The sequence below is a fragment of the Trachypithecus francoisi genome, unplaced genomic scaffold, assembly GCF_009764315.1.
Source record: "Trachypithecus francoisi isolate TF-2019V2 unplaced genomic scaffold, Tfra_2.0 Lachesis_group21, whole genome shotgun sequence".
NCBI classification, from domain to species: domain Eukaryota; kingdom Metazoa; phylum Chordata; class Mammalia; order Primates; family Cercopithecidae; genus Trachypithecus; species Trachypithecus francoisi.
Genome location: NW_022681467.1, coordinates 1,318,860 through 1,601,106, shown reverse-complemented (window position 1 = coordinate 1,601,106; position 282,247 = coordinate 1,318,860). Strand labels below are relative to the sequence as shown.

The window sequence follows — 282,247 nt, the reverse complement described above, 5'->3', positions numbered from 1 at the left end:
TTTACCATGGGCCCAGGCTGGTCTGGACCTCCTGAGCTCAAGCGATACGCCCACCTAGGCCTCCCAAAGTTCTAGGATTATAGGCATAAGCCACCATACCCTGCCTATTCCCAAATTTCACATCAAAAGCAAAGGATTTAACACAGCCAAAACAAATCTCAAAAAAAATGTGGTACACTGGGCCAGTGCCAAGGTTCACGCCTGTAACCCCAGCACATGGGGAGGATGAGGCAAGTGGACTGCTTTAGCTCAGGAGTTCAACACAGCCTGGCCAACGCAGTGAAATCCCATCTCTACAAAAAATACAAACAACAGCGAAAATAAGATGCATTAATACTATCTATTTCAAAAATTATTAGAAAAGTTACATACACTACATACAAATATGGTATTGGCATTCAGGAGAGAAAAACAGGTCAATGGAACAAAACAGAGTCCTGAAATAAACCCACATACACACTGACAACTACTTTTTAACAAAAATGCAAAGCTGATAGAGCAAAGGGCAGTCTTTTAAATAAATGGTAGTGGAACAGCTGGATATCTATATGCCCAAGAAAAAGTGAAGGTGGATTGACACCTTGCACCATATAAAAAATTCATTCAAAATGGATCGCAGGCTGGGCGTGGTGGCTCACACTTGTAATCCCAAAACTTTCGGAGGCCAAGGTAGGTCACTTGAGGTTAGGAGTTCGAAACCAGCCTGGCCAACACAGTAAAACCCTGTCTCTATTAAAAATACAAAAATTAGGCCGGGCGCGGTGGCTCAAGCCTGTAATCCCAGCACTTTGGGAGGCCGAGACGGGCGGATCACGAGGTCAGGAGATCGAGACCATCCTGGCTAATACGGTGAAACCCTGTCTCTACTTAAAAATACAAAAAACTAGCCGGGCGACGAGGCGGGTGCCTGTAGTCCCAGCTACTCCAGAGGCTGAGGCAGGAGAATGGCGTAAACCCCGGGAGGCGGAGCTTGCAGTGAGCTGAGATCCGGCCACTGCACTCCAGCCTGGGTGGCAGAGCAAGACTCCGTCTCAAAAAAAAAAAAAAAAAAAAAAAATGGCCGGGCGCGGTGGCTCAAGCCTGTAATCCCAGCACTTTGGGAGGCGAGACGGGCGGATCACGAGGTCAGGAGATCGAGACCATCCTGGCTAACACGGTGAAACCCCGTCTCTACTAAAAATACAAAAATCTAGCCGGCGAGGTGGCAGGCGCCTGTAGTCCCAGCTACTCGGGAGGCTGAGGCAGGAGAATGGTGTAAACCCGGGAGGTGGAGCTTGCAGTGAGCTGAGATCCGGCCACTGCACTCCAGTCCGGGCGACAGAGCGAGACTCTGCCTCAAAAAAAAAAAAAAAAAATACAAAAATTAGCCAGGTGTGGTGGCCTGCGCCTATAATCCCAGCTACTTGGGAGGCTGAGACAAAAGAATCACTTGAACCCAGGGGATGGTGATTGCAGTGAGCCGAGATCACGCCACTGCACCCCAGCCTGGGTGACAGAGCGAGACTGTCCCAAAACAAACAAAGAAACAAAAACAAAACAAAAAAACGGGTTATAGACCAAAGTATAAAGCTTCAAATTATAACACTTCCAGAAGAAAAAAGGAAAAAAAAATTGTGACCTTGGGATGGGAAAAGATTTCTTGGATGCAATATCCAAAGCATAAAAGAACAAACGAATAAATTGGATTTCATCAAAAATTTAAATGTCAGCTGTTTAAAAGATACCATTAGGGCTGGGCGCGGTGGCTCAAGCCTGTAATCCCAGCACTTTGGGAGGCTGAGGCAGGCGGATCACGAGGTCAGGAGATCAAGATCATCCTAGCTAACATGGTGAAACCCTGTCTCTACTAAAAACACAAAATAAATTAGCTGGGCATGGTGACGGGCACCTGTAGTCCCAGCTACTCGGGAGGCTGAGGCAGGAGAATGGCGTGAACCCGGGAGGCGGAGCTTGCAGTGAGCTGAGATCCGGCCACTGCACTCCAGCCTGGGCGACAGAGCAAGACTCCGTCTCAAAAAAAAAAAAAAAACCATTGAAAAAGCCAATCAACTCTTCATGTGACTTTTCAGTCAATCTGAATCTCAGGGAAAACTGTACAAAGTTCCTTCTCTAGCCCCAATTTCACTGTCCCTTTCCAAAGTGGTGATACTGGTGATCATCCCACAGCCACAAGCCACACCAGCCACCATGGTGGAAATGTGCCAAATCCATGTGTGTCCTTCTTTCCGAATATCCAGGTGATAAATTAGTATGTTAAACATTACGGCCGGGCGCGGTGGCTCAAGCCTGTAATCCCAGCACTTTGGGAGGCCGAGACGGGCGGATCACAAGGTCAGGAGATCGAGACCATCCTGGCTAACACGGTGAAACCCCGTCTCTACTAAAAAATACAAAAATCTAGCCGGGCGAGGTGGCGGGCGCCTGTAGTCCCAGCTACTCGGGAGGCTGAGGCAGGAGAATGGCGTGAACCCAGGAGGCGGAGCTTGCAGTGAGCTGAGATCCGGCCACTGCACTCCAGCCTGGGCGGCAGAGCGAGACTCCATCTCAAAAAAAAAAAAAAAAAAAAAAAACATTACATATACTGAAAATTTCTACAGACCATCATCTTCACTTGCTCATGTGATGTGAAAATGTGTATCTCAGAAATTCAGCTCTCTAGCTTGTACAATACACATGACGAGAAAACAAGACACACAGGATCTACCTTCTTCCTATCCAGCCAAGTGACTGATTATTTAAGAGATTCAAATGTAACCATGTTTACTTTCATTTAAAAAACACACTGTAACAAAACTGTGTAGGAATGCTGTGATTATAGATACAGCTTATTAGAAAAAGGAGTAGGGGCCAGGAGCAGTGGCTCACACCTGTGATCTCAACACTTTGAGAGGCCAAGGTGGGAGGACTGCTTGAGGCCAGCAGTTTGAGACCAGCTTGGGCAACATAGTGAGAAACTGTTTCTACAAAACAAAAAACCAAAACCAAAAAGGAGTAGGAAGAATAGCGTACAACATTAAAAAAAGAAGAAAGTCTTTAATAGCAAATTATACTTCTTAGCCAAGTATTCTTAGTTACCTTCAACAATGTCTATAGCTTGTAAAATCAAAGAGGGAGGTGAAGGGAGGGTGGAGAGAGTGAGTACAGAGGCATCCACGAGTTGGGTGAAGCCTGGGTGGGAGTGCCTCAGTGCATGGTCACGACAGGATGTGCTCCAGTACTCCTTGTCTGATCAGCTGCTCACACTTCCAACGAGGTAAAAAGTGCTGAGGGGACAAGAAGGGATGCAGAAAGAGTAAAATAAATGATTGGGAAAGAATTTGAAATTATTTCTTGTATCATTAAAAAGTAGCACTGATTAGTTTTCAAAGTCCAACAAGTAAGTAGTTGAAAGTTAAACTTAAGGGGTTGGGCGCAGTGGCTGACACCTGTAATCCCAGCACTTTGGGAAGCCGAGGCAGGCAGATCACCTGAGGTCGGGGGTTCGAGACCAGCCTGACCAACACGGAGAAACCGTGTCTCTACTAAAAAATACAAAATTGGGCCGGGCGCAGTGGCTCACGCCTGTAATCCCAGCACATTGGGAGGCCGAGGCGGGTGGATCACGAAGTTAGAAGATCGAAACCATCCTGGCTGACATGGTGAAACCCAGTCTCAACTAAAAATGCAAAAAATTAGCCAGGCACGGTGGCAGGCGCCTGTAATCCCAGATACTCAGGAGGCTGAGGCAGGAGAATGGCATGAACCCGGGAGGTGGAGCTTGCAGTGAGCTGAGACCATGCCACTGCACTCCAGCATGGGTGACAGAGCGAGACTGTCTCAAAAAAAAAAAAAAAAAAAATTAGCCAGGCGTGGTGGCGCATGCTTGTAATCCCAGCTACACAGGAGGCTGAGGCAGGAGAATCGCTTGAACCTGGGAGGTGGAGGCTGCAGTGAGCTGAGATCGTACCATTGCACTCCAGCCTGGGCAACAAGAGCAAAACTCCATCTCAAAAAAAATAAAATAAAAGTTAAACTTAACTATATTTGCTGTTTTAATCACACTGAAATTGATGCTATTTAGAGTTGTATGGAATTCTGACTTTTACAAATGAATTCAGTTTGCTTAAGTTCAATTCAACTAAGACTTCTGAATCTAGTAGGTATTGTCCTTAGTGTTTGTATTTTTTAAATTTATGCACAGAGAAATCCAGATAGGTGTGATTTGGATTATCACTGGCCCAACAGCCTATCAGGGAGAGGCTCATTTCTCCATAAAACCTGTTCTAGGATTTCAGAGTCTGAACATTCTTCTAATAACAAGTGACAACTTTCCTCCTGTATTTCTCAAGGATGAAAAGTATTCATGACCCACAGTGCGGGTGCTATTCACATGGTACGTGGGAAGATGCCAGCACCCAAGTATTGCTTGTCCCGTGTCTTCCTAAGAGGACATCGCTCTTGCTCTAAGGGAACCAGGGGCAAGTGGAAAGATGTCTCCTTCCCTCTCAAATACAAGGACTTACAGAAAACACTGACTGCCCTGGAGGAGGGAAGTAGAGGAAGCAAGGCAGGAAGGCTTTCCGACTCATAGGTGGTCAAAAAAATCTCAAAGGAAGATCTCAAGGAAGCAAAATGTAACCTTAGCAGCTATGTGCACGTGAAGGTCCTGCCTCACAAACTCAAAGGCCTTACAAGAGATCCATAACCAAATTCTTCTAAACCAATCTTGAAGATACATGAGCCAAGAAAAATGTAAAAAAAAAACAACAAAAACAAAATAACTGAGTTGTTCATTTAATATCCATACTAATGCTGGTATTAAAACAGATGGAGAGTATTGATTTCTGGATAAAAATAAACAGTGCTTGCCATAGTGACAAATATAAAAGAATGTATATTAGAAAATGTTTCCCAGCCAGGCACGGTGGCTCACGCTTGTAATCCCAGCACTTTGGGAGGCCGAGGCAGGTGGATCATGAGGTCAGGAGTTTGAGACCAGCCTGAACAACATGGTGAAACCCCACCTCTACTAAAAAAAAAATACGAAAATTAGCCAGGCATGGTGACATGCGCCTGTAATCCCAGCTACTCAGGAGGCTGAGGCAGGAGAATCACTTGAACACAGGAGACAGAGGTTGTAGTGAGCCAAGATTGTGCCACTGCACTCTAGCCTGGGTGACAGAGGGAAACTCCATCTCAAAAAAAAGAATACATATATATATACACACACACATATATATACACACATATAAAATGTTTCCTACTAATTCTTTAGAATATGTGAATGATCTACACCAGATTCTACAGAAAATTCAGATGTGGTTGAACATTAGAAGCCCCTAATACCAACCATCAACTGTGGCTGATATTGTTTCTTTTTAATGCCTCCATTTTTATAATTGAGGGTAGGGTCACAGCTGAGAAACAGACTTAAAAAATTCAACCACCAGGCCAGGCGCGGTGGCTCACACCTGTAATCCCAGCACTTTGGGAGGCCGAGGTGGGCGGATCACCTGAGGTCAGGAATTTGAAACCAGCCTGGCCAAGATGGTGAAATCCCACCTCTACTAAAAAACCTACAAAAATTAGCCAGGCATGGTGGCAGAAGCCTGTAATCCCAGCTACTTGAGAGGCTGAGGCAGGAGAACTGCTTGAACCCAGGAGGCAGAGGTTGCAGTGAGCCAAGATTGCACCATTGTACTCCAGCCTGGGGGACAAGAGTGAGACTTTGTCTCCAAAAAAAAAAAAAAAAAAAAAAAAATTCAACCACAGGACAGCATTTGGGATGAAGGGACATTTCGCATATCTTGCTTTATGAGGATGGCTTTTTTCTTGTTCTTGTGAACCAGGGCTTCCTCCTGGGCCCTCCAGAAATATAGCTGCTTATCAGAGCATTAATTCATTATCTGCTTTCAATTCATTAGTGTCCTAAGAGAATACTGGGACAGAAATTCTTGCCTTAACAACCAAAAACTTTAGGGAACCCTCAAAATCTTTTTTAAAAATATTCAACCTTTGTTTTAGAAGCTCCAAGGGTATTAGTAAAATAATTTTAGTCAACTATTAGTAAAACAGTTTTAAAGCTCCAAGGGTATTAGTAAAATAACAGATCAACTCACCCTGTTAGGAAAATAAGCTCAAGAACCACATGACCTGAAACATTCTTTTGCTCCCTGCCATGAACAAAGTGAACACCAAATCCTTAGGGTCATCAGATCCTAAATAGCTGACCCCAAGATGGCAGGCAAGGAAAAGAAAAAGAACAGCTTTTATTAGGTCATTTTTCCTCCTCACGACTTCAGAAAATTGGGATAGGATAAAAAATTTAATGGTAACAATTTAAAGTCACACTGGCTTACACCTGTAATCCCAGCACTTTGGGAGGCTGAGGTGGGTGGATTGCTTGAGCTCAGTAGTTCAAGACCAGCCTGGCCAACTGGTGAAACTCCGTCTTTACGAAAAATACAAAAATTAAATGGGTGTGGTGGTGCGCACCTGTGGTCCAGCTACTTGGGAGGCTGAGGGCAGGGGATCACTTGAGCCCAGGAGGCAGAGGTTGCAATGAGCAGAGATTGCGCCACTGCACTCCAGCCTGGAGAACACAGCCACCGTATTTTTTTTGCCTGCCTCAAAAAAATAGTAATAGACCAGGCGCGGTGGCTCACGGCTGTAATCCCAGCACTTTGGGAGGCAGAGGCAGGCATATCACAAGGTCAGGAGATCAAGATCATCCTGGCTAACACAGTGAAACCCCATCTCTACCAAAAATCCAAAAAAAAAAAAAAAAAAAATTAGCCGGGAGTGGTGGTGGGCGCCTGTAGTCCCAGCTACTTGGGAGGCTGAGGCAGAAGAATGGCGTGAACCCAGAAGGCGGAGCTTGCAGTGAGTGGAGACTGTGCCACTGCACTCCAGCCTGGGCAACAGAGCAAGACTCCGTCTCAAAAATAAATAAATAAATAAAAGTAATAATTTAGCTAATGTGAATTCATCTAATGTGACTTTGAAGATTTCTAGGGAAATAATTAATATACTGAGATTACTTTGGGCATGGTGGTTCACACCTGTAATCCTAGCACATTAGGATGCCAAGGTGGGTGGATTGCTTGAGCCCAGGAGTTCAAGACTAGCATGGTCAACACAGCAAGACCCCATCTCTATTTTCTTTAAAAATAGATAGATAGATAGATAGATAGATAGATAGACAGACAGACAGACAGACAGATAGATATATAGAGATTCCTTATAAGGACAAATTTAGCTTAAGTTACAACTTTACAATTTTAATCTTCCTCTATTAAATTGTTATGTTTACATAGCAAATATTTGAAAATTCTTTTTTTGAAAATAGAAAAATCTGTATCACTATTGTCTTGCTAAAGAACTAGGAATTATAAGGCAAAGTGTACGGTAAAAAAACTGCTTAGGAACTTTAAATATAAGCAATATCTTACTAAATGAATTAATCGTTTCTTAATATATACAACATTTGCTTCCAGTCTTAATATTCAGAAAAAGTACAGAACAGGGTGTATTATACTAAAGATAATGCCTAAGATATAAACGATCATCACAAGTTGATATTTATTTTGCTATTTCAACTTTTCTACCATTCAGCACTCATAAGATTTAAAGTAAAGTATCTGAAGATAAGAAATACCTGGCTATTTTTTTTTAAAAGGACTGAAGTGCCATCATCAACTTCAAATTCTCCATAGTCTTTTAGACATCGGACCTGAAAGAAAAAACGTGAGACATTTTATCTAAATTAGTTTTTAATATGCAGTGACCAAAAAATAAATCGGCATTATACAAATACACAGACAGTAAGGACTTTGTGTTTCCTCTCTGTGTACTTAGGCCTAGTACTACTACTGTGGTATTCTAATAGTTTCAAGTGTCCAGTTTTGACAAGGAGGAAGAAGAATCGCAAAATCTCTGCTAGTAAATAAATGTCAGTGCTGAGAGCAAGGCGATGAAGGAAGACAATGATGTTGTCTCCTTTCCCTCTGAAATCTTGAAAAATTAAGCAGGTGAAATATCTATCCACAAGGAATGCTTTAGATCTGCTCCAACCTGCTTCTTATAGAAGCCTCCCATAAAATATCAATATCTGAGAATGGGACACAAGTAAGTCTGCAGTATTTGTTTTTGGAAGCAATTCTTCCAATCCCATTCAAAATTCAGATGATTTCCCAGGAATACTTAGAAATACACCATGGAGGAGCAGATGCCACCTCACGTGACAGGATTCAGGAGTGGCAGCCTTCTGATATCCACCTCTGCAACTGCAAAGGTGTTCCCAGGTACAGGTTACAGACCTGCTACAGCACTAAGTGCTGCCACAGGAAGTAAGGGGGCACTTTTCCTCTTCCAGAATTCAGACTGAAGGTTATTCTCACGAGTACTAGCGATGAACTGCTACTGTCGCCAGGAGAGTCAATGCCAGCAACAACTATATCTTCCACTTTTCCAGATAATTTTATCATGTCCTACCATCCCTCCAGAACTTTACCAAAGCACTCAAAGTATTTTAATTAAATATGAGAAATAGCCGGGCGCAGTGGCTCAAGCCTGTAATCCCAGCACTCTGGGAGGCCAAGACGGGCGGATCACGAGGTCAGGAGATTGAGCCCATCCTGGCTAATACGGTGAAACCCCGTCTCCACTAAAAAATACAAAAAAAAAAAAAAAAAAAAAAAAACTAGCCGGGTGAGGTGGCGGGCGCCTATAGTCCCAGCTACTCAGGAGGCTGAGGCAGGAGAATGGCATAAATCAGGAGGCAGAGCTTGCAGTGAGCTGAGATCTGGCCACTGCACTCCAGCCCAGGTGACAGAGCAAGACTCCGTCTCAAAAAAAGTAAATAAATAAAAATAAAAAAATAAAAAATAAATAAATATGAGAAATATGACTCCAGAAAAATCCCCCAAGCCCTTTGCATTTGCTTTTTTTTTTTTTTTTTTTGAGACGGAGTCTTGCTCTGTTGCCCAGGCCAGAGTGCAGTGGTGTGATCTCCACGCACTGCAACCTCTGCCTCCCAGGCTCAAACAATTCTCCTGCCTCAGTCTCCTGGGTTGCTGGGATTACAGGTGGCCACCACCATGCCCAGTTAATTTTTAAATTTTTAGTAGAGACGGGGTTTCACCATGGTGGCCAGGCTGGTTTCACCATGGTGGCCAGGCTGGTTTCAAACTCCTGACCTTAAATGATCGGCCTGCCCCCGCTTCCCAAAGTGCTGGGATTACAGGTATGAGCCACCACGCCTGGCCGCATTGGCTTCACTAAATAGACTTTTATTTTGGAAAATCTCAAACACATTCAAAAGTAAAAAGACTATTCCATGTCCCCATCAACTGACATCAACACATGGCCAAGTCTGTTCCCCTCACCCACTTGTGGGTTATTCTGAAGCAAATCTTAGATATCATTTCACCTTATCTGTAAATATTCTACTGTCTACTTCTATAAAACCAGATAATTTTTAAAAATCCCAATACTGACTGTACATGGCAGCTCATGACTATAATCCCAGCATTTGGGGAGGCTGAGGCAGGTGGATCAAGCCTCAGGTGAAGTTAGGAATTCAAGACCAGCCTGGTCAACATGGTGAAACCCTGCCTCTACTAAAAACACAAAATTTAGCTGGGTGTGGTGGTGCGTGCCTGTAATCCCAGCTACTCAGGAGGCTGAGGTTGCAATGAGCGAGATCACACCAGTGCACTCCAGCCTGGGTGACAGAATGAGACTCCATCTCAAATAAATAAATAAAAATTATTAAGATGAGAGAGTATTGGCATTTATTTATTTATTTATTTTTGAGACAGAGTCTCACTCTGTCACCCAGGCTAGAGTGCAGTGGTGTGATCTTGGCTCACTGGAACCTCTGCTTCCCAGGTTCAAGCAATTCTCCTGCCTCAGCCTCCCTAGTAGCTGGGATTACAGGAGTGCGCCACCATGCCCAGCTAATTTTTTCGTATTTTTAGTAGAGACAGGGTTTTACCATGTTGGCCAGGCTGGTCTCGAATCCTGACCTCAAATGATCCACCTGCAGCCTCCCAAAGTGCTGGGATTACAGGCATGAGCCACTGTGCCCAGCCTTATTTAATAATTTTTAATATCATGAACTATCTAGTTAGTACCCCAATTTCCCACTTGTCTCATGAATTTTTTTAAGGTTTCCACATTGAAATCAGAATCCAACAAAGCCACACATCACTTTTTTTTTTTTATGTCTTGTAAGTCTTTTTTAATCTATAGGTTTCACTTCCTCTTTATTTTTTCCTTCCTCTTGGCATTTTATTTGTTGAAAAAATTGGGTGAGTAGTTTGTCACTGCAGCCTTGAACACCTGGTCTCAAGCAATATTCCTGCCTTGGCCTCCCAAAGTGTTGGGATTATAGGCATGAGTCACTGCACAGGGTCAGTAGAAGTTTTCACAATCAAGATTTTGTTGTGGATTTCTTTGGGGTCATTTAACATGTTCCTTTGTCCCTGTGTTTCCTATAAAATGGAAGTTAGGTCTACATCAGATAAGGTGACTTTGTGGCAAATGGTGTTATGTACTTTCTATTACAAGACCCCATAAAACACAGTGCCTAGCTGTCTCTTTTTGGATATTGAGGTTAATCAGTGGCCCAAGTGTCATCCATACTTATGCATTATAAAGATCTCCATTATCCACTGAAAGGTTTTAGTACATAAAGGGTTACAAGCATTAATCTAATTCTTATATTCCTACTACATTTGTTAGCTGGAATTCTTCTATAAAAAGAAATTTCCTTTGTAAACTATTGGGCCACGTTAAGACAGAGTTTGTATAGTAAAGGCAATGGATGTTTTGATTCCATTCTCTAACTTGCCACCTTTCCCATGAGTTGGATCCCTCACATTCTCCAAGGAAACCTCAAAAATGTTTTATTTTTTAAAAATTTTGTTGGCCAGGCACGGTGGCTCATGCCTGTATTCCCAGCACTTTGGGAGGGAGAGGCAAGAAGATTGCTTGAGCTTAGGAGTTCAAGATGAGCCTGGGCAACATAGTGAAATCCCATCTCTACAAAAAAAAATACAAAAATTAGCTGGATGTGGTTGTGAGCACCTGTAGTCACAGCTACTCTGGAAGCTGAAGTGGGAGCTGAGGTGGGAGGATGACTTGAGCCTGGGAGGTGGAGGTTCCTAAAGTAAACCAGGACTCCTTGCACTAAAATAGTTGATTCCATGTTCTAAATAACAAATGAGCCAAGATTGTACCATTGTACACCAGCCTGGGCAACAGACCCAGATACTACCTCAAAAAAAAAAAAATTTGTTGTTCTTTGGTGTCATTATGCATTCATGCTTCTAACATAATTGATGTAATCCAATTCACCGTAGTTATTATTCACGTTGATGCGAAAATTGTCCATTTTTTGGTTAGCAAGAGCTCCTTCAAATTGGCCCCCACATCCTTCCAGCAGTCCCCGCTTAGTCCTTGACACCTTCCTTCCTTTCTGGGAAGACAAGATGTTTCATGCTCAGTTTGTACATTTTTTATTCAGAACCTGGAATCAACTTATTTTTGTGCCAAGAGTCCTGGTTTACTTTAGTGGGAAGTGGCATTTAGGTATAGAATCTCGACACTCATGGCTAACTGGCTTGGTCATTGTTTCTAGGCCTTTTCAGTGGGCAGAGCTAATCAATACTTTTTTTTTTTTTTTGAGACAGAGTTTCGCTCTTGCTGCCCAGGTTGGAGTGCAATGGCGCAATCTTGGCTCACCGCAACCTCTACCTCCCGGGTTCAAGTGATTCTCCTGCCTCAGACTCCTGCGTAGCTGGGATTACAGGCATGTGCCACCAAGCCTGGCTAATTTTGTATTTTTAGTAGAGATGGGGTTTCTCCATGTTGGTCAGGCTGGTCTCAAACTCCCGACCTCAGGTGATCTGCCCACCTCGGCCTCCAAAGTGCTGGGATTACAGGCATGAGCCACTGCACCTGACCCCTACTTTTTGTTTTTTAAAGAAGGGACGATTCATGAGTTCCTGCTTATGCTTCAAACTCAAATTTAGGAATATAGGATTTTCCCTCAAGTTTTTCAACTTTGAATCTCTTTTCTCTCTCTCTCTCTCTGTTTTTTTTTTTTTTTTTTTTTTGAGATGGAGCTTTGCTCTTATTGCCCAGGCTGGAGTGCAATGCCACCAATTCAGCTCACTGCAACCTCCTTCTCCTGGGTTCAAGTGATTCTCCTGCCTCAACCTCCTGAGTAGCTGGGATTACAGGCACCTGCCACCACATCTGGCTAATTTTTGGATTTTTTTGTTTTTGTTTTTGTTTTTTTTGAGACGGAGTCTCGCTCTGTCGCCCAGGCTGGAGTGCAGTGGCCGGATCTCAGCTCACTGCAAGCTCCGCCTCCCAGGTTTACGCCATTCTCCTGCCTCAGCCTCCCGAGTAGCCGGGACTACAGGCGCCCACCACCATGCCCAGCTAGTTTTTTGTATTTTTTTAAGTAGAGACGGCGTTTCACCGTGTTAGCCAGGATGGTCTCGATCTCCTGACCTCGTGATCCGCCCGTCTCGGCCTCCCAAAGTGCTGGGATTACAGGCTTCAGCCACCGCGCCCAGCCTAATTTTTGTTTTTTTAGTAGAGATGGGGTTTCACCATGTTGGCCAGGCTGGTCTCAAACTCCTGACCTCAGGTGATCTACCTGCTCGGCCTCCCCAAGGGCTGGGATTACAAGTGTGAGCTGCTGTGCCCAGCCCCTTTTCTCTTATTCTGAAAACTGTTGGTAATTTCAATTACCCTTTTGCTCTATTCTTCAATATGAAAACTGTTTCAAAATAACAGTAACAAAATTATTACTAATAACATGATTAGTAAAAACAGGTTAAGAACTCTTTGCAATTCTTTTGTCCTCAGAACAGGAATACCTCAGTACCTCAGTACCTTTTGTCCTCAGTACCAGGAATATACAATTTATGTGTTTTAAAGTAATGTAAATAACTCCTGGATTCAAGTAAAATGGTACAGTAGGAAACATCAGGAATCTGTCTCCCTACCTCCACAACAAATGCCCGGGCAGACTCTGTCTGACATCAGTATTTTGGAACTCTGGAGTCTACTGAAGGCTTGAGGTTGGAGCTTTGACAAGCATTCACTACAATTTGCTGTCCATTTTGCTTCTTAGCATAGCAACAGCTAACCATCCCCTGTTCCTAGCACAGTGCATGTTCTTGGAGTAGCATGTACACGGGTTGCTGGAGCAGAGTGTGCAAAAAGCAGCCTGCTCCTCACTGCTGACTGCTGTTTCTGATCACAGAGGCGCAAATGATGAGGCTGGCAGACATTTTTGTCATACCTTCTTAAAGGCTGCAAGACCCTCCCACATTCCACTGAAGTGAATTCCAGGGGATTTAAAGGGCTAGCACCGGCCCTGCACGGTGGCTTACGCCTGTAATCCCAGCACTTTGGGAGGCCAAGACGGACGGATCATAAGGTCAGGAGATTGAGACCATCCTGGCTAATATGATGAAACCCCGTCTCTACTAAAAAAAGAAAATACAAAAAATTAGCCGGGCGTGGTGGCAGGCGCCTGTAGTCCCAGCTACTCGGGAGGCTGAGGCAGGAGAATGGCATGAACCCGGGAGGTGGAGCATGCAGTGAGCGGATATCAGCCGCTGCACTCCAGCCTAGGCAACAGACAGAGCGAGACTCCGCCTCAAAAAAAAAAGAAAAAAAAGTAAATAAATAAATAAATAAAAATAAAGAGCTAGTACCGTTTTCCCACCCCCATTCATTTTTCTTTTTTCCCCCTTCTAGGAGCCAGACATTAAAGACTAGGACAGTGAAAAGCAACTGTGTATACAGTAAAAATTAGAAAGTGACCATGCATGTCCAGGGAAAGGCATGGGTTCAATAAAGATTTGAGGCCAGGCATGGTGGCTCACGCCTGTAATCCCAGCACTTTGGGAGGCTGAGGCGGGTGGATCACGAGGTCAGGAGATCGGGACCATCCTGGCTAACATGATGAAACCCCATCTCTACTAAAAATACAAAAAAATTAGCCAGGCGTAGTGGCGGGTGCCTGTAGTCCCAGCTATTCCAGAGGCTGAGGCAGGAGAATGGCGTGAATCCGGGAGGCGGAGGTTGCAGTGAGTCGAGATCGTACCACTGCACTCCAGCCTGGGCGACAGAGTGAAACTCCGTCTAAAAAAAAAAAAAAAAGATTTGAGAAAAGTTATACCTCAGGTTGATTCTAAGCACAGCGACAACTTGCAACAATCAAAAAAACAAAAACAGTAACAAAAGCAGCAAACCCTAGGGGAAGGGGGAGAATCTGATTTACAGAGTTATAACATTATTAGATTCAAATGTCTGGTTTTCAACAAAAACAATCAAATCACAAAGCATACAAAGAAACATAAAAGTATGGTCCATTGAAAGGAAAAAGAAAAATAAGAAATGGTCCCTGAAAAAGACTTGATGGAAGATCTACTACACAAAGACTTTACAACAGGAGTTTTAAAGATGCTCTAAGAACTACAGGAAGATGGGGAGAAGATTAAGGAAACAATGTATGAACAAAATGGAAGTAATAGAGAAATAGAAAACCTAAAAAGACCAAAAAGATACTCTGGAGCTGAGAACTGTAAAAACCAAAATGAAAAATTCACTTGAGAGATTCAAAGACAGATTGGAGCAGGCAGAAGAATAAGCAAACGTGAAGACAGGACAACAGAAATGACTAAGTCTGGCCGGGCGCGATGGCTCACGCCTGTAATCCCAGCACTTTGGGAGGCCGAGACGGGCGGATCACGAGGTCAGGAGATCGAGACCATCCTGGCTAATACGGTGAAACCCCGTCTCTACTAAAAAAATACAAAAAAAAAACTAGCCGGGCGAGGTGGCGGGCGCCTGTAGTCCCAGCTACTCCGGAGGTTGAGGCAGGAGAATGGCGGGAACCTGGGAGGCGGAGCTTGCAGTGAGCTGAGATCCGGCCACTGCACTCCAGCCTGGGCGACAGAGCCAGACTCCGTCTCAAAAAAAAAAAAAAAAAAAAAAAGAAATGACTAAGTCTGAAGAACAAAAAGAAAAAAAGACCAAAGAAAAGGATGGAGCCTGAGAGACCTAACAGGCACCATCAAGCAAAACAAGAAAAGAAAGACAAAGGGGCAGAGAGAATCTTTGAAGAAATAATAACTGAAAACTCCTTGAATTTGATAAAATACATAAATATAAACATCAAAGAAGCTCAACAAACTACAAGATGAACTCAAAGAGACTCGCAATGAGACACATTATAATCAAACTTTCAAAAGACAAAGAATCTTGAAAGTAGCAAGAGAGGGCTGGGCAGGGTGGCTCACACCTGTAATCTCAGCATTTTGGGAGGCCAAGTTGGGATGATCACTTGAGGCCAAGAGGTTGAGACCAGCCTAGGTAACACAGGGAGACCCCGCCTCTACAAAAAGTTTAATTCAGCCTGGCACGGTGGCTCACGCCTGTAATCCCAGCACTTTGGGAAGCCGAGGTGAGCGATCACGAGGTCAGGAGATCAAGACCATCCTGGCTAACAGGGTGAAATTCCGTCTCTACTAAAAATACCAAAAAAAAAAAAAAAAAATAGCTGGGCATGGTGGCAGGTGCCTGTATAATCCCAACTACTTGGGAGGCTGAGGCAGGAGAATGATGTGAACCCTGGAGGTGGAGGTTGCAATGAGCTGAGATCACGCCACTGCACTCCAGCCTGGGTGACAGACCGAGACTTAACTCTACAAAAAGCTTTTTCTGATTTTTTTTTTTTTTTTTTTTTTTTAGATAGAATCTCGCTCTGTCATCCATGCTGGAGTGCAGTGGAGTGATCTTGGCTCACTGCAACATCTGCCTCCCGGGTTCCAGCAATTCTCCTCCCTCAGCCTTCCGAGTAGCTAGGATTACAGGTGTGCGCCACCACACCCGGCTAATTTTTGTATTTTTAGTAGAGATGGGGTTTCATCATGTTGGTCAGGCTGGTCTCGAACTCCTGACCCCATGAACTGCCTGCCTCGGCCTCCAAAAGTGCTGGGATTGCCGGCGTGAGCCACCACACCTGGTCCCAAAAAGTTTAAAAATTAGCCAGGCTTGGAAGTATGCACCTCTAGTCCTAGGTACTTGGGAGGCTGAGGTGGATTGCTTCATCCCAGGAGTTTGAGATTACAGTGAGCTATGATTGTGCCACTGTGGTTCATCCTGCTTGATACAGCGAGACCCTGTCTCTAAAAAATTCAAAAAGAAAGCAGCAAAAGATAAGTAAGTCATCACATACCTGGGATCCTCAATAAGATTTTCACCAGATTTCTTATTACAAACTTTGGAGGCCAGAAGGCAGTGGGCCAGTATATTCAAAGTACTAAAAGAACAACATCGCCAACCAAGAATCCTATATATGGTAACTATCACAAGACAGTAACTTGAACCCATGTTAAGAAATAAAGATCTCAATATAGGTAAATGCTGTGTCTGAATGTGTCCCCAAAAATCAATGTGGTAGAAACTTAATCCCCAATTCAACAGTGTTGGGAGGTGGGGACTTTGGTGAGGTGGTTAGGGCATAAGGGCTCTGCCTTCATAAATGGATTTATGCCATTATAAAATGACTTATGGAAGGAGTTTGGTCCTTTTTGTCCTTCCAGCTTCTGCCACGCAAGGACACTGCATTTCAGTCCTCCAGAGGGTGCAGCATTCAAGGCACCACATTGGAAGCAGAGTGTAGCCCAGAGAAGAAAAATGAATCTGCTGGCACTTTCATCTTGGACCTCCAGGCTTCCAGAATTAACTGAGACAGGCTGGCTGGGCACAGTGGCTCAAACCTATAATCCCAACACTGAGAGGCTGAGGCAGGAGGACTGCTTGAGGCCAGGAGTTCAAGACTACCCTTGGCAATATAGCAAGGTCGCGTCTCTACAAAAAACTTAAACATTAGCCAGGCATGGTAGTGCATGCCTGTAGTCACAGCTACTCAGGAGGCCGAGGCAGGAGGATTGATTGAGCCCAGGAGTTCAAGGCTGTAGTGAACTATGATTGTACCACCACACCCCAGCCTGGGTGACAAACGGAGCAAGACCTTGTCTCTTTAAAAAAAAGAAAAGAAAAGAAAAAAGTTACTGTTCATTAGAAACTACCTACTCTCAGGTATTTTGTTTTAGCTGCTCAAATGGACTAAGACAGTGAATACATGGAAAATTCTAAAACCTAGCAATATTGTAACACTTTATAATTCTATTTTTTGTTGGTTTTCTTTTTCTGGGAGGGAGAGTGGGGAGACACATTCTGTCGCCCAGGCTGGAGGGCAATTGTGCGATTCCAGTTCACTGCAATCTCTGCCTCCTGGTTCAAGTGATTCTCCTGCCTCAGCCTCCTGAACAGCAGAAACTACAAGCTCATGCCACCACACCCGGCTGTTTTGTAATTTTAGTAGAGATGGGGTTTTGCCATGTTGCCCCGGCTGGTCTCAAATTTCTGAGCCACCCACCTCGGACTCCCAAAGTGCTAGGACGCTAGGGTTACAGGCGTAAGAGCCACCACCCCCCGCCCCTATTTTTGTTTTTTACATGATTTCAGTGACTAACAGATTTTTTAAAAAACCCTGATTAGTCTAAAAGCTAATATTACTGTAACTTCGCAAACCTACATTTTGTTTTCTACACAATTTAAGAAACGAATGCATTTAAAAGACTTATCAGTTTACGTTTTGGGGCTCACAACATATAAAGATGTAGTTTTGTGACATCAACAATAGAAAGAAATAAGGATGAAGCTTGGAAGGATCAGAATTTTGGTATGTTACTGAAGTCAAGCTGCTGTAGTTGAAATTAAAGTGTTATAATTTTAAGATATTAAATGTACTAGCTATCACTAACCACAAAGAAAACAGCTATAGAATATAGTTGGTCCTCTGTGTCTGTGGGTTCCGGATCGAAACATTTTTTAAACAAATGGATGGCTGTGTCTGTACTGAACATCTACAGACTTTTGTTCCTTATAATTATTCCCTAAAAATGATATGGTATAACAACTATATCTATCGCATTTATATTGTATAAAGTAAGTAATACAGAGATGATTTAAAGTATACAACAGCATGTACCTAGGTACTATTCAAATACCGTACTACTTTATATAAGGGACTTGAGAACCATGGATCTTGGTATCTGTAGGGGGTAATGAGGAAATGAGAAAGAAATCTAAATGTTTCAAAAAATCAACTAAATACTGAAGAAGGCAATAATGCAGGAAATGAGAGACAAAAAAGTTATTATTTCCTAGTCCATTGCAAGAAAAAAAGTTATAAGGCATATAGAAAAACAGCAAAATGATAGAAGTCCTTCCTTATCAGTAATTATGTTAAAGGGAATGGATTAAATTCTTTAAGCAAAAGACAGAGATTAGCAGAATGGATTAAACAAAAGGATCCAATCGGCCGGGCGCGGTGGCTCAAGCCTGTAATCCCAGCACTTTGGGAGGCCGAGACGGGCGGATCACAAGGTCAGGAGATCGAGACCATCCTGGCTAACACGGTGAAACCCCGTCTCTACTAAAAATACAAAAAAACTAGCCGGCGAGGTGGCGGGCGCCTGTAGTCCCAGCTACTCGGGAGGCTGAGGCAGGAGAATGGCGTAAACCTGGGAGACGGAGCTTGCAGTGAGCTGAGATCCGGCCACTGCACTCCAGTCCGGGCGACAGAGCGAGACTCCGCCTCAAAAAAAAAAAAAAAAAAAAAAAAAAAAAAAAAAGGATCCAATCACATGTTGTCTACAAGATACTCACTATAGACCCAAAGACACAAACATTAATAGATTGAAAGTGAAAGGGTGGAAGAAGATATTCTATGCAAATAGCTGCCAAAAGAGAACCAGGGTGGTTATACTAATATTACCTATAATGGACTTTAAATTTAAAATTTACCACAGACAAAAAAGAATATTATATATTATAGAATATATAAAAATATATAAATTAACATATAAAAAACATAATATATAACATAATATGTAATAATATATAATATAAAGAAGAAGATATAACAAGTATAGACACACCTAATAACAATTCATCTGCCAGGTGTGGTGGCTCACGCCTATAATCCCAGCACTTCGGGAGGCCGAGGTAGGCAGATCTCCTGAGGTCAGGAATTTGAGACCAGCCTGATCAACATGGCAAAACCCCATCTCTACTAAAAATACAAAAATTAGCCAGGCATGGTGGTACATGCCTCCAATCCCAGCTACTCGGGACGCTGAGGGAGGAGAATCGCTTGAACTCGGGAGGCGGAGGTTGTAGTGGGCCAAGATCACACCACTGCACTCCAGCCTGGACAACAGAGCGAGACTCTGTCTCAAAAAATAATAATAATAATACAAAAATTAGCCGGGCATGGTGGTGCAGTCCTTAAATCCCAGTCACTTGGGAGGCTGAGGCAAGAGAATCACCTGAACTCGCAAGGCAGAGGTTGCAGTGAGCCGAGATCGTGCCACAATGCCTGGGCAATGGAGTGAGACTCCGTCACACAAAAAGAAAGAAAGAAAGAAAAGAAAAGAAAAAAGAAAAGAAAAGAAAAGAAAAGAAAAAAAAGAAAAGAGAGGAAATCACGAGGAAAATCTGAACATACTTAGAGGTGAAAAAACAAAAACATAACACATCAAAATGTATGGAATGCAGCAAAAGCAGTACTTAAGTGAAAAATTTATAATTACAAACATAAACACCTACATTAAAAAATAGGACAGATTTCATGGCCAGGCGCGGTGGCTCACGCCTGCAATTCCAGCACTTGGGGAGACTGAGGCAGCAGATCATTTGAGGTCAGGAGTTTGAGACCAGCCTGGCCAACATGGCGAAACCCTGTTTCTACTAAAAATACAAAAATTAGCTGGGCATGGAGGCACATGCCTATAGTCCCGGGTACTCTACCCGGGAGGCTGCAGTGGAAGGATCGCTTGAACCCAGCAAATGGAGGTTGCGGTAAGCTAAGATCGCATCACTGCACTTCAGCCTGGAAAACACAGTGAGACTCTGTCTCAAAAACAAAAACAAGCCGGGCGCGGTGGCTCACGCCTGTAATCCCAGCACTTTGGGAGGCCGAAACGGGAGGATCACAAGGTCAAGAGATCGAGACCATCCTGGCTAACACAGTGAAACCCCGTCTCTACTAAAAATACAAAAAAAATTAGCCGGGCGCGGTGGCGGGCGCCTGTAGTCCCAGCTACTCGGGAGGCTGAGGCAGGAGAATGGCGGGAACCCAGGAGGCGGAGCTTGCAGTGAGCTGAGATCTGGCCACTGCACTCCAGCCTGGCGGACAGAGTGAGATTCCGTCTCAAAAAAAAAAAAAAAAAAAACAAGGCCAGGCATGGTGGCTCACACCTGTAATCCCAGTACTTTGTGAGGCCAAGGTGGGTGCATCACTTGAGGTAAGGAGTTTGAGACCAGACTGGACAATACGGTAAAATCCTCTCTCTACCAAAAAAATACAAAAATTAGCCAGGTGTGGTGGTGCACCCTATAGTCCCAGCTACTCGGGAGGCTGAGGCATGGGAATCGCGTGAACCCTGGAGGCAAAGGATGAAGTGAGCTGAGATTGTGCCACTGCACTACAGCCTGGGTAACAGAGTGAGATCCTTTCTCAAAAAAAAAAAAGAAAAAAGAAACAAAAACAAAAGAAGACAAATTTCAAACCAACCACCTAACTTTACACCTTAAGGAACCAGAAAAAGAAAAGCAAGCTAAACCTAAAGCTAGAAGGAGGAAATAATGATTAGAGCAGACATTAATAAATAAAGAAGAGAAACACAATAGAGAAAACCAGTAAAACTAAAATTTGGTTATTTTAAAAGGTCAACAAAACTTACAAACCTTTAGCTAGACAGACTAAGAATAAAAGAAGGCTCAAATTAAAATTAAAATCAGAAATGAAAGTGAGGACATTACTACCAATCCTCTAGAAATAAAAAGGGTTCTAAGAGTCCCATGAACAATTGTACACCAACAAATTGGAAAACCTAGATGAAATAGACAAATTCCCAAGAAACACAAACCTACAAAGACTGAATGATGAAGAACTATTAAATTGGAATAGACCTATAGCTAGTAAGGAGACTAAACCACTTATCAAAAATCTCTCAATTAAGAAAACGCTGGACCTGATGGCTTCACTGGGTAATTCTTTTTTTTTTTTTTTGAGACGGGTCTTGCTACAGACGCCCGCCACCTTGCCCGGCTAGTTTTTTGTATTTTTTAGTAGAGACGGGGTTTCACTGTGTTAGCCAGGATGGTCTTGATCTCCTGACCTCGTGATCCGCCCATCTCGGCCTCCCAAAGTGCTGGGATTACAGGCTTGAGCCACCGTGCCCAGTTTCACTGGGTAATTCTATCAAACATTTCAAGAACACCAATCCTTCTCAAGCTTTTCTAAAAAATACAAAAGGAGGGAACATCTCCCTAACTCATTTTATGAGGCCAGCAATACCCTAATACCAAAGCCACAAAAGATACTCCAAGAAAACTACAGACCAATGTCCCTTACGAACACTGATGCAAAAATTCTCAACACAGGCCGGGCATGGTGGCTCACGCCTGTAATCCCAGCACTTTGGGAGGCTGATGTGGGCAGATCACCTGAGGTCGGGAGTTCAAGACCAGCCTGACTAACATGCAGAAACCCCATCTCTACTAAAAATACAAAATTAGCCAGGCGTGGTGGCACATGCCTGTAATCCCAGCTACTTGGGAGGCTGAGGCAGGAGAATCGCTTGAACCCAGGAGGCAGAGGTTGTGTGGTGAGTCAAGATCACGCCATTGCACTCCAGCCTGGGCAACCAGACTGAAACTCCATCTCAAAAAATAAAAATAGAAAACATTCTCAACATAATAGTATCAAATCAAATTCAGCAGCATAGTGAAAGAGTTCATCATAAATCAATTGAGATTTATTCTTGGAATGCAAGGACAGTTCAAGATATGAAAATCAATCAATTTAATATAAGTCATTAACAGAACAAAGGGAAAAAAACAACATGATCATTTCAACTGATACAGAAAAAACATTTGACAAAATTCAACTTCCTTTCATAAAAATACTCAACAAACTAGGAACAGAAGATAACTATACATCAACATAATAAAAGCCATATATGAAAACTCCACAGCAAACATCATATTCAATAGTGAAAGACTGAAAGCTGGCCAGGCGCGGTGGCTCATGCCTGTAATCCCAGCACTTTGGGAGGCCAAGGCGGGTGGATGATGAGGTCAGGAGTTCGAAACGAGCCTGGCCTATATGGTGAAACCCTGTCTCTTATAAAAATACAAAAATTAGCTGGGCATGATGGCATGTGCCTGTAGTCCCAGCTGCTCAGGAGGCTGTGGCAGGAAAATCGCTTGAACCTGGGAGGTGGATGTTGAAGTGAGCTGAGATCACGCCACTGCACTCCAGCCTGGGCAACAGAGCAAGACTCTGTCTCAAAAAGAAAAAGAAAGACTGAAAGCTTTTCCTCTAAGTTCACTAACAAGGCAAAGATTTCTGCTTTTGCCACTTCTATTCAACATATAACTGGATGTTACAGTCAGAGTAATTAGACCAGAAAAAGAAATAGGATTCTAAATTAAAAAGGAAGAACTAAAATTACCTGTTTGAAGATGATATGATCTTACATGTAGAAAATTCTAATCGGCCGGCGCGGTGGCTCAAGCCTGTAATCCCAGCACTTTGGGAGGCCGAGACGGGCGGATCACGAGGTCAGGAGATCGAGACCATCCTGGTTAACACGGTGAAACCCCGTCTCTACTAAAAATACAAAAACTACCCGGGCGAGGTGGCAGGCGCCTGTAGTCCCAGCTACTCGGGAGGCTGAGGCAGGAGAATGGCATAAACCCGGGAGGTGGAGCTTGCAGTGAGCTGAGATCTGGCCACTGCACTCCAGTCCGGGCGACAGAGCGAGACTCCGCCTCAAAAAAAAAAAAAAAAAGAAAAGAAAATTCTAATGATTCCACAAAAAACTTTTAGAACTAATAAATGAATTCAGCACAGTAACAGGATGCAAAGTCAACACACAAAAATCAGTTGCATTTCTATATACTTATAATGACTAATCTGAAAATAAAAATTATGAAAATAATTCAATTTATCAGTGTGAAAAGAATAAAATATACAGAAATTAAATTAATGAAGGAGATGAAAGATTTGTACAATGAAAACTAAAAAACACTGCTGAAGAAAATTAAAGATGACATCAACAATTGGAAACACATCCCATATTCATGGATTGGAAGATTTAATATTAAGATTTGGGTAGTGTCAACACTACCCAAAGTGATCTACACAATCCCTACTATAATCTCAAAGGTGTCTTTTGGAGAAAGACACCTTTCTCCATGAGAAAAACCCATCCTACAATCCATATAAAATCTCAAGGGATCTCAAATAGTGAAAACAACCTTAAAAAAGAGGAATGGGGCTGGATGTGGTGGCTCATGCCTGTAATTCAGCACTCTGGGAGGCCGAGGTGGGTGGATCACCTGAGGTCAGGAGTTCGAGACCAGCCTAGCTAACATGGTGAAACCCCGTCTCTACTAAAAATATAAAAAATTAGCCAGGCATGGTGGTAGGCGCCTTTAGTCTCAGCTACTTGGGAGGCTGAGAAAGGAGAATCACTTGAACCCAGGAGGTGGAGGTTGAAGTGAGCCAAGATAGTGCCACTGTACTCCAGCCTGGGCAACAGACCAAGACTTCATCTCAAAAAAAAAAAAAAAAAGAGGAATGAAGGACCCAAAATCCCTAATTTAAACTTACTGCAAAAGCTACAATGATCAAAATACTACAGTTCTAGCATAAAGACAGATGTGTATATAAAAAAAAATTTTTTACGACAGATTTATAGAACAATGGAATAGGATAAAGAGATAAAAACTAACCCTTGCCTACATAGTCAAATGATTTTTGACAAAGGTGTCAAAATCATTCACAATGGGGAAAGGGCATTATGCTTGGAAAGCTAGATTTCCACATGCAAAAAAATAAAGTTGGACTATCACCTAACACCATACAAAAATTAACTTGAAATGGATCAAAGACTGAAATGTAAATGTAAAACAACATAACACTTAGAAGCAAATACAGTTGTCAAAAGTTTTATGACAATATATTTAGCACTGATTTCTGGGCTATGACTCCAAAGGCACAGCCAACAAAACAAAAAAGTTGGCTGGGTGCGGTGGCTCACGCCTATAATCCCTGCACTTTGGGAGCCTCAGGCGGGTGGATCACCTGAGGTCAGGATTTCAAGACTAGCCTGGCCAACATGATGAAACCCCATCTCTACTAAAAATACAAAAATTAGCTAAGTGTGGTGGCGGGTGCCTGTAATCCCAGCTACTCAAGAGACTGAGGCAGGAGAATTGCTTGAACCCAGGAAGCAGAGGTTGCAGAGAGCCGAGATCACGCCACTGCACTCCAGTCTGGGGAACAAGAGCAAAATTCCATCTCAAAAAAAAAAAAAAACTGACAAACTGGGCAGCATGAAAATTTTAAAATAGTAACATGATACTGAAGGAAGAAAATAGAAAAAAAAAAAAGATACTATCAACAGCATAAAAACGCAACCCAGAGAATAGGAGAAAATATTTGCAAATAATATATCTGATAACAAATTAATATATTGAATACATAAAGGATTTCTAAATCACAACAACATCCTATTTGAAAATGGGCCCCATAAAGGGGGCCAATTACTTAAATAAACATTTCTCCAAAGAAGACATAGGAATAGCTAATAAGCATAAGAAAAGAAGCTCTACATCACCAATCCTTAGGGAAATAAAAGTCAAAACCACATTTTTACATCCTTTAGGATGGCTGTGATTAAAAAACAGAACAAGGCCAGGCATGGTGACTCATGCCTTTGGGAGGCTGAGGCAGGAGGATCACCTGAGGTACGGAGTTCAAGACCAGCCTGGCCAAAATGGTGAAACGTTGTCTCTACTAAAACTACAAAAATTAGCCAAGTGTGGTGCACCTGTAATCCCAGCTACTCGGGAGGCTGAGGCGGGAGAATCACTTGAACCTAGGAGGTGGAGGTTGCAGTGAGCTGAGATCGTGCCACTGCACTCCAGCCTGGGTGACAAGAGCGAAACTCTGTCTCAAAAACAAAACAACCCAAAATATTTAGTGTTGATGAGGATGTAGAGAAAATGGAACCCTTGTGTAATGTTGGAATGTAAAATGGTATGGCTGCTGCGGACAGCAGTATGACAATTCCTCAAACATAGTATTACCATATGATCTAGTAATTCCACTCTGGATATATGCCCCCCAAAATTAAAAGCAGAGTCTCAAAGAGATTTATATATCCACGTTCATAGCAGCATTAATCATAAAATGATAGCTAAAATAAAGAAGCAACCCAGTCAGTGTCCATTGATGGGTAAATGGATAAGCAAAACGTGGTATAGCCAGACAAGGAATATTACTCATCCTTAAAAAGAAAGGAAATTCTGGGCCAGTGCAGTGGCTCATGCCTGTAATCCCAGCACTTTGGGAGGTCGAGGAGGGAGAATCACCTGAGGTCGGGAGTTTGAGACCAGCCTGACCAACATGGAGAAACCCCATCTCTACTAAAGATACAAAATTAGTCGGGTGTGGTGGCGCATGCCAGCTACTTGGGAGGCTGAGGCAGGAGAATTGCCTGAACCCGGGAGGTGGAGGTTGCGGTGAGCCAAGATAGCGCTATTGCACTCCAGCCTGGGCAACAAGAGCAAAACTCCATCTCAGAAAAAAAAAAAAAAAAAAATTGTGCAATGGCACGATCTCGGCTCACTGCAACCTCTGCCTCCCAAGTTTAAGCAATTCTTCTGCCTCAGCCTCCCCAGTAGCTGGGATTACAGGCATGCGCCACCACGCGCGGTTAATTTTGTATCTTTAATAGAGACAGGGTTTCTCCATGTTGGTCAGGCTGGTCTCGAATTCCCAACCTCAGGTGATTCTCCTTCCTCGGCCTCCCAAAGAGCTGGGATTATAGGCATGAGCTACCGGGCCTGCCTGGAAATTCTGACACATATTCTACCACAGATACCACAGAAATAAACCCTGAAGATATTATGCTGAGTGAAATAAGCCAGTCACAAAAAGACAAATACTTGTCATTTGTAGCTTCTCAGAAATTATTTTCTAATGAGAACAAAAGAAAACAAAAAGACAAATCATGCATGATTCCACTCACATGAAGTAGTTATAGCAGTCAAAATCATAGAGACAGATGGTAGAATGGTGGTTGCTGGGGATGGGAGGTGGGGGTATTGAGAAGTTATTGTTTAATGAGTACAGAGTTTCAGTTTTAAAAGATGAAAAAAATCTGGATATGGATGGTGGTGACGGTTGCAAAACAATATGAAAGTTGCAAAACAATATAGAAAATTAAACAATATTTAATACCACTTAAATGTACATTTAAAAATAGCTAAGGCCGCCGGGCGCGGTGGCTCAAGCCTGTAATCCCAGCACTTTGGGAGGCCGAGACGGGCGGATCACGAGGTCAGGAGATCGAGACCATCCTGGCTAACACGGTGAAACCCCGTCTCTACTAAAAATACAAAAAAAAAATTAGCCGGGTGAGGTGGCGGGCGCCTGTAGTCCCAGCTACTCGGGAGGCTGAGGCAGGAGAATGGCCTAAACCCGGGAGGCGGAGCTTGCAGTGAGCTGAGATCCGGCCACAGCACTCCAGCCTGGGCGACAGAGCGAGACTCCGTCTCAAAAAAAAAAAAAAAAAAAAAAAAAAATAGCTAAAGCCGGCCGGGTGCGGTGGCTCAAGCCTGTAATCCCAGCACTTTGGGAGGCAGAGACGGGCGGATCACGAGGTCAGCAGATCGAGACCATCCTGGCTAATACAGAGAAACCCTGTCTCTACTAAAAAATACAAAAAACTAGCCGGGCAACGAGGCGGGCCCCTGTAGTCCCAGCTACTCGGGAGGCTGAGACAGGAGAATGGCGTGAACCCGGGAGGCGGAGCTTGCAGTGAGCTGAGATCCGGCCACTGCACTCCAGCCTGGCCGGCAGAGCAGGACTCTGTCTCAAAAAAAAAAAAAAAATAGCTAAGGCCAGGCACGGTGGCTCACGCCTGTAATTCCAGCACTTTGGGAGTCCGAGGCGGGAAGATCACGAGGTCAGGAGATCGAGACTATTCTGACTAACACAGTGAAACCTCGCCTCTACTAAAAATACAAAAAATACAAAAAATTAGCCGTGCGTGGTGGCCTGTAGTCCCAGCTACTCCGGAGGCCGAGGCAGGAGAATGGCGTGAACCCAGGAGGCGGAGCTTGCAGTGAGCCCAGATCGCGCCCCTGCACTCCAGCCTGGGCGACAGGGCGAGACTCGGTCTCAAAAAAAAAAAAAAAGCTAAGATGGCAGATTTTATATGTATTTTACGATTTAAAAAATAGAAAAAATTAAACAAAATGAAACAAAAATACTTCCTGCTTTGACTAATCCACCAACTTGAAAGACATTTGTTTCATTTTACTTTCAAAATGTAGGGATTTATTTTCCATTTTGATTTAACGTTGTTTTGACATTTGTTTCATTTTACTTTCTTTTTTTTTTTTTGAGACAGAGTCTCGCTCTGTCGCCCGGGCTAGAGTGCAGTGGCCGGATCTCAGCTCACTGCAAGCTCCGCCTCCTGGGTTTAGGCCATTCTCCTGCCTCAGCCTCCCGCGTAGCTGGGACTACAGGCACCAGCCACCTCGCCCGGCTAGCTTTTTTTGTATTTTTTTTAGTAGAGACGGGGGTTTCACTGTGTTAGCCAGGATGGTCTCAAACTCCCGACCTCGTGATCCGCCCGTCTCGGCCTCCCAAAGTGCTGGGATTACAGGCTTGAGCCACCGCGCCCGGCTCATTTTACTTTCAAAATTTAGGGATTGATTTTCTATTTTGATTTAACTTTGTTTTAGTAATAGATAAAACATTTATAGGGTTCCATAGTGAAAACTATTAAAACAGTATATTCAGAAAATTATAGCTGTTCCATCGTACTCTGTCATCCCCCTATAGGTAGCTTGATTTGGTCTATGCTTCTTTTCTATTTTAATAGACGCTAACACATATTCATATACTCCCCTCTTCTTAAAAGGTAGCACAATCTACACGTTCAAGAAAAATGCATTTTAAAAATATATACATACTTCAATATATAGGCTTTTTGGTGGTTTCACATCCTGTGTAATGTCCAAACCTTCGTCTCCTCCCAGTGACCTCATATAAGTAGCAAGAGATCTTTTATAATTATTAAACCACTCCATCTGCAAACACAGAGATGATCATTTGACAAAATTCTAAGAAAGCTTACACACATTGCGTACTCATCCATTCGAAAACAGTACACATCCCAACACAAATCACTATTGTAACCATTCATTCATTTATGCTAAAATATTATTAATTGCCTCCTATGATATAGGCATTGGTTTGGGTACTTAGGATGAATCATTCGATAAAGTGAACAAAATTCTCTGTTCTTAGAGAGATTACATTTCAGCATACTTAATAATAAGACTTAGGAATCTTTGACCAGAAACAGAACCAAGAAAAAGATGCCATTTCAGAATTGTATCTTCAAACTCTGCATTGATGCTATTTCTGAAAACTATAAAACATTGTTAAGAAAACCCAAATGTCCACCAACTGATGAATGGATATGTGCCCATATGATGGAACATTATTCAACTATAAGTAGCAATGAAGTTCTGAAACATATTGCCATTACCACATGTAAGACAAAAAGCCACATATTGCATGATTCTACTCATATGAAAAACCTGTAATAGGTAAATCTATAGAGACAGAAAGTAGATTCGGGATTTCCAGGAGCTGGGAGGAGGGAAGAAAATATAGAGTAACTATAAAGGGGACAGGGCTTCTTTGTAGGGTGATGAAAATATTCTCAAATAAGATGGTGCTACTGGATACACAACTACTCTGAATATACTAAAAACCACAGCATTGTACAATTTAAGATGGTAAACTTCACAGTGTATGCATCATATATCAGTAAATCTATTTTTTAAAATGTTGAAAAAAATGAAAGACCTAAATATATACCACATTCACAGACTGGATGATTCAATACTGTAATAATGTCAACAATCTATAGATTCAATTCAATCTCAATCAAAATCTTAACTTTCTTTAAAATGGAACCTGACAAACTGAGTGTAAATTTTACATGGAAGTGCAAAGGGCTAAAAATAGTTGAAATGCTCTCAAAAAATAACAAGATGGGAACTTGCTCCAACTATACTATACAGTTACAGTAATTACAACAGTGGAATTGGTATAAGAATAGATAGACTAGCATTAACAGAAGAAAAAGTCCTCCCATTCAAAATCCACAGGAATACTGACACTCAGCAGATGACGAAGGTGGCACCATGCACACAGTGATGGGAGAGGCACATCTGTTCAATACATGGTGGTGGGTCATCTCAGTATCTATATTCAAAATGAAGCATACCTCCTATAGTATACACAAAACTTCATCCCAGTACTATAGATCTCTTTGTAAAAGGTAAAATACAGCTCCTAAAAGATTACACAGGGCCGGGCGCGGTGGCTCAAGCCTGTAATTCCAGCACTTTGGGAGGCCGAGACGGGTGGATCACGAGGTCAGGAGATCGAGACCATCCTGGCTAACATGGTGAAACCCCGTCTCTACTAAAAAATACAAAAAACTAGCCAGGCGAGGTGGCGGGCGCCTGTAGTCCCAGCTACTTGGAGGCTGAGGCAGGAGAATGGCATAAACCCGGGAGGCGGAGCTTGCAGTGAGCTGAGATGCGGCCACTGCACTCCAGCCCGGGCGACAGAGCGAGACTCTGTCTCAAAAAAAAAAAAAAAAAAAAAAGATTACACAGAAAAGTATCTTGGGGGGCTGAGGCAGGGGAATGGTGTGAACCTGGGAGGCGGAGCTTGCAGTGAGCTGAGATTGTGGCCACTGCACTCCAGCCTGGGCGACAGAGCGAGACTCCGTCTCAAAAAAAAAAAAAAATCTTAATATCCTCTGGGTAGGCCGGGCACGGTGGCTCACGCCTGTAATCCCAGCACTTTGGGAGGCCAAGGCGGGCATATTGCTTGAGGCCAGGAGTTCAAGACCAGCCTGGCAAACATGGTGAAACCCAGCCTCCACTAATACTACAAAAATTAGCCAGGCATGGTGGCACACACCTGTAGTCCCAGCTACTCCAGAGGCTGAAGCAAGAGGATCACTTGAACCGGGGAGGGGGAGGTTGCAGTGAGCCGAGATTGTGCCACTGCACTCCAGCCTGGGTGACAGAGTCAAACTGTGTCCAAAACAAAAAGGAAATACTATTCAGCAATAAAAAGGAATGAGCTCAGCCAGGCACGGTGGCTCACACCTGCAATCCCAGCACTTTGGGAGGCCTGAGCGGGTGGACCACCTGAGGTCGGGAGTTCAAGACCAGCCTGACCAACAACGGAGAAACCCCATCTCTGCTAAAAATACAAAAAATTAGCTGGGCGTGGTGGTGCATGCCTGTAATCCCAGCTACTTGGGAGGCTGAGGCAGAATTGCTTGAACCTGGGAGGCAGGGGTTGCGATAAGCCAAATCACGCCATTGCACTCCAGCCTGGGCAACAAGAGAAAAATACTCCACCAAAAAATAAAAATAAAAAACAAGGAATGGGCCAGGCGCGGTGGCTCACGTCTGTAATCCCAGCACTTTGCGAGGCCGAGGGGGGCAGATAATGAGGTCAGGAGTTCGAGACCAGCCTGGCCAACATAGTGAAACCCCGTCTCTACTAAAATACAAAAATTAGCCGGGCATGGTGGCACATACCTGTAATCACTGCTACTTGGCAGACTGAGGCAGGAAAACTGCTTGAAGCCAGGAGGCGGAAGTTGCAGGGAGCAGAGGTCACACCACTGCACTCCAGCCTAGGCAACAGAGCAAGACTCCATCTCAAAAAAATACATTAAAAAATGAATCTAAAATATTGTATGAGAAAAATCATTAAAGCTACTGTCGTTAGAGAAACAACAGTGTTCTGTTCATCTCATCATAATACACAGGAAGTACCCCAAAGTTCAATTAATATAAGTAGATTTGAACACAAACAGCATAAAGTGAGGTATTAACATGTTACCAATTTCATAGTTACTGGTAAATCTGAGGTAGAGATTACTCATTTATTTATGCAGAAAATGAACAGAATGAAAACGAAGTTATGACAACAAATAGATCACTCAAAAATGTGCAGAATCTAATGACAAACACATTGAATATTTGCTTTTTTATTTTAAGTTCTGGGACACATGTGCTGAACATGCAGGTTTGCTACATAGGTATACATGTGCCATGGTGGTTTGCTACACTGAATATTTGCTTTCTTAAGCTCTGTGCTATGCAACTGTAATGTAATAACTGTTAACATTTATTGAGTGCCATGCTATGCTGTGCTTCACATGGATCACCTGAAGTAACCCTCTGGTAGGCCTTGTAATAACACTGTTGTAGAATAAAGAATTTGGTGGGCCTCTCTCCCTCATTCCTGGGAGGTAGCATCTAAATTATTGGACTTCCTCAACTAGTAGGAGTGTCTTGTTATTCATGATGTGCCCTGAGAGTATGTGCTACTCAGGTGACTTGGGGTGAAACCCTAGATAGTCTGTGCTAACAAGATGACTCAGAGTTGGGACTGGTCACCCCAGAAAGACCAACCATGTGATTAAAGTATTGGGCTTTTGGGCCTCCTGATGTCAGTCTGACCTCCAGGGAGGGGAAGAGGGATGAAGATTGAGCTCAATCACAGGGCCAGTGATTTAATCAATCATGTCTATGTAATGAAGCCCCAATACACACTCTGGACATCAAAGCTTGTGTGAGCTTCCTTAGTTGACAATAACTGCAGGTAGTTAGTGTCAGAAGTCATTGCAACCTGTAATAGATAGGTAATATGATCTTCATCCTGTAACGAGGAAATTTAGGCACAGAAACAAGTGACTTGCTCAAGATTAGACAGAAGAGAGCCAGGATTTGAACCTAAGCCCACCTGACTCCAATCCTATGGCCTTAAATGATGGGCTAGCTCTTTGCCTCAGTGACCAGGCAAATATGAATTTTCATTAGGAAAGTATATATACACATAAACATTTTATGGACTATCCCCAAATAATAATGTCAGTTTTTTTTTTTTTTTTTGAGGCGGAGTCTCGCTCTGTCGCCCGGACTAGAGTGCAGTGGCCGGATCTCAGCTCACTGCAAGCTCCGCCTCCTGGGTTTACGCCATTCTCCTGCCTCAGCCTCCCGAGTAGCTGGGACTACAGGTGCCCGCCACCTCGCCCGGCTAGTTTTTTTTGTATTTTTAGTAGAGACGGGGTTTCACCGTGTTAGCCAGGATGGTCTCGATCTCCTGACCTCGTGATCCGCCCGTCTCGGCCTCCCAAAGTGCTGGGATTACAGGCTTGAGCCACCGCGCCCGGCCAATAATGCCAGTTTTTTAATCCCACTGATTGGATCACTAATAAGTAACATCATGGGACTCCATTTTGTTAAGTAATAATAGATTTTTCCACATATCATTTAGAATTACTCCACACCACATAGTTCCCCTCACATTGTATACTAAACACCAGCCAAAAATTGGGGGAAAATAGACATTAAAAACAGAAAGAGGAATACCAATAAACACTATTACAGAACAATGCCAGAACTTTAGCATTTTCAAAATTTATAAACTTGAACAATGCTAACTCACTTCTTCAGCAGACAAGTGAAATCGTAATGCATTTGGCAAGATGCTACCACATTCCCATCTGAGTGCTCTGATCCGAAGCAAGCGATCATACCTAGGACATCAAGAAGGTATTGGGTGGCATAAGAATAAAAGGGGGATGATGCGTGAACTTCATTTGGCCTCTGATGCAAACACACCAGCTCTAAAACGACATCTTAGGGACAACAAGAGGAACATAAGCACAGTCTGAGAGTCGGCCTGAAGGCACTGTCCACTCCTCCACGTGTGACAGCAGCACAGTAGTCCTGGGAAAAAGGTCCCTAAGGTCCTTATTTCTTTCTTCCCCACCCCCCCTTTTTTTTTTTTTTGGAGATAGAGTTTTGCTCTTGTCACCCAGGCTGGAGTACAATGGCACGATCTCGTCTCACTACAACCTCTGGCTCCCGGATTCAAGCGATTCTCCTGCCTCAGCCTCCCAAGTAGCTGGGATGAGGCACCTGCCACCATGCCCGGCTAATTTTTGTACTTTCAGTAGAGATGGGGTTTCACCATGTTGGCCAGGCTGGTCTCGAACTCCTGACCCCAGGTGATCCACCCGCTTCAGCCTCCCAAAGTGCTGGGATTACAGGCATGAGCCACTGTGCCTGGCCAAAGGTCCTTATTTCTAGGACAAAGAAGAAAAATAGTAAGATCACTACCATATTCAGTAGCGAAAGACCATGATGCTCTTAAACAGTGTGGCACCAACAAGCGAAACACGATGAAGAAAATATGGCAAAATAATAAAAATTGTTAAAACCCTATGATAGCTCCACTGGGGTTCATAATAGTATTATTCTCCCTACTTTTAAAAGTGTTTTTTCATAATAAAAAATTTTTAAAATGAAAAAACAGAGGAAAAATTTAGAATGCGTATAAAGAGAGAGAAATCTAAGATTTCATGTTACCCATTTGAGATAGTCAACTGGGAAGCCACACAGAAAATCCTGCCACCCAAGCAAAAACTGAGAAGCTTACAGGTATGCTACAGTGCAGCGTCGATTTCTTAACAGAGAACAGTGTCGAAATTTGATAGTTGGTATCAAATCACTTCGTCCACCTGACTTCGCTTCATTCCTGATAGGAGCATTTAAAAAGAAAAAAAAATATGTATTTTTCAGGCTAAGTAAAATTTTCAAAGCCAACTAACAACTGAGTCACATGCTTGTTTTTAATCCATTTGTGATTAGCAGTTAACCTAAGCAAATAATAACTATTTGTACACCAGAGCTTTTACTAATATGTTAAAAAGCCAAAACCTAAACAACTTGCCTAAGATCATGCTATCAGATACATTTTGTTTAGGTATTTGGTACTCTGCATTTTTGCACACTGATTAATCTCTATTCTTTCTGAAAGACACTGGGTTTGTTCACTTTTCGGGATTCCATTATCATGCTGAAATAAGAGACAAACCTAACACGATGGACATGAGGTTATGGACTTACATCATGTTATTCTACATAGTACCTCCCTTCCAGTGGAGCTTCCAAATCCTCATTACAATAAAGTGAGCTAAAATGGAGTCAAAATGGTCTTTCACTCATCTAACAAATACCTGTTGATCTCCAAATACGTGTACGTACTATACTTCAGTATTTTTCACACTGAAAATTTTGGTTTTACTCTATAAAAAGTACATGTAACTTTTGAATGAATAAGAATTTACATTGGAGTTTTTAAGCAACCAGATGAATATAAAAAGAATTCCTTCATGTAGTACCTGCCTCTATGCCAGGCACTGTGCTAGGCCTTGATAATACAAGCAAAATACATGTCCCATCTTGTCGTGTCTTCTAGGGCTGTTCTATATACTACTGCCACCCTATGAAAATCTGATGAAACTAGGAAGGTGGAAGACAGTATTTTGGATCATGAATCTGCAAATGGCATAAACACAAAGAATACAAGAAAATCATTCCCTTACGGAACCAAGGCCTATAGGGTCTCCTCCAAAACATCTATAACCTTCTCACTTTCTACCAAGTCTGGGTCACCTCTCTAGTAACCTGGTGACCAGCTTCGCCCTCCTCTCAGCCCTTCCACACAGCAACCAGGATGATCTTTTAAAACACAAACACGCCACCACCTGTCCACACTTACACCTCATCTGGTGTCACCCTTTGCCACTTGCCAAACTCCAGCCACATAGGTCTTCTTTAAGTGTCAGTTTCTAGAGTGCTCCATTCTCTTCCATGATTCAGGGGCTTTTGCATATGCTGTTCTCTCAACCTAGAACGTTCTATGCCCACAGTTACTGCCTACCTAAGGCCTGCCTCTCCCACAAGCCTCAGCTGAAATGTCTCCTCCTTGGAGAGAAGTTCCCTGATCCCTCAATTTAAGCTAGACCTTCTATTCGTTTTTCTTTCTCCTTGTACTCTTCTGATTTCCTTCGTTGCATGAATCCCAATTTGGCATATCTATATTTCATATCTGTCTTCTGCACTAAACAGTGAGGGCCAGGGACAGGCATATTTTTTTTTTTTTTTGGAGATGGAGTTTCGCTACTGTTGCCCAAGCTAGAGTGCAATGGCGCGATCTCGGCTCACCACAACCTCTGCCTCCCGGGTTCAAGTGATTCTCCTGCCTCAGCCTCCCGAGTAGCTGGGATTACAGGCATGCACTACCATGCACAGCTAATTTTGCATTTTTCGTAGAGACAGGGTTTCACCATGTTGGTCAGGCTGGTCTCAAGCTCCTGACCTCAGGTGATCCACCCGCCCCAGGACAGCCATCTTTTTTTTTTTTTTTTTTTTTTGAGGCGGAGTCTCGCTCTGTCGCCCGGACTGGAGTGCAGTGGCCAGATCTCAGCTCACTGCAAGCTCCGCCTCCCGGGTTTACGCCATTCTCCTGCCTCAGCCTCCCGAGTAGCTGGGACTACAGGCGCCCGCCACCTCGCCCGGCTAGTTTTTGTATTTTTAGTAGAGACGGGGTTTCACCGTGTTAGCCAGGATGGTCTTGATCTCCTGACCTCGTGATCCGCCCATCTCGGCCTCCCAAAGTGCTGGGATTACAGGCTTGAGCCACTGCGCCCGGCCAGGACAGCCATCTTGACTGTTGTTTACCACTGAAATAGTAGAGCCACTTATTGATACATATTTGTTTAGTATATATTCATGAGTAAATCAATGAATGGCTTAGGGACTTGAGTTCAGGACTTTACATTTGCCTTATATTTACTGCAGATCTGTTGAGGTTCACTTCCTAAGTCCACCTGTAAAGATTTTTCTATATCTCTCCTTAAACACAGGAGTTGGAAACGCTCCTATCATTTTATGTGCCCTACAAATCTTACCAGCCATAACACTGATCTCTATATTCAAGTAACAGATAAAAACACTGTAGCGAACAAGTCCAAAGAGGAAACCTCATGTCACAGACAGACTTCTAAGTTGAGACCTTGAATACTTCAACTTTGATCCAGTACTGGACTCCCTTTGGTGTCACACAGGAACATATGAAGTTTGTCATACAGCCCAAATTCTCCACTGTGCCAGCTACCATGCTCAGTTCTAAAGAGTCAATAAATCTAGTCACCTCTCTGGATCTACTACACTGAAGACTTCTATAGCTAGTTCTCAGAGAACTCCACTCAAACTATCAGAAATCATTGCTGCTCCTATTTATATCCATTTATAAACTGCCTATTCTTCCTTTAACAAACTCACTAAGGCATCTGTTGATAAAAATAAAAACAGTGGGAACCATGTATTTCACTTTGTTAGGTTTTAATTTTTATGTATTATTTTTAAAGATGGAGATCTCATTCTGTCACCCAGGCTAGGGTGTCGTAACGTGATCATAGCTCACTGCAGCCTCAAAGCACTCAAGCACCCCTGCACTCAAGCAAGCCTCCCACCTTACCCTTCGGAGTAGCTGAGACTCCAGGTGTGTGCCACCACACCCAGCTAATGTTTATTTTTTTAAATAGAGACAGAGTCCTGCTATATATCCAGGCTGGTCTCCAACTCCTGGCCTCAACTGATCCTTTTGCCTTGGCCTCCCAAAGCATTGGGACTTACCTCCCAAAGCATTGGGACTTTTATAGCCATGAGCCACCGTGTCCGGCCTATTTTTACTTTTTATTTTAGGTATGTCATTTATTTTAGGTCCACTCTAATTCCTTTCAACTCCTATCAGAGAAACAACAGATATTTATAAAGCAGTGATCAGTACAAATTCCCTCAGACTTCTGCTAATTTGTACAGCTAGAGCAGATAATTTTACAGATAATTTTTAAAAATCACATCCAAAAACTAATGCAAGGTTATCTGATTTCAACATCTTTTTTTATTTTTCTTTTTTGGAGACACAGTCTTGCCCTATTGCCAGGCTGGAGTGAAGTGGTGCAATCTTGGCTCACTGCAACCTCCGCCTCCCGGGTTCAAACAATTCTCCTGCCTCAGCCTCCTGAGTAGCTGGGATTACAGGCGCCCAATACTATGCCAGGTTAATTTTTGTATTTTTAGTAGAGACGAGGTTTCACCATGTTGGCCAGGCTGATCTCAAACTCCTGACTTTGTAATCCACCCGCCTCAGCCTCCCAAAGTGCTGGGATTACAGGCGTGAGCCACCGCGCCCAGCCGATTTCAACATCTTAATTATTAAATTGTTTTAGAATATCAATCTTATGAAACTTACACATCAGACTGGTTTTGTTCATACAAAGCTTTCATCTCCTCCAGAACTTGTCTGAGTCCATCCTCCTAGAACATATAAACCGATATTGAAATCCACTGATTTCCTCACCAAATCTGTGGCAATATTCTATCAATACTGAACTGTGTATTTTATTTATATACTTTAGCAAAAAGCAATAGTCCTTTCACACCCCACTAGCATGGTTATAACAAGTGTTGGTGAGATGCGGAGAAACTGGAATCCTCGTACATTGCTGATGGTAATGTAAAATGCTATAGCCCTGGGGGCAAAAACTTGACGGTTCCTCAAAAGCTACACACAGAATTACCATATGACCCAGTAATTTTACTCCTAAGTTTATATATACTCAAGAAAACAGAAAGCACATGTTTTTTGCAGCATTATTCATAACAGTCAAAATGCAGAAACAACCCAAATGTCCATCAACTGATAGACGGATAAACCTTCCACTTACCTGAAATATCTAATATAATAAAAAGGCTGGGCGCAGTGGCTGACGCCTGTAATCCCAGCACTTTGGGAGGCCAAGGCGGAGGGATCACGAGGTCAAGAGACCACCCTGGCTAACACAGTGAAACCCTGTCTCTACTAAAAAATACAAAAAATTAGCTGGGCGTGGTGGCGGGCATCTGTAGTTCCAGCTACTTGGGAGGCTGAGGCAGGAGAATGGTGTGAACCCGGGAACCGGAGCTTGCAGTGAGCCGAGATTGTGCCACTGCACTCCAGCCTGGGCGACAGAGCAAGACTCCATCTCAAATAACAATAATAATAATAATAATAATATAAAAAGAATGGGGCAGGGCGCAGTGGCTCAAGCCTGTAATCCCAGCACTTTGGGAGGTCGAGACGGGCGGATCTCGAGGTCAGGAGATTGAGACCATCCTGGCTAACACGGTGAAACCCCGTCTCTACTAAAAAATACAAAAAACAAAAAAAACTAGCTGGGCGAGGTGGTGAGCGCCTGTAGTCCCAGCTACTCGGGAGGCTGAGGCAGGAGAATGGCGTAAACCTGGGAGGCGGAGCTTGCAGTGAGCTGAGATCCGGCCACTGCACTCCAGCCTGGGCAACAGAGCGAGACTCCGTCTCCAAAAAAAAAAAAAAAGAATGGGCCAGGGGCGGTGGCTCTTATCTGTAATCCCAGCACTTTGGGAGGCTGAGGCAGGTGGATCCCCTGAGGTCAGAAGTTCAAAACCAGCCTGGTCAACATGGTGAAACTCTGTCTCTATTAAATATACAAAAATTAGCCAGGCGTGGTGGCAGGCGCCTGTAATCCCAGCTACTCAGGAGGCTGAGGCAGAAGAATCGCTTGAACCCAAGAGGCAGAGATTGCAATGAGCCGAGATCATGCCATTGCACTCCAGCCTGGGCAACAAGAGCAAAACTTCGTCTCAAAAAAAAAGAAAAAAAAAGAATGAACTACTGACAACATACACGAGGATAAACTGAAATACATTATACTGAGCAAGAGAAGCCTCACATAAGAGTATATATGAAATGATTCCATCTGGCTCTTTACAGGAAATGTTTGCCAAAAATAATAATGCCATTTATAGTCAGAGAAAGCAAATTCATGGTTGCCTAAGGCTATAGGTGGGAGGTAGCTACAAAAGGGGGTCAAAGTTACAGAAATCTTCTTTAGTTTTTTTTATTTTTGTAGGTACACAGTAGGTAAATATATTTATGGGATACCTGAGATATTTTGGTAATTACAGAAATCTTGATCAGGGTGCTGGTTATAAAGATGTACATATTAGTCAAAATTCAAAAATCTATTAAAATACATATTTTGTTGTATGTAAATTATACATCAATAAAATTGAGGAACAAAGATATCAATCGTCCTACTGAAGCATGAGGTATAAAGAAAAATAATGCAAGTAATTCATAATTTACTAAAAAATGGTCTTTTTTTTGAGACACAGTCTCACACTGTTGCCTGGGCTGGAGTACAATGGTACAATCTCGGCTCACTGCAACCTGTGCCTCCTGGGTTCAAGAGATTCTCCTGTCTCAGCCTCCCAAGTAGTTGGGATTACAGGCCCCCACCACCATACCTGGCTAATTTTTTGTATTTTTAGTAGAAATGGGGTTTCACTATATTGGTCAGGCTGGTCTCGAACTCCTCACCTCAGGTGATCCACCCGCCTCAGCCTCCCAAAGTGCTGGGATTACAGGGATGAGCCACCGGGCCTGGCTTAAAAAGTGGTCTTAAAAGGTTAATACCAAAAAAAGAAAAAGGAATAGTGGTTTTGGTTTGCACTGCAAAAACTGGCCATAGGAGTTTTTCTAATATCCAGTTTGGGGCAAATTTTCCCTTGGAAAAATAAAACATTAGAATTTTGAGGCCGGGCGCGGTGGCTCAAGCCTGTAATCCCAGCACTTTGGGAGGCCGAGACGGGCGGATCACGAGGTCAGGAGATCGAGACCATCCTGGCTAACATGGTGAAACCCCGTCTCTACTAAAAAATACAAAAAACTAGCCGGGCGACATGGCGGGCGCCTGTAGTCCCAGCTGCTTGGGAGGCTGAGGCAGGAGAATGGCGTAAACCCAGGAGGCGGAGCTTGCAGTGAGCTGAGACCCGGCCACTGCACTCCAGCCTGGGCGGCAGAGCGAGACTCCGTCTCAAAAAAAAAAAAAAAAAAGAATTTTGATTTTTTTTAATGTTGTTGTTGTTGAGATGGAGTCTCACTCTGTGGCCCAGGCTGGAGTGCAGTGGTGTGATCTCAACTGACTGCAACCTCTGCCTCCCAGGTTTAAGTGATTCTCCTGCCTCAGTCTCCCGAGTAGCTGGGGCTACAGGTGTGCACTACCAATGCCCGGCTAATTTTCTTTTTTTTTTTGAGACAGAGTTTTGTTCTTGTCACCCAGGCTGGAGTACAATGGTGCAATCTTGGCTCACTGCAACCTCCGTCTTCCAGGTTCAAGTGATGATTCTCCTGCCTTAGCCTCTCAAGTAGCTGGGATTATAGGCGCCCACCACCACGTCCAGCTAATTTTTGTATTTTCAGTAGAAACAGGGTTTCACCATGTTCACCAGGCTGGTCTTGAACTCCTGACCTCAGGCAATCCACCCACCTCAGCTTCCCAAAATGCTGGGATTACAAGTGTAAGCCACCATGACTGGCTAATTTTTGTAATCTTTTTTTTTTTTCGGTAGAGACAGGGTTTCGCTGTGTTGGCCACACCGCTCTCAAACTCCTGACCTCAAGTGATCCTCCTGCCACGGTCTCCCAAAGTGCTGGGATTGTCCAGCCTGAAATGATTAAATGTTGCCCAATAGGTCTGCCAACAATCCAAAGAGAAGCAATCCCATCTCTTTTTCGCAATCTATTTTTAGAGCCAAAATATACGCATTGGCAAAAATGCTGTGGTATGTACAAATGGCACAATTCCAAAATCAACTACTCAACTGTGCTCAAAAGATGTAATTCCTGGTGAAAAACGCAAGCATGACTTCTACCTGAGCCCAAGGTAATTTTCTTACCTTTTCCTTTTTGAGACAGGGATTAAGCCTGTCACCCAGGCTGGAGTGTAAAAGTGTAACCACAGTTGACTGCAGTTTCAACTTCCTGGAGTCATACAATCCTCTCACCTCAGCCTCCTAAGTTGCTGGGACTACAGATCTGTGCCACCACACCGGATAATTCTATTTTTTGTGAAGATGGGGTCTCACTATGTTGCCCCAGGCTAGTCTCAAACTCCTGGGCTCAAGCGTTCCTTCCACCTTGGCCTCCCAAAGTGCTGGCTGGGATTATAGTCGTGAGCCACCATGCTTGGTCTAATTTTACTAAAAATGCACTTTTTAAAAAAAGTATCAATTCTGCATGTTGAAAGGGAGTAATCACTTTTCTATTTGCTGAACACAGCACTTAACCATGAGTGATTCCAGAAGAAAAGCCTGTGTGTTGAGCCGGGTGCAGTGGCTCACACCTGTAATCCCAGAACTCTGGGAGGCTGAGGTGGGTGGATCGCCTGAGGTCTGGAGTTCGAGACCAGCCTGGCTAACATAGCGAAACCCTGTCTCTACTAAAAATACATAAAATTATCTGGGCGTGGTGGCGGGCACCTGTAATTCCAGCTACTAGGGAAGCTGAGGCAGGAGAATTGCTTAACCCGGAAGGCAGAGGTTGCAGTGAGCCACATTCCAGCCTGGGCCACACGAGCGAAACTCCATCTCAAAACAGTAAAAACAAACAAAAGCCTGTGTGGTCCTAGGGCCTCTCAGATCCACCGTCAGCCTTCCTCTGTGCCACTGAGTCAGAAGCCGGCCTCCGCAGGCTGACTGAGTGTTCCAGGCTGATGAATCACCTTGAGATCATCAGGTGGGTCTGTCAGTGGAAAGCACTAGTGAGACAAAAGGTGCTCCACCAAATTAAGGCCTACAAGAGTGGTTCTACAACTTTTTTTTTTTTTTGGACGCGGAGTCACTCTGTTGCCCAGGCTGGAGTGCTGTGACCCGATCTCGGCTCACTGCAACCTCTACCTCCCAGGTTCAAGCGATTCTCCTGCCTCAGCCTTCCAAGTAGCTGGGACTACAAGCATGTCCCGCCATGCCCGGCTAATTTTTTGTATTTTTAGTAAATACGGGGTTTCACCGTGTTAGCCAGGATGGTCTTAATCTCCAGACCTTGTGATCCAACCGCCTCGCCCTCCCAAAGTGGGGGGATTACAGGCATGAGCCACCGCGCCTGGCCTGATTCTACAACTTCTAAGACCAGCCCCTAGCCTCACAAAGTGATAACCCAACATTTATCTTAAAATTTGAGTAAAACAGAGCTAAACTAAGTGTCAGAGTCAAGTCCAAAATCCAGCTTCGCCGCACCTGCTGCTGGCACAGTCTCTCTGTTCTCTAGGCCCGTGTCCTGATATGTAAGATGGCCTCTAATTTAGAGTTCCCAGTTCTCCAGCCACATTTTAGCACTTACATGCTCCTGCATTCCGGCATCTCTACTGAGCTGCAGACTGCTGCCTTCTAACTTTTTAAATGAGGTAACTGTTCTGAAGTTGAAAAAACAATTGACTGGAAACTGGAAAACCTGTGTTCAAGTTGAAGCTCTATCTCCAATATGCTGTACATTCAGACGAGTTCCTTAACTTGACCCATAATTTGTGTTGGCTCAATTTCTTCATTTGTAAGACAATCTAATTGTCCAACTAGGTGCTCTTTAGTGTTCAAAACAAAACTCATTACCTTTCCCAACACACTCTATCTCCTGAACTCTGATGTTGTTTACCCAGTTTCCTGAGGATCCTCCAAGATCCCGATCCTTCCCTCTCATTCATTATGGGCTCCATCTCTGCCCCTGCTCTAATAGTTACAAGTCGTGTTTGCTTCATGCCTCTAAAACCCAGACACTGATCTCAGTGCCACTGACCTGACACAGTTCAGACCACACACCTCTCACCTGCTCTATCAGCGACCCAGTAGCCATCTCTGTTCCATTCCTTTCTCTCTTCAATCCATTCCCCATATTGCTGTCGCAGTTATCTTCAAAACACAAAAATTACCCTATCACTTCCTTGTCTAAAATCCACTACCAGCTCCCAGCATGCCTTACGAGTGAACAACAAACTCATGTAGGCTGTGAGCCACCTTCCTAGCCTCCCCAAAGGCCCTATTGATCACCCGCTCCAGTGTGACTACGTGACTTTGTGCTGCGGCATTCTTTGGCTGGGATGCCTCACTTCCTTCTCAGATCAGTAACCTCATCCTTGAGGATGGAAAGGCTCATAGGTCACCTCCTCTACCACAGCTCATACTGGTGTTTTTCCTTCGTGCTCCTTGCTACACTTCCTCGGTATCACTTATTGTGGTGAACTCTATTATCTGTTTTTGTGCCCCCTCTTCCAGCAAAATGTGTCCTGATATCCACATAATGGCTGCTCTATGACAGAAGTGAAATACAGAATTTAGAGTGCAGGCTCTGGAGCCAGAGTGCCAGGGTTCAAATCCTAGCTTTCCTGCTGTGTCACCTTAGGCAATATACTTAATCTCCCCAATCCTATGCATATATAGCTGAAAAAAGTGGAAATCAGTGGTTTAAACATCAAAAAGTTATTTTTGTTTTGTTTGGGGCAGGGTCTCCCTCTGTCACTCAGGCTGGAATGCAGTGGCACTAGCATGGCTCACTGCAGCTTTGAACTCCTGGGCCCCAAGCCATCCTCCTGCCTCAGCCTCCCAAAGTGCTGGGATTACAGGCAGGAGTCATGGCACCGGGCCCTCAAAGGGTTATCAGAAAGACAAGAGATAATGTACATGAAGTGCTTAGCACTCTCCCTGGGGTAGCAGTGGTAGAAAAATACAAATAATCATAATATTAATAGTAGCAGCAGGAGAACAAGAATATTAATAGCTAACACTGAGTCAGCCCTTACTGTATGTGAGGCATATGCACAGACCCTTACACGTGCCACTCATTTTGCGTCCACTACGTCACCCGTTGGGTACTATTATCGTCACCATCCCCATTTTTGCGTATGAGAAAACTGAGAGCACAGAAAGCTTGAGTAACTGCCCCAAAGTCACACTACAGAACCACAATCTCGGCCAGGTTCCAGAGGCCTAGCTTTTCCTGACCACGCTTAGATGCCTGAGTGGGCAAGATATGCTAAATTATCAAGCAACCTGTAAACGTTTTGTTTAAGGGTTCGGAAAAAATCTGTCCAAGGAAAAATGCTAAAATGTGCTCAGAGGAGGAAATTCACCAAACCGCTGGGTAGTGTAAGCATGAATGCTTTCTTTCTCCTCCTGAATTTTGTTTTGCTGCTTCCCAACATTTTTCCGGACCTCGTGGGGAACAAGGTGCGAAAGTAAACCCTGCCGGGGGGCCGCCCCGCCCCAGAGCCCCGGGCCCAACCCCGGCACGCCCCGTCCGAGTCTACCCGCCCCTCACGTTGAAGGCAGGCAGCTGCCCTTCCGGCGCGCGGTGCAGCTCGCGGATCAGTTCCATGGCTTTCTCGCAGAACATGGCGGACGCTTTCCGCTTCTGCCGCCTTGCCAACTGCCAGCTCTCACGCCAAAACGGTATCTGCGCTCTCGGCCGCCTCACTCCTTAGATCGTTCTAAGTCCTACAGCGCCAGGATCTCGCCTCCGCCTCCGCTCTTTGGCGCCAAACAAAGCTAGCCAATAGGAACGCGGCCTATGGCGCCCGAAAAGGGACATCCGCCGCTCAGCCGCATTCCAGGAGGGGCGGAGTGAGAGGGGTGAGGTCTCCGCCCGGGAGATGGGAGAACCCCTCGGCTGAGCAGAGAGGTCTTTTCGAGTTCTCAGGCGGCGGGCCGGGCGACTCTACAGGCAGCAGAGCTGGAAATAAATGCACGTCCCGCAGCTTCCTTCTCATTTTCCTTTTCATTCTCCTTTAGGTTCAAGGGGGCACTTTGAGGTTAAGAGGAAAGGCCCAAAAACTTGGTATGCACTGGTAGGACGCAAGCGTTTCAGTTTTGCAGTGCGGGTTTTCTGTTTGATATTAAAATGAAGCTATCTTTTATTGGGTACCTAGTGCTGGTAGGGACTGCAGTGTGTATTTCATTCCCACGATCATCTCTGAAGTATTTTAAGACCCGGGATTAATAACGAAACAGAAGTTAGGTAACTTGTCCAAGGTCACACAGCTCCAGACGTCCCATTTCCAACACCACAGTACCACCCTTTGCTTTTAAAGCAGTCGTTTAAAATATTTGTAGTATCTTCCTTAGAGTAACACGAATTCACTAGGCGTTTTCTTGGCTAGATGGTTATGGAATATTTCTTAACCATATAGAATAGAAGATGGGAATCACTGCTAGAGAATTGTTTTATTAGGCAATTTTTCAAAAAGCAATGTTAATTTCTAACAAGCAATCTTGGATTAATTCTAGCTAACCCTATAAACTATGTTGATCTTTTGCAAATATACTACTGTATGTCATCTGAGGAATGGGCATGGAATGGCCTACTCAGGCTTACGTTGAATAACGACATTGCCTTTTTTTTTCTTTTTGTTGGAGACAGGGTCTTAACTCCCCTTGCCCAGGTGGAGTGCAGTGGCGGCATTTCAGCTCACTGCAGCCTCCACTTCCCGGGCTGAGGTGATTTTCCCCTCTCAGCCCTCTGAGTAGCTGGGACTACAGGCTCAGGCCATCACACCTGGCTATTTTGTATTTTAAGTAGAGATGGGGTTTCACTATGTTGGCCAGTCTGGTCTACAACTGCTGAGCTCAAGGGCTCCATCCACCTGGGCCTCCCAAAGTGCTGGAATTACCGCGTGGGCCATCACGCCCAGCAAACATTGCCTTTTTGAAACTGCCTTTGAAAAAATTATAATTGAAAAAATTATTACAGTGAACGGGACCTGATCTAATTGGCTCCATCTTGCTTCTAACCGCCAAGCCATCCTTGTTCATTCCTGAGCTTAGGACGAATTAACTTGGGGAGAAACTTAGTTTATAGTTTAATTTTGAAACAAACACGTAACAGCCCTTTACCAAAGCAAAACCCCTTCTTGCCTGGGGACCAGATTGCCTTTGCAGGAGTAACAAATTAGCCACAAGACTAGAAATTTAGGAGTCATGCAGCAGGAGGCTACAAGATTCTGAAACCTCCCCGAGTGCTCCTAGGGATACCACCACTATTATTAAACCTAAGACCAGTGCTTGAGATATTTTGCAGACCCTGCACTTGATGGGATCAGCTGGCACCACCCAGATCCATAAACTGGCTGATCTGGTCTTGTGGTCCCCACCCAAGAAGTGACTCAGCCCAAGAGGGCAGCTTTGACTCTCTATGATTTTATCTCTGATCAACAAATCAGCACCCCTCACTTTGTGATCCCCTACCCACTATATTATCCTTTAAAATCCCTATCTTGGAGTTTTCTAGGAGACTGATTTGAGCGATAAAACTCCAGTCTCCTGTACAGCTGGGTCTGCATGAATTAAACTCTTTCTCAGCCAGGCCCAGTGACTCACGCCTGTAATCCCAGCACGCTGGGAGACTGAGACGGGTGGATCACCTCAGGTCAGGAGTTCGAGACGAGTCTGGCCACCATTGTGAAACCCCATCTCTACTAAAAATACAAAAATTAGCCTGGCCGGGCATGGTGGCTCACGCCTGTAATCCCAGCACTTTGGGAGGCCAAGGTGGGTGGATCATCTGAGGTCAGAAGTTCAAAACCAGCCTGGCCAACACAGCCAAACCCCGTCTCTACTAAAAATACAAAAAAATTAGCTAAGCATGGCGGCACACGCCTGTAATCCCAACTACTCAGGAGGCTGAGGCAGGAGAATCGCTTGAACCCGGGAGGTGGAGGTTGCAGTGGGCCGAGATCGCCCCACTGCATTCCATCCTGGGCAACAGAGACTCCGTCTCAAAAAAAAAAAAAAAAAATTAGCTGGGCATGGTGGCACATACCTGTAATCCCAGCTACTCAGGAGGCTGAGGCAGGAGAATCTCTTGAACACAGGAGGAGGAGGTTGCCATGAGCTGAGATTGTGCCATTGCACTCCGGCCTGGGCGACAGAGCAAGACTCTGTCTCAAAAAAAAAACCCCAAAAAACTTTTTCTCCATTGCGACTCCCCCGTCCTGATAAATCAGTTCTGTCTGGGCAGTGGACAAGGAGAACCCCTTGGGCAATTTCATTTTCATCTCTACAGTAAGGAATAGTTTATCCAGGTGTTTTTCTCAAATACACAACTCTAGATTGGACTATGCTGCAGGACTGAATCAAGGACCAGCATGCACTACCCTCCTCGGCCATCCGCCTTTTTAATTTCCGCCCAGAGGCAAAGTTCCTTAATGACCCCAAGACTCACTTCCTTACCAGTAGAATGAGAACAGTGGAACCACCTCTAAGGAGTTGAGATGATTCAGTTATACCTTCTGCAAATATTTATGAAATGCCTAGTGTTGGCCGGGCGCGGTGGCTCAAGCCTGTAATCCCAGCACTTTGGGAGATCGAGACGGGTGGATCACGAGGTCAGGAGATCGAGACCATCCTGGCTAACACGGTGAAACCCCGTCTCTACTAAAAAATACAAAAAACTAGCCGGGCGAGGTGGCGGGCGCCTGTAGTCCCAGCTACTCGGGAGGCTGAGGCAGCAGAATGGCGTGAACCCGGGAGGCAGAGCTTGCAGTGAGCTGAGATCCGGCCACTGCACTCCAGCCTGGGCGACAGAGCAAGACTCCGTCTCAAAAAAAAAAAAAAAAAAAAAAAGAAATGCCTAGTGTTGCAGTTAAACCCAAACTCTAAAATATTTAAAGAGATTTATTCTGAGCCAGTGAGTGACCATGGCCCATGAACAGCCTCAAGAGGTCCTGAGAAAGCGTGTGTGAGGCAGTGCAGTTACAGGTTACAGGTTGGTTTTATGTGTTTTAGGGAGACAGGAATTATAGGTAAAATCATAAATCAACACATGGAAGGTATACTTTTGTTTAGCCTAAAGAGGTGGGATATCTTGAAGCAGGGAATTTACAGATTTTCTGATTAGCAATTGGTTTAAAGAGTCACGTTTTGTCTAAAGACTGTCAACAGAAGGAAATTACTGAGTTAAGGGAGAGGTTGTGGAGACCAAGGTTCTTGTTATATGGATGAAGCCTCATAGGCAGCAGCCTTCTGAGATAATTGATGGTAAACGTCTCTTTTCGGATCTTAAAAGGTATGTTAAACTCTTGTTTAACCTCTCCTAGGTTCAGGAAAGACCTGGCTGCATTAATGGAGATTCTTTACAGATGCAAATTCCCCACACAAAAGATGGCTTTCCAGGGCCATTTCAAAATATTTCAAAGAAATATATTTTGGGGTAAAACATCTTGATTTCCTTCAGAGTCTGCTATCTGTCATGTGATGCTATATCAGTCAGGTTGGAGTTTGGACCTTACTGCCACAAAGAGTGTGTTTGTGAGTCTTAGGATCTTTATTTTAATGTTAATCCTGGCCAGTTGTGACTACACTCCAAAAGGGAGGGGGTACAACAAGGTGTGTTCCACCTTGCTTCTTGTCATAGCCAATAATTCTGGGTTTTTTTGGTTTTGTTTTGTTTTTTTCAGGTTTCTCTGGGGTCCCTTTGGCCCAGAAGGGGTCCATCCAGTCAGCAGGGGATGGAGGGTTTGGGATTTTATTTTTGGTTTACACTAGTATTAGCCTGGCATTGACCTAGATACTGAAAATAAAGCAGTAAACAAAGTCCTTTCTACAGATTCTACATTCCAGTGTGGGAAAACGGCAACATACAGATACACAGATAAGAAATATATTGGTGATAAAGCACTAAGAATAACCCAAGGAAGGTGAACAGAGTGAAGGTGAAAGAGTCAGGGTTTTGAGTCCAAGTGTTCAGAGAAGGCACAGACCTGAATGGGGAGAAAATAACTCAAGTGGTTATGGGCCTTAGGCAAGGCAGGGAATTCCAGGCAGAGGAATCAAACTGCAAAGGCCCCAGGAAGGTTGGGTGAGGACCAGCAAAAAGGCAGTGATGCCGGAGCAAGAAGATGATAGGAGAGGCCAGTGTTCAGGTCAGATGTTGGGAGCCGAAAAGGCCAAAGGGATTGTGACCAACTCAGCATTCCACTGGAGGGTATATGATCAAACAGCAAACTGTATATCACGAATGCAGGATGTGAGCAAACTCACACTGTGCCTGCCACCAAAAGGTTTGCTGAGAGCCTCACTCCCTGGCACCGGACTCCTTGAAGTTATCTACTGAGAAATCTATTGCCTATTGTTCAAAGGATACAGTCTGGCAAGGCTGCTGTGAACCAAACAGCTGACTATTACCCGACAATCCCCCCCCTCCATTTATTGCTATCTGTTTTGCCTAATAAATATGGTGGGCTGTGTAAAGCTCAGGGCCCTTGTCCACTAGAGGCAAAGTGCCCCCGAACCCTTCTTCCAAATATACTCTTTTTTTTTTTTTTGAGACGGAGTCTGGCTCTGTCGCCCAGGCTGGAGTGCGGGAGCCGGATCTCAGCTCCCTGCAAGCTCCGCCTCCCAGGTTCACGCCATTCTCCTGCCTCCGCCTCCCAAGTAGCTGGGACTACAGGCGCCCGCCTCGTCGCCCGGCTAGTTTTTTGTATTCTTTAGTAGAGACGGGGTTTCACCGTATTAGCCAAGATAGTCTCGATCTCCTGACCTTGTGATCCGCCTGTCTCGGCCTCCCAAAGTGCTGGGATTACAGGCTTGAGCCACCGCGCCAGGCCCCAAATATACTCTTTTGTCTCTTGTCTTTTATTCCTGCGTTCGCCCCCCTTTGTTCAGTCCCCCTAGGTCCATGCAGGTTACAAGTGGCGCCCCCAATCAGCAACAGAATCAGGTGCTCTACAAAGTGGCGCCCAAACAGAGACTTCAAAGATGTGAACAAAGAAGGTCCGCTGGAGCAGAGGAACTGAAACTGACAAGGCGAACAGGGACCCCAGGACAAGTCTGCTGGCAGCAGATATAAAGTCAGTGCCCTAAAGAGGTACTGGGAGCAGTGCTTTAAAGAAGTACTAGGAATGGGAAGTTTTCTGAATCAGGGTAACAAGAGGCAGAATTTGTCCATTAAAGAAAAACATTATGTGCAGTTGCTTAAAGTTCTGTTGAGACAGTCTGGAGCTCAGGTTAATTCACAGGCACTAACTAACTTCCTGCAGAAGCCATAAAAGGTTATTACACATAACCCATGGTTTCCACAGGCAGGCATTTTTTTTTTTTTTTTTTTTTGAGATGGAGTCTCGCTCTGTCACCCAGGCTGGAGTGCTGTGGCCAGATCTCAGCTCACTGCAAGCTCTGCCTCCCGGGTTCACGCCATTCTCCTGCCTCAGCCTCCCAGGTAGCTGGGACTACAGGCGCCCGCCACCTCGCCCGGCTAGTTTTTTTGTAGTTTTTAGTAGAGACGGGGTTTCACCGTGTTAGCCAGGATGGTCTCGATCTCCTGACCTCGCGATCCGCCCGTCTCGGCCTCCCAAAGTGCTGGGATTACAGGCTTGAGCCACCGCGCCCGGCCTTTTTTTTTTTTTTTTTTTGAGACAGAATCTTGCTCTGTCATCAGGCTGGAGTGCAATGGCGCAATCTCAGCTCACTGCAACCTCTGCCTCCTGGGTTCAAGCGATTCCACTGCCTCGGCCTCCCGAGTAGCTAGGACCACAGGCATGCACCACCACGCCTGGCTAACTTTTTGTATTTTTGTAGAGACGGGTTTTCACCATGTTGGCTAGGATGGTCTCGATCTCATAACCTCATGATCCACCCGCCTTGGCCTCCCAAAGTGCTGGGATTACAGGCATGAGCCACCACACCCGGCCATTAGGCAGGCACTCTTGATGTGGAAAATTGAGCTAGAGCAGGAGAAGGATTAAAACAGACTCATCAAAAAGGTCCTAAAGTTGATTCTTCTGTTTTTTCCACTTGGAGTTTAATTTGTACTGTACTTCTGCCATTATCTCCTTATTATTCTGAGGGGCAGCAGGCTGAATCTAAAAATCTGAAAGAATCTGTTGTCCCACCCACAGCTCCAATAGAAAATAAAGAACAGGGTAGGGAGGATAAAAATTGGCATATACCACCTACTCCAGTTGCAGAAACATCTGTACCGCTTCCTTCAGTAGCAGAAATAGAGACCCCGATACAAAGAATTTTACATTCTGCTGCCATAGCTGGAGAGTCCTTAGGACCTTGTGCTTTTCCTATTTCTGTAAGGCCTGATGCAAATAATCCACAGCAGATTATTCATGAACACACTCCACGAGAGTTTAAGTTGTTAAAGGAATTAAAAGCGAGTGTGGTAAATAATGGCATACAGAGCCCATTTACCTTAGGATTGCTAGAATCCGTGTTTGGTGCTACGAGTCTTTTACCCTTTGATGTAAAACACTTGGAGCGAGCTTGGTTGTCCACTAGCGCATATCCGACATGGAATTTAAATTGGCAAGAAATATGTGCAGACCAGGCTAGACAGAATCATGTTGCTAGACACAGAGACATTATAGAGGATATGCTATTAGGTAATGGCCATTATTCAGACCTGGAATATCAAATGGCACTCCCAGATGCTGCTTATCAGCAGTGCGCACAGGCTGCTAAACGCGCCTGGGCCACAATTCCTGAAGAGGGCGTGCCAGTACAATCCTTTTTACGTATCATGCAAGGGTTGCAAGAGCCCTATGCACATTTTCTCTTTTTTTTTGTTTTCTGAGACAGAGTCTTGCTTTGTTGCCCAGGCTGCAGTGCAGTTGCACGATCTTGGCTCACTGCAAACTCCACCTCCCGGGTTCACACTATTCTCCTGCCTCAGCCTCCCAAGTAGCTGGGACTACAGGTGCCCGACACCACGCCTGGATAATTTTTTGTATTTTTAGTAGAGATGGGGTTTCACCATGTTAGCCAGGATGGTCTCAATCTCCTGACCTCGTGATCCGCCCGTCTCGGCCTCCTAAAGTGCTGGCATTACAGGCATGAGCCACTGCACCTGGCTGCCCTATGCACATTTTCTTGCAAGATTGCAAGAGGCAGTGAAGTGTCAAATTCCTCATACCACAGCTGCAGAAATGCTAACCTTAACTCTAGCTTTTGAGAATGCAAACACGGATTGTAAACATGAACTGGCACTGGTGAGGTGTACAAAAAACTTGGGAAATTGTCAGGATGTGGGAACTGAGCTTCATCACTCTGCAATGTTAGCACAAGCAATGGCTGATTTAGCAGCTGACAAATCTAAAAGGAGCCAAGGGTTAAACCCTAAAATGGGAAAATGTTATAATTATGGAAAAACTGGACATTTTAAAAAGGAATGCTGCCAGATCTCAGGACAGAAACGACCTTACAATACAGTGTCCCACCCAGCAGAAAAAACGCCAGGACTTTGTCCTTGCTGTAACAAAGGAAATCACTGGGCTAATTGATGTCACACAAAATTTCATCAGAATGGCACCCCATGCCAGGAAATGAGATGGGGCCTAGACCCGGGCCCCACAAACAATGAGGGCATTCCCAGTCCAGACCTCAACCCCGTTTCAGGGAATGGATAAGTTCCTGGAGACACATTGATTCCCTCACCCCAGGAACACCACAAAGTGCAGGATTAGATCGACCCACCAGAGAAAGAATCACATTACTAGGGGGAGACAAACCTATCAAAGTTCCCACTGGTATTTGGGGACCTTTACCAACAGCATACATGGGACTAGTTTTAGGCAAAAGCCATCTTAATTTGCAAGGGACTGTAGTCCCAGAAGTGATTGACTCCGATTATGAAGGAGAAATTCAAGTAGTTTCAATGTCACAAGATCTTTAGGTTTTTGAACCGGGAGAATATATTGCTAATTATTGCTTATTCCCTGCAAATTACACCCTTCTGCACAAAAGGAGAAACAAGGAAATAAAGGGTTTAGGAGCACAACTACATGGGAATCTATGTATCCCAACCCATAGCCTCTAATAGACCTACCTATGTAGTACAAATTAAAGGAAAGAAATTTTATGCGCTTATGGATACAGGAGCTGATGTATCAGTAATATCTAAAGACTACTGGCCCCCATCCTGGCCCTTGCAATTAACTTCTAGGTCCCTAGTGGGAGTAGGAACAGCTCAAAGTGTTCAACAGAGCCCTGAGATTTTAATCTTGTCTTGTTCCAGATGGATAGTCATGTACTTTTCAGCCTTATGTTTCAAATACAGCTATCAATTTATGGGGTCGAGACTTACTTACAGCATGGGATATGAAACTTACAAATAAAAACTTTGATAACCCAGGATTTAAAATCAGGAAGAACATGGGATATCAGAGAGGAAAAGGTGTAGAAAAATTTCAAGGAAATCCTAACTCGATTATCAGTAACTGGAAAAACAGATAGAAAAGGGCCAGGACATCAGGATTTCTGACGGGGGTCATTGATATTTCTCCTGCACCCACTGCCTTACCATTAGAATGGCTCAGTGACAAACCCATATGGGTGGATCAATGGCCCCTATCTCAGGAGAAGCTGACACAACTTCAGCAGCTAGTAAAAGAACAATGGGATGCCAGACACATAGAAGAGTCAGCCCCTGGAATTCTCCAGTGTTTGTTATTACAAAAAAGTCCAGAAGATGGCGACTGCTGCATGATTTAAGAGCTACTAATGCACATATAAAACTGATGGGTGCCTTACAAAAAGGCTTACCATCTCCAGAGGGTATTCCAAGAGACTAGCCTCTTGTAGTAATAGATCTTAAGGATTGCTTCTTTACTATACCCTTACACAAGAAGGATAAGCCTCGATTCATCTTCTCTGTGCCTTCTATTAATCAAAGAGAACCTGTTTCTCATTATCAATGGAGAGTTTACCCCAGGGCATGCTTAACAGTCCTACGCTATGTCAGCATTTTGTAGGATAGGCATTAAAGGAGCCTCGGAATACATTTCCTACTGCTTACACCATTCATTTTATGGATGATATTCTTTTGGCTGCTCCTACAGATCAAATCCTACATCAGTTATTCAGAGAAACAAAGCAGGCTTTGACTAAATGGAATCTCCAAATAGCTCCCAAAATGGTACAAACAACTTCCCCATACCAATACTTAAGAACTATTGTTGGCCGGGCGCGGTGGCACAAGCCTGTAATCCCAGCACTTTGGGAGGCCGAGACGGGCGGATCACGAGGTCAGGAGATTGAGACCATCCTGGCTAACATGGTGAAACCCCGTCTCTACTAAAAAATACAAAAAAACTAGCCAGGCGAGGTGGCGGGTGCCTGTAGTCCCAGCTACTCAGGAGGCTGAGGCAGGAGAATGGCGTAAACCCGGGAGGCGGAGCTTGCAGTGAGCTGAGATCTGGCCACTGCACTCCAGCCTGGGTGACAGAGTGAGACTCCGTCTCAAAAAAAAAAAAAAAAAAAAAAAAGAACTATTGTTAGAGAGAAGTGTAAGGCCTCAGAAAGTAGTTCTCCATAAGGACAGGTTACAGACTTTAAATGATGTTCAGCAATTATTAGGAGATATTAATTGGCTATGGCTGATGTTAGGTGTTGCTACCTACCAACTTACACATCTTTACCAAACCCTGCAAGGAGATTCTTCTATAAAGTCCCTGCAGCAATTAACTAAAGAGGCAGAAGCTGAATTATGGCTTGTAGAGCAAAGGATATTGCAGAGACATGCCCCAAGGCTACAACTGCAAAAACCCTTGCTTTTGTTTATTCTTCCTACCTCCAACTCTCCAACAGGACTTTTGGACCAGTTCATAGACAAGTCTGTAACAGTAATCGAATGGCTCTTTCTACCTAATCAAACAGTCAAAACCATGCAAGTTTATCTTTCTTTAATTACACAGATTGTGACTATGGGCAGGCATAGGTCAAAAATGCTTACGGGATATGACCCTGACAAAATTATTGTTCCTTTATACTCCCAGCAACAAGCCGCAGCTTGGGAAATGTCGACTGCCTGGCAAACTACTTTTGCAGACTTCATGGGTGCTATAGATAACCACTACCCCTCAAGACAAAATTTTACAGTTTTATAAAATCCATTATTTAATTCTTCCTGTGATTACTCATCACAAGCCTATTACAGGTGGACAGACTTATTTTACTGATGGCTCTTCCAAAGGTCCTGCCGCTATCTATGGACCAAAACATATTCAAACAATAATGACCTCTGGAGTTTCAGTTCAACACTCAGAGCTAATTGCAGTCATTCAGGTTTTACAGCTCACAGCTTCAGATCCTATCAACATTGTCTGTGATTCAGCTTATGTTGTAAATGTAGCCAGTCACACAGGAACTGCTACAATTAAAAGTACACTAGACCCAGAACTGCTTCCCTTCCCTTCTCCTCCCCCTCCCCTCCCCCTTTCCCTCTCCCTTTCTCTCCCCCTTCCCCTTCCCTTCCCTTTTCTCTTTTCTTTCATTTTTGAGACAGAGTCTCACTCTGTTGCCAAGACTGGAGTGCAGTGGAATGATCTCGGCTCACTGCAACCTCTGCCTCCTGGGTTCAAGCAATTCTCCTTCCTCAGCCTCCACCACCATGCCCAGCTAATTGTTTTGTATTTTTAGTAGAGACCGGGTTTCACCATATTGGCCAGGCTGGTCTGCAGCTCCTGATCTTGTGATCCTCTCATCTTGACTTCCCAAAGTGTTGGGATTACAGGTGTGAGCCACCACGCCTGGCCAGCTTAACTTATATGTAAGACTTCAACAAGTTATTCACACTCGTGCAGGTTCTTTTTTTTTTTTTTTTTTGAGACGGAGTCTGGCTCTGTCTCCCAGGCTGGAGTGCAGTGGCCGGATCTCAGCTCACTGCAAGCTCCGCCTCCTGGGTTTACACCATTCTCCTGCCTCAGCCTCCGGAGTAGCTGGGACTACAGGCGCCTGCCACCTCGCCCGGCTAGCTTTTTGTATTTTTAGTAGAGACGGGGTTTCACCGTGTTAGCCAGGATGGTCTCGATCTCCTGACCTCGTGATCCGCCCGTCTCAGCCTCCCAAAGTGCTGGGATTACAGGCTTGAGCCACCGCGCCCGGCCGTGCAGGTTCTTTTCATGTTTCTCATATTCGTTCTCACACACAACTTCCTGGGCCACTACGTCTAGGTAATGAGAAAGCAGACAAGCTGATTGGTTCTGTGTTTCAGCAAGTTCAAGTGTCTCATGAGCTTCTGTACCAAAGTACTGCCGCCCTTACTCGCAAGTTACATTTATCTCGCAGCCAAACTAGGGCTATAATACAAGCCTGTCCTACTTGTCAGTATGTCCCTGGAGCCACACCTGTAGAAGGCTGTAGCCCACGAGGTTTGGCTCCAAATGAAATTTGGCAAATGGATATTACATGTCATGCAGGTCCATGTGAAGAGACCACCAAACAGGCTTTGTGTGAGCAATAAAGCATTTTGATCACCTGGGTGCAGGCGGGCTGAGTCCGAAAAGAGAGTCAGGGAAGAGAGATAAGGGTGGGGCCCTTTTATAGGATTTGGGTGGGTAAAGGAAAATTCCAGTCAAAGGGGGGGTTGTTCTCTGGCAGGCAGGAGTGAGAGTCACAAGATGCTCAGTGGGGGAGCTTTTTGAGCCAGGATGAGCCAGGAACAAGATAATGTCATCGCTTAAGGCAAGGACTGGCCATTTTCACTTCTTTTGTGGTGGAATGTCATCAGTTAAGGCGGGGCAGGGCATTTTCACTTCTTTTGTGATTCTTGTTACTTCAGGCCATCTGGGCATATATGTGCAAGTCACAGGGGATGCGATGGCTTGGCTTGGGCTCAGAGGCCTGACATTACACACATAGCAACCTTTGGTAAGCTTAGCTATGTTCATATGACTATAGACACTTATTCTCATTTGCTGAATGCTACATGCCAAACACATGAGACAGCTGGTCATCTACAATGACATTGTCTGTCATCATTTGCTCATATGGGGATACCTCAGCAATTAAAAATTGACAATGGGCCGGGCGCGGTGGCTCAAGCCTGTAATCCCAGCACTTTGGGAGGCCAAGACGGGTGGATCACGAGGTCAGGAGATCGAGACCATCCTGGCTAACACGGTGAAACCCCGTCTCTACTAAAAAAATACAAAAAATTAGCTGGGCGAGATGGCGGGCGCCTGTAGTCTCAGCTACTCGGGAGGCTGAGGCAGGAGAATGGCGTAAGCCCGGGAGGCAGAGCTTGCAGTGAGCCGAGATCGCGCCACTGCACTCCAGCCTGGGTGACAGAGCGAGACTCCGTCTCAAAAAAAAAAAAAAAAAAAAAATTGACAATGAACCCACTTATACTAGTCATGCTTTTCAAAATTTCTTACAGCTTTGGGCTATAACCCATAAAATGGGAATTCCTTATAATCCTAGAGGACAACGCATTGTAGAGCGGGCACATCAAACATTATAATGCATGTTGAAAATACAAAAAGGGGGTATAGGAGGCCAACTACCACCTCAATCAAAACTACATTTAGCCTTATTTACCTTAAATTTTTTGACTCCTGGTACGGATGGTAAGACTCCAGCAGAAAGACATTGGCAAGTGTTAAAGGAAAAGAGGAAAGTTTATCCGAAAGTGTTATGGAAATCCCTGGAAGAAGGAAAATGGAAAGGTCCAGTGGATTTACTGACATGGAGAGAAGTGGGTATACTACTGTTTTCACAGGCGATGGACAAACCATGTGGGTGCCCTCAAGGTGCATGCAACCATGGAATAGGAGCCTGGGGGAACCCAGTGTCAGGCCTCTGAGCCCAAACCAAGCCATCGCATCCCCTGTGACTTGCACATATATGCCCAGATGGCCTAAAGTAACTGAAGAATCACAAAAGAAGTGAAAATGCCCTGCCCTGCCTTAACTGATGACATTCCACCACAAAAGAAGTGAGAATGGCTGGTCCTTGCCTTAAGCGATGACATTATCTTGTGCCTGGCTCATCCTGGCTCAAAAAGCTCCCCCACTGAGCACCTTGTGACTCCCACCCCTGCCCGCCAGAGAACAACCCCCCCCTTAGACTGGAATTTTCCTTTACCTACCCAAATCCTATAAAATGGCCCCACCCTTATCTCCTTTCGCTGATTCTCTTTTCGGACTCAGCCTGCCTGCACCCAGGTGATTAAAAAGCTTTATTGCTCACACAAAGCCTGTTTGGTGGTCTCTTCACATGAATGCGCATGACACCCAGGGCAGCCAACCATGGGCCCGGCCCCTCCCATACAGGCCATGAGCCAGCTGAGCCTGAGTGCAAAGATGGAGAGAAGGCCGACCAGAGTGATGATGACATCAACCCCCATAACCTGGGGACAACTCAAGAAAACCATGCAGGAAGATGAGAAACTACTGGAGCGTCAGTGACAGGCAAAACCCCTGATTCCATTTTCTTGGCCATGTTAGCCATAGTGTCCTGTGCGTATTGTAGCAGGACGAGCGGCAGACAAAACTCCTCAGACACGGAGTTAAAGAAGGAAGGGGTTTACTTGGCGGGGAGCATTGGCAAGACTTCTGTCTCAAGAGCCGAGCTCCCCGAGTAAGCAATTCCTGTCCCTTTTAAGGGCTCACATCTCTAAGGGGGTGCATGTGAGAGGGTCATGATTGATTGAGCAAGCAGGGGGTATGTGACTGGGGGCTGCATGCACCGGTAATTAGATCAGAACAAAACAAGATAGGGATTTTCACAGTGCATTCCTATACAATGTCTGTAATCTATACATAACAGAACCAATTAGGTCAGGGGTCGATCTTTAACTACCAGGCCCAGGGTGCAGTGCCGGGCTGTCTGCCTGTGGATTTCATTTCTTTTAGTTTTTTTTTTTTTTTTTTTTTTTGAGACGGAGTCTTGCTCTGTAGCCCGGGCTGGAGTGCAGTGGCCGGATCTCAGCTCACTGCAAGCTCCGCCTCCTGGGTTCACGCCATTCTCCTGCCTCAGCCTCCGGAGTAGCTGGGACTACAGGCGCCCGCCACCTCGCCCGGCTAGTTTTTTGTATTTTTTAGTAGAGACAGGGTTTCACCGTATTAGCCAGGATGGTCTCGATCTCCTGACCTCGTGATCCGCCCGCCTCGGCCTCCCAAAGTACTGGGATTACAGGCTTGAGCCACCGTGCCCGGCCTTCTTTTAGTTTTTACTTCTTCTTTCTTTGGAGGCAGAAATTGGGCATAAGACAATATGAGGGGTGGTCTCTTCCCTTAGTATGTTTTCGCTGTGCAGAGGCAAAAACATTGTGCATATGTTCTCAATCCCCCAGCAGTACGACCTATACTTTGGAGCAACACTCCTCCTGAGATTTATCATTATCAGGGAGTGTGGGCTCCAGGACCCCTAACTACCCCTGACATAGAACAGTTAGACTCTCAGAATAATGTCATTAATTATACTGCTCCACTGGAAGGACTTCCTTTGTGTATCACCACAAAGACGTCGCTCAGCCATAGCTGTCTTACAATTCAAGCTCAAACATGGTTGAGTCACTATGGAAAAATTATGTACTTATTAAGTCTTGGTTCTATTAATGTAACTGGTGTGCTAACCAACCTTTCCTGGCCCAGTTGCCCTAATTGTGCTGATTATACAGAATGGATTCCATTCAATAGTTCCTATCCCACTCCGTGGACACAGTGTCTTGCTCCACTGGCTAGAAAACAATCTATGTCAACTAGAGACATTGTGGATTGGGACCTAAAGTTCAATTGGATCAAAAAGATGAAAATCAGAAATCACGGCACAAATTTCACTGGCATTGGTGGCAAGCTTTTAATGCTTCTTCTTTATATAACACTGGGATCCAATCCCAGTCTGCTGCCCAGATTGCTTGGCATGGGGCAGGATTTAGCCCACCTATTCTTCTGTGGCATTATCTAGGGAGGAAAGGACCAATTCAAGAGATGATATGGAAGGCAGCACTCCCATTTATGAATGGCAACATCTGGATTGGAATACTCTCCAATAATAGCAATAGTAAGTGACACAATCTTTTTTTTTTTTTTTTTTTTTTGAGACGGAGTCTTGCTCTGTCGCCGGGTCTGGAGTGCAGTGGCCGGATCTCAGCTCACTGCAAGCTCTGCCTCCCGGGTTCACGCCATTCTCCTGCCTCAGCCTCCCGAGTAGCTGGGACCACAGGCACCCGCCACCTCGCCCGGCTAGTTTTTTGTATTTTTAGTAGAGACGGGGTTTCACCGTGTTAGCCAGGATGGTCTCGATCTCCTGACCTCGTGATCCGCCCGTCTCGGCCTCCCAAAGTGCTGGGATTACAGGCTTGAGCCACCGCGCCCGGCCGACACAATCTTAATGTTGCATTTGTAAAGAATATCACCACTCAATTTACAGTTTTTTTTTTTTTTTTTTTTTGAGATGGAGTCTCGCTCTGTCACCCAAGCTGGAGTGCACTGGCCAGATCTCAGCTCACTGCAAGCTCCGCCTCCCGGGTTCACGCCATTCTCCTGCCTCAGCCTCCCGAGTAGCTGGGACTACAGGCGCTCGCCACCTCGCCCGGCTAGTTTTTTTTTGTATTTTTTAGTAGAGACGGGGTTTCACCGTGTTAGCCAGGATGGTCTCGATCCCCTGACCTTGTGATCTGCCCGCCTCGGCCTCCCAAAGTGCTGGGATTACAGGCTTGAGCCACCGCGCCCGGCTACAGTTTTTGTTTTTAATCTTTATGTCTTTTTGGCAGTTAAGGAGAACCAGCTCCAGGTAAACAATACCCAATTGACCTGTAAATCTTGCCAGTTTTATCACTGCATTAATCATAGCACATTGCAAACACATAGTATTTCTACCTTGATGATTTTGGGTCGCATCCCTGGGCTATGGATTCCTGTTAATCTTTCCAAGACTTGGGCTATTACATCTGCTTTGCATTTTGTGAAACTTCTTCTAGCTTAGATTACTCATCGTGTCTGTAGAGCCTTAGGCATAATTTTAGCTATTGTTTCCTTAGTCACACTAATAACTTCTGTTGTGATGTCCTCTGTAGCTTTGCATAATTCTATTCAAACAGCTCAGGACCTGGAGAACTGGACACGCACAGCTGACCAAACGAGGCTACTTCAGAATAAAATTAACACTGAGTTAACTGAAGTGGCAATGTTAAAATCCACGGTCCTATGGTTAGGGGAACAAGTACAGATCTTGCAGTTGCAGCAGCAATTGCGTTCTCATTTTAACCACATTCATATTTGTGTAAACAACTTAGAATATAACCAAAGTGAGTATCCACGGGACCTTGTGAAAGCTCATTTACAGGTAGCCTTCACATCCAATATCACCTTTGATATTGGTGAATGACAAAACAAAATTCTTGATTTAAACAAGCAAACTCAAAAATGTCACCCTTCTTTAGAAGACTGGACCAAATTCCAGGAAGGCCTGGTAAGCCTCAGCCCTTGGACCTATCTAAAGCACCTCATTAACATCTTACACGTAGTTCTTGGAATAATGCTGTTTTTGTCTCTGTCTTCTGCTCATAGTCTGTAAAATCGGATGGACTGCCAATCAGAGAATGAGAGCTGCCCAGCCTGGCCTTGTTATGCCCTGACCCACGATGTCCCAAAAGCAACCACCAGAGACCAGAGTCAAAGCCAAGCGGCAGGGTTCGCTTTATTTCGAGTTCGAACTCGGTTCTCTCCAGCTAGGCACTAGTTCCCAGGGAGAGACCCCGAGCTCGGGGTTTCAGCCATTTTTATAGTCCGGCACAAACAAGTTACAGAGAATCTGGGGAATTTTACAGTTGTAAGTTACAATTGGCTGACATTTAAAGTTATACATTAGTCAGTTGTTCATTGGTTCCCGCCCTTCGGCCATATCATAAACGGCCGTTCCCGCCCTTTGGCAAAACCACAAATGGCCGTGACGCATTTAGGGACTTTCCACATAACCTTGTTGCTTCAGCATTGGGGGGGGGGGTTTCTTGCCGCCTCTGATTTCCAGTACTTTTCCACTTAGCATTTTTAGTTTTTCTCTTTCTAGCACATTTCCCCCTCTCTCTGGTATCTCAAGAGCCAATCTTGGGTCTTATGTGTCTGATTCGAAGGCCTCAGCGACTACAGGTTGGTACTGGGCTCTCAGGACCATAAGCTGAACAGTGTTGAGTCTCTCTTTTATGAAGTTTGTTAGTTTGTTTATCATGCATGGTCCTATAGTAAGAAGAAGAAGTATACTTGTGAACAGTCCTATGAGGGGCACTAAGAGGGAGTACATAGATGAATTCCACCAGCTGTTGGCGCGGAAGTGAATTGTTGTTTCTGCAACTCTAAGCTAAGTTTATGTAGCTGCTGGCCGGGCGCGGTGGCTCAAGCCTGTAATCCCAGCACTTTGGGAGGCCGAGACGGGCGGATCACGAGGTCAGGAGATCGAGACCATCCTGGCTAACATGGGGAAACCCCGTCTCTACTAAAAACTACAAAAAACTAGCCGGGCGAGGTGGCGGGCGCCTGTAGTCCCAGCTACTCGGGAGGCTGAGGCAGGAGAATGGCGTAAACCCGGGAGGCAGAGCTTGCAGTGAGCTGAGATCCGGCCACTGCACTCCAGCCTGGGCGACAGAGCGAGACTCCGTCTCAAAAAAAAAAAAAAAAAAAAAGTTTATGTAGCTGCTGAACCCGTGTTTCTACGAGTCCAGATTCATTTATATAGAAACAACAATCTTCTTTGAGGAAAAGGCAGGCCCCTCTTTTTCGGCCGTTAATAGGTCTAGTGCACGGCGATTTTGTAAGGTAACTTGGGCAAGGGAAGTTAACTGTCTCTGTAATGAGGCAAGGGATTCGGTGGAAGCCTCCATAGCTATGGAGAATTGTTGAGAGAGTTTTGAAGTGCTGATAAGGGAGTGCCCCAGAGCTCCCCCGGCTAGGCCTGCAGCAACTAGAGATGTAGTGAGTGAGACTCCGGCTACTAGGGGAAGGAATACAGCTCGTTTTGATCTAGGGGAAGGGGCAGAGTCCCATTTTGAAAATTCTGCAGGAGTGCGCAAGGTTAATTGGGGGACTAGCGTGACAGGGAGACACAGTAGGGTCCTAGTGGCCTGAGTGGAAAGGTTTTTGGACAGGGTTCTGTTGCACCAGAAAAAAGAACCGGGAGGGGTGAAGAGGGTTGAGTTAGGAGTAGAAGTTGCATTACAAAGGTCAGAGCTAGCATTTGAATAACAAAAGGGGACCTGTGTCTGTCCGGGGTTCAGGAATAAGGGGATGTCAGGGATTGGTATTTGGCTGTTGTTGGGACTGAGAGAAGCGTTAGAAGGGCCCGGAAGCGGGACTGCTGTTAGTAGTGGTCGCCCTAAAGCTGCGCAGAAGAAGCAGGCAGAGAGGTTGCCTAAGCCAGTAGCGTTTGCAATTTCTTTTTTTTTTTTTTTTTTTAGACGGAGTCTCGCTCTATCGCCCAGGCTGGAGTGCAGTGGCCGAATCTCAGCTCACTGCAAGCTCCGCCTCCCGGGTTCACGCCATTCTCCTGCCTCAGCCTCCCGAGTAGCTGAGACTACAGGCGCCCGCCACCTCGCCCAGCTAGTTTTTTGTATTTTTTAGTAGAGACGGGGTTTCACCGTGTTAGCCAGGATGGTCTCGATCTCCTGACCTCGTGATCCGCCCATCTCGGCCTCCCAAAGTGCTGGGATTACAGGCTTGAGCCACCGCACCCGGCCGTGTTTGCAATTTCTAACCCTTCTTTTAGTAGGGATAACCAGGAAAAGGAGCGGGTAGAAGTTAAAGTTGAAAGCTGGACATTTAATTCCCTTTCCTGGTTCTGTATAGCTGTGTGGAGGGTGGTCTGGATCTGGACGAGGGAGCGCCAGAGAAAGAGACGGCTGCTGGGCCAGGTAGTCCCTGAAGTTAAGTACATGGCTCCTTTCTGCTGGGAGGTCCATCGGGAATCCCAGGGGTCCCAAATGACCCAGGTGTAGCCTAATGTAGTTTTAAAAAATTATGTGACTGCCATTTTTGATTGAGTAGGGACTCAGAAGCCTTTAGGATTTTAACAGTATGGATTCTGCAGGACCTATATGGACAGCCGACACTTTGTTCTACCCATGAATTATTACAATAAGAGAGTGTCTGATCAAAAAGAAAACAAATTGCGGGTGCTGCTTTTCCTGGGTGGTTTTTATTTTTTTATTTTTTATTTATTTATTTATTTATTTTTTGAGACGGAGTTTCGCTCTGTGGCCCAGGCTGGAGTGCAGTGGCCAGATCTCAGCTCACTGCAAGCTCCACCTCCCAGGTTTATGCCATTCTCCTGTCTCAGCCTCCCGAGTAGCTGGGACTACAGGCGCCCGCCACCTCGCCCGGCTAGTTTTTTTTTTGTATTTTTTAGTAGAGACGGGGTTTCACCGTGTTAGCCAGGATGGTCTCGATCTCCTGACCTCGTGATCCACCCATCTCGGCCTCCCAAAGTGCTGGGATTACAGGCTTGAGCCACCGCGCCCGGCCTCCTGGGTGGTTTTTAAAGTCAGTGAAATTTAGATAGATGGGGGAGCTGCAACCCCCGGGGGGACAATCAGCAGTGCCTAATAGATAGCCCTTTTGTTCTGTCTGAGCATAATTGGTCCAGTTTTCAGTCAGGAAGAAATGCCAGGCGAAGGGGGATGTGGCTGGGTTTGCCCATGTCTCCCAACAGGGGGTCCATAAGAGTAAAAGAGCTATAAGAGAAATAAGTGTCATAGTTACAGTTTGGGTTGTTGACGGCGCAGAACAAGCTTTAAAGGGTTTTTTTTTTGGTCTGATCAACTGTCCAGGTCGCTGTCTCACCCGTTGAGGATCCAACAAGGTCCGAGAATGGGTCCACAGGCTTGGCGTGGGTGTGATGGATCCAGGTGACGATACCTGCTACTTTGAGGGCTGTAGGCGTAGTCAGGATCACCTGGAATGGTCCTTTCCACTGGAGTTCTAGGGTCTCCTGTCGGTGACGCTTGACCAGGACCCAGTCTCCCGGTTTATATTGATGTGGAATGGGTGGAGGCCCAGCTTCATATAGTTCTTTTAACTTGGGCCAAACTTCTTCATGAACTTACTGTAGGGCTTGTAAGGAAAACAAAAGTTCAAGACCATTATCTGTGTCAGCTTTGAGGAGGTTGTCTTTTCGGTTGGGCATAATAGGGGGTGGTTTGCCAAACATTATTCCATAAGGGGTAAGTCCTAGTTTATAGGGAGAGTTATGTGCCCTGTACAGAGCGTAGGGGAGGAGGACTACCCAGTTAGCGCCAGTCTCCATGGTCAATTTAGTTAGGGTCTCTTTTAACGTTTTATTTATTCTTTCTACCTGTCCTGAGCTTTGGGGTCGATAGGCACAATGTAGTTTCCAATTAGCCCCAAGGATGGAAGCCAGTTCCTGACTTACCTTTGCAACGAAGGCCGGCCCGTTATCCGACCCTATCATGACTGGAAAGCCGTACCTGGGCAGGATCTCTTCTAGGATCTTTTTGGTTACAATCTGTGCAGTTTCTTTTTTTGTCAGGAAAGCTTCCGCCCATCCTGAAAAGGTATCTATAAAAACTAGTAAGTATTTGTATCCATACTTTCCTGGTTTTATTTCAGTAAAGTCAATTTCCCAATATATCCCAGGTCTATCTCCCCTTTGTCTCTTTCCCGCGGTGTGGGTCCCGTGTCCGGCGTTATTGAGTTGGCACACTACACACTTCTTAACCATGGCATCTATTTTTTCAGAGGCATTTTTGATTTTTAGTCCAGTATGTTGAATTAAATCTAGCATCCGTCGCGTGCCTAGATGAGTGCTTCAATGGATGTGTTCTATTACCCGCTGCCCTAGCTTTTCTGGGAGGATAGTATTGTTGTTAGAGTCTTTCCACCACAGATTACTGACCTGTGTTCCGGGGAGCTTACTTATCCACTGGAGGTCGTCCTCTGAGTAGTCTGGGTGAGACGGCAATTCTCTGGGGCCGGGGTCGGGCAGCTGGAGGGTCAGTAGCCGAGGAGTGATTTTGGCCACTTCTTTTGCAGTCTGATCAGCCAGGTTGTTACCTCGGGCGACCGGGTTAGTGGCCTTCTGATGTCCCGGACAGTGGACGATAGCCAGCTTTTTAGGTTCCCAAAGGGCAGCCAGAAGATTTAAGATTTCTTCTTTGTTTTTAATGTCTTTTCCTTCAGCTGTGAGAAGCCCCCTCTCTTTGTATATAGCACCGTGGATGTGGGCGGTGGCAAAGGCATATCGGCTGTCAGTATATACTGTCAGTTTACGGCCCTTGCCCAGTTTTAGGGCTTGTGCCAAGGCAATTAACTCAGCTCTCTGAGCCGATGTTCCTGGAGGTAATGGCTCGGCCCAAATTATTTCAGTCTCTGAGGTTACTGCCGCCCCTGCATACCTCTGTCCTTGGTGAACGAAGCTGCTCCCGTCAGTGAACCAGGTGAGGTCTGTATCTGGCAGCGGCCGGTCCTGGAGGTCTTCTCTGACTCCATGTACCTGGGCTAGTATTTCAGTGCAGTTGTGGAGCGGCTTACTTAGGTCTGGGTCTGGCAGTAACGATGCTGGGTTTAGGGCCGTCGGGGGTTTGAATGTTATTCTGAGGGGGTTCAGTAACAGCCCCTGGTAATGGGTAAGCCGAGCATTACTGAGCCATCGGTCAGGGGGCTGTCTAAGGATGCCTTCGACAGCGTGGGGGGTGGTGACTTGTAATTCTTGGCCCATGGCCAGTTTATCAGCATCTTTGACCATCAGGGCTGTCACTGCAATCATCCGGAGGCAAGGAGGCCATCCTGCAGCCACCGGATCCAGTCTCTTTGAGAGGTATGCAACTGGCCTGCGCCACGGACCCAAATTTTGAGTTAGAACTGCTTTTGCTATGCCCCGGCTTTCGTCTATGTATAAGTGAAAAGGCTTAGAGACATCCGGAAGACCCAGTGCAGGGGCTGAGAGCAGAGCAGTTTTAATTTGCTGGAAAGCCAGCTCAGTCTCTTCAGTCCAATTGAAGGGCTTTTGCTCTTTGGTAGCCTGATAGAGGGGTTTTGCCAGTTCAGCGAAGCCAGGTATCCAAAGCCTGCAGAACCCTGCAGATCCCAGGAACTCTCTTACCTGTCGTGTTGACTGTGGTCTTGGGATCTGTAGGACAGTTTCTTTTCGGGCATTTGTTAGCCAACGCTGTCCCCCTCTCAGTAGATATCCCAAATAGGTTACTTCTGGCTTGCAGATTTGGGCCTTTTTAGCTGAGGCTTGATAACCTAGGTTTCCCAGGGTTTTTAGGAGGTCTTTGGTTCCTTGGATGCAAGCCTCTGGGGACTTTGCCGCTATTAAGAGATCATCAACATACTGCAAGAGAGTTATACTGGGGTGTTGGCGCTGGTACTCACCCAAGTCTTCGTGTAGGGCTTCATCAAACAGAGTTGGGGAGTTCTTGAATCCTTGTGGCAATCTGGTCCATGTCAGTTGGCCATTTATACCCCTTTCAGAGTCTGTCCACTCGAAGGCAAAAATTTCTTGGCTTTTAGGGGCTAAAGGCAGGCTCAAAAAGGCATCTTGTAGGTCTAGAACAGTATACCATTGATTTTTCAGGGCTCAAAGTGCTCAGGAGGGTGTATGGGTTTGGCACCGTTGGGTGTATATCTATTACCCTTTTGTTGACCTCTCTTAAGTCTTGTACCGGCCTGTATTCTTTACTGTTAGGTTTTCGTATTGGTAACAGCGGAATGTTCCATGGTGAGTGGCAGGGGCGCAGGACTCCATGATCTAGGAGTCGGCGTATGTGTGGCATAATTCCCTCTCTGGCTTCTAGGGCCATTGGGTATTGGCGCACCCAAACAGGGTCCATCCCGGGCTTGAGCTCAACAAAAATGGTGGGACGGTGTTTTGCTAGCCCTAGACCTCCTGTTTCCGCCCAGGCCTCTGGGAAATTTTGGAGCCAGGAGTCCATATTTTGGTTAGGAGGTGTCAACTCCTGATGAAGCCGATATTCCTCCTCTAGAGTCACCGTAAGGACAGATAGTGGCTTATTTTGGGAGTCAGTCACTTTGGGCCCTTCCGGTTGAAAGTGGATCTGGGCCCCCATTTTTGTTAGCAGATCTCTTCCCAACAGAGGACAAGGGTTTTCAGGGATGACCAGGAAGGTGTGGGACACTTTCCCGGTTCCCAAGTCCACCATTCTCTGAGTTGTCCATGGATATTTTTTGACTCCTGTGGCCCCTTGAACCCAGGAGGAGTTGGAAGATAACTTTCCATAGGGCTTGACTAGGACCGAATGTTGTGCCCTGGTATCGACCAGGAACTGGACTGGGGACCCCTCCACTTGTAAAGTTACCCTAGGTTCGGGGAGGGGGTCCGAACCCCATCTTCCCTATTCCATATCTTGAGTAACCAATGTCGGCATGGGTTTGGGCTGCCATTGTCCTTGGCCCGGCTGGCGCTGTTTCCTTTTCGGGCAGTCTTTAATCCAGTGGCCAATTTCTTTACAGTAAGCACCCTGATCTTTGTTTAGGTTGCATCTAGGGGCACGCATGGATTGGGTACCGTCTGGCGGAGGTTGTTCCCTTTGGACGACTGCCGCTAGGACCTTGGTCATTTTTTCAGTGGCCCTAATTTGTCTTTCCTCTGGAGCATCCCTGTTGTTATAAACCCTCTGCGCTATGCGAAGAAGGTCTTGGACCTGTTTTCCTTCCAAATCTTCTAATTTTTGTAATTTTTTCTTAATATCTGGGGCCGCCTGATTGACAAAGGACATAACAACAGCTGCCTGATTCTTGGGGGCTTCTGGATCTATAGGTGTATATTGTCTAAAGGCTTCCATTAGTCTTTCTAGATAAACAGTTGGACTTTCTGTTTTTCCCTGTAAAACAGAGTATACCTTAGCCAAATTAGTGGGCTTGCGAGCTGCAGCCCAGAGACCCGCCATTAGAGTCTGGCGATAAACGAGTAGTTTTCCCCTACCTTCTGCTGTATTGTAGTCCCACGCGGGCCTGGTCAGGGGAAATGCTGCATTAATGAGGTCAGGGTTTGCAGTCGATTGACTGTCATCTCTGGGAACCAGCTTTCTTGCCTCTACCTGTACTCTTTCTCGTTCCTCCGTTGTGAACAGAATTCGGAGGAGCTGTTGGCAGTCATCCCAGGTGGGCTGATGAGTGAACATGACACTGTCTAGAAGGGCTGTTAGGTCTTTGGGGTTGTCAGAGAACCAGGCATTCTGGGTTTTCCAGTTGTACAGGTCACTGGTAGAGAATGGCCAATACTGGAGTCTAGGGTTGCCCGTGTCATCGGGGGGTCCTACTTCCCTTAAGGGGAGTGCTACAGTGGAGTCGGGAACTCGCGGAGTTACCTCCCATTGGGTACGCCTGCGCGTTCATCCCGCCGGCCCTCCCGAACTATGCTCACTTTCAGTTTCCCCCAACGCAGCAGCCGCTTCTCGACCCTCGTGGCTTTCTGGGGGTGCAACCGGTGGGACTTGGGGCCGGGGTCCAGGGGGATGATAAGGCGGGGGTTCCAGGGATATGGGGTCTTGGCTATCAGGCAGTACAGGGGGCAAGGGGGCAGTTGGGATTTTTGGTTTTTGGGTGGTCCCAGCCGGCGCGCGACTAAGGTTTTACAAGGTTCAGAAGTCAACAGAAAGGGAGCTAGCCCCGGGGGCGGATTTCCCACGAGATCTTGCCATACCAAAATGTAGGGGATTTGGTCTGGATGTCCCGTACGGCCCAGTAGGAAAACTCTTGATTTTACCTTAAGGATGATGGGGAGACAAAAAGTTCCCTCGGCTGGCCAGCCAATGCCGAAGGTGGGCCACTCAGAGCGGCACAGGGTTATTAATTTTCCCTTTTTAAGTTCTACACTGAGATCATGTCCTCTTGCTCTTACATCTCTAAAATTATTGACAAGGAGAGAAAGTGGTGTGGTCTGAGAGTTGCCCATTTCAAGGAATTCCTGTTGGTAAAAGATGGGTGGTGAAGGATGTTAGTGTCTGGTCTGGAACTGGCTCCGAAACGGCTCCTTAAATCAAGGTAAATTAGAAGGAGGCACGCAACAGAGAACAACCAGCAAATAAGATAATTTTGATCGCTAGCGCGCCTCAGGCGTAGTACCCGATCAGATTCAGACGGGCCACGGAATACAGAGCCCCAGATGAGTACCAGAGGACGTCTCCCACCGGCCTCTACTGACTGTCCTATAGCGCGTCCGCCAGGACTAGATCAGTCTCAAATACAGACCCTGCGGGATTGTTCAGAGGCAGACAGACAACATACAGACTGAGCCGGCTTACTTACTTTTGCAATGACCCATTGGCCTGGGGTCTGGTGGGCTTAGGGGCAATCCCGGACGAGCCCCCAAATGTTATGCCCAGACCCACGATGTCCCAAAAGCAACCACCAGAGACCAGAGTCAAAGCCAAGCGGCAGGGTTCGCTTTATTTCGAGTTCGAACTCGGTTCTCTCCAGCTAGGCACTAGTTCCCAGGGAGAGACCCCGAGCTCGGGGTTTCAGCCGTTTTTATAGTCCGGCACAAACAAGTTACAGAGAATCTGGGGAATTTTACAGTTGTAAATTTACAATTGGCTGACATTTAAAGTTACACATTAGTCAGTTGTTCATTGGTTCCCACCCTTCGGCCATATCATAAACGGCCGTTCCCGCCCTTTGGCAAAACCACAAATGGCTGTGACGCATTTAGGGACTTTCTACATAACCTTGTTGCTTCAGCATTAAGGGGGGGGTTTTCTTGCCACCTCTGATTTCCAGTACTTTTCCACTTAGCATTTTTAGTTTTTCTCTTTCTAGCGCAGCCTTACATTCTTTCAATTAACACATAAACACAAAGGGAGAGATTTTGGGAGCTGAAAAGGCTAAGGGATCATGATCAGCTCAGCATTCCACTGGAGGCTATATGGTCAAATAGCAAACTGTTTATCATGAATGCAGGATGTGAGCAAACTCACACTGCGCCTGCCACCAAAAGGTTTGCTGAGGGCGTCACTCCCTGGCGCTGGGCACCTTGAAGTTATCTACTGAGAAATCTAGCACCTGTTGTTTACAGGATGCAGTCTGGCAAGCCTGCTGTGAACCAAACAGCAGACCGACAATTACTACCCCACAATCACCCCCCATTTATCGCTATCTGTTTTGCCTAATAAATATGGAGGGCTGTGTAAAGCTCAGGGCCCTTGTCCACTAGAGGCAAGGTGCCCCCGACCCCTTCTTCCAAATATACTCTTTTGTCTCGTCTTTTATTCCCGCATTCATCCCTCTTTGTTCAGTTCCCCTATGTCCGTGCAGGTTACAAGTGGCACCTCCGATCAGCGACGGAATTGGGTGCTCTACAGTCAGGGAGGGCCATGTTAAACCCTTTCCTAAGCCTTGGGTTTTGAGTGAGATGGGGAGCCACTTAAGTGTTCTGAGCAAATAAATGACAGAATTAGACCTTGTAACAAGAAGAAAATCCTATGTGGCAGCTGAATTAAGTGGACAGAAGTGAGACAAAGTGGAGGCAGGAGACCAGTTAGGCTATTCAAATAATGGAGGTGAGAGATGACAGCAGTTTGGCCCAGGGTGGGGACCATGGAGGCGGTAAAATTTAATGGTTAAATTCTCATAGATTTTGAAAGCACAGCTGACAAGGCTTGGTGATAGACATGCTATAGCACAAGAAAGGAGAAGTCAAGGATGACCGCAGAATTGTGGCCCCAGGAATTGCAAGAATAGAACTGCCATTCCCCAAGAGGGAAAGGTCATGGATGGAGTTGGGGGTGGGAGAAGAGTTGGGAGCTCAGCATTGAAGTAGTAGTTGTCAGAAATCAGACCAGAGATGATGAGGAGCCTAAGAGTCAAGGAGGAGTGTGGACCAATGATACAAATGTGGGCAACCACCAAGAGTTGGGCACTGTGTGGGCAGGGCCTTGTGCCTGTAAGAAAGTTTCAATACCCAGTACAGATTTCTCCTCTCCAGCTCTTCCTTCCTTTTTTTGGTTTGCTTGGTTTTTCTGAGATAGAGTCTCGCTCTGTTGTCCAGGTTGGAGCGCAGTGGTGTGATCTCGGCTCACTGCAAACTCCACCTCCTGGGTTCACGCCATTCTCCTGCCTCAGCCTCCCATGTAGCTGGGACTACAGGGGCCGGCCACCACGCCCAGCTCATTTTTTATATTGTTAGTAGAGACGGGGTTTCACTGTGTTAGCCAGGATGGTCACGATTTCCTGACCTTGTGATCCGCCCACCTCGGCCTCCCAAAGTGCTGGGATTACAGGCGTGAGCCACTGCTTCCTGCTGTTGTTGTTTTTGTTTGTTTTCAATTGAAGTGAGTGATAGAGTCAAAACTTTTTTTCTTTTACGTTTTAGTTATTTCCTAGATTTCCAATCTCTCCAGGATGTGTTAGTACATCACTATAAAGAATTTATCATTTACATTTCATAGTATGTTTATTTTGAGATGGAGGCTTGCTCTGTCACCCAGGCTGGAGTGCAGTTGTGTGATCTCAGCTCACTGCAACCTCCCAATCCCAGCATCCCGGGTTCAAGCAATTCTTCTGCCTCAGCCTCCCAAGTAGCTGGGATTACAGGCATGCGCCACCACACCCGGCTAATTTGTTTGTTTGTTTTTGAGAAGAGTCTCCCTCTGTTGCCAGGGTGGAGTGCAGTGGCACAATTTCGGATCACGGCAACCTCTGACTCCCTGGTTCAAGCAATTCTCCTGCCTCAGTCTCCCAAGTAGCTGGGAATACAGGCACGTGCCACCAACCATACCCAGCTAATCTTTTTTTTTTTTTTTTTTTTTGAGAGAGAAGTTTGCTTTTGTCCCCAAGGCTGGAGTGCAATGGCGTGATCTCAGCTCACTGCAACCTCCGCCTCCCAGGTTCAAGAGAGTCTCCTGCCTCAGCCTCCCAAGTAGCTGGGATTATAGGCTTGTGCCACCACACCTGGCTAATTTTTGTATTTTTAGTAGAGACGGGGTTTTACTATGTTGGCCAGGTTAGCCTTGATCTCCTGACCTTGTGATCTGGCCGCCTCGGCCTCCCAAAGTGCTGGGATTACAGGCGTGAGCCACCTCGCCCAGTCTTTTTTTTTTTTTTAAACAGAGTCTTGCTCTGTCACCCAGGCTTGTGCCACCACACCCAGCTAATTTTTGTATTTTTAGTAGAGACTGAATTTCACCATGCTGGCCAGGCTGGTCTGGCTTCCATCTCCTGTACTTAAGTGATCCGCCCACCTCCGCCTCCCAAAGTGCTGAGATTACACACATGAGTCACAGAGCTCAGCCCATAATATGTTTTTAAAAAGTATATCTAGAGATATTGACACAATTATGAATGCAGGCTGAACACTTAGTAATATGGTCTACAATTTACATTGCAATTTCAAAGTATCACTACAAAAGTAATATTTAAAAAGCTGTTGAATTTCTAAATGCATTTCCAATTGACCTTAGATTACCAATTGCCAATAGTTTTCAAAGTGACAAATATTGAAATTTCTAAAGTTACTTTGGAATAAGTAAGCAAATATCTCTCTCGGTTATAGATCATATGTAAGATTAATGCCATATTAAGGAAAGCCAAAGTTATAAAACTAAATTTGTGAAACTGCCCTTTTTTTCTTTCCTTTTCTCTTTTTAGGATGGGTTGAATTAGTACTAAATTTGGGTTTCACAAGGGTGAATTTATCTTTGAAATGGATTTTCGTCCCATTAGGCCGTCTTTTTTTTTTTTTTTTTTTTTTTGAGACAGAGTGTCCCTCTCTCGCTGGGGCTGGAGTGCAGTGACGGGATCTCAGCTCACTGCAAGCTCCGCCTCCCGGGTTTACGCCATTCTCCTGCCTCAGCCTCCCCAGTAGCTGGGACTACAGGCGCCCGCCACCTCGCCCGGCTAGATTTTTTTTTTGTATTTTTTAGTAGAGACGGGGGTTTCACCGTTTTAGCCAGGATGGTCTCGATCTCCTGACCTCGTGATCCGCCCGTCTTGGCCTCCTAGAGTACTGGGATTACAGGCTTGAGCCACCGCGCCCGGCCCATCAGGTAGTCTTGATTGCTTTATAAAAATCTAATACAGGTTTTTAAAAAGTAAATTTTTCAAGCAGTTCATATGTTCGGCCCAAAAGTAAAAACTGAGTTTATCCATTTGCTTCAAATTAAAAATCGACGACCGGAAAGCATACTTTTAAAGGTAAAGTCCTTGTGAGAAGAGTTAAGAATCACGAGAACGGAAATGCGATTTGCTACCTCTGGGTTTCCGTTCGCAGAAGCGCGAGGGGCCCCGCTTTGCGGGTCTAGCTAGCTGGGCCACCCCTCTCGGGTCATGAACCAGGGCACGACAGGGAGCGGGCTCTCCTCACACCGAGCGCCCGGGCGAGGTCAGCTGCAGCCTCGGGATGGAGCCCAGAGCCCTGCCCTGCAGATGACGCGCCACTGCGGCTTCACCTACCCTCCCACAAGATGGCTGCGGGTGGCGCCGAGGATGCTGGGCGCGCGCCCCTCGGAACCCGGGAAGAGGTGGCCGGGGCGGGGCCGGGGGGGGCAGGGCCAGCGGGAGCCCGGCGCTGATTGGCCGGCGTGGCCGGCGGGCCCCCGCCGCTGGTTAGTAGCCGGCGCCCCGGCCTGGGCTGGGATGTGAGGAGCGGCGGGTTCTGGACTCCGGGCTCCGGGCTCCAGGTGGCGGCGACTGAGAGCGGCGGCGGCTGTGAGCGGCGGCATTGCGGCGCAAGCGGGGGGCGAGGCCAGCGGGCGCCGTCGGCGGCCGGCCCTGTCGGCCGCGGGATGAGGAAGCGGACCGAGCCGGTCGCCTTGGAGCATGAGCGCTGCGCCGCCTCGGGCTCGTCCTCCTCCGGCTCGGCCGCCGCGGCGCTGGACGCCGACTGCCGCCTGAAGCAGAACCTGCGCCTGACGGGCACGGGGGCGGCCGAGCCGCGCTGCGCAGCCGACGCGGGAATGAAACGGGCGCTGGGCAGGTGAGGCTTCGCGGAGGGAGGGCTCACCTGGCGCAGGTGCGTCCCGCAGGGGGCCCCAGCACCTCCCAGCACCCCCCAGGGTGGCCGCCCGCCCGATCCGCGGCCGCCCGGGTCCGCGCTGGTGTCCCGCATTTGGCCTGCTGCGGCCCCCCTCCCCCCGCTCCCTTCCCCGGGCAGCGCGGAGGGAGCGCTTTGCCCTGCCCCTGATCCCCTGTGTTCTCCTCCCGCCCTCGCGCTCGGCACTCCCAGCCTAGCCTTGCACCCCGACCCTTTCCCTGGGAAGCCCTGGGGACCCTTACGTTAGGGGCTTGGCGCTGTCCGAAGTCATGACCCCGCGTGGGAGAGCAGGGTAGGGGATGGGGAGTCCTTGGGAGATCCCTGGACGCCAGGCACAGCAGAGGCATGAGGCAGAGGGGCCGGCGCCAGATCCTGAGAGCGCTGGGGCCCACTCGGACCTCCTCTTCCTGCTCTGCATCGGGCCCCGCACCGAGCGCCCGGGCAGGCGCCCCTCAGGCTGGGCTGCGTGCACGGAGCCTTACTGGCACCTTGGGCGCTCGGCGCCTCTCCCAGGTAACTAGGGTCGGGGGCGTGCATCTCTCAGAACTCCGGGACCTTTGGGGAAGGGCTCAGTGGGCCGCAAGTTGTAGGGGAAGGAGGGACTCGAGCATCGCAGCCGTCGGAGGGAAGCCTCTGCTGGTGGTGGTTCGTGGTGCTGGAAATCTGTCCGCACAAGTTCGCCTCCTTGGGAATCACCTTGCAGTCCTGGGTCGTTTGGTTATTGGTGTTCTCCCTTTGGGTAGAAGATGAATGCGTTTATATAAAGCCACTTTCAAAACTGGGATGGAGTTGGGATGGAGATGGGAACATGTTTCATACGGACAGATTTCTTCTCCCATCTGCTGGTTTCCTAATTATCTGGCTGTTTGTAGAACGTAGCATTCCTGGCAGCTTTGAAGCCTTGATATTTCGTGGTGGTTTGAAGAAGTTACTATATGGTGATCTCGGGCCTTGTAGCAGAGCACTTCTTTTTTGACCATCTGGAATGCCCTTAGTTGATGCTGGCCACTTGAGTGTAAAATATTGATGCAAATCGCTCCTAAGGAAAATTAGAATTTCAACTTCATTGCTTAAAAGATCATGAAATTAAACTAGAGACACCTACCTCTAAGTCGATGGTTTGACAGAAGGGCAGAGACTGATAGCTTTGTGTTTATGGGTGTAAAATTATCCAGCATCTGATCAATATCTTTTGTGAAACTAATCTGTTTTCTTTGCTATGGAAAGATTTATTTGCATTAAAAACTCATGATTTAACTTTAATACACTTTTATTAACAGACATAGCACAACGCTTAGATAAATTGGAAAATTCTTCCTTCAAAAAAATCGAATTGCGGGGCGCGGTGGCTCACGCCTGTAATGCCAGCACTCTGGGAGACCGAGGCGGGGCAGATTATCAGAGGTCAGGAGTTCCAGATCAGCCTGACCAACATGGAGAAACCCCTTCTCTACTAAAAATAGGAAATTAGCCGGGCGTGGTGGCGCCTATGCTTGTAATCCCAGCTACTCGGGAGGCTGAGGCAGGAGAATCACTTGAATCTGGGAGGCGGAGGTTGCGGTGAGCCAGGATGTCGCAGAACCGAGATCGCACCATTGCACTCCAGCCTGGGCAACAAGAACGAAACTCCGTCTCAAAAAAAAAAAAAAAGAAAAAATCAAATTGTTTTCCACAACGTTTGGGGAAACAGCGCCGACCTGGCACCTTCCTTGAAGAATGTACTGTATTAAAATGACCCAATTAATTTTTGTTTTCTAGTCGGGACAAAGAGAGGCATTCCAGTTGTGTCCATATCCTTTGGATAAGCAAGACTGTTAGGGGTAAAAAGCAAAACAAAGGGAAGGAAGACCAAATTTGCCAGCTACTGGTTGTCTTCCTTCCCTGCTGGCTCTCTCAGACATCCTTGGACTTTCTCCTTTTCCTCACTCAGACTCTGTGCCACCATCAGCTCTTCACTGAGGCCTTCTTAGACCAGCCCATCCCTGTAGACGTTATTATCACTTACTCGAGATTGTAATTTTTGCTTGTCTGCCTCCCCCGCAACCAGAAGGGAAGCACCATGAGAACAGGAGCTTTGTTTTCTCCACTTAAGTATTTCCAGTACCTGGCACCTAGTAGTTGTTAGAAAATACTTGTTGATTGAACAAATTATCCATTGCGCCACAGAGCCGGCTCCTTTGTGTCTTTTATGATCCTCCTTTTGATCCTTCTCTACATTTTTTAAACTCTTTATTGTCAACATACACGGAAGTAGAGAAGACAATCTAATGAGCCTTCATGTATCCGTCACTTAAAGTTTTCAGTGTTTAGCCAATTTTGAATCATCCATTCATCTTCTTGTTTTTTTTTGGTAGGATGAAAGGTTGGATTTTTTTTTTGAGAAGGAGCCTCGCACTGTCGTCCAGGCTGGAGTGCAGTGGCGATCTTGGCTCACTACAGCGTCCACTTCCCGGGTTCAAGCAATTCTCCAGCTTCAGCCTCCCAAGTAGCTGGGATTACAGGCGCCCGCCACCGAGCCAGGCTAATTTTTGTGTTTTTAGTAGAGACGGGGTTTCACCATGTTGGCCAGGCTGGTCTCAAACTCCTGACCTCGTGATCCACCCGCCTCGGCCTCCAAAATTGCTGGCATTATAGGCATAAGCCACAGTGCCCGGCCTGGAATATTTTTAAACAATTTTTTTTTTAAGGCAGTTCTATCACTCAGGCTGGAGCACAGTGGCATGATCATGGCCCACTGCAGTCCAGATCATGGCCCACTCCTGGGCTCAGGCGATCCTCCCCCATCAGCCTCCCTCGTAGCTGAGATGCTGTGTGTATGCGTTCCTGGTTAATCTTCTTTGTTTTTTTTTTTTTTTTTTTTTTTTGGTAGATCTGAAGTCTCACTATGTTGCCCCCCAGGCTGGTCTTGAATTCCTGGCTTCAAGTGATCCTTCTGTCTGGGTCTCCCAAAGTGCTAGGCGTGAACTACCATGCCAGGCCTAAATTCTCCTGCCTCAGACTCCTGAGAAGGTGGGATTACAAGCCCATGCCACCACACATGGCTAATTTTTGTATTTTTAGTAGGGATGGCGTTTCACCATGTTGACCAGACTGGTCTCCAACTCCTGACTTCAAGTGATCTGCCTGTCACGGCCTCCCAAAGTGTTGGGATTACAGGCGTGAGCCACCATGTCTGACCTCTTTTTCTTTTCTGTTTGCATTGCATTTCTAGAACAAAGTTAAATAATAGGGATGACACTGAGTAACTTGTTTCATTCCTGACTTCAGTGAGAATGCTGTTAGTGTTTTTGCCATTAAGTGCCATGCTGGGGTGTGTTGCTAATGTTGTGGGGAGCTTTCTGTTTTTGTTCCTGCTCCCTCGCTGATGTTTTTAAAATAAAAAATGGTGATTGAGTTTTCTCAAATGCCAGTGTACATCTGTGGAATGATAATAGAGATTTTCTTCTTTTGTCTGTTAACATAGTGAGTTATAGTAATGGATTTATATTATTGAATCATCATTGTATTCCTGGGATAAACTCTCTTATTGTATAGTCAGATTCTACTTATAATTTTTTTTTTTTTTTTTTTTGAGACGGGGTTTCATTCTGTCGCCCAGGCTGGAGTGCAGTGGTGCGATCTTGGGTCACTGCAACCTCTGCCTCTCAGGTTCAAGCAATTCTCCGGCCTCAGCCTGCCGAATAGCCGGGATAGGCGCATGCCACCATGCTCTGCTAATTTTTGTATTTTTAGTGGAGATACGATTTTGCCGTGTTGACCAGGCTGGACTCAATCTACTGACTTCAGATAATCTACCCACCTCAGCCTCCCAAAGTGCTGGGATTATAAGGTGTGAGCCACTGCACCTCGCTTATTTATTGTTATTTTATTTAGAAATTTTACATCATTATTTGTGAGAATAGTGTGTAATTTTCTCTTATGCAACCTTTATCAAGTTGTTTTAGTGTTTTCTATAGCTTTATAAAAAGTTTCTTTTTTTTTTTTTTTTTTTTTTTGAGACGGAGTCTCGCTCTGCCGCCCAGGCTGGAGTGCAGCGGCCGGGTCTCAGCTCACTGCAAGCTCCGCCTCCTGGGTTTACACCATTCTCCTGCCTCAGCCTCCCAAGCAGCTGGGACTACAGGCGCCCGCCATGTCGCCCGGCTAGTTTTTTTTGTATTTTTTAGTAGAGACGGGGTTTCACCATGTTAGCCAGGATGGTCTCGATCTCCTGACCTCGTGATCCGCCCGTCTCGGCCTCCCAAAGTGCTGGGATTACAGGCTTGAGCCACCGCGCCCGGCCAAAAGTTTCTTATATAACATTTTATTCTAAACTTTTATTGTTATTATTTTGAGACGGAGTCTCGCTTTGTCACCCAGGCTGGAGTGCAGTGGCGCGATCTCGGCTCACTGCAAGCTCTGCCGCCTAGGTTCATGCAATTCTCCTGCCTCAGCTTCCAGAGTAACTGGAACTATAGGCGCCTGCCACCCCACTCGGCTAATTTTTTGTGTTTTTTTTAGTAGAGATGGGGTTTCACTGTGTTATCCAGGATGGTCTCGATCTCCTGACCTCGTGATCTGCCCGCCTTGGCCTCCCAAAGTGCTGGGATTACAGGTGTCAGCCACCGCGCCCGGCCATTTTATTCTAAACTTTTAGCCAGCTTAAAAATTTTTTAATTATTTGTTTAAAATTTGGTAGGAATTTTCTTATAAAACTGTCTAAGCCTGGTGCCTTTCTATTTATTTATTTATTTATTTATTTAACTTTTTTGGTACATACAGGTCTTGCCATGTTGCCTAGGCTAGTCTTGAACTTCTCTTTCAAGCAGTGCTTCTACCTCTGTCCCCCAAAGTATTGGGATTATAGGCATGAGCCACCATCCTAGCCAGTGCTGTTTCAGAATATAGCACTTCGGTAACTACTACAGTGTCTTCTATGTCATTGACCTGTTTAAATTTGCTATGTCCTGATTTCAGTTTTGGCAGTTTATGTATTCATATAAAATTATCAATTTAATTCACCTTTTTTCCTCTGTACCTGTGGCCATCTCACCAGTTTTGTTCCCTGTTTTTTGTAATTAGGGTTTTTCCTCTTTTTTTTTTTTTTTTTTGAGATGGAGTTTCACTCTTGTTGTCCAGGCTGGAGTGCAATGGCATGATCTTGGCTCATTGCAACCTCCACCTCCCAGGTTCAAGCAATTCTCCTGCCTCAGCCTACCGAGTAGCTGGGATTACAAGTATGTGCCACACCATACCCAGCTAATTTTGTATTTTTCGTAGAGACAGGGTTTTTCCATGTTGGTCAGGCTGGTCTCGAACTCCCAACCTCAGGTGATCTGCCCGTCTTGGCCTCCCAGAGTGCTGGGATTACAGGCATGAGCCACCACACCTGGCCTGCTTTTTCCTCTTGATTTAGGCTAGTCAATAATATATCTATTATCCATACATACACTGAAGTGGGGAAAAATATAAACACACACACATACATATTTTCTGCTCCATCAAAGAAAATATTTATCTTTTTTAGTTCTGGGAGATTAGGGGGATGCTGAGGGCAGCAGACAAGTGGAGAGAACAGGTTCTGTCTGAAGGGGACAGCAGCTACCACACCCTGTCCTGTTGCTGCCTGGCAGGAATGTGGTCCCAGAGTGGCCAGATCGTCCAGTCTTTCTGGAAAAGACCAGCTGGTGTTTTTTTTTAGTTAGTTTTGTTTTGTGTTTGAGATCGGGTTTGGCTCTACACCCAAACTGGAGTGCTGCGGTGCAGTCATGGCTCACTGCAGCCTGTGCCTCCCAGGGTCAAATGGTCTTCGCACCTCAGCCTTACAAGTAGCTGGGACTACAGGCAGCCACCACCATACCTAGCTAATTTTTGTATTTTTTGTACAGACAGGGTTTTGCCATGTTGCCCAGACTGGACTTGAACTCCTGAGCTCCAGTGATCCACCTGCCTGAGCCTCCCAAAGTACTGGGATTAAAGGCATGAGCCAGTGCACCCAACCTTTTGTTTGTTTATGTAAATTTTTTTTGTCTTAGTGTCTGTGCTTGTGTGTGTGTGTAGTATTGCCAACTTTTTTAACATTGGTAAGTAATTCAGATGAGAGCAATTTTGGAGGTCAAGAAGAACCCTAAACCAGTTTTTTTTTTTTTTTTTTTTTAAATTCTGGGCTGAAAGGTAATTTTTAAAGGTAAATATCTCATTCATGGGTCACCTCTGTACTCCTTGGGACGAGGAACTAGATAAGTTTTTCTTTGCATGGTGTCTGGTGTGAGGAGGTACTGGGCAAATGAGTGACTTTTTTTTCTTTTTTTCTTTTTTTTGAGACAGAGTCTTGCTCTGTCACCCAGGCTACAGTGCAGTGGCATGATCTCGGCTCACTGCAACCTCTGCCTCCCAGATTCAAGCGATTCTTCTGCCTCAGCCTCCCGAGTAGCTGGGACTACGGGCACCTGCCACCATGCCCGGCTAATTTTTTTTGTTTTTGTTTTTGAGACAAGAGTCTCCTATTGCCCAGGCTGGAGGGCAGTGGCGCAATCTCGGCTCACTGCAACCTGTGCCTCCCAGGTTCAAGTGATTCTCCTGCCTCAGCCTCCCAGGTAGCTGGGATTACAGGTGCGCGCCACCATGCCTGGCTAATTTTTTGTATTTTTAGTAGAGATGAGGTTTCCCCATTTGGTCAGGCTAATCTTGAACTCCTGACCTCATGATCCGCCCGCCTTGGCCTCCCAAAGTGCTGGGATTACAGGCGTGAGCCACTGTGCCCAGCCTTAATTTTTGTATTTTTAGTAGAGACGGGCTTTCACCATATTTACTAGGCTGGTCTTGAACTCCTGACCTTGTGATCCGCCCGCCTCAGCCTCCCAAAGTGCTGGGAATACAGGCGTGAGCCACTATGCCCAGCCCAAATGGGGAATTTTGTGGGCCTTTCATTAGCCCTGGAATTCTTGGCAATGTGCGTTGAAGGCACGACTGGTCTAATTTGGACCCTGAGAAGGCAGTCATGCGATGTACACGGTCTGTGTGTCACCTAGTCTTTATCCTCCGCCTCCCAACCAACAGGCCAGATCTGCTGGATGGACAGAGATCAGTGGGCTGCATGGGAGGTTTCATAGCCAGATCACCCTCACACGTAAATGCCAAAGAACACAGTCATCACACCTCGTTCTTCCTTGACCCAAAGAAGATACTTTATCCAAGGTTGCTAATGGCTTCCCCCTAACCCAGAAGGGTGGATGGCTGAGGTTAACATCTGTCTTCTTCAGTGTCAGCCTTCCCCAGGTTCGGTATCAACCTCACCCTCTAAGTGTCCCTGCATGGTATCTCTTCATCTTTTCTTTACAGATTAGGAAGATGGAAGCAAGTTCTGAGCTAGCTTTTGTGATTAAAGTCCACTTTGTCCATCTCCTTTTTCCTTTTGCTCCACTCTCAGTACAGTCTGTGCCAGGATTGTGACAAGGCACGGGGCTGGCTTTGTTTATGGTGCCGCAGCTGGCCCCCCACCCCCCACAACTGGTGCTGGTTCTCCTCTTCCTAACTCAGTGTACCTTATCATGGCTGCACTCCAGCCAGGGACCGGCTACACTGGGACTTGGTGCTTTGCCACTGCCTTCTGCTTTATTAGGACTCTGCATCCTGTATCTCTGCTTGGTTCCTAGTTCCTTTCAGCCACAGTGTCCCTTCCCAAGGGAGTGCCCACCTTCTATGGCAGACAGGCCTGAACTGTGAGGGGTATCTTTGGGCAGGCTGAAAGCACCTGAGGCACTTTCATGGAGGAAACCTTGGAGAGAGGCATGGAAGATGGATCACCTTGTCAGGTTTTTGCTAACAGCTTTGGAGACAGGACCTCATTTCAGACTCCTGCTGCTACTTCTCCTCCTCCTCTTCATTCCCCTCCTTTCTCTCCTCCTCCCTTGGAACACTTTTCCTTCCAGAGTGAAATCTGCAGGGAAAGTGTTTATTGAAATATAACCTGAAAAGCTGACAGATTAAGTCGATGCTCTTCACCCAGAGATGATGCCACAAGACTTCAGGCTCAGTGTGCTTGTGCTTTGGCAGGGGCTCTTTCAGCATGAGAGTGGGTAAGCCATCTGTCTCGTGCCACACTGAGAGCCAGTCAGTGAACAGGGGCCAAGAGCCAGGATGCCAGAACCAAAGTGTCCCATTACCAGCAAGACTTCTCATTTAGACCTGGGCCCCTTTGTATTGTGATTTACTGTTGCAGAGGATAGCCTTCATAGAGACCCGGGTCTCAAGTGAGTTTTCAGATTCTCTGGCTTGGGTGAGTTGTGTAACACCCTGAGTTTGTTTCTTCATCTGTGATGTGGGGATTAGAGTGTCTCCCCTGTAGGATTGTGGTGAGGCCCAGGTGTGTGGAATGTTCGTGGCACGTGGTGTGTGCTTGGTCAGTGACGTCTTCTAGGTGACTAGCCCCATGATGATTATAATATTAAGAGTTGAGGGTGCTGGCTGGTGTGGTTGCTCATGCCTTTAATCCCAGCACTTTGGGAGGCCGAGGCAGGCAGATCACTTGAGGTCAGGAGTTCAGGACCAGCCTGGCCAATGTGGTTAAACACCATCTCTACTAAAAAGATAAAAATTAGCCAGGCAGGGTTGTAAGCACCTGTAATCCCAGATGAGGGATTACCTCCTGTAATCCTGCGAGGCTGAGGCAGGAGAATCGCTGGAACCCAGGAAGTAGAGGCTGCAGTGAGCCGAGATTGCGCCACTGCACTCCAGCCTGGGCGACAGAGCAAGACTTTGTCTCAGAAACAAAACAAAACAAAACAAACAAGAAAACACGAGTTGAGGGTACTGAGAAAGATCTGTTAGCGCATGTCAAGAAGGATTTTCTTCTACCCTTTTCTGCCCCAAATAATTAAGAGTCTGGCTTCTCAGCCAGTCATACATATAGGGTGCATCCTGACCAGTTAATGTGTCTGTTGGTATTAGAGCATTTATAGCACTACTGTTTGCTTATTTAACACTTTTTTCCAGCCACTCATTTAACAGTTTGAGTACCTGTTAGGCCCAGTAACACCTGTGAATGCCGAGGCCATGGCAGTTCTCCTGGCCTTTACATTCTGGTAGGGAGGGCAGATAACACATGAAGAAACATGTGATGCCACATGCTCAGGGCACTAAGGAGGAAAATGGTCCCAGTGAGGAAACAGCCACAGATGAGGCCCTGTGACTGTGTGTGCACAGTCCGGGTGTACAGGGGACGTTTCTGACAAGGAGACATGTGAACGGATGCCACTGGCTGCTTTAGAAAAGAGAAATGGCAGGCCGAGCGCGGTGGCTCAAGCCTGTAATCCCAGCACTTTGGGAGGCCGAGACGGGCGGATCACGAGGTCAGGAGATCTAGACCATCCTGGCTAACGCGGTGAAACCCTGTCTCTACTAAAAAATACAAAAAACTAGCCGGGCGAGGTGGCGGGCGCCTGTAGTCCCAGCTACTTGGGAGGCTGAGGCAGGAGAATGGCGTAAACCTGGGAGGCGGAGCTTGCAGTGAGCTGAGATCCGGCCACTGCACTCTAGCCTGGGCGACAGAGCGAGACTCCGTCTCAAAAAAAAAAAAAAAAAAAAAAGAGAAATGGCATGATGTGTGTGTCATCATGTCACTCTGACTGTGTGACAAGCACAGACTGCAGTGGGCAAGCAGGGAGACCAGCTAGGGGCTACCAGAGTCATCCAGGCAAGAGATGACAGGGGCTCAAGCTGGGATAGCAGCTGTGGAGATGAGAAGAAGCATGTGATTCTGGATTCACAAACTACTTTTTGAGCAACAGGAAGAATGGAGTTGCCAGATACTGAGATGGGGACAGATGTGGAAAGAGCAAGTGCTTTGGGGCAGGAGAAGTAATCTGTTTGGTTTTGGACATACTGACGTGTCTGTTAAACATCCAGATGGATAGGGGATAGAGTTCAAGGGGAAGGTTAGGGCTTGTATCTGACCATGGCTGTGGCAGGTGGTACCTAGAGCCCTGCAGCAGACTCGCCCAGCAGGCAAGTCAGGACAGAGGAGCCAGGACCTGGGCACTGAGTTAGGAGGATTGCTGGGAAAAAATGTCAAGGTAGCCACCTAAAGAAGGCCTGTTGGAGAAGAAAGCATGATCTGCGATTGGATTTGGTGACATGAGATCAGCATTGACAGGAGTGTCTTACTGCAGTGGTGGGGGCAAAAGCCTAATGGTGAGACCTCAAGGAAGAAGTGGAGAGAGGAAATGTAGGTAGCTTTTCCAGAGAGCTGTGCAGGAAAGGGGGAAAGACGGGGAGGGATGGCTGGAGGGGGTAAGTTTTCTTAGCAGTGATATTAGATACCAAAAAATAAATAAATAATAGCATCACTATGCTATAGGATAACTTCAGGCAGCCCATTATATTGATCATTATAATATTATCATAATTAAAGTGATATATTAGCCAAAATCGCACCATTGCAGTCCAGCCTGGGCAACAAGAGCGAAATTCCATCTCAAAAAAACAAAAAACAAAACAACACATACTGTAATTGTATTCCATATGTTCCAGAAGTTAAGTGGAGTCATGGAATATCTGAAAATTACCCAAATTGAATTTCTAAAGATGAAAACCACAATGTGTGAGGTAAAGGTTACACTGAAAGGAATTACACTGAAGGGCAGATTAAACACTGCTAAAGAAAGGGCTCGACTATTCAACGTGAAACCTGGGGAAAAGAGAACCAAACAAATTTTCAAAAGCATCATTAGGAAGCCAGCTGCAGTGGCACACACCTGTACTCCTACCATGCCTGAAATCCCAGCACACCTGTAATCCTAGCACTTTGGGAGGATAAAGAAGGAGGATCGCTTGAGCCCAGGAATCTGAGACCAGCCTGGGCAACAAAGGGAAACCTCATCTAGACCAAAAAAAAAAATAAAAATGAGCCAGGCGTAGTGTGCACAATTGTTTGAGCCCGAGAGATCAAGGTGGTGTAAGCCATAAACAAGCCACTGCACTCTGGTCTGGGCAACAGAGTGAGACCCTGTCTCAAAAAATATATATAAATAAATAAAAGCATCACTATGCTACAGGATAACTTCAAACAGCCTATTATATGATATTTTTTTTTTTTTTTTTTTTTTTTTTTTTTTCTTTTTTGAGGCGGAGTCTCACTCTGTCGCCCGGACTGGAGTGCAGTGGCCGGATCTCAGCTCACTGCAAGCTCCGCCTCCCGGGTTTACGCCTTCTCCTGCCTCAGCCTCCCGAGTAGCTGGGACTACAGGCGCCCGCCATCTCGCCCGGCTAGTTTGTGTTTTTAGTAGAGACGGGGTTTCACCATGTTAGCCAGGATGGTCTCGATTCCTGACCTCGTGATCCGCCCGTCTCGGCCTCCAAAGTGCTGGGATTACAGGCTTGAGCCACCGCGCCCGGCCATATGATAATTATATTCATAATATGCGATATTAGAACAATCTGGAGTGTGCATGGGAATAATCCAGGAGAGAGGGAAGATGGACGGCATGGGACAGAGTAGGTGCAGTGATGCCTCTGGGCCTGTGAGAAGGGACGGGACCCAGTGTTCTGAGGCTGACCAGAGGAGCTCCCCTCAGTTAGGAAGGAAGGCCAAGGCTGTGGGGAAAGACGTGGGTAAGTTGATCAATTTGTGGGTGAAGGAATCTGCCAGTTCTGTTCTGAGTGCTTGTGCCATCCTTAGGAAAGAAGCAGCAAGGCCTTCTGCTAGGAGGGCAGAGGGAAGAGGAGCTATTGGGCCTCTGTCTCTCAGTTCCCCACATGGGCCCAGTCTGAGCTCTCACTCCTCAGCCTAACCAGAATCTTCCCATCACACTTGCTAAATTCTCATTAACATCAACAATCATACTGCCTAGCAGGGACTCTTCTTTCTGACATGTAATGTTTTTAAAAAAGATGACAAAGACAGTTCCCATGGGAAGTCATTGCAGTTGTGACCTGCTGTGTATCTGTGGAGTTGGCATGTTCGGCATAGCTGAGTGCTCTGGCAAGCCTGCATGGGGTCCCTGCACACATGCCAGCATGGAGGGGCTCAGGGCTGGGCTTGAGGCGAAGGTGGGAGAAAGGTCCACATGAACTGAGGTCATGACAGAGTATTCAGGTGGGACCAGGCAGAAGTCTCGGTCCTGGGGCTTGCTGGTACACAGATTGCTAAGTTTCTTCCTTGTTAAATAGAATTAATCTTGAGATGGTACTTGTGGGCTGAGTTGCCTCACTCACTTGTGATACGCTTAGCAGATGAGAAAATGTCCTGAGATAATGAGAGCAGAGGGCAGATGGGTGTCAGTGTGGGAGCAGCTGAAAAGGCCAGGACTTTTGGGTTTGTAAAGGTGAAGGTGGACACAGGCTGTCAGTGAGGGAATACATGCATACCTCAGGGGTGCTGAAACTTAGGGTTTGTTCTTTTTTTTTTTTTTTTTTTTTTTTGAGGCAGAGTCTCGCTCTGTCGCCCAGACTGGAGTGCAGTGGCGCAATCTCGGCTCACTGCAAGCTCCGCCTCCCGGGTTCACGCCATTCTCCTGCCTCAGCCTCCCGAGTAGCTGGGACTACAGGCGCCCGCCACCTCGCCCGGCTAGTTTTTTGTATTTTTAGTAGAGACGGGGTTTCACCATGTTAGCCAGGATGGTCTCGATCTCCTGACCTCGTGATCCGCCCGTCTCGGCCTCCCAAAGTGCTGGGATTACAGGCTTGAGCCACCGCGCCCGGCCAGGGTTTGTTCTTAAAGCCTCAAAGAAGTTGTCCTGAGCTTCATGGTAAAAAAAAAAAAAAAAAAAAAAAAATTCAAATTGTCTTCAGTTCTTTTTTTTTTTTTTTTTTTTTTGAGACGGAGTCTCGCTCTGTCGCCCAGGCTGGAGTGCAGTGGCCGGATCTCAGCTCACTGCAAGCTCCGCCTCCGGGTTCACGCCATTCTCCCGCCTCAGCCTCCCGAGTAGCTGGGACTACAGGCGCCCACCACCTCGCCCGGCTAGTTTTTTGTATTTTTTTTAGTAGAGACGGGGTTTCACCGTGTTAGTCAGGATGGTCTCGATCTCCTGACCTCGTGATCCGCCCGTCTCGGCCTCCCAAAGTGCTGGGATTACAGGCTTGAGCCACCGCGCCCGGCCGTCTTCAGTTCTTATCAGACTAGTGGGGTCTTCAAACAAAGCTTGGGGTGTGTTGACTGAACTATTTGTAATGGAAAGGTAAGAATGTTCAGGGTGGATGCCGGTCATTTTGATGCGGTAGTTCAGATCACTAGAATAGATACGATTTTTAACTTTCAGCTGTTTTTTTCTCCTAATAATGTATGTGTCATATATGCCCTACCCCTTCATCCTTGACCTTTGCCACTCCTGGTCCTGGATGACCACATTGCTCCCACCTGAAAGTGGCCCTGTCAATGCCAAGTGCCCATACGTCATTTTATTCAGTAGCTACTGTATTCCTGTTGTTTGCCAGATGTTGTGCCAGGCCCTGGGGATGCAAGGAGATAGTATCTGTCCTCAGGGAGCTAGTTGTCTGTCATGTTTTATGCTTGGCAACCATCAGTTCTTGCATCCCCAGGCTTTGGTGATGCCTTTGGCAAAGAGAAAATATAGGGATGGCTGGAGAAGGTTAGTCTGCTTTCATTCACATTTATCCTTTGTTAAAGACTCCTGTGTTGCTCTGACATATTATGTGCTGATTTATCTTCAGGGCATCTTCTATGGCTTGATGGTTTAATGGTTTAAATGTGTCCCCTAAAAGTTCATGTGTTGGAAAGTGTTGGAATCTTGGTCCTCAATGTAGTAGTGTTAAGAGGTGGGAGCTGACCAGACGTGGTGGCCCACGCCTGTAATCTCAGCACTTTGGGAGGCTAAAGTGGGCGGATCATGAGGTCAGGAGATCAAGGCCATCCTGGCCAACATGGTGAAACCCCGTCTACTAAAAATACAAAAATTAGCTGGGCATGGTGGCACATGCCTGTAGTTGCAGCTACTTGGGAGGCTAGGGCAGGAGAATTGCTTGAACCCAGGAGGCAGAGGTTGCAGTGAGCTGAGATCGCGCCACTACACTCCAGCCTGGGTGACAGAGCAAGATTCCGTCTCCAAAAAAAAAAAAAAAACGAGATGAATCCTTCGGGAGGTGATTGGGTCATAAGGGCTTTGCTCTCATGAATGGATGAATCCATTCATTGAATTAATGATTTATTGAGGGTTTGGGTTAGTTATCACGAGACTTATCACTGTTGTAAAAGGCAGTGTGGCCATCTCCTCTGATCCCCATTACCATGTAATGCCCTGCGCCAGCTTGGGACTCTTCAGAAGAGTCCCCACCAGCAAGAAAGTCCTCACCAGATGTGGCCCCGTGACCTTGGACTTCCCAGCCTCCAGAACTCTTTTTTTTTTTTTTTTTTTTTTTTTTTTTTTTTTTTTTTTTGAGACGGAGTCTCGCTCTGCCGCCCAGGCTAGAGTGCAGTGGCCGGATCTCGGCTCACTGCAAGCTCTACCTCCCGGGTTTATGCCATTCTCCTGCCTCAGTCTCCCGAGTAGCTGGGACTACAGGCGCCCGCCACCTCGCCCGGCTAGTTTTTTGTATTTTTTTAGTAGAGACGGGGTTTCACCCTGTTAGCCAGGATGGTCTCGATCTCCTGACCTCGTGATCCGCCCGTCTCGGCCTCCCAAAGTGCTGGGATTACAGGCTTGAGCCACCGCGCCCGGCCCAGAACTCTTAAGACATAAATTTCCTTCCTTATAAATTACCAATCTCAGTTTCTTAGTTATAGAAACAAAAAATAGACTAAGAATAGGGTCTTTTCTTTTAGCCTCTTGCTTGACAGGATGTAATGCAAAATGCATTGCTGGCCAATAGAGCGCCATCTAAAGACATAAGAAAAATTCTCACAGTTTGGGGACACAAGAAACCTTGACAAGGCACATCATGGCAGAACCTACAGGAAGGAAAAAAAGAAGACTGCCATTCTAGGACATTCAATATCTGGCTAGGGTTCCGGAAGGAAGGGACTGTTAGGCCAGTACAGGCCAGCTGGGAGGCTGCCAGTGCAGCCCCAGGGCCTCAGGAAAAAGCTGAAGGAGAGTCTGCAGGGCCCAGGGAAGCATCTCTAGGTATGAGGTGGTCTGGGAGATGTCATAGCCATGGTGAAGGGCAGCCTCTGAGGGGCCCTCTCTCTCTCACTCCATTCCTCTCTCAAACAGTTTGATTTTTTTTTTCTGATTCCAAAGTATTTAATAAAGAGTTCTTAATAAAAATTTAAAACAAAGAAAGTGAAATTCCCTCTGGATAATTGCCGTGAATAGTGTGGCCTGTGTTGAGAGCATTGCTCCCGTGTTTTTCCATCCATTAGCAAGTATGTCTTTTTCATTGACCTAGACTTCACTGAAGGCTAGAGTAGATAAAATGCTGCACAAGAGTGGGACAAATCCCAGTCCTTGTGAGGATTCCGTTCTCATGAAGGAGAAACACGGCAAAAAAGATAGCACATAAGTATACAGTCAAATTTCAAAGGGTGATAAAAGTGCTATAAAGAAAAATAAAGCGGCCGGGCGCAGTGGCTCAAGCCTGTAATCCCAGCACTTTGGGAGGCCGAGACGGGCGGATCACGAGGTCAGGAGATCGAGACCATCCTGGCTAACACGGTGAAACCCCGTCTCTACTAAAAATACAAAAACTAGCCGGGCGAGGTGGCGGGCGCCTGTAGTCCCAGCTACTCGGGAGGCTGAGGCAGGAGAATGGCATAAACCCGGGAGGCGGAGCTTGCAGTGAGCTGAGATGCGGCCACTGCACTCCAGCCTGGGTGACAGAGCGAGACTCCGCCTCAAAAAAAAAATAAAATAAAATAAAGCAAGGTAAGGTAATGTGGCCATGTGTAAAGCACCTGATAACATGCTGGGCCACAGCCAGGAAAATAAGGCCTTCTCACAGTAGGATACCCAGTTGTTCAGTTCTGCTGACTGAATCCTCATGATTTTTTGTTTTCTTTCTTGGGAACAAAGAGACATTTATGGACTGCTCTTGTGTGTTTTATTAAGGCCTTCAAGTTTTCAGTTCACTAGAGTGAAATTGCTCTCAACACTGACTGCTTTTGAACAAGATTTTGGAGATTATTGTTAAGATTTCCACCTAAAAGCTAAGAAGAATTTAATCTATTAGTATTGGGGAACGAGACTCGGCATTACTCTCTCGTTCCTTCTAAGAGAATATCGTGGAATTAAATGATAAAACACTTTTCCTCTACAATTTTGATGGTTACATTAATGGAGGAATTGGTGAAAACTAGTTGTAGACGTTATTTATTTATTTTTTTTTTTTTGAGAAGGAGTCTGACTCTGTCGCCCAGGCTGGAGTGCAGTGGTGCAATCTGGGCTCCCTGCAGGCTCCACCTCCCGGGTTCACGCCATTCCCCTGCCTCAGCCTCCCAAGTAGCTGGGACTACAGGCACCCGCCACCACGCCTGGCTAATATTTTTGTATTTTTAGTAGAGACAGGGCTTCACCATGTTAGCCAGGATGGTCTTGATCTCCTGACCTCGTGATCTGCCTGCCTCGGCCTCCCAAAGTGCTGGGATTACAGGTGTGAGCCACTGCACCCAGCTAATTATAGACATATTTTAAAAGAAACATGAAACTTCCACTTCTGACCAAGGTGGCTGAATTTACCTGGAAATAACCCAAACAGCAGCCACAACAAAAACAGACAACATACACGAAACAATTTTTTTTTTTTTTTTTTGAGACGGAGTCTTGCTCTGCCACCCAGACTGGAGTGCAGTGGCCGGATCTCAGCTCACTGCAAGCTCCGCCTCCCGGGTTTACGCCATTCTCCTGCCTCAGCCTCCCCAGTAGCTGGGACTACAGGCGCCCGCCTCGTCGCCCGGCTAGTTTTTTGTATTTTTAAGTAGAGACGGGGTTTCACCGTATTAGCCAGGATGGTCTCGATCTCCTGACCTCGTGATTCGCCCGTCTCGGCCTCCCAAAGTGCTGGGATTACAGGCTTGAGCCACCACGCCCGGCCTGAAACAATTTTTAAAACACTGAGCACTAGGCAACAAAGGACAGTTAACTCAGAGAGGTGACAGATAAAGGAAGTGAGCCCTACAGTACCCTAGCTGACCTTGACAGAGCTTCCACGCCATGGCACAGGGAGGGGAGCTACGTGGACTCCCAGGGTTGTGGGTGTGGAGCTGAGAATCTGGAGAGACCAATGTGGCTAGAGTTTATAGGACAGAGTACCAGAGAGGAGAGAGCAACACAGAGAGAGACCCTGGGGTCTGCAGAGGGTCCCTTTGATCAGCACACGTGTGTGAGGAAACTCTGTGGCTGGGGAAAGAACTGTCTGAAAAGATCAGAGGAAATAATCCCCGCTACTTAGAGGAAGACCGTAATTTACTGGGTAAAACATTCAGGAACTGCATGCTTCAGTGGTGGGAAATTCCAGGTGTATGGGTTTGTGAGGGCTGCCATAACAAAGTAACACAGACCAGGTGACTTCAATGGCAGAAGTTTATTTTCTCTCAATTCCAGAGGCCAGAAGTCCAAAATGGAGGTGTCAGCATGGCTGGTTTCTCATGAGGCCCCTCTGCTTGGCCTGTAGATGACCACCTTCTCCGTGTTTCTTCATATGCTCTAACCTTTGTGTGTGGCTCTTTCTGCATTTCTTCTTACAAACATTAGTCATAGTGGATTAGGGTCCACCCTGATGACCTCATTTTAGCATAATTACCTCCTTAAGACCCTCTCTTTAAATACAATCGTATTCTGAGGTGCTAGGGGTTAAGACTTCAACATACGAATTTTGAGAGGACATTATTCAGCCCATAGCACAGGCATGCAGAGTGGTAGGAAACTATAATGTGTATATAATGAAGAGAATAATCAATGAAAACCGACTGAGTACTGACATGCACATTAGTGTTGAAGAGAAGGACATTAAAACACTGTAGGCTGGGCATGGTGGCTCACACCTGTAATTGCAGCACTTTGGGAGGCTGAGGCGGGAGGATCACTTGAGGTCAGGAGTTTGAGACCAGCCTGACTAACATGGAGAAACTGTGTCTTCTGTCTCTACTAAAATTACAAAATTAGCCGGCGTGGTGGCACATGCCTGTAATCCTAGCTACTTGGGAGGCCGAGGCAGGAGAATCGCTTGAACCCAGGAGGCTGAGGTTGTGGTGAGCCGAGATTGTGCCATTGCACTCCAGCCTGGGCAACAAGAGTGAAATTCCATCTCAAAAACAAACAAACAAACAAAAAACACTTACTGTAATTGTATTCCATGTGTTCCAGAAGTTAAATGGAGAGTCATGAAAAATCCAAAAATTACCCAAATTGAATTTCTAAAGATGAAAACCACAATGTGTGAGGTAAAGGTTACACTGAAGGAATTACATTGAAGGGCAGATTAAACACTGCTAAGCTATTCAACATGAAACCTGGGGAAAAGAGAACCAAACAAATTTTCAAAAGCATCGTTACTAGGCCAGGTGCAGTGGCACACACCTGTTCTCCTACCATGCCTGTAATCCCAGTACACCTGTAATCCTAGCACTTTGGGAGAATAAAGAAGGAGGGTCTTGAGCCCAGGAATCTGAGACCATCGAAAAAAATTAAACAATTAGCCAGGCATGGTGTGCACGCCTTTGATTCCAACTAATTGGGAGGCTAAGGTGGGGAGGATTGCTTGAGCCTCGGAGGTCAAGGCTGCGTTAGCCATGATCTGGTCTGGGCAACAGAGTGAGACCCTGTCAATAAATAAATAAATAAATATGTAAATAAATGCATCACTATGCTATGGGACAACTTCAGGCAGCCTATTATACTGATAAGTAAAGTCCCCAATGAAGAGGAGAAAGGAGAGAAAAAATATTTGAAGAAATAGTGGCCAGAAACTTTACAAGCTTGGTGAAAACTGTAAACCCACTGCTAAGAAGCCTGATTAATCTCCTACATAAGAAACGTGAAGCACTATACCAAGGCATTTCGCAATCAAATTGCTCAAAACCAGTGATAAAGAAAAAAACCTTCAACCAGAGGAAAAAAGACATATTGTGCACATAGGAACAAAGATATGGGCAACAGAAGGTTTCTTATCAGAAAAGAAAAGCAAGTAAGAAGCCAGTGAAGCAACATCTTTATTTTTAAAATTTTTTTTTTTTTTTTTGAGACAGAGTCTCGCTCTGTCCACCAGGCTGGAGTGCAGTGACGCTATCTCGGCTCACTGCAAGCTCCGCCTCCCGGGTTCCCGCCATTCTCCTGCCTCAGCCTCCCGAGTAGCTGGGACTACAGGCGCCCTCAACCACACCTGGCTAACTTTTGTATTTTTAGTAAATACAGAGTTTCACCATGTTGGGCAGGCCAGTGTCCAACTCCTGACCTCAGGTGATCCACCCGCCCCAGCTTCCCAAAATGCTGGGATTATAGGTTTGAGTCTGCGCCTGGCCTTGAAGCAACATCTTTAAAGCTGTCATGCCATGTAGTAATGTCAATAACAGGTATACCTTCTGAGAAATGCATTGTTAGGCAAGTGCATTGTCATGCAAAGATCAGAGTATATTTACACAGATACAGGTGGTATGGCCTATTACACGCCTGGGCTATGGGGTGAGGCCTGTTGCTCCTAGGCTGCAAACCTGCACAGCATGATACCGTACTGAGTCCTGTAGGCAGTTGTGCCACAATGTTAAGTAATTGTGTATCTACACATAGAAAAGGTACAGTGAAAATACAATATAAAATGTAAAAAACAGTACAGTATAGGGCACTTACCATGATTGGATCTTGCAGGACTGGAGGTTGCTCTGGGTGAGTCAGTGAGTGAGTGGTGAGTGAATATGAAGGCTTAGGACATTACTATACGTTTTTATACAACTTGCAGTGATTTGTTTATACCACATTACCACAAATATGAGTAATGCTTTGCACTGTGACACTACAGCCATGACATTAGGCAATAGGAATTTTTTAGCTAATGTAATCATATGGGACAACCATTGTATAAGTGGTCCATTGTTGACTGAAACACTATTATGCAGTTTGCATGACTGTACTGAAAGAAAAAGCCATCCGTCTAAAATTATTTACCAGGTGAAAATACCTTTTTATGTTGTCATTCCTCCCACCCCAAAAGTATCTTCAAAGGCAAAATACTAAAGTTTCCAGATATAAAAAAGCTGAAAGAGCACCAGGCGTGATGGCTCACACCTGTAATCTGAACACTTTGGGAGGTCAAGATGGAAGGATCACATGAGCCCAGGAGTTCCAGACCAACCTGGGAAACATAGCCAAACTGGCTATGTTTTGTAGACTCCATCTTTACAAAAAGTAAAAGATTAGCTGAGCGTGGTGGTTTGCACGTGTGGTCCTAGCTACTTGGGAGGCAGGAGGATCACTTAAGGCCAGGAGGTGAAGACTGTACTTAAACCCAGGTGACAGAGTAAGACCTTGTCTCTTAAAAAAAAAAAAGAGGCCGGGCGCGGTGGCTCAAGCCTGTAATCCCAGCACTTTGGGAGGCCGAGACGGGCGAATCACGAGGTCAGGAGATCGAGACCATCCTGGCTAATACGGTGAAACCCTGTCTCTACTTAAAAATACAAAAAAAACTAGCCGGGCGACGAGGCGGGCGCCTGTAGTCCCAGCTACTCGGGAGGCAGGAGAATGGCGTAAACCCGGGAGGCGGAGCTTGCAGTGAGCTGAGATCCGGCCACTGCACTCCAGCCTGGGTGGCAGAGCGAGACTCCATCTCAAAAAAAAAAAAAAAAAAAAGAGGCTGAGATAATTCATCAGCAGCAGACTCATGCTTTAAGAAGTGTTGGCCAGGCACAGTGACTCATGCCTGTAATCCCAGCACTTTGGGAGGCCGAGGCAGGGGGATCACGAGATCAGGAGATAGAGACCATCCTGGCTAACACGGTGAAACCCCATCTCTACTGAAAAAAATACAAAAAATTATCTGGGCCTGGTGGTGGGCGCCTGTAGTCCCAGCTACTCGGGAGGCTGAGGCAGGAGAATGGTGTGAACCTGGGAGGCGGAGCTTGCAGTGAGCCGAGGTCATGCCACTGCACTCCAGCCTGGGCAACAGAGCGAGACTCCATCTCAAAAAAAAAAAAAAAAAAACAGAAAGAAATGTTAACACCCATGTGTGGTGGCTCGTACCTATAATCCCAGCACTTTGGGAGACCAAGGTGGTGGGATCACTTGAGCCCAGGAATTTGGGGCTTCAGTGAGCTATGAGCGTGCCACTGCACTTCAGCCTGTGTGACAGAGCAAGATCCCCTCTCTAAAAAAACAAGCGAAAGTACAAAGTTGCTCACATGGAATGAAAAGGAAGACATACGTATGCCCCTAAAGCATGCTTGAGGAAAATGAAAATATAGCACTGAATGCCTATAGTGAGAAAGAAAGATCTTCAATTGATGACTTTAGCTTTCACATTAAAAATCTAGGGGGCCAGGCACTATGGCTTATGTCTGCAAGCCGAGCAATTTGGGAGACTGGGGCATGCAGATCACTTGAGTCCAAGGAGTTCGAGACCAGCCTGGGGCCCACAGTGTTTTGGACTACTTTTTTACTGTGAGGAAGGGAAATGAGAAATGTAGAGAACTGGCATGAAGGTAACTTTGTATAATGGTTGAACCCTGAGACAGTGGCCTTTCTATCAAGTTTCTGAGATCCTTACTTGGCAAAATAAAAGCTCGGCAATACTAGGTCGGTCCCCATTTTATAGAACATTTTACTAGTTCATGAACTAAAAATCTAGGAACCAGTTCTTTTGGGGAGTGTCAGGAAGCAGGGAGGGTTATGTTGGGAGGAATCACTTCTGAAGAGAGACAAATAGGGTTGAAGATGAAGCAGTCAAGATGGTTACTAAGTGTTTTAAACTAGGTGTTTTGGTTTTTTAAAAATCAGGCATTTCTGTGCATTAGAGCCTGCTGCTGCCTCCAGTTTGTGAAGTATTCTAAGGGCCAGCCACAGTGAAATCCAGTGCAGGGCTGCCACCCTCATACAGCGGCTTGGTACCAGTGTCCCACACCCCGATGTACGGATTGTCCATGGGGACGAGAGGGGATACAGACACTCCTTAGGGGCCTTTTGTGTAGGAACCGTGACCGCCAGTCCAGTGTCTCAGTCTGTGGTCTCTCCAGAGTAAGAAGGATGTATTTGCTAAACCTTTAAAGTAATAAGAATGTTCCTAATTAGCTGATCGTTCTCGTTCTTCCTGGACTCCACAGTCTTTCAGAAATAGCTTCTGGTAAGTTGGTGCTTGCTCATGATGGGAGGGGAGGAAGAGGAAGTAGAAGAGTAAAGGCAGAACAATTAAAAATAAATGGTGAAGGGCCTGGTGTGTTGGCGCACGCCTATAATCTCAGCACTTTGGGAGGCTGAGGCAGGAGGATTGCTTGAGGTCAAGAGTTTGAGACCAGCCTAGGAAACATGGTGAAACCCATCTCTACCAAAAAGAAAAAAAAAAAGTCAATAAACAAAGGCACAAGAATAATTAATAAAAATAACATTGATTGAGGACTGTGTACCAGATACCGTTTCCTTAAGCGCTTTACGTGTATGAATTCATGTAATGCTCACAGCTGCCTCATGAGATTGGTGGGTCACCTCCTTCACAGATGAGGAAGCCAAGGCATGGATGGTTAAGTAGCTTGCCCAGGGTCACACAGCCATCCGAGTGGCAGACCTGTGCCATCTCCATCACTCATGCTCTAATCGCTGTGCTCTCCTGCTTAGGACTCCTGCTTAGGACTGTGTCTCTGATACATCCTGACTATTACAAGGGGAAATTATTATGGGTTGAAAATATTGAGCCAGTGTCACTTGAGAGAAATAGTTTGTTCATCAGCATATTGCTTTCCTTCTCTGACAGCATTGGTGACTCTGCGGCTCTGCTTGAGGGCACAGAAGTCTTCTCTTGGAGTCGGAGGCCTCTGAGTCTTCCACAGAGACTTCTCTTGGAATTAGTGGCCTTCTCTGTGGCCCCTTTGTTGGCTTGGCACCTTCAACCTCCAGTACTGTGGTTGTGGCTGGGAAGCTCTGTAAAGCAAGGCCTCCAGGGAGACCTGTGCACCCCAGTAATAATTGGGATGCATGAGAGATCTGATGCATCACTGTGACTCAAGGGGACCCCCCCCCACAGTCAGTGCCCCAAGGCATTGAAAGCTTTGAAGGATGAGTGCGTTCAGGTCCACTGTAATCAATTAAATTCCTGCAGTGGTTATGTGCATTTCTTTAAGAAAATAACCTGGAAGCCGATCTTTCCAGATAGGTGAAAACAAAGGGCAAGGATCCACTTATGTCTAAAAATGTCCTTTGTTAACAAAAAATCTACAAAGGGCTTTTTTAAAAAAAAAAAAAGCAGAGACAGAGAAATAGGGTCTTGCTGTGCTGCCCACACTGGTCTCATACTCCTGGCCTTAAGCATTCCTCTCGCCTCAGCCCCCACAGAGTGCTGGCATTACAGGGGTGAGCCACCATGCCTGGCCAAAGCTCCTTTAAGGAGCAAGTTTTTCCAGTGTGAAGTTATAAAACAGCTTACTTAATGTGTTGTGCATGCATGTGTACCTATTTAAACCTGTGGACACAACATCAGTGCTCACTGGCACTCCTGGTTCAGGATCTTTCCCTCTTGAACTGACGCGGTCTCACAATCTCAATGGAAGTGACATGTTGCTTCTGTAGGCAGAAGTAATTAAGAGCCTGTACGTGAAACTTCGTGCCCTCTACTCCTGCTGCAGCAAACCCTAAAGCCTTGTGTGGAGGTGGCAGTGTTGCCAAGTGGTAGAGCTTCTGCAAGACAGGTTCCTGAGTAACTGTGTTTAGTAGAACTCCAGCCGACCTGTGCTGGACCCATAGCTAGAGGAAGACATAAACTATAGTTCTTTAGGCCTCTTAGATTTCGTAGCTGTTGCTGCATTTTAACTTCATCTAGAATGTATAGAGAACTTTTAAAACTCCACAACAAAAAACCAATTCAAAAATGGGCCTAGAACCCGAAGAGACATTTCTCTAAAGATGAATAGATGACTTATAAGCACATGAATAGCTGCCCAATATTACTAATCCTTTAGGGAAATGGAAATCAAAACCACAATGAGATATCACCTCACACCAATTAGGATGGCTATTTTTATTTTTTATTTTTTTATTTTTTTGTTTTGTTTTGTTTTTTGAGACAGAGTCTCGCTCTGTTGCCCAGGCTGGAGTTCAGTGGCACAATCTCGGCTCACTGCAAGCTCCGCCTCCTGGGTTCATGCCATTCTCCTGCCTCAGCCTCCCAAGTAGCTGGGACTACAGGCGCCCACCACCACGCCCAGCTAATTTTTTTGTGTTTTTAGTAGAGATGGGGCTTCACCGTGTTAGCCAGGATGTTCTCGATCACCTGATCTCGTGATCCACCCGCCTTGGCCTCCCAAAGTGCTGGGATTATAGGCGTGAGCCACCGCGCCCGACCTTTTTTTACCTTTGAGACATGGTCTTTCTCTGTCACCCAGGCCGGACTACAGTGGTGCAATCATGGCTCACTGCAGCCATGATCTCCCTGGCTCAAGTGATCTTCCCACTTCAGCCTACCAAGTAGCTGGGACTGTAGGTACATGCCCCTACACCTGGCTAGCTTTTTAATTTTTGGTAGAGAGAAGGTCTAACTATGTTGCCCAGGCTGGTCCCAAACTCACGAGTTCAAGCAGTCCTGCCTCAGCCTTCCAAAGCACTGGAATTACAGGCTTGAGCCATTGCGCCTGTCTGAGGATGGCTAATTTTTTAAAAAGAAAGTAGGCTTTGCAGATGCCACCACTGCCGGGAGCCCTGTACTATCAGCCATGGTCAACTCCACTGTTCTTTAACATTGCTGTTGAAGGCAAGCCCTTGGGCTGCGTCTCCTTCAAGCTGTTTGCAGACAAGGTTCCAAAGACAGCAGAAAACTTTCGTGCTCTGAGCACTGGTGAGAAGATTTGGTTTTAAGAGTTCCTGCTTTCACAGAATTATTCCAGGGTTTATGTATCAGGGTAGTGACTTCACACGCCATAATGGCAATGGTAGCAAGTCCATTTATGGGGAGAAATTTGATGATGAGAACTTCATCCTGAAGCATACAGGTCCTGGCATCTTCTCCATGGCAAATGCTGGACCCAACACAAACAGTTCACAGTTTTTCATCTGCACTGCCAAAACTGAGTGGTTGGATGGCAAGCATGTGGTCTTTGGTGAAGTGAAAGAAGGCAAGAATATTGTGGAGGCCATGGAGCACTTTGGTTCCAGGAACGGCAAAACCAGCAAAAAGATCACCATTGCTGACTGTGAACAACTCTAATAAGTTTGACCTGTGTTTTATCTTCACCACCAGACCATTCCTTCTGTAGCTCAGGAGTGCACCCCTCCACCCCATTTGCTTTCAGTATCCTAGAATCTTTGTGCTCTCGCTGCAGTTCCCTTTGGGTTCCATGTTTTCCTTGTTCCCTTCTGTGCCTAGCTGGATTGCAGAGTTGAGTTAAGTTTATGGTTATGAAATAAAAACTGAATAACAGAAAATAATAAGTGTTGGCAAGGATATGGGAAATTGGAACCCTTGCACACTGTTAGTAGGAATAAAAATGGTACAGAAACTGTGGAAAACAATATGGCTGTCTCTTTAAAAATTGAACATAGAATTACCATATAGTGCAGCAGCTGCACTTCTGGGTATCTACCAAAAATAATTGAAAACAGAGTCTCTAAGAGCCATTTATTTGTACACCCATGTTCATAAGCAGCACTGTTCACAATAGCTAAAACACGGAAGCAGCCAAGATGTCCACCCACGGATCGATGGAAGCAAAATGTGATATATCTGTACAATGGAAAGAATTTCTGAAATATGCTACAACATGAATAAACCTTGAAGACATTATGCTAAATGAAGTAAGCCAGTCACAAAAGGACAGGTACTGTATAATTCCACTTACATGAGGCACTAGAGTCGTCAAAGTACTAGTAGCGGAAAGTGGAATGGTGGTTGCCCTGGCTGGGGGATGGAGAATGGGAGTTACTGTTTAATGGGTACAGAGTTTCAGCTTTATAGATGGAAAGAGTTATAGAGATGGATGGTAGTGGTTATTACCCAACAGTATGAACATATGAACATATTACCACTGAACTGTACACATGAAAATGGTTATGATGGTAAATTTTGTTATGTGTAAAAAAGTTGGAAAAATGGTAAAATTTTTAAAATTGCTGAAGTATATGTGGCAAATTCTCTGTCCCCCATTTCCCCATTCTTAATATGAATGGTCCCTCCTCCCACAAAACTGTAAGCCCGTTCTGCCCCCTCCATGTCGCTGTATGAACACTCATTATTTGTTTTTAATGACTACATGTCATCTCAGTGTATGGATGCACTATCCCCATTAAAGCGATGTCAGATTAGTGTGCTGTAATCCGTAGCTTTCTTGTATACAAACAACAGTAGTTGGTTGTAAGATATAAAGGAAGAGAAGACAAATTCCAAAAAATTTCCTCAGATTATTCATCTAACAGAATTCCAAATTTTAAAATGCCCATCTGTTTCTTTCTTGTTCAATACAAGCTGATTCTGAAGTTCAGATGAAAAAATATACAGAGATCTTGTACCAAGGGTATATTTAAAAAAGAAAAAAATGACCTACAGAAGTGCCATGAGCCTCTGGAAAAAGAAGAGAGGTGTGTGGAGTCTGGTCCATGCTACAGTGCTCAGCTCAGGAATAACAGTGACAGGACAGAGATTCCCAAAATAGACCCAAATACATTTGGGAATTTAGTCTGAGGTGAAGTTGGAATAATAGTTGAGTGGAGTCAAGGTTGATTTTGATTGTTAATAAAGGTTTTTGGGACAATTGAGTAGCCATTTGAAATAAAATAAATCTGGATCCATATTTTACTCTGTAAACAAGAAACCAAGAAGTAGGCCGGGTGCGGTGGCTCAAGCCTGTAATCCCAGCACTTTGGGATGCCGAGACGGGCGGATCATGAGGTCAGGAGATCGAGACCATCCTGGCTAACACGGTGAAACCCCGTCTCTACTAAAAAATACAAAAAACTAGCTGGGCGAGGTGGCGGACGCCTGTAGTCCCAGCTACTCGGGAGGCTGAGGCAAGAGAATGGCGTGAACTCGGGAGGCGGAGCTTGCAGTGAGCTGAGATCCAGCCACTGCACTCCAGCCTGGGCGACAGAACGAGACTCCGTCTCAAAAAAAAAAAAAAAAAAAAAAGAAACCAAGAAGTACTAGAAGAAAACAGGAGTGAAATTCTCAAGTCTTGAAATGGAGGAGGGCTTTCTAACAATAACTCAGAGTCCAAATTCTATTAAGATGACTTAAAATAAGACTGGGCATGGTGACGTATGCCTGTAATCCCAGCACTTTGGGAGGCCGAGGCGGGCAGATCACCTGAGTTTGGGAGTTCGAGACCAGCCTGACCAACATGGAGAAACCGCATGGTGGCACACACCTGTAATTCCAGCTACTAGGGAGGCTGAGGCAGGAGAATCACTTGAACCTGGGAGGCAGAGGTTGTGGTGAGCCAAGATCACACCACTGCACTCCAGCGTAGGCAACAAGAGTGAAACTCCGTCTTAGAAAAAAAAAAAACAGACTTAAAATAAATTTGACTTCATAATATGAAAAAAATCTGCATGATGTAAAGACAAAATACAAATATTTGCAACTCATAGGTAAAGAGGTGTAATAATAAAGAACTTCTAGGAATTGAAAAGAAGTTCAAGGCCCAGTGAAAAATATGCAAAAGATAGCATAATTCATTGAAAAGGAAATAAAACCCTTCAATATGTGACAGAATTCTTTTTTTTTTTTTTTTTGAGGTGGAGTCTCACTGTGTCGCCCAGGCTGGAGTGCAGTGGCGTGATCTCAGCTCACTGCAAGCTCCGCCTCCCGGGTTCACACCATTCTCCTGCCTCAGCCTCCCAAGTAGCTGGAACTACAGGTGCCCACCACCATGGCTGGCTAATTTTTTGTATTTTTAGTAGAGACAGGGTTTCACTGTGTTAGCCAGGATGGTCTCGATCTCCTAACCTCTTGATCTGCCCACCTCGGCCTCCCAAAGTGCTAGGATTACAAGTGTGAGCCACTGCACCCAACCATGAAAGAATTTTAAACAATATTTATTTAATTTTTAAGGGTCTTACTATGTCACCCAGGCTGGAGTGCAGTGGTGCGATATCAGGTCACTACAGCCTTGACCTCCTGGGCTCAAGCAAACCTCCCACCTCAGCCTCCTGAGTAGCTGGCAGTACAGGCACACACCACTATGCTTAGCTAATGTTTAAATTTTTTGTAGAAACCTACGTTGTCCAGGCTGGTCTTGAACTCCTGACCCCAAGCGATCCTCCCACCTCAGCCTCAAAGTGCTGGGATTAAAGGTGTGAGCCCCTGCACCTGGCCAACACTTTATTAATGATAAAGGCAAAACTCCACCAAGATGCCATTTCTTACCTATCAGATTGGAGAAAATGCATCTTTGACAACCACTTTGTTAGTGAGGGCTGAGGGAAGCAAGGATTTGGGAGGATAATCTTTTAATAATATAGACACATTTACTCTTTGATCCAGTAACTTCCATTCTAAGAGTGTCCTATCTGTACATAGAAAATAAGGTATGTACAGAGTGATTCATTGTAGCACTGATTGCCGGAAACCACATGAATGTCCAGCAATGGGAGACTGACTTAATAACCTATGTTATGCCGACCCAGTTGGGAGCTGCAAAATAGGTAAGCATTGATGTGGATAAATTTCTTGGATATCTTGTTGATAGAAAAAAAAAAAAATCAAGGAGTAAAACAGTTTACAATACTACCTTTTTATGAGAAAAAGGAATGAGAACGTGTACCTATATTTGTGTAAGGAAACACTGGAAGGATAAATAATTGGCAAATAAAAATGCTTATCTGTGGGCATGATGGGGACAGGATACATGGCGACAAGTTGACAGTGAGACTTTGTTTTATTTTTTGAACTGTGTAAACATATGGTCTTTTTCAAAAAAGCTGTTAAGCTAGAAACAAAAATGAGCATGTAGAGTATTAATCTTGAATCAGTTAGGATAACACTTGCTGCTGTACCAGCAGCCAGCTACATGAGGCCTTACTCAGCGTTGCATAGGTGAGAACTACTTACCTGGCTCCACCTGCCTCCACGTTGAGCTCGGAAATGTAGCCCCCAGCTAGGCAGCCATTCCCCTCCCCAGCTGTACACTCGATAGGGAAGGGACAGTACAAGGTTTTGGTGGTCTCCTAGCCATCTTCACCTCAGGTCTTGGGCCCCCGACCTGTATGGTCACCTCTTCAGAGGGTCAGAGAGCAGCTCCCATTGGCAGTGTGAGAGTGTTTGCCAAGAATTACTCTTTTAATATTGTCAGTATTCTTATATTCTTGTTCTTTGCCAATAATTTAGGTGAAAATGGAACCTCATGGTTTAATTTGCATTTCTATGTGTCATCTTAATTTAGTGCCATATGTTCTGGGAACAGGAAATATAACAAAATAGCTCTGTAGTCCGTTAGCTATGGTTTAGATACGATTTGTTTGGTCCTGCCAAGTTTTATATTGAAATTTGATCCTCATGTTGGAGGTGGGGCCTGGCGGAAGGTAGGAGGTGTCTGGGTCACCGTGGGGGAGAATGAATGGCTTGGTGCCACTCTTACGGAAATGAGTGAGTTCTGACTCTGAGTTCCTGTAAAAAGAGCCTAGCACCTGCCCTCCCCCCTGCTCTGTGATCTCGTCCCACTAGATCCCCTTGCTTTCCACCCTGAGTGGAAGCAACCTGAAGCCATCACCAGATGTGGATGTTGGCACCATGCTTCTTGTCTAGCCTGCAGAACTGTGAGCCAAAGAAACCTCTTTTCTTTATAAATTACCTAGCCTCTGGTATTCCTAATGTAACAATACAAAAATGGACTAAGGCACCTTTGTCATCTGAAGATAAATTTCTAGAATATTGCCTTATCATGAGTTTTTGTTTTGTTTGAATAAAAAGCGAAGGCTAATGATTTTGAGAGCTAGTTTAGTAGAGTCTCAGCATGGCCTTGACCCAGAAGGCTGGAAGGCAGGGTCCTGGGGCCTGTGACTTGTCCGGATGATCAAGCCTGTGGAATACAGTAGTGGGGAGGAGGTTTTCCTGTTCCATTCTCAGCACAAGGAGCCCTAGGGCTTAGAGATTCTCAACTGGATGGAAATGCAGATGCTTGTGTTTGTTTAAAGCTTTTTCTTTGCACCTTCATTTCTAATTATTCATTGATAAGTTGGCCACATACTGCATTTAAAATTAATTTTTTTTCTTTTTTTTGAGGCAGAATTTCACCCTTATTTTCCAGGCTGGAGTGCAAGGGCACGATCTCGACTCACTGCAACCTCTGCCTCCTGGGTTCAAGCGATTCTGCTGCCTCAGCCTCCCAAGTATCTGAAATTACAGGCATGTGCCACCATGCCTGGCTAATTTTGTATTTTAGTGGAGATGGGGTTTCACCTTGTTGGTCAGGCTGGTCTCGAACTCCTGACCTCGGGTAATCCACCCGCCTCGGCCTCCCAAAGTGCTGAGATTACAGGAATCAGCCCCTGTGCTTGCCCCCTTAAAATTAAATAAATCTTGATTAAAGACATCCATCTCATCAACCAACATTATAATGAAAAGTAAATGGCCGGGCGCTGTGACTCATGCCTTCTATCCCAGCACTTTGGGAGGCCGAGGCGGGTGAATCACGAGGTCAGGAGATCAAGACCATCCTGGCCAACATGGTGAAACCCCGTCTCTACTAAAAATACAAAAATTAGCTGGGTGTGGTGGCATGTGCCTGTAGTACCAGCTACTCGGGAGGCTGAGGCAGGAGAATCATTTGAACCTGGGAGGCAGATGTTGCAGTGAGCTGAGATTGCACCACTGCACTCCAGCCTGGTGACAGAGCGAGACGGTCTCAAAAAAAAAGAAAAAAAGTAAAATGTCAATCATTTTATTTACTGCTGGCACCTGGTGAATACTTGATAAATATTTGTTAAATGAATGGAAATTCGGATAAAGAAACGAGACTTTTTATTTGTTCTCACCTCTACTATAAGATACTCTGAATGTTCTAGACATTACTGGAAGATGAGAAATAGTTAGATAACCCTTATAAAGGGAGGAGTCAAAATTGCCATTGCTTGCAGTGACTTTCTACTTGAAAAACTCCAAAAAAAAAATCAAGTAAAAAGCCAGGCACAGTGGCTCATGCCTGTAATCCCAGCACTTTGGGAGGCCGAGGTGGGCAGATCACCTGAGGTTGGGACTTTGAGAGTAGCCTGACCAACATGGAGAAATCTGTCTCTAGTAAAAATACAAAATTAGCCAGGGGTGGTGGTGCATGCCTGTAATCCCATCTACTGGGGGGGCTACAGCAGAATCGCTTGAAACCGGGAATCAGTTGTTGTGGTGAGCCGAGATCAAGCCATTGCACTCTAGCCTGGGCAACAAGAGCGAAACTTTGTCTCAAACAACAACAACAAAAACAAGTAAAAATTCTCAAAACTCGTGGAGTCCCTTCCCCTTCCGTCTCTTTTTGACAGAGTCTCACTCTGTGACCTAGGCTACAGTGCAGTGGCACCATCTCAGCTCACTGCAACCTCCGTTTTGGGGGTTCAAGCAATTATCTGCCTCAGCCTCCCAAGTAGCTGAGTTTATAGGCACCTGTCACCACGCCCAGCTGATTTTTGTATTTTTAGTAGAGATGGGAATTCACCATCTTGGCCAGGCTGGTCTTGAACTCCTGACCTCGTTATCCACCCACCTGGGCCTCCCAAAGTGCTGGGATTGTGAGCCACCGTGCCCGGCCTTTTCTCTTCTTTCTTTTTTGACGGAGTCTTGCTCTGTTGCCCAGGCTGGAGTACAATGGCACAATGTTGCCTCACCACAACCTCCGCCTCCCGGATTCAAGCGATTCTCCTGCCTTAGCCTCCTGAGTAGCTGGAATTATAGGCATGTGCCACCACGCCCAGCTCATTTTTTCTGTGTGTTTTTGGTACAGATGGGTTTTCACCATGTTGGCCAAGCTAATCTCAAACTCCTGACCTCAGGTGATCCACCCACCTTGATCTCCAAAAGTGCTGAGATTACAGGCATGAGCCACCGTGCCCGGGTGTAAGATTTTCAAACACAAAATAAATATACAACTGATAGCTTTCTTATATACCAGTAACCAACTGGCTGGAAAGATGGAACAGGATAAACTTTTATTTCACAGTAGCAACAGCAACAACAAAATACACATCTAAGAATTACATAAGAAATACATAGAATGTTACCTGGGCGAGGTGGCGCACACCTGTAATTCCAGTGAACTAAGTTTGCAGTACTGCACTCCAGTCTGGGTGAGGGAGTGAGACTGTCTCAAACAAAACCAAAAAAACACACATAGAATGTTTATCAAGAAAATCATTAAACATAAAATAAAATTTAAATGGAAAGATACAGTTCGTTTTTAGATGAGAACATATAATATTGAAAAGATATTGTTCCTTTTTAAAATAGATGTCATGCAGTTCTGCCTGGGATTGGTCAGCCTCAGCTTCCCATCTAGGGAAGTCAGAGTGCAGGGGCATGAGTGAGTCTGGCAACATGGGGATTCTGTGGTTGCAGATGGCAAGCTTCAGTGTGGACCAGGGACTGGAGGTTCAGCAGCCGCATAGTGTGGAGTTGCAGGGGCAGTGGGCCCTGTATCTTTTGCTGGTAAACTCACCTTGGCCTGCCTCCAGCTTCCAGCTCTCTGAGAGCTGTGGAAGATGGCTGGGGGTTCTCCACACTGTTTTCTAAACTTTTACGTCTTCTACTTTTAGTGTATCTGGCCTTCGTAGTTCAAACCTTCTATGGTGTACCCTCTGCAGAGAATAAATCTTCAGTCTCTTGATGGACTGGGGCAGTGGCCCCACTCTGTTCAGTGAGGTAGAAGCCCAGAGGGGTTTTTTCAATTATCCCCCGATTTTGGCCTCCATCTGATCCTCCTGCCACAGGTACCTGGTGCTGTTCATGTGCCTTGTCTTCCTCCTGCTGGTTTCGGACTTTTCTGGATCTGTCGCCTTAATTCCTGTCCTTCTGTTTTCTAGCTTCTAACGTGGTATTAGTGTCTCTCCTCTCATTCTTGACCACTATGGTTTTATGTGCTTTTAAAATTTTACTGTCATTTTAGTGGCATTTTAAGAGGAAATAGTTAAATCTACCATCTTTAACCTCAAACGTAAAACTAACATGTGTGGCCAGGCGTGGTGGCTCACACCTGTAATCCCAGCACTTTGGGAGGCCAAGGCGGGTGGATCATGAGGTCAGGAGTTCAAGACCAGCCTGGCCAGTATAGTGAATCCTTGTCTCTACTAAGGATACAAAAATTAGCCAGACGTGGTGGCACACACCTGTAATCCCAGCTACTTGGGAGGTTGAGGCAGGAGAATTGCTTGAACCTGGGAGGTGGAAGTTGCAGTGAGCCAAGATCACGCCACTGCACTCCAGGCTGGGTGAGAAAGTGAGACTCTATCTCAGAAAAAAAAAAGTAATGTGTTCAAGGTGACATTTTAAACACAGCAAAGAATTCCTTGGGTAACTATTTAGGGATACAGAAATTTAGAACCCTACATCCCACTATATACCAAAATAAATTCCAGAGAGACTGAATGTAAAGTGTAAAGCCCTAAAAGACAAAGAATATTTACCCACTCTCAAGGACAGAGGAGAACATCAAGACACCATAAAGAGAAAGATGAATAGCGTAGAAATACATAAAAATTTAAAATGCTCCTTAATTTAAAAAACTCTAAACAAAATAGAGACAAATGATAGAGGGAAATATTTTTAACATAAATTTATAAAATGTCAGACGAAGATTTAGCATCCTTAATATAAAAAGTTCTTGGCCAGGCACAGTGGCTCACGCCTGCAATCCCAGCACTTTTCAGAGGCTGAGGTAGGAGGATCACTTGAAGCCAGGAGTTCGAGACCAGTCTGGCTAACATGGTGAAACCCTGTCTCTACTAAAAATAAAAAAAATTCACCAGGCATGGTGGTACATGCTTGTAGTCCCAGCTACTTGGGAGGCTATGGCATGAGAAGTGCTTGAACCTGGGAGATGGAGGTTGCAGTGAGCCAAGATCGTACCACTGTACTCCAGTCTGGGCGACAGAGCAAAACTCTTTACCCGCTTACCCCTAGCTAGAAAAAGTTATTATACATCAATAATGAGAAGATAATATGAGATATTTTGTCATTAACCACAATTATTAAAGCAGTATGTTATTCTGTTTTGTAAAAATGTATAGAAGAAGCAGTGAAATGAAATGTTATATGCAATTTTTGTTTTTTACAAAGGAGGCATCATTAATGCATGCTAGGATAATTGTATAGTTGTTTGGGAGGAAATAGTTTTGTCATCTCATATATGCTAAAATAATTCCAGATTAATTTTTTTTTTTTTTTTTTTTTTTGAGACGGAGTCTTGCTTGTTGCCTAGGCTGGAGTGCAGTGGCGCGATTTCCACTCACTGCAAGCTCCGCCTCCCAGGTTCACACCATTCTCCTGCCTCAGCCTCCCATGTAGCTGGGACTACAGGCGCCCGCCACCGTGCCTGGCTAATTTTTGTATTTTTGGTAGAGACAGGGTTTCACCGTGTTAGTCAGGATGGTCTCGATCTCCTGACCTCGTGATCCACCCGTCTCGGCCTCCCAAAGTGCTAGGATTACAGGCGTGAGCCACCGCACCCGGCCCAGATTAATTTAACAGTAACTGTTGTTAACATTTTGGTTATAACTTTTCACACTGTGGATACACCTGTATTTTTGCATTTTTACATATGATTTTATAAGCTGTAAAACTACTATAGTCTGGATTTTCATCCAGCTCTTCACATAGAGATGGCATTGCTTTGAATGACTACATAGGACCTGCTTATCCCATTGATGCCAGCCTCCCTTGGCACTGGAGTGGCACAGTGCTGTCTGACCCTGAAAGGAGTTCTGGGGGGTGGCTGATGTGGACAAGGGGTCCAAGTCCACATGCGCGCGGAGTGCCACCCTATGCACTCTGCACAGGTCTGCCTCCTAGCCTGAGGCCTGCGGATGTGGAGTTTGTATCTTTGTGACCTCTTCTGGGTACTCACTGTGTTTTGACACATACTGAGGAGGGTATGCAGATGATGGTGCTAGTTTGCTTGTACAGAAGCAAAGAAAGAGGGATAAAATGCAGACCAATGAGAAAACAGGCAGTAATGTTAGGAAGCCTTCACAAACTTCACTGTTGCCCATGAGGATAGACCAACAGTTGGTGGAATGGTAGCTGGAAGAAACTCCTCATTGCAGCATATCATGACTTCAGGGAAATTTTAGAAAATCATCACTGACTTTGCCAGTAAAGATCCTATATGATGTGCATCCAGCATCCTTGTGCTAAAATGGGCTCATCGCTTATTTAATCAGCTTCCTGTTGATGGACAATTGGCTTCTTCCTAGTTCTTCTTGCTGTTATTAGCAACTTTCATATGTCTAACTTTTGTTCCTTCGTTAAAAGTGTCCAGTTATTTAGGGTAATTTGAGATTTGTTGGGTCAAAGAGTATGAATATTTAAAATTTTGAAACTGTTGCCAAAGTAACTTCCAACATGATTAGGAAGTTTTGCCGTCCTACAAAGAGAGTCTCAGTGCCCATTTCCCCCACCCCTGCCTTCATTAGGTAATATTATTATTATTATTATTATTGTTTTTGAGACAGGGTCTCACTCTGTCACCCAGACTGGAGTGCAGTGGCATAGTCTTGGCTCACTGCAGTCTCGACCTCCCAGGCTCAAACAATCCTCCCACCTCAGCTTCTGGAGTAACTGGAATTACAAGCATGTGTCATGACACTCAGCTAATTTTTGTATTTTTTGTAGAGGGAGGGGTTTTGCCATGTTGTCCAGGCTGGTCTGAAACTCGTGGGCTCAAGTGATTCTCCTGCCTTGTCCTTCCAAAGTGCTGGGATTACAGGTGTGAGCCACTGCACCTGGCCATTAGGTGATATTATTATGAAAGTCTGTCAGTCGATGGGTGAGAATGAAATTTGTGTGATGTTTGCCTTTCATATATATGTTGCATAATATTTATATCACTTGAATCTTGAAACTTTTTTTATAAATTCTTACTTTCCCTTGAACATATTTTGAATGGTCCAAGTTGTGTTTAAGAAACTCATCCTACAGAACCAATTTTTCTATCTAATAAGAAGTGGTTCATGGCCGGGCGCGGTGGCTCAAGCCTGTAATCCCAGCACTTTGGAGGCCGAGACGGGCGGATCACGATCAGGAGATCGAGACCATCCTGGCTAATACGGTGAAACCCGTTTCTACTAAAAAAATACAAAAAACTAGCCGGGCGACGAGGCGGGTGTAGTCCCAGCTACTCGGGAGGCTGAGACAGGAGAATGGCGTGAACCCGGGAGGCGGAGCTTGCAGTGAGCTGAGAGCCGGCCACTGCACTCCAGCCTGGGCGGCAGAGCAAGACTCCGTCTCAAAAAAAAAAAAAAAAGAAAGTGGTTCATGATAGAAACTGCAGACCTCATTCATTAGCTTCATTCCACCAATACTTCTTGAGCATCCAAGTTCTGGGCACTGGTGATAGAGCATCAACAATGAGAGCTGCGATACTTATTCGTGGGGAGAGATTCTGTCTATCATGTTAGAGATAAATGTTTTGTTGCAGACAGAAGGGAAAGGAGTGAGTCTGACACGATATGGTGAGAGAGCCCGATTAGGCTGGATGGCCAGGGGACTTTGGAGAATAGCAGTGAAGCGTATGTCTGGAGGAGGCAGAAGATTTGGGGCCCCTGCAAGAGACTGAAAGGCTCTGGAGAGTCAGGGGTTGGATGAGCAAGCGCTAGAGAGGGGACAGCAGCGTGGGGCACAGGGTCCTGGACCAGTTTTAGTGGCCTTTGGCAGGATTAGGGGGGCATTGACCCCAGACATAGTCGCTGGGGTCTGGGAAGGAAATATCAGGTCTTCTAGTTGTATTTCCCCAACCTCTGAGGAGACCTATTCAGTTTACTGTGTCTGTCTTTGTTCATTTGTAGAGAGCAGAGTCTTGTTATATTGCCCAGGCTGTCCTTGAGCTCCTGGCCCAGGCAGTTCTCCTACTTTGACCTCCCAAGGTGCTGGGATTACAGGCGCGTGCACTGTGCGGCCTCAGTGTGCTGCTCACTGCCTAGTCCTCATTCGAGATGCCCGCCTTGCTAAGCATTTCCCTTCCGGTCTCATTCATATGCACAGCAGCCCATTAGGGCAGATTCCATCGCAGTCAGAGGCTCTGGAGACCCCACTCCTACCACTCTGCCACCTGCCACTCTGCCATAGTGCTCCTGGTGCTCCGCAGGGCTTTTAACATCCTCAGACTGAGGGCCCAGTGCTCTCTTCCAACCCCCTCAGAGGAATCAGGGCAGGTTGTTCAAACAGTTACCCTGGACAGTAGGAGGTAAAGGAAATCACTGTCAAACTGGTAGAAGGAACGCTGGCACCTCTGCTACACTCCCTGCTCAGCTGCTGTTCAGCAAGGCCCTGAAGGCCCACACCTCCCAGTCCTGAAATCTAAGGGATGGCCACAGAGGGACCTGCACCCCGCAAGGAAAGCGTGCAAGAGCAGTGCATGGGAAAGCCATCTGCCACCTCTGAAAGCAGACAGGTGGCCATCCACCTGGCTGAGGTGATAGAAGAGCCTCTCACAGGCACCTCGTGTTTATTGCTATGTGACAACCTAAGGAGTCCGATGGCCCCTGTGGGAAGCAAAACCTCCGCAGTCTCGGGTGCGAGAGTGGAGACCTAGAGGAGCTACCATGAAGGCCTGACCCTGGATGTGTTTTTTTCCCTTGCAGTTTTACAGATGCTGTTTGATGGGAAGGCTCTACATAGCACACTTAGGGTATTCCCTTCTTCGTCATCACCAAGTACAGAAGCTGCATCAATAGAAACAGGCTTCGTCAACACAGATGATCTTGTGGGCTCCCTGGTTGTTTGATTGGCTTTTGTTCTCTCAGGAAAGGACTCTGTATCTGCCCATCAGTACCTCCTATTATTGGCCCAGTTTCACAGCTCAACGTATGCAAAAGGAAGTCAGCCTTCTGAAATATAAATGACGACTTTTATTTGGTGGCATGCGGTGAAACTTTTGTTTTCTTAAAAAATACCCTTTGTGGGCAGTGGCTCACGCCCATAATCACAGCACTTTGGAAGGCCGAGGCGGGCGGATCACGAGATCAGGAGATAGAGACCATCCCGGCCAACATAGTGAAACCCCGTCTCTACTAAAAATACAAAAATTAGCTGGGCATGGTGGCGGGTGCCTGTAGTCCCAGCTACTCGGGAGGCTGAGGCAGGAGAATGGCTTGAACCCAGGAGGCAGAGGTTGCGGTGAGCTGAGGTCGTGCTACTGCACTCCAGCCTGATGACAGAGCAAGACTCCATCTCAAAAAAAAACAACAACAAAAACAAAAAAACCCTTTATACTTTGTCAAATGCAGTGTGGGAAATTAAAGTACAAAACAACAAAAAAACATCCTTTACATTTGCCCAAAGAAAATGTTTTACTCTTTTAGCAGGAAATGGCAAAAACAAAAAGGGGGAAGTGGCAACAGAAAGCTTTCTAGATTGAGTTCAGAGACACAGCATTTCTCCTTTTAGCATGATGAGCTCAGCTTCATTTTTTTTTCTATATTGCCGTTAAAATTGAGGACAGGGTCTGTTTTTTAAAATCTTTGTTTTTTTTCTGCATATTTCTCTTTGATAGGCAGCAACAGAGAATGGAAGTACCCTTCTTGTAGTCTTGAGGGACTGCATTAAGTGTTGTCTAGCCTGCAGGTCATCAGGATGGAAAACGTCAGGTGTGTACATGCATGATGTGGCACCAGTGAATCCAGTGATGCCCAGAACACCCCACTGTAGCTTAGCAGGAATGTGCTGCATTGTTTGAGAGTGGGGACCCTCTGGGCTTATTGTACCTTTACTTTTCCCGTTTCCTGAACCAAATACAAAGTCATTGACAACTCAGACCTCTTAGGACATAATGTCTTTGTTATTCAAAGTAGTTTAATTATGCTTGAGTATCTGTTCAGAAAGTACAGAAAGAGAAGAAAGAGATAGGAAAGAGAAAGCAAAGTTGAATAAGAGAAGGGATAGACGTGATTGGGGTAGGTTTCTTTTTTTTTTTTTTGAGACGGAGTTTCGCTCTGTCGCCCAGGCTGGAGTGCAATGGCCGGATCTCAGCTCACTGCAAGCTCCGCCTCCCGGGTTCACGCCATTCTCCTGCCTCAGCCTCCCAAGTAGCTGGGACTACAGGCGCCCGCCACCTCGCCCAGCTAGTTTTTTGTATTTTTTAGTAGAGACGGGGTTTCACTGTGTTAGCCAGGATGGTCTCGATCTCCTGACCTTGTGATCCGCCCGTCTCGGCCTCCCAAAGTGCTGGGATTACAGGCTTGAGCCACCGTGCCCAGCCTGGGGTAGGTTTCTAATTCTGAACTGCTGGAGGGAGGCCAAACACCGTCATTCTAAGAAAATAGGACAGTCAAAAGCTGAGGAAACCAGACAAGTTAATTTTTTTCTAAAATAATAATTTTTTTTCTAATAATTATAGCAATTCTATCTTATATAGGATTTTATTGCACTTAATAGTTTGGCTTGTCAGATTTCTTTTGGTGTCACTATCTTTCACCATCCATTTGGGATCCTGTGGTTGTGTAAATGGTGAACCAAGAGGGTCCTTATCATGGCCATCAGGAAAGATGGGTTGTGTCCAGTTCCAATGGACAGTGCATCTTGTACATAAGCCTCAGTTTTTCATCTGTAACACATGGCTTATATATAGCCTTTTAGACTATGAGGCATGACTAGCAAACAGTGGTAATCAATGCTGAAAAACCAGAATGTTTAAAAACGGGGACATAAAAATGTAGAACGTATTCTGTCATCAGAGCTGGGGTCAGTGGGGCGGCCCCCTCCCTGCCGTCGTGTCCCCCAGTTCTCCCTAGACCTTCCTGCCTGCCTGTTTCCTGCCTCCAGGACAGCGTGTACCCTGTGTCCATCTTCTGCCCTTATACCTGTGAACTGGCACCACAGGTGGGAACAGCCCTTCAGGCCAGACTCTGGTTTTTGGTTTTTGCTTTACTGCCAAATATGATCTACTGCTACATTCACCTTAGTTGATTTATTGAGGCTAGAAATTCCTACTCATTTGTTTATTCACTTAGGAATTTGGTTTGGGTCTTGAAATAAGAACCTCCTAGTCCTTAAAGATTAAAGGCTTTATTTGGCCACTCCAGGGTGGCTACCTTCGTCTCCAAATTCCCATTCCCCTTGGGTTTATACAAAGACCATCGCGAACGAGAGTCCAGCATCCTCAGTATCCTGACCAGCCTGTTCCAAATGTCAGCAGCAGGGGAGACCTTGAGACACTGAAGTGCAGGTGGTGGCACGTTAGTGATCACGGAGCAGTCATTGTTGGATGAGCAGAAAGCATGGCCTGACGTTGAGTTTGGTTCTGCAGAGGACAGAAGGAAAGGCCAGGAAGGTAAAGTGAGCAGTGTGTCCCAAGGTGTGCAGACAGCCATTGGCCCAGGCAGGCTGTGGTCTCTAAGCCCAAGACAAATTTGATTTCTCTGTGCCTCGGGCGCTTGATTATTTCCTGGACCTTGGAAGGATCTCAGCGACTGTCCCGTAAGAGCCTGGAGTCTGCCTGCCGGGGTAGGAACTAACATTCTCAGTCCTGCTCTAAAGTGGACCCAGCAGCAGCACAGCCTGTACAGAATACAGCTGGGTCAGGCTTAGGTTCAGCTGTATTTTTCCCTTCGGGGCCTTTATCTGTGTGCCCTCCTGAGTGCTGCATAAATAACCATATTCCCAAACACGTGTTTCGAGAGCGTTGTCTTTTGGAATAGTTAGAGGGTAATGCTGCATATTCTGCTTAAATATTTGCATATTCTGCTTATAAATTTGCTCATTCTTTAAATTTTTTCTTTGAGTTATTTACTTTCATTTACAGGTGCTTGTTCATACTTTGGGAATTAACTTTAAAGGTACATTAAACATGGCATGTTTGCCAGGAAACAAAAAAACACCTAACACTTGCGCTCAGCTCTAGAATTTGGAAAAAACATATGAGATTTCTCATTTATTTTGTCTATTATTTTGGTATTACTTAGAGATTCAAGTTTTAAACTAGCAAATTTTCATTTACAAATTCTTTATATGTGTCCTCCATAATTGGATGACAGAACTATAGTGGTGATAGAGCTGCTAATTTAAAATCACCAATTTTGGAGGCTGTTTTTGTTTGTTTGTTTATAAAAATATAGACAGGGTCTCACTGTGTTGCCCAGGCTGGAATGCAATGACGTGATCATAGCTCACTACAGACTCAGCCTTCAGAGTAGCTGGGACTACGGGTGCGCACCACCACATCTGGTTAATTTTTTGTTTTAATTAAGGAACCCGGTCTCTTAATTGTTGCGCAGGCTGGTCCTGAACTCCTGTCCTCAAGCGGACAGCATCAGCTACCATGCCTGGCCTGTGTATGTTTTAATTAGAATTCATTTTAATTTTGAGAAATCTTTTTGACAGATATGTGCAATAAATAGATACCCTTTTCAAGAACACTGTCCTGAGCTTGAGAGATACAGATAGTCACTTAATTAGCAGTCCCTTCATTTAGCCTATCACTTTAATATACAAATGTGGTTGCACTAGGTGTGGTGACTCAGGCCTGTAATCCCAGCACTTTGGGAGGCCAAGGTGGGTAGATCACCTGAGGTCAGGAGTTTGAGACCAGCCTGGCTAACATGGTGAAACCCCGTCTCTACTGAAAAATACAAAAATTAGCCAGGTGTGGTGGCACGTGCCTTTAGTCCCAGCTACTTGGGAGGCTGAGGCAGGAGAATCGCTTGAACCCAGGAGGCAGGGGTTACAGTGAGCTGGGATCCTGCCACTGCATTCCAGCCTGGGCAGCAGAGCGAGACTCTGTCTCAAAAATAAAATAAAAGGCCAGGTGTGGTGGCTCACGCCTGTAATCCTAGCACTTGGGAGGCCAAGGCACGTGGATCACATGAGGTCAAGAGTTTGAGATCAGCCTGGTCAATGTGGTGAACCTCGTCTCTACTAAAAATACAAAAATTAGCCAGGAATGGTGGCGGGCACCTGTAATCTCAGCTACTTGGTAGGCTGAGGCTAGAGAATCTCTTGAGCCCAGGAGGTGGAGGTTGTAGTGAGCCGAGATCATGCCATTGCACTCCAGCCTGGGCTTCAGAGAGAGACTCTGTCTCAAAAAATAAAAGTAAAATTAAAAAAAAACAAATGTGGTTGTTTACTGTGTGTCTAGCACCGTGTTAGATACAGTGTATAGTGTTTTTTTTTCTTTTTTTTTCTTTTTTCCTTTTTTTTTTTTTTTTTTTTTTTTTTTTTTTTGAGACGGAGTCTGGCTCTGTCGCCCAGGCTGGAGTGCGGTGGCCGGATCTCAGCTCACTGCAAGCTCCGCCTTCCGGGTTTACGCCATTCTCCTGCCTCCGCCTCCCAAGTAGCTGGGACTACAGGCGCCCGCCTCGTCGCCCGGCTAGTTTTTTGTATTCTTTAGTAGAGACGGGGTTTCACCGTATTAGCCAGGGTGGTCTCGATCTCCTGACCTTGTGATCCGCCCGTCTCGGCCTCCCAAAGTGCTGGGATTACAGGCTTGAGCCACCGCGCCCGGCCTGTTTTTTTTTTTCCTTTGGAGACAGAGTTTCGCTCTTGTTGCCCAGGCTGGAGTGCAGTGGTGCCATCTCAGCTCACCACAACCTCCACCCCGTGGGTTCAAGCAGTTCTGCCTCAGCCTCCCGAGTAGGTGAGATTACAGGCATGTGCCACCACCCCCGGCTAATTTTGTATATTTAGTAGAGACGGAATTTCTCCATCTTGGTCAGGTCCCTACCTCAGGTGATCCGCCTGCCTTGGCCTCCCAAAGTGCTGGGATTACAGGTGAACCACCGTGCTGTCCAGTTTATTTTAAATGATAATAAAAGTCGTAGTCTACAGGGTAAGGGCCAAGGTCAACTTGAGGCCAATAAAATTAGAATTTCCAGGGCAAGTCCCAAGCATCAGTATTTTGTAAATGTTACAGGAGATTGCAGTACACAACCAAGTGACTGTCAAGCAGAATGACTTCCAATGCAATTATTTCAATGGGAGCAAGACACACACTGTGAAATAGAAAAAGGTGTGAAACTCTTAAGTACAGTGGAAGCCCAAAGAAGGTCATGGTGGTTCTGATCGTTTTTTTTTGCACTAATGATTATGAGACAGTAATTCTTTGATTATGGGTTCATCAAGCACAAACTATGAGCCTGGCATTGAGTTAAGTGCCTTGGAGACAAAGGTGAAAGACAAAGTCTTTGCTGGCAGGAATCCATCATATTGGAGAAGAAAGACAGCCAGATCCAATGATGTCACTTTTGGGAAGAAAAAAACCTTCCACCTTCCACCAACTTAGATCCAAATTGTTAGGGGGCCTGTGAATTAAATGACAATAGATAGATTAACAGAAGAAATGTTTATTATGCATATGGCAATACTCTAAGAGAGAGTAGCTCTCCAAAGAAGAGGTGAAGATTTATGTACCAGCTTAATAAGGGTGTGTGTGTGTGCGTGTGTGTGTGAGTGAAGGATTCGTAGGATGGAAGCCTCTGATGAGGCTTTTTTACAGTTGTTTTTTAATGCTCTGGTACCCAAGGTCAATCATCAACCTGACTGGAGATCTTCCCAGAGTGCGAGGTTTGTGGCAGCTGACTGTCATAAAGTTCTGCTCTAGTCAGATAAGGGAAGTTCAGATAAGACGTTTTCTGCATTTGCTGTAATTATGTTAACAGGTTTCTCTGGGATCCCCCAAGAGGGTCAGTCTGTTGAGGGGCTTAGGGTTTTATGTTTAGTACTCTTGGGGTACTAATTTACTGTATTAGTATGTTCTCACGCTGCTAATAAACACATACCTGAGACTGGGTAATTTATTTATTTATGTATTTATTTTTTTGAGACGGAGTCTCGCTCTGTCACCCAGGCTGGAGTGCAGTGGCCAGATCTCAGCTCACTGCAAGCTCCGTCTCCCAGGTTTACGCCATTCTTCTGCCTCCGCCTCCCGAGTAGCTGGGACTACAGGCACCTGCCACCTCGCCCGGCTAGTTTTTTGTATTTTTTTAGTAGAGACGGGGTTTCACCGTGTTAGCCAGGATGGTCTCGATCTCCTGACCTCGTGATCCGCCCGCCTTGGCCTCCCAAAGTACTGGGATTACAGGCTTGAGCCACCACGCCCGGCCGAGACTGGGTAATTTATAAAGGAAAGAGATTTAATGGGCTCACAGTTCCACATGGCTGGGGAGGCCTCACTATCATGGTGGAAAGCAAAGAAGCAAAATCATGTCTTATATGGTGGCACACAGGAGAGCTTGTGCAATGGAACTCTCATTTATAAAACCACCAGATCTCATGAGACTTACTACCATGAGAACAGTATGGGGGAAACTGCCCCCATGATTCGGCTATCTGTACCTGGCCCCGCTTTTGACACATGGGATTATTGCAATTCAAGATGAGATTTGGGTGGGGACACAGCCAAATCATAACACAACTATTTTTTTATCTTCCAGTTTTTTTGGTTATACTTTGTATTTTCTCTTGCCTTATTCTTTTAACTTGCACTTCCAGAATAGTGTTAATTATGGTGATGCTAGTGAATATCCTATCTCTGTCTAGTATTTTACTGCTGTGTTTTGCTTGGGTTTGATTACTGGTTTGAAACATGTATAAACTTGATCATCTTAAGGGAATGTCCTCTATTCCTATTTCACTAGGGGTTTTATTACTGGGACTACATATTGAATTTTACTAACCTTTTAAGCCCCTCTCTCTCTTTTTTTTTTTTTTTTGAGACGGAGTCTCGCTCTGTGGCCCAGGCTGGAGTGCAGTGGCGGGATCTCAGCTCACTACAAGCTCCGCCTCCCGGGTTTACGCCATTCTCCTGCCTCAGCCTCCCGAGTAGCTAGGACTACAGGCGCCCGCCACCTCGCCCGGCTAGTTTTTTGTATTTTTTAGTAGAGGCGGGGTTTCACCGTGTTAACCAGGATGGTCTCGATCTCCTGACCTCGTGATCAGCCCGTCTCGGCCTCCCAAAGTGCTGGGATTACAGGCTTGAGCCACCGCGCCCGGCGCCCCTCTCTTTTATCCACGTTATTGATGCAGCTGATACGTGTGCTCCTGAAATAAAACCTATATGTTGATGTTATATTAGCCTTTCATTATGTTCCCTAGATTTCATTTATTATTGGTATAAAATATATATAACATAAAATTTACCATTTTAATCATGTTGAAGTGTATAATTAGTGGCATTAAATACTTTCACATTTTTTTTTTTTTTTTTTTTTTTTTTGGAGACGGAGTCTCGCTCTGTTGCCCAGGCTGGAGTGCAGTGGCGCGATCTCGGCTCACTGCAAGCTCCGCCTCCCGGGTTTCCGCCATTCTCCCGCCTCAGCCTCCGAGTAGCTAGGACTACAGGCGCCCGCCACCGCGCCCGGCTAGTTTTTTGTATTTTTAGTAGAGACGGGGTTTCACCGTGTTAGCCAGGATGGTCTCGATCTCCTGACCTCGTGATCCACCCGCCTCGGCCTCCCAAAGTGCTGGGATTACAGGCTTGAGCCACCGCGCCCGGCCAAAATACTTTCACATTGTTTTGCAAACATCACCACCATTCATTTCCAGAACTTTTCACCATCCCAAATAGAAACTCTGAAACCATTAAGTAATACCCCCCCATTATCCCCTTCCCACAACTCCTGGTAAGCACTGTTAGACTTTCAGTATGAATTTGCCTATTCTAGGTACATCACATAAATGTGTCATATTTATTCTTTATCATATAATATTTATCCTTTGTGTCTGGCTTATTTCACTTAGCACAATGTTTTAAAAGTTCATCCATGTTGTACCATGCATCCAAATTTCATGTTTATGGCTAAATAATACTCCATTGTATGTATATCCATTCATCTGTTCATTTGTTGATTTATTCATCTGTTGATGGACACTGAGTTACTTCCACCTTTTGACTATTATAAATAATGTTGCTATGAACATTGGTCTACAAGTATCTGTTTCAGTCCCAGATATCAATTCTTTGGAGTATATATCGAGGAGCTGAATTGCTAGATTATATGGTAATTCTAGACTTAACTTTTTGAGGAATGGCCAAACTGTGTTCCATAGCAGCTGGACTATTTTATATTCCTACCTGATTTGTTTTTATACTACCAGCATGTTTGTATCTCTTCATATTTGAAACCCTTGGTAGTTTGCTTTGTGGTGCTATGTTGATTCCATGTTCACATTACACTAAAGCCAATTTTGATTTTTTTTTTTTTTTTTTTTTGAGACGGAGTCTTTTCTTAGTCGCCCAGGCTGGAGTGCGGTGGCGCCATCTCGGCTCACTGCAAGCTCCGCCTCCCGGGTTCACGCCATTCTCCTGGCTCGGCCTCCTGAGTAGCTGGGACTACAGGTGTCCGCCACTACGCCCGGCTAATTTTTTTGTATTTTTTAGTAGAGACGGGGTTTCACCATGTTAGCCAGGATGGTTTCGAGATCTCCTGACCTCGTGATCCGCCCGTCTCGGCCTTCCAAAATGCTGGGATTACAGGCGTGAGCCACCGTGCCCGGCCGCCAGCTTTGATTTTTAATGTGCTCTCTTATTTTCCCCGTTTTGCCAGATTGTATGATATGATACCTATTTCTTACAATTTAGGGGGAAATGCTTGTCAATCCTTCTGGGATTAGTGGCTTTCAGGGATGTAATTCTTTGATAACTTTGTCTAACACCTCCTTCAGAGAAAGGTTTAATTAGTTTTTTTTCGCACAATTTGAGTGAGTTTTCACTACTTACTTATTTATTGAGGTGGAGCCTTGCTTTGTTGCCCAGACTGGAGTGTCATGGCTAGTCACAGGTTCAGTCACAGCTCACTGCAGCCTCAACCTCCTGGGCTCAAGTAATCCTCCCATCTCAGCCTCCCAAGTAGCTGGGACCACAGACTCAAGTCAGCACACCCAGTGCATTTTTTTTTTTTTTTAACCAAATGGTTTGTGTCATTGAATTATCAAAATTGTTTTGGCTTAGCAAAGTACATAGTATTCTTTATTAAAAATAAAAATCTCATCTACAGCCATCTGACCTTGTTGATCCCTGATTTTGTATATTCATATTCTCTTTCTAGCCCAAAACTTATTAGTCTATTTCTTGCTTTTTCTTGTATTTGTTGCTCTTGTATTTGTTGCTTTTATCTGTGAACTTTTTTTTTTTTTTAATTTTTTTTTGAGACAAGAGTCCCACTCTGTTGCCCAGGCTGGAGTGCAGTGGCGCCATCTTGGCTCACTGCAACCTCTGCCTCTTGGATTCAAGCGATTTTCCTGCCTCAGCTTCCCGAGTAGGTGGGACTACAGGCGTGTGCCACCACCCCCAGCTAATTTTTGTATTTTTAGTACAGACAGGGTTTCACCACATTGGCCAGGATGGTCTCGATCTCCTGACCTTGTCATCCACCCATCTGGGCCTCCCAAAGTGCTGGGATTACAGGCGTGAGCCGCAGCACCCAGCCTTTTTTCCTTTTTTTTTTTTTTTTGAACCCACAGCCAACATTATATGTGAACTTTTTTTAAAAACATGAAAACATTTTTATTTTTCTGATATGCTTTTCTTTTTTTTTTTTTTTTGAGACGGAGTCTCACTCTGTCGCCCAGGCTGGAATGCAGTGACCGGATCTCAGCTCACTGCAAGCTCCGCCTCCCGGGTTTACACCATTCTCCTGCCTCAGCCTCCTGAGTAGCTGGGACTACAGGCACCCACCACCTCGCCCGGCTAGTTTTTTGTATTATTTAGTAGAGACGGGGTTTCACCGTGTTAGCCAGGATGGTCTCAATCTCCTGACCTTGTGATCCGCCCGTCTTGGCCTCCCAAAGTGCTGGGATTACAGGCTTGAGCCACTGCGCGCGGCCCTATGCTTTTCTTTTCTTTTTTTTTTTTTTTGAGGCGGAGTCTCGCTCTGTCGCCCGGGCTGGAGTGCAGTGGCCGGATCTCAGCTCACTGCAAGCTCCGCCTTCCGGGTTCTCGCCATTCTCCTGCCTCAGCCTCCCGAGTAGCTGGGACTATAGGCGCCCGCCACGTCGCCCGGCTAGTTTTTTGTATTTTTTTTAGTAGAGACGGGGTTTCACCGTGTTAGCCGGGATGGTCTCGATCTGCTGACCTCGTGATCCACCCGTCTCGGCCTCCCAAAGTGCTGGGATTACAGGCTTGAGCCACCGCGCCCGGCCTTATGCTTTTCAAATATAATACAGACTTACAGAATTTGTTTGCCTTTCCAAGAGATTTTCAGATTTGCTGAAGATATTTATCTTTCCTTCTGGGCTCAAGCGATCCTCTAGGACCACAGGCACGCACACCACGCCCAGCTAATTTTTAATTTTTTTTTTATGGAGACAGAGTCTCCCTGTGTTGCCCAGGCCAATTTCAAACTCAAGGGGCTCAAGGGGTCCTGCTGCCTTGGCCACTCAAAGTGCTGGGATTACAGGTGTGAACCACCACACCTGGCCAAGATTTATCCTTGACCATAACACTGACTGAAATGGAATCTAGAAAAAATAAATTTTATTATGGGAACTTATACTCTTAGGTATTAAAATAATATAGTAGTTCATAATTAAATGAAGAAAAAACTCACAGGATGAGAGAGAAAGAGGCGTCCCCAATCACACATCCTGGTACAGTTTTAAAGACAGATAATGGTTATATTCGGGGAGAGAGAAGGGTGCTGGGGAGTACCCTGCTGAAAACACCATGTTGGCAGTATTTCCAGATGACCAACTCTTGTCCCTTATGAGACTCTTGCAGAACTTAATTATTTACAAGAATGTATATCTGTCTGGTAAAAATAATGATATAAAACTTCTAATATGTAAGCTGTGAAGGTTTCAAAATTAGGTAGTTTTCTCTTTCTGGTTCTGTGGATTTCTTAGTGTAATATTTACTTTTATTTCCATCTCAGTCTCTGAACACTAACTGCCATTCTCATCTCTTGTGCTGTACCACCCTCATCTCTCATCCTGTGCTTCAGGTTTTCTGTGGAGTCCAAAGACACTTGACAGCTATGAGTAACATTTTATTGTTGACTTTAAAAAATTAATAGACTTGGCCAGGCGCAGTGGCTCACATCTATAATATCAGCACTTTGGGAGACCGAGGCGGGTGGATCACGAGGTCAGAAGATCGCGACCATGCTGGCTACCATGGTGAAACCCCACCTCTACTAAAAAGACAAAAAATTAGCCGAGCGTGGTGGCGGACGCCTGTACTCCCAGCTACTCGGGAGGCTGAGGTAGGAGAATGGCATGAACCCGGGAGGGGGAGCCTGCAGATCGCACCACTGCACTCCAGCCTGGGCAACAGAGCGGGACTCCATGCCAAAAAATAATAATAATAATAATAAACTTTAAGAGCAGTTTTAGGTCTGCAGCAGAATCGAGTGGAAAGTACAAAATTTCCCGTGCACTCCCTCCCCGCCCCTACCACACATGATATGCCACACTATCCACATCTTGCACTGCAATGGTATGTTTGCTAGAATCAGTGAACCTACACTGACACATCATCACCCTAAATCCATAGTTTGCATTAAGTAGGGTTCACGCTTGATGTTGTGCATTTTATGAGATTTCGACAAATGTGTAATACTTATTTACTGTTATTATATCATACACAAGAGTTTCACTGCCCTAAAAATCTGGGCCATCCCTGGATGACCACTAATCTTTTTGCCATCTCCATAGTTTTACCTTTTACAGAATGTCACATACTTGGAGTCATATAGTATGTAGCCTTTTGAGATGAGCTTCTTTCACTTATTAATAAGCTTCACTAAGTAATATTAAGTTTCTGCCGTGTTCTTTTCATGGCTTGATTGCTGATTTCTGTTTAGCATTGAATAATATTCCATTGTCTGGATGTACCAGTTTATTTATTCACTCACCTATCATAGAACATCTTATCTTGATTATCTTATCTTTATTAATAACTGCCAAACTTTTGGCAGTTTTATAGTTTTTCTTCTTTAGATCTTGTACATATTTTGTTGGATTTGTATCTAAGTAGTTCATTTTGGGGGTTGCTAATGTAAATGGCAAACTTTTGGCAGTTATTAATAAAGCTGCTATAAATGTCTGTATACAGGTTTTTGTGTGGACGTATATTTTTCATTTATTTGAGTAAGTACCAAGGAGCCTGATTGCTGGATCATATAGTAAGAATATGTTTAGTTTTGTGAGGAGTTGCCAAACTGTCTTCCCAAGTGACTGTGTACCATGTTTGCATTCCCACTGGGAATGAATGAGAATTCCTGTTGCTCCACATTCTCCTAGCATTTAGTGTTATCAGTGTTTTGCATTTTGGCCATTCTAATAGTGTGTAGTGGTATCTTGTTGTTTTAATTTGCCTTTCTCTGATTACATATGATGTGAACACCTTTTCGTATACTTACTTGCCATCTGTGCATCTTCCTTGGAGAAGTGTCTGTTCAGGTCCTTTGCTCCTTGTAAAATCTAGTTATTTGTTTTCTTATCAAATTTTAAGAGTTCTTTGTGTATTTTTTTATTTTTTTATTTTTTATTTATTTATTTATTTATTTATTTATTTTTGAGACGGAGTCTTGCTCTGCCACCCAGGCTGGAGTGCAGTGGCCGGATCTCAGCTCACTGCAAGCTCCGCCTCCCGGGTTTATGCCATCCTCCTGCCTCAGCCTCCCGAGTAGCTGGGACTACAGGCGCCTGCCTCGTCGCCCGGCTAGTTTTTTGTATTTTTAAGTAGAGACAGGGTTTCACCGTATTAGCCAGGATGGTCTCGATCTCCTGACCTCGTGATCCGCCTGTCTCGGCCTCCCAAAGTGCTGGGATTACAGGCTTGAGCCACCGCGCCCGGCCTCTTTGTGTATTTTGTATACCAGTCTTTCATCAAATACACTTTTGTCAATATGGTTTTTCCCAGTCTGTGGCTTATCTTCTCATTCTTTTGACATTGTCTTTCACAGAGCAGAAGTTTTCAAGTTTAATGAAGCCTAGCTTATTAATATTTCTTTCATGGATCATACCTTGGTAGTTTTGTATCTAAAAAGTCTTCATCGGTCGGGCTCGGTGGCTCACGCTTGTAATCCCAGCACTTTGGGAGGCTGAGGTGGGCGGATCACAAGGTCAGGAGATGGAGACCATCCTGGCTAACACGGTGAAACCCTGTCTCTACTAAAAATACAAAAAATCAACTGGGGGTGGTGGCACTCGCCTGTAGTCTCAGCTGCTCAGGAGACTGAGGCAGGAGAATTGCTTGAACCTAGGAGGCAGAGGTTGCAGTGAGCCGAGATGGTGCCACTGCACTCCAGCCTAGGTGACAGAGCGAGACTCCGTCTCCAGAAAAAAAAGAAAAAAAAAAGTCTTCCTCATACCCAAGTTCACCTAAATTTTTTTCTCTGTTATCTCCTAGGAGTTTTATAGTTTTCTGGTTTTTACATTTAGGTCTATGACGCATTTTGAGTTTTATTTTTGTGAAGGGTATCAGGTCTATATCTTCATTCATTTTTTCCCATATGAATGTACAGTTGTTACAGCACCATTTGTGGAAAAGATCATCTTTGCTCCATTGTATTGCCCTTCCTCCTTTGTCATAGATCGGTTGATTATAGTTATGTGGATCTATTTCTAGGCTCGTTGGTCTATTCGTATTTTTGACAGTACACCACTGTCTTGATTACTGTGGCTTTATTGTAAGTATTCAAGCCAGGTTGTGTCAATCCTCCAGGTTTGTTCTTCTCCTTTAATGCTGTCTATCCTGAGTCTTTTGCCTCTCTATATAAACTTTAGGATCAGTTTGTCAATATCCAGGAAATAACTTGCTGGGATTTGATTGTGATTATATTGAATCTATAAAGTTGGGAAGAACTGACATATTGACAATATTGGGCCTTCCTATCCATGAAGATGGAATATCTCTTTATTTAGTTCTTCCTTTATATGTTTCGTCAGAGTTTTATAGTTTTTCTTATTTAGATCTTGTACATATTTTGTTGGATTTGTATCTAAGTAGTTCATTTTGGGGGTTGCTAATGTAAATGGCAGTATGTTTTGGATTTCACATTGCTGGTGTATATGCAAACTATTGGTTTATGTATATTAACTTTGTATTCTGGAACCTGGCTATAATCACTAATTAGTTCCAAGTTTTAGATCTTCTACATAGACAGTCATGTGATCTGCAAACAATTTTATTTTTTTCCTTCCCCGGTCTCTATACCTATTATCTCCTTTTCTTGTTTTATTGTGTAATCTTGCTTTGTTCTTAATCTTAGCAGGAAAGCTTCAAGCTTTTCATCATTAAGTAAGATGTTAACTGTTTTTTGTAGATATTATCAAGTTGAGGAAGTTGCCCTTTATTCCTAGTGTGCTGAGGCTTTTTAATCATGAATGGGTGTAGATTTTGTCAGATGCTTTTTTGCGTCTATTTATATGATCATGTGATTTTTCTTTTTTAGCCTGTTGATGTAATGTATTACATTAATTGATTTTCATATATTGAACTAGCCTTGCATACCTGGGACAAATCCCACTTGGCCATAGTGTGTAATTCTTTTTATACATTATTGAATTTGCTTTGCTAATATTTTTTAGAGGATTTTGCATTTATGTTCATGAGAGTATTGGTCTTTAGCTTTCTTTATTTTTTGTTTTTGTTTTTGTTTTTTTTTTTTTTGAGATGGAGTCTCGCTCTGTCGCCCAGGCTGGAGTGCGGTGGCCAGATCTCAGCTCACTGCAAGCTCCGCCTCCCGGGTTTACGCCATTCTCCTGCCTCAGCCTCCCGAGTAGCTGGGACTATAGGCACCTGCCACCTCGCCCAGCTAGCTTTTTGTATTTTTTAGTAGAGACGGGGTTTCACCGTGTTAGCCAGGATGGTCTCGAACTCCTGACCTCGTGATCTGCCCGTCTCGGCCTCCCAAAGTGCTGGGATTACAGGCTTAAGCCACCGCGCCCGGCCGCTTTCTTTATTTTTTAATTATTTTATTTTATTTTAATTTTTATTATTTATCTATTTATTTATTTATTTATTTTTCTTTCTGAGGTGGAGTCTCGCTCTGTCGCCCAGACTGGAGTGCAGTGGCGCAATCTCGGCTCACTGCAAGCTCCGCCTCCTGGGTTCACGCCATTCTCCTGCCTCAGCCTCCCGAGTAGCTGGGACTACAGGCGCCCGCCACCTCGCCTGGCTAGTTTTTCGTATTTTTAGTAGAGACAGGGTTTCACCATGTTAGACAGGATGGTCTCGATCTCCTGACCTCGTGATCCGCCCGTCTCGGCCTCCCAAAGTGCTGGGATTACAGACTTGAGCCACCGCGCCCGGCCTTATTTTATTTTTTGAGACAGTCTTGCTTTGTCACCCAGGCTGAAGTGCAGTGGTGTGATCTCAGCTCACTGCAACCTCCACCTCCCAGGTTCAAGCGATTATCCTGCTTCAGCTTTCCAAGTAGCTGGGATTACAGACGCCTGCCACCACGCCCAGCTAATTGTTGTATTTTTAGAAGAAACAGGATTTCCCTGTGTTGGCCAGGTGGTCTTGAACTCCACCCGTCTTAGCCTCCCAAAGTGCTGGAATTACAGGTGTGAGCCACTGTGCCTGATCTCATTCTTTTTTTCCGAGATGCTGCCCAGGCTGGCCTTGAATTCCTGGGCTGACGCCATCCTCAAGTAGCTGTGATCACAGGCACATACCACTAGGCCCAGCTTAGTCTTCTTTTTTGTAATGTCTTTGTCACATTTAGGGTAATGCTGAGCTTATAGGATAAGTTAAAAAGAGATTGCTTCTGTCTTCTGGAAGAGATTGCAGAGAATTGGTGTAATTTCTTCCTTAAATGTTTGGTAGAATTCCCCAGTGAACCCATCTGGGCCCAGTGATTTCTGTTTTTTGCAAGGTTGTTAATTATTGATTCAATTTATTTAATAGAAACAGGCATGTTCAGATTGTCTATTTCTTATGTGAGTTTTGGCAGGTTTTATCTAAGATTTAGAATGTACATACCTGAATTTAAAAATACTTTAGGCCAGGTGTGGTGGCTCATGCCTGTAATCCCAGCACTTTGGGAGGCCAAGGTGGGTGGATTGCCCTAGCTCAGGACTTCGAGACTAGCCTGGGCAACATAGGGAGACACTGTTTCTACAAAAAATTTAAAAATTAGCTGGGCATAGTGGCACATGCCTATAACAGCCCCAGCTACTCAGGGGACTCAGGTGGGAGGATCACTTGAGTCTGGGAGGCTGTGGCTCACACCCATAATCCCAACCCTTTGGGAGGCCAAGATGGTAGGATCACTTGAGCCCAGGAGTTCAAGACCAGCCTGGGCAACATAGGGAGACCTCGTCTCTACAAAATAAAAAATAAACCTGGCTGGGTATGGTGGCACATGCTTGTGATCCAAGCTACTTGGGAGGCCAAGGTGGGAGGATGGCTTGGGCCTGGGAGGTAGAGGCTGCAGTAAGCTATAATTGTGCCACTACACTCCAACTTGGGTGACAGAATGCGACCTCATCTCAAAGCAAACAACAACAACAAAAAAACTTTACCGGTAAAAAATACTGACCCAAAGATACAAAGTGAGCACATGCTGTTGGAATGTTGGAAAATGGCACTGACAGACTTGCTTAGTGCAGAGTTGCCACAAACCTTGAATTTGTTAAAAAAAAAAGTGGTATCTGCAAAGTGCAGTAAAGTGAAGTGCAATAAAATGTGTTGTGTCTGTACTGGTTTTGCTAATGAGTAGAGATACCTTTTGGGTGAAATCATATGTCAGTGAAAATCTGCCAGTGACCTGGCCATCTTTCACGTGGTTTCTGTTGCTTAGCACGTTATTTTGAGATTCATCTGCATGGTTGCATGTATCAATAGTTTATTTCATTTTATTGCTGCATTATATTCTAAGGGCATACCATGGTTTGTTTATCCATTCACTCATTGATGGCCATTTGGGTTGTTTCTGTTTTTGGCTACTGTGAGTAAAACTGAACTTTCTTTTTTTTCTTTTTTTTTTTTTTTTGAGACAGAGTTTCACTGTTGTTGCCCAGGCTGAAGCTGTGAACATTTTTGAACAAGTCTTTGTGTGGACATAGGCTTTCCTTTCTCTTGAGGCACAAAATTGCAAACCACTTGACGCCTTACAGTAGGGCAGAGATCTGTGCAGGTGCTGAAGGATGAGTAAGTAGATTGTGGGAGGGACACAGAACTAACCACAGATGATCCAAGCATAGGCACCAGGCATTGAAGTGGTGGCACACTTCATTGCAGGCTTTTTCTTTTTATGGGCTTTTCATTTTCTCTCAGGATAACGTCCTGAGTCTTTCTGGTCCTCTTCCAACGTCTCACATTTTCCCAGTTTCTCCCTGCCAGGGCCATTAGCTATGTCAGACCCTGCTCTTTTCTCTAACAAGAATAAAGAGTTGGTGATGGAAGCTAAGATGTGTTGCAGGTTTGGTGCAAGGACTCACATGTGCAGTCTACGTGTGTTACTGTGTGTAATCCTTCCAGGAACCTACACAAAGGAGGTACCATTATCATCCTTACCAAGCATTAAGGAAAACAAGGCTCAGAGAGGTTAAATCGCTTGTTCAAAATTACACAGATAGTAAGTGATGGGTTAGATGTTGAACCAGACTTCAGAGCTGGCACTTTGAACCTCAATATTGTGATTAATATACCCTCTTTGAAAAGCTAGATCATGTATGGTGTTTACGATGCCATTTTAAACTGTTCTCCCAATCATCTAGTTAACTCTTGTATTCCTAAATTACTGTGTCAGTCCAATGGCCTTGTCCCTGGTAGCCCAACTAGCTCAGATCACCCTGGACAGTATCCCCAGCAGCAGGTACCTCTCACCCAGCCTGCCACGGCCTTTGTGCTTGATTAACACCCACTGGGCTGTGAGCACAGCACAAGTGTGGGCGCCATCCTTTGCTGCCCTGACTGTCCACCACTTCAGAGTGCCAGGCTCTCGATGATGATCTCTGAATGAACCAGGAAAATGAGTGAATGAGTTACATTATCGGATGTGCATATTTGTCATCAGCTTTACTGAGGTGTTTGAAAGCTTTATTATTTACATCAGTTTTATTGAGATTGTTTACATATGACAAAGTTCATGGATTCTAAGTGTACAATTGAGTGAGTCTTGACAAATGTATGCCATCATGTAGCCACAGCCACATCAAGGTAAAGTATGTTCCATCACTCCAAGACCCTCTCCTGGTCCTTACAGTCAATCTGCTCCACCCCTAGCCCCTAGCAACCTCTCTCTGTTCTGTTTTTCTGTCCTTAGAGTTTTGCCTTTTCTAGAATTTTAGACATGGAATTACATAGTATACAGTCTTTTTTGGATGTCTTATTTAACATAACAATCCTTTTGAGATCCATCTGTATTGTTGCTTGTATCAGCAGTTCAATATGTGGATTTAAGACTGTTTGGAAACAGTCCAGAGATAGCTTGTCCCACTAGATTTAGAGTCATATGGTAAGTTAGAGCAGTGACCCTACAGGTGTGCCCTTGGCACCCTTTCGTTTTCAGATCCTTGCAGAGGGTCAGTAAGGTCAGACCGATTTCCATAATAGTGTCAAGGTGTGATTTGCCTTTTTTCATCCTCCTCTCATGGGTGTGCAGTGAGGTTTTCCAGATGATACGTGATATGTGGATTCACAGCACATTGCATGCAGAAGCAGATAGGAGAGTCTATCTTTCTGTTAAGCTCTCTGACTTAGAGAAAGGTGTAAAAATATTAATGTCACTCTTCTCACTAAAATTTTTTGGTTTTCTCCTCACTAAAATTTTTTGTATTGGAAAATTATTTTTCATAACAAATATCGTTTATAACAACTTGTAATGGATTGTTATTATTAGATGAATTAATAGACATTTTAAAATGTCTTATCTTTAACTTCTCATATGACAGATCATCATAAATATAAACTGTTTTTGACTGTCTGTCAAATGAGAGGTTAAGAAGCTCTTTGAGCAGAAGCTCTGTAGGATCCTCAATTTTGTACTGTAGAGAAGTCCTGAGACCAAGGAGTTTGAGAATCACCGGGTTAGAGATAGTTTTGAAAGGAGGTTTGGGAACATGATAAGAACTCTGGAGCTGGAGAGGAATTAGAAGAGGGTCATGAGACCCTGGTCTGGCGACCTGGCTTGACGGGCCTGGAAAAGGGTCCTCTGTTGAGTGGGTACAGAGGGGCTCGCCCACACGTAAATGCAAGAACACACCGTGCCAGTTCTTAGCCTCCTGCTCTCCGAGGACCTGGTCAGGCAGGTTCTGTTGATGTCCTTGGTCTGCGTGCTTCCTACCAGGAGCTAATGAGTAACCTATGCCTGCCTGCAGTTGGCTCACAGAAGACTGATCCGGAGGCCTGAGGAGGCCGCTCTTCCCTGATATGAGGTTACAGCTGGGGTCTGATGTCAGGTGGGGGGCCTTGTGGGGTCTGCTTTCTCTGCTGGATTCTTCCGCAAGGGTGAATGTAAGGAATCATTAGCTATTTCTTTGTCTTTCAAGAAAAAAAGTTCCTCTTACCCCCAGTAGAGTTGTAAGCTCAAATTAAAGACTATCTAAAATAATTACTTGAGCGAAGGCAGGTGGGAGGCTACTTTTATTATTGGCAGTATCCTTGTGGAAAAAAAAATACGTATGGCTCTTTAGGGATTTTCATAACACTATTGACAAACTACAGCAAAATGGCACCTACTGCCTTTTGACCGATTCATTGCTTTTCTCTTGCAGGCGAAAGAGCCTGTGGTTGCGCCTGAGGAAGATACTCTTCTGTGTTTTGGGGTTGTACATTGCCATTCCATTTCTCATCAAACTATGTCCTGGAATACAGGCCAAACTGATTTTCTTAAATTTCGGTAAGTGGTATCTGTCCATTTTTCCTTTAATTTTAGTAAGGGTTCATTTTCATCATGATGTCTGATTTTAGGGGGAGTCTTTTTACTTTAATGGTGATTTAGTTTACATGCAGTGAAGGGTATATATCTTAAGTGTACAGTTTAAATACCTATATCTTTAGAGACAGATAGGTAGATCTACCACCCGGATTGAGAAATAGAACACTTTTATTACCCAGAAAGGTCCCTGTGTCCCTTCCCAGCTGGAGGACTTTCTGTGCTAGTGTTGCTCTCCGGTGCTGGATTCGTGTCCACAGAAGACTACACTGCACTGGGGGCCCAGCGTGTCTGTCTTCGGCTAAGGTGAGTAAAAATGTTGACAACCTGAGAAGTCAGCTGAAGCCATCATGTTGGAGATGCCTTGTCAGTTGTGCATTCTAGGAGCCTAACTGCCTTTGGAAAAGATGACCACTGAAAACTATAGTTTCTTTTTTAAAACAAATTAGTTTTTTATACCCTTAAAAAATCCAGATATATAGTACTTTGGTTTCTGTGGAATTTTGTGCTGGCCTTGTAGGTATTATAGTCTCCTTGAGTGAACTTGGATCTTGTGTGTTTTTTCACGTGTGTATTTACTTTTGGAGATGTGGAAGGAGAAAGGTGCAGATGTATCAAGCCCATGAGGTCGAAGGCAGAGGCTCTGGGCACAGGGCCCTGGGAACAGTCCTACAAGCGAGGCTCCAAGGAAAGGGCTGCATCCGTGGGTATGAGGTTTGAGAACAGTGGGGCTCACACACAGCAGGTGTTCTGTGAGGGACAGCCTGAGAGGCAGGTGCTGACAGCATTAGAACAGGATGAGGCAGGGGCTCTGGGGTCACTTTGTAGCTAGATTGATTTGCACATAGTGAGTCTGGCCTTGTGTGTTTGGGAGTTTAAGGCTTGCAAAGCTGGGCCTGATATTGCTGAGGCAGCAGGTGAGCTGGTGGGGTGGGAGGAGGAGGAAAGGAGGAGGCCACAGAGGAACACAGGAGGTACTGAGAGGCTCCAGACTCCCTCTGCAGGCATCTGGGCTTATGAGTTTGGGTGTTCAGTCTATAATAGACTTAATCACAGAAACTTAGGAAATGACTGGCTAAAAAAGGAATTTCTGTTTCTTTTGTTTTGTTTTTGTTTTTTTAATGCTGGTGAGAAGAACAGAAATTTTAAGGCTATTTAATACTTTGTAAATCTAATGTTTTTATTTGGGTGTCTTAACTGTAAAACACATGTAGTGTACTAAGAGGCATTTGATTTTTCTAACGGAAAAGTAGAACTTCTAGGAATTTTTCATCTCTAAGTTTTGCCACTTGTAAGAAGCACAAACTCAAAAAGAAACTAACAGTATACCAAAATGATGAGAGTTTTGTTTTTCTGACTTTAATGTTCCTTAAATGTACATAGTACAGCCCAGAAAGGATTTGGGGCTTAGGTATAAACACGAAGCTACAAGGGCTGCAGATTCACCATCAACAGACCTCAGACTTGACCCTCACAGCTTTTCCACCTTTGCTGGCCTCCTTGGGCAGGTGCCTTTGCTGCCGGGCACGTGAGCTGGTTCTTAAGGGAGGGTGTGTGGGGTGCATTGCCCTGTGTGGCCTAATACATTGTGGGCTCCCAGCAAATGTTTGAATTGAATAGATTTTCTTTAACTTGATTGTTTGAGCTACTGTAGACACACAGCCTACAGATTTTGCTCAGTGGGTTTCCTAAGGAAGTGGCAGACTGCTGTGAGGGAGGAGAACTTTGGGTTCTCCTGTCCAGCCCCGTCGCATGGAAGAGTAGGGCTGGGCTTGGGCAGGGGAGGCTGAGCCTCCCAGGGTGTTGCCCATCCTTAATGATTTCCTTCCACCTGTTTGCCACAGTGGAGTAGGAGAGCCTACAGTGGCATTTTGTTTTGTTGTTTTGTTTTGTTCTGAGACAGGGCGTGGCTCTGTTGTCCCAGCTGGACTGCAGGGGTGTGATCATGGCTCACTGCAGCCTCGATCTTCCAGGTTCAGGTGATCCTCTCACGTTAGCCTCCTGAGTTGCTGGGACTCCAGGTACCCACCACCACAACATCTGGCTAATTTTTTATATTTAGCAGAGATGGGGTTTTGCCATGTTGCCCAGGCTGGCGTCAAACTCCTGGGCTCAAAATATCCTCTCGCCTTGGCCTCCCAAAGTGTTGGGATTACAGGCGTGAGCCACTGCACCCAGCCCAGCATTGTTTTTGAAAGAGATTTTTAGTTGCCAGTATGATAAAAATCTATGTTTCCAGCCTCTTTTGAAAAGTTGACCAAAGGTCTCGCACCAAGAAACAGTGTCCCTGGGAGCAGCGATTGGACATGCTTTCTGCCTCACCCCCCTTGGCATCTGCCTGGCCCCCACACCCTACTCCTCCCTCCTCTCCACGATGAGCGACCCTCATCTCCAGGCCCCACTGTCCTCCCCGGGAAGCCACAGTGTATTTTGTCAGCGCGTGAGGCCCTTCCAAGTGTGGGTCTCTGTCTCCCCCTTTGGGAGGAAGGGCAGTCTTCCCAGGAGCAGCATGGAGCTTGTTGGTTTTCCAGTTGTAATGTGCATCCAAGGTTTACAGGTCTGTGCCTGTCTGTGGCGCCGAGGAGGTGGGGTCTGTGGCGTGGTCCTGCAGTGATTTGGAATTTTGTTGGGGAGGTGCCTCTGCTCTTGTCTCCAGACAAGCATGACCTGGGCATCCATTCAACATTACAGGAGGAATAGCAATCTCTTGGGCCCCAGAATGTGGTTAAAATATTCTTCATAGCAAATCTATCTGAAACCAAATGTGTAAATTAGATAAATAAGCTTTTAAAGAAACTACAATTTAAGGCATTATTCTACTTTAAATAAATTTTCTTTTTTTTTTCTTTTCTTTTTTTTTTTTTTGAGACAGAGTCTCGCTCTGTCGCCCAGGCTGGAGTGCAGTGGCCGGATCTCGGCTCACTGCAAGCTCCGCCTCCCGGGTTCACGCCATTCTCCTGCCTCAGCCTCCCGAGAAGCTGGGACTACAGGCGCCCGCCGCCTCGCCCGGCTAGTTTTTTTGTATTTTTTAGTAGAGACGGGGTTTCACCGTGTTAGCCAGGATGGTCTCGATCTCCTGACCTCGTGATCTGCCTGTCTTGGCCTCCCAAAGTGCTGGGATTACAGGCTTGAGCCACCGCGCCCGGCCTTAAATAAATTTTCATAAGCAAAACATCATGATTATTCTAGAAACAAAGAATTAGCTAAAAAAAGAACTCTCAATAGTATAAATAAGAAAATGAACATTACTCTGAGAAAATCCTTGTTAACACTGTAGTTTATTTCCTACTGACCTTTTTTATATGTGTCCGTTTACATACACATAAATATATGTGCTTTTCAATACTTGTATTCACAGTCTGATTCCATCCAAAAGATGTTTGGATGAGACCCAGCATTTATGAAGCCTAGAATATCTTCCCAGCCCTTATTTGCCTTCAGATCAAGAAGGAATCTCTTGGTGAAAGTCATGTCTTGGTTCAGAGGCTAGGGAGGGATTTTTTGGAAATAGGTCAGATCTATCATCATGCATTTGTTTTTAAAGCAAAGGGCCAGATTCCTCTTTGTCCTTCCCCTGAGCAGTCCCTGTTAACTCCAGTTACCTTTCTTTTCTTGTCCCTCTTTTCTCACACGGAAGGCCCTGTAAGCCTGCATCAGGTAATTGGAATTTGATAAAACCCGAATAACCAACCCAGGCTTTCCCTTGTTGACACCACACCTCTTATGGCTGCCGGTATCAAGGCTGCTGTGTTACTCAACAGTGATTGGAATGAGACTTAGCCCCGTGTTCAGACCCTCAGCACTCATAAAGACCATCACAGCTCAGTAGTTTCAGCCTTTCCCCCACCAAATATTTTGCAGGTGAGCTAAAAGAAGTATGACAGAGCAGGTCGTTCTCCACCCTCACATTCTCACTCCTTCACCCTCTACGGCACCCGTGCGTGCAGAATCCGTTCTCCATCCTGCCTGTTGATGTTTGTGGTTGCTGGTCCGTGATGACATAACTGGAGGGTGGACAGTGAAAATTGGGGGAAGCAGGAGCAGCTAGAGGCCTCAGTCCCAGCAGCCCTGTGGGCCTTGCTTGCCCATGGTGCTGGTGGCCCCTATGAGGAGCTCCCAGTTCAGAAGAGCCTGTGAGAGGGAGCCATGGGAGAGCTGAACCTCAGTGGTGGCACATTGCCCGGGCCTCTGCTGGGGGCTGCCACAGGGCTGAGCATTCTGTCCCCACCCCAGGCCTGTGGATGAAGCAGGGGCCTGGGCAGGGTGGACTCCAGCCAGCATGCCAGAGTCACGGGGGCCCCAAAGAGTCGGTGTCCATGGGTGATGTGACCACGCAGGAGGCCAGAGGATCCTGGCACTTGCCTGGCACTGGTCTGCAGGAGTAAGCCAGTAGTGCTTCTGGCCCTGGGTGGATCCTCTGACCCTGCACACACCAACCCATCTCACTTTGAAGCATTTCTGCTCATTTAGAGTAATACTGGCCAGGTGGTTCCTACAGCCATCCGCTCTGGGGCTGTGTGATGCCTTGGACCAGCCAAGCTCCATGCCTCCCATGCCACATGACGCTGGTTGGAGGTGCTGCTGCGGAAGAGAAGGTGGCAGGCAGTATCTGGGGGACTTCAGAGCAGTCACTGCCTCCTTTTCATGGTTGTTTCTTTTTTCTTTTTTCTTTTTTTTTTTTTGAGACAGAGTTTCGCTCTTGTTGCCCAGGCTGGAGTGCAGTGGCACAATATCAGCTCACCGCAACCTCCACCTCCCGGGTTCAAGCGATTCTCCTGCCTCAGCCTTCCCAAGTAGCTGGAATTACAGGCATGCGCCACCACGCCCGGCTAATTTTGTATTTTTAGTAGAGATGGGGTTTCTCCATGTTGGTCAGGCTGGTCTCGAACTCCTGACCTCAGGTGATCCGCCCACCTCGGCCTCCCAAAGTGCTGGGATTATGGGCGTGAGCCACCGCGCCCAACCTCATGGTTGTTTCTAAACCGAGTAAAAGAGAACTGGAAGACCAGCTTCCTGGAATGAGGCCATCCTGGAGTAGAATTTGGCTTCCTAGTTCTTAGATTTCTTGGGCTTGGAAGCTTTCTGGATTAGCTGCTAATCCTTGTAAAATACTTTTCAGTGGCCAGGGAATGCTCTCAGAACTCTTGGACAGTTTGTGTCCCAAGAGCTTGGCATCCTTCTCCAGGCACAGAACTGAGTGAGGCCTGAAGTGGAGCCGGTGGAAGCCCAGTGTCCTCGGCCCTCAATTGGTGCCCACTCCCCATCTGGCAGAATCAGGGCTGGTTCCAGCATCAGAGGCAGGATTTGGCTGAGTGGGTCTAGATGTGGGATGGGCAGTGGGCCCCAGGCGTGGATATTCAGAGTTGTACTGGGGAGGGCACCCCCTCTCCCGGCTGTCAGATGAGAGACTTGTGCCCTGGGCTGCAGCTCTCAGGCTCCCAAAGTGTGTGGTGAATTCCCAGGATGAGGCGGCAGGAGTGGGCCCTAGAGTCTGAAGTGGATTCATTTTCCCACTCCAGAGCCTGAAGTGGACTCACTTTCCAGGCACTCTCTCTGGTCAGGAGCCTTCTCTGAGTCCCCTCGCCAGGATAAAATCTAAACACTTGAATGGCCGTGGTTTTTTGTTTTTTGTTTTTTCAGGAGATTGGAGTTTTATTATTACTCAAATCACTCTCCCGTAGCATTCAGGGATCAGAGTTTTTAAGGACAACTTGGTGGGTGTGGGGAAGCCAGTGAGCTGGAAGTGCTGATGGTCAGCTCAGAGATGAAATCATAGGGAGTCAAAGCTGTCTTCTTGCGCTGAGTCAGTTCCTGTGTTGTGGGGGCCACAGGATAAGATGAGCTAGTTTATCATCTGGATGGTGCCACCTGATCCATCAAGTTCAGGGTCTGCAAAATATCTCAAGCACTGGTCTTAGGTTTTACAATAGTGATTTTATCCCCAGGAGCAATTTGGGGAGGGTCAGAGTCTTGTAGCCTCCAGCTGCATGACTCCTAAACCACAACAATTTCCAATCTTGTAGCCAAAATGTTAGTCCTAAAAAGGCAGTCTAGTCCCCAGGCAAGAAAGAGATTTGTTTCCAGAAAGGGTATCATCTTTGCTTTAAACTATAAACTAAGTTCCTCCCAAAGTTAGTTTAGCCTATGGCCAGGAGTGAACAAGGACAGCGTGGAGGTTAGAACCAAGATGGAGTCAGTCAGGTCAAATATCTTTCACTGTCTCAGTTATAGTTTTGGAATGGTAGTTCCAATCCCTCCCTCCCTTTTTTTTTTTTTTTGGAGACGGAGCCTTGTTCTGTCACCCAGACTGGAGTGCAGTGGCATGATCTCAGCTCACTGCAATCTTTGCCTCCCGGGTTCAAGCAGTCTCTTGCCTCAGGCTCCCAAGTAGCTGGGACTATAGGTGCACACTACCACGCCCGGCTAATTTTTGTAGTTTTAGTAGAGACAGGGTTTCTCTATGTTGGCCAAGCTGGTCTCGAACTCCTGACCTCATGATCCGCCCGCCTCGGCCTCCCAAAGTGCTGGGATTATAGGCATGCCTCGCCGCGTCTGGTACCCCTTTGGGTTTCATAACACCTTTATTTTCAGGTGTTAGCTAATGAAGATGGAGAAAGGGCAAAGTCAGCTCTAACTTCTTCCTGCTGGCCAGGAGTGTAGTGGGGGTAGGTGTTTACCCCAAGGTGAAAGGAATGGAACCACTTTGCAGCTCTGAGCATACTCACACAGGCATGGCTGGGGATCCAAGGCTTGCATGGCAAAGGCATTACTATTGTCATCTATAGTTTTAGCACTGCATTTAAGGGAACAGTGAACTATAAGGTTAATAATGAGGAATAGGGTAAGGAGTGCAATTCCCAGTTTTAAAAGTAAAGATTTGAATGCATTAGTTTGGTGACTTGTAGCCCACAAGGAATTTAAGATTTAGTCCTTCCAAACTGCAGGAAAAATGCAAGAACATCTAACAACAGGTATACTCTATATATATTTTTTCGAAGCATAAGTTTTCTCTCTCCAGTCCCCATTTTTATTAAAAAACAAATCATTATAGGACTGATTTGTTTGCAAAATAAACTTTAGTCTTATTATACTTGGCCTGATTATTTGCATAAATTGCAACACAAGTAATAATTTTTTACATAGGCTTTTTAAGTTGGCTTTGGTAGAACTCTGTTCCATAAGGAATCTCAGATAAGACTTTTTAAAAACTGAGTCCAGTCATGGGTTTGTATCCTCAAATACCTATGAGTTTGGTAAATTCCTCTCTTCTTGAGGTCCTGAAATAACTTGGGGCTCCTGGGCCTATTAGAAAGTGACATTCTTTACCACAGCTCAGGAACCCTATATAGACAAGGTATGAGGCCAGTTTTACCCACGGGGCTTTTATTGTCTCTATAAGTCCTTTGAATCCTTAAAGGAAAGCAGGCCATTCCAGTCAAAGCCTTGGTAAAATAACCAGTTTCTTCAATTGTTTCCTGTTGCAGAAGAGCCTGCCTTTCTTTCCCTCCCTCTCTCCCTCTCTCCCTCCTTCCTTCCTCTCTCTTCTCTTTCTCTCTTATCTTTCTTCCCTTCCTCCCTTCCTCCCTTCTTTCCTTCCCTCCCCTCCCCTTCCCTTCCTTTCCCTTCCCTTCTTTCTTTTCTTTTGTTTTGTTTTGTTTTCTTTTTTTTTTTTTTTTGACAGAGTCTCACTCTTTCACCTAGGCTGGAGTGAAGTGGCATGATCTCAGCTCACTGCAACCTCCACCTCCGGGGTTCAAGCCGTTCTCCTGCTTCAGGCTCCCAAGTAGCTGGGATTACAGGTGCCTGGCTAATTTTTATATTTTTAGTAGAGATGGGGTTTTGCCATGTTGGCCAGGCTGGTCTCGAACTCCTGACCTCAGGTGATCCATCCGCCTTGGCCTCACAAAGTGCTAGGATTATAGGCATGAGTCACCACGCCCAGCTGACTGCATTTATTTTTTGGGACCACTCTAACAAACCTGCAAACTGGGTGGCTTAAAACAAATGTATCCTCTCATGGTCGTGGAGGCTGAGAGTCCGAGGTTGAGGTGTGGGCGGGCCCAGCTCCTCCTAAGATGCTGAGGTGGACTCTTCTTGCCTGTCTGTCTGGCAGCATTCCCAGCTTGGAGAAGCTTCCCTCAAATCTCTGCTTCCATCTTCTCCATCTTCTTGGTTGTCTTTTCATGGTCTTCCCTCTGTCTCTATGTCTAAATGTCCCCATTTTATAAGGACACCAGTCATTTGGGTTAGTATCCACCCAGTGACCTCATTTGAGCTTGATTACCTCCATAAAGACCCTGTTTCCAAGTAAGGTCACACTCTTAGGTACTGGGGGTGAGGCCTTGAACATAGTCTTTCTTGGGGAGCACAACTCAGCCCATAACAGGGCAGGTGGGCCTTCCAGGCCTCTCAGGGCCAGGCTTATTACCTCCCTGACTTCCTGTCCAGCCAGCCAGGAGGCAGGGCTGTGCAGCCGGGCTGCCGGGTTCAAAGCCAATTTTTTTTTTTTTTTTTGAAACAGGGTCTCTGTGTCACTCAGGCTGGAGTGCAGTGGTACAATCTTGGCTTACTGCAGCCTTGACCCTGCTGAGCTCAAGTGGTTCTCCCTCCTCAGCCTCCCAAGTGGCTGGGATCACAGGTGCATGTCACCTTGCCTGGGTAATTCATGTATTCTTTGTAGAGATGGGGTTTTGCCATGTTGCCCAGGCTGGTATCAAAAAATCCAGCTCTATCATGTGAGCCGGCAATCTAATAGGAGCCGTCAGATGGTGATGATGGTGACTTGCCTCAGAGACTGTGTGGCCTGGCTCAGCCGGAGCTAATGGGGATGTGGATGCGGATCACCTCCTTTGCCATTTTTTATTTTGAGAGAAACTTCTTATTAAAGTTTTGAAGATGTATCTGCTTCCTGGGGAAGAGATGGATTAAGAAGATGTGGTATGAACAGCAGCCCTGGTCGGGGGAACTGTCTCCCCATGTGGTCTGGGACAGACGCTCAGGGAGTTTCTGGGAAGGAGTGTGTATGTCCCCATGTCCTCGTGAGTCCAGTCTGGTGACATTTGAGGAAGTGAGGCTAGATGTGCAGTGTGCCACGCGGACGTGGGGGTCATGCAACCCCTGTCTTCACCAGAGACAGCTGTCAGCAGCAGAGCTTCCCTAGGGGCAGGACCTGTCGGAGGGAAGCCAGGCCCACACTGGTCTCTGTCACTGCCTCTTTTGGGAGTTGCCATTTTATAAAGCAGGAAAATCCCACCTCAGGGTTCATGGGTTTATTTTAAATTTTTTATTTTTCAGTTGTGTTCACCAAAAGCCATAAGACTACAATGGTATATAAGGAAAAAATTGCCCCCATTCTCCCCCCCCACACACACACTTTGAAGCTATATGAGCAGCCTGGCCTCTGTCTTTCTGTGTTTCCTCCCAGCCACATGTGGGGGTTGTGTTTCATTGGCATGTTTTTACAATAGCAAAGTGGGGCTACCACACCTGCACCCACAGTCACCTTGCTCCTCTCATCTGCCCGCAGGTCCTGGAGGTTCCTCCAGGTCTAAGGGCCTCATGGTCTTCCACAGTGTGGAGTGCTGGTTAATTCACTTGCTGTCCTGCTGGCAGATGACCTGGTCAATGTAGGACTTCTGCTGGGCCATTGCACTGACTTCACTCTGCTCTGCTTGGGTCCTGTGGATTCATCCCTCTTGCTGCCCCCACACCTCACCTTCTGCTGTCTTTTCTGTGTTAGGCAACAGTCCTAGAAACTTTGGAATCCCCTTTACCTTGTTTGCCACCCTACGTTCAGTTGCTCATCAGATCCTTTAGCGCTATCCCCTTTCCTGCTGTGTATGTCCCACTCCACCAGGCACCTGAGTTATTCGCAGGCTCAGCCTCCCTAGCCTCCCTCCTGGCTGGCCCATCCTTAAGACCTGTTGGGGATCTTTCCTTCCCTTATTTGCATCTTCTCACACCTTGAGTGACCTTAGACCTTAGCGTTCCAGTCTCTACACAGACCTCACCCTCACTGCAGTATCTGTCCCTGCCCATGCTGGCCTCAGCCCATACCCTGCCTGAGGCTGGGCCTGCAGGTCTGGCACCATTGTAAGATTGCACAGGAAAAGGACTTGGTGCTTTCTGAGAGCTTCTGCAGTGTGTGCATGTGGGTGTGCATGTGTGTGTGTGTACGTGTGGATGCATATGTGTGCATGTGTGTGAGTATGCATGTTTGTGTGCATGTCTGTGTGTGCGTATGTGTATTAATCCACCAGTAATCCTAATTTCTATCTCTTTATTTCCTACAGTAAGGGTCCCCTATTTCATTGATTTGAAAAAACCACAGGATCAAGGTTTGAATCACACATGTAACTACTACCTGCAGCCAGAGGAAGACGTGACCATTGGAGTCTGGTAAGTGCTGGTGAGCTCTGTAGCCCTTGCAGCAGCAGGAAGAGGCCCTACATGGCTGAGCTGGTGCTGTCTTTAACACTGGCCTCTGAAATGTCGTTCATTTTTATCTTTACCTCTTCCTTTCCTAAAGGAAAGATCTCAGTACATTTGATCCTAATGTTGACTTTCAGTCAATTCAGTGACTTTAAACTCTATTCCCAGGCTTTCAAAACAGCAAAGGCTTTGTGAACAGATTATTATTTTTAAAGAACCTTGTTTCTAGGAAAAACAAAGAAGCTAGAAACAGGATATAAGTGGCCGGCACAGTGGCTCACACTTGTAATCTCAGCACTTTGGGAGCCCGAGGCGGGTGGATCACTTGAGTCCAGGAGTTTGAGACCAGCCTGGGCAACATGGTGAACCTGTCTCTACTAAAAATACAAAAATTAGCCAGGCATGGTGGTGCACGCCTGTAATCCCAGCTACTTGGAAGGCTGAGGCAGGAGAATCATTTGAGCCCAGGAGGAAGAAGTTGCAGTGAGCTGAATTCACGCCACTGCACTCCAGCCTGGGTGACAGAGCAAGACTCTGTCTCAAAAAAAAAAAAAAAAAAAAAAAAAAGAATATAAGGGAAGAATCGCAAACACTCTTTTGAATATATCTTCCATCCAAGCATGGTAGCTCACACCTGTAATCCCAGCGCTTTGGCAGGCCGAGACAGGGGGATCACTTGAGATCAGGAGTTCGAGACTAGCCTAAACAACATGGTGAAACCCCGTCTCTGCTGAAAAAAAGTACAAAAATTAGCCCAGCATGGTGGCATGCACCTGTAGTCCCAGTTACCCGGGAGTTTGAGGCAAGAGAATTGCTTGAACGCAAGAGGCAGAGGCTGCAGTGAGCCGAGATTGTGCCACTGCACTCCAGCCTGGGCAACAGAGGGAGACTCTGTCTCAAAAACAAACAAACAAACAAACAAACAAATATATATATATGTATGTATCTTTTCCAAGAAGTGAAAACAGCTTGATTTCTTTTCACATATAGCTTCGATGATGGTGTTGGCTGTCTTCTAAGTATTTACTTTTTTTGTTGTTGTTGTTGTTGAGACGGAGTCTCGCTCTGTCGCCCAGGCTGGAGTGCAGTGGCCGGATCTCAGCTCACTGCAAGCTCCGCCTCCCGGGTTTACACCATTCTCTCGCCTCAGCCTCCCGAGTAGCTGGGACTACAGGCGCCCGCCATCTCGCCCGGCTAATTTTTTGTATTTTTTTAGTAGAGACGGGGTTTCACCGTGTTAGCCAGGATGGTCTCGATCTCCTGACCTCGTGATCCGCCCGTCTCGGCCTCCCAAAGTGCTGGGATTACAGGCTTGAGCCACCGCGCCCGGCCAAGTATTTACTTTTTTAAGCCATAAATTTACGTTGGACATAAGCCTCGTGACTTCTCTGTGTCTCCTTGGAATACATTTTAATGTTTTCTTCTGTACACAAGTGGTACTTCTGAACAACTGAATTAAAATCGACCAACCTCACTGTGGCATTTCCCTTTTTCTCTGAGAAGTGATCCTGAATCACAGCTTCTGAACAACTGAATTAAAATCGACCAACATCACTGTGGCATTTCCCTTTTTCTCTGAGAAGTGATCCTGAATCACAGCCCCTTTATCTAGCTGAATTTATTTTTCAGTAGCCATAACGTCCCTTTCCGCTTTCTCAGAAAACCACTGTGTATGTGAGAAGCTTCTAAATGAAATGCTGTGAGTAGCTTCCCAGTGTGGATGAGAGAACATTCAGACATTTCTAACAGTGGTCCTTGGTAAAGAACATAAAACAAGAAGAGAGATTTTTGTTCTTAGTAGTTGGTGCTGGGATTAAAGTCTTTTGTCACTTCCTGATTTGATTTAATCTAGCATTTACTGACCAACGTGTGACTGTGGGACTCCAGGTTTCTGTCTGAAGCGTGACCTGTTTTGCACAGAGCTGCTGAGTGGGACTTAGTCAGCCCTCTTCTTGGTTAATATGAGTCTGTCCTATTGCAGGAGGGTGTTTATGGTGGTAAGACTTAGGCTGGAAGTACTAACAATACCTGCATATATTATCAGTTACCAGAAAAGGTTTTGTTTAGTGATGCTAGTGGCAAGTCTCAAGGCGGTGCCATGCCGTGTGTTGCTGTGTGTTGGTGGGTGTGGCTGCTGTGCACTCTCATGCCCTAGGCAGTCACAATGACAGTGGGCCCTCAGGCAGCAGCAGGCCCAGCTCACCAACTGCCCCCACCATCACTTAATCAGACCCTCCCACCAGCTTCCTGAAAGGACGGACTCAAGGCCTAGCGTGAAGCCTGCGGGCCATACCTGGCCATGCCTGGCCATCGCCTGTCTGCTGAGAGGAGAGGCCCAGGAATGGGTTTCTCTGCTGGCTAGGAGTTCCCTGGCTCTTTGTCAGGAACCCAGGTTTGGGGTGGGCTGGCTACTGGAAGCACATCTGCTCCCAGCACCTTCAAAATGTGCCATCATATCCCTCAAGTTTATAACCATATGGGAGTGATGATCATAGTGACTAGATCCACCCCACAATGTGATCCTCTTGAACGGATCAGAGACAGAAGTTAGATGAGATGCTGAAGCTTAAAATCTAGAAAATAAGAAGTTGGCCATTAAATTTTTTTTAAAGATTCTTGTCACTGGTATCCAGAATGAATTTGAAGAAACTTTACAGAAAAGTGATTAATTTCGACCCTCCCCAGTGATTAACAAGATTCGATTTGGCCTGAGTTAAAGTTAAACTTAGTATCTCTCTGAAGGAGGGTTTGGCGAGTTAGACCAGCAGCTTCAGAGTGCCCAGCCAGGCGTGGACCATGAGCAGGCCGGAAAGTTGGTGCATACTCGACGTTAGAAATGGCGTCAGCGATGGCCCGGTTTCTAGTCTGGCTCACAAACATTGGTGTTGCTGAATTAGCAAATGTGACAGCATGTACTGTTTAAAATCCATTGTGAGTTAAACTGTGGACAGTTTAAGCATGGGGTTAAGTGGGATGTGGGGCACATATGAGGAAAATGTTATTACTTAGGATGAACTAAGTGCTGCATCTCTGCCAGGCGTCGGTGGTAACTGGCACATTGCAAGCCTTTGTGGCCCCAGAGGAGGCTGGCCTGCCAATCAGGGAACACTCCTGCTGAAGCTGTCAGCACCATCCACATAGCCTGCAGTTCTGTAGTTATTGATTCTAGTGATGGGGTTAGTTTTCTACCACCCACCCCCATCTGTTCCCCTGTAGTTAGATGGGGTCTGCAGCTCCCTGCTGTCTGGACCTGAGCTGATTAAGTAATACCACATGCAGTCGCCTGGATGAGGACGGAAGGAGCATCTGATCCTGCGCTCCCCTCTGCTTCTGTCTCCAGGCATACCGTCCCCGCAGTCTGGTGGAAGAACGCCCAAGGCAAAGACCAGATGTGGTATGAGGATGCCTTGGCTTCCAGCCACGCTATCATTCTGTACCTGCATGGGAACGCAGGTACCAGGTGAGGGAGAGGAGCCCATCTTCGCTGTGGAGCCCGGCTCCTTTTTGGGGTGGGAATGTCCTGGCCCAGTCTGCCAGAAACCAGCAGGGGCTAACCTGCGGCCCCAGAAAATCAGGAGTACTGATCCACTGCAATGAGGGAGAACCTCCCAAGAACAAAGGGAAAGGCAGAGTTCTTAAGGGGTTGAGGGAAGGCCAAGTTTAGGTGAACGTTACATGAAGCAGGGTTCCCACAGGCTGAGGCCAGCAGGACTGTCTTCTGCAGGGACCAAGTGTGGGAAGCTTTGTGCAGACCGTCGCCTATCTGGAACTCCAGCCTGGGTTGGGATGGAGGAGGCTGAGTCTCGGTCAGGGGCTGAGCTCCCCAGCCAGAGGGGCATGTTTTTTTCTCCCTGTTGTAATCGCAAAGGGCACAGCATCTGCTGTTATGTGATTTGGGGAGCAGGGTTCTTGGAGAGTGAGGGCTTTGGGGTCCCTCTGAGGAGGGGTTGTGGTGGCACTTGACTGTGGCAGCCTCATGCCCTTGGGAATGGGCGGCTCCAGCTCACTGGCAGCTGGTTTTCCCCATATCTGTCATGCAGCCTGAAGTGACAGGCAGATCTTTGTTACCTGTAAGATAGCTCCAGGTGGCAGACAGGTGAAGCCAGAGCCTGGGCAGCCCTGGAGGAGGAGGCATACTTCCTGGAAAAAAGTGGCAGGTGCTGAGAAGGGGCAGGAGGGAGAGGCTGAATGTACCAGGTGCTGGGGTCCTTGCAGGCCGCCCTACAGTGTGGGCTCTCCGCTCACTAATGGGCTGTTGGTGAAGTACATGCGCTTTGTTTGATCAGCCCTGCCCAATGCTATCTCAGATGCTTTTCCTGAGTGGGCCTAATGGCTTGTCCTTTCCACTGGCTGCCCTGGAGTTGGCCTCCCTGCCTTAAAGGGTGCTCCTTCCACACCATGTGACTGCTGTTCAGAAGAGCCTCTGTGGGAGAGCCCAGGGTGGGTGTAGAGGGGGATACATTTTCTGAACAAAGCATTGTTTGAAAACCACCAAGGTCTTCGTGTGTGAGAGAGGCAGCCAGGAGCCAGCGCAGAGGCAGACCCAGCACGGAGACGGGGCTGCTGCAGGGCCAGGGCCAAGGTCCACTGTGGCACCAGGGTGTGTCAGGGCTGGGGGCAAACATTTTATAGGCAGAGCCAGCAAGGAGAGCCGTGCTGGGCCCTTCTGGAGGCGAAAGCAGGCCTAGGTGGGTGTCTGCATGGTGGAGCCCTGCAGAGGGCATTGCTGAAAGAGCCCAGCGGCATGGTGCATAAGGCGGTTTCTGTGCCAGGGACGGCGTGTCTAGCTACTGAATCGTGCATGTGCTGCACAGTTTCCTTTCTTCTTTGTCTGGGACAAGCTGCAGCGAGTTTCTCTTCTGCTTTTCAAAGAGCAAGCGGCTACAAACAGCTCTTGCAGCATCTTTTTATAAATGAGAGAACTGTGGTTGGCTGTGAATAAGGTTCAGTTCTGCAGTGCCCATCACATGGTTAAAAAAAAAAAGAACCTGCCTGTAACTTTAGGTTAGAAAGTGATGCTGTGACTTTCAAGGTTTGCTGCCCCCTCCCACTCCTGCAGAGAGTGCCTGGCTGCAGGCCTCACCACCCCCATGTTGCCTGCTGTCTTTGTCCTGTGCATCCCAGTGGGGTTTCGCTGGTCTGCGGGATCTACCACACAGATCTGCCTGAGGTCCAGACCCCCTGGATTCCCAGCAACTGTTACTTTTTTGCTTAATGTAGGAAATTTTAGAAACTTAGGAAAGAGCTACTATGAACTCTTACAGTGATCACTGAAAATATTTTGCAGTGTTTCCTCCTTGTCTTGAAACTTCTTCCTTTATTTTTTATTTTAATTTTTGAGACAGAGTCTCACTCTGTCGCCCAGGCTGGAGTGCAGTGGTGCAATCCTGGCTCACTGCAACCTCAGCCTCCTGGGTTCAAGTGACTCTTCTGCCTCAGCCTCCTGAGTAGCTGGGATTACAGGCATCCACCACCACGCCCAGCTAATTTTTGTATTTTTAGTAGAGACGGGTTTTACCGTTTGACCAGGCTGGTCTCAAACTCCTGAGCTTAAGTGATCCGCCCACCTCGGCCTCCCAAAGTGCTGGGATTCCAGGCATGAGCCACCCTTTATATTTTTGTTTCTGCACTTTATTGGCTTCCTCCTTCATCTCATCCTGGTCTCCCACCAGCAACACTCCTGCCCCCATACCTGAAATGGTGAAACCGCTCCTGAGGAAGGAGGAGCACAGCTAGGGAGTGTGGAGAGTGTGGACCCGCCCCCCTCCCAGTTGGCCCATGTCCCTGCTGTGGGGTCGGTCCAGGTTAACAGCTGGCCAACAACTGGAAAGAAAGCGGGAAGGGAGCCTAGACAGGCCTCAGACAAGGAAGTACAAATGGGGGTGTGTGTGCCAAGCCCACTTAGTCTCCGTAGCGACATGCATGATGAAGCTGTAGTTGACTGTGAGGGCCAGGAGGCAGCCATTCCTGCACTTTAGGGTCTCCCTGAGGAGATTCTAGGAGCATATCCCATGCGTGGAGCACACACATGTGAAGGGCTGTAAGGCAGGGTGGCCGTGACAGCAAATGGGAAACATTTAGTTAGTGCCAGATGGGAAACAGCCGAGATGACCACAAGAGGCCAGGGCAGCGCAGCTAAGCAGAGTTCTGAAGGTTGGCTGAGACGTGTGGAGCAAGAAGTGAGGGCAGGAGGTGTCCACACAGGCCCTGTTGGAGCACAGCCTCTGTCCACACAGGGTGTCCCTGGCACGGGGAAGCTGGGAGGGGCTGGGGTATGGTAGATGAGGGCTTGCTGTGTTTCCTTTAGTATCTTTCTAGTTTGGGACTATAGGTGTGCATTACCTACTGAAAAATAAAAGCAGTCATTAAGAAATCTCCCCAGAGTGCTAAGACTATCTCCCCCTTGGCACAGCACTGCCAGAGGCGAGTGTGGGGCCACTTAGGGGGACCCAAGGAGGAGGTTGCCCTCTTTCCTTGGCCTCTCCCTGGTTTGGGGTACGGAGGACAAGTTGACCTGGGGCCCGACTCTGAGAAGATGTGCTCACACCATGTCCTGTTTCCTTCTCCAGAGGAGGTGACCACCGCGTGGAGCTTTACAAGGTGAGTGCAGGTGGCACCCACACCTGTTCCCTGGGCTGTTCTTTCCAGGGCAGGAAGTGAAGGGAGTCACCAGACTCACAGCTTGAGAGTTAACTATTGCTGGGCTGTTTCTGTGTGTTGACAGAGTCCTCCTACTCTGTTGCCCAGGCTGGAGCGCAGTGGCACGGTCACAGCTCACTGCAGCCTCGACCTCCTGGGCTCAAACTATCCTCCCACTTCAGCCTCCTAAAACTACAGGTGCATGCCACCACCACACCCAGCTAACTTTTGTTGTTTTTTTATAGAAATGAGGTCTCCCTGTGTTGCCCAGGCTGGTCTGGAACTCCTGGGCCTCCCACCTTGGCCTCCCGAAGTATTGGGATGACAGGTGTGAGCCACCATGTCTGACCTTTTGTTGGCCTTTTTAACACTGCCTTTGGATGGGTGTGCTGGAAGGTAGGGCCTTAGCTACCTCTGCTGTGACTGCCCATCACACTGCCTCTAGGCCTGGGCCCCAAAATCAGAATGTATGGGCTTGGTAGACCAAGTGCAGATATTGGCAGACTACATAAATGGCATTGGAAATTGTTTTTCAATGTTACATTACTTGTGTATAAAATGAAAAGAGAGGGCCGGGCGCAGTGGCTCATGTCTGTAATCTCAGCACTTTGGGAGGCCAAGGTGGGTGGATCACAAGGTCAGGAGTTCAAGATCAGCCTGGCCAAGATGGTGAAACCCAATCTCTACTAAAAATACAAAAAAAATTAGCCAGGTGTGGTGGCAGGCGTCTGTAATCCCAGCTATTCAGGAGGTTGAGGCAGAGAATTGCTTGAACCAGGGAGGCGGAGGTTGCAGTGAGCCAAGATGGCACCACTGCACTCCAGCCTGGGTGACAGAGCGAGACTCCGTCTCAAAAAAAATAAAAAAAGAAAAGAGAAACCAGGTGCCCCAGGTGCTACACTGACTGCCAGATCGCAGGCTCACCCCAGCAGGGGGTGCAGGCGGGATTTGAATCAGCTTTCAGGCACACAGTGGGAGCACCCACAGATCTCCCCACGTCCAGGGGGTGTCTAGGACAGGGCGTGCAGACCTTCACTTGTGCTTGGCTGCTTGATTTTGTTCTTCATCTGGTTATCTGGGTCTTGGAGCCGAAGAGCTACTCTTGGAACAGCCTCATTCTCCTCCCTTCAGAGGGCCATCTGCACTGGCCCACAGGACAGAAGGGGATACAGACAGAGGCAGGGGCACAGACAGAGGTAGGGGCACACTCAGCTCTGAGCTATTGGAGGATTTTACCCCTGGAGTAAATTGCATTAAGTCAGGAAAGGTGGGGAGAGTTTGAGAAGTGATTGGTTCTTTCTTTAGGTTTCTGTTAAAAGAAATGATTCACCCTACTGAGGTCAACAGGGCTGGAGCAGGTTGGCTCTGGGTATAGACTCTGCGGTGGCTAGGAGCTGGCAGGGAAGTGCAGGCTGCCCTGGGGAAGCACCCAACTCCCTCCCTGAAGAGGGGAGCTGTGATTCTGGGTGACGTGATGGTGCGGCAGCCTCCCCTGTTGCTCTGGGCACACCCCAGCAAGGGCACAGGAGCGTTGAGTAGTGATCTAAATGAGAGAGGTCAGCTAGTCTGTAGGGATTGAAAAAAAAGTAACAAAAAAATTGACAAGAGCTTAAAATCCAAGAAATACTGGGTTGCAGCAAGGTCCTCAGATGGGGTCTCTACACAGTATAGCCCTCCTCCTGGGGGTCTGCCATCACACTGCAGCACCGAGAGCTGTCTGTCCCCGGAGGAGGCCCCCCCAGAGGCTGCCCTGCAGCACGCGTGGAGCTGTGGCCTGGGACCTGGGACCTGCGGGAGTCTGCACCTGGCCCTCTAATTCTAAGCAGGAGGAAGGGGGATCCTTCCCTAGCGTCTAAGCAGCAAGAAGGGAGAGCCTTCCTATTCTCCCAGGCAGGGATGTCAACAGGTCCAGAAGCAGCAGTTGGCATCTGGGTTTCATAAAACCCAGCCGGGAGTCAGGCAGCATGTCACAGTCTTTATGAAGCTGCCACTATGCACAAGGCACGGGAGGGAAAGTCGGATGAGTTTAGTAAGCGGCAAGCTACCCTCAACACAGACGCTTGGATTTGTTGTCAAAGATGTTTATTTTTCTCTTTACAGGTGCTGAGTTCCCTTGGTTACCATGTGGTCACCTTTGACTACAGAGGTGAGATTTCTTTTGCAAGAGCATCTGAGCACATTTCCACTGCTTGCTGGCAGTATCCCATGGGCAGGCCTCACTTGAAGAGGCTCGGAGCAAGGCCAGCACCTGCTTTGGCTGTGCTGTGATGGTGTCCTGGGTCCTGACAAAGCCCCTGATGGAGCTGCTGGGAGAGCCCCTTCTGGTAGGGGAGGTGACTCAGCACCTGGAGCCCCCAGCAGATGCCCTGTCAGCAACTTTTTTTTTTTTTTTTTTTTTTGAGATAGGCTCTCACTTTGTCACCCAACCTGGAGTGCAGTAGCATGATCATAGCTCTCTGCAGCCTTGAACTCCTTTGCTCAAGGGATCCTTCTGCCTTAGCCTTTCAAGTAGCTGGGACTATGGGAATGCGACACCACACGCGCTACTTTTTTTTTTTTTTTAGTAGAAATGGGGTATTGCTATGTTGCCTAGGCTAGTCTCAGACTCCTGGCCTCAAACGATCCTCCTGCCTCAGCCTTCCAGAGTGTTGGGATTACAGGCGTGAGTCACTGCACCCAACCTGCAACATTTTAAATTAGAAGATCCTGTCTTTTTTGGACTCAGACTGTCTCTGCAGCTGGACGTCAGACACGGTTTATGCTCATCAAAGCTTGTCTTGTTAAAGTTATGAAGACAGTAAGAACTGTTAAGAAAGGCTGAGCACGGTGGGTCACACCTGTAATCCCAGCACTTCGAGAGGCTGAGGCAGGAGGATCACTTGAGGTCAGGAGTTTTTGACCAGCCTGGCCAACATGATGAAACCCCATCTCTACTGAAAATACAAAAATCAACTGGGCATGGTGGCTCGCACCTGTAGTCCCAGCTATTGGGGAGGCTGAGGCAGGAGAAGCGCTTGAACCTGGGAAGCGGAGCTTGCAGTGAGCCAAGATTGCACCACTGCGCTCCAGTCTTGGCGACAGAGCAAGAGTCCATGTCAAAAAAAGAAGAACTGTTAAGAGAGAAGATAGATTCTTCTGCACCTCAGCATTTCTGCTTTTTTGAATGAACCGGGGCTTGCCACTGAACATATCAAGAATCCACAGTTTGATATATACCAAGGACACTATGGCTTAATGGGCAACAGAAATAACTTGGTGTTAACAGTGAACAACTGGTTTGTTTTGGTTTTGGTTTTGGTTTTGCTTTGAGACAGGGTCTCACTCTGTCACCCAGCTGGAGTGCAGCGGTGTGATCTCCGCTCACTGCAACCTCTGCTTCCCAGGTTCAAGTGATCTTCCCAACTCAGCCTCCCTAGTAGTTGGGACCACAGGCACTCACCACTACACCTGGCTAATGTTGTTTTATTTTTTTTAAGAGAGGGTTTCGCCATGTTGCCCAGTCTGGTCTCGAACTACTGGGTTCAGTCAGTCTGCCCACGTTGGCCTCCCAAAGTGTTGGAATTACAAGTGTGAGTGAGCCACTGTGCCTGGCTGAGAGACTGTTTTAAAGTGTAGTCTGGCTGGGCATGGTGGCTCACGCCTGTAATCCCAGCACTTTGGGAGGCTGAGGCGGGCGGATTGCTTGAAACCAGGAGTTTGAGATCAGCCTGGGCAACATGGCAAAACTCTACCTCTACTAAAAATACAAAAAAGTAGCTGAGCGTGGTGGCAGGCGCCTGTAATCCCAGCTACTCGGGAGGCTGAGGTGGGAGGAAAGCTTGAGCCCAGGAGGCGGAGGTTGCAGTGAGCCAAGATCATGCCACTGCGCTCCAGCCTGGGTGACAGAGCGAGAGCCTGTCTCAAAAATTTCAAAAAGTGTATTCCACCATGTAGTCCTCAGTTGGAGAGATCAAAGAGTTGATGGCAGCGTGGCTGGCTGCCTTCACCTTCCAGGGGGGCAGGCGGTGTCTCTATCCTCAGACCAAGAGGAGATATGAGGGGGACAAAGGAGAGAGGCTGTCACCCGGATATGGGGGTTGTGTTAATTCTCTCTTGCTGCTGTAACATGTTAGCACAAACAGTGCTTTAAACCAGCACACGTGTAGCGTCTTGCAGTTCTGGAGGTCAGAAATTCAGAATCTGCAGCCCCCAGGCTGGAATCAGGGTGGGAGCAAGGCTCTCAGGGAGAATGCCTGGCTGCCCTTTCCAGCCGCCTGTGTTCCTTGGCTCACACCTCTTCCGTGATTGAATCCCAGGTCTTCTGGCTCTGACCCTGACTCCTCCCTTTTTCTCTGATGAGGACCCTTGTGGTTATTTTGGGCCCACCCAGCTTGTCCGGGATCACCCCCTTCTCAAGGCCAGCAGTTAGAGCTTTCATTCCTTCCATGCCCTTCATTCCCCAGCCATGTGACCCAACACATTCACAAGTGCCAGGGTCGTGGACACTTGTGGGGGCCGCCATGCTGCCTGCCACCCACAGGGAAGAAAGTTCCATCAGGATGACAGTTGTGGGCTGGGAGAAACTCCAGAATGAGGAGCGGGAAGTGGTGTGCCCTCTCCTTCTCTCCGTGCTGACACGGGTTCTCTTCTGCTGCATGCTAGAGACCTTAGGAGAGGGAGAAGGGGTGGTTTCTTTGCATTCATCTCCCCGCACTTCTGTCAGGAAATGAAATCCCACGCAGCACTTTCTGTTTCAGTTCTCGTGGAGTCTCCACGTTTCTAATTGGCACCAAGACTGCCAGCTCCGTCTCCAACTGTCCCTCTGTCTCTCTCATTACATCTACCTCTTTGTCTACATCCCTCTGCCTCCTGTCCCCGTCTCTGTGCCTGTCTCTCTATCCCTGTTAGTCTTCTTGCCTGTCTCTGTGCCTCTCTGTCCCTGTCTCTCAGTCTTCCTGTCTGTCTCTGTCTCCTGTCCCTATCTCTGTTCTTCTCTTTCTGTCTCATGTCCCCATACCCCTGCCTCCCAGCCTAGCCCTGGCCCTCTGCACAGCCTCCTCCCTCCTCTAGTGTCTGAGTCGGGAAACAGCAAGTCCTGCACTAACTGGGGGGTTTGCTTACACTGCACAACCTGCTCTTTCTGACCTTTGTGGTGCTTTCAGATCATCTGATGATGACTCACTGCTGGGCTGCTGGAAAGATAATTGCACTTCATCTTTGCTGGAGACTTGGGGGGGACCCTTGGGAGGTTGTAATTTTGGGGGCAGAGATGGTAGTGTTTTCCGTTACGCAAACAAGATGCTAATTAGACCCTAAGGGAAAATAGCCCCTTTCCCCTTCCTGGGTCAGAGTTGCCTTGCACCCAGACATGCCCTCCCTGTTCTGGGAGCATCCGGACTCCACTCCCATCCTGCCCCTGACCAAGCCTTCGGCCTTAAGGAGGTTGGTGTCCAGCCAGCGGCCCGGGGGCTGCTCATCTGACCACACCAGCTGCACTGATGCTCGTCGGGGCTCGGAGTGGGACACATGGATGCTGCTGGGGTTGGGGGGAGAAGTGTAGAGCTGAGGATGGTGGTGGCAAAGGCTTCCACTGCCTCAGACCTCACTAGCCTGTCTGTTAAGAAAGAGAGAGGGAGAAGGTGAGCTCACCCCCCTGCACAAGAGGGTGAGGCAAGCCGCAGCCCTGGCCTGAGGATGCTGGTGCCAGCTCTGAAGCTGTGTGATCTGTTGACTCAGCTTGTTGTTAGTTGCCATTCAAATTTGTAGCTCACCAACTTAGTGACCCTGTGAGGGGACGTCTGGTTTGTGCAGTCAGCAGGGGCAGGGCAGGGTTGCTGCTGGGCTGCCTTCCCCAGGGCTGGTGGGGATGTGGGGGTGTGCCCGTTCTCTCCACTGCTTGCTCTGCCCAGTGGCCTGGGTGGGTCTATGGACTCTGGAAGGCGGGCTGAGCGGGCCCTTCCCTGTCCCCTCCTGACCCTGGGCTCCCCTGGGGAGGTATGTTTGTCCAGGTTTTGTGAACTACCTTTGATCTCTCCGTCCTGCCGTTTCTCCCTCCCAGGTTGGGGTGATTCGGTGGGAACGCCATCTGAGCGGGGCATGACCTATGACGCACTCCACGTTTTTGACTGGATCAAAGCAAGAAGTGGTGACAACCCTGTGTACATCTGGGGCCACTCTCTGGGCACTGGGTAAGGGACCCCAGCAGGAGGCAGCCTTTAGTGGGAGCCAGTATTCCTGATGACTCCCATGCCTGGATCTAGAGAGCCCGCTATCCCTGAAAACCCTGTGGCACCATTAGTCCCAACCAGCCTTGCTCCCGTCCCCATGGCAGAGGCAGGAGGGGAAGTTCCAAAGATACTCCAAAGGATTTGAGCTCCTCGTCCAGAAAGTAGTTCAGGACAGACATAGGCCGTGGAGGTTGAGGCGTCTCCGCAGGGAGACTTGGCCCTGAGGAAGACGCGTCTTCAGAGCTGGGGGAGGGCACAGTGGGTGGTTTGCTTCTCACATAGGCCTGGACAGGAGGTACTTCCTCACACCCTTTGTGGGCAGCCTGAGTCATCTCTGCTGATGCGAGGTCCACAGTCTCTGCGGGAACCGTTGCTCTCGGCCCCTGTCCCCAGACCTTCACTGCCATTCCCTTTCTGCTGCCTTTCCCTTCAGGGCAGCCCTTTCTCCCAGCGCCTGAATGGCCTCTTGCAGGCTGGGAAGCATCCAGGAGAGGAGTGGGTGGGGGGCACTGGCCATCCTTTTGTCCGTTTGCATGGTCTGCCAGGTGTGGTCCTGGGATGGCGAGAGGCCCTGGGTGTGGTGGGCTCCAGGAGAGGTGCAGCCAGATGCTGGCTACCCCCACCCGACAGGCGGCCGTGCCAATGGGAGGGCATGGGCAGTGAGAGGCAGCAGGACACACCTTGGGGACAAGGAGACTGGCTGTGGGTACAACCCTCATTGCAGGGGTCACCTGTGGTAGGGCAGTCAGGTCACCCCCAGTGCTAGAGGGATCTCCATTTCCCCCACTCTGTCCTCAAACTCCAGTAGCTCCACAGACCCCATGGCTCCTCTGAGCACTTTCCAGCTTAAGGCCCATATCATCTCAAACAATTTTATCATAACTCAACTAAGCTGTTTTTCTTTTTTCCTAGTGTGGCGACAAATCTGGTGCGGCGTCTCTGTGAGCGAGGTGAGTGCCTTGTTGGGCCCCATCCGTGGCCGTGAGCATTCAGGGTGCTCCCCAGTCCCGGCCCTGCTGCAAGTGCTCAGCATCCTCACGGAGCAGCATGAGCTGGGCATTCTGGGGGGCCCGGGGCTGACCAGGCCGCCCTTCCCATGATACACCTGAGAAGCTGGGAGCCTCCCACAGGCCTGGCCCCAGAGAGGCTGCATCAGCAAGTCTGCTTTTTAGGAGTGACCGGAGCCATCTCCGGCGCGCCGCGGGTGACCCTGGAGCTATCTGAGGCGTGCCAAGGTGGATGCCTCGGGGGAGGCCCTGTGGTCTCCCTGTGCTTTCTGGGAGCCCCTCAGAGCCCCACAGGGCAGGTGTATGTCACTGGCTTCCTGCCCACCTCTCAGTTCCCTGTTTGTTTATCTAGAGACGCCTCCAGATGCCCTTATATTGGAATCTCCATTCACTAATATCCGTGAAGAAGCTAAGAGCCATCCATTTTCAGTGGCAAGTACATATTTTATTAAAAATTGACTTCTCATTATTGATAATTATAGAAATAACTCATTATTAAGATAATTGTAGAAATAACTAATTATAGGATAGGTTATGATGATTAAAAATTATTTAAATGTGCTAATGAATACAGATTTCATTAAAAATTAATACTAGTTTTGGCCACAGAACTGCCTGAGAAGTTTATAACCTGTAGCCAGGTGAAATGACAGGTCATAGTTGGGTCATGTGAGGGCAGCGAGACCCAGTGGAGGCCGGGTCCATGTGGTGTCATTGACTGCATTATATTGACAGCCCTGCCTTCCCGCTCAGGAGTGGAGCCGGGGGTGCCCCCCTCTCTGTGTATGAGGATAGTGCTTGGGGGGCTGACCTCTGTGGACCAGGGAGTCTGGCCTCCCAGTTGTATCTTGGGGAAAGGCCTGGGTGAACCCCAGTGGGAATTCTGGGTAAGCCAGGCCCTACCTAACCTGTGCCCTCCCCAGCTGGGAATGGAACCTTGGACCTTCTCTTAAAACCTAGCCAGTTATTTTCCCCTCCTTCTCACTCTGGTTTGTGATCCTCGTGCTCCCCACTGGCCATGGATTCTTGGGCCTGTGTCAGCCCATCGTGGCCTCATGCTGTTCTGTTACCGACCAGAAGAGCCTTTTATCTTATCTTACTTTTTGGTGCTGCTTTTCTTAAATTGTGTGAGGAAACTGTCCATAGACCCCATTTTCTCAGGGGTGGCGGCCCTGGTGTCTGCGGGAAGATTGGTTTCTGGGCAGGATTCCGGCCTGGCTGGGAGGTGCGGGAACACCATTTGCAGCGCAGCCCCTGCCATGCCAGTCTGTGGGGCCTGTCAGGTGATTCTTCTGTCCCTAGCAGCAAAGCCAGGACACGGCCAGGGCAGAAGGTGCCAGGGCACAGCTCTGATGGCCCCTTGGCAATGTCACCCCTGCTCCCTTAGGTAGGGTAGTTATGGGCAACGCCTTGTAGATTCCTGAACTTAAACTGTCTGCACCCTTGACCTTTGCCTGGATATCTTAACCAACACTTCTGAAAATGGTTTCCATCTTGTCTCCAGATATACCGATATTTCCCTGGGTTTGACTGGTTCTTCCTTGATCCTATTACAAGCAGTGGAATTAAATTTGCAAATGACGAAAAGTGAGTACTATGGGATAGGAACTAATTTTCCTATTTAGAAAAACTGAGAACCCTTGGATGAGCCTCTTTAGTCACAGTAATCAAATAGGATGGAATTCAGAGTATTTAGGGTCGTTCTCTAGCAAACAGGTTTAAAAAGGGAAAGCCTGCCAGGGACTGTGGTTCATACCTGTAATCCCAGCACTTTTTGAAGCTGAGGAAGGCAGATTGCTTGAGCCTAGGAGTTTGAGACCAGCCTGGGCAAAATAGCAGGACCCTGTCTCTACAAAAAATCCAAAAATTGGCCAGGTATGGTGGCATCATGTACCTGTGGTCCCAGCTACATGGGAGGCTGAGTTAGGAGGATCACCTGAGCCTGGGGATGTCAAGGCTGCAGAGAACCGTGATTGCACCACTGTACGCCAGCCTGGCTGACAGAGAAAGAAATAAGAAATCTGAAAAGATCATAGAAGTAAAGCAATATTAAAATAATACATAGTTTTTGTCCGTATAGTTTTTTTTTTTTTTTTTTTTTTTTTTTTTGAGATAGAGTCTTGCTCTGTCACCCAGGCTGGAGTGCAGTGGCGCAATCCGCTGACTGCAAGCTCTGCTGCCTCCCAGGTTCACGCTATTCTCCTGCCTCAGCCTCCCGAGAAACTGGGACTACAGGCGCCCGCCACCACGCCCGGCTAATTTTTTTTTGTATTTTTAGTAGAGACAGGGTTTCACCGTGTTAGCCAGGATGGTCTCGATCTCCTGACCTGGTAATCCGCCTGCCTCGGCCTCCCAAAGTGCTGGGATTACAGGGGTGAGCCGCCGCGCCCGGCCCCGGTTGTTTTATTTCAAAATGGTTTGTGATAGTCAAAACACATATTAAAACAGTGATATTAACTGGTTCGTCTTTCTTTCTTTCTTTTCTTCCCTCTCCCTCTCCCTCTCCCTCTCCCTCTCCCTCTCCCTCTCCCTCTCCCTCTCCCCTCCCTCTCCCTCTCCCTCTCCCTCTCCCTCTCCCCTCCCTCTCCCTCTCCCCCTTCCTTCCTTCCTCCTCCCTCCCTTCCTTCCTTCCTTCTTCCCTCCCTCCCTCCCTCCCTCCCTCCCTCCCTCCCTTCCTTTTCTTTCTTGACAGAGTCTTGCTGTGTCACCCAGACTGTAGTGCAATGGCGTGATCTCGGCTCACTGCAATCTCTGCCTCCCAGATTCAAGTGATTCTCCCTCCCGAGTAGCTGGGATTACAGGCACCCACCATCATGCCCCACAAATTTTTTGTATTTTTGTAGAGACAGGGTTTCACCATGTTGGCCAGGCTGATCTCGAACTCCTGATCTCAGGTGATCTCCTGCCTTGGCCTCCCAAAGTGCTGGGATTACAGGCGTGAGCCACTGTGCCCGGCTGATAACTAACTTATTCAGAAAGTGACTTTGCCTCAGCCATTTGATTTGTGTTTGGTTATAGAAAAATATTACAAAGTTTATTGTTAAAAATCTATTAGGTAGGCCGGGCGCGGTGGCTCAAGCCTGTAATCCCAGCACTTTGGGAGGCCGAGACGGGCGGATCACGAGGTCAGGAGATCGAGACCATCCTGGCTAACATGGTGAAACCCCGTCTCTACTAAAAAAATACAAAAAACTAGCTGGGCGAGGTGGCGGCGCCTGTAGTCACAGCTACTCGGGAGGCTGAGGCAGGAAAATGGCATAAACCCGGGAGGCAGAGCTTGCAGTGAGCTGAGATCCAGCCACTGCACTCCAGCCTGGGCGACAGAGCGAGACTCCGTCTCAAAAAAAAAAAAAAAAAAATCTATTAGGTAAACCAAAAGTTAACTATTCTAATTAAGGGTTCTTTTTTTAAACCTTTTTCAGATTGTATTGACATTGTCTCTGTGACATTTTTATATCATGGATTTTGATTTCTTTAAAAAAGAGGGAAAGTAGGCTGGGCACGGTGGCTTACGCCTGTAATCCCAGCACTTTGGGAGGCTGAGGTGAGTGGATCACAAGGTCAGGAGATCGAGACCATCCTGGCTAACACAGTGAAACCCTGTCTCTACTAAAAATACAAAAATTAGCCGGGTGTGGTGTCTTGCACCTGTAATCCCAGCTAATCAGGAGGCTGAGGCAGGAGAATCACTTGAACCCGGGAGGTGGAGGTTGCAGTGAGCCGAGATGGCGCCACTGCACTTCAGCCTGGGCCACAGAGCGAGACTCTGTCTCAAAGAAAAAAGAGGGAAAGTAAAACACCCTATAAATATTTAATTTAATTTGAAACAGAATATGGAAAAAAAAATGGAGTATTTTTTCCCCTCAAGTATGTTTTGGTTCTAAAAATAAAAATAGAAAAAAGTTCAGCAAATATTTTAAGCAACAAACTGTGCTTGTTTGTAAATATTACTGTTTTGGAACTTGAAAAAGAATTATCCAGGCTGAGTGCGGTGGCTCACGCCTGTAATCCCAGCACTTTGAGAGGCTGACACAGGTGGATCACCTGAGGTCAGGAGTTCGAGATCACCCTAACATGGTGAACCCCAGCTCAACTGAAAATACAAAATTAGTTGGGCGTGGTGGTGCATGCCTGTAATCCCGGCTACTTGGGAGGCTGAGGCAGGAGAATCGCTTGAACCCGGGAGGCAGAGGTTGCAGTGAGCCAAGATCATGCCATTGCACTCCAGCCTGGGCAACAAGAGCGAAACTCCGTCTCAAAAAAAAAAAAAAAAAAGAAAAGAAAAGAAAAAGAATTATCTGAATGAACTGGATTCCTTCTTAAAAAACAAGGTTTCGGCTGGGTGTGGTGGCTCACCACTGTAATCCCAACATTTTGGGAGGCTGAGGCAGGCAGATCACAAGGTCAGGAGTTTGAGACCATCCTGGCCAATATGGTGAATCCCTGTCTCTACTAAAATACAAAACAATTAGCCGGGCGTGATGGTGCACACCTTTAGTCCCAGTTACTCGGGGGGCTGAAGCACGAGGCAGAGGTTGCAGTGAGCTGAGATTGCACCACTGCACTCCAGCCTGGCGAAAGAGCAAGACTTGTCTCAAAAAAAATAAAACAAAGCAAGTTTGACCCTGGGTGAGACCCCCAGCCTCAGCTCACTGGAAGTCAGGGGCACAGCTCTGAGGGCCGGAGGGGCTTTCCTGAGCTCAGGTGGGCCGTGGGCCGGGAAATCCCAAGTACTGCCGCTTCCTTCAGAGCCTCTGGTCAGAGGGAGGCTCTGACCAGAGCCTCATCATTTTCGCACATCAGAAAAGCCTTACTGGGAAGCAAGAGTGTGTGCCTCCTGCCAGCAGCAGAGACAGGGAGGGGGCTCCCCACCAGGTCCTGCTCCAGGTGCCAGGAGTGTGCCAGCGCTGCCCTCATGGAGCACACAGCCCTGTTGGGGATAAAGGAGACTTGGGTCAGGTGCCACCTCAGTGAGGGCCACACAGGACAGCCCAGGCTCCGCCGGTCCTGGCAGCCCATGCTTTTATTATGTGGTTTGCTGAAGGATTTGGATCTATCAAACCTACTGAAAATCCTAAATCACTTCTAAATGTTCAGAGTTGGAGTGACCATAAATGTCACTTACACAAAGATAAATTAGAGGACATTGACTTTTTTTACCAGCAGATTCGTAGTAGCATTCATTTACACTAAGTTTCTTGGCCCACCTGAATTATTCAGCTTAAAAATAATTGTTTTGTGACTTTTAAAGAATATATATGGTGGAAAAATAATCATTTTCAATTTTTAGAAGACATTCCCGGGGCCAGTTATATAGCTGTGATTGACACCTGTCATCTAGCTGGAATAGATGTTCATAGAGACAATGAAGAGTTAACTTTCGGTTGTCTAGTAAAAAGAAATCCAGCAGAAATCGGACTGTTCCGTGAAACACACCCTGAACCCAGATCCCTGCCACGTTCAGAGGGTCTGGGCAACTCTGTCCTTTCCTGGTCTTGGCCTAGCCCCTTTTCCCTCCCACAGTGTGAAGCACATCTCCTGTCCCCTACTCATCCTGCATGCTGAGGACGACCCGGTGGTGCCCTTCCAGCTTGGCAGAAAGGTGGGTCCTGGCCTCTGCCTCTGGTGTAGCTGGCATCTTGCACACTCAGCCAGTGTGGGTGGGCCAGGCTGGGAGTGGGCAGGCGGGAAGGCAGCCCCTGCATACTGCATCATGGGCCGTGCACCAGCCACATCAGGCTCAGGAGGCCACCTCATCCTCCCTGCGTCACCTCCAGGCTGCTTCGGAAGGACATGGGAGGTCTGGTGTCAAGGTTGGGCAGAGGCCCACTGATGCTGTCTCCAAGAAGAACTATGAAAAATAAGCAGATAGTTCCCAGTCCTCACACAGGGGTTCTCAGGGCAGGCTGCCTGTGTTATCAGAGCCCAGGCCAACCTGGCACTCGGCTGGAAGGGCTCATCAGTTATGGGCTGAAGGCAAAGAACCCCTTGATGAGGATCTGCCAAGCCCATTGCAGGGGTCACAGTCAAAATGGATACAGAAACTTCTAGCTCTGCAGGATGCAGAGCTGCCCAGCAGCGTACAGCTCAGGCCCACCCACCCTTGCCGACATGGGAGGGAGGGGGCTGAGATGGGCACATCAAGCCCATCTTAGCTAAGCCTGAGGCACATACCCTTTGTCCCAGCTCCCTAAGACTGTGCCATCCCTGCCATCAGAGCCTCCCAGGCACCTGGTCTGGCCCATCCACCTAGCCACGCTCCAGAGGAAGGGCAGTCTGGAAGGTGTGAGGACAGTATCTTGAGTGGTGTGTGTGCCAAGGAGCCAAGCCTGGGGCCTGGCTCCTGCCAGCCCACCCCTGGGCCTCCTGGTTGTGACTGGCTGTGGCAACAAGCAGTGTTATGTGGGACTCTGGACTGGTTTCTATTGAAGGGGAGGCTGCCAAGCTGATGTTCCTCAGGCTGGGACCCCCATGCCAGGCCACTGCCTCAGTCTCTGACCCCTTTCTCTCCCCAGCTCTATAGCATCGCTGCACCAGCTCGAAGCTTCCGAGACTTCAAAGTTCAGTTTGTGCCCTTTCATTCAGACCTTGGCTACAGGCACAAATACATTTACAAGAGCCCTGAGCTGCCACGGATACTGAGGTGAGACATTCTCTTCCCACCCAGGGCCTTCGTCTGGGCAGCAGTGGCTCACATCTAAGCATGCAGCAGGTGGCAGCTGCTGAAGCTGCTCGGGGGGCCTCAGCGGGGCCAGGAGTCACAGTGATTTGGGAGCCTTCCATTTCCTTGGCAGAGGGGTGTGAGGGAGTGCCTCTCTCCCGCTCCAGGACTGTTCCCATGATCATGCAGGGTAAGCCGCCTCCCTGTTGTACAGGATGTACAGACTCACACAGACCCACACAGAGGGGCACACATGCTCACAGGTGGCCACACATTTGAGAGCACTCAGACACAGACACCCCAGATGCTCGCAGACCTCAGATCTCTTCCACACACCTCTCAGATGTACATGCTGCCCCTGGGCCAGCTCCTCAAAAGCCTGTTTGTCCCCAGCTGCTTCCTGAAGGGATGCTGTGCTCCGGACTGCCCTGCACTGGCAGGACATGGGCGCCAGCCCAGAGAGCCATGAGTACCTACCTGGGCCTTAGTGCAGAGCCCAAGCCTGAGGGTGAGGCCTTGGCAGTAGTGACACGGGCAGCGTGTGGAACGGACCAACCCCCAGCCTTCTCTGTACTGCCCTGGGCCCTATGCAGGTTGCTGCCCAGACTCGCCTACCTGCCTGTCAGAGGACCCAGGCTCCACCCCACCTTCTGGCTGGTGTGGCCTTGGGCAAGATGCTAACCCTCCCTGTGCAGGGGACAAGGCTTCCGAGCCCAAGAGGGCATGTGGTACTTCGACCCTGAGCACTGGACCCATGGAGGAGCTGCTGCTAATGGTGATAGGGTTTTTTGTTGTGTCGTGCCAGTCGGCTCCAAAAAGTAGGTCAAGGTGCCAGTTTCTCCCAGAAGGGGACTGAAATTGGTGGCCTGAATTGCCTCCCAGTGCTGTATATCCTATGAGTAATTCTACTGCAAACTTCTGCTTTTCTCCAGCCGCCTTTGGAAGTTCCAGAAGCAAAGCTGTGTCCCCTTAGCGGTCTGCCATTCCTGGGCACAGGGACCTGGGTTGCTGAGGGGACAGTGGGCTCAAAGAGTATGGGTTTGCTTTGCGGTTATAATTTTCCCTATTATAAAAGGAAGATTATAGAAAATTTAGACCAGAGAATAGCTCTAAAATTGAGGGTCAAGAATCAGAGGCCTTGTGTCCGTGCCTGTGTGTTGGCCTTTGACTTGGCACCGTGCTGCTTGCGCCCTGCCTAACTCACTGAATGCTGCTCTGGGCTACAGCGAGTCCTCACAGGGCTCTTGGCTGCCTCCTCTCTGCACAGCCTCTGCTTCCTTAGATAGCAATGTGAGGACTGGGGAGAAGTATCTTTGCTCAAATCTGAGCTCACATGATTGGCTCCTGATTGTCCTGTGGTCTAGGGAATTCCTGGGGAAGTCGGAGCCTGAGCACCAGCACTGAGCCTGGCTGGGGGAAGGAAACATGAAGACCTCTGCCCTCCTCCCATTTTCCTCCAGTCAGCAGCCCGGCATCCTGGAGCCCCGGGGGGCCAGCACCTGCAATGCTCAGGAGCCCAGCTTGCACCTGGAGAGGACTCAGATGCCAGGTGGGGAGGACCCTGCAGGCCTGCAGTGCACGGAGGCCTGAGCATGGCTCTGTGTGGAAAGCGTGGGTGGCAGGCATGTGGCTCTCCTTGCCGCTACGCAACCTGAGATCTTGTTGGGAGACTTATTGACAGCAGGCAGCCTTCACTGCCTGGTTGATGCTGTACTGAGCTGGGCAGGGGGAGTCTGGGCAGGGGACTCTTAGGGCTCAGGACCATGCTGAGCTTTCCGGCACCACCCACAGAGAACATGGGGTCCAGGTTCTTTCTGCCCCTTCCCAGCACATGCAGAATGACTCCAGTGGTTCCATCGTCCCCTTGCCCTGTGTACCTGCTTGCCTTCCTTGGCTGCCCTGCCTCCTCTGGGCTGGCCCACTCACCCACAGTGGAGGTGCCCAGGATCTGTACTTCCTCCCCTTTCACCCACCTGTACGCCTAACCTGGCCTTAGATTGAGCTTTATTTAAGAATAAAATTGTGGTGGTGGTCCTTTTGTCTCTCTGCAGCGCGAGAAGGGTCAATGTTGCCTCCTGCCCCGCACACTCTCAAAGCCCCAGAGCCGCCCACAGCCCCAGCCAGGCTCAGAGCTCAGCCTCTAGCCGCTTTGGAGCCACTCCATGACTCAGCCTCGGGCTATGAAATTTCCATTCCCAGCAGCTCAGAAATTTGTAAGGAGTAGGAAGTTTTGTTCGCCTGCCCACCCCTTTCTCCAGGTTGCAGGCCCAGCATCAGCAGCTGTGGGCTGCCAGGGAGCCCAGAGGTCCTTGCGGTTACACTCCCTCTTGGCTGGGGTACCCTGAGCTACCTACAGTGGCTCTCAAATCTAGAGAACTCTTTTCCTACACAGGGGAGCGGCTGAGTAGACATTCCTCCTGAGGTCAGTCATGAAAACGCTGGCCGCCTTCCTGGCAAGGGTATGCCCTGGCTCCTAGTCTTTAATTAGGGTGTCATTTCTGTTCTGCCCACCCATGGCCCCAGAGACACCACCTGCCCCTGGGTTGGGATCTCCCTGCACGGCCATCTGAGCCGGGAACCCACATGGCATCCCAGACTGTCTCTGTGAGGCCATAGGAACCCCTAGGGGAGCCAGGCAGCCCCTTCTTTAGGATGCAGGTCGACTCCAGCACAGAGCCCGAGGCTGCTCTCCTGGCCTTGTCCCGCACTGTGGCTCCTGACCACAAAGCAGAGGCAACCTGCTCTACCTGGGCTGCCCTTCGTCTTTTCCTCATTTTTTTGTCCATGTAAGCTACTTTGGATCCTTGGCTGGGGGACTGCGGCAAGATATAAACTAACAATACAAGCTCCTAGTGGGTGTTTTCTGTTTTTTGAGACAGTCTCACTCTGTTGCCCAGGCTGGAGTGCAGCGGCATAATCATAGCTCACAGCAACTTCCACCTCCTGGGCTCAAGCAGTTCTCCCACCTCAGCCTCCCACGTAGGTGGGACTACAGGCACATGCCACCATGCCCAGCTAATTCTTGTATGTTTTGTAAAGATGGGGTTTTGCCACATTGCCCAGGCTGGTCTCGAACTCCTGAGCGATCCTCCTGCCTTGGTCTGTCAAAGTGCTGGGATTACAGGCATGAGCCATTGCACTCATCCAAGCTGCTAGTGTTTTTTACAAAACTGACAGATGCAGATCAGAGCGAGATGGGTGCACTGTGTGGCAGCTGCTCCGCCATCACCTGTCAGCTCATTACATCCAAGTGCCCTACCCAGGGCTGCTGAGCTCCGTTGTCCAAGCAACTAATCCCTGGGAGAGAACCCCACAGACCTGGGGAGGCAGACTCCCAGGGCACCATCTTGGTGCCGCCCACCCAGGTGCATGGTGGGTGTGGGGATGAGGACAACCTGGCAGCAGCAAGCCCTGCACGAGCAGGTCTCGGGCCAAGGATGCCCACGGCACTCTGGCATCCCAGTTTTTTGGGTCTTCAGGGTAGCACTGAGCCCTAGGCTCGTTTCTCCCGATTTCTTCATCTGCAACTGTACAATTGAGGGGGATGTTTTGGTCCCCAGGGCCAGGAGTGGGAAACAAAAGCCGCAGGTGCAAAGGGGCCAGCACAAGTCACACCAGAAAGGCCAGTGTTTCTTATCCCCAGATAGCATGTTTAGTAACGGCTGGATTTGATAGGATTTTAAGAAAATAGCTAGCTTGGCCAGGAACAGTGGTTCACAACTGTAATCCCAGCACTTCGGGAGGCTGAGGTGGGTGGATCACCCGAGGTCAGGAGTTTGAGACCAGCCTGGCAAACATGGCGAAACTAAAAATACAAAAATTACCCAGGTGTGGTGGTGGGCGCCTGTAATCCCAGCTACTCAGGAGGCTGAGGCAGAATTGCTTGAACCCAGGAGGTGGAGGTTGCAGTGAGCCAAGACCACACCACTGCACTCCAGCCTGGGCAACAAAAGCAAAACTCCATCTCAAAAAAAAAAAAGCTAGCTGTTCAGGCACACATGGCCCCCGGTCCCACACCTCGTGGAGATGCAAACTTTTCTGCCCTCAATGCCAGAATGATGGGGTATAATTCAGCCCCAGCTCTAGTTTCAGAGGGAGAACCTGCAGCCCACTTGCAGGTCTCATCGCTGCACTGGCACCACCCTGGGCCTCAGGCCTATGTTCTCTGCTTCCCACAGCCTCACAATACCACCTGCAGTTAGTGAAACACAGACCCCACATCAGCCAACCACAGCCACAAAGGTTTCATCAGTTTATCTCACAAGTCAGTAACAATGAGGGGCACAGTGGTGGTCAGGGTGGTGGCCCCAGTGACCAGCTCAGGGAGTATGGCCTCCTCCACACAGCCACTGCCTGGGACAGATGCTATCAGGGCACGACCATGGCCCAGCACTTGCCCCACTCAATAAACGGCTGTAGTGCTCTGGTGGGCTGTGCACCACGTGCAGATCCTCCTGGTGGGCACTGGAGGCCAGGGTGAAAAAGGGCCTCCCTGCAGCCCAGATCCAGCATGCAAGGTGCTAGATTTCTCAGCAGTTCCACAGGGAAGGACAGTAGCCTGTTCCCTGCTCTCTCTCTCGGGCAATGGGAGGCAGGCTGGCAGCCTTGGGGAGGGGCAAAGCTGTGAGGGGCTCACCCCCACTTCCCAGTGCCAGGCCTGCTGTCCATGCAGAGCAGAAATGGGTTCTTCTGGGACCACTGGTCCTTCTTCCAGATGAGGCTGTGGCACTGGTGGAAAGGGAGGGAGAATGGAGCCTGGCTCTTGTGTGTACAACAGGAAATGCACATCAGGACACAGCGGGAGTCAGAAGGAGGGCACAGACCTGCCCCCAGCCAGACAGAAAATGGGCCTCCCCAAGCACAAAAGTGACCAAGTACAATTTTCAGTTGCTAAAACAAGACTAGTTTCATTTCCATGTGTAGTTTTCTCTTTTGAATAAGCAAAACCAAGCTAAGCTACATCAGCCAACTTCATCTTGACCAAGACCTCTGAGACAGCAGACACAAGCACCCACTCCAGTGTACCCCTCAGTCACCCGAGTTCCCAGCACCCACACAATGCCCAGGATGGCTACAAAGGGAAAGCCCCATCTGGGTCCATGACCCATATACCAGGTGCAGAGCCAGGACAGAGGACAGAGGGCTGTGAAGGCGATACCTGGAGGATCCGGCCCCTCCCAGCATGGCCAGGAGGCAGAGCTGGGCAGGGTGACGGGGGCTACATGGGGCGTGGCCCTTCCCTGTGGCTGGCCGCCCAGATGCTGCAGTAATACGTCCCCAGGCTTCACTACAGTCATTGGCCCAGACCCCAGAATCCAGAGGCTCAACACTAAAGACATCGGCTAATACATAGCAAGATGCGTGCAAAGTTCTAGGGGAGCCCAGCAGGCGACTTCACCTGCCACCCACTCTGGTACTGTCGACTCTGCACAAACCTCCCCTTTGTACTGTCAACTCTGGCTTCCTTTACAAGAAACTAGGAGCACTTCTAGCACATTCCTTCCTTGCCCTGCTCTCTCAAAACCACCCTGACCCCCACGGCCCCTCCTGGAAACATGGTACTCAGAAAAGCAGGGACCACCAGCGGCTGGCAAAGTGCTTGGGGGAAAAAGGAGGTGCAAAGTCAGCAAGAAAACAAAAGCCCGCTGGTCCCGCCAAGGCAGGGTGCGCCTAGTCCCGGGGAATGTTGGGGGGCGGGATCTGCAGGTCGGAGGGCTCCACACCCCAGATCTCCCGTGCATACTCCGTGATAGTCCGGTCACTGGAGAACTTGCCCGAGCAGGCGATATTCCTGATGACCTTCTTGGTCCACCCCTTGGGGTTCTGCAGGGAAAGAGATGAAATTAGTCTCTGGTGTCACAGGGTTAGGGGCTGCTAACAGCATGGGATTCCAGAACTTTAGGACTGTTTCCAAATGAGCTCTGAGCCTTGAGGCTGTCCACTGGAAGAGGAGGACATTACAATCAATTGTTCGTTGAAAAGGGGACCCCACAGACCAGGAAAGCTACCATATACCTAGATACAGGAAGCAAGGAACTGGAGAGAAGGTCCCAGCCTTGACAATTCCTGCTAGGCGGCCGGGCGCGGTGGCTCACGCCTGTCATCCCAGCACTTTGGGAGGCCGAGACGGGCGGATCACGAGGTCAGGAGATCGAGACCATCTTGGCGAACACGGTGAAACCCCGTCTCTACTAAAAAATACAAAAAACTAGCCGAGCGAGGTGGCGGCGCCTGTAGTCCCAGCTACTCGGGAGGCTGAGGCAGGAGAATGGCGTAAACCCGGGAGGCGGAGTTTGCAGTGAGTTGAGATCCGGCCACTGCACTCCAGCTCGGGCGACAGAGCGAGACTCCCTCTCAAAAAAAAAAAAAAAAAGAAAATTCCTGCTAGGGCATGGCCCCCAAGACGACGATAGGGATAGCACCAGGTAAGAACTGTCCAGGCAGGGGCCAGGTGCAGTGGCTCATGCCTGCAATCCCAGCACTTTGGAGGCCAAGGCGGGCAGATCACAAGGTCAGGAGATCGAGACCATCCTGGCTAACACGGTGAAACCCCCATCTCTACTAAAAATACAAAAAATTTGCCGGTTGTGGTGGCGGGCGCCTGTAGTCCCAGCTACTCAGGAGGCTGAGGCAAGAGAAAGGCGTGAACCTTGGAGGCGGAGTTTGCAGTGAGCCGAGATCGCACTACTGCACTCCAGCCTGGGTGATAGAGCGAGACCCTGTCTCAAAAAAAAAACAAAACAAAAACAAAACAAAACTGCCCAGGCAGATCCAGTACCAGGGGACATGGCCAGGCACTCTCCTTCCACCAGGGAGCCTCACAGCTGCCGCAAGCTGCAGCTTGCACCAGGCCAGGCTTTCCTCGAGGCCAGCCCTGACTAAGGGAAGAGAAGGTCCCTCCCAGGGCCCTGCCCGGCACTCAGTTTCCAGGCCCCAGGCCCCACGTTCTTTTCTTGGCCATTAGGAGCTGTTTTTTCAAGGGAGGGAGTGACAGTGACAGCTTCCCTAAAGGCAGCCACAGCCGACTGATGACAAATCAGAAACACAAACCCCTCTGGCCTGGGCCAACAACCTACTCAGCTTGGGAAATAAACACTCCGACCCAACACGTCTACACGGACCCACCCAGCTGCTCCCCCAGCCTCTGGGCCCAGGAGCCTCACCCGGTACAGCTGGTCCACCTGTGCCTGGCACTGCACATAGGCTTCATAGTCTGCAAACACCTTGAACCTGGAATGGGAGAAAGGAGGCTGGGCCGGGGCAGCAGGGAGCCCTGCCCACACTGTCTCGAGGGGAGAGTCCTGGGGCAGGAGACCAGGCACCATCCACCTGGTCCTGCCTGGAGCGAAGGGGCCCATGCAGCTGGTCAGAGCCAGGCTGCACCGGGCCCATTTGGCCACAGGGCTTCTCTGTGAGCAAGGACTTATGTCCTGGGACGGTATTGCAGGAAAACCTTATTTGAACCCAACACTCCTTTAAATAAACTGGCGTTTAAAGTGCATCTTCCACACACAGGGCAGTTAGAGCTGCACATGGGAGAGGCCTCCTGGGCAGACAGTGGAGAGCCCATAGCACCTCCTCGGGACAGGGGGCACTTGCTGGGGAACAGCATCTCCATTTGCCGTCTTATCTCAAGTCTAACTGGGATTTGCCTACACAGGAAATTCTGACTTGCAGTTCCTGATGTGCTGAACAAAAATGCCAGATTTATGAATCTACAAATGCATTTCTGTTCACTATCGAGTCAGAAGCACACTTCACGAAATGCAGAGTTCACAATTTTAAAAGCACTTCCTTTATCACAGACCTCAGCAGGACCCAGGTTCCAGCCCGGATCCCAGCATGTGGTCAGAGCCGGTGTGACTGAAGCCAATAGGTGACACAGTCATTAAAGAGCAGCAGACAAAACTAACCCAAAGGCAGCTGAAAGGGGAGGACAGGTGAATTCCCAGCCCTCGCCAGACTCAACTTGTGCGGGCAGGGTAAAGAACTGCCCTGTGCTGCAAACCTTACATAAACCGTATCATGTGCTAACTTCACCGAAATAAAACGCTAACTACATTATAATGTTTCATCATTGCAAGTGAAATCCATTTTCACCACTGCCTGTCACTGGCACTGACACCTGCCCGGGTTCCACAGCCCTTGTGCGCCCCCTACCCCACCCCAGGGAGTTCTGGGCCCATGCTCCCTCTACTGGCCTCCTGGGACATGGCTGCCCCTGGGACTTCCAACCACCAGATGACACCCCCTCCTGCTCAGCACATTGGTCCACAAGGCCTGGGGGCTGGACTCTGCTGCTGTGTCTTGCTGCCCAGGGCCCCCTGGCATTGCCACAGGCCATCACACACTCCCAGCTGGGGTCTAAGGCTCTGCCCAGTAAGGTCTCATGGGCACAGTGAAGATGTCCTGAAAGCATGGGTTTCGCTCTCCAACAAGGTGGAAAATCCAACCCAGAAAGAGGACCCTCCCTCCCTCCCTCCCAGCCGGCCAGCCAGGACGCAGTCAGTCCCACCTGTCATGGTGCATCAGCATGTTCACGATGTCCCTGAAGCAGTCTGGCTCCTTGGGAGAAAAAAAGCCACTGCTGATCTGGTCCACGGCCTGCTTCAGCTCGGGCAGGCGGTCGTAGTACTCCCGGCATTGTACCTGCGAGGCAATGTGCCAGGAGTCAGCAGCCAGCACCCCAGGTGGGCCACCTTGGGGGACAAGCCACGTTGGTGCCTGGCACAGCCCCTGCCCCAGGATGGCCCTGGGAGCTCAAGGCCTGCACGGTCCACGGCAGCAGCCAGTGGCCATGGGTGGCTATGAGGCCCTTGACCAGGGACCCGCTCGAGCAGAGATGTGAAGTCAGGCTAAAGCCAATCCCATCTGCTCCTTTGACTATTAAAGAAATGTCATCACTAGCAGATCTGCTAGGATATACTGGCTCATGCCACATTCCTAGTGGAAAGGGCCGCTCAGAACTTGGTCACTGTGAAATCCTGGGCAGAGCTTTTGAAAAACAGACTGCCAGGGTGGCAGGAAGTGAAGTGGAGCACCCTTGGCTGGGACCTCAAAGATAGAAAAGGAAAAACGCAAGCAAGACCAGAGAGGACAAGGCAGAGCTAAGTGGGTGAGGGAAGGACGGGCAGACATGGACATCCCAGAACAGGACCCGGGCGGGAGAAGCTGTGTGAGGGTGCAGAAAGGGTGCATAGGCCTGTGTGCTCGGGCCGGTAAGGCACAGCTCTGACTTCAGATGGCATGTGCGGTTTCACCTGACTGCACCTAAGGCCTCACGGGCTCCCCAGCACTTCAAGACAATCAGGCAACACTGCCTTTTATTTGTAATTATCGCTTGGAATCAGCCCGTGCCAGATTCCTCATGAACGTCCAGGTCATGAAGAACAAGGAAAGACTGAGAATCTGTCACAGACCAAATGACACTGGGGAGACCTGATGGCCAAACACAGCTGAGTGCCCTGATGGGATCCTGGGATGGGAAAGACAGTAACAGAGCTCTGGTGGAGTCGGAATGGAGTGTGGGCTGCAGGAAGGCCAGTGCTCCGAGCTCAGTGCAGCCAACGGAGGGGCGCGGGGAGAAGGTGGATGAACCTCTGGGTACTGTCTTCAGGATCCCCCGCTGCCCCCGCTCCCCGCCCGCACATTTAAAATGTTTCCAAAATACTATTTTAAAACTATTTGTAACAGTTACAACTTAGACTAGGGAACCTCAACAGCAGGCAAGCCCCAGATCAGCAGAGTGCTCCCGGCAGAGCGCCCCTGGCAGTGGAGGTCCCGCCCAGCCCCAGCCCATTTGTGTGGGGCTGCGTCCAGCCTGTGCCCCAGGGGGCATCCCTCTAGGAGACCTTCCCCAGGGGGAAAAGGCCTTTCCTGGAGGAGGAGCCCCTGGTTTGGACCCCACGGATTCAGCCTCAGAGCCAAGACAGCAGCAGCCCAGCATCCCCACGGCCTCGTGCACCTGGAGAGAATGGTCACCCCTGCCAGCAGGCACGCAGCCCTGGGCAGGCACTGACCCTGGCACACCGTGGCCTGGCCCCAAGAGCCCGGTCCAGCCAATACCCCCAGCCCAACACCCTTCATTCTCCATCCTCACGCTGCCAGGTGCCCAGGGGCACAAGAGGGGGCTCGCACCCTTTCCGATCCAGGGCCTCGACATCCTCCACCCGCAGGCCGAAGATGAAGAGGTTCTCGGCCCCAGCCTCCTCGGCCATCTCCACGTTGGCGCCGTCCATGGTGCCGATGGTGAGGGCCCCATTGAGCATGAACTTCATGTTGCCTGTGCCCGAGGCCTCGGTGCCTGCAGTGGAGATCTGCTGTGACAGATCAGCGGCCGGGATCACTGTGGAGGGGAGCACAGGAACAGGACCCCAATGTCCTCAGCCACAAGGCTCACTGCAGGACGAGCCGGCCCATCCACTCAGGGCTGGGACACGGAGGGACCAATGCGGTGGCCCCGCTCCACCCCTACTCCCACTCCCGCTCCTGCTCCCACTCCCGCTCCCACAGGGGACCAGGCTGGACACGGCTACCTGCCTCTGCAGGGCTCCCCTTCATGACTGGGGCAGCCTTGAGGCAGAGGGTCCAAGATGGAGGCTCCTGGAGGAGCCCCCCAGGTGGCAAAGGATCTCTGCACCAAAACCTTCCCAAAACCAGGCCTAGCCAAGGAGCCAGTCCTGGCTCACTGACGATGTCACTCCCTGGATCCCCGTGATCTTGATCAGCCCCAGCAGCTCCCTGGATCCTTTCAGGAGGAATGCAGAATTGCATAGAGCCAGAGGGCTGGAGAGGCTGAGGGGCGGCGACCTCGTGGGCACCAATAGCTGCCAGATGACATGGCCCTGTGCTTTCTCTGTGCCTGTCCCTTGGGACTGGTCACTGCTCCCAGGCACGCTGTGACTGCACACAGTGACTATACAACCTGCTCTCCGCCCTCATCTCGGGCTGCAGCCCAGCCACAGCAACAGTGCTGGGGAGAACAGGGCCCTGAAGCCAGCACCGAGGCTCCAGACCAGGCGCCCAAAGGCCTCCTCTAAAGATGAGCAGGAGTCAGCTGGCCCCAAAGACACATGAGGGAAGCCTCAGGCAGCGCCGGGAGAGGAGACGCTTTGGTCAGAGGAGCAGGGAAGGAAGAGCCACGCCACTGGAGTTCCTGGCCAAGTCGGAGGCAAGCTGGCCCATGAGTGCCTCAAGGGACCTCGCTGGCCAGGCACCACTAAAGAGGGGGAGCGACATGGACACCAAGGCAGCAGCCAGGCCACAGGGACGGTGCCCAGGGACCCCCCCTCCACCACTGAGCTTGCAGGACAACAGCGGATCAGCCCTCTCACCTACACCATGGCAGCCTGGGAAGTCCAGGCGGCCTGAACTAGAGGGGGGGCCCTTGGCCCTCAGCGGCAGGAGGGGAGCAGGAGAAGGCCAGGCTCAGATCTCCCACCATCTGGTGGGCAAATCACTTTCCTGCCCAGAAGGGCCCACAGAGGTGAGAACCGATGGGCTCCAGGGCATGTGGCAGCGCATCCCAGGGTCTCCCCAAGACCGGCCCAGGCTGCCCTCAGGAAGCACAGATGAGGCAGGTGCTGCCACCTAAGAACAGTGGTGGGCCCAAGAGTAGGCAGGCAGTGAGGAGCAAGGACGTGGGTGAAGAAGGGGCAGCTGCGTTGGGAGAAGCTGTGGGCCCACACACCCACTGGCCTGGCGCATGTCCTGCCAGCAGAGGGGCCCAGGGCAGAAGGCATGGCTGAGGGGCAGAAGGAAAGGGCAGGGGAGGGAGGGTACAGAGAGCAGGCCAGGCAGGCGCGGCAGTAAGGGTGCCCAGATGGGGGATGATACCGCCTGTGACATGCAAGGTGCCCCGGGACGCACTGAGTCCTCCACACTGCACAGGGAGCACTCCCCAAAGCCGTTCCCTGCTCGCCTGCAGCCCGGCTGGTGAGGTCTGGGTGTCCAGGCAGAGCTGAACCAGCTGAGGACGAAAGGCCCGGGGGCCAGTACAGCAGTACAGCGCCCGTTCCTGGGCAGGGGTTAGTTTTCTGTCTGACACAGGCTTCCAGAGTTACCTTTCTCAGCCAAGGACACGCGGTAGTTCTCCAGGAAGATCACTTTCAACCTGTCACCCACAACTGGGTCATGATTGACGACGTCGCCAATGGACGTGACCAACTTGATGATCAGCTTGGCCATGTGGTAACCGGGCGCTGCCTGGAGAGGGGTGAAGGTTTTTAGCATAAACGCCTTGTTCAGGCCCTCGGAGGCACTCCTGGTTCCTGGGGTCTGTAGGAGGGTGAGGCCAGAGCCACAGGAGCCTGCCGCCGGGGTGGTCAGTAGAGGAGCTAGGGAGCCCACCTCGGCCCCAAGGCCTCAGCTTCCGCTGAGCGCTCAGGATGGTGGCCACCTCACCACATCCAGAAATGTGTCTGCCTCAAGCCTGGTTTTCTGGTTGCTTTCAGGTTTTCAGAAATCACAATGTAAAAGAGACCAGGATTTCTAGAGCTGCTGACTGTCAGGAAACAGAGAACTGTCCCTAGGGACATACTGGGACACACACTGGAGGGACACATTCGGAAAGAGCCAGGCTATGGCAGACAGACAACCCGATGTCTGGAACAGACACACCGTGGGGAAAACCTACAGAGAACCGAGGCACCACGGCAAGTCCAAGGTGAGAAGTCACTGGGCCCTCACTCAGACCAACTTTTAGAAATATCTGTCACTTCACAAAGACGACTGGGCCAGGGACCCATGAGGTATCTGAGTGAGCACTTCATGACACGGAGGACTCCTGTCCAGTGCTTTAGGTGTGACGGATGGCGGGTGGTACTGTGTGCTGATGTTTCAGTCTACTCCCACTGTGGTTCTGGTGGAAAACATCATTTTATGAAGAGGAATGCTGACGTATGTAAGACTGAAGAGCTCGAGTGTCTGCCATTTACTGTGAAATGCTTCAGCTAGTCTGAGGGATAGGTTTACGGTTTTGCTACAGTTCTTCCTGCTTTTCTCTAGGTTCAAATGTTTCCTTCTTTTCTTTTCTTTTTTTTTTTTTTTTTTTGCTGAGACAGGGTCTGGCTCTGTTGCCCAGGCTGGAGTGCAGCAGTGCAATCACAGCTCACTACAGCCTCAATCACCCAGGACAATCGATCCTCCTACCTCAGCCTCCCAAGTAACTGGGACTACAGACATGCACCACCACACCCAGCTAATTTTTGCATTTTTCTGTAGAGATGGGGTTTCACCACATTGCCCAGGCTGGTCTGGAACTCCTGGGCTCATGCAATCCACCCACCTCAGCTCCCAAAGTGCTGGGATTACAGGCGTGAGACACCGTGCCCGGCCTACAATTTTCTTTTTTTTTTTTTTTTTTTTTTTTTTTTTTTTTGAGACGGAGTCTCGCTCTGTCGCCCAGGCTGGAGTGCAGTGGCCGGATCTCAGCTCACTGCAAGCTCCGCCTCCGGGTTTACGCCATTCTCTCGCCTCAGCCTCCCAAGTAGCTGGGACTACAGGCGCCCGCCACCTCGCCCGGCTAGTTTTTTGTATTTTTTTAGTAGAGACGGGGTTTCACCGTGTTAGCCAGGATGGTCTCGATCTCCTGACCTAGTGATCCGCCCGTCTCGGCCTCCCAAAGTGCTGGGATTACAGGCTTGAGCCACCGCGCCCGGCCCTACAATTTTCATAACAACATTTAAAACTGTTTCAAACTCCGTATCTCTATAGACTCCACACACTGAAATACTGACAAATGCAATGGTGCAATTCCAAAACTCACTTCAAAGCAGCGACCGCATGGGCTGTGCCAGGAGGTGGTGGAGCCCTGAGGAGGGCCCGCTCCTCTGACCAGCTTCCCACTCGCTGAAGGCAGGGAGAGGGTGTCCTTCAGGCTGCACACAGGCACCAGCACCCCCAGGCCCCAGCCTTGCCATGAAGAGCTGGGGTGCCTCACACAGTCCAGACTCACTTAGGGCCACTGCTCCAGCAGGACCCTCCTAAGGACGCTGCACCCCACGGCAGCCCCACAGTTCTGGATAAAGACCAAGCTACTAGGGAAACATGGCAGGAGGTGGGGACACTAGCCACAGAGGGCTGAGGAGTATGACGATGTGACCTGGGACTCGATGACAGCACATCTAGGACTCTGAAAGTATGTGTCATAGTAAATAAAGTGAACTGAAAGCAGGCAATGCTCAGGGCATGTGCAGGTGATGAAGCAGCCACAGCGCCCTGTGCCCACTGGGCACCATGCAATCCTATGGGCACAAAGAGAAAGGACACCGCCCCCTCTGAGGTGGGCACCAGCAAGTCCACTGGGGACTGGCCCTCTAGGCTGGGGACCCCTCCGGTGAGCTGGGCAGGCAGGCTTCCATCCCATTCTGACCCTCTACAGGGTCCCCACCCCCACAGGCACACCAGTAGGGCCAGTGACCGCTGGGCACCCGGCTCCTCAGTATGGATGTGGCACCACAAGAAGCATGCAGACTGCCCACCCACCGTCCCTGGACCAAACACCACAGAGAGGACTGCAGAGGACGTCACTTACCTTGCCCCCAATCATAACAGTCCTGGGCACAAAGGCCTTGGCCGGGTCTCTCTTGATTCCTGCAGGACACACGGAAGAGACTCACACAAGGCACCAGGAGCCGGACAAGCCCCTGCCGGGGCCCAGCAACATCAGAGGCCGACCCTGAGGCAGGACAGGCAGGCTCCGCCATGAGTGTGCGTCAAGCCCCAGTGACACGGGCGGCAGCGGCACAGGGCCACTGGCCACCCACCTGCCCACCCACCAGGAACCTGCCACTTACAAGGGAGCGAGGCCACCCTGAGGTCTGCACTTAGGTTCCCAGCTGGTGAGGAAGGCCAGCCAGGACCAATGACGAACCCGGCAGCTGACCCGAGCAAAGATGCTGTTTGTTCCCAGGGGCTCAGAGGAAAAGCTGCACCTCAGTTTCCAGAAAAGCCCAATACAGGAGCCTCCTTGGGTTTGGTCACCAGTGTTCGAGGCCCCTGTACATGAAGGGCACACTTGTGGGTTTTGATTGGTTTTGTTTCTTGAGACAGCAGCTCACTCTGTCGCCCAGGCTGGAGCCTCTACCTTCCAGGCTCAAGCAATCCTCCCACCTCAGCCTCCTGAGCAGCTGGGATCCTAGGCACGTGCCACTGTGCCCAGCTCATTTTTTCACTTTTTGTAGAGATGAGGGTCTCTCTATATTGCCCAGGCTGGTTTCAAACTCCCAGGCTCAAGCAATCCTTCCGCCTCGGTCTCCCAAAGTGCAGGGATTATAGGCGTGAGCTACCGCGCCTCGCGCTCTACCACTCTTGTGTTTTTGTTGTTGTTTTTGTTTTTAAGAGTCAAGGTTTAGCTCTGCCACCCAGGCTGGAGTACAGTGGTGTAATTGGGGTTCACAGCAGCCACAAACTCCTGGGCTCAAGTGATCCTCCCCTCCTCAGCCTCCCAAGTAGATGGGACTACAGGCACCGACAGGTTGCCACATGCAGCTAAGTTTTTCACTTTTAGTACAGATGGGGTCTCGCTTTTTTGCCCAGACCGGTCTCAAACTCCTGGCATCAAACAGTCGTCAGGCCTCAGCCTTCCAAATCCTTGGGGTAACAGGGGTGAGCCACCACACTGACCTTAAATTGTGTTTTAAACACATTGTTTGGATGACACAAAGAAAAAGTGGCAACCTCAGTCTTGTGGCTGCGGTGCCATCAGCCTGCAGAGGCGCTGGGTGAGACCTCGTGTCTCCCTTCTGCCTTGCTGGGACGGGGGGAGGGCCCCCGAAGTTCTTCACAGAAGTGGATGGAGGGTCAAGCTATGACGGCCAGCTCACTGCCAGCCCAGCAAACAGGCTGTCCTTGCCAGGTCATGGGTTTGCAGATTTCACAGGAGGTTCTACAAAAAGGGGACGAGCGGCCACCCTGGACAGGTGTTCACCAGCGAGCCGGGCCTGGGTGGGGCAGTAGGGAGTCGGGCCGATGTGTACCACCTGGCCCCAGGCTCCAGGAGGAACACAGCTGCCCCTTAGTGCTAGATCTTGTGACTTCTGGAAATCAGCAGAGAACAGGAAAAACAAAACACACCAATGATGATTTCAGCACAACTAGGAAAGAAGGCACCATGCAAACTCCAGGCCACAGTGGGCAGGGGATGGGGTCCTGGGAATCCTAACCTCTGGGGAGGGGCACTCTGGGCAGAGCTCCGGTCCTGGGGGCCCCCAAGGAGCCCCCGGGGGACAGCAGGCTCAGGCAAGCGCCTCTCTCACAAGGGCATCCTCACAAGGCATCCAGGGGAGCCTCCCGCCCAGGTGAGACCTGGAGAAACAGCGGAGACGCAGCCACAGGGAGGTGCCACAGACTGGGGAAGCACAGCCTTGGCCCAGCAGAAGAGCTGCCTTGGAGGACTGAGAAGCCTATTCCGAATAGCCCCAGGCGATCCAGCTCACCCTAACGTAGCAATGGAAGTCAGCACCCAGCCCTGCCACAGGCCACAGGAGGGGAGTGAACCCCTTCGCAAATCACATACCCTTGGTGACCACCAACTTGGAAAGACATGGAGCCGAATGCAAGGCCTCAGGGAGGGGGCCAGAGAGCAGATGAGAGGAGCAGAGGGCACGGGAGGAAAGTGCAGCCGGGAGACGCTCCAGAGAGCAGTGCCACCCCACAGGACAAGGACAGAGAGAAGTAGGTACCAAGGAGGCAGGCCAGAGAAAGCCACCTCATGCCACACTGCAGCCCAGAAGCAAAAAACCACACAGAACCAAACACACGTTTCAAACAGACAACTTCCCTGAAGTCCAGCAACATGTTCAACAAGCACCCTGAGTATTGACGAAAATGCCGCGTTAACAGCCAACACCAAGACACGGCAATGACAGTGAGTCACTCATGAGATCGAGAACTCAGACCTCATCAGACTTCTGCACACACATCCACCCTCCAGACAGTGCCCAGGAGGGCCCCAAAAGGCACTGGGGGAAGGGAAGTGGAGTCAAGACTGGCATCTTCAGCCAAATCGACCTTCGTGGTGAAGGGTCTAGGCTATTTTGAACAAGCAAGAATTCGGGAAGGTTGTTCCCATGAGCCAGTCATGAACTAGACACAAACTAGACACACAGCGGCCGGCAGGGCTGGGCAGCACTCTGCAGGAGGACTGTGAGGAGCAGTGAACATACTCACCTGCAGACTCAAACTGACAGAGCTAGAGACAAGAGGAAGGGCAGAGTATTGATGCTGTGACCTCTGACAGTGGGGCAAGGAGATGCATGTCCACACGTACATGCACACACACAGGCACACGTGTTTGCACGCATGCACACACATACATTTATGCACGCACACACAGACATGGGGCAAGGGGGAAAACCAGTGGGAGCGAGCACCACCCTGTTGGCTGCCTCCTATGAACGGCTGGAAATCACAGCGGGTTGTTCAAAACGAACGAACCAAGCAAGCGGAAGCAGAGCGTCTGGGAAGCCTGACGGCCAACACTAGACGACGACGCAACAACTGACTGTGGGGGCAGCGGAGTGGGAGGAAGGGAGGGGTGACCCGCGACTCTCACTGTCGCTCATGAATGGGACCAAGCGCTGTGCAAGCAGAGGACTCCGGGTCACCACCAAGGACACACAGAGCGTCACAACTGCAGGAGGAAAGTGGGGCAAAGAAAGGTGATGCAAAGTTCCCATGCACCACCTCGGAGCCGGGAAGCCACAGCCCTGGGAAGCACCTCCCGTGGTGCCCACACAGCAGAGGGGCCCTCAGTGGGGGCGGCCTCCAGCCCGTCCTACTGCGTGTGTCTCAAACGCACCCAGATCCTCCACCCCATCGAGGCTTACTCATTGGGCATAGGAGATGTATTTCCAAGAGGAGCTTTGTATCAGAAAGGAGGATGTGTGGTTCCTTTGGTTTTTTAAATACCTACTTTATTAAACTACAAAATTTTAGAAACCTAGTTTTTCCTTAAGGTTTTATTATCTATTAAACCTAGCAAATAGTCACCTTGACCTTTGGAGGTCTCTGATTCATGTTTGTTCTCATAATTAAATGTCCTTAGACAATCTAAGATACATGTGTAAATTTAACACATACTATCTTAATTTTTATAAGTATGCTTTAAATGCCTCTAACAAGCATAATCTTTCCAAATAAGATTACTCTCAAAGAGATAATAACTACATTTAAAATAAAAACTGAAGGCCCGGTACAGTGGCTCATGCCTATAACCCCAGCCCTTTGGGAGGCAGAAGTGGGTAGATCACTTGAGGCCAGGAGTTCGAGACCAGCCTTGGCAACACAGTGAAACCCTGTCTCTACAAAAAACACAAGGGCACAGTGGCGTGCGCCTGTAGTCCCAGCTACTTGGGAGACTGAGGTGGGAGGATTTCCTGGGCCCTGGGAGGTCGAGGTTGCAGTGAGCCATGATGGTGCCACTGCACTCCAGCCTGGGCCTTTCGGGTGTTTAACTGTTCACCTGCCACGTGAGGCCTGGCATGGGGCACAAAGAAAAACGTGGCTTTTGCTTAAAATAAATGTGCCACATCACACATGCCCACGCCTACACACGCACAGCCCCCACCACGACAAAGGCCCAGGTCTGTGCACAGCTGGCGGGCAAGGGTAAGCCTTGGGCCCCGCAGTGCAGTCGTGCAGGTGATGCCAGCACTCACGGTTGTACAGGGTGACGACGTGCAGGCAGTTGAGCAGTTGCCGCTTGTACTCGTGGATCCTCTTCACGTGCACGTCGAACATGGAGGAGGGGTTGATCTTTACCTTGTACTCCTTCTCCAGGAAGGCTGAGAACTTAAGCTTGTTTTCCTGGGAGAGTGAGGGGGAAGGATGGCTGGAGACTTCACCAGGACTCCACCCACTGACCCTGCGGCTTCCTGCTTCGTGTGCTCTGTGAGGAGCGCCGCACGGAAGGGGCAGGGGTATACAGGATGGAGCTGCGGGGCAGAGATGGCACCAGGGGTCTTCTCAGGGGAAAAGGGGAGAGGGCGATGCTGAAGGTGGGTCTGTACCAGGAATAGGGGATAAGTGAGGAGCTGGCCCAGGAGCATGCCTGGAGCCAAGCAGAAGACATTGCAGAGCCAGGTGTGTAGGCAGGGGAGCAGCGTGGGAGCGGGACAGCTGAAAGGACTACAAGGAGAACTAGTTCTGGCCTCTGGGAGGAGGCCAAGCTCAACAGGCTGTGTAGAACGGCCTCCAGCCTGCTGAGGTTTGAAGGCTGCCGTGACTGGCCCTGGACTAGCCGAGGGGCTGCTGCCGGTGCAGACAGTTTGTGTACCTGCACAGCTCTCCAGGGGCAAAGAGGGCATCATGCTGGAATTGGCTTCTGGAGGCTTCCATACAGAACTGACCCATGGTGGAGGGTTGAGGAACGGGCAGGGCTGGCCTGGGCTCTGCACTCAGCTATCTGCCACGTGACCTGTCCTCCTCGGGGCCCTCATCTGAAAGGCTGAGTGGGGTAGAGCGACTTCAGGGGACCCTAACAGCCTCACCCTCAGTCCTGTTCCGAGTCCCTGCTAAAGCCCCAGTGGGTACCCCAGGACCTGTGTTGGGCTTGCAAGAGGGCTTGGGGCCAGGGCGTACCTGCCTGGCTGTGGGAGGGCTGGGGCCGGGGCTCGGGCCAGGGCCAAGGCCGTGCCTACCTGTTTGACCTTGGCCACGTCCCTGATGAACGCCTCGTCATTGACCAGTGGCAGCAGCTTCTTCAGCTGGCTCAGGTCAGTCAGGAACTCCTCCCCAATTTTCTGGAGAATGTCAAGGTTCCGCTCACTGTGGGCCCTAGCCACTTGCCCTCCTCCCGGTGTTGCCCATGCCCCTGCTTTCCCCTGGGATCTGCTCGTCCAGCCTCTCCACGCATCCCACCTCTCAGGCCACAGGGTCACCCCGGCAGCCCCTCCCACCTCTTCTGATCTTCTGAGAGGGCTCTGGGATGTGGCCCAGTCCCACCAGTTCAAATGCCCACAACAAACACACAAGCCTCCCTCAGCCACCGTTCCCAGGGTTCTCTGACGTTGAACATCCCATCACCACCCAAAACCCAAAGCCATCCTCTGGCTGCCCTCCACCAGCACCTTCCCTGCCTCCACAATGCAGCAGGCAGCCCCCTCAAAGCCAGCACCTCACCGAGGTGCTGCCCGCAAACACTCGGCCACCTCTCCTCACTGTGCCCAGGCCCGCCTCAGACTGCACGGGAGCCACGCTGCCTTCCAGGTCCCAGGGGCCCGTCCCCCAGCACAGGGCATTGGACCAGTTTGCCCCAGAGCACTGCTCCCTCCCTCTTCATTCCCTCTTCAGACCTCAGCTTTCCTGGGAAGCCTTCCTTGACCATAGCCCCAGGTGAGTGGTCCCACCCTCCCAGCCACTGGTCCTGGCCTGTAGCACGGGGCCTGACACCTCAGCACTCGTTTCCCTCGGGAGCTTGCATAGGCGCCAACATACAAACAGGAAATAGGTGCCCAGCCTGGCAGGCTCTCCTGGCAGTCAGCTGCCTCTTGCCTCTTTTGCAATGGCCCCGTGGCTGCTCTGAGCCACACCCCAGCCCTCTCTAAAGCTCAGCTTCTGAACTTGCACACGGGACCTGCCAGGCCCCACTGGGTGACTGCCCAGCTCAGCGCCCATGTTCAGGGGCTCAGCCCTCATGCCCGGAAGCCTGCAGGTCAACACGTGAGGGACAGACTCCAGCCTACCCAGCAACCACTCAGCAGGGGCTGATGACACGGCCAGTGGTTCTCAGCCCAGGCATACCCAAAGGCACAGGTGGGGCCTGGCGCTCACCTCCACGATGGTATCGGCCAGCCCCGGGTTGCACAACAGCAGCCACCGGCGGGGGGTGATACCATTGGTCTTATTCTGGAACTTCTCTGGCTCCAGTTCATAAAAATCCTTAAAGCTGCAAACACAGAGAACAGGGAACTGTCACAAATGCTGTGCCTTGAACCAGGTGAGCAAGAGACCTTAAGGCCCTTTTAAGGAGGTCTCAGGATCCCTCAAGCTCAGTGTTTCTGTTCTGTTTTCTGAGAACAGAGTGACCGCGGCCGCCGCAGGCTCTGGGAGCCATACGAAGGCAGCGCCTGCGCCCAGGGGTCTCTGTGGCTGGCTGTGCGGTTTGTCCAACTACACCCTCGCAGGCATCAGAGCCTGGCCATTCTCCGGAGCGGTCCATGCGGAAACAGGTGTCCAAGTCATGACAGCCGAGACTGCAGGACTGTAGGGCTTGAGAAGCTGTGGTCGGTTTCCTCATCGCTACTAGGGAGGGGCCCAACAGAGAAGCTTGCTGTGGGTGCCATGCACAGAGCCTGCAGCCCAGCCCCGGGCACAGAAGTCCCTGCTCCTGCCGGGTTCTGCCTGCCCAGCACGCACAGCAGACGCCCAGCACATGCTAGGTGAAAGAGTGGGAGTGATTCCTAGATCACACCCCACCTAAGACGGGCAAGAACGAGATCTGACCTAAGAATCCCTCCTGCAAGCCATGTCTAAGCCCCGCCAGCAGCAGGAAGACCAGTGGTGCAGAGCCTCCGGCTGGACCCCCAGGAGGGCAGGGGTGCGGGAGAGCAACAGGAGACAAAGCCGTCTCCCTATTGTCCACAGGGCCAGAGGCCCCCATGTGCTGGTCGGTGAATGCACAAGGCGTGACCCTGACAGGTGTTCTGGGCAGCTCTGTCATTCCCATGGAGGCAGGGGCCTAGTGGCATGGGATGTGTGCCGTACAGCTGCATCCATGTGTTCGGTGGATGGTCCTAGATACAGGCCTGGGTGTCAGACAGAGCTGGCCCCCCTCGGGCAAGCGCCCCACTCACACCGACTGTTTCACAATCTCCGAGTGGATCCTCGCCACACCGTTGACAGCGTGGGACCCAATCACACACAGGTGGGCCATGTTGATCCGCTTGCAGTCCCCCTCCTCGATCACAGACATCCTGCGCAGGCGGTCCACATCCCCGGGAAACAGCGCGGCCACGTGCTGGTACCAAAACACAGAGGCAGGTAGGTGGGCACGGGAAGCCCCACGGAGACCCATCACTCCCCATGACCAGGGGACAGTCCATGACCACCCGCAGAAGCTCTGCTGCCTCCAGGGAAGTCCTGGGGCTGCGACAGCCAGACCTCACTCGAGTGCTCCCGGCGCGAGCAGGCACTTCAGAGGCATCTCACAAGGGCCCGGGGCCAGCTGCAGAAGGAGGCTCTCGCTCCCTCCACTCCCCGGCCCAGGGACCCACAGGGCCACTGTGCCTGAGGAAGATGGGTCTGACGGAGAGGATGTGCAATTTAATTTACAAAGAGGAACCTGGGACAGCTGTGGGTCAGGCGTGGGGATCAGCCAACAGCTCTGCCAAGGAACAGTCCCCAGCCCCAAACATCCTCTGCTAAATGGAGGGTGCCTCGTTCAAGGAGTAAAGCACCTCCTCGCCCAGGCCAGGTGCGGGGCCGTTGGCATGGGTGTAACCGCCACCCCACACGGCCACCTGGGCCCACACTCACGTCCAGGTGCCGCTGGTTGATGGCATAGATGATCTCCAGGTGCCGCGGCAGCAGCTTCTCAAACATGGACACGGGCCAGCGCTCCAAGGCCTCAGGCAGCACCGTGTGGTTGGTGTATGCACAGGTCTTCTTCGTGATTTCCCAGGCCTAGGCCATTCGAGAATGTTCCCATGTGTTTGTTTAGAAACAAGCAGCTCTCTGGCCAGTTGCCTAGGTGGGGTGAGCATCCAGGATCCCAGGCAGATGCTGGGTACCCCAGGAAGGGCCACCCTCCCCTCTGCTCTCCAGGGTGGATCTGGAGCCCTCTGAAAGCCTGACACGCAGCCCGGAGCCCTCACTCTGCTGATGCAACCCATCGAAGTGTGACGTTATGGTCCAGTGCGTGACACACACACAAATAAGACACACTCGCCTGCTACCTGGGGTCACCTTCACACTCTCCCATCACTGGTAAATGGACGGACCGCTGAGCGGTTTTCTATTTATTTCCACTAAAGTAGCCGGACACCCACAGTGGGGAGGACACTGGTTACTACATGGACCTGCCCCGTGCTGGCCAGAACTGGGGCACCCGCAACAGGCACAGCCTCACCTGAAGTGTGCACACACCAAGGCCAGAGAGGGGCTTGGGTTTCTACAAAACGGAGTCAAAAAAATTTGTTCTATGGTTTCTTTTTTGTTTTTCTGGGTGTGTGCTGCCACACCTGGCTATCTTTTGTTTTTAGAGGTGGGGTCTTGCTGTATTGCCCGGGCTCTAACTTCTGGCCTCGAGTGACCCTCGTGCCTCAGCTTCCCAAAGCACTAGGATTACACGTGTGAGTCACCACACTGTCCAGTTTCATGGTTCTACATGTCGATTGGATAACGGTTAGATTAAGAAAATCTCACCACACAAACGTATTCAAGTCCAAAATACGCTGAGTCGTGAGAGCAGGTGCCATGAACAGAGCACAGAGCTCTAAACACTTAACGCTTTGGGGAGCTGTCACCAAACTTCAAGATGAGAATGCACCAACGGGAAACCCTGAGAAGTGTCAGAGCCCTATCCTTATCCTCTCCCCCGTGCCCTGTCCCCCGCACCCTGTCCCCCACACTCTGGCCCCCCGCAACCTGGCCCACAGAACCTCTGTCTCCTGGAATCAGACCCCTCCCACAGCTCGCATCTCTCCCAGGCATGATGACCACACAGCTCTCCCTAGGCCAAGGGAGAGGCCCCCCAGCTCAGCATCTTGTAGCCCTGGTCTGCATGGGCTCCAGGCTCTGGGGAGGTGCCGCCCTTCTCCTCCACGCACACCTTGTCCCAGTCCACCTTCTCCACGTCCACCAGGATCCGCATGAGCTCAGGGATGGACAGGGCAGGGTGGGTGTCGTTCAGCTGGATGGCCACCTGCAGGTCGCACAAGGGGTGCCATTCAGTCATCTCATCCCGTGTGGGCACCCACGGTTGTTGGCATATGAAGCTCCCCGAGTGAAGGAGCCAGCCCAGCCCTGAGGAGCCTGGAGAACAGGGAGGGGTTCTGGGGAGGGAGCAGGGAGGACAGCCGGGCTCACACTGTGGCAGGTGTGTGCTGTGCCCGACGTGCCTGCTGGTGAGTGCCCCACAGCGGTGTGCTCTGCTGCCAGTGTGTGCTGCAGCCGGAGGGGAGGAGCCGTGGCCACTGGGGCTGGGGGCTCTCTCACTGGAGCTGTGAGGGCTTTTTTTGAAATAACTGCACTTAGCTCCGCCAAGCACATCTGACTTTGCACAGGAGCCTTTCACCATGTCCCTTGCTGACTTGACTCCTAACAAGGCCGGTGGCCCTTGTTCTGGGAGGGAGGGCCCAGGTGGGATCCTGGCCCAGGATGATGAGACCCCAAGACAAGGTGCATGTGCCATCCCACTCTAGCCCCTTTTGGGACAGACACAGGAAAGCAACCTCAAGAGCCTGAAGGCGCCCAGCCCCTGGCACTGAGATCCCTCCCAGGGCGACCACGCACCTTGTCTGGGAACGTCTCGAAGCATGTTCTCACAGGGTCCCGGCAGCCGAACTTGGACGACTTGAAGCGGCGGATGATGTCCTGGAGCGTGGCGGCCACCACGAAGTACTCCTGCTTCAGCCGCAGCTCCTTCCCCTCGAAGAACTGCACACAGCAGAGCAAGCTCGAGGGTGCAGGCTGGGGGCGCATGCCCCACGACCCGGTCCCAGGGCTCCCCCAGGAAGCCCAGGTCAGCGACCTGGCTCAAGGGCGCAGGCAGAAGGCCGAGAGGAGCCCAGCCCAGCCGCCTGACACTGGGGCCTGCCTGTGTGCCCTCAGGTCACTAAGGAGGGTCACCCTGCCTTGGGACAGACCCCGGGACACAGTGTCCATCCGTCAGGAGAAGTACAATGCCAGCGCTACTCAGGAGCTGCACTGTCCAAGCACAGGCCTTCTGGAACATTGTGCACCTGGGGCTTGGGGTCTGCCAACAGTCTCACGGGGACAGGAGAGTACACTCTTTGATGAGCCTTCCGGCACCCAGGCCTTTGCTCTTGTGTGCACAGGTTACTTTCATAAAACAAAAAGCTAACTTTTTATTGCCCACTAGGGCATATTCTAAGGACTTGTCAGGCAACAACAACAAAAAGAAAGCCACGGGGCACTAAATGTAGGTGGCAGTGGGGAACATGGCTGTGACACCATCACCTAGCATGGGAAGGGCATGTGCCAAGTACCTTTCGAATGTCCCCAGGCATCAATGCCAAGCAGGCGCTACCGTCCCCCGGAGAGACAGATCACCTACTTGGGGAAGTGGCACTGCAGGCGAGAACAGCACACAGGCTGGAGGGCTGACAGGCTCCAGCTGGCCCCAAGGAGCGGCTGGCTGTGTGTTTATGAGGGGAATGGATAAGAGGGGAAGGTGGCAGAGTGTCCTCAGAGAGAGGACCACAGAGCTGCCAAGAGGCACATGAGGACCCACTTGGGCTTTATGGAGGACAGTGCACCCCTCTCCTCCCCAAGGGCATCGTGTGTGCACCTGAGGCGGGAGGGCCACCAGGTGGCTGCTTGCCAAGGCCAACAAGAGGCCCCACCGGGGAGCCCGGCCAGTCAGCCCACCTCACTAAGCCGGAAAGCGACGCAGTCAGAGCAAGAGTGCCCAGGCCAGCTACTCACGTTATCATTTGGATATAGGACCCTGGAGATGTTCTCAGCCAAGTTCCGGTCCAGGACCGCCTCGATGTAGTCTCCCACGTTGACTAAGAAGAAGCGGAGTAGGGTCAGCACACACATGCCTCCTGGCACCAGCACCGCAACCGTTCAGGGGCCTGCTTGCCAAGGCCAATGAAACTCGCTCGAGCACAGGACTCCCCTAGCCGCTGCATTACTTCACCTCACCCTCACCCCTGGAGGTAAACGTGATTCCTCCAGCAGTTCCCCTACGCACCGCATACAACTCCATCCCCCTCACTCCTCCCCAGGGGCACATGACCTGCACAAGCAGACCCTGGGTGCCCAGGGCCCAGGTGTCTCGGTCGCTCTGCCTGTAGGCCCTTCCCAGGCAGGTCCCACACACAGGTAAGCTGCATCAGCCTCGTTCTTCACCAGGATGCAGGTTCACCCTAGAGGAGGGCCGCGCAGCCTCCAGGACAGGGAGCCGCAGGGTGTGGTAAAGGCTGTGGGCGAGGGCATCCGGGACCAGCCACCCACATGGACACAGGGGCGGCGAGCACCACAGAACGTACAGTCCTGCAGCTTGAAGTCGTTGGGAGCCTTGGCGGACCACAGCCGCATGGTGTTGACGGTGTTGTTCTTGTAGCCGGGCACCGGGGTGTCATAGGGCATGGCCAGCACCACCTGGCCACAAAACAGGTTGCTCAGGACAGAGTGGCAAGGGCCCCCACCGGCCCCTGCGCCTCTCCCCACCCCAGCCTCTTCCTGGGCACCTGGCGCCCTGCTGGCCCCCCACAGTCTCCCCCTTCTGCCCAAACACATCCACCCAGCCCATGCTCAGCACCACAGTCCCCGTCCGCGCCCGCCCCTGTGGTGCCACATTGTCATCCTGAGAGGACCACCCACCCCGCCACCCTCCCCAGACCAGACCTGTCTTCTCACTTCACCTTCCCCAGGAATGGCTTCGACTGAAGAATCATCCCCATCCCGACTTCCTGAGGTGCCGCAGCACCAAACCCCACCTCCCTCCTTACCCTCTGCCCTCCACGCCTCCCCTCCTCACTCATCTCTGCTCTAGGAACTCCAATACACACATGCTCACCCCGGAGATGACCTCCCTCAGCTCCACCTGCAGGAAGGTTGCTCCTGCAGCTGCCTTGCCTGTTACCCTCGATGTTCCCAGCCCCCCAGCACAAGCCCAGCCGTGCTCCCTCCGCCCCAGCCTGGCTCCCCCTCTCCTTGACAAGCCCCCAGGTTCCCTTGCATCCAGAGACATCAGCTCCACTCCCACCAAGGGCAGGAGGAGGCTCACAAAGCTGAGGCTGGCCTGTGGTCCCAGTTTCCCGGCAGGCGCACTCAGGATGCTTGGGTTCATCCTGGCACACGCGTGCCTGTGGCACCGCCAGTCAGCTCAGACAGCCACACAGGGGGCACACCAGGGCCACCAAGACCAAAACCCCAGCATCCCTTTCCCTTCCTCTCTCCTGTCAACCCTTGCCCCTGCCCCACAAGGCGACATCCAACTGAGCGACAAGTCCCAGGCAAGGCATTCCAGCCCCTTCCATCCTGGCCAGTCCTCGGGGCTAAGCCCATCTTCACAGCCTGCCTGCAATGTCCTGGTTCTCCAGCATCCCCACTCACACTGACACGCTCATCCACGAACACATCTACAGCGCTCGTCCCCTGTCCCGCTTTTGCAAGTTAAATACAACTTTTCATGGCATTTTCAGCCTCCATGGCATGGCCCCAGCCACTCTAAGCCCATGTATTTGATTTAAAACTGTGTCCTACGAAGTTAGGACAACTCCCTCTGCACAGCAGTGACCACCCAGCCTCCAGGCTCTCCTGTTATCACCCCTCCTTCTCCATCACAGGTGGCCAAATCTCACGGATGCCCCGACGTTCTCCTGCAGCCTCTCCTGCCGGGCCCTGCCCTGCCCCAGTCACCCCGGCTCCCAGCTGCCCTGAGCCTGGATTGGGTGCTCCCTCACGTGGCCTCTGCATGCCTGGCACCCCTCGCTGCTGAGCACTCTAGGCTCTTGCCCTGGTCCCCCATCAGCACCCTGCTGGGCAGGAGGACCTGGCCCCATCCCTGGATGTCGCCCAGACCTCACACATACTCCAGGGCCTCTGACAGCTGACGCTTTGAGAGCCATGGGCCACGTATGGCACCAGGAGGCCAAGCGAGCTTGTCGCATGCTCCACAGATAGCGGGAGCTGTTTTCACCCACCCGGGGGCCCGTGCCCCCATCCCATCAGAACACCCTCCTGCCTGCTCTTAAGCAGCGGGGTTCTCGTAAGCATCTGACTGTGAGTGGACCCTGCCCAGCCCCAACACACACCTCCTGCCCAGCGGGGCTTCCCCTGCAGAGTCTCGCGCTGTGCTCAGCGCTTCCACTGTTTGGGAAGCTCCCATCAAAGCGTAAGAGACTGGGGAGATGAGGAGAATAAACCTCCCCCAGCTTTTACCTTAAGTCCTCCAGGGAGGCAGCAAGTCCCCCAAGCCAAGAGAAGTCGAGATGACTGTGAATGAGCCGCAGCAGCCCCCTCACCCGGTCCCAGCCTTGCCGTGGACATTTCAGCCCAGGTACCTGTGTGTCCAGCCACTTCACGCCGTCGGGGGTGTGCTCCACGTGCCCGTAGAAGTGCACAGGAAGCATATACTCGGGCCGCGCTTTCTCCCAGGGGTTGCCGTAGCGCAGCCAGTCATCGGCCTCCTCTACCTGGAAAGGGGAGAGCTGTGACAGCACCCTCAGCACAGATGTCCCAGGCCACTGCCCTGTCCTGGACCCAGCAGACCGTGCGGCCGAGATCACACAGCACCTGGCACTTAAACTTACCTACAGCCACTTACCACGTCGGGATTCCCACTTCTGGCCAAGCCCACATGGGTAAAATGAACACGGTGGACACTAAAGTAACAAACTCAAAATTCAGAAATATGCACCCCAAAAAAAGACTAAGAACCACTGACTGACACATGCTCCGACCTGGATGGAGCTTGAAAAACCTACACTCAGTGAAAGACGCCAGATAAAAATACCACACGCCGCATGAGGCTATTTACAGGAAATGTTCAGAATGGGCACCTGCAGACGAGAGGCTGTCAGGGGCTGGGTATGACGGCAAATTGGTGCAGGCCTTCTTTCTGGGATGATGAAAATGTTCTCAAGATAGACAGTGGTGATGGTTACCCAACTCTGAATATACTGAAATCGACTCTATTTCAATAAAGCTGTTACAGAATAATCACTAGAAGACACTGCTTTGATGGGGACACACTGGCCAGGCGGAGGCTCACGCCTACAGTTCCCAGCACTCTGGGAAGCCAAGGTGGGAGGGGATCGCTTGAGCCCACAAGGTCTGCACTTTAGCCTGGGCAACAGGGCAGGACCCTAACTCTAAAAACAATTATTACATTAAATTTTAAAAAGAAAGAAAGTGACGCTGCAAATCCACAAGTGCTGGGGCCAAGCTGGCAGCTGGCAGTGAGGGTGCCCTGGATGCACCCAGGAAGACAAGCTGTTCCGGGAGGGCTTATTCCCAAAATCTGTGCCCAGTGGCACCCGAGACCAGTGAATACACAAAACCAATCCCACACTAAAAGCGGCCCTGCAGACTCCAGCCACCCTTGCACAGAAGCACTAGGGGCTGCTTTACCACCAAGTGACAGAGTAACTCTGTCTGGTACAGCAGCAAGGGTGGGTTCTGAAATCTAAATTACTAAAACTGAAATGAGATCAAGCCTCTTCTCTTGAGAACCAACAAGCAGCCCTAGTATGCTACACTGAGGGATTTCCTCTTAATGGTTCCTACACAGCCATAAAGAGTCACGAGCAAGACTGTCTGGGCTGTGCTCTTCGCGAGGCACCTCCCCATGGTACTCCCAGCAAGACCTTTCTGGCGGCGCCTCCTCGTCCGCTGTGAGATTCCCCAACACCAGGGCCTGACCATCTCCTGAAGAGTTGCTCCAGGAGTCGTCGGCAGAAGCAACAGCTTCCCACATACAAAGGCAGCCTGAGTCTCCCTTCCAGGGCCTCCCTGCCCCCTCAGCCAGGGTGCCAAGCAGGCTGGCCTGTGGCCCCTCTGGCCACACGCTGCTGGCCAACTCTGCCTGTATTTATTTCTTCCACGGCTAAAGCCAACTAAAAACCCACTGAATATGACCAGTTCCCATGAAAAGGGGATGGGAAGAGGGGTGGGCGTCACTTACTGATCATCCTGAACTATCACACAAGGTGGCAAGAGTTACAGGAACGAGGACCACCAGAAGGAAAAATGTCTCCGTGGTAAAACAAAAACCACCACCAATACCTTCCTGCTGAAAACCCTAACACCAACGAGGCGAAGGGGAGCCTCTGACCTTCTGCCTTATAAACCCACACATGACATGGGGACTGTTGGGGGCCAGAATGAGTCAGAGCATCAGCATGTGCATGGACTGGACTGCCCTGGCGCTCAGGCAGCACATGGAGGGCTGGGGCAGAGCTGTCCTGAGGCAGTGGAGAAAGGCGCCTTTCTAAGGTTGCAGAGGGCATCTCCACAAATCAAGCAATGGATCCAAGTCCGTTTTAGGTTTACCTTTAGCCATTACTTTTCTTTACCAACATTTTATTATGAGCGTTTTCAAACATGCAGAAATGTCATGCACCCACACCTAGGTGCTGTAAATAGTCTGTTGTTTCTCCGTCCGCCAATCCATTGATTTTGGGGTGCATTTAAAGCAAGCTGCAGACATGAGTCCACATTCCCCCTAAACACATCGCTGTGCATGTCATGGACAGCAGCTCCTTGCATGTTTATGTTTTGGGTTAATTTCTCTATGGTGAGAGGCATGAGTCCTACAGATGCCAAGGACGAGCTCTGGAGGCTGCACCTGCCATGCGGCCCAACCCCACTTCCCACCCCTGCCCCAAGGACATCTCTACCACCCATCACACACACATTCATTGGGGCTGTACACTCTGATGCTACAAATCTTTTGATTCTAACCCAGACCAGCTTTATTTGTGACTTGCAGGCCCCAGATGATATTAAATAAACCATTCACCAACTGAATGGAATAGGGGTGACTTTCACTCTGAGGCACATGGGAAGGGAGCTGCTCCCCGGGGAGGAGGAGGCTGCATTTTAAGGCCACGCCCTCCTCCCTGCCACGGTCTCAACCACCTCACTTAGCTGTAATGTGAGGCTTCAAGATCGAGGCTCACTCCTTCCAAGGGCCACTGTACTATGCAGAGTCCAGTCTCTAACCCCAAGGGCACTGTCCCCTCACTGGGGTCAGGGAGTGAAGGCAGAAGGCGAGAGCAAAAGCTACAACTGCTCTTCTAACTACTTAGGGCCAACATCCCACTGAGGCTGACCCCAAAAGCACCACCTTGCACTGTGCATTTTGGTGCAGAGGGTCATCAGAGTGACCCTCACTTCCTGGCTGCTATTGGCCCTAACTGGGAGCTGCTGTAAGGCTCAGCCAGGCTTCTGTGTCCTGCATGCCCCAACTTCCCCGTCACCAGGCAGAGGCAGCTAGCAAAAAGCTCACACAGGGCCCAGGCTCTCCCAGACCATGTGGGCCCAGAAGCCAGAGCAAGGGAGCTGCCCTGACTTGCTCCATTTTGCCCTGGCCGGCCTGTAGTTCCCTGGCGGGGGCACAGGAAGTATAAAAAGACAAACTGCAAGTGTTGCCATTTTATTGTGTGAACAAGAGCTGGAAACCAGTGAAGAAATGAAATCTCACCCACCTGCCAGCCATTGACAATCTTCTGGTTAAAAATCCCAAATTCATAGCGGATTCCATAGCCATATGCTGCCAGGCCCAAGGTGGCCATTGAGTCAAGGAAACACGCTGAAAAATCAATCACAGATCAGTCAGAATCGAAGGCACGGCACCAAGGTCCCATGGGGAGGCAGCCCATGGGGCGCAAGGCAGAGATTCAGACGGGATCACACTGACTTCAGGCTTCACTGAGAGGAAAACTGGAGCCCTCACCCTCCCCGTGAGATCCTGGGGCCACACACAGAAGACATCAACGTGGTTACTCAAAGGGCATGGGAGGATGGGGAGATGAAGCATCCCAGAGAACTCAGCCAGGCCTGGAACCTCTCTAAGCACGAAGCCCCCGACTGCCCCACTCTCAGATATTCCAGTTCAGGCTGAGGCCTCGCCAATCCCCTGCACATTCCACTGAAACCCAAGCTGTTCTGACAGCAGGGACACATCAACACATCAAGCCTCACCCTACTCCTAAGTGAAGCTGGCACAGCAGTGGCAGCTGGCCATGTGCAAATCAACGTCCACCTGTGCAAATACCGCAGTACCAGGGGTCCCAAGGCGCTACAGCACGTGTCATTAAATCCAACCCTTGTTCCAATCAAAACTTCTTGGAAGAAAAACAAAACAATGTTTTGAATAAAGATTTAGAGGCCAGGTGTGGCGGCTCACACCTGTGATCCCAGCACTTTGGGAGGCTTAGGTGGGAGGATCACTTGAGTCCAGGAGTTTGAGACCAGTCTGGGCAACATAGTGAGACCCTGTCTCTATAAAAAATACACACAATTAGCCGTGCATGGTGACGCATGCCTATGGTCCCAGCTACTCGGGAGGCTGGGGTGGGGGAATTGCTTGAACCCAAGAGGTTGAGGCTGCAGTGAGCCAAGACTGTGCCACGGCACTCCAGCCTGGGCAAGAGTGAAATGCAGCCGTATTAACGCTTCAGGACCGGCCGGGCGCGGTGGCTCACGCCTGTAATCCCAGCACTTTGCGAGGAAGAGGCGGGCGGATCACGAGTTCAGGAGATCAAGGCCATCCTGGCTAACGCGGTGAAACCCCGTATCTACTAAAAATACAAAAAAATTAGCCGGGTGTGGTAGCATGCACCTATAGTCCCAGCTTCTCGGGAGGCTGAGGCAGGAAAATGGCGTGAACCCGGGAGGCAGAGCTTGCAGTGAGCTGAGATCACACCACTGCACTCCAGCCTGGGCAACAGAGCCAGACTCCATCTCAAAAAAAAAAAAAACTTTAGGATTAAAAAATCAAAAAAACACCGACATGGAACACTAGTAACTAAAATAAAATGTCCAATCCATGGAACACACAGATGCCTGTCAGGCCCTCTGCCGAGGGAGAGGGATGAGGGAGCCTCACGGACTCCTGTTCTGGGGACTTGCCCACAGGAGGGAAGCACATCAAGCCATGGCGGGCTCAGTGCTGCCTGGGTCTGTGGGTACGGGGCCCTGTGGGCAGAAGGCAAAGGCTCTACTCACATCTGGCCATGGAGAAGGATGGAGGGAGGAGGCGAGGGGCAGGCAAGGTGACTGGGAAAGCCCAAGGACCCGGAACACCCCAAATGGAAGCAGGTCTCAGGGTCGGGGAGGGAGCGGTCCACAGTCTCCAGCTTGGAGGTGAGATGTGGGGTGAATGGCCGCCCCTGGGGTTGTCAGTAGATGGGGACAAAGGAGGCTGGAGCTTCCCTTGAGTGTAGGAAGCCCTGTTTTGCATTTGATGAGAAGGGACGTAGCAGGAAGACGGTGGTGACCCATCACATGTCGTGAAGGCCGGGGCGTGGAGAGGGCTGAAAACCCTCAAAGCTCAGTGCCCTGCCTTCTTATTTCAAGGCAATCTGCTGACTGTATCAGAGGTGAAACTGCCTGATGCAAGCAGGACCACGTTCATAAATCATCTTTCCATCCTTTGGGCTGTCTGCCAATCGCTGGCTCTTGTGCCCTGGAAAGTGGTCAGCATATCGGGAGTCCCTCCCAGCACCAGCTTACTCCATGCTGGCAGGACTGGTCTTCATGATAATGATGACATGCCCCTTGTGTGAAAGAAAACATATATTTTCCCCTTTTCCCCCAAATAGTGGCAAAGATTTCAATCTGAAGAACACACTGACCCATCTACTCAAAGCCAATTTACCCTGAAGCCAATTTACCTGACCCTGGCCTCACCACACGGCCACCAACCAAGCCAGCGGGTCCAAGAGAGCTCCTCCTGGATGGGGCAGCTTACCTGCCAGCCTCCCCAGGCCTCCATTCCCAAGGCCAGCATCTTCTTCTATTTCCTCGAGTTCCTCCAAGTCCAACCCCAACTGCAAACAAAAACAGAGGCAGCATTTTAATGTTACTCAATATTTTCCCTTGAATGACAGGCTGAAAGATATGTAAGTCTTGTGAGCTTATGCTAAAAATTAGAGTCTGGGTTCTGTTAGACTTGAAAACCCAATGTTAAAATTTGATGTTAATGCATGGAAATGAAAGTTTACAAATATTTCAAAAACATTTATTGCCAGGTAGTTAACCTATTAATAGTGAACAAATTATAACATGTATCCTAAAAATGAAATCAATGGTTCTGTCATTCTCTAATTTCACATGGGCTAAAGATATTTACATGACATATTTTTAAACTGAAACCTAAAAGCACTTTTCCTATGATGATTCCAATTGTATTCAAACAATGTTGTGAAATAGATACGTCATGCTAAAAATTAGAGAAAAAGCAATAAAATCATGATTGACACTTAAAGCCATTCCAGAAGCCGAACTCAGTACTCTCATTATGGCATATGGATAAATATTCCATTAATCTGGATTTAGTGCATGAACTTGACAAATTGCTCACATTATCTGGATTGGTAGTCTTTAAACTTTTTGGTCTCAGAAGAATCCAAACAGCTTTTGTTCATTTGAATTACATGTATTGATATTTATCAAATTACAAATTAAAATGCAGACCTTTTTAAAGTATACATATGAATTCATTTAAAAATAGTAAACCCAATACATGTTAACATAAACAACAAAGTTTAATTTAAAAAAAGTACATTTTTGAAACCAAAAAAATATCCACTGAGAAGAGTGGTAGTGTTTTAAATAACAACAGCAAAGTTACAAATGATTTAGCATACACTAAGTCAAATGAATGATATTGACACATATAGTAATTTGATTCAGGGTAAAATTTCAAAATACTGAGACTTGAACTTAATTCCTAAAGCAATTTCAAAGGGTACATTCCACCAACAATATTTTGGATATAGGGAGGGGAGTGCTAGGATTTACTCAATAATGCATTACTGGCTCAAAGTTAAGAAATAAGTTTAACTACAACATAACTGACCAGAAAACCTCTAAGTTTATGGTCTAAACCGATCTTAAAACCTCTCGTTCATAAAAAAAATCTATTAAATTCAAAAAATCCATTAAACTTTTTAAATATCTCTCTATATTTTTCTAAAGACAGGCTACAAGTCAACATAGGGAAAAATGTTTAGTTCCTTCATGTTTTTAAATTGAGTGCCTACAGCACACTCATCCCACCTAGGAGGGCAAATGTCAACTTGATTTTGTGAGCATTCCAGAAAGACATAAAAAGCCTGGGTGCGGTGGCTCAAGCCTGTCAACCCAACACTTTAGGAGGCCAAGGTGGGAGGATCATTTGATCTCAGAAGTTCAAGACCAGCCTGGGCAACATAATGAGATGTCTCTACTGAAAATAAAAAATAAATTAGCTGGGTGTGGTGGCGCACGCCTACAGTCCTGGCTACTCGGGAGGCTGAGGCGGAAGGATGACTTGAGCCCAGGAGGTTGAGGCTACAGTGATCCGTGATCATATCATTGCACTCCAGCCTGGGTGACAGAGCAAGACCCTGTCTCAACAACAACGACACAAAAAGTAGCTGACAGAAAGTCCAAAATTCTGCTGAAGTGGGCTTCTGAACTGAAGACAGAAAAAGTGCACTGCAGTACACCCAGTAACCTTTATCTCGTTATTGAGATATAATTGATTAACCATAAAATTCACCTTTTAAAAGTGTATGTTCACAAAATTGTGCAACCATCACCACTAATTCCAAACCATCGTATCAAAAAGCAGTCCTGTGCCCATCAGCAGTCATAACCTATTTCCCCCGCCTCTGCCAATCACTGATCTACTCTCCATCTCTATGGATCTACTTACTTCGGATATTTCATGGCTTCTTCCAATGAGCATGTATTCAAGCTTCATCCATGTGGTGCCATATGTCAGCCCTTCCCATCTTTGTACTGCTGTGTACTATTCCATTGTATGGCTAGCCCACATTTTGTTTACCTACATATCAACTGATAAACATTTGGATGCTTCCACTTTTGGCTGTTATGAATAACGCTGCTGTGAAATTCATATACAATTTTTCATGTAGACATGTTTTCATTTCTCTCAGGCCTATACCTTCGTATGGAATTGCTAGGCTACATGAGAATTCTATGCTTAACTTTTTGAGTAACTGCCAGACTATTTTCCAAAGTGACTGCAAGATTTGACAATCACACCAATGGCTGTATACCCTCACCAACACTTGTTTTCTGTGTTTATGATTATAGCCGTTCTCGTGGGTATAAAGCAGCATCTCATTGTGGTTTTGATTTGCATCTCCCTCATAGCTAATCACATTAAGCATCTTTTTTGTGCACATGGATATCATCTTTGGAGAAACATCCAAGTCTTTTTGCCCATTTTTCAATTGGATTGTCTTTTTGTGGTTGTCAGAGTTCTTTACATATATTATGGATACTAGACTCTTATCAGATTTAGGATTTACAAATATTTTCTCTCATTTTGTAGGTTGTCTTTATTTAACGCACAAAAGTTTTTCATTTTAATGAAGTCCAATGTATATATTTTTTCTTTTGTTGCTTGGGTTTTTGATGTCATATCTAAGAAATCATTCTAGGCCGGGCGCGGTGGCTCAAGCCTGTAATCCCAGCACTTTGGGAGGCCGAGACGGGCGGATCACAAGGTCAGGAGATCGAGACCATCCTGGCTAACACGGTGAAACCCCGTCTCTACTAAAAATACAAAAAAAAAACTAGCCGGGCGAGGTGGTGGCGCCTGTAGTCCCAGCTACTCGGGAGGCTGAGGCAGGAGAATGGCGTGAACCCGGGAGGCGGAGCTTGCAGTGAGCTGAGATCCGGCCACTGCACTTCAGCCTGGGTGACAGAGCGAGACTCCGTCTCAAAAAAAAAAAAAAAAAAAAAGAAATCATTCTAATCCAAGGTCACGAAGATTGATCTCTATATATTTTCTAAAAGTTGTATTCTTTTAGCTCTTACCATTTAGGTCTTTGATCCATTTTGAGCTAATTTTTGTATGTAGTGTGAGGTAGGGGTTCAATTTCATTTATTTGCATGTAGATATCCAAATATCCCAATACCGTTTGTTGAAAAGACATCTTTCTCCACTGAATTGTTTTGGTACCTATTTCCTTTCAAAAAAATCTATTGATCTATATGACACCAATCTTACAGGCAACAAAGGAAAAAATAAACAAACTAGACTTCATAAAAATTAAAAACTTTTGTGAATCAAAAGATACTATCAACAGTGGCACACAGCTGTAATCCCAGCACTTTGGGAGGCCAAGGCAAGTGGATCACTTCAGGTTAGGAGTTTGAGAACAGCCTGACCAACAAGGTGAAACCTCGTCTTTATGTAGAGAGTAATATAATATGTACTATCAACACAGTAAAAAGACAAGCCATAGAATGGGAGAAAATATTTACAAATCACATATCTGATAAGCTACTAATATCTAGGACAAATAGAGAATTCTTAAAATTCGACAACAAAAAAACAACCTGATTCAAAATGAGTAAACGACTTGAACAGACTTTTCTTCAAACAAGATATACAAATGGCCAACAAGCACATGAAAAGATGCTCAGCATTATTAGTTATCAGGAACATGCAAATAAAAACTATAAGACACCATTTTACACCCATTTAGAATGACTACTATCAAAAAATAGTAGTCATTCTATTTTCAATTCAAAAGAAGCATTGGTGAGGATGTACAGAAACTGGAACTCTTGTGTACTTTTGGTAGGAATGTAAAATGGTGCTACTGCTGTGGAAAACATTTTGGTGGTTCCAAAAAAAATTAAAAATGGGAACTGCCGTATGATCCAGCAATTCCACTTCTAGGTATATAATCAGAAGCACTGAAAGCAGGATCTTAAAGAGATATTTGTACACCTATGTTCACAGCAGCATTATTCACAATAGCCAAAGGTAGAAGCTCCCCAATGTCCACTGATAGACGAATGGATAAACAAAATATGGTATATACACATAATAAAAATTTATTTAGCCTTTACAAGGAATCAATGTACTGGCACATGCTACAACATGGATGAACCTTCAGGACATTTTGTTTGACTGAGATAAGCCAGTCACAAAAGGACAAATAACGTATGATTCCACTTACATGAGTACCTAGAGTAGCCAAATTCATAGAGACAAAAAGCAGAACAGTGGTTTTCAGGGGCTAGGCAAAGAGGAACAGAGGAGTTATTTTTTAATGGGTATAGAGTTTCATTTAGGAAAGATGAAAAGGTTCTAGAGATGGATGGCGGTGATGGATAAAGAACAGGTAAAGGTACTTAATGCAATTGAACTGTACAGTTAAAAATGGTTACAATGGCAAATTTTATGTTATGTATATTTTACCGCAATTTTTTTGATTGTCAGAAAAACAACAGACCATACATATGAGACTTATTTCTGGACTTTTTTTTTGGAGACAGGGTCTTGCTCTATCACCCAGGCTGGAGTGCAGTGGCATGATCTCGGCTCACTGCAGCCTCGACCTCCTGGACTAAAGCAATCCTCCTCCTCAGCCTCCAGAGTAGCTGGGACCACAGGTGGGCACCACCACATCTGACTAATTTTTTCCTTTAGATTTTCTTGTAGAGACAGGGTTTCACCATGCTGCCCAGCCTGGTCTCAAACTCTTGAGCTCATGCAATCCACCCGCCTTGGCCTCCCAAAGTGCTGGGATTACAGGTGTGAGCCACCATGCCCAACCTATTTCTGGGACTCTTAATTCTAACTCCATTGTTCTATTCTTATGCTTCTAATACACAGTCTTGATGACTGCTGCTTTGCAGTAAATTTTGAAATTGTGAAGTGTGAGTCTTCTGATTCTTTTCTTTTTCAAGGTTATTTTGACTATTCCTGGTCCCTTGTTTTTTCTTTTCTCTTTGTTTCTTTTTTGTTTGAGACGGAGTTTCACTCTTTTTGCCTAGGCTGGAGTGCAATGGCGTGATCTCGGCTCACAATCTTTGCCTCAAGCAATTCTCCCACCTCAGCCTCCCGAGTAGCTGGGATTACAGGCATGTACCACTACGCCCGGCTAATTTGGTATTTTTAGTAGAGATGAGGTTTCTCCATGTTGGTCACGCTGGTCTCGAACTCCTGAGCTCAGGTGATCTGCCTGCCTTGGCCTCCTAAAGTGCTGGGATTACAAGTGTGAGCCACCATGCCTGGCCTTTTTTTTTTTTTTTTTTTTTTTAAGGCAGGGTCTGTCTTGCTCTGTTACCTAGGCTGGAGTGCAGCGGTGCAATCTTGGCTCACTGCAACCTCTGCCTCCAGGGCTCAAGCGATTCACCTGCCTCAGCCTCCCAAAGTGCAGGGACTCCAGCTGCCCGCCGCAACACCCGGACTTCCCTTGCATTTCTAGCCAGGTTTTAGAATCAGCTTGTCAATCTCTGCAAAGAAGCCAAATGGAACTTAGATGGAGACTTCACTATATCTGTAGATCAATTTGGGGAGTGCTGCTATCTTAACAACATTGAGTCTTCCAAGATGTTAACATGAGATCCCTTTCCATATTTAGCTCTTCCTCAATGTCTTTGTTTTCAGGGTATAGGTTTTGCATTTTTCTGGTTAAATTTACACCTAAGCATTTTATTCTTTTTGATGCTATTGTAAATGATATGAAACTATTTTCTTAATTTCATTTTGGATTTATTCCATCTGGACTGAATTAATGAAATGTTCCATTTGGATTGCAAATACATAGAAATACAGTTGATTTTTGTAGATTGATCCTATATCCTGCAATCTTGCTGATCTCATTTATTAGTTCTAATGGTCTTTAGTCAATTCCTTAGGGTTTTCTAGATCATGTAATCTGCAAATAGAGTTAGTTTTACTTCTGCCTTTCCAATCTGGATGCTTCTTATTTCATTTCCTTGCCAAATACCCTGGCCAAGACTCTGAGTACAATGTTGAGTAAGAGTTGTGAGACCAGGCCAAGTGTGGTGGCTCCACGCCTGTAATCCAAGCACTTTGGGAGGCCAAGGCGGGCAGATTACTTAAGGTCAGGAGTTTGAGATCAGCCTGGTCAACACGGTGAAACCCCGTCTCTACTAAAAATGCAGAAACTAGCCAGAAATCACTTGAAACCGGGAGGCGGAGTTTGCAGTGAGCTGAGATCAAGCCACTGCACTCCAGCCTGGGCAACAGCGCGAGACTCTGTTTCAAAAAAACAAAAACTTGTGAGAGCAGACATCCTTGGGACACAGTGGTAGGTTAAACACCAGATGGGGACCCAGTCTGTCCAATGTAAATTCTGTGAAAACTCTACAGGACAAACCCAGTTCCAACAAACTAATTGCAAGGCAGAAAATAAAAAAGAGGAGATATCTATAGATTAAGAAAGATGTGGCCAGGCACGGTGGCTCACGCCTGTAATCCCAGCACTTTGGGAGGCCGAGGCAGATGGATCAGTTGAGATCAGGAGTTTGAGACCCGCCTGGCCAACAGTAAAACCCTGTCTCTACTAAAAATACAAAAACTAGCAGGCGGGGTTGGCACACACCTGTAATCCCAGTCCTAGGGAGGATGGGGCAGGAGAATGCTTGAACCCGGGAGGCAGAGGTTGCAGTGAGCTGGGATAGTCACTGCACTCCAGCCCAGTGACAGAGAGCGGACTCGTCTCCAAAAAAAAAAAGAAAAAGATGGCCGGGCGCGGTGGCTCAAGCCTGTAATCCCAGCACTTTGGGAGGCCGAGGCAGATGGATCAGTTGAGATCAGGAGTTTGAGACCAGCCTGGCCAACATGGTAAAACCCTGTCTCTACTAAAAATACAAAAACTAGCCAGGCGAGGTGGCACACACCTGTAATCCCAGTTCCTAGGGAGGATGGGGCAGGAGAATTGCTTGAACCCGGGAGGCAGAGGTTGCAGTGAGCTGGGATAGTGTCACTGCACTCCAGCCCAGGTGAGAGAGCGAGACTCCGTCTCCAAAAAAAAAAAAGAAAAAGAGGCCGGCGCGGTGGTCAAGCCTGTAATCCCAGCACTTTGGAGGCCGAGCGGGTGGATCACGAGGTCAGGAGATCGAGACCATCCTGGCTAACATGGTGAAACCCCGTCTCTACTAAAAAATACCAAAAACTAGCCGGGCGGGTGGCGGGCGCCTGTAGTCAGCTACTCGGGAGGATGAGGCAGGAGAATGGCGTGAACCCGGGAGGCGGAGCTTGCAGTGAGCCGAGATTGCGCCACTGCATTCCAGCCCGGGCCACAGAGCGAGACTCTGCTCTCAAAAAAAAAAAAAAAAGAAAAGAAAAGAAAGGTTTAAAAAACAAATGCAATTTAGTTTCTGAACATGCTGTTAAAAAGTTATAACGTGATCAGAAAAACTTATACACTGCCTGAGAAGTTGACATTAAAGAATTACTGACTTGGGAGGCTGAGGTGGGTAGATTACGAGGTCAGGAGTTCAAGACCAGCCTGATCAACATGTTAAACCCAGTCTTTACTAAAACTCCAAACATTAGCTGGGAGTGGTGGCATGTGCTTTATAATTCCAGCGACTCGGGAGGCTGAGGCAGGGGAATCATTTGAACCCCGGGAGGCAGAGGTTGCAGTGAGCCAAGATCGCGCCATTGTACTCCAGGCTGGGTGACAGAGCAAGACTCCATCTCAGAAAAAAAAGAATTACTGTCAGTATTTTAGGAATAATGATATAACTATTTTTAGGAGTTCCTTATCTTTTTGAGACACCTACAGAAATAAATACACACACACACACACACACACACACACACACTTTTTTTTTTTTTTTTGAGACGGAGTCTCGCTCTGTTGCCCAGCCTGGAGTGCAGTGGCACAATCTTGGCTCACTGAAACCTCCACCTCCTGGGTTCAAGCAATTCTCCTACCTCAGCCTCCTGAGTAGCTGGTACTACAGGCGCATGCCACCACACCCGGCTAATTTTTTTTTTTTTTTTGTATTTTAGTAGAGACGGGGTTTCAACATTGTTGCCAGGTTGGTCTTGAACTCCTGAGCTCAGGCAATCCGCCCACCTCGGCCTCCCAAAGTGCTAGGATTACAGGCGTGAGCCACCGTGCACAGCCACCTACTGAAATATTTACAAGTGAATATCATGCTGCTTCAGATTGGCTTAAATAACCTGCATGTGGTGGGGTATGACGAACACACTACTGGCCGTGAGGTGGAGCTGGTGACTGGAGAAGGCAGAAGGTGGGTGTGTGGCACAGGTTCACTGTAACAGTCACTCAATCTTCGTGTATGTGTAAAATGTTTCATAATGAAGATCACTTTTAATGCGTTCTTAATAGCTCAATCAAGAGTGGGCTGCTGCTTTTGAACCACTACTTTTTAGTATAAACTGCTCCTCTGGACGACTCAGGCCTGACAATGCAATTGCCGCACATTTTCTTTTTGGTATTCCATTAGAAATGGGAGCATCACTGTTTTCTTCCACCTGAAGCATCTGGCAGTCTGTCTCACACCTAGATACACCCACCCAGCACAGGAACCTGGAAACACTGAAAGCCCAGTGATCAAGAAAATATTTCAAACACAAGAATAAATAAAAGCTAAACTGCAAGTAAAGTATCACTTTTAAGAAAAAAGTGTACAAAGTTTATTTTTTATTTTTATTTTTATTTTTTATTATTATACTTTAAGTTTTAGGGTACATATGCACAACGTGCAGGTTACATATGTATCCATTTGCCATGCTGGTGTGCTGCACCCATTAACTCATCATTTACATTAGTTATTTCTCCTAATGCTATCTCTCCCCTCTCCCCCCACCCCAAAACACACCCCAGTGTGTGATGTTCCCCTTCCTGTGTCCAGGGGTTCTCCCTGTTCAATTCCCACCTGTGAGTGAGAACATGCGGTGTTTGGTTTTCTGTCCTTGCGATAGTCTGCTGAGAATGATGGTTTCCAGCTTCATCCATGTCCCTACAAAGGACATGAATTCATCCTTTTTTTTACAGCTGCATAGTATTCCATGGTGTATATGTGCCACATTTTCTTAATCCAGTCTATTACCGATGGACATTTGCATTGGTTCCAAGTCTTTGCTATTGTGAATAGTGCCACAATAAACATATGTGTGCATGTGTCTTTACAGTAGCATGATTTATAATCCTTTGGGTATATATTCAGTAATGTGATTGCTGGGTCAAATGGTATTTCTAGTTCTAGATCCTTAAGGAATCACCACACCGTCTTCCACAATGGTTGAACTAGTTTACACTCCCGCCAGCAGTATAAAAGCATTCCTGTTTCTCCACATCCTCTTCAGCATCTGTTGTTTCCTGACTTTTTAATGATTGCCATTCTAACTGCTGTGAGATGGTATCTCATTGTGGTTTTCATTTGCATTTCTCTGATGGTCAGTGATGATGAGCATTTTTTCACATGTCTGTTGGCTGCATAAATGTCTTCTTTTGAGAAGTGTCTGTTCATATCCTTCACCCACTTTTTGATGGGGTTGTTTGATTTTTTTCTTGTAAATTCAAGTTATTTGTAGGTTCTGGATATTAGCCCTTTGTCAGATGAGTAGATTGCAAAAATTGTCTCCCATCTGTACGTTGCCTGTTCACTCTGATGGTAGTTTCTTTTGCTGTGCAGAAGCTCTTTAGTTTAATTAGATCCCATTTGTCAATTTTGGCTCTTGTTGCCATTGCTTTTGGTGTTTTAGACATGAAGTCCTTGCCCATGCCTATGTCCTGAATGGTATTGCCTAGGTTTTCTTCTAGGGATTTTATGGTTTTAGGTCTAACATTTAAGTCTCTAATCCATCTTGAATTAATTTTTGTATAAGGTGTAAGGATGAGATCCAGTTTCAGCTTTCTACATATGGCTAGCCAGTTTTCCCAGTACCATTTATTAAATAGGGAATCCTTTCCCCATTTCTTGTTTCTCTCAGGTTTGTCAAAGATCAGATGGTTGTAGATGTGTGGTATTATTTCTAAGGGTTCTGTTCTGTTCTATTGGTCTGTATATCTGTTTTGGTACCAGTACCATGCTGTTTTGGTTACTGTAGCCTTGTAGTATAGTTTGAAGTCAGGTAGTGTGATGCCTCCAGCTTTGTTCTTCTGGCTTAGGATTGTCTTGGCAATGCGGGCTCTTTTTTGGTTCTGTATGAACTTTAAAGTAGTTTTTTCCAATTCTGTGAAGAAAGCCATTGGTAGCTTGATGGGGATGGCATCTACAAATTACCTTGGGCAGTATGGCCATTTTCACGATATTGATTCCTCCTATCCATAAGCATGGAATGTTCTTCCATTTGTTTGTGTCCTCTTTTATTTCATTGAGCAGTGATTTGTAGTTCTCCTTGAAGAGGTCCTTCACATCCCTTGTAAGTTGGATTCCTAGGTATTTTATCCTCTTTGAAGCAATTGTGAATAGGAGTTCACTCATGATTTGGCTCTCTGTTTGTCTGTTATCAGTATATAGGAATGCTTGTGATTTCTGCACACTGATTTTGTATCCCGAGACTTTGCTAAAATTGCCTATTAGCTTAAGGAGATTTTGGGCTGAGACGATGGGATTTTCTTTTTTTTTTTTCTTTTTTTGAGACGGAGTCTTGCTCTGTCGCCCAGGCTGGAGTGCAGTGGCCGGATCTCAGCTCACTGCAAGCTCTGCCTCTGGGGTTCATGCCATTCTTCTGCCTCAGCCTCCCGAGTAGCTGGGACTAGAGGTGCCCGCCACCTTGCCCAGCTAGTTTTTTGTATTTTTTAGTAGAGACGGGGTTTCACCGTGTTAGCCAGGATGGTCTCAATCTCCTGACCTCGTGATCCACCCGTCTCGGCCTCCCAGAGTGCTGGGATTACAGGCTTGAGCCACCGCGCCCGGCCAGGATTTTCTAAATATACAATCATGTCATCTGCAAACAGGGACAATTTGACTTCCTCTTTTCCTAACTGAATACCCTTTCTTTCTTTCTCCTGCCTGACTGCTCTGGCCAGAACTTCCAACATTATGTTGAATAGGAGTGGTGAGAGAGGGCATCCCTGTCTTGTACCAGTTTTCAAAGGGACTACTTCCAGTTTTTGCCCATTCAGTATGATATTGGCTGTGGGGTTGTCACAAATAGCTCTTATTATTTTGAGATATGTTCCATCAATACCTAGTTTACTGTGAGTTGCTGGCATGTAGAGCTGTTGAATTTTGTCAAAGGCATTTTCTGCATCTATTGAAATAATCATGTGGTTTTTGTCTTTGGTTCTGTTTATATGATGGATCACGTTTATTGATTTACATATGTTGAACCAGCCTTGCATCCCAGGAATGAAGCCCACTTGATCATGGTGGGTAAGCTTTTTGATGTGCTGCTGGATTCAGTTTGCCAGTATTTTATTGAGGATTTTTGCATCAATGTTCATCAGGGATAATGGTCTAAAATTCTCTTTTTTTGTTGTGTATCTGCCAGGCTTTGGTATCAGGATGATGCTGGCCTCATAAAATGAGTTAGGGAGGATTCTCTCTTTTTCCATTGATTAGAATAGTTTCAGAAGGAATAGTACCAGCTCCTCCTTGTACCTCTGGTAAAATTCAGCTGTGAATCCGTCCGGTCCTGGACTTTCTTTGGTTGGTAGGCTATTAATTATTGCCTCAGTTTCAGAGTCTGTTATTGGTCTATTCAGGGATTCAACTTCTTCCTGGTTTAGTCTTGGGAGGGTGTATATGTCCAGGAATTTATCCACTTCTTCTAAATTTTCTATTTACTTGCGTAGAAGTGTTTATAGTATTCTCTGATGGTAGTTTGTATTTCTGTGGGATCAGTGGTGATATCCCCTTTATCGTTTTTTATTGCGTCTATTTGATTCTTCTTTCTTTTCCTCTTTATTAGTCTTGCCAGCAGTCTATCAATTTCGTTGATCTTTTCAAAAAACCAGCTCCTGGATTCATTGATTTTCTGAAGGGTTTTTCTGTCTCTATCTCCTCAGTTCTGCTCTGATCTTAGTTATTTCTTGCTTTCTGCTAGTTTTTGATTGTGTTTGCTCTTGCTTCTCTAGTTCTTTTAATTGTGATGTTACGGTGTCAATTTTAGCTCTTTCCTGCTTTCTCTTGTGGGCATTTAGTGCTATAAATTTCCCTCTACACACTGCTTTAAATCTGTCCCAGAGATTCTGGTATGTTGTGTCTTTGTTCTCATTGATTTCAAAGAACATATCTATTTCTGCCTTCATTTTGTTACGTACCCAGTAGTCATTCAGGAGCAGGTTGTTCAGTTGCCGTGTAGTTGAGTGGTTTTGAGTGAGTTTCTTTATCCTGAGTTCTAGTTTGATTGCACTGTGGTCTGACAGACAGTTTGTTATCATTTCTGTTCTTCTACATTTGCTGAGGAGTGCTTTACTTCCAACTGTGTGGTCAATGTTGGAATAAGTGTGATGTGGTGTTGAGAAGAATGTATATTCTGTTGATTTGGGTAGAGAGTTCTGTAGATGTCTATTAGGTCTGCTTGATGCAGAGCTGAGTTCAAGTCCTGGATATCCTTGTTAACTTTCTGTCTCACTCATCTGTCTAATGTTGGCAGTGGGGTGTTAAAGTCTCCCATTATTATTGTGTGGGAGTCTAAGTCTCTTTGTAGGTCTCTAAGGACTTGCTTTATGAATCTGGGTGCTCCTGTATTGGGTGCATATATATTTAGGATAGATAGCTCTTCTTGTTGAATTGACCCCTTTACCACTATATAATGGCCTTGTCTCTTTTGATCTTTGTTGGCTGAAAGTCTGTTTTATCAGAGCATAAGATTGCAACCCCTGCTTTTTTTGTTTGTTTGTTTTCCATTTGCTTGGTAGATCTTCCTCCATCCCTTTATTTTGAGCCTATGTGTGTCTCTGCACGTGAGATGGGTCTCCTGAATACAGCAAACTGATGGGTCTTGACTCTTTATCCAATTTGCCAGTATATGTCTTTTAATTGGGGCATTTAGTCCATTTAAGATTAATATTGTTATGTGTGAATTTGATCCTGTCATTATGATGTTAGCTGGTTATTTTGCTCGTTATTTGATACAGTTTCTTCCTAGCATCAGTGGTCTTTACAATTTGACATGAGTCTGCAGTGGCTGGTACCAGTTGTTCCTTTCCATGTTTAGTGCTTCCTCCAGGAGCTCTTGTAAGGCAGGTCTGGTGGTGACAAAATCTCTCAGCATTTGCTTGTCTGTAAAGGATTTTATTTCTCCTTCACTTAGGAAGCTTACTTTGACTGGATATGAAATTCTAGGTTGAAAATTATTTTCTTTAAGAATGTTGAATATTGGCCCCCGCTCTCTTCTGGGTTGTAGAGTTTCTGCCAAGAGATCTTTTGTTAGTCTGATGGGCTTCCCTTTGTGGGTAACCTGACCTTTCTCTCTGGCTGCCCTTAACATTTTTTCCTTCATTTCAACTTTGGTAAATCTGACAATTAAGTGTCTTGGAGTTGCTCTTCTCGAGGAGTATCTTTGTGGCATTCTCTATATTTCCTGAATCTGAGTGTTGGCCTGCCTTGCTAGGTTGGGGAAGTTCTCCTGGATAGTATCCTGAAGAGTGTTTTCCATCTTGGTTCCATTCTCCCCGTCACTTTCAGTTACACCAATCAAAGGTAGATTTGGCCTTTTCACATAGTCCCATTATTTCTTGGAGGCTTTGTTCATTTCTTTTTACTCTTTTTTCTCTAAACTTCTCGGTTCGTTTCATTCATTTGATCTTCAATCACTGATACCCTTTCTTCCAGTTGATTGAATTGGCTACTGAAGCTTGTACAGGCATCATGTAGTTCTCGTGCCATGGTTTTCAGCTCCATCAAGTCATTTAAGGACTTCTCTACACTGTTTATTCTAGTTAGCCATTCATGTAATCTTTTTTCAAGGTTTTTAGCTTCTTTGCAATGGGTTCGAACATCCTCCTTTAGCTCGGAGAAGTCTGATCACCTGAAGCCTTCTTCTCTCAACTCAATAGTCATTCTCTGTCCAGCTTTGTTCCATTGCTGGTGAGAAGCTGCGTTCCTTTGGAGGAGAAGAGGCCCTCTGATTTTTAGAATTTTCAGCTTTTCTGCTCTGGTTTCTCCCCATCTTTTTGGTTTTATCTACCTTTGGTCTTTGATGATGGTGACGTACACATGGGATTTTGGTGTGGATGTCCTTTCTGTTTGTTAGTTTTCCTTCTAACAGTCAGGACCCTCAGCTGCAGGTCTGCTGGAGTCTGCTGGAGGTCCACTCCAGACCCTGTTTGCCTGGGTATCACCAGCAAGGCTGCAGAACAGCGAATATTGCAGAACAGTAGATGTTGCTGCCTGATCATTCCTCTGGAAGTTTTGTCTCAGAGGGGCATCCGGTCGTGTGAGGTGTCAGTCAGCCCCTACTGGGAGGTGTCTCCCAGTTAGGCTACTCGGGGGTCAGGGACACACTTAAGGAGGCAGTCTGTCTGTTCTCAGATCTCAAACTCCTCTTCAAAGCTGTCAGACAGGGACATTTAAGTCTGTAGAAGTTTCTGCTGCCTTTTGTTCAGCTATGCCCTGCCCCCAGAGGTGGAGTCTACAGAGGCAGGCAGGCTTCCTTGAGCTGTGGAAGGCTCCACCCAGTTTGAGCTTCCCAATGGCTTTGTTTACCTATTCAAGCCTCAGCAATGGCAGACGCCCCTCCCCCAGCCTCGCTGTCTCCTTGCAATTGGATCTCTGACTGCTGTGCCAGCAATGAGCGAGGCTCTGTGGGTGTGCGACCCTTCAGCCCGGTGCGGGATATAATCTCCTGGTGTGCCGTTTGCTAAGACCATTGGAAAAGCACAGTATTGGGGTGGGAGTGACCCAATTTTCCAGGTGCCGTCTGTCACAGCTTTACTTGGCTAGGAAAGGGAATTCCCTGACCACCTGCGCTTCCCAGATGAGGCGATGCCTCGCCCTGCTTTGGCTCACCCTCAGTGGGCTGCACCCACTGTCCTGCAGCCACTGTCCGACAAGTCCCAGTGAGATGAACCCAGTACCTCAACTGGAAATGCAGAAATCACCAGTCTTCTGTGTCGCTCATGCTGGGAGCTGTAGACTGGAGTTGTTTCTATTCGGCCATCTTGGAACCTCCCATCAAGTATACAAAGTTTAAAAGGATATATGCTTGCCTGCAATTTCTAAATTTCTATAATTAACATTCATTTTTTTGTGAATAAAAATTATAAACATATTGCATAGTTATGATGCAAACTATTCCCTAAAATTTTTACTATATGTAAGAACTGCATAAAATGTTTCAAAAAATAAAATGCATTCTATAATGGTAAAATCCAAAGACAAGACTAAGATATTGCATGTTCTGTACTTCTTACAGACATGTCCTAATGTTAACAGTCTGTAAACAGATATAAATGACGTGTCACCTGCCCGGGTAACCTTCAGCGCCATTAGCTAATTTTGAACACGGGGAGTAAAGTTTTTGTTGCATTTTGTTGTGCACAGACACAGCCATGACGTCCTGCACGGGGAGACGGAGCCCCAGGCAATGCTGAGCTGCCTCCCAGCCACGCAAGACATTTGCCCCCAATGAAACCTCCCCACTCCTCCCACCCACATCCAAACCCAAGCAAAGCAAAGGCGATGGCATGGTGCTGAGGTGGAGTGGCCTTGCCATGAAGACACCCATCTATACGCAGGTAAAAGGTTATACTCTAGAGACTCAGCTGGGAAGGGAAGCGAAGACAGACAAGGAAGCCAATGGCTGCTCTGCTCTAAAACCACAAAGGAACCGTGAAAGGATTAAGTTCAAAGTGAGCAAGTGCTAATGACGGACTCCCAAGGAAAGACAGTTTTTGTTTTTAGGGGAGAAATGACGCTTTTACAACTAGACAACTAGGGTAAGCTCCGGAGGTCATCTCAGGAGCGGAGGGAGGGAAACCAGATGTGGGTTAACAGTTTGATGAAGTCAAAATGGAATAATACCAACCACTGGTACGGTGCTCTAAATCCACCCGAGGTGGGGTGGGGTGTGGGATGGCCTCTAGAACCTCCACACCTTCGCATCCCAATTCAACCTCATGCTTGTGGTCCATTCAATTCTCACTTTCTCCTCTCAAAAACAGAGAGCAGCCCCACCAACCCATTCCTTCCAGGAGGGGAGAACAGGCTGTAAGTCTCCCGATTCCCAGATAGCTGCTAGTCTTAACATCAGGGCTCACCTCCGTGGGAAAATGGATTCAGACCTCAAAGCACCACGAGGGGCCACCCAGAAGCCCGGCCACGAGGCCCCGTACCTGATAGATGGCTTCATCGCAGGCATTCTGAAGGCCCAGGTTCACCATCGTGTTCTGCAGCGTGCGGCCCATGTAGAATTCCAGGGAAAGATAATAAATGCGCTGAGGAAGCAGAAGAAAGAATCACATTTCTCATTCCATTCTATACTTTAGGAAGGTTACAGAGATGACAGGACCCATGAAGCCCCCATTCGGGATTTCATTTATGTCAATCCCATGCACAAAAACTGGGCTTGCTCTGTCAAGCAGCCTGCTGACTGCAGCCCACCATAGCAGCCCACCTGGGAGATCCCTCCTCAACACGGCTGTCTCTTCCCTGACCCTCAAGCACCTGGATGAACGCACACTAACTTCCATGATGTGTGGGGAGGCAGGGCAGGTTGGTGGTTGGGGCCAAGGCACCCAGAACTGGACACACCCAGGTCTGCACTTAGCTCAGCCTCTTACCACACATGTGCCCTTGGGCAAGTGACTTCACATCTCTAACACGGATGTAATGTAGGCCATGTCTTCAAGTACTCAATGTAAAGCCCTGAGCACAACTTCCAGCACCCACGTGAAGCACCAATGAATGCCAGCAGAGACGGCTGAATGCACGCATCCATGTTCCCCAGCAGAAGTCTCTTGGCCGATGCCTGCTGGCTGGCTGGCTTGGGGTTGCCACATGAGCCAGCTCTGTGCCTCTGAGGTGTTGTAGCAAGGGCGGCCACCCATGCAGTGCCTCCTGGGCCCTGAGCGGGGTTCTAGGTGCCCTACTTTCTCTACCGAGTACTTCTCATGGCCATCCATGGGCCTGCAGCAGCCAGGGCTGAATGGTAAGATCTGTGGGCACAACTCCAAGGACGAACAGGGTATCTGCACAGCCAACATCTCCCCTGAAATATTTACTAATTGCTGTGGTGGTTTTAACCAGGGGCCAAACTCTTCCTGATATTCTTCACTCCAGGAGGAGCTTACTTCCCTGTCTGCCACCTTGAGGGTGGGCTGGATGTGGCGACATCCTGCTGAGGAGCACAGAAAGGAAATGGCAGCAACCTGACAGTGGAGACAGCTGACCACGCTGACCAGCACCCCAGTGTGCTGTGATGAGGACACTTTCCTCTGTGTTCTTCCCAAAACCCATAACCCCAGTGTAATCATGAGAAAATAGCGGACAAACCCAAACTGAGGAATTTTCTATAAAACGCCTGACCAGTAGTCATCAAATTTGTAAAGTCATAAAAGACAAGGAGTGATCAACAAATTGTCACAAATCTAAGCCACATTCAGGCTTTTGGAACTAATAAATGAATTCAGCAAGGTAGCAGAATATAAGACTAACACAAAATCAGTTATCTTTACTGTTTTTAATTAATTATTCATGATTAATATAACTATCCAATGTTCATTAGCAATGAACATTCCAAAAATAAAATTAATATAACAATTACTATGGCTCACACACTTTGGACTGCTGGAGGCCAGGAGTTTGAAACCAACCTGGGCAGCAAAATGAGACCCCCCTCCACAAAAAATTTAAAAGTTAGCCAGGCGTGGTGGCGCATGCCTGTGGTCCCAGCTACAAGGGAGGCTGAGGTGGGAAGACTGCTTGAGCCTGGGAAGTCAAGGCTGCAATGAGCCAGGCGCAGTGGTTCACATCTCTAATTCTAGCACTTTTTGAGTTTGGCAGTTCCTCAAAAGTGAAAAACAGAGTTACTATGTGGCCCAGCAATTCCACTCCCAGGTATATACACGCCCAAGAGAAATGAAGGCCTGTGTCCCCTCCAACACTTGTACATAATAGCCAAAAGGTGGAAACAACCCAAATGTCAGTCCTTCATGTCCTACAACATGAAGGAACCTCAAAAACACCATGCTCAACGGAAGCAGCCAGCCACAGCAGACCACACATTCTATGAATCCGTTTATCTGAAATGTCCAAAACAGGCATATCTAAAGAAACCAAAAGGGGATTGGTAATTGCCTAAGGGTAGGGGATTAGAGGTTTTGGTGGGTGATAAAAAAGGCTTAGAGTTTCCGTTTGGGGTGAAGAATGTTTTAAAATTGATTGTGGTGATGGAAGTACAACTCTGTGAATATCCTGAAACCAGTATATCCAACTGTATGCTTTAAAGGGGTGAACTGTATAGTATCTGAATTTTATGTTAATATACCTCTTGTCAAAGAAAGTAATAAATGAGGCCAGGCACGGTGGCTCACACCTGTAATTCCAGCACTTTGGGAGGCTGAGGCGGGAGGATCTCGAGTCAAGGAGTTCAAGGCCATCTCTACAAAAAAAAAAAAAAAAAAAAGGCCGGGCACAGTAGCTTACGCCTCTAATCCCAGCACTTTGGGAGGCCGAGGTAGGCGGATCACTTGAGGTCAGGAGTTTGAGACCAGTCTGTCCAACATAGTGAAATCCCATCTCTATTAAAAATACAAAAATTGGCCAGGCACAGTGGCTCATGCCTGTAATCCCAGTGCTTTGGGAGGCCAAGGTGAGCAGATCACGAGGTCAGGAGTTTGAGACCAGCCTGGCCAATATGGGGAAATGCCATCTCTACTAAAAATACAAAAAATTAGCCGGGGGTGGTGGCAGGCACCTGTAATCCCAGCTACTCGGGAGGCTGAGGCAGGAGAATCACTTGAACCCGGGTGGCGGAGGTTGCAGTGAGCTGAGACGTGCCACTGCACTTCAGCCTGGGCAACAGAACGAGACTCTGTCACAAAAATAATAATAATAATAATAAAAAAAAATTAGCCGGACGTGGTGGTGGGCACATGTAATCCCAGCTACTCAGGAGGCTGAGGCAGGAGAATCACTTGAACCCAGGAGGTGGAGGTTGCAGTGAGCCAAGATCGTGCCACCGCACTCCAGCTTGGGCTACAGAGCGACACTCAGTCTTAAAAGAAAAAAAAAAAAAAAAAAAAAAGCCAGGCATGGTGGTGCACACCTGTAGTCCCAGCTACTCGGGGGGCTGGGGCAGAAGGATCGCTTGAGCCTAGGGGGCAGAGGTTACTGTGAGCTGCAATCACATCACTGCACTCCTCCAGCCTGGGTGACAGAGTGAGACTCTGTCTCAAAAACAAAATACAAAAAACTACAATGGGCAAAGAGCACAAAGCATTTACCCACATAAACATAGACTTACCCAGGAAGTCAAGAAATGATGACTGTTACAGAAGGATCCAACCAAGCATAAGAAAGTAAAATAAATAAGTAAATAAAACTACCACAGAACTAAAGGTACCACTGAATGCAAAATAAAAGCAAAGCTGAAAACAAAACCTGGCTGAGAAAAAAGTGAACCAGAGTGGGAGAAGCATGAGAGGGACTGGGGAGAAAGATACTGGCGTGGAAGACCGAGGACACCTAATGTCTGCATCACCAGGCTCACTGAAAAGAGGCTGAATAAAACGTTTAAAGTATTTTTGGCCAGGTGTGGTGGTCTATAATCGCAACCCTTTGGGAGGCCGAGGTAGAAGGATCACTTGAGCCCAGCAGTGAAAGACCAGCCTGGGCAACATAGCAAGACCCCATCACTATAAAAGATAAAAAATATACATATATATAAAGGGTTTTTTTGTTTGTTTTGTTTTGAGACAGCGTCTCACTCTGTTGACCAGGATGGAGTGCAGGGGCGCAATTCTGGCTCACTGCAACCTCTGCATCCCAGATTCAAGTGATTCTCCTGCCTCAGCCTCCCAAGTAGCTGGGAACAAAGGTGCGTGCGCCACCACACCAGCTATTTCTGTATTTTTAGTAGAGACAGGGTTTCACCATGTTAGCCAGGCTGGTCTCAATCTCCTGACCTCAGGTGATCTACCCACCTCAGCCTCCCAAAGTGCTGGGATTATAGGCGTGAGCCACCACTCCTGGCCCATCAAGTTTTTAATACATAATTTAAGAATACTCTATAAATATCAAAATCTACAAATTGAAAGACACACACACACAAATCATAGCTCTGTCTTTAATGGCCTGTTCTTACTTTTTTGCCCATTTGAATATAGGCTTCTACATTACTGTACAAATTCCAACGTCTTTTAAATCACAAGATGTTACAGCAGTATAATTAATGAGTTCTCATAGCCACTATAAGTACAGCTACTGCTGCTGTCACTCACAGCCAGGCCTTGGCAGACTTTCATCACGCTGGACTTATTTGAAGGAACTCAATATTCTATGGGGTTTCCATAGCACCTGACTCCCCGCCTGCAGAGGAAGCCACAGGCACTGTCCAGGCGGGGTTTATTAACCAGTGTGAAATCATCCTGAGACCACCTAGACCCTGGCTGTCTGAGAAAATACTGTGGGTCAAGTATTAACAAGAGGTTTTATAAAAAGCTGACAGGCTAGGAACACGATCAGAATGATTTTGCCTTTAACTAAAAATGTGTGTGTGTGTTTTTTTTTTTTTTAAGAGATGACAGTCTCACTGTGTTGTTGCCCAGGCTGGCCGCAAACGGCTGGCCACAAACTCCTGGCCTCAAGTGATCCTCGCATCTCAGCCTCCCAAGCAGCTGGCACTACAGGTGTGTGCCACCACACCTGGCTAAAATGTGTATTTTTAGGTTGTAGTTTGCTCTTTCTGCAAAAGTTCCTAACTTCTACTTAGGAACTTTTCTACTGTGGGGAAAAAGTTTACCAGTTACGTCCCAAGAGCTTGATGATCTCTATTTGTAAGGGACAGTACTGATGCGGGAAGTGCTGGGCCTAGACTCGAAGCCTGCGCGAGAGTCTCCAATTGTCCTCCAGGTTGCATGCAGACATCGAGGTTTCTGCAGCCTCCTGCTGAAGCACAGTCCCCAAGGCACTGCCCAGGGCCTGCCCTGCCACAGGCACTGTCCTTGGGGGCTGCAATGTGTTTTGTTGTTGTGAGGCTTTTCTGCGACTTGTTTCAATTTAAGAACTTTCATCATTTGCTGAGATGTGTCTATTTTGCTTTTACCTTAAGATGGTTCCGAGTGAAAACCATGAAACTGAAAGAGGCTTGCTGGAGGAGCTGGCCAAGAAAATGCAGACTTGAATGGTACAGGCTGGGGTCCCATCCCAGCTCCCCGCCCTGGCAAGCTGGGTGACCTGGGCAAGTCACTCAGCCTCTGAGAGGACCACATTAACCTGTGGGCTCGCACAGGGCTAGGCTTGGACTCAGGCAAGGTTGGTTCCCCTCACCATATCAGACTTCTCAAGGAGAAATGCAGAGCCTAGTAAGTTGGCAGGTGGTGGTTCTGAAAAAAATCATGTAAAGCCATAGGCTTTGTCCAAGCAACAGCCTAGAGACCTAGCTCTTCCACGACCCCAAATCCTGCTGCTGCAGGACAGTCTCTTTCCACTCGCTCCCCTCTGGCATCTCCTGTGCAACCGTGAACAGGGCTTCCCTGCTCAGGCAGTGCTGGTTGGAGAACTGGACTCACCTGCTTCAGCCTGAAAATGCCAACAGGATCCCTTAACCTCCCCGCTCAGCAGCTCCGCTCTAAAGAGGCCCTGTCGCCTGGGATTGAACTGGGCCATTGCTTTTCCCAGCATGGTCCCTTCTTGCAATATGACCATAACAAGTGTTAACTAGCCTAAAGCCAGCCTGTTTTTTTCTGTTGTTCTTTTTTTTTTTTTGAGATGGAGTTTCGCTCTGTTGCCCAGGCTGGAATGCAATGGTGCAATCTTGGTTCACTGCAACCTCCGCCTCCTGGGTTCAAGCCAAGCCCCCCACTGTGTGTGTGTGTGTTTTTAAATAGAGTTTATTTATTACATGCAAAGCCTACACAACCAGGCAAATAATAGAAAAGCATAAAGCTCAAAAATAGATGAAAATATGATCGACACAAACAGTACATAACATAGCAATCATCTAACGACACCTCAGGAGTTAAGACTCTGAAAAGAGAATGTAACACTAACTGGCAGGGCCTCATTGTGCTCTCACAGACACAGGTTCACAGAATCAGGCCTGTAGAGACCACCAATTTCTTCTCCCTTTTCTGAAGGGATTTTTAACTAGAGTCTTCATTTAATAACATTGGTGTCTGAATTGGTGGGAAAAGAAAGGACTTTCCCAACATTCAGGGAAACAACAGAAAGAGCTGGAGCCAGGCGTGGTGGCTCATGCCTATAATCCCAGCACTTTGGGAGGCTGAGGCAGGTACATCACTTGAGGTCAGGAGCTCAAGACCAGCCTGGCCAACGTAGTGAAACCCCGTCTCTACTAAAAATATAAAACCTAGCTGGGCGTGGTGGTGCACGCCTGTAGTCCCAGTTATTCGGGAGGCTGAGGCAGAAGAATCGCTAGAACCTGGGAGGCGGAGGTTGCAGTGAGCAGAGATGGTGCCACTGTACTCCAGCCTGGGCAGCAAGAGCGAAACTCCACTTCAAAAAGAGAGAGTTGGGCAGCTGCTTTCACCAAGTTGAAGAGCCTCATTCTGCAGGTAGATCTGGTCTAAAATCTGAAACTGGTCCTCCTGCCCCCAAGAAAGCACAGCAACTCCCCTTTTGTGTATTCGAGTCTATCAGTGCCAGCATGCCTCAGACCAGCCACCCTCTACTGGTTCCTAAATGGGGACAGAGTGACTCACAAGGCAGACTGTCCCTCCCTGCCACCCAGGCACTGTGGACAGAGCTGGCCCTGATAAGACACAGGGACACGGGCCACTGAGCCAGCTGGAGGCCAGTGGGCACCACGTTCCACCAGCCAGGCCTTGGAGAGGGGGCTCCTGGCCCCTCCAGACACAAACAGGTCACCTCCCTGGGCTGGACCTGCTGGCTCCTGCTGGTGAGCTAAGCAGTCTCAAGACACCACCCAGGGGAACCAAGGTCCCATGGGAGGAGAGATGCTGAGGGGCCTCCCACCCGCCAGATGCTGAGGTTGGTCTCTGGCTTCCTTGACAGTGTCACAGTGTCCACTCCACCGTGTCTGAGGGTGCTTCTGGGGAGTTGCTCACAGAGCAATCTGATAACCTACTACTGTATCTGCTGTAAGCACGTGAGGATTAGCTAGCACATCTCTCAAGCTCCCAGCCTGTGAAGTCACACAGCACTTTCTTAATGAATTAAATGCCAGGGAAACTTGGCTTCCCCTGAGGAGTGGACAGGCTTCTCAACATGGATCGTGGATTTCCTTCTCACTCCAGTACCTAGACTCAAACACAGGTCTGTTTGCTCAATTTTGAAAATGAAATGTAAAATAATTATAGAACTTTAGAACTTACAGGGATCTAGGCCGGGCGCGGTGGCTCAAGCCTGTAATCCCAGCACTTTGGGAGGCCGAGACGGGCGGATCACGAGGTCAGGAGATCGAGACCATCCTGGCTAACACGGTGAAACCCCGTCTCTACTAAAAAATACAAAAAACTAGCCGGGCGAGGTGGTGGGCGCCTGTAGTCCCAGCTACTCCGGAGGCTGAGGCAGGAGAATGGCGTGAACCTGGGAGGCGGAGCTTGCAGTGAGCTGAGATCGCGCCACTGCACTCCAGCCTGGGCGACAGAGCGAGACTCCGTCTCAAAAAAAAAAAAAAAGAACTTACAGGGATCTTAGAGATCACTTGGTTCTGCAGTAAACAAATTCCTTCTACATCCAAGACACACATTGCCACAGTCCACTGTCTCCTGCCTTCTATTCAATTAAGCTCCACAAAAAGTCTACTCAGTACTAATCCAGAGCCAGAAAGCGATGGGAGCATTCTCCTTATCACTGACAGAGCCTCACCAACTTACACTAAGTGATCTGGACCATGTCAAACTATATTTATAACTAGTGAGCTACCAGTCACCATTTTTAACCATTACTTTAATCTTTCATTTTAAGTGTTTGCCGGCCAAGAAATGCCACTTAGCTACACCTAAAATTACATGTCATTCCTACTCAAGATACTGTTGAAGACACTGTTAACCAAACCTTAGTGTCCATTACCTTTCTAAATCTGTGTTAATTTCTCTGCCCTTCACCGTATCCTAAGAACGTCATTCTGCATGGGGGAGAAAGAGCCAGCTCCTATCTCCCGCGGTTATTTGCTGCATGTCTTAGGATGCTGTGAATTTCCAAATGGCTTAAAGCTTTGATCTGTTTAATAATAATAAAAGAATAGGTATAATCTGAAAAGACTTCTAAAGTTCTCCCAATTTACTTATTTGTATTTTTTATAATTGTATTTTTGCATTTTATTTGTATTTATTAAGCGGGACAGCTGGTGACATTGGAAAGATTTGCAGACGACAGCACTGTGTCAATGAAAATGTCCAGAGTTTAAGTGCTCTACTATAGGTGTGTAGGAGAACCTCCCTGTTTTTCCGGAGTACACACTGCTGTTTTTGGGGGTGAAGGGGCAACAAGGCTACAACTTACTTTTTTTTTTGAGACGGAGTCTCGCTCTATTTCCCAGGCTGGAATGCAGTGCCGTGATCTCAGCTCACTGCAACCTCCTCCCAGGTTCAAGTGATCCTCCTGCCTTAGTCCCCCAAGTACCTGGGACTACAGGTGCCTGCCACTGCACCTGGCTAATTTTTGTATTTTTAGTAAAGATGGGGTTTCACCTTGTTGGTCAGGCTGGTACTTTCTTTCAAATGATTCAGAGAAAAATGAACTTACAGCTACACAAAATGAACTTACAGCGACAAAATGACCTAACAAGTGTGTTACAATGTGGCCGGGCGCGGTGGCTCAAGCCTGTAATCCCAGCACTTTGGGAGGCCGAGACGGGCGGATCACGAAGTCAGGAGATCGAGACCATCCTGGCTAATACGGTGAAACCCCGTCTCTACTAAAAAACTCGCCGGGCGAGGTGACGGGTGCCTGTAGTCCCAGCTACTCAGGAGGCTGAGGCAGGAGAATGGAGTGAACCCGGGAGGTGGAGCTTGCAGTGAGCCGAGATCCAGTCACTGCACTCCAGCCTGGGAGACAGCGAGACTCCGCCTCAAAAAAAAAAAAAAAAAAGTGTGTTACAATGTTTAGTATCTGGGGAATCCGGATGAAGGGTATACAGGAATTACAAGAAATCTTTGTATTATTCTTACAACTTTTTAAGAGTCTGAAATCACATAAAGTTTAAAAGGAAATATGGCTGAGATGTGGAGGTGAGGTCGGTTACCTTATTTCATTTTATTTTATTTAGGCAGAGTTGCCCAGGCTGGAGTGCAATGATGCAGTCTTGGCTCACTGCAACCTCCACCTCCCTGGTTCAAGCAATTCTTCTGTCTCAGCCTCCCAAATAGCTGGGACTACAGACACCACCATGCCCAGCTAAGTTTTGTATTTTTAGTAGAGACTAGGTTTCACCATATTGGTCAGGCTGGTCTAGAACTTTTGACCTCAGGGGCTCCACACGCCTCTGCCTCCCAAAGTGCTGGGATTATAAGTGTGAGCCACCACGCCCGGCCATATTTTTATAAAGCCACCACGGCCCCTGTGGATTAGTCAGGGTTCTCCAGAGACACAGAACAGTAAGGTATGTGTAGAGAGAGACAGATATAAGAAATTGGCTCAAGTGGTTCTGGAAGTGCAAAGGCTGCAACTTGTTTGGCGGGGGGGTGGGGGGGGTGGGCCAGCAGGCTGGAGACCCAGGCAAGCTGCAGCTCCGGTGCAAGGTAGCTGGTGGCAGGGTTTGTTCTGCAAGGCCTTCCCCCATAGGAGGCTGTGAAACTGTGATGTAATGAGATATATATGTTTGTTCTTCCTGGCCAGTGCTCCTAACACCCTTGTAATTTCCTAAGTGATAAGACCAATAAAGATGAAATAAGTGTCTTTTGTAATTCATAACAAACCCCTTCCAACATACCTTAACAAGGTGACTTTTGGCAAGCCCTAAGGGCAGAGGCTGGTTGCCAGGGGAACCAGATCTGTAATTAGAGGATTGGAAGTTTCAGGTCCACCCCTCCCACCACCCCCAAACCTCCAGTGAAGGGACAGAGGCTAAAGGCTGAGCTCATCACCAATGGCCAATGATCACGCCAGGTAACTGGGGCCTCCATAAAATCCCCAACTGAAGGGGATGGAAGAGCTTCCTTCCAGTTCAGTGAATCCTGGAGGTGCTGGGACAGTGGCACCTGCAGAGGGTATGGAAACCACTGCACCCTCCCTCCGACCTGCCCTCTGCATATCTTCTATCTGGCTGTTCCTGAGTTGTATTCTTTATAATTAACTGGTAAACGCAAGTGAAGTGTTTCCCTGAGTTTCCTGAGCCATTCTGGCAAATCATCAAACCTGAGGAGGCTGTTGGTCAGAGGTCAGAAGGGAGGCCCTGACATGCACTGACATCTGGGGTGGAGAAGTCTTGTGGGACTGAGCCTCTGGCCTGTGGGATCTCAGGCTACATCCAGGTAGACAGTCACTGACTGACAGTGTGGGAAACACTACTCCCACACCCCAGAGGCACATCCACATTATTATCTAGGCATAACAGCCCAGCCAAGCTGACACATAAAAAGCAGCCACCACAGCCTGCAAGGGCAAAGGCCAGGCAGTCTTCTGCAGAAACTGAAGGCACACACACTGCAGGCTTCTCCATCTGCTAAAATGACAGCTGGGGCCTACCTTCCAAGTGGCTGGCTGTCAGCAACACAAAACAGCACCCACCATCAGTTACTGGCCAGAGAAAATGACTTTGAGTGATCTGCTGTCAGGGAAGCCTGCCCAGGAGATGCAAGCTGAATTTCACACATAAAAGTAGAAATACATCAGAAAAATTGGGAGGGTTAAGATTCCAGAGGCTGGTCCCACAACTGACTAATTAAAACAAATCCCAGAAGTGGGGATCACAGAGCAGCAGGGGCTGCAAACCACTTCTCTAGATCATCTTTAACTCCTGGGTCCAGCCAAACCAAAAGATTAATCGTATTTCATTGTGTTTATCTTATTAGGAATATTTAGGACAGCAGTGTGGGCCCCAAGGTAGAGCTGCTTTTCCTTAATCTGTGTCGTAGTCATGCCAGGAGCTTATGGGAAGAGTCTCAAAAACTGATTGTTAAATCCACTGCAGGGGTGCTGCAGGTCAGTGGGTCGGCATATCAACAACACTGCTTCACAAAGGCCCACAGAATAAACTGTGCACCTGCCCTTTCGGGATGTTATAGAAGGGACCCCATGACTCTCATAACTGGGCATGGGCTGCTTTCATTGCCAGGATCCTGGTCTGCGTTTTATGTCCTGACCCTCACTGTCCGACCCCAACCTTCACTTTGAGGCCTTCTAATGTGAACCTTTTGTGCTGCATCTAGCATAAGCATTCTCAAATTCTCTTTGGATGGAGATGGAATGTCAATTCAATATGAAATGGAAACGTTTTAACTCTCACATTTCAGAATGGCAACAGACTTCGGAAACAGATCACCAGCTTGATTCTGCTCATTTTAAAGACGGGAAAACTGAGGCCAAGAATGGCAAATAAATGCATTCAAGCCCACAGTTGCACAGACCGAATGGAAAGGCCAGGATGAAAAGGAGTGTGGAATCACGCACACCCTTTCTTCTCCATGCAGTGCAATCCCAGGCTCTGCAGCTTCAGGTTGGACTCTTCTCGCCACCTTGCCACCACTTCAGAGAATCCATTAAACGTCTTCATGACCAACCGCCACCTCTTGCCAAGCACAAAGTCTCCATGTTAGCCAGATGTTTTGATGTGCTGATTCGCCAAGCATGGCAAAGCTTGACAAATCTTCCTCTGAACACTCCAACTTCTACTCTTTCTGCTATTTACCACAAATAAAGTGCTAAGAGTTATGAAACAATAGGTTCTGTATAATGCTATTTTATGTATTAAAAACAAGTTTCTGTCAATACAGAAAAAACAATGTAGAACACAAAATATTTATAGCATTTACAAAGTGGGTGATAGAAGTGGGTTACAGGATTACAGTTAATTTTTTTCTTTCTGGCTTATGTATATTTTCTAATTTTTCCTCCAGTAATAATTTTTCCTCAGGACTTGCAATTTTTTTTTTTTTTTTTTTGAGACGGACTCTAGCTCTGTCACCCAGGCTGAAGTGCAGTGGCACGTTCTCGGCTCACTGCAAGCTCCGCCTCCCGGGTTCACGCCATTCTCCTGCCTCAGCCTCCTGAGTAGCTGGGACTACAGGCGCCCACCGCCATGCCGGGCTAATTTTTTGTATTTTTAATAGAGACGGGGTTTCACCGTGTTAGCCAGGATGGTCTCGATCTCCTGCCCTCGTGATCCGCCCGCCTCAGCCTCCCAAAGTGCTGGGATTACAGGCATGAGCCACCGCGCCCGGCCGCATAATTTTTAAAAAGACAAAAATAACAAAAAAAAGCATTCTATTTAGGAACTCTAGAGTGTCATATTACCAGTCTGCAGTGTACCGGTGAATATCTGAGGTCATTTCTGGCTGAGGGGGAGGCACAGCAGGTGTTTTCTTGGGAGCCCACCTCCTCTCATTGGCTCTGGTGGGACTGGTTGCTGGTCCATCACCAGCAAACATGAAACTTTTCCAGAGAATGGATGGCAAGTTTATTTTCATCATGTATTAGCCAAAGAAGCACTTAAATTCCAATTTTCCACTTTTACATGTCCTTCCTATTCAGAATAGGCACACAGCTTATTTACAGACTGAGGTTTAAGAGAAAAGTTTCCAACTTTACAACTTACAGATTGTGGTTTAAGAGAAAGGTTTCCACCAAGAGCCACCACAGTAGACAAACAAAACGGATCTCACAGTGGATCAGAAAACCTGTTTTGTTGCAGGGACTATCTTGTTCATGAAGGTCATTTCCGTAATCCCTGAGCCCATCGCTGGCCTCTCCATGATCTGATTATATATAAACACTCAACGGACACCCTAAGGTGTAGAGCTGAGTCCTGGTGCGGCTCCAAGGAAATGCCCTTGAATGTGAAGGCAGAGCTATGCCCTTGCCATAAGCCACTTAGACAATAAAAATGATGTTGTAGGCTGGGTGCGTTGGCTCACGCCTGTAACCCCAGCACTTTGGGAGGCCGAGGCAAGCGGATCACGAGGTCAGGAGTTAGAGACCAGCCTGGCCAACAAGGTGAAACCCTGTCTCTAATAAGACACAAAAAATTAACCAGGCATGGTGGTAGGCGCCTGTAATTCCAGCTACTCGGGAGGCTGAGGCAGGAGAATTGCTTGAATCCGGGAGGCAGAGGTTGCAGTGAGCTGAGATCGCGCCATTGCACTCCAGCTCTGGGCTACAGGGCAAGACTCCATCTCAGAATTTAAAAAAAAAAAAAAAAAAATGGTGTTGTGCATCAGAACTCTCCCAACAGCAGGGAATTCTGGGGGAGCCACTGCTTCTTGGCTGCTTTTCCTGGCAAAGTCATCCCAAGCCCTTGTTATAACCCGTTTTGGCCATTTGTTGCCACTTCTTTCTGTTTTGCATACTAAATATGAAGAGTCCCAGTTGGTATTCTAACAAATCTGTCCCTTTTACCCTCTCTATTTTAGAAAAAAAGAATGTCCCAGAAAAAGTTTGGCAAAGCAATCAATCTCTTAGCAATTACTGTATTAAATATATCTTAATGCCCTACAAAAATATTCTAAAATACCATCCATAAAGCAAGTCCTCGGTGCCCAGGTGTACACTGCAAGTAAAATCTTTGCCAAGTGGCTTCAGGTCTGGAAGTGTGTCTTTTCCTCACCAATTTTCCCTCTACGTTAGTGTTGTAGAAAGATACAATTCTCCATGGTCAAAAGTTAAAAAACAAACAACACAACAAAAAACTGGCAATAGGGGGCTGTGCAAGACTACCGTGTACCTATCAAACTGAAACCTACCATCCTATCCATTGACTTGCAAAGCTGTTTATCAGTGAAAAAGTTACAAATGTTTACGAATGAAACAGAAAATCTAAAAAACTGTATGTGCATTATACTTTTAAAAAATGTGTATGTATGTTTAGGAATACCAAAAAATCGGCAGGAACACAGGCCCATAGTTAATATGGTTAAGAGTAACGGGGACAATCAGTGACTTCAACTACTCAAATTTTTGCAAGACGTAAAAAGTAACAATTAGTAAGGCAATCTCTATGAACTTTAACCCAAGTAAATTTCTCCAAGAGAGGTATGGGAACCTCTAAGAGCCTTCCTCAAAGGCTCCATCTCCAGCTCTGAGCTTCGTAACCCTTCTGCGTGAAGCAGGCACCTTCAGCGATTTTCTTCTAAGCAGCGCACACAAAAAAAAGTCTCACAATTCCCTGCAGATTACCGAGCTCACCCCCTTCCAACCCACAAGGCTGCCCAGGCCGGGTTCCAGTCCCATCTTCTCCCACAGGCTGCTGCAGCAAAACAAAAGGTGGCTGGAGGCAGGGGCGGGGAGCACCGGCTCTGCAGCCAGCGCGGAAGCGCACGGCCAGAAAGAGACCGGGAACATCCGCCAGGCTCCCGGGCTCAGCATCATGTGCGGGGGACGGCGCGGGCTTCCAGTGGAGGGGACCTGTGGCCGCGGCCCTGCGCAGGGAACGCCCGGCCCCCGCCGACCGCGGCTTCCAGGCGACTCCCCAGTCGGCTGTGCCTGGCCGCCGGCAGGAGACGGGCGCGGGCAACGCCCAGCGGCCCGCCCCGCAAAGACCCCCGCCGGCGCGGCTCCGGGTCTGGCGCCCTTTCAGCGGGCCCGGGAGCAGAGGGCGGGGCAACTCCTCACCTTGGGGTCGCGCTCGTAGTAGTGCTGCTGCGTGCGGATCCAACGGCCCACCAGGTGGTCGCGCACCGTGTGCGCCAGCGCGAAGAAGTAGTCGCGGGGCGTGGCCACATTGCGGTCCTTGACCAGCGTGAAGTGCAAGTGCCGGTTGAAGCTCTTCCGCACCTCGGCCACGTCGCCCAGCCCCGCCAGGCCGCGCACGCTGATCTGCTTCCGCTTCTCGCTGTCCGTCAGCGGCTTCGCCATCGCGCCGGCCGAGGCGGAGGAAAAGAGATGGAGAAGGAAAGCGGCGGGACACGATAGCGCCTGGATGGTGCAGCTGCTCTGGCGCCCGGCACTGCAGCTCTGCGGCCGGGACGGGCCGCGCCTGCGCGCTGCGCCGGGGCGGGGCCTCCGGGGAGGCGAGGTGGGGTCTCGGGACGGCGGGGCGGAGCCTCGGGGGGGGCGGGGCGGACGTCCAGTCTCACAGCTGAGAGCGCTAGTGTGGTCCGAGACAGCAGCGACCTGTCCACGCCATCTGATATTGGGGTTTGCCCCCTCGTTGGGGAAGCCCGGCAGAAAGTGGGAGCGACTGGAGGGGGCAAGAGACCCGGGGCTTTGGAGCGTGCGGTCCTGGCCGCTCCTGTCAGCCCGGGGGCGGTGCGGGAGGGGGCCCTGTCCTCGGGCCCTGGGGTTTCCTGGGGCCGGTCCCCACGCCCTACACCGGGTCACCAGGTGCCTCGCGGGAGCGCGCTGGGCCCGGGCTGTGGCCGAGGCCTGGTAAACGTTCGGGGAAACTGATTACAGCTTGAAAGGCATCCGCCAACGCCTGCTGGGCCCGGTCTTCTGTGTCGGGGGCAGGGCGGCTCTGAAAATAGCAGCTATTTGCTTGCCATTCCAGGCCGATGGCAGACGTGGAGAAAACGAACTGCCAGCGAACGGGAGATGCCCATTCCCGAGGGCGCGAGGCAGCCACAGCCAAGTGCCACCATGACCCCGCCTCGGAGAGACCGCAGCCCCCTAGCCCTCCGAGAAATCCTGCTCCCGAAACCACCCGGCAGACGCTGTCCGCTTTGAGATTACAGCAGGGAGAAGGACACATGCCTGTCTGGCCGGGGAGCTCAGCCACTAACCAAGATTTAGCCTCCGCCATTCCAACCCAGGCTGCAGCTCCAGATAGGGGGCGTCTGCACATAGCTTCCCAAACTTGGTCCCCGCGGAATACAGTCCTGCTGGCCTCAGCCTATGGGAACCCTGCTTCATGTAAAGGTCACCTAAACTCTGCCTTCCCCCATTCCCATAAGAACTCTGCCTTTCCCTTCGTTCTTGGGAGGCTCTCCCTCATTGCAGTGGGTCAGTACACCCGATTTTGTGGGACTACAGGTTTGCTCCTGGTGGTCTTGGGCTGAAGGGGCTGCGAAGGTTACTGAATTTCATGGAGGTAAAAATTGCCCGCGGGAGATGTCATAAAAGTCCAGGTGTAGTAGGTTTCCTGGTGTGATGCTTCAAAGTTATCTTCTTACCTGGAGCCCCTTCCAGCTGCAGACTTCAGAGGTCGGAGGTTAAACAATCTGGAATGACCCCACAGCCCACCCAGCTCCAGCTCCGGATTCACTCCTGCACTATATCCTAGGGATTCTGGAGCCCACAAGATCGAACTTCGGGCACAGATGGCAGGGCTGTGGGGTCGAGCTTGGCTGCAAGCTCCAAACACTGATGCAATCTCTCTGAGGGTGATCTGGCAATTCAGAAATCAAAAAAACGATAGTGCCCCATGACCACTTCTACCACTCTGGGGAATAGAGTTCAAGGAAAGCTTCAAAAGACAAAAAGCAAGCTATGCAAATGTTTTCTGCTGTGGTGTGGTAAAGGTTAATCCCCCAGCTGTGGTGCACACCTGGCAAAGAATGGAGGAGCTGACACTTATTGATCATTACTTGCAGTGTACCTATATTAACTCCTGATCTCTGCAAATAGCCTGCTATTACCCCTGCTTGACAATGGAGAAAGTGAGCCACAGAGAAGTTAACTCTTCCCTAAGCCCACACAGCTAATAAGGGAAACAGCCAAGGTTCACCTCAGCCACGCCCTGCTCCACTGCACAAGCCCAGAACAACGTGTCTATGCTCAAAGTTAATATCATAAACCACTGTGCTGCTAAAAGGAATGACTATTTTAATAGCTAGCTAGGAAGGTGTGGTAGATGACACAATACTGATAAATGAAAGACAAAAATAAGGATGTAATGCAGAAATGACAGTAATGATTTAAATATTATTTTAATTTAGTCAATTTAAATTTAAATTAAATAACCACATGTGGCTATGGACTACTGTGTTAGAAACACAGGTGCATATCCAAACCTAAACACTGGTTATTTCTGAATGGAAGAATTATCAGGGGGGTTTCCTTATTTTCTCCATACATTTTGTATTTCCTGTTTTTTCCACAATATTTCTTTTATAATTGGAGTAAGTTTTAGTAAGAAAAACTAGAGGCCACAGACTTCACTAATGGTTGTTGATTTAAGGCCTATATATTCTCTTACTGGATTGACTTCTAATTCTGTGTGCTCTGGTTAAATAAATTTTAAGTCCTTTCTTTCATAGCTACACTTTATGAAATTTTCCAAGATCCTGACAAAAATTCTTTGACCAAACTAGTCAGGCTTCTGAGCCTTCTCCTAGGGCCATTGTACGCTTCCTTGTGACATCCATTTTAGTAATCCCTGCTTTGTCAATTTAGCAAGGACTCCCTGCCCCTGATAGCTGATCCCCCTCGGTGACATCTGATCAGGCTCCCCGTGTTCCACCATCCCCCATGATGTCCAATCACCCTGTCCTGCCTTTAGCAGGAATCCTGTGAGGTGGTTTAGCCACAATCCCTCAGACCCCTGAAGTGTCCTTTTAGTAACTGTCCATCTACTGACCCCTCCCCTGGTCCTTGGCTATAAATGCCGACTTGCCCATGCTGTTTTCGGAGTTGAGCCCAATCTCTCTCCCCTGCTGCAAGACCCCGTTGCAGTGGTCCCTGCTATCATAATGGTTGTGAATAAAGTCTTTGGTACCATGCTTTAACAAATGCTATTGATTTTTTTTTTTTCTTTAACAGTTATCTTACCCAGATGTAATTTCTTCTTCCTGGGAGCCGCCATGGTCCTTCCCCTCTCCTGCAGCACTTAGTCCAATACTGAATCTTCCTGATGTGACTCTTCATAATGCATATAGGTTGATGCAGGGAGGAGCCCTCTCACCATCATGTCTCCTCACCTCCTCTGGCTTCTAATATTGCTGGAGTGGCTAAATGAGTCCCAGGATTAATTATCTCAGCCATTTTCAGTTTATTTATTTATTTATTAATGTTTTTGAGATGGAGTCTTGCTCTGTCACCCAGGCTGGAGTGCAGTGGTGCAATCTCTGCTAACTGCAACCTCCGCCTCCTGGGTTCAAGCAATTCTTCTGCCTCAGCCTCCCAGGTAGCTGGGGATTATAGGCGCCCGCCACCATGCCCAGCTAATTTTTGTATTTTTAGTGGAGACGGGATTTCACCATGTTTCCAGGCTGGTCTTTAACTCCTGACCTCAGGTGATCTGCCTGCCTCGGCCTCCCAAAATGCTGGGATTACAGGCGTGAGCCACCGCACCTGGCCATCATTTTCAAATAAATAATTTTTAGATAAAGTGTTGTGAAGAAAAGCAGGTTGAGCTGTTAGTTACAGGAGGTGATATTTGAGCTGAGACTAAAAAAAGTGAAAGAATTGGACCAGGTGCAGTGGCTCACAACTGTAATCTCAGCACTTTGGGAGGCCAAGGTGGGTGGATCACTTGAAGTCAGGAGTTCGAGACTGGCCTGGCCAACATGATGAAACCCCATATCTACCAAAAATACAAAAATTAGCTGGGCATGGTGGCGCATGCCCATAATCCCAGCACTTGGGAGTCTGAGGCAGGAGAATCGCTTGAACCCAGGAGGTGGAGGCTGCAGTGAGTTGAGATTACAGTCTAGGCCACAGGGCAACGGAATGAATGAATCTGGGGGAATAGCAAATGCAAAGGTCCTGAAGTGGGCATCCACTTGGACAGTTAACAAAAGAAGCATCTGAGGGGCACTGGGATACGCCACCCCAAAATATGCCTCTTTGCATGTGGATTATTTTGAGTTAAAGGCCATTAAGACCAGCAGACCACAGGAAAGGTTCTAAAAACCATTTTCATTTTGTAAAAGAAATTCACATTTATTATAAAGGAAATTTCCATGTCTCCCTCTTCCATGCAAGGAAGAGGATATCTTGTAACAACTCTTATCAATGGAAGAAGGTACTGACTTATTCTGCATAACAAACCTTCCTAAAGAACCCTTGTTTACCACACTTTTCCTGGGCACCTTCTGCTAAGGTTTGAATATGCCCTCCAAAACTCATGTTGAAATTTAATTGCTATTGTGTAAGAGGTAGGACTGTTCAGAGGTGATTAGGCCATGAGGCCTCCACCCTCAAGGATAAATTAATGCCATTGTGGGAGTGGGTTGTTATAAAAAAGAGTTTGGCCCTCTCTTGTTCTGTCTCTTTCACCCTCTCTTGCACTTCCACCCTCCTTCCATGGGACAACGTAGCATAAAGGCTCTCACCAGATGCCAGTGCCATGCTCTTGATTTCCCAGTCTTCAGAACCATGAGCCAGATAAGCCACTTTTCTTTATAAATTACACAGTCCGTGGTATTCTGTTACAGCAGCACAAAATAGACCGAGACACCTTCCCATAACATGCCTCTCCTGCCCAGAAGCTCCAGGCCTTTTCCTTTGTGTCAGCCTAAGATGACAGATGAACCCAAGTTCTGACCACACTTTGGGTTATTCATTGCCAGGTACTGCCATGTGTAAGTACAATGCACATGCCAATTAACTTGTTTTTCTCTTGCCTGATTGAATTGTCTTTGGCTGGTGTAATTAGAGGCACCCTAGCTGGAGACCCTAACATGGGCCAGGGAAAAGATTTTTTTCCTTCTGTAAATAACGAAGAGTTGAATTCAGCTTCATCTTCCATTTTAGCAACAAAACTGCCAGGCTTCAGAGCAGGCAAAATGGAAAGAAATTGGGCTATGCTTTTATTTTATATAAAGCTGAAAAGCAGGTTTACCCTTCTAAGAGAAAGGATTGTTCTGGCAGCCTGGATCAGAGCAGTGACCAGGCCAGAGCATCTACTAACCTCAGCTTCAGGGAATCCCTATTTTAGACTGTCCTCTACGTCTCTGTCTTCTCTTTTTGGGAGGTCATTTTTAAAAAATCACTAAGAAGGGATGGATGCTGGTTCTGGTTTAGTTACTATTGTAGTGGGCTATTCTGTGTTGTTGGAGATAATACGTTACCTTTAAAGTTCTTTTATCTTTTTGTTTTTTTGAGACAGGGTCTCATGGTGTTGCCCAGGCTGGAATGCTGTGGTGTGATCACGGCTCACTGCAGCCTCGATCCCCAGGCTCAGGTTATCCTCCCACCTCAGCCTCCCAAGTAGCTGGAACTACAGGTGCATGCCAGCATGCTCAGCTAATTTTTGTATTTATTATAGAGATGAGGCTTTGCTATGTTGCCTAGGCTGCTCTTGAACTCATGGGTTCAAGCCATCCACCCAACTCGGTCTCCCTAAGTGTTGGGATTACAGGCATGAGCCACTGTGCCCAGCCTAAAGTTCTTTTAAATAGGTATTTAAGATTCGAACTGTAGCAAGTCCCCTGTCGTCTGCCTCAGAAAAAGAGATGAAAGATGTCTTGTGAATGGATTAAAATGCTGTGGGACTTAGAAGTGGGGTGTGGAAAACAGATATTTTTGGTCTGCTAGGCTTAAGCTTCTTGAGGACCTGAAGAGTGTGTCACTGATTGCTGACGAAATGAGTGACTCAGAAGCACCGCCAGCCCTTGAGACGGCAGGTGTGGAGGGAAAATCTCTCTGGGATCCCAGCAACGCCACTGGCAGATCTGTGCTGGTCAATTTCATGTTAGAAAGGAACACAGACCCAGGCTTTCAGGAAATGAAGATAAATAACAAATGCATTACTTTTGAGAGGCTGGTAATTATAACGTTCAAGGGAATAAAGAGCCCACCAGCTGGAATGACACTGTGGAATTGATGCCTTCCCTTCACTGGAGTGTGTCAACAGATATTCTTCATGACATTAATGATTTTAACACAGTGACATTAAAGGAAAAAGAATCCATGAGACCAGAGTGATACTAAGAAGAAACGAAATGGAGATGGGGAAGAAGGAATCCGTTCCTCTCTACAGGATGCCAAATCAATACAGGAGATTTTGAGAACTACTGGACAGCGGCCACAGGGGAACAGGGGATTCATTGCATCTCAAAGCCTCACCCTACACTTTAAAAGGAGGGAGGGATTGCATTGGGGAGTTATACATGATATAAACGTCATGCACATGTACCCTAGAACTTAAAGTATAATAAAAAAAACAAAAAACAAAAAACAAACAAACAAACAAAAATAAATAAAAGGGAAAAGGGATTTGCAACGGAGAGGTATGGCAGACTCCAGCCTCATGAAGTGACGCAACTTAGCGTCGCCACCCGGGGGACAAACCCACACTGATTCTGATTCAGTGCACCGAGAAGGATAATCACTTACTCTGCTGTAACATAATGCAGTGTATTACACACTAACATATGTAGTATATTACATTCCCTAGTAACATAGTACAGGCTTCTAGGACACTGTTTGTAGAAGTGCAGGTAATACTTGAGGCAGTTTCCCAAACTTGCAAAAAAAAACTCTTGACAAGGCTTGTGACTAGCACATTCCCAAAGCCCAAACCCAGAATTCCACCTGCTTAGTGAGCACCTCCAGGGCATTTTTTTTTTGAGACGGAGTTTTGCTCTTGTTGCCCAGGCTAGAGTGCAATGGCACAATCTCGGCTCACTGCAACCTCCACCTCCCAGGCTCTGGCGATTCTTGTGCCTCAGCCTCCTGAGCAGCTGGGATTATAGGCACCCATCTAATTTTTGTATTTTTAGTAGAGATGGAGTTTCACCATATTGGCCAGGCTGGTCTCGAACTCCCAACCTCAGGTGATCCACCCGCCTTGGCCTCCCAAAGTGCTAGGATTACAGGCATAAGCCACCGCACTTGGCCATCTCCAGGGCATATTTTCACTGTGCAATGTGGGAATCTCTGCCGCAGGGCGGGCTGCGTTTCTAACCCAGTGGCCCAGTTCTACCAGGACTTCCCCAGTATGCAGATGGGGGCGCAGGGGCTCTCAAGGCATCTGTGAGCTAGGCCTAACCGCTGCTGCTGAGTGATCGGGAGATGAGTTCCAGAGCTGGGACGAGAGTGGGTCTGGTACCCTGCCCCAGCCCTCCCCTGACAGGAGTTAGTGAGGGACAGATGAGCATGCTAAAGAGAGAGCAAGCTGGTCACGCCCTGGGGCCACCACCCTGCTGTCTTCCAAGTCAGAAACATGTCCTGACTTTGGGGGAGAGGGTATATGTTAAATGGGCCCACCCTGGGAGCTGTGGTGGTCACTGTGGAGCTGAGCAATGGACTGCACTCCCCACTGCCCCAGAGTGACCAGGCGGTGGGTTTCATCCAAGGGGCAGGGCTCAGAAGGCCAGGCTGAGCCACTGATATGCATGTCTGCACCCCACCACTTCCTGCTCAGTCAGTATCAGGCCGGGATGAAATCGGCACTTAGACGCTCAGTGGTCCTCCCACCCAGTCTGGCCAACACAAAACTGCCAGCATAGCACTGAGTGGAAGGTTCCAGTGCACCCGCGGGCCTGGCTGTTAAAATGTCCTGCCTCTCCAGAGGACAGGTTAAGTTCACACTGAGAAAGCCTGGCTCTCTCCAGGTGGCCTGAATTAATGTGAGAAGGATGAGCACAGCACCTGTGGAAATGGCGCTGGAAAACAAGTGGCCCTGGAAAACGAGGAACTGCCTCTGCACCACCCAAGTGCGCCAGCCCGGTGTCCTCAGACAACCCAGGAGGAGTCCTCCATCTGGCCACTTCCCACCCGTTAGGCCCCGAGGGGACAGCAGGTCAGTGACACCCGGACCCTACCAGCAAAGGACCCTTCCTTCATTCATCAGACACTGGCTCCATCTGCAGTGCACCTACTGCCAGCCAGGCACTGAGCTTCACATCCACACAAAACACAAAGACCTCTGATACGGTTCGGGTCTGTGTTCCCACCCAAACCTCATGGTGAATTGTAATCATGTTGTTTTGGAGGTGGAGCCTGGTGAGAGGTGACTCCATAATGGGATGGATTTCTCATGAATGGTTTAGCACCATCTCCTTGACGCTGTTCTCAAGATAGTGAGTCTTCGTGAAATCTGGTTAAAAGTGTGGGCCCCACCCCTTGCTTCTGCTCTGGCCATGTGATCTGCTGCCTCCCACCTCACCTTCCACCATAACTGTAAGATTCCTGAGGCCGCCACAGAGGCTGAGCAGACATCGGTACTACACTTCCTGTACAGCCTGCAGAACTATGAGTCAATTAAACCTCTTTTCTTTATAAATTACCCAGTCTCAAGTATTTAGAGAAATGCAAAAATGAACTAATACAACCTCACGGTTCTGGGGGCTGAAAAGTCTAAGGATGGAGTATCCTTCTCAGTGCGCGGTCAAGATGCCAGCAGGTTTGGGGCCTGGTGAGGCCCTTTGCTTCTTCCATGGTGTTTTTTGCACGGTGAGTCCTCCGGAGGGGAGGAGGGCTGCATGCTCACATGGCAGAAAGTGAAAAGCCAGGCGAGAACCCACTCCCAAAGCCCTTTCACTAAGGCATTAAACCCACCATAAGGGTGCAGCCCTCACGGCTTAATCGCCTCTTAAAGGCCCCACCTCCCAATACTATTACACCAGCAATCGAAATTCAACACAAGTTCTGGAGGGGAAGGCATTCAAACCCTTGCCCCTTCTCTGAACCCATGGGACTTGCCCAGCCTGCCAGCCTGCTGGGCTCCGACTCCTTCCTCAGCCTGTGTCTCCACAGCCCACAGTTCCATCACAGCATGCTGCTCTCCATCTCCAGACTCCCAGCCTGGCATTTCCAAGATTCTCCCCTTTCACAGCCCCTCAAATCCAAATCCTACAGCAAATGCTGGAGATTCTATTTCAGTCCTCTCTTGTCAGGACTGACAGTGTCAGCTGGAGCCCCTGTCCTTTGGGACGCCTGTGAAATGGTCCTGAACACCTCAGGTTGGACCCCCTCAATATCAGTTTGGGGGTGTCCCTGATGTCACCCACTGACCCTAATGTGCTTCTCGGCGCCTTCAGTTTACACATCAACACAACTCCTTATAGGTTAGTACAATCCCTTTGAAAAACTGGCAGTGTTCACTAAACAAACGCCTCCCTATGACCTAGCAATTCTACTCCAAAGAAAACACCCAAGAGAAATGAATACTTATGCTCACCCCAAGGCATGTACAAGAACGTTCAGAACAGCCCTATTCAGAACAGTCCCAAACTGGAAACAATGCAAACGTCTATCATCACTGGAATGGATAAATACACTGTGGCATATTCACACCAACACAAGGATGAGTCATCTACGACTTTGCTCTCCCACATGGATGAGTAATGCCGTGTGAGGGACCAGCCCAAAAGAGCACATCCTGTTCCCTGAAGCCCTCAGGAGTCAGACCTCTACCCTGTTAGGAAGCAAGTGGCTGAACCTCCCGCTGTGTGCAACTGGAGGGGCTGTGGAGTGGGGTCTGGAGAAGCTCTTCATTGCTGTCTGGTGTATACAAGTGTGAAAGTGCACTGCGGGCACACTTGGCAACCACCCCCTTATGGGCAGCATCTATGGGTGTGGTGGACCTCCCCGGACCTGGGCCACAGGCCTGCGGGGTCCCACATCCCACCGTCACGGGCCTGCCACCGTCTTCCCTACCTTATCCAATGCCTCCTGGCACTCCCTACACCCAACAGGGCTTTAGGTCCTTCGTTAAGGCCAGTGGTGCCAGCGACACCCAGGCCTTCTCCACAAGCTACAAGGAATCTGCCCAGCAGCCAGTCTTCCCAGGAGGAGGCCAGGAGCCACCAGCTCAGGACTTGACTTGCTTTTTTTTTTTTGGCGCGATCTAGGTTCATTGCAACCTCTGCCTCCTGGGTTCAAGCGATTCTTCTGCCTCAGCTTCCTGAGTAGCTGAAATTACAGGCGCCCACCACCGTGCCCATCTAATTTTTTGTATTTTTAGTAGAGAGGGGGTTTCATCAGGTTGGCCAGGCTGGTTTCAAACTCCTGACCTCAGGTGATCCACCCACCTCGGCCTCCCAAAGTGCAGGGATTACAGGCATGAGCCGCCATGCCCGGCCGTTGTGTTTTGTTCCTTGTGAGGATGCACAACCCTCTTCCAACCCATGGCTACTGCTCTTGGGGTCCTGTTGCTGGGGCCCTGCAGTAGACTCCACACAGGTCCTCCTGCCTCCTGGGCCCCTCCTCAGAGCCTCCACAGGGTGCAGACTCCACTCCCCAGATGGAGATCTGAGCCCAACACCCTTCCTGCAAACCACTACCTCACAAGAAAGACAATCATCCTACACCCCCACCCCAGACCCCTTCCTGGCAGGTCCCCCGGCTGGGCATGGGCAGGGCAAAGACAGACTTGAGGAGGTGGCCAGGGTGAAGGCGAACACTGGGCCAAAGCTAGTGGGCATCCTGATGTGTGGATTCCGAAGGGACCAGGTGAGCAGGGAGCAGTACTGAGGTCAGCGAGGCTGGAGGGAGACAGATGAAGCCTGTAATCAGGGCGCTTGGGAGCCGCCTGCTGGGCAGGGAGGGGCTGTGGACACCAATGTGGCACTCTCAAGCCCTTCCCCGCCTGTCTCTCGCCCTCCTCTGGCCCATTGGTGTTTCCCTTGGGAGTGGTGTGGGTCCCCACCTGGACTCATCCTGGGGAAGCTGCCTCCTGGAGCAGGTGGGATGCTGGAGCTCCGCAGGGCTGGCCTGGTTCACTGTGAAGCCGCTCCTGAGAGCTTGCCTAGTGCAGAAGTGCCCCAAGCTGGCTGCTCTGCCTGCCTGAAACGGAGCACCAAGCACAGGAGCCTCTGGATCTGGTAACCCCACTGTTTTTGTACGGCTCTCAAGCTAGGAATACCTTTTACATTTTTAAATTATTGAAAAAAATCCAAGTAATCATGGTGTTAAAATGATACGAAAATTGAATTTCAGTGTCCAGAAATCAGGTTGGGACACAGCTTCTCTCATTCATTTACAGTTGTCTAAGGTTCTGTCACCCTTCGACAGCAGAGGTGAGCAGCCAAAACAGAGACTGCGTGACCTGCAAAGCCTGAAATATTTACTGGGGGCTCTTTTTATTCTTTCTTTTTTTTTTTTTTTTGAGACAGAGTCTCGCTCTGTTGCCCAAACTGGAGTGCAGTGGCCGGATCTCAGCTCACTGCAAGCTCTGCCTTTCGGGTTCACGCCATTCTCCTGCCTCAGCCTCCCAAGTAGCTGGGACTACAGGCGCCCGCCACCTCGCCAAGCTAGTTCTTTGTATTTTTTAGTAGAGACGGGGTTTCACCGTGTTAGCCAGGATGGTCTCGATCTCCTGACCTTGTGATCCGCCTGTCTCGGCCTCCCAAAGTGCTGGGATTACAGGCTTGAGCCACCGCGCCCGGCCCCTACTGGCTGCTCTTTACGAAAGGAGTTGGCCATTCACTACCCTGGAGTGTGGACCTCTGGGTGAGGAACCCACGTCTGTAGCGCTGCCTTGCACATACAGGCTCACAGGTGAATCCTTATGAAGGAGTCCCATTGGCTCTGTATGCAGCATGCCAGGCACTAGGGTGCTTGGGAGGGGAGGCAGGCTGGCCTGGGCAGGAGGATTCTTGGAGGCTCCTTTAAAATTCACTACCTCACTTAGGGTGATGCACATTAAAACTCAATGGAGCCAGGTTTGGTGGCATGCAGGTGTAGTTCTAGCTACTCCGAAGCTGAGGTGGGAGAATCACTTGAGCTCAGGAGTTTGAGTCTAGCCTAGGCAACTTAGTGAGACCCTATCTGTTAAATAAACGACAACAGCATAATAGGATAGCAGTACTCCCCCAAGAACAGTTAATATTAAAATTACGGACAGTACCAAGTGCTAGCATGGATGTGGAGCAACTGGAATTCTTACACACTGCTAATGGGAGAGTAAAATGTTATAGCCGTGTTGGTAGGTTCTTATAACCGGTTATAACCAGTAGGTAAGTTCTTATAAAGTTAAACATTCACATGCCCTATGACCCCGCCATTCTGCCTTTAGATATTCATCCAAAAGAAATAAAAACATATGCCTATAAAAGACTTGCACAAGAATGGTCACAGAAGCCTTATTCATAAAGCTCCAAACAGGAAACAGCCCAGGGGACTATCAACAGGCAAATGAAGAAACAAAGTGTGGTATATTGAAATAATTGATTACTATTAAGCAATGAAAAGGAATGAGCTGCACACATCCACCTGCATGAATCTCACAGACATCATGCTTAGCTGAAGACCAGACACACAAGAGCAGACACTGGACGATGCCATTTACATAACGTTCCAGAACGGGTGACAGTAATACGTCATGATGGACATCAGACAGGGGCTGCTAGAGTCCAGGGGCAGGGTACTCGCGGAGTTTTCTGGGGTAATAGAAAACTGTTCTGTTCTCTAGTTTGACAGGGGTGTGAGCCACATGGGTGCATGCATTTGCCAAAATGATTTGAACTGTACACCTAAGATCTGTGTGTCCTATTATATGAAAATGATACCTCAATAAGAAAATATTCTTAGAAAAACATTCACTAGGTCAAGGTAAAACCCAGAGAAAGCTAGTGACTCACGACTCCATCAGGCAGGTGATGTGGCCACTCTGGGCCTTGCAGCAGCAGGAGGAATTCCAGCGGAGGCTTTGAGCCCAGTGTGATTTGTCCAAGGGGAAGTAAAGGAAGGCTCCTGGCGAAAGCCTGTTTGCTCTGCCCAACCATTTCACCTCGGCTATTTGGCTTGGGTGGAGTCCAGGCCAGGCGCACCCACTGAGAAAACAGAAGAGGATCGCTGGCCACACTAGGAAATGCCGGGGTGGGGGTGTGGAGGAGGACCAATATCCCTAGAGTGGGGATTTCAATTCCTTCCTTTTTACAGGCAACCTCCCGCAACTCAACAGGTGGCTGAGGGACCCCCGCACCAGGGCAGCACCTGCTGGACTTGGGTTCACCAGCAAACGAGCAGGTCTGATGCTCCTCTCAGGGTCTAAGGTGAGACAAGGACAAGACTGAAAAGAGTCTAAGGTTTGAAAAGACAAGGGAAGGTAATCTGCTCTCAGACAAGCATGAGCTTTACCTAAAGGGAACTCTCTGGAGGAAACCTATTGTTTTCAGACTGTTGCCTTCTAGAGTTCGAGTCTTCATTTTTCAAACTGCTTTACTGAGATATAATTTTTATAGCAGAAAGCTACCTGTTTAAGTGCACAAGTCCATGGTTTACTGTATATTTACGGAGTTGTGTGAGCATCACCATAATCTAAGTGTTAAACTTTTTCATCACCCCCCAAAAGCCCTGCGTACCAGTCAGTTACTCTTCCTTCTCCCCTACCCCAGCTCCTGGCAACCACCAATCTGTCTCTGTGGATGGGCCATTTCACAAAAACTGAATTATACACTACGGAGTCCTTTGTGTCTTGCTTTTTTCACTTTAGCATAACGTTTCCAAGGTTCACCATGTTGCGGCATGGGTCAGAAATTTAATTTTTTTTTTTGAGTCTCGCTTTGTTGCCCAGGCTGGAGTGTGGTTGCACAATCTCGGCTCACCACAACCTCTGCCTACTGGGTTCAAGCGATTCTCCTGCCCCAGCCTCCCAAGTAGCTGGGACTACAGGCATTTGCCACCACGCCCAGCTATTTTTTTTTTTTTTTAATGACAGAGTCTCGCCCTGTCATCCAGGTTGGAATGCAATGGCATGATCTCAGCTCACTGCAACCTCCGCCTCCTGAGTTCAAGCGAGTCTCCTGCCTCAGTTTCCCGAGTAGCTGGGATTACAGCTGCTCACCACCACACCCAGGTAATTTTATTTTTGTATTTTTAGTAGAGACGTGGTTTCACCATGTTGGCCAGGCTAGTCTTAAACTCCTGACCTTGTGATCCGCCCACCTCAGCCTCCCAAAGTGCTGGGATTACAGGCGTGAGCCACTGCACCTGGCTAGAAATTCAGTTCTTTTTAAGGCTGAATACTATGCCAATGTCTGGAGAGTCAGTAAAAAAAAAGTCCTTTGAAATCTCTTAACGTATAGAAAGCTGAAAACCCTGGTTTATATTATACAGGAACTCTCACACACTGCTAATGGGAGTGTAAATTGTTACAGCCGTGTTGGAAAATGGTTTGGTAGGTTCTTTTTTTTTTTTTTTTTTTGAGACACAGTCTCACTCTGTTGCCAGGCTGGAGTGCAGTGGCGCAATCTTGGCTCATGCAACCTCTGCCTCCTGGGTTCAAGCAATTCTCCTGCCTCAACCTCCTGAGTAGCTGGGACTCAGGCACACATCACCACACCCAGCTAATTTTTGTATTTTTAGTAGAGACAGGGTTTCACCATGTTGACCAGGATGGTCTTGATCTCTTGACCTCATGATCTGCCCGCCTCGGCCTCCCAAAATGCTGGGATTACAGGTGTGAGCCACTGCGCTGAGCCCAGTAGGTTCTTATAAAGTTAAACATTCACATGCCATATGACCCAGCCATTCTGCCGTTAGATATTCATCCAAATGACATAAAAACATGTGCCTATAAAAGACTTGCACAAGAATGGTCACAGAAGCCTTATTCATAAAGCCCCAAACAAGAGACAGCCCAGGAGACTATCAACAGGAAAACTCTCCCTGTTTTTTCGTTTTTTGTTTTTTTGAGAGTCGTGCTTTGCCCCCTAGGTTGGAGTACAGCGGCACGATCTCGGCTCACTGCAACCTCCGCCTCCCAGGTTCAAGTGATTCTTGTGCCTCAGGCTCTCAAGCAGCTAGGATTACAGGCATGGGCCATCATGCCTGGTTAATTTTCATATTTTTAATACAGACAGGGTTTCACTATGTTGGCCAGGCTAGTCTTGAACTCCTGACCTCATGATCCGCCCGCCTTGGCCTCCCAAAGTGCTGGGATTACAGGCATGAGCCACTGCATCCAGCCTCTCCCTGTTGCTTTATTTATTTATTTATTTATTTATTTGAGACACAGTGGCGTGATCTCGGCTCACTGCAACCTCTGCTCCCGGGTTCAAGGGATTCTCCTGCCTCAGCCTCCCGAGTTGCTGGGACTACAGGTGCCTGCCACCATGCCTGGCCAGTATTTGTATTTTTAGTAGAGATGGGGTTTCAACATATTGGCCAGGCTGGTCTCAAACTCCTGACTTTGTGATTTGCCCACCTCAGCCTTCCAAAGTGTTGGGATTATAGGTGTGAGTCACCACACCCAGCCTCCCTGTTGCTTTAAGGTAAATCCTTGCAGACCTCTGAGCTTGGGCATTTTAATTTACAAAACCATGTGATCCCTGGCTGTCCTCCCTGGTAGGTCTGGAGGAACCACATCTCTGTGCCAGCTGAACACTCGACCCTCTTGGAAGCTGTATTTAGAGCCATCCTACCACCCTGTGCTGTGCCATAAAACTTGGCTGTGGGGCTCTTCTGACCTCTAGAGAGGTTTCTTGAAACAGGAGGCCTTATAGGGGGATGTCTGCTTCTGAACTATGTAAATCATGTGGCAGGTAGTAAGATTCACAAGGCTGCACTTAAGCTCTTAAATGGAAACCTTTATCCACTGAATCAATAACAGGAAAATAATCAGAGGCTGTTAAAATGATAAAGGGGCAGTGAGGCCTAGAGGGAGTTATTATTTCTCTCAACTGTGTAACTATTTTTGTAAGCATTACAAGCACACCGTTATGGAGATGGCTGATTCTTCAGTGGAAAGACCTGCCTTTGAGAATGAGCACATGGCCTGATGTGATCAGTAAACATTCCTCTGGAAACACTTCCCACTTTGGGAGGCAAGGTGGCCCACTGTTTTAGGTGTAGGACGCCTGCAGAACCGGGTCTCAGCGGGTCCAGGTAAGTCCCCAAGCTCCTGCAGGCCTGCTTCTCTCTCGGTGGCAGGATGGAGATGCACGGTACCTGCCTTGAGGCTGAGCATTCAATCTCTGACCACACGACACGCAGTCCAGTTTGCACCATGCCTGACACACAGCAAGCACTCCATAAACACAAGTACCGTTATTCATTTACAATTAAGGGGGAAAGACGTAAGTATGCTTACCTGACCATGATTTTCAAAATCATTTTCAAGGCGAGTCCAAGAATCTGAGGAGTGTGAAGATACTGGAAGAACCTGACTCTAACCTCTCATTCACGCAGGCTCCTTTCTCAAGCACTCCAATGCCCACAGGTGAAGGAGCACATCCCAAGGACGAGCCCACCTTAGCCCTGGACATCGTTCATTGCGTGAGTGAGCAATGCTTGAGTGAGAAACCCGACAGCAGTGTCCCCATAACTTCTGCTGCCCCTGGAGCCACATGGCAAAAGCCAGTGTCTGACAATCCTCCAGTAATAGTGAAGACACCTGTCATATTACTGTCCAGCCAAAAGCTCCTTGTTGCAGGATGAACAGCCCCAGTTGTTTCAAACATGCCCCACATCTCATGGCCTCCACACAGGTCATATTAAACACCTCTACCAGAGACTGCACGCCCAAGTGTGGCTCCTCAAAGACCTTGCTGGAGGACTCTGCCACTGATGGCTGCGACCCATGCGCTCCTGAGAGATCCCTCGTGGAACTGCCTCATTTCTATCGTCATCCTTGATTTTTTGAGATGGAGTCTCAGTCTTGCTCTGTCACCCAGGCTAGAGTGCAGTGGCACAATCTCTGCTCACTGCAACCTTCACCTCCTGGGTTCAAGCAATTGTCCTGCCTCAGCCTCCAGGGTAGCTGGGACTACAGGCATGCACCACCAGGCCCAGCTAATTTTTTGTGTTTTTAGTAGAGACGGGGGTTTCACCATGTTGGTCAGGCTGGTCTCGAACTCCTGACCTCGTGATCCACCCACCTCAGCCTCCCAAAGTGCTGGGATTACAGGTATGAGCCACCACGCCCGGCCATCATCCTTGATTTTATCCAAAAATGGTATTAACCTAGTCTTAATATCACATTTGCCTTTTTTTTTTTTTTTGAGACGGAGTCTCACTGTTGCCCAGGCTGGAGTGCAGTGGCACGATCTCGGCTCACTGCAACCTCTCCCTCTTGGGTTCAAGCAATTCTCGCACCTCAGCCTCCCTAGTAGCTGGGATTACAGGAGCACACCACCATGCCCGGCTAATTTTTTTTTTTTTTTTTGGTTTGTTTAGTAGAGATGGGGTTTCACCATGTTGGCCAGGGTGGTCTTGTACTCCTGACCTCAAGAGATCCACCCGCCTTGGTCTCCAAAGTGCTGGGATTACAGGCGTGAGCCACCATGCCCGGCCACATTTGCCTTCTGACGACTCTGAAATGGTTCTAAAAATCAAATTCACCCTGCGACAATGATTTGTTGTGCCTGAACATATTTAAAAATGTCAAGGTAGGGTACAGTGGCTCATGCCTGTAATCCCAGCACTTTAGGAGGCCCAGATGGGCGGATCACCTGGTCAGGAGTTCAAAACCAGCCTGGACAAGACTGTGAAACCCTATCTCTACTAAAGATACAAAAATTAGCTAGGCCCAGTAGCAGGTGCCTGTAATCCCAGTTACTCATGAGGATGAGGCAGGACAATTGCTTGAACCTGGGAGGTAGAGGTTGCAGTGAGCCCACATTGCACCACTGCACTCCAGCCTGGGTGACAAAGGGAGATTCTATCTCAAAAATAAATAAATAAATGAATAATTAAAAAACAAGGCCAGGCGTGGTGGCTCATGCCTCTAATCCCAGGACTTTGAGAGGCCGAAGTGGGTGGATTACCTGGGGTCAGGAGTTCGAGACCAGCCTGGCCAACATGGTGAAACCCTATCTCTACTAAAAATACAAAAATTAGCTGGGCGTGGTGGCACGTGCCTATAATCCCAGCTACTCGGGAGGCTGGGGCAGGAGAATTGCTTGAGCCTGGGAGCCAGAGGTTGCAGTGAGCCGAAATCAAAATCGTGCCACTGCACTCCAGCCTCGCTGACAGAGTGAGACTGTGTCTCAAAAACAAACAAACAAAAAGTTAAGAAACTAAAACTATAAAAATACCTTTTGGTTAACTTTTAAAACTATCTCTGTGGAGAAGCCCTCCTAATTATGACATGAAACTTAGAAGTCACAAAAAGATAAATTCTGAACACATTGTATCACAATGGGCTAATTTCCTTAATAAATAAAGATCTACAATTTTAAAAAATGATGATAATCTTATAGAAAATTGGCAAGGGATATGAACAGATGTTTCAAAGAAATACAACTTAGATATACCAGATGAATTAGATCCATGCACATTAAAACTATCAGTTATCATTTTTAAAAATCTGCCAGAATGGCAAAGATTAAACTGGCTGTGGCTGTTAGGACATGGAGGAGGCCAGCACCGATGCTTGTCCAATAGGATTGAAGGCAACGTGACGACGTCTGCTTATGCCCTGAAACTCACTGCTCTGCGGTCCTGCCATCCAGACACGGGGACTGCAGGACTGAGGCGGCTCAGTGGGCAGCAGTGGGTGCTAAGTGACGTGGGGTACGTGGGGTGGGGTGGCGTTGGGGTGTGTGAGACCTGTCTGAGCTCGTCAATGCACACATCCTCTGAGGGAACAGAATCTTCAAGCAATCCTAGTTTGCTTCTTTTACGATGTACATGTGTAGCTATTTTTGACAAATGAGAGCCTACTTCATTATCACAAAAGACACTCAGAGAGAAATGACTTGCATAATTTGCCGGGCCCAGAAATATTCCATGACTTATTTGGTGCACCTTTGGAAAACTTCCAGTTGTTTGCCTTTTTCAGGCATGAGGTCACCGACCTTCTTTAAATGGACCAAATTGATTTTGGCTTTACCTTCATGCGTTTGATTCTCAGCCTCCAGAGTTCTTTAAATATTTAAGCTAGTGGATATTACGGAAGTAAAGGCGCTGGCGGGGACCCAGCCCAGGCAGGGGTGGTGAGCGTGGGGAGGATAGGCCTTGTCATGTCCACCAGAAGCAAGCTTCCTAGCCCTAGTCCTAATGTGACTTTTGACTCGTTGAGGGACCATCTCTCCTGCTCTTTCTCAGCCTGTGTCATACGCTGACCTCCAGACCTCTTCCCCAAGGTTTACGTTTTGAGGAGACTGCTAGGCAGAGATTAGCTGCCTCCAGTTCTCTGAGGGGTTCATACCTGTCCCAGGGTCTCCCTCCAGCCTCCAGGGTTGGGGCCACACCGGTGTGCAGCGTGGCCATCCTCCCTTCGTCCCTTCCCCGAGTGCCCTGCAGGCACACAGCTGCTCAGACCTCAGGAAGGTTTCCGCCCAGACCCCTCTCCTGCCCCTGCCCACTGTGAGGCCCGGGCTCTGGGAGGGAGGAAACTGTTCCTCTTTTCATCTGTCCTTTCCTGCTCTGCGCAGGCCTCTACCACGTGGCTCCATCAGCATTCGCCGCGCCCTGGGAGGCCCTAGGGCCAGACCCTGTCCTCCTGTCACAGTTGTTTGCGGGGGCTTCAGGCACAAGCACTCAGGGTATGGGCTGGTCTGCAGTTTCCCTGGCATGCAACACCTTTGGGACGCTTCCAGACCAAAACCAGATCCTTGCTGAACACAATAACATGGAGACTTGCAGCTCACCCGAGGTGATGTGCCCAGGCCTCGCCTGGCCATGCTGTGGGTTGCTGGCCTGGCATGGAAGGAGCTCTGTGCTCAACAGACGCTGGGAGGGCTGGGGCCATTAGCCAGACCCTTCACCAGCCCCGGCCCCCAGGGGCCCTCCACTGCTGCGTCCTCAGGAGGGACATCGACAGGACTGGAAATACGCCACCCCGTTTGGCAGTTTTTCAAAGCTTTAGTAAACAGGGATCTCAGGTGCCAGGTGGGCAAGTACTGCTGTCACTCAACGAGAGGAAGCCCAGAGGAGGGGAAGCCCCTGTCAACCTTTTATTGGGAGTGGAACACATGAGGTTCAGCTCGTGCCGGGCACTGTACATTCACTGAAGCAGCGGGGCGGGCTCGGCCCTGGGCACCCATGCCACACTGAGCAGGACGCATGGCTCAGCGCTCACACTGTCCATGGAGGAGGTGGGGTCAGCCCGAGGTGGATGGATTGTGGCCCGAGACACCGAGAGCTTGGTTCTGGGACTGTGGCTCAGCCGACCCACGGCACAGCTGCATCTAAAACATGGCCCTGGCTAGGCGGCAACGGTTCACAGTAGCGATACATTCACAGGACACAGTCGGTGTCCAGAAAAGGGGGCTCAGAACACAGTTTCTACACAAGCACTTGGTACCCACACGACAGAGACGTCACTCAAGCAGCACAGCCACAAATTGTTTACAGCAGCTCACGCCTGGCATCGCCCATGCTGGGAGATTCCCTGAAGAGTGGGCACTTGCCATCCGTGAGGAGGTGTCTCCCTCCATCATTAACCCCAAACCACACAGGGTGTGAGGAGAGCAGGCCTCTGGGTGAACTCACACATTCATACCCAAGGAAGAGGCAAATACGCTCAAGTCCAGAGTTGCCAGTGTTGTCGCCCAGACCCACTGTCTCAGGGGTGTGATGGCTGTCCCTCGGCTTCCCCAGAGCAGCCAGGACAGCCTGCACCACCTCCCAGAGTCGCAGGAAGGGGAGATCTGCCCTGGGGAGGAAACTGACAGGTTGGGAGACAAGACTCCCATCGCAGGGACACGCACGGCAGCAGCCACAGCCCCGCGGACGGGGCGCAGGGATGGGGTAGGCAGGGAACCATGCTGCCCCTCCGTGTGTGCCTGTGGTTCTGTCCTGGTCCTGCCCACTTGGAGCCCAGGCAGGCAGGGGGCACTGGGCAGGGCCCAGGTCCAGACAGCCCTCTGGCCAGATGTTACTGGAAGAGGCTGATGCCAGGGCAGCACCAGGCCTTCTGCAAGTCCCAGAGTCAGTGTGCAGAAAGTGCCACCACGGCCTGTACTGTGGCTCCTCAGGATGAAGTCCCGTCCGGGACAGGAGGATTTATGCAGACGCTGCTGACGGGGACAGGGGTGGCTCGGCCACTACGAGGCTGGACTCTTCTGTCTGTTCAGGGAGTCGATGTAATGAAAAATGGCCCCCAGAGCCCAGCTGGTCTCAACATTGTCAATTTTCCGAGTGAGCTTGAAAAGACAGAGAGGGAGAGGGGACCATCACGCAGACAAGAAAGGCTTGTGCATCAGAGACTGCAGCTCCTTGGAAGCCAGAGATGGGCTGGGGGACACAACCCCAGCAACTAGAGAAGTGGTTCCAGGCCCCTCACTCCATAAAGGGGCTGGGGTGTGCCCTGAGGGCATCCTTACCTTCAGCACTTTGCTCCTGGGAAAGCCGAACTCCTGGAGTAGCAGGCTGACGTAGGTGAGGTCCATGCACGCAAAGGGGCTGCTCTGTGGCTGTGTCTCCAGGGTCCGACACACTGGGGATGAGACACATCCCTTCAGGCTCCAGGTGACTCCCACCCAGGGGTGGAGGGGCAAGTGCAGACCCCAATTCCACCCACTACAGGCACCCGCTGGCTCCGCACTCCAGATTCACAGACAAGACTGCAGCTGAGCGCAGAAGGCACCTAGTGCACAGCACAGGCAGGTGGGCAGCAACCTCGGCTGCCACTGGCTCTGGGCTCCAAGGGGACTTGCACGCCTGGTGTTAGGGTCATGGGCCAACGTCTCCCAAGCCACATTTCTACATCTAAGACCCTGGACACCTCTCCCAGGTGTCAACCTGAATAAAACGTAAGCTTTCTGGGGAAAGAAGACACCAAAGCCAGCTCGGAACAATCCACTCCTGCTCTTGAGGAAGGTCAAATCCACCAAGAACTGTCCTGGGATTATGGCTCAAAGCCTTTTCCTGCTGTAGTTGTGGATACCCAGTGTCCATGAGCACAACTGGGAAAATGACACAAAAGCTTTAAAAAAAAGCCACTTTTGGGGGAGGGGAAGGGGAGTACTTTTTCTGGAAAGATGTACAAAGTTCAGCTCTTTGGACCCACACATTGGGAAAGGCAACCAGGAGCAGGAGATGTTCGCCAAGGCTTGGTTGCTGGACCAGGCATGAAGCAGACAGTGGAGGGGCGAGGTGTGTGGCACAGGTTCTGCTGGGCTAGTCACCTGCGACCCCGGGGACAGCCCTCCACCCCACATCCCCGGCTCCACTCTGTAGGGCCTCGGCTTCTTAAGGGTTTTGTGACAATCATGAACTTACTGGGACATCCCAGGGGAAATCACTCTTGGGGTTACCCTAGTAGCAGTAAAATGGCATCGGAGGAAGCGGAATCGAGGGACCCAGTTCCTCACGACCCATGGGGGTGGGACAACGACGGTGGTCCTTTCTCAGCTGGGGCCGCCAAGGCCCCTGCCTGTGGCCACCGTTTAGGAGGGGCTACACCCAGGAGAGTCAGGGCCAGCGCCTGCGTCATGAGCATCATGCAGCACCTGCACCTGCACCTGCTGAGACGGCCCCCGTAGCATCACTCACCGTACTTGGCTGCGATCTCAAAGTCCCCCACCACCAGGCTGCCTCCCTTCTCCGCATCTGTGGGAGACACAACACCCAGTCTGCAGGAGCACCGTGAGGCTGGCGATGCCACTGAGACACGAGGCTGGCGTGGGGAACGCCGGCCTGAGAGCCCCAAGGCACTGACTGGCTTCTGAGGCAGGCCCTCCAGCTGTAGATGGCCACTCACATGCTCTGAGGGCAGCTTCTGGGTGATGTGGCGTGGGGTGGGCTTGGGGGCTGAGAGGGTTACCCCACATCCCAACCCTGCAATGTCGCCCGAGAAAGCTCACCAGGAACCCAGGACCCCAAATTGAGTAAAATTTTAAGTTAAGAAAAATAAAAGTAGAGAAATTGAAATGTTTCCTGAAACCACAGCACTGAGCTCAGCAACAGTATTCTGGTTTCAATTTCCCAAATGTAAAAAAAAAAAAGAAAAGTTATTGAAAAATAAAGTGAGGAGTGGTTTATTGGTGGCCTTCCACTTTGACCACCCATCTTCCACCCAGGCCCAGTCAGCGGTAGCTTTGTCAGCACTGACACCCACCGGAGGCCGCGGGGCCCAGAGAGCCAGCACTGTGTTAGCTTATTTAAAACAGTAGTGTTCTTATCCTTACCACAGGCCATACATTCTGATGTTCTCACCATGGTAGTGACTCTGCAACCCCCTCCAGAGTCCCTACACAGCCTGACCACCACCAGCCTCAGCAAACTCTGAATACCCTTTTCCGCCCTAATCTGGCTTCCTGGGCTGTGCAGGGTGAGTTAGAGAGATTCCACATTCAGTGAGCTGATCCCTCCCACGGGGACAGGGCAGCCACCCGCAGGTCACAGGAGGCCTCCTGTAGCCAGGGCTACAGGGTGGGGCAGAGCGGCTGAGTCTGAGACAACGTGGGCCAGTGCAGGGCAGGACCTGCCTTCTACCAGGAACTGGAATCAACAGCAAGTCACCAGCCACGAGGTTTTACTGAAGGGCTCAAACAACTGATCTTTTCCGACTCAGGGCAAGATGCCTTCTCAGATCAACTTCTGGCCTCCTGCCGGGGTGTGCCAACAGGGTTGCTTGCCTGACACTAGCCCTCTGCCTTGGGGAGCACACGCCTCCACGCCCGCCCCCCGCCACCCCGAACTTCCTGCTCAGCGCATCCGGTCCCCCTTACCTATGAGGCCCACACCAGCTGCAAGGTCGTAATAGTAGGAGAAAGCATAGAAGTCCACATGCTTCACTTCCTCCGTCCTGTGCACTCTGTTTCGAAGGACCTCTGACACTCTGGCAGCACACAGCTCGTGCAGGCTTGCCACTGGGGACAAGCACAAGGCTAGCAGTCAGTGGGCTCCGAGCACCCGGGCCTCACAGCTGCTTGGGGCCCCTCCCAGGGGACTTGAGACCCTGACCTGCATGGTCAGGAAAAGGCAGGTCCAGAAGCCCCTAAGACCCCACCCTGAGTTGGGGCGGCTCCTCACACAGGTCCAAAGCAGCCCTCAGGAGCCAGGGCACTGTCGGTCCCGGGGCAGGGAGCGAAGACTGTGGGCACGAAGCAGCCGCAGACCTGGACTCTGAGGAGGCAGCTGCTGATGCCTGATACCAGCCGGCCTCTGGCCTGTCGGGATCATCTGCCCTGCATTCCCCCTCTGCCAGCCCTGCGTCCCACCTCCTCGGGGGGCCGGCACCCTCCCTATGTCATAGATAAGGAAGCGGAGGCCCAGCTCACTTGCCAAGCTCCCATGGCTTAGGGGAGAGCAGGAACAGAGGACCCCGGAGGCCAATGGACCGTGTGGACATCTGAGGGCGCCTCTACACCCCACATCTTGACCCGGCTTCCCGGCTTTCCCAGTCATGCTCCACCAGGCCCCATCCTTCCGAGTGCTTCCAGGGTTCCCATGGTCCACAGACCCATGCTCCGACCCTTTGATCTCATTTCCTCCTGCTGTCCCTCGCCAAGCCACACCACCTTCTCGTTCATTAAACACAGCAGCTGCCAGAGGGCCCCGGGGTGTGCTGCTTGCCCGGCCTGGGGTGCTGCTGCTTCAGATCTGTGCAGTTCCCTTAAACCTCCTCCTGTCTTAGATCCCATGTTACCCCACGAGGCTGTCCTTGGCTGTCCTAGTTACAGCTGCAATCGCCCTCTCAGACCCCCACCCCCATGTTATTTCTCCTGGAAGGCCTTTCCGATGAGCTTCACTGTCTGGCTCCTCCTGTGGAACGCAGCTGCGCAGTTCTGCTGTGCCTGATGCGGCCCCCCAGCACATGCACCAGTGGGTGACTGAGTTGGAGGGACCTGTACGGTTCCTGAAGGCACGCACTCCTTATGCTGAGTGCCCAGTCTGGGAGTGGTGTTTGAACATTTCTCTCAGAAGAAACTGCAAGGGCGCAGAGCACCAGAGCCTGCTCAGGGCCAGTGGACAAGAGTGGGCTCCATGGCCTCGAGCAGGATAGGTAGGAGCAGACCCTCCCTCACTCCCTCCCGTCCTGCATCTGAGCCCCGAGCTGGTCCAGTCCTTCCTCCCTGCAGGCCTGTTAGGAAATCAGCCCTCAGGAGGAAGCTTCTGGTGACAGTCAGGGGAGTGTTGAGCAGAGGCAGAGGGAAGGAACCAGCTCTCAGCACAGGCACAGGCCCCTTCAGCCAAACCACCTTCACTTCCAGGGCAGGTACAGGCTCTTCAAGGAGAGGTCAGGAGCCTCCTGTGGAGCATCCCATGGGATGTGGGAAAGGCAAGGGAGAGAGGAGGCCGCCACTCTCTCCCGCAGAACCCAACAAGCAGCAACCTTCCCCATACCTGCTTTCTGCCCCGAAACCCTGTATGTGACTTCTGCATGTTCCCACTCTCCTTTGAAACTGGGAGACAAGCAAGGGCTGACCAACTCCTTTCCATCCTTAGCTGAAACAGAGATTAAAAAGGAAAGAGAAAGGAAGGTATATCACTGCCATGGACTAGGGCCGAGCCAGGAGTCATGGAGGCCCTGGCTTGACACTGGATGGGGGAACCTGAGTGGCTTCCAGGTCCACTGGGAAGGCAACACCTCCCTGGGAAGCGGCAGCAAAGCCTCTTCGGCCAGGAAGCACACTGCTACCAGGACCATGCCCAGCCCATGGCCCTGGGCATGTTGGGTGCCAGGCACTGGGTCAAGGGCTGTTCAGTGAAGTGTGACAACAGTCCTCTTGGAAGGGGAGCCATCATCACCCAGTTTTTTTTTTTTTTTTTGAGACGGAGTCTAGCTCTGTCGCCCAGTCTGGAGTGCAGTGGCGTGATCTCGGCTCACTGCAACCACTGCCTCCCGGGTTCAAGCAATTCTCTGCCTCAGTCTCCCCAGTAGCTGGGATCACAGGCACCCACCACCACGCCTGGCCGATTTTTGTATTTTTAGTAGAGACAGGGTTTTACCGTCTTGGCCCAGGCTGGTCTTGAACTCCTGACCTCAGGTAATCCGCCTGCCCTGGCCTCCCAAAGTGCTGGGATTATAGGCGTGAGCCACCGCGCCCGGCTATCACCCAGTTTTATAGGTGACTAAGGCGGTGAATAGCTGGTAGGTTGGTGGCAGGGCCAGGACAAGTGCCGCCAGGTGCCACTATGCCTTGAATGGAATCTGCTGCTCCAATACACACAAGCCGGGGGCTCAAAACCACCAAAGGAAGCGTATTGTCCCAGGGCTGGCCCCAGCATCATGCTCGAGGACGGCAGGCTGCTGTCCCACCAAAAGGTGCTGGTCCCATCCCTGGACTCTGGCCTGGGCCTGCTTTCCTTGATGGAATGGGCAGGAAATGGTGGCCTCAGGGTAGCCTTCCTTTTCTGAAGCCACTGCAAAAGCATCCCAGGCTGCTCTGCTGGGGCGAGGCCATGTGGAAGAGCACCCAGGTCTAGATAGCCGCCCAGCAACAGGCACGTGCACAGACCCAGTCTAGACAGCTACCCCAGCCGTATGCACCTGCACAGACTCCCAGGACCCCAGCGGGGGATCTAGACAGCTGTCACAGCCACATGTACCTGCACAGACCCCCAGAACCCCAGCAGGGGGGTCTAGACAGCTGCCACAGCCATATGCACCTGCACAGACCTCCAGGACCCCAGCTGGGGGGGGGTCTAGACAGCTACTACAGCCATAGGCATGTGCACAGACCCCCAGGACCCCAGCGGGGGGGATCTAGACAGCCACCACAGCCACAGGCACGTGCACAGATCCCCAGAACCCCAGCAGAGGTGCCACCCAGATGAGCCTGTGTGGTCAGCCATGAGATTCCAGCCATGACTGCTGTTTGCTGTTCTTTCACTCTACTTGGGGGGTCTGTTATGCAATAACCAGTAACAAAACAGAGAGACTCATTCTCCTGGGTCCTCACAGCCCCCAGGTGTCCAAAATAGGCACTCTGTACACCCTGACGAGGAGACCTTCTTGCTGCTCTGCTGGGTGGGAGAGGACTCAGTGTCCGAGCTGCGACTCCCGGGGAACCACAAGCGGCAAAGAGGTACCTGGCTTTTCTCATTGGCTAAATAATAGGTGTTTTTTGGCCCCAGAATAAGGGCTGCAGGTGTTTCTGAGACATAGACATGGTTTTTGTTTGCAGCAAAAGAAATACCATTATGAAGATAAACACCAAGATCTGAAAGAAAGAACTGAAGTAGGGCATGCATGGGAGAATGAAAATTCCAGCTGAACAACCTCTCTGTCAGATACCAGGCCTTGGAAGAGGTGGGCAGGGGTGCTGGGCCAATGGGGCACTGGGGGCTGAGGTAAAGGCATTTGGCGGGAGCACACGTGGGCACTGCTGAGCGCCTCATACACACATCAGACACTAAGGCCTTGGGAAGGCCTCTGTGGCCTGGTCAGTTCCATCAGGGAAGACAGGTGCCAGTAGCTGGGATCACAGGCACCCACCACCACGCCTGGCCGATTTTTGTATTTTTAGTAGAGACAGGGTTTTACCGTCTTGGCCCAGGCTGGTCTTGAACTCCTGACCTCAGGTAATCCGCCTGCCCTGGCCTCCCAAAGTACTGGGATTATAGGCGTGAGCCACCGCGCCCGGCTATCACCCAGCCTCAGGCCCAACCCTGAAGCAGACCATGGCAATCCTGAGATCTCCTAAGTCCATGCCCGTTGTGATGCCCATTGTAAGGAGCAGAGTCCCTGACCCTGTTGCAGGCTGTGTCCCCAGGCCAACTCCACATCTCAGGAAGGGCCAAGCCACATTTCATGACCCTTCGCAGAGCAAGGGAGGAGGGATGTTCTTGCAAGGCTGGAATCATGAGCGAGAGAGAAAACCTTTCCCGATGGCAAGAGCTCAGCACCCACCCCACGGCCCTCCCATGCTGTCTGAACAAGGTCCTGTCTTCATATCCCTAAAGCTGGCTCCCAACGTAGGGAATAAGTATGCAGTTCCCTGGTTCCCTCAGTTTCAGCTCAGTGCTTCAGAAGGGATTTCACCAGCATCTTTTAAAAAATAACTTGGGGCTGGGTGTCGTGGCTCATGCCTGTAATCCAGCACTTTGGAAGGCCAAGGCAGGCAATCATTTGAAGGCAGGATTTCGAGACCAGCCTAGCCAACATGGTGAAACCCCGTCTCTACTAAAAATACAAAAATTAGCTGGGGGCGGTGGTACACATCTGTAGTTCCAGCTACTGGGGAGGCTGAGGCATGAGAATTGCTGGAACCCGGAAGGCAGAGGCTGCAGTGAGCTGGGATCATGCTACTGCACTCCAGCCTGGGTGACAGAGTGAGTGAGACATTGTCTCAAAATAAAGAAAGAAATACCTTGGAACGTGGACAGGTACAACACCACCCTGGGTTCCTGCCCCATCAGGTTGCCACCAACAAGATCTGCAGCACAGCCCTCCACTTGCATGCCCCGGCCTGGCCGGGTGTCTAGCGTGCAGCAGGACAGCAGTGGGGCGGAAGGGGAGGAGGGACCTCTCCCCCAGGGCCAAGCTGCCGCCCTCCCGAGGGGCTCCTCATTCCCACTGAGAATGGAGGGCAGAGGCTGCAAGAGCGGGCCCGGGGCAACATGTCCACTCACCAGGCTGCCCCTCCACGCCGCCCAGGATCGCCAGGCGTGCCGACATCAGCCCGAGCCCGAGGTAGCTGTGGGAACCACACCGTAGTGAGGGCAGCTGCCATGGCAGGTACAGGGCATGGCAGGCTCACCTCTGAGACCCAGCCCGAGTGGGGAAGGGGGAGCTTGCAGCAAGGCAGTTAGTGAGCTTCTCTGCTCCTTCTAAAAGCCTCTTTCTGTCAGCTGAGGAAACTTAGCTAATTAATTCAACACACGAGGGCCTGTCATATGGCAGGAGCTCATCCAGGAGCTGCAGACACTGTGGTGAGTGGGACTGACTCGACCCCAGTCTGGGATGCCTGCTTTGTAACAAGAATCGACTGAAGCCTGCACATGGCAATAGGTGGCCTGGAACACTCCTGTGCAGCCCTGGTTCCTCCCACTTCTCAAACCTTCTCCAAAGCAGAACAGAATAAGCACACAGGAGGAATATGCTATACTGTAGACAAATTAAAGGACAAAGGAGGACAGAGGAGGTGGGAGGAGGAGAGAGAGGTCTGGGTGGATTCCCAGCACAGGAATACCAGGATCTGCCATCCATGACCTCAAGAGGGCCATGTGAGGCCCCGGGAGCTGCATACCCGCCCCATGGCACCTCCCCACGCCTATTCCCGAAAGCAGACCTGTAGGAATAGAGCTTGTAGGTCCTGTTAAACATCCGCAGTGCTGTCAGGTAGCCGGGTGGGGAGGTCTGCAGGGTGCCCTAGGGAAGGACGAGGGTAACTATGCTTGCTGCTGGTCTTTCTAGAAACTTCTCCTCCACCCACTGAATTCATTTGAAAGAAAGGGGATGGTCAGGTGCAGCCAATTAAAGGAGCTGTTCACTAGGTTGCTGGTTGCGAGACAGGAGCAGGCAATGAGGAGCCAACATCCCAGTGAAGAACGGTGCCTCCTTCCCACAGGCAACCTCTCCCAGGCTGACAAACACAGCACAGCCACGACGACGCTCATATCAGTACCTACAAGCCCACCCTACCATGGAAAACTACCCACAACAGGAGGATGAGTGGGTGAGGAAGGAACTGTTTTTAAAGCAGCAGACGCCTCAACGGGAAGTGTTTTCATCTCCTTTAGGATATTTATCTTGAAAAGGTTGGAAGCTCCCTCCCAACCTACGAACTGGACGAAATCTTTCTGCTCTTGTTCCTTTCGGAACCCTGAAGGGAAGGGAGGCAGCACTTCACACCCTCTGGCCCAAACGTTTCTAGTTATTCTCTAATTTATCACCCCTCTAAAGACCAAATTTCTGTTTTTGGCTTTTTTCCTGGTGGAATTAAAACTCCCAGCCAGAAGCATCATCTGTGAGTGAGTCCAGCTCTCAGACGATGAAATGACCGCAGGGGTCCAGAGGCCTGGCCAACCCCACCCCGCAGCACCTCAGCAGGCCCCACCCTGCACCCCCACGCTGGGGTGGCCTTGGGGTGGCAAGAGCGTGCGGTCGGCAGGGGCTCGTTACCTCTACGCGTGGCAGGAAGGCAATCTGAGTGGATCCTCCGCCCAAGTCCAGCATGCCCACGCTGCTCCCTCCTGGAGTTTTCAAGCTGCCTGGAGCACAGCAAGCAAAAACAGCACGTGGCATTAGTAAGATGGCGAGAACAGCAGAAAAGCCAGGCTGAAAGCCAGGCCCTCAGGGGAAAGAAAAACAAGACAGAGATGTTGCTCAACTATTGACAAATCTCCATTTAAGGATACACTATGTATCTAAGGGACAAGAGTAATGGCTCCACCAGCAGTGGTTTAATTTGGATCCTGACGGGACAGCACGAACCTTCAGGGGAGATACTGAAACTGCCGTATCAACTGGGAGGGAGGCCGCTCGCCTAGCTCCCAGGAAGAGCTGGGCCCTGCTCTGATCAGCCCGTCTCCACTCCCCAGAGCATCTCAGGCGGAGGCTCCCAACCCACCTCCTAACATTTCTATCCCCCAAAGTGGCAAATGGGCAAACCCGACAGGAAACTTCTTTCCTTTTTGTACATACATCAGAAACACTGCTCTTTCCCATAATTCCAGCAAAGGGACAAAAATCCACATGCGCTAAGAAAAATGACTCCTTGTCACTTGTTTCTAAAAACAGATGTTTCTGTTCCCTGTTCCACCTACAGCAGAGGAATCCAATTAGAAGGTGAACAGCGTTCACATCACATTCAATATTGGAAGATATGACTGGTTTGATTCATTACTTCTCTTAGAAATGAGAGGATGGGGGTCCTGGTGGATGTTCTGCAGGCGACAGGGCAGGGGCTGTGCTGGGAGAAAAATGCCCCAGATCCGCAGAGAAGCACCCCACTCCTAGCATCTACACCTGTGAGTCAGATGGCTGACCCCATCCATCCCCAACACCCTATGGTCAGTCAGCAACATTGCCAAACCCTGAGGAGTTATCTTAAAGAGCAGAAATGAGGCTCCTGCTCTCGAAAGGCCTGGCCGAGCCCTCCGCAGGCGTCTATGGCGGCTAGCCTCTGTGATGCAGTGCGCACACACCTGTCAGGAAGTTGACAGTGATCCACGCCGAAACGCCTACAAGAGAGTGTCACAGGCATTATTTTAATCACTTGAGATGCTGAGAGCATAACACACAGGACCATTATATGACAATTTTCAGATCTAGGGAGCACGAAGGGATCACTTCTGCACTACACCCAGCCTTTGGATCATTGGCAGAGAGGAGCATTTCTCATAAATGAATCCAGCAGCTTCCGGCCGACTGTCCTGGGACACAGCAAACTGAATCCTAAAGCACTTCACCAAACGCCACTTCTCTCCTCTGGTTATTACTGGCCTCCTCTTTTTGGAAGAAGTAGAAAAAGAACCCAGTGCTCCCCTTCCTCCTCTATACACACTCATTCTCAAGGTCATATTGAAGACCCATCACGAGCTAGTGAGGAACCTTAAATGTCTCTTAGAATTAACAATGCAATAATATTCTAAATGTGGCGGCAACTGGAGATTCTCTCCAAATGTTCTTAAAACTAAAAACACGATGTTTTTGAGAAACTCCATTCGTGCCAGGTTTGGGGTTGGTCAAGATAATCTGTCTCTGACAATGACCCCAAAAAGACCCTTTTGTGACATGTCAGTTGTGACTCAGAACAGGGCTGTAACAGCCATGGTTCTTCACTGGAGCACCTGACAGGGGAGGAGGCTCCCACACGGGGCCGGGTGGGGGGTGGTTAGAAGCAGCAGGATCGCTCCCGCCCACCTCACTGCACAGCCCCACTGTCCAGAGGCGCTTCCAGACACTTTACCTTCATCTGTTCCGTTCATGATGGAAACACAGTCATCCGCTACAAGGAAAGGCGATGCTTTAAACACTTCTTTCACCTAAATGTAAAGAGAGACGTTAATTCATCCTTTAGAATGAATGAATGAATATATTTATTTATTTAGCTAGCTAGCTAGTCAGTCAAGTGAAGCAGTGTGGGTGGAGAAGAACAAAAAAATCTGTAACTGGTTGTGATCAATTAGTCGTAAATACTACTGCACTCAGATCAGCTTTCTTCATCCTTTAGAATTTAAGGTCAAGGGTTTTGCATCATGCTATTGGCAGGCAGTAACGAAACCCCAGGGGCACCTGCCAATGTTCTGTGAGTCTGTTCAGGCCTCTCTAATCCATTGCAAGTTAATCTAACGCCAGGGCTCGCTGAGGCCCATGCTGCCCTGGAGACCCTGTCCCAAGCCAGCTGGGGCTTAGAAGGGCTCTGGGGGCTGCACAGACTGGGGGAAGCTGGGGCACACTGGGCCTGCTGGGCTCTAAACATTGCCCTGCTTTGGGATGTGAGATAAAGGAGCCGGAAGTCCTCCAAGGCAGACGGCAACCTTCACCAGGGCCCTGGCCTCTGGGGGTATTTCCTTGCCCACCTTTCAGCAAAATCTACCCACAGAAGCCTCAGCACCTCTGCACACCCCACCTGCACGCATGCCCCACAATCCAACCCTGTGAGGGACCCTGACAGGCGTGCCCTGTGCCCTCCTCCCACAAGTAAATGGGTGGAGGCAGCACACAGGGTGAGGAGGACCCACTGGGGAATTCTGGGCGGCTGGGGACACACTGGCCCTGATGTGCCAGGACTGGGAGAGGCCACAGGGCCTCTTTGACAGTCATGTATGAGCATCGGACCAGGAGCAGGATGAGCAGCTGCCATGGGGAACAAGCAGGCTTCAGCTGCAGCACCGGGGCTCAGCACACACCAACTTCTGACCAGGATCAAGTCCCTTGAAGGCACCATGCACTTTTATTTATTTTTTTGAGACAAGGTCTTGTTCTGCTGCCCAGGCTAGAGTGCAGTGGCATAATCACCAGCTCAGTGCAGCTTTGACCTCTTGGGCTCAATCAATCCTCCCACCTCAGCTTCCTAAGTAGCTGGGATGACAGGAATGCGCCACAACGCCCAGCTAATTTTTGTGTTTTTGGTAGAGATGGGGTCTTGCTATGTTGGCCAGGCTGGCCTTGAACTTCTGGGCTCAAATGATTTACCCACCTTGGCCTCCCAGAGTACTGGGAGTACAGGCATGAGCCACTGCACCCAGCCCACAGTACACTTCTAAAATCAAGCTGCTTTCCTTACTATAAAACACAGATTCACTCTAGAAAACACGAATAACCTTAAATGTCATAAGGAACAAAGTATCATCTGCCCACCATCCTTCCACCTAAAAGTGATGCTGCAAACTTTTCTTCAGAAGCATCTGTGTCCTGCCTGATGGTGCGGCACTGGTGAGACAGCAGGTGTTTTTAGTCATCAGTAGGTCCTGGGGGCTGGCTAATGGCACTGGGGAATGGCCAGGCTCACCTTCTGTAGTAACTTCTGGGCCTTTTCTCCAGGTAACAGGCGTAAGCCAGCTGTGGCCTTGAGGACCAGAGGGGTGGCCTTCCAGAAGTCGAATGGAATGTCCTGTTTAGCAACATCCAGTAGTTCCTGGATTCCCTGAGCGCTCTGTGAACACGGTAAGAGCAAAGCAGGGTTTGTCAAATGCAGCACACAGGGTCACACGTGCTGCTTCCATCCTTTTGGGTTTTTTTGGTTTCTGGAGACAGTCTGTGTCGCCCAGGCTAAAGTGAAGTGGCTTGATCACAGCTCATTTGCAGCCTTGAATTCCTGGGCTCAAGTGATCCTCCTGCCTCAGCCTTCCAAGTAGCTGGAACAAGAGCGTAAGCCACGATGCCCAATTAATTTTTAAAAACTTCTGACCGGGTGCGGTGGCTCACGCCTGTAATCCCAGCACTTTGGGAGGCCGAGGTGGATCACAAGGTCAGGGATCAAGACCATCCTGGCTAACACAGTGAAACCCCGTTTCTACTAAAAATACAAAAAATTAGCCAGGTGTGGTGGTGGGCGCCTATAGTCCCAGCTTCTCGGGAGGCTGAGGCAGGAGAATGGCATGAACCTGGGAGGCAGAGCTTGTAGTGAGCCGAGATGGCGCCACTGCACTCCAGCCTGGGCGACACAGCGAGACTCCATCTCAAAAAAACAAAAAGAAAAGAAAAGAAAAAAAAACTTCTTATAGAGACACTATGTCTCTGTGTTACCCATGTTGGTCTTGAACTCCTGGCCTCAAGCCATTTCCCACCTCAGCCCCCCAAAGTGCTATGATTAGAGGTGTCAGCCACCATCCCTGGCCCTTGCTTTTATACAATTTTTTTTCCTGATTTTCAAAATCTGCAGGAAACAGTGACGCAAGTGGTACTGGCAGGTGTGTGGGAACACAGGGATCAGGTGAAACGCGGCAGGGGGAGGACAGGTCAGGAGAAGAAGCTGTTCTACTGAGCCTGGTGACCTAAGCCCACATCCAGACCTGTGCCAATCCTCACGGGCAATCTCAGGTGAGCCTCAGCTTCGCTGGACATTGCAAAGGTGTGGCACTAGGCAATTCTGGGGTCCCTCCTGGCACTAAACCCCATGACACCTACATCGAGGAGTCACTTCACCTGCCACAGTGCTGGATCCAGAACCCAAGGCTGGATAAGGCCCTATGTCGGTGTGTGCATGAGAGTGAAGGCCTGGGAAGGCGGCCGGGTGTTGTAGACGGTGTGATTCTGTGGGGACACGTGGGCCGCATCTGTCCAAGAGAAAAACACATTCCTCCTATCCAGAAATCCCATTCCAGTCATTCATCTTGGGAGGCTGAGGTGGGAGGATCACTTGAGCCCAGGAGGTCAAGACCACCCTGGGCAACACAGCAAGACTCCCATCTCTACAAAACATTTAAATATTAGCCGGGCATTGTGGTGTGCACCTATGGTCCCAGTTCCTCGGGAGGCTGAGGTGGGAGGATAATTTGAGCCCAGGAGGCAGAGGTTGCAGTGAGCTGTGATTGTGTCACTGCACTCCAGCCTGGGTGACAGAGAGAGACCTCATCTCGGGAAAAAAAAAAAAATAGAGAATTCATCTGGGAGATGCCCCTTGCATGTGTGGGTAATGAAGCATGTGTCAGGTGCAGCCTTTTTCTACTGTCAAGAGAGAAAGATTGGACATTATCTAAATGTCCTTCAGAAAGGGACTGGTTCCATGAGATAAGTGTGCAGCATCCATGCAGTAACATTCAGCCAAAAAAACTAAGGAAGCTCTGCACATGCAGACATAAACGCTGTCCAACTATCCTGCTCAGCAGCAAAGCCAAGGGCCTCGGTACGGACACCACCATGGGTGTGAGGTAAAAATGGGGAGAATACAGATGCCTCTGTTTACATACACATCACCCAGCCCCAAAGGATGCTAAGAGAGCCAGGACGTGGGCCTCCGAGGCAGCTCAGAGCAGGAGGGACATCTGTGCTGTCCACCCCGGAGGGCGTGGACATTTGTCCCACTTGAATGTGTGTCACCTACTCAAACAACTAAGGCCTTAAAAATCCTAGGAGCTTATTCTAAATTTATCTAATTTAATCAGGTTTAACTATAAAGTCACTCTAGAATCACCAATTTCAATTTCTTTTTTAACTAAGCTACAGGAAAGCAAGGCTTGAACTACATCGTCTGAGACCATGACACATTTGTGGACAAGAGCAATGTACTCGCTCATGACTTAAGAAATGCCTGAACCAAAAGGAAGTTACAACTCTCTCCATAGCCCATTTTGTGGGTGCCTCAGTAGAAAATCAGGCATCCTGCAGTAATGCATCCTGCATTAGTGCAGCTGTAAGCTTTAAGGACTTCAGATAGAAGTAGCAATGATACAAACTTACATAAATCATTATTTGACAATTTAAATTAAATTTCTATTTACTTGGTTTTGTGGATTTTGCATAATACATTGTTTTTGGATGGGGTCGGAGTCTCACTCTGTCCCCCAGGTTGGAGTGCAGTGGCGCAATCTCGGCTCACTGCAACCTCTGCCTCCCATGTTCAAGTGATTCTCCTGCCTCAGCCTCCCGAGTAGCTGCAACCACCACGCCCAGCTCATTTTTGTATTTTTAGTAGAGATGAGGTTTCACCATGTTGGCCAGGTTGGTCTGGAACTCCTGATCTCAGGTAATCCACCCGCCTCGGCCTCCCAAAGTGCTGGGATTACAGGCGTGAGCCACTCTGCCCAGCCCGTAACATGTTTTTAATTTTTTTCTTTAGATATAAGGCCTCACTCTGTCACCTGGGACACAATCGTGGCTCACTGTAGCCTTGACCTCCCAGACCCAAGTGATCCTCCCACCTCAGTCTCCCAAGTAGCTAGGATGACAGTGTGTACCACCATGCCTAGCTGATTTTTAAATTTTGTAGTAATGGGGTTCTCACTCTGTTTTCCAGGCTGGTCTTGAACTTCTGGGCTCAAGAGATCCTCTTGCCCCAGCCTCCCAAAGTGCTGGGATTGCATGTGTGACCCACCAGGCCCGGCCAACAATAATTTTTTATTTCAGTCAATGTTTGCTATCTTCAATCAGAAACCACAACAAAAAATTAAAAATGTATGATGCAAAATTCACAAGACAAAATTAGTGTAAAAATATGAATAAGTAAACTGTCAAATAATGATTTTTGTAAGTTTGTAGGATTTGTGCTTCTGACCTGTACCAAGACCCTGGGACCCCCAGGTTGGAGAACGGAGCGCTGACACGGTGGAGTCAGAGGATGGAGCCGGGTGGGGGCGCGTTCTCCTCTGGGCTCACGCGCTGCACACCTTCTCTCATCTGACCATCCCAAATGGCGTGAAATGCCCAGGCAGCACCGTCAAAGCCCCCTTCCCTTGTGAAGACAGCCTACCACATTCAAACGAAAATAACTGGCTTGAACACATTCCGCAGTTGAACAGGGAGACACGGGAGAGGATCCTTACCTTTTCAACATCATCAGCATAGGCAGAAAGACCTGGCTTCAGTGCTTTGAAGGTTTCATGGGTCAAGGTGGGAGTTTCTAAGGGGAAAACATGTTGAAAAGGGTACAACTATGAATACACACAAGAGAACACATACAATCAAAACTAGCCACACTTTTTAAAGACAGACGCTGACAATACAGACCAATCCCCAAGTGGCAGGGGCCCTTCAGCTACTCCTTGTCTAAATTCTGACTCTTTGCTCATCAGAACAAGATGAGTATAATACCTAATGTCTTGGCCAGAACGTTACTTATTATTTTTTTTAAATTATATTTATTATAATTTTTTAAAATTATATTTATTATAATAATTTTTTTTTTTTTTAAAGAGATGGGCTCTTGCTATGTTGCCCAGGCTGGTCTTGAACTTTTGGGCTCAAGCAATCCTCCCATCTCAGCCTTCTGAGTAGCTGGAACTACAGGTGCAAGCTACTGTGCCCTGCATTTTACTTTTTAAGAATCCAACTTTACGGCCGGGCACGGTGGCTCATGCCTGTAATTCCAGCACTTTGGGAGGCCGAGGTGAGCAGATCACGAGGTCAGGAGTTTGAGACCATCCTGGAGAATATGGTGAAACCCCGTCTCTACCAAAAATACAAAAAAATTAGCTGGGTGTGGGGGCAGGCGCCTGTAGTCCCAGCTACTCGGGAGGCTGAGGCAGGAGAATTGCTTGAACCTGGGAGGCGGAGGTTGCAGTGAGCCAAGATCACACCACTGCACTCCAGTCTGGGCAACAGAGCGAGACTCCATCTCAAAAATAAAAATAAAAATAAAAAATAAAAATCCAACTTAACTGAAGATAATTTACATATGAAACAACTACATCGGTGTTAAATTTTAACACAGTTGGCCAGGCACGGTGGCTCAAGCCTGTAATCCCAGCACTTTGGGAGGCCGAGACGGGCGGATCACGAGGTCAGGAGATCGAGACCATCCTGGCTAACATGGTGAAACCCCGTCTCTACTAAAAAATACAAAAAACTAGCCGGGCGAGGTGGCGGGCGCCTGTAGTCCCAGCTACTCGGGAGGCTGAGGCAGGAGAATGGTGTAAACCCGGGAGGCGGAGCTTGCAGTGAGCTGAGATCCGGCCACTGCACTCTAGCTTGGGCGACTGAGCGAGACTCCGTCTCAAAAAAAAAAAAAAAAAAATTTTAACACAGTTAATTCTTTCCAATTCAATAAACAGTGGAATAGGACAAGTGACTTCAAACTGAAAATAGGAACACCATTTCCTTGATTCTGAAATGAATTTATTATAGGGTTCTCAAGATTAGGGTTTTTTCTGCATTTTAAAAAATGCAGTATTTTAAACTATTAGGAGTGGCATGAACTCATGCGTACAACAGGGAGGAATACTAAATTCAGACACGAAGACTGGACCAGAAAAGATCAGGGACAAAACTTTTCGCAAGGTCTTTTCTCTCTAAAGAGAAAACCCTGGGACATGGCTCCAAAAGCATTGCAGGCTGATGTCTGTTGCACACTTAGCTTCGAAGAAGCTTTACTTTTTAATGAATTATTAATTTTTAAAAAGTTCCATTACAAAATTTTTTTTGAGATGGAGTTTCATTCTTGTTGTCCAGGCTGGAGTGCAATAGTGTGATCTTGGCTCACTGCAACCTCCGCCCAGCAGGTTCAAGCGATTCTCCTGCCTTAGCCTCCTGCATAGCTGGGATTACAGGCTTCGAAGCCACTTTTAGAGATAAGCATATATGGCATCTAAATATTTCACTACTGTAATAAGTTAAAAAATAAAGCAGATGGAGTCAAAAGTAAATACAATACACCACCCAGCTTTGGAGACAGCAGCTAGAAGTCTCCAGCGCCAGCAGAACCGTGCAATGCCAGGATGGTGTCTACCCCACAGGTTCCAGGTCAGCCAAGAAGAGCGTGGGACACCCAGGGGACCTGCCTGACAGGGGCTGCAAACTCTCACTGGCTATGGCTAGAGACACATGGAGGGCGAACCTCAGGGTCACGGGCACGAGACGGGCATCAGGGAACCACGGGAAGAGGGTGGTCGGAGAGCAGAGGAACGGGTGGCAAGGGGGACCCCTCAAGAGAAGTCGCCCATCCCGGCCTGAGGCCCACCCTAGAAGCACAGCCAACGGGGTCCAGGCTCCAGCTCCCTTCTGCAGCTGAGACCCCTCTCGGCTGTTGCCCCTGGCCATCTTGGCCCACCTGGCAGCTCCTGATCAAGCCCAGGAGCCTTTGCTATTTATCTGGCTTTCCTGATTTTCTGCCTCCCGTGGGCCTGAATCTGGGGATACTTCCTGCCTGAACTCCCCACAAAGCCCCAAACAGCCACTGGCCTAAATCCTGGTCCTAGCCACCTGACCTGCTGGTGAATGTGGGGAGGGGATGGGCCACCAAACACCCTCAAGGTCTCAGCTGTCCTTCAGCATGATCACCACTCACTAGTGTAAGAATGATCTGGGACTCCCAGGAAATTCAGATGCTTGGACCCCAGCCTACATCGGCATCAGCATCTCTGGGAAATTGCATTTAGACATGCTCCCAGGTGAGTCTGCGGCAGGGGGCCTGGCCAACACCGTAGCACAGGGGAGAAGATCCCGAGAGCCCTGCCATGAGAGGCGGGTACCTCTGGGGGGCCGGGCGAACTGGAAGACGTGTACTCGGGTGCCAGTGCTTCCTGCATCAAACATGATCCCGTAGAAGACCTCGTGCCCGTCTGCAGCTGTCCCCTGGGGACTGTGGGCCTGCTGACCCCACCGGGTCCCCGGGGCTGCCCTGGTGATGCTGAAGAAGGCCTGGGTGGCGGTGGCCCGGTGCCACTTGATGTAGGCAACATAGATGAACAGGCCCACACACAGCCCCAGGGGGTATGCCACCTTCGCCACCCGCAGGCTCCCGTGGTTGGATATTTTTCTCATCCTTGTCTGCTAAGGACCGTGCTGCGGCTGCTGGTGGGAAGGGGGAGAGGCAGGAAGAGCACGTTAGGGTGCCAAGTCCAAGGAGAGTCAGACATCCCCAGGTCTAGGGACAAAATGTTCAACCTGAAACCACTCCATGTTCCCCCCAGGAATCAGAAGCTTCATTTGATCCTCATAATGATTCCAGAAGGTGTGATCCCCATCTCACAGAAGAGGAACTGAGGTTTATAAAGGCAGGACAGCCTGCTCAAGGTCGCACACCTTGCAGGTGCTGACCTGGCACACAGGCCACAGCTGCTGGCTCCTCTAAGGGAGGGTCCCACCGGCAGCTTGGGATACATGGCGATTTATGTAAAAAAAGCCACATGTAAATGGTGTTCCCAAACTGTTCATGGGAACAGAAGCACATATCTGATTCAGTCTTTCAATCCTCAGTTATACTTCTATTCAGGCAATTTACTTTTCGAAAGGTTTAAACTCCAGCCCTTGGGCAATTACTGAGAGCCCCAGACAAACCTGAAAAATGTAGCTCATTTTTCTGGAAGTTTCATAACGAATACCTTTTTTCATAGCCCATTTCTGCCAAGGAGAAAATACTGTCTGTATACTTTCAAAGCCTACAAAAATTCTACTAGCGTAGCAAAAACTTCATTGGGTACCAATATTTTTGGATCAATACACCCAAAATGAAAGCATTTGTTCAAGTTTCATTGGCTGCTCCAGTGTGGGGCAGCATGTAGGAACCTGAGGCTTCAAAGGACAAGAAGCGTGGGCCGACTCTAGGGCCGCCAACCCTGGGGAACGTCCATCAGCCTGTCCCCCGCTCACTCTCTCAGTCGGTCCTGGTGAGTGGCCACTCCGAGGGGAGCAGGGGTCAGGAGGGTGCCGGGCTGGAAGGGGTACCGGTTCTGCCTGCAGCCACGTATGACAGTGGGCAAGATGCCCCTCGAGGGGGCCAGCCTCATCTGTAAGGTGGGGCTGCTCATGGGAGAGCCCCTCGTGACTTTGGGGATTCAGTGTGCTCAGAACAGGCTGCAGAGAAAGCACGTGCCACACGCAGGCTTTACAGAAGGGCAGCAGGAGGTGACATCTCTGTGGAGCCAAGGACAGCATGGCTGCACTGCTGAGGAGGGGGCGTGGCAGTCCAAGGGGCAAGTCAGCAGCGACCTGCACTACCTGAGGCTGTTTGGGCACAGCAGAATGGAAGGACAGGGCCCGTGGGGCAGAGCACAGGGAGCAGGCCCTTCCTGGCCCCTCCTTACTGAGGCCCCACCTGTGGCCACAGCTGGCTATCCTCAGGCCCAGAGAGGTAAGACAAGCACTGCTACAGTGCCCCGTGCCGAGGGAAGAAGCCTCACCAGTGGCCTGGCTACCCACACTGAGGCAGGAGACAGGAAAATCACCCTTCCTTGAGCATCTGCCATGGGCAGGGCTGCAAAAAGGCTCTCCTGGCAGGTGCCAAGGTGCAGCCCCTCCCCAGCCCTATTTTGGGCCTGGGTCCCACCACACTCAGGAGCTTCCTACAGCTCTCAGGATCATGTTGCAGCCTCTGCCTGGGCCTGTCCCTGCTGGCCCTGCTGCTTCACCGTGCTCTTTTGTCCTTGCCCACAGTGCTCTGAGAACAGTGCCGCCTTCTGCCCCTTGAACTCAGCCTCTCCCTGCCTCAGGCCCCTGGCACAGACTGATACCCATTCCCAGAATACTTGTCCACCACCCTGGCACCGTGTTTTCATTCTGAAACCTCCACTGAAATGTCATTGCCACCCCCTTCCCGGATGCCCCCAACCTCCACATGCCCCATCACATACTCTCTGAGCTCCCTTTACCCACCACCAGCTGTGATGAAACCAGTATTAATAGACCTGGTTCCTGTAGGTCTGTGTCTCCCGTCTAGGCCATGAGCCCCCAGGGCAGGAACTCAGTTTGTCTTGTGCTGCTGCTGCCCAGCATGGTATCCAAGCCCTTCTTTAGAATGGAAGAGGCTGCTCCTCCACCCCTGCACCTTCTATAACGTCACCAGACACACAACAGAATCCTGTAGAAAATCCATTAACAGGGAGAGGACACAGCAAGATGGTAAAAGAAGCTCAAAGGCCCTCATTCTCCCACAGAAAAACATGAAAAACAACTAGAGACTGGTTAAAATATTGCACAGGAGCTCTGCAAAACAGGCAACGATCTACAGCAACCAAGAGAATGCCCAGCCCAGAAGCAGCCACATTCAGGATGTCAGGAACTCTGGGGTGCTTCGCTCGCTCCTGCCCCATGCCTCCCCAGCACGGCGCTGCCTGATGAAAGCAGCAGCCCAGTTCCCAATTCCTTCCCTTGAACTGGAGGCAGCGGAGCGGACCTTTCTGCAACATCCTAATCTGTCTTGGGCTGCCTGAGGAACAGATCTCTGTTTCACCTGACTCTGAGCTCAGAGCTCAGATAGGAAGTCAGGGAAATGGTTGTGGGCACTGCTAGGCAAAGCTGTAGGGTGACTACAACCCCACGCACACCTGGGGCAAGAATGACAGGTGAGAAATACAGTAGAACATCTCAAGCCCAAGGAGGGACTGGGGGAGACTTTGGGAAAGTAAGATGTATATGTACTTAAAGCTTTATAAAAGTTTAATGGAGCCAACAAGGCAAATAAATTGTGTTCTGGCAGACATTAAGACCTGCTTTCTCTTACTAAAAAAAAAAAAAAGGGCACACATTTTATCAAAATTTGACAATTCAGAGTTAAGGGTACTGAGATTAAGCTTCAGAGCACCAACTTAAACAAAACAGCAATGAATAATTGGTTATTCAACTTGGAAAGAGGAACTAAAACCAAGCCATAAAGGGGAGATTAAATATGTGTTCCTTGATCTCAAAGTCCTTTTAGGAACAGGAGTTCCGGGCACATGTGAGCAACACATCACACCACCAAACCCCAATTCCAGAATCGAAATTTACAACGATAGAAAAACAAAGGTAACTCCGGGCCGGGCGTGGTGGCTCACGCCTGTAATCCCAGCACTTTGGGAGGCTGAGGCAGGCGGATCATGAGGTCAGGAGATCAAGATCATCTTGGCTAACACAGTGACACCCTGTCTCTACTAAAAAATACAAAAAACTAGCTGCGCGTGGTGGTGGGCGCCTGTAGTCCTAGCTACTCAGGAGGCTGACACGGGAGAATGGTGTGAACCCGGGAGGTGAGGCTTGCAGTGAGCCAAGATTAAGCCACTGCACTCCAGCCTGGGCAACAGAGCAAGACTCTGCCTCAAAAAAAAAAAGAAAAGAAAAACAAAGGTAACTCCAAATACATTTCTTGGTATATTCCAAAGCGAAGCTTGAAGATATTTTTAAATAGTCACGATATGGGGAAACTGAAAAAAACACACACACAGGCCCAGGGAAGATGCATCCTCAGAAGAAACCTGAGGAGACTTCAGCCTTCATCCTGAGCTGATTGGTAGGCTTAGACAGATCCTGCTATTTGGTGGGGGCCATTCCCAAAACAGAGTTAGTCTGCAAAGACTGGGACATGGAGCTGTTTTTCAAATGCCCAATGTTGAGCAAAAAACTCACAAGGCATACAAAGAAACGGGAAAACACAGCTCACTCAGAGGAAGAAAATGAAGCGGCAGAATCCATCCCTGAAGAAATGCAGGCACTGGACGTACTTGACCAAGACTTAAAAATGACTATCTTTTAAAAGAGCTGAAGGAAAACAGATAAAGAATGAAAATATCAAAAGAAGACATCCATACAGCCAACAGACACATGAAAAAATGCTCATCATCACTCGCCATCAGAGAAATGCAAATCAAAACCACAATGAGATACCATCTCACACCAGTTAGAATGGCAATCATTGGCCGGGCGCGGTGGCTCAAGCCTGTAATCCCAGCACTTTGGGAGGCCGAGACGGGTGGATCACGAGGTCAGCAGATCGAGACCATCCTGGCTAACATGGTGAAACCCCGTCTCTACTAAAAAATACAAAAAACTAGCCGGGCGAGATGGCGGGCGCCTGTAGTCCCAGCTACTTGGGAGGCTGAGGCAGGAGAATGGCGTGAACCCGGGAGGCGGAGCTTGCAGTGAGCTGAGATCCGGCCACTGCACTCCAGCCTGGGCGGCAGAGCGAGACTCCGCCTCAAAAAAAAAAAAAAAAAAAAAAAAGAATGGCAATCATTAAGAAGTCAGGAAACAACAGGTGTTGGAGAGGATGTGGAGAAATAGGAACACTTTTACACTGTTGGTGGGATTGTAAACTAGTTCAACCATTATGGAAAACAGTATGGCAATTCCTCAAGGATCTAGAACTAGATGTACCATATGACCCAGCCATCCCACTACTGGGTATATACCCAAAGGATTATAAATTACTCTACTACAAAGACACATGCACACGTATGTTTATTGTGGCACTATTCACAATAGCAAAGACTTGGAATCAACCCAAATGTCCATCTGTGACAGACTGGATTAAGAAAATGTGGCACATATACACCATGGAATACTATGCAGCCATAAAAAAGGATGAGTTTGCGTCCTTTGTAGGGACATGGATGCAGCTGGAAACCATCATTCTTAGCAAACTATCACAAGAAGAGAAAACCAAACACCGCATGTTCTCACTCATAGGTGGGAACTGAACAATGAGATCACTTGGACTCGGGAAGGGGAACATCACACACTGGGGCCTATCATGGGAAGGGGGGAGGAGGGAGGGATTGCATTGGGGAGTTATACATGATATAAACGTTATGCACATGTACCCTAGAACTTAAAGTATAATAAAACAACAACAACAACAACAACAACAACAACAAAAAGAATGAAAATAAATCAAGAAAACAACATATGACAACAAAATGAGAAATTATAAAAAGGAATCAAACAGAAATTGTGGAGCTGAAAAATACAAAACTGAACTGAAAACTCTGACCAGAGAAATTTGAGTCGGCACAGGAATTAGCAAACTTGAACACAGGACATTTGAACATAGCAAGTCAGAGGAGCAAAAAGAATGAGGAAAGTGAGCAGAGCCTCAGGGACTTAGGGGCCTCCCTCACATGCCCCATGCACATTATAGAAGTCTAAGAAGGAGAAGAGAAAATGGGGCAGAGAAATTATGTGAAGAAAGAATAGCTAAAAACCTCCCAAATTTGACTAAAGACATGAATATAAACATCCAAGAAGCTCAGTAAACCCCACATAAGATAAACCCAAAGAGACCCACACTAAGACACAATGTAATCAAACTGTGTAAAGACAAAGGCAGAATATTGAAAGCAGCAAAAGAAGGGCTCATAATGTATAAAGAATCCTCAGTAACACTGTTAGCCAATGTCTTCCCAGAAACTTCGGAGGCCAGAGGCAGTGGGATGATACACCCAAACTGCTAAAAGAAAAAAAAAAAAATCCGTCAATGGAGAATTCTATGTTCAGCAAAACTGTCCTTCACAAATGAGGGAGAAATGAAGACACTTCCAGATTAATAAAAGATGTGGGTGTTCACTGCCACTAGATCTGCCCTACAAGACTGCTAAAGGGAGTCCTGGAAGTTAAAACAAAAGGGCACTAGACAGCAGCTAAAAGCTGTAAGAAAATACAAACATCTCCAGCAAAGGCAAATGGAGGGACAAATTTAGAAACTAGTATTAGTGTACAATTGGTCTGCAACACTACTTAATATTTTCTTCAGGATTTAAAAGATATATGCATAAAAATAATTACAGGTTTATGCTAATGGATGCACACCCAATACAAACAGATGTAATCTGTGACATCAATAACAAAGTGGGGGTAGATGGAATTGTAAAGGAGAGGTTACTGTGAACTGACTGAAATTAAGTTGATATCAATTTAAAATAGATTGCTATAACTTCAGGATGTTATGCATGCAATCTCTATGGTTGTAACCACAATGAAAATATCTGTAGCATATACAAAAAAGGAAATGAGAAGGGAATCAAAAACAGAACCTACAGATAATCAACTAAATACAAAAGAAGGTAGTAATGAAGGACAAAAAAAGCTATAAAATATATACAAACAACAAAATAGCAAAAACAAGTCCTTTCCTATGAGTAATTACTTTAAATATAAATGGATTAACTTGTCAATCAAGAGACACAGATTGACAGCATAGATTAAAAAACAAGACCTGACTACAGCTGACCCTCAAACAACATGGGTTTGAACTGCACAGGTCTACTTATATCCAGATTTTCTTCCACCCCTGCCACCTCTGAGACAGCAAGATCAACCTTTCCTCTTTCACCTGCTCCTTAGCTTACTCAACATGAAGACAATGAAGATGAAGACCTTTATGATAATCCACTTCCACTTACTAAATAGCAAATACATTTTCTCTTTCTTATGATTTCTTATTATAATAACATTTTCTGTTCACTAGCTTACCTCATAGTAATAATACAGATTATAATTCATATAACATACAAACTATGTGTTAATCAACTATTTATGTTATCAGTAAGGCTTCTTCAACAGTAGGCTACTAGTTTGGGAGGCAAAGGCGAGAGGTTTTTTTTGAGCCCAGGAGTTTGAGACCAGCCTGGGCAGCATAGGGAGAATCTGTCTCTACAAAAAATCAAAAAATTAGCTGGACATGGTGGTGTGCGCCTATAGTCCCAGGTTCCTTGGGGAGGCTGAGGTGGGAGAATCACTTGAGCCCCAGAGTTCAAGGCTGCAGTAAGCCATGATTGCACCACTGCATTCTAGACTGAAGTTACACTTGGATTTTCAACTGCAGGTGAGGGGTTGGTATCCCTAACCCATATTGTTCAAGGGTCAGCTGTGTATTCTATCTACAAGAAACTCGGTTTAGATCTAAGAGCACATATGGGCTGAAAGTAAAAGAATGGAAAAGAGTCAACGCAAGGAGTGACCAAAGGAGAGCAGGGGTTGCTATACCAATATCAGACAAAAGAGACTTTAAGTCAAAAACTGTCACAAGAGACAGAGAAGTACATTATATCATGATAAAATAGTCAATTCACCGGGAATATAAAATGATTGTTAACATACATACAACAAACATCAAAACCCCTAAATATATAAACCAGACACTGATAAAATTGAAGAGAAATAGACAACTATCAATAATAGTAATATTATTATACTAGGAGACTGAAATGTCCCACTTTGAATAATAGACAGAAAAATGAGACAGAAGATCAACAAAGAAACAGAGGACTCAAACGACACTACAGAGCAAGAGTGTAACAGAACACCCTACACGCAACGCCAGATGGTGGGCTACAAAACATGCCTTAATGCATTTTAAACAATCCAAACCATACAAAGCATCTTTTCCAGTCACAATGGGGTGACACCAGAAATCAACAGCAGAAGGAAAACTGGATAATTCACAATTATGTGGAAATTCAGCAGAGCACAACCTTAAACAACCAAAGAGTCAAAGAAGAAGTCATAACGAAAATCAGAAAATACCTTGAGATAAGTGAAAACAAAAACACACCCTTCCAAAACTTACGGGATGCAGCAAAAACAGTGCCAGTAGGGAAATGTGCCAATAGGAAAAGCTATAAACACTTGCTTTAGAAGAGAAGAAAGGGCTCAAACAACCTAACTGTACACCTTAAATAACTACTAAAATAACAAACTAAACATAAAGCTAGAAAAAGGAAGAGGAAAAAAGGAGGAGAAAAAAAGTAAAAAACGAGGAGGAAAATAATAAAGATTAGAGGAGGAGAGAGAATAGAAAAATAGAGAAAATAAATGAAACTAAAATTTGGTTCTTCAAAAGTCAACGTAACTGTCAAACCTTTAGCTAGACTGACTAGGGAATAAAGAAAGAAGACTCAAATAGCTGTAATCTGGAATGAAAGGGGACATTACTACCTATTTTACGGAATAAAAATGATTATAAGAGAGTACTATGAACAACTGTATGCCTACAAACTGGATAACCTAGATGAAATGGACAAATTCCTGAACACAAAATCCACCAAGATAAATAATAAAGAATTTGGCAATGATTTCTTAGATATGACACCAAAAGCACAGGCAATCAAAGCAAAAATAAACAAGTGGAATTACATTAACTAAATGGCTTCTACCCAGCAAAAGAAACAATCACCAAAATGAAAACACAACCTACAGAACAGGAGAAAATAGATAAACAGTACATCTGCTCTGAAAGGGGTTAATAATCAGAATATATAAAGAACTCTTAAAAGTCAACCACAAAAATCTGATTAAAAAATAACAGATAAAAAGCATACAAAAAGAGGCTCAACATCATGAGTCATTAGCAAAATGCAAAACTGCAATGACCTATCACATCATATATTAGGACGCCACTATCAAACAAACAGAAAATAACAAGTATTAGTGAGGATGTGGAGAAACTGGAACCCTTGTGCTCTGCTGGTGGGAAAGTCAGATGGTGCAGCTGCCTTGGAAAACAGCATGGAGCTTCCTCCGAAAATCAAAGCCAGAACTACCATATGGTTCAGCAATCCCACTTCCAAAAGAGTTGAAAGCAGGATCTTAAAGAGCTACACACTTACATTCACTGAAGCATTATTCACAACAGACAAGACAGAAATAATCCAAACATCCACTGACAGATGGATACACAAAATTCAATTTAGAACTGAATTGAATTTTGAATGAAATATTATTCAGTTTTAAAAAGGAAGGAAATTCTGACACATGCTACAACATGGACGAGCCTTAAAGGCATTTCACTAAGTGAAATAAGCCAGTCACAAAAAGACAAATATTGTAGGATTCCACTTACATGAGTTACCTAGAGCTGTCAAATCATACAGACAGAGAGTAGAAGGGCAGGTGCTGAGGGCAGGGGGGTGAGGAGGACTTACTGGGTAAAGAGTTTCAGTTGGGGAACATGAAAAGGTTCTGGAGAAGGATGGTGATGGTGATTGTGAATGCACTTAATGCCACAGGACTGTACATTTAAAAAGGGTTACGTTGGTAACTTTTGTGTTATGCCTATTTTATTGCAACTTTTAAAAAAATCCTTCAATGGCTAGGCCAGGCAGGTAACAGAAATAAGTTCTGTTGGTATAGGACTTAAGGAACTCTGTGGGGTGAGGGATGGGGATAAAGAGAGCAGGGCCCATCCACTCTGTCAAATACAAAACGTTTTACAGTTCTGATCACACTCACGCCCTACTCTCTCAACGAAGGAGACAGATCATGCCTTACTAAGATTCTTCCTGCTGAAATGTGCTGGCGGAGCTCCTCCCTTGGGCTCCTTGGCTGCTCTGCCATTTCCATAGCACATGACATGTGCAGTTCTTCTTCCAGGCCCCTCTCGCTCTGGTTAGATGCCGCCTACTCCAGGAGTAGGGACCAGCCCCCATCCCAGAACCTCCAACACCCAACACAAAACCAGAGCCCAGCAGCAGCTCAGCCAGTACCTGTTGAAGGGGGTCTGCTGATGGCTCAGCAGTGTACTGAGGGGGAGAATGGGCAGTAGGAGGAAGATGCAGGCATCACAGATGCCACAGGACTGGGTGATGGCCATGAGCTGAAACAGGTCATCTGGGAAGGGACCGTTTGGCAGGAGGCAGCAGTGATCAGGTTTTCAACATGCTGAGTTTGATATGCCAGAGGGACATCATTGGGAAACAGGACAGGCCTTATGAGAGGTGACAGGTTTGGGGCTGGTCCAGAAATAGGATGGACTCTATGAGAGGTGACAGGTTTGGGGCTGGGAATGATGCACATTAAGGCAACGTTAGCTGAGATTGGGAGAAGAGATGTGGCACTAGGAATGTCCATTCCAAGGTAGCGCCTCTCATACCACAACAGTCTCCCTTCCTTAGTGGACTATAACCCAAAGTTTCAGGTTTCTAAGTGATCATCAAATGTTTAATTAAATTACAGTATTTATAGAGAAAGTTCTGAAACAATCCAGGGATGAATAGTGAGGACAAAAAGCAATAGTAACACCCTACAACTGTGAATATGTTTAATAAAATCCTTTTTATGTAATCAAGTTTTTTTTTTTTTTTTTTTTTTTTTTTTTTTTTGAGACAGAGTCTCACTTTCTCACCTAGGCTGGAGTGAAGTGGCACAATCTTGGCTTACTGCAACCTCCGCCTCCCAGGTTCAAGCAATTCTCCTGCCTCAGCCTCCCAAGTACCTGGGATTACAGGCACACGCCACCACGCCTGGCTAATTTTTGTATTTTTAGTACAGACGGTGTTTCACCATGTTGGCCAGGCTGCTCTCAAACTCCTGACCTCAAATGATCTGCCCACCTCGGCCTCCCAAAGTGCTGGAATTACAGGTGTGAGACACCGCACCTGGACCATAATCAAGTCTTATCATGTCCTTTGTTAGTCTAAGAACCATATTCTACATGATCAGATTCACAGGTGGTATATTAAATCTAGAGGCAAAGTTGCTAGTTATTTATTGTCTACCCATTTAAAATAACCCTTTATGTGCCATGTCCCGTGTCCAGTGCCCCACAAAGCCCACCTCACAGCCCTGGGTTTCCCTAAGACAGCACCAAGGCCCTGGGAATGTGTGTAAACGGACCTGTCTGAGATTGCAGTCAGTGTGTGGTGGAGCACACAAGAGTCCCCAGCTTCAGTCCCCAAATTGAACGTGCTTTATCACTTCACCTTCCCTGTAAGTACAATACTACTTTAGATATCCAAAAAACACTCACATACATAGACATACCTTACATAGACATAATTACTGAAGTTACACACCAAGTTCAGGAAGACAAAAACAAGAGTCTAACTGGAACACAGTACTGAGAGAGCACAGAACCAGGAACAGCCTTGCTCATGCACAGGGTGGGAAGAAGAGTTCTTACAATCATGTTCACCATACCCTCTCCCCAAGGAACAGGTCACCTCCATGTCCCTGTGGCCCAGATCTTAACACCGATGTCATTCCACTAGATTAAGGTGTTGCCCATGGCTGAGACACCTGCAGGAGGGGCAATGGGGTTTCTGTGGGAACCACTAACACCACAGCGTGAATTTGTTGATCATGTTCTCCCTGACAGACTCATTGAGGAAAACAATGTCATCTCAGTCTGTTCTTTAAAGGAGAGAGAGGGTGGGATGAGGCTGTAAGGAAGGTAGCGGGTGGGAACCAAGGGGAGGCAGGGATAGGAAGTAGGGTGCACACAGGCAAACAGAGAGGTGTGGCTCCTGCCAAGGCCACCCTCCAGGCAGGAGTCAGAGAGGAGAATCTGAGGGTGGAGCAGTGTTGTCGGTGGTAGGAGCTGCCCTGTCCCCTGGTTGGCTTTCTAGGAGATGGGGATGGCAAGCCACCTCTTGGAAATACAGGCGCCATCTGATGTGGATTGATGGCTGCCTAATCTGTTGGCCAGTTTCTTCAGGTTTTCAGTTCAAGTACACGGAAGGGCCATGAATGCAAATGCCTGCCACGCACGCTGTATCCAAAAATAAAGCACATTAGAAACTTCCACTCATCCTTCTGGTAGGTTTCAATAGGTTTTTCTCTCCTTGGCAAAAACCGGTGCATGAAAGGCCCGTCAACACCACCTGCTGTTTCCTTTATACAGGAGGTGGTGGGAGGGGAGGCGCTTCCAGATCTCCTGACACAAAGGATCTTCCTGGTCCTTTACCCGAAGCTTCAGGAGGCAGAGACACACGCTAGCCAGTCACTCTCTCCAGGCCAAGGGGAGGGAGACAAAAAGCTCTTTCGAGGTTGGTACCGTGCTTGCCAGGTCCTTCAAAAATGACTACCCGCCGCCCATGGCTCTTGCACAGCGGGTGGGAGGAAGAGTCATTGCAATCCACCTCTCCCAAGGAAGATTCCCCGCCTGCAGGCTATGGCTGAATTCCCCGCATCCTGTGTGACGTGGGTGTGTGGCTTCGCGCAGGTAAGATTGGAATACAGGTGCCTGGAGGGACACCCAGAGCTGCCCAGGCACTTCCCGGTGGCTGGTTCCTTTGCACTTATAATAAAAACACCCTCCCTTCCACGCTCCCCTGGGCCCTCCCATCTCTCCTTCCTCTTCCACGATCTCCTGGCTGTTGAATGTTTTCCACTGAAGGAGTCTAGTCTGTCCACATCAGGGGCTCTCCCTCCCACGGTCCAGGCATCCGCGGCTCACAGGTCAGCTCGGGCAGAACCGCCCTGACCACCTATGAGCTCCTCGGGACATCACCCCAATGCCAGGGTGAATCGTCCTTACACTCTCAGTCCTGTCAAGCGGCCTGATCCTATCTGTTTCCCAGAAACTGCTACGCGAGGCTTCCCCGCCAGGCTCATCCAGGAGCGGAGGGGCCTGTTCCTGACGCAGACTGGGGGCGGGTCCGCAAAAGCTGGCTGAATGAATGAACGCAGCAGGGCTGGGGCCCCCTGGGGCTAGAGGCCCCTGCTATTTGGCCCGCCCTGTGGCCCAAAACACTGGACTTGCCCCCCACCGGCCAGCGGAGCCCAGACGTCCAGGGAGCCCTAGTGAAGCCTGGACAGGAAGGCAGCAGGAGGTGGGAGCCCGGGTGCGAGTGACCCCGAGGCCGTCCTCCGGAGCGCAGCGCGCCCGCGTGGGGAGGCCCGCCTGCAGTCGGTGATCCCCGGCCGCCCCCGCCAGCGCCCTGGCCCGCCGCTTACCCTGCACCGCGCGCTCGGCCACACCCACGGAGACGAGTGCCCTTTTCCGGGGAGCAGGCGGCAGCCGGTCTTTCGGGCTCCCCAGCCCCGGCCGGCGCCACCCCAACCTCCACCAGCGGGATACGACCCCACGATTCCCTAGGGCTCCGCCCACATGCACGTGGCGTCACAGGCTGGGCGGGGCGGGCGCACCCAGCCGCGCAGGCGCAGGCGGGAGAGGAGGCGGGGGTCGCGGGGTCCCTGTTGCGCAGGCGCGGGCTGGGTGGGGGGAGGGGTCAGTTGCGCAGGCGCGGGCCGGGTCGAAGACCCAGCTGAGCAAGCGCGGTGGACTGGTTCTGTTTCCGCTGGTAGCGTTGCGGTGTTCTCCAGTCCACAGCCGGGCTGGCGTTGGCCCAGAGGCAGGGGTCGGCAGTCTGGTTCCCCGAGCGTCTCAGGGCGGGACCTCGCCAGATTCAAGGGGTTTCTTTGTCCGGTTTCCTCACGGCGCGGCAGAGCTGACCCTCGTCGTGCCTGGCAGGGGGCAGCCTCACAGCCTGGACCAGCCCGTGCAATTTCCCCCATCCCTCCGCGTCTACATTTTATTTTTTTCTTTTTCTTTTTTTAGGACAATGCATGATGGAAATGCAGCCACATCGGAGCAGGCAGGTTAATGAAATCCACTCCTCCCCACCCCCCATTTCTTGACTCCATTTTCTTTTCTTTTTTTTTTTTTTAACAGGGTCTCACCCAGGCTGCAGTGCAGTGGCACGATCTCGGCTCACTGCAACCTCCGCCTCCCGGGTTCAAGCGATTCTGTTGCCTCAGCTTGCTGAGGAACTGGGATTACAGGCGTGCGTCACCACTCCTGGCTAATTTTTGTATCTTTAGTAGAGACGAGGTTTCACCCTGTTGGCCAGGCTGGTCTCGAACTCCTGACCTAAGGTGATCCTCCTGCCTCGGCCTCCCAAAGTGATGGGTCTACAGGCATGAGCCACCGCACCCGGCCTTTGACCCCATTTTCTAATGTCTGCCTAAAAATCACCAAGGTTGCAACTCCTGACTGTCCTGGCTCGCAGGCCCCGGCTTACTTAGGGGCCCCACGGTGGGGGCTGCCCACGTGCACACCTATGCTAGGCGCCCTCATTCCTGCAAGGGCCAGGAATCTGGCCCACAGCATCTGGCCAAGGAGGTGTGGGTGCGCCCTAGCCAGGCCTGGCCCTGGAGGACGGCCCCACCTGCGCACTGGGGCATCTGGGCGAGTTACTGGTGGAAGAAGCCCAGGTTCCTGAAGCACCAAGTGGGCAAGAGTTTATTTTCAAGATGGGACGCTTTTGAGGGTGATGAGTGCTAACTGTATGGGATGCCCGGACAGTACATAGACCAGGCCTGTCAGCCGGGCAATGCGGTCCCTGTTGGAAGGTCACCCACAAGCACCTGGTTGGACACTGCCACTGAGATTTGGTTATTACAGAGGTTAGCCTATGCGGGCCCTCACTGATGGACCTTGAAGTTTTTCCCAGTTGCTTGCAGTTAGGAATAATGCGACTGGATCCCATGGACTGTCTTTGTGCATGCATGTGGGTATATCTGTCAGAAATATTCTTAGAGTTGGAATTGGCTATACTGGGATATGTCCTTTAGAATAATATATTGGCTAAACATGGCTAAATTGCCCCCCT

General features: G+C 48.2%; 5 protein-coding genes and 1 pseudogene across 16 annotated transcripts; 2 read left to right on the top strand and 4 right to left on the bottom strand.

The window, feature by feature from the left end:
* Positions 1-3,008: 3,008 nt before the first annotated feature.
* GINS1 (GINS complex subunit 1) lies at positions 3,009-44,527 on the bottom strand. The gene is made up of 7 exons (XM_033185415.1): positions 44,306-44,527; positions 37,391-37,455; positions 33,728-33,826; positions 32,732-32,822; positions 28,147-28,263; positions 7,637-7,711; positions 3,009-3,263 (listed from the first exon to the last, which is right to left on the bottom strand). Exons 1-7 carry the CDS (start codon positions 44,378-44,380, stop codon positions 3,195-3,197), a joined length of 591 nt encoding a protein of 196 aa, XP_033041306.1. The 5' UTR covers positions 44,381-44,527; the 3' UTR covers positions 3,009-3,194.
* Positions 44,528-64,931: 20,404 nt separating this feature from the next.
* On the bottom strand, positions 64,932-66,639 carry LOC117068350. Its single transcript, XM_033185414.1, has 2 exons — positions 65,608-66,639; positions 64,932-65,270 (listed from the first exon to the last, which is right to left on the bottom strand). The coding sequence occupies exons 1-2, from the start codon at positions 66,475-66,477 to the stop codon at positions 65,238-65,240; spliced, it is 903 nt and encodes a 300-aa protein (XP_033041305.1). The 5' UTR covers positions 66,478-66,639; the 3' UTR covers positions 64,932-65,237.
* Positions 66,640-74,158: 7,519 nt separating this feature from the next.
* ABHD12 (abhydrolase domain containing 12, lysophospholipase) lies at positions 74,159-171,715 on the top strand. 6 transcript variants are annotated; one of them, XM_033185411.1, is made up of 13 exons: positions 74,159-74,646; positions 132,541-132,665; positions 142,994-143,099; positions 146,473-146,592; positions 149,702-149,732; positions 151,872-151,917; positions 155,809-155,938; positions 156,890-156,927; positions 157,337-157,416; positions 158,489-158,571; positions 162,508-162,586; positions 163,500-163,627; positions 171,451-171,715. In XM_033185411.1, the coding sequence occupies exons 1-13, from the start codon at positions 74,456-74,458 to the stop codon at positions 171,506-171,508; spliced, it is 1,215 nt and encodes a 404-aa protein (XP_033041302.1). In that variant the 5' UTR covers positions 74,159-74,455; the 3' UTR covers positions 171,509-171,715. The 6 variants fall into 6 exon arrangements, with proteins under 6 accessions (XP_033041302.1, XP_033041300.1, XP_033041303.1 ...); XM_033185409.1 differs by lacking the exon at positions 171,451-171,715 and adding an exon at positions 165,106-165,679; XM_033185412.1 differs by lacking the exon at positions 171,451-171,715 and adding an exon at positions 165,010-165,679.
* Positions 99,383-101,270, top strand: LOC117068349 (annotated as a pseudogene).
* PYGB (glycogen phosphorylase B) lies at positions 167,866-228,506 on the bottom strand. 3 transcript variants are annotated; one of them, XR_004431079.1, is made up of 20 exons: positions 228,131-228,503; positions 213,553-213,654; positions 197,256-197,334; positions 194,989-195,092; positions 191,842-191,973; positions 189,823-189,934; positions 189,254-189,336; positions 188,099-188,242; positions 187,416-187,508; positions 186,122-186,268; positions 185,440-185,603; positions 184,418-184,532; positions 183,286-183,387; positions 182,305-182,452; positions 178,179-178,237; positions 175,708-175,849; positions 173,783-173,990; positions 172,161-172,294; positions 170,809-170,875; positions 167,866-169,468 (listed from the first exon to the last, which is right to left on the bottom strand). XR_004431079.1 is itself a non-coding variant. In XM_033185406.1 (20 exons), the coding sequence occupies exons 1-20, from the start codon at positions 228,371-228,373 to the stop codon at positions 169,316-169,318; spliced, it is 2,547 nt and encodes an 848-aa protein (XP_033041297.1). In that variant the 5' UTR covers positions 228,374-228,503; the 3' UTR covers positions 167,866-169,315. The 3 variants fall into 3 exon arrangements, 1 of the variants encoding a protein (XP_033041297.1); XM_033185406.1 differs by having other exon boundaries at positions 173,767-173,990; XR_004431078.1 differs by lacking the exons at positions 167,866-169,468; positions 170,809-170,875; positions 172,161-172,294 and adding an exon at positions 174,181-175,613 and having other exon boundaries at positions 173,851-173,990; positions 228,131-228,506.
* A 19,668-nt stretch (positions 228,507-248,174) lies between these two features.
* ENTPD6 (ectonucleoside triphosphate diphosphohydrolase 6) lies at positions 248,175-280,778 on the bottom strand. 5 transcript variants are annotated; one of them, XM_033185401.1, is made up of 15 exons: positions 280,590-280,778; positions 267,698-268,019; positions 265,055-265,131; positions 261,583-261,726; positions 260,038-260,113; positions 259,274-259,309; positions 258,249-258,337; positions 257,416-257,495; positions 256,757-256,821; positions 256,495-256,605; positions 253,526-253,627; positions 251,908-252,048; positions 250,730-250,786; positions 249,559-249,671; positions 248,175-249,378 (listed from the first exon to the last, which is right to left on the bottom strand). In XM_033185401.1, the coding sequence occupies exons 2-15, from the start codon at positions 267,987-267,989 to the stop codon at positions 249,280-249,282; spliced, it is 1,482 nt and encodes a 493-aa protein (XP_033041292.1). In that variant the 5' UTR covers positions 267,990-268,019; positions 280,590-280,778; the 3' UTR covers positions 248,175-249,279. The 5 variants fall into 5 exon arrangements, with proteins under 5 accessions (XP_033041292.1, XP_033041293.1, XP_033041294.1 ...); XM_033185402.1 differs by having other exon boundaries at positions 267,698-268,016; positions 280,590-280,766; XM_033185403.1 differs by lacking the exon at positions 256,495-256,605.
* Positions 280,779-282,247: the final 1,469 nt, after the last annotated feature.

Coding starts and splice junctions, on each gene's coding strand:
- GINS1 (XM_033185415.1), bottom strand. CDS start 44,380: ATGTTCTGCGAGAAAGCCATGGAACTGATCCGCGAGCTGCACCGCGCG. Junction 37,456..44,305: donor GGCAGCTGCCTGCCTTCAAC/GTGAGGGGCGGG, acceptor TATATGTTCTAG/GAGGATGGACTCAGACAAGT. Junction 32,823..33,727: donor CGCTGCACTGTAGCATACCT/GTAAGCTTCTCA, acceptor TTGATGTCCTAG/GTATGATCGCTTGCTTCGGA.
- LOC117068350 (XM_033185414.1), bottom strand. CDS start 66,477: ATGATTGCAGTGACAGCCCTGATGGTCAAAGATGCTGATAAACTGGCC. Junction 65,271..65,607: donor GTAAGCTCCCCGGAACACAG/GTCAGTAATCTG, acceptor TAGTTTTTATAG/ATACCTTTTCAGGATGGGCG.
- ABHD12 (XM_033185407.1), top strand. CDS start 74,456: ATGAGGAAGCGGACCGAGCCGGTCGCCTTGGAGCATGAGCGCTGCGCC. Junction 74,647..132,540: donor ATGAAACGGGCGCTGGGCAG/GTGAGGCTTCGC, acceptor TTTCTCTTGCAG/GCGAAAGAGCCTGTGGTTGC. Junction 156,928..157,336: donor GCGGCGTCTCTGTGAGCGAG/GTGAGTGCCTTG, acceptor TTGTTTATCTAG/AGACGCCTCCAGATGCCCTT.
- PYGB (XM_033185406.1), bottom strand. CDS start 228,373: ATGGCGAAGCCGCTGACGGACAGCGAGAAGCGGAAGCAGATCAGCGTG. Junction 188,243..189,253: donor TCCTATATCCAAATGATAAC/GTGAGTAGCTGG, acceptor TGCTGTGTGCAG/TTCTTCGAGGGGAAGGAGCT. Junction 175,850..178,178: donor CTGTTATGATTGGGGGCAAG/GTAAGTGACGTC, acceptor ACCCCTCTCCAG/GCAGCGCCCGGTTACCACAT.
- ENTPD6 (XM_033185401.1), bottom strand. CDS start 267,989: ATGAGAAAAATATCCAACCACGGGAGCCTGCGGGTGGCGAAGGTGGCA. Junction 256,606..256,756: donor CGGCGTGGAGGGGCAGCCTG/GTGAGTGGACAT, acceptor GCTGCACGCTAG/ACACCCGGCCAGGCCGGGGC. Junction 253,628..256,494: donor GTACCTGTCCACGTTCCAAG/GTATTTCTTTCT, acceptor TCTCTGTTTCAG/CTAAGGATGGAAAGGAGTTG.